The sequence below is a fragment of the Scardinius erythrophthalmus genome (assembly GCF_964197995.2).
Source record: "Scardinius erythrophthalmus genome assembly, chromosome: 2".
NCBI lineage: Eukaryota > Metazoa > Chordata > Actinopteri > Cypriniformes > Leuciscidae > Scardinius > Scardinius erythrophthalmus.
The window spans coordinates 43,700,075-43,986,793 of record NC_138222.1 but is presented as its reverse complement, the minus strand read 5'-3'; the positions used below and the strand labels follow the sequence as shown (position 1 = coordinate 43,986,793).

At 37.6% G+C, this 286,719-nt stretch overlaps 9 protein-coding genes and 1 long non-coding RNA gene across 24 annotated transcripts in view; 5 read left to right on the top strand and 5 right to left on the bottom strand.

The window, feature by feature from the left end:
- adam10a (ADAM metallopeptidase domain 10a) overlaps positions 1–13,585 on the bottom strand; it is a 62,104-nt gene extending 48,519 nt beyond the window's left edge. The window contains exon 1 of one of the 2 annotated variants that reach the window (XM_081358673.1): positions 13,329–13,585. The gene's annotated coding sequence lies outside the window, so the exon portion shown is untranslated. The remainder of the gene's footprint in view (positions 1–13,328) is intronic. The other variant, XM_081358674.1, reaches the window with a different exon arrangement.
- A 2,225-nt stretch (positions 13,586–15,810) lies between these two features.
- mindy2 (MINDY lysine 48 deubiquitinase 2) lies at positions 15,811–39,620 on the top strand. Its single transcript, XM_081358675.1, has 9 exons — positions 15,811–16,751; positions 18,430–18,487; positions 25,258–25,322; positions 30,236–30,394; positions 31,398–31,500; positions 32,491–32,633; positions 34,091–34,264; positions 37,298–37,489; positions 39,036–39,620. The coding sequence occupies exons 1-9, from the start codon at positions 15,927–15,929 to the stop codon at positions 39,198–39,200; spliced, it is 1,884 nt and encodes a 627-aa protein (XP_081214801.1). The 5' UTR covers positions 15,811–15,926; the 3' UTR covers positions 39,201–39,620.
- A 3,696-nt stretch (positions 39,621–43,316) lies between these two features.
- On the bottom strand, positions 43,317–57,166 carry sltm (SAFB-like, transcription modulator). Of its 4 annotated transcripts, none has more exons than XM_081358669.1 (20): positions 56,960–57,166; positions 56,136–56,223; positions 55,728–55,783; positions 50,784–50,811; positions 49,119–49,698; positions 48,454–48,497; positions 48,117–48,223; positions 47,819–47,968; positions 47,566–47,681; positions 47,303–47,463; positions 47,100–47,197; positions 46,966–47,022; positions 46,714–46,856; positions 46,447–46,627; positions 46,228–46,352; positions 45,960–46,133; positions 45,479–45,802; positions 44,250–44,385; positions 44,010–44,170; positions 43,317–43,858 (listed from the first exon to the last, which is right to left on the bottom strand). In XM_081358669.1, exons 1-20 carry the CDS (start codon positions 57,092–57,094, stop codon positions 43,762–43,764), a joined length of 2,961 nt encoding a protein of 986 aa, XP_081214795.1. In that variant the 5' UTR covers positions 57,095–57,166; the 3' UTR covers positions 43,317–43,761. The 4 variants fall into 4 exon arrangements, with proteins under 4 accessions (XP_081214795.1, XP_081214796.1, XP_081214797.1 ...); XM_081358670.1 differs by having other exon boundaries at positions 44,010–44,167; XM_081358671.1 differs by having other exon boundaries at positions 49,119–49,641.
- Positions 57,167–58,332: 1,166 nt separating this feature from the next.
- LOC308681565 lies at positions 58,333–62,901 on the top strand. The gene is made up of 5 exons (XR_014029038.1): positions 58,333–58,720; positions 58,984–59,062; positions 59,635–59,701; positions 61,353–61,480; positions 62,310–62,901. It is a non-coding gene; the product is annotated as an uncharacterized lncRNA (long non-coding RNA).
- Positions 62,902–76,323: 13,422 nt separating this feature from the next.
- On the bottom strand, positions 76,324–124,273 carry rnf111 (ring finger protein 111). Of its 4 annotated transcripts, none has more exons than XM_081353042.1 (15): positions 123,822–124,273; positions 109,859–110,844; positions 105,095–105,221; positions 95,618–95,775; positions 90,829–91,038; positions 90,382–90,728; positions 88,052–88,301; positions 85,724–86,090; positions 84,863–84,988; positions 83,557–83,674; positions 83,057–83,137; positions 81,014–81,109; positions 80,599–80,685; positions 80,023–80,126; positions 76,324–78,133 (listed from the first exon to the last, which is right to left on the bottom strand). In XM_081353042.1, the coding sequence occupies exons 2-15, from the start codon at positions 110,760–110,762 to the stop codon at positions 78,016–78,018; spliced, it is 3,093 nt and encodes a 1,030-aa protein (XP_081209168.1). In that variant the 5' UTR covers positions 110,763–110,844; positions 123,822–124,273; the 3' UTR covers positions 76,324–78,015. The 4 variants fall into 4 exon arrangements, with proteins under 4 accessions (XP_081209168.1, XP_081209167.1, XP_081209170.1 ...); XM_081353041.1 differs by having other exon boundaries at positions 88,052–88,304; positions 123,822–124,251; XM_081353044.1 differs by lacking the exon at positions 80,599–80,685.
- A 1,573-nt stretch (positions 124,274–125,846) lies between these two features.
- On the top strand, positions 125,847–128,306 carry ccnb2 (cyclin B2). 2 transcript variants are annotated; one of them, XM_081358714.1, is made up of 8 exons: positions 125,847–126,034; positions 126,193–126,309; positions 126,395–126,664; positions 126,753–126,911; positions 127,127–127,363; positions 127,458–127,598; positions 127,682–127,792; positions 127,930–128,306. In XM_081358714.1, exons 1-8 carry the CDS (start codon positions 126,017–126,019, stop codon positions 128,038–128,040), a joined length of 1,164 nt encoding a protein of 387 aa, XP_081214840.1. In that variant the 5' UTR covers positions 125,847–126,016; the 3' UTR covers positions 128,041–128,306. The 2 variants fall into 2 exon arrangements, with proteins under 2 accessions (XP_081214840.1, XP_081214841.1); XM_081358715.1 differs by having other exon boundaries at positions 125,910–126,034; positions 126,398–126,664.
- A 717-nt stretch (positions 128,307–129,023) lies between these two features.
- Positions 129,024–181,376, bottom strand: myo1ea (myosin IEa). 6 transcript variants are annotated; one of them, XM_081358710.1, is made up of 29 exons: positions 181,148–181,284; positions 162,537–162,680; positions 160,990–161,079; positions 160,037–160,131; positions 154,507–154,594; positions 152,095–152,184; positions 151,273–151,404; positions 149,967–150,101; positions 149,689–149,821; positions 147,936–148,132; positions 147,770–147,850; positions 147,207–147,293; positions 146,944–147,030; positions 145,913–146,080; positions 144,827–144,912; positions 142,328–142,409; positions 142,036–142,142; positions 140,101–140,199; positions 139,401–139,545; positions 136,411–136,525; positions 134,962–135,131; positions 134,709–134,854; positions 133,761–133,907; positions 132,742–132,899; positions 132,549–132,638; positions 132,251–132,461; positions 132,037–132,066; positions 130,528–130,697; positions 129,025–130,361 (listed from the first exon to the last, which is right to left on the bottom strand). In XM_081358710.1, the coding sequence occupies exons 1-29, from the start codon at positions 181,148–181,150 to the stop codon at positions 130,285–130,287; spliced, it is 3,363 nt and encodes a 1,120-aa protein (XP_081214836.1). In that variant the 5' UTR covers positions 181,151–181,284; the 3' UTR covers positions 129,025–130,284. The 6 variants fall into 6 exon arrangements, with proteins under 6 accessions (XP_081214838.1, XP_081214836.1, XP_081214834.1 ...); XM_081358708.1 differs by having other exon boundaries at positions 129,116–130,361; positions 132,037–132,069; positions 181,148–181,365; XM_081358707.1 differs by having other exon boundaries at positions 129,116–130,361; positions 132,037–132,069; positions 132,251–132,464.
- A 1,609-nt stretch (positions 181,377–182,985) lies between these two features.
- Positions 182,986–218,820, top strand: mtmr10 (myotubularin related protein 10). 2 transcript variants are annotated; one of them, XM_081354802.1, is made up of 17 exons: positions 183,209–183,294; positions 183,365–183,454; positions 184,514–184,574; positions 195,472–195,608; positions 198,934–199,006; positions 201,978–202,120; positions 208,868–208,961; positions 209,855–210,002; positions 210,866–210,953; positions 211,237–211,325; positions 211,866–211,996; positions 212,338–212,407; positions 212,606–212,676; positions 212,969–213,141; positions 213,251–213,421; positions 216,012–216,200; positions 216,330–218,820. In XM_081354802.1, exons 2-17 carry the CDS (start codon positions 183,398–183,400, stop codon positions 216,930–216,932), a joined length of 2,298 nt encoding a protein of 765 aa, XP_081210928.1. In that variant the 5' UTR covers positions 183,209–183,294; positions 183,365–183,397; the 3' UTR covers positions 216,933–218,820. The 2 variants fall into 2 exon arrangements, with proteins under 2 accessions (XP_081210927.1, XP_081210928.1); XM_081354801.1 differs by having other exon boundaries at positions 182,986–183,454.
- A 716-nt stretch (positions 218,821–219,536) lies between these two features.
- On the bottom strand, positions 219,537–224,234 carry mphosph10 (M-phase phosphoprotein 10 (U3 small nucleolar ribonucleoprotein)). The gene is made up of 11 exons (XM_081359565.1): positions 223,641–224,234; positions 222,628–223,309; positions 222,384–222,550; positions 222,129–222,288; positions 221,634–221,775; positions 221,483–221,550; positions 221,158–221,295; positions 220,489–220,599; positions 220,255–220,362; positions 219,890–220,114; positions 219,537–219,796 (listed from the first exon to the last, which is right to left on the bottom strand). Exons 1-11 carry the CDS (start codon positions 223,721–223,723, stop codon positions 219,647–219,649), a joined length of 2,034 nt encoding a protein of 677 aa, XP_081215691.1. The 5' UTR covers positions 223,724–224,234; the 3' UTR covers positions 219,537–219,646.
- Positions 223,790–227,277, top strand: mcee (methylmalonyl CoA epimerase). Its single transcript, XM_081359566.1, has 3 exons — positions 223,790–224,030; positions 224,233–224,579; positions 226,872–227,277. Exons 1-3 carry the CDS (start codon positions 223,991–223,993, stop codon positions 227,022–227,024), a joined length of 540 nt encoding a protein of 179 aa, XP_081215692.1. The 5' UTR covers positions 223,790–223,990; the 3' UTR covers positions 227,025–227,277.
- Positions 227,278–286,719: the final 59,442 nt, after the last annotated feature.

Below are 286,719 nucleotides of genomic sequence, written 5' to 3'. Positions count from 1 at the left end.
AGAGAGAGAGAGAGAGAGAAGAGAGAGAGAGGAGAGAGAGAGAGAGAGAGAGAGGAGAGAGAGAGGAGAGAGAGAGAGGAGAGAGAGAGAGAGAGAGAGAGAGAGAGAGAGAGAGAGAGAGAGAGAGAGAGAGAGAGAGAGAGAGAGAGAGAGAGAGAGAGAAGAAATCAGCACTGCCTCAGAGGAGCAGAACGCTCAACACTCATTCAAATTCCACACACATTAGTGCTCCACCTCCCCAACTCTCCTCTATCTATCACACTCTCAAGGCAAACTGTTTTTCTTTAGCGCTCTACATTCAATGCACCATGCAGGTTAAAATAAAGCAACATTGAACTGCATGGTAAGATGACTTCATGTCAGTGGTTACCTTCATGGTTTAGTAAGTTGGCACAGTTATCAGACCTGAGAGCTAAATATGGTTAAGGTTACACAGTTCGCTGTGAAGATTTTAGATATTTTATGTCTATTACCAAAGTCACTTGAGACTTAAGATTGAACTTTGAGAGTAAGTTCTATAGACGGAGATGCTATATGAACTATAGCTTCCTTTTGAATAATTAGCTATGTTCACACCCTTGAAATCGCTATATCACAGTACAATTTGCAGATTACATTCCCGTCAATGTACAACATCTGCTTTCACAAATGCAACAGCTTTCAGTTTTGTTTCCATATTACAGCCATTCAAACGTCAGCACCAAAAAATAGTGCTGTCAAAACTCTGTGACGTTATTTACTGGAACTGACCTTTAAACAGCAGCATCAATGAGCTTTTGTCATATTTGACCACATTTCTTACCACAAGCCAACCCCGATTTCTGAGTGGCATGTCACAGACTTACAACTAAACAGCTTGGAGCTCCTCCAGAGCTTGGCGACTGGCTCAAGCTCTTTGACAGCAAACTTTTTTACGTCAAAGCTAGGGGTGGGTGACATGACCAAAAAAAATTTCATTATCGAGAAATAAAATGACTTGTATCATGATATAAGTCATTTTATTTCTCAATAATGAAATATTATAGGGCCCTATGAAATCCGTTTTATTTTTTTTCAAATTCCGTTTTTTGGGATTTATTTTTAGCCCTTTCAGATTTTTCGGATTTGCTTGTTTTCTTTTCACTTCTAAGCAGTATTGACCTTTAAAAATTCAGTTACACAAACTCACATTTAATATTTAAACTGTTAATATATTCAGCAAAGCACATTCAAAATTCCCCAAAATTAAGCCAAACCTTCAACAAATCTCTGGCCAAAAATAACAGTAACATGAAGGTAACAGTTACAAGGTAGGATTGATGAATATTAAATTAAAGATTAAATTAGCCTTTAAATCATTTTTCACAAAACAAGTAATAAAAACTCGGTGAGTGTTTTAGCGCAATTTTCTCACCTCATGGAGTTACATGTACTAAGAGATAGTAAATCTTTTCCTGGATTTTTTTTGTGCGTTCCCGAGATTAGACCTTCCTTAACATAATGCCGAAAACCCGAAGTCTCTAGGTGGTCTGGTTGAGGAGTAGATGGAAGTGCAAGATTGGTGCGCACAGACGCACAGAACAGAAATCATGAGTTAACAAGCGCAATTTGTCCGGTGGAAAATTGCGCTAAAAATGTTTTATAAAAAGATAAACCTCACATATTTAAGCCTTTAAATCATTTTCATAAAGAGAATGAGTCAAAAAAGATAAATTACTGACATTTACAAATACAATGCACATTAGCTTATCTTTTATTATTAATAGTAAAATTCGGTCTGATTTTCCCGTGGCGTCTGTCGTTGCTATGCAACCATGCACTGCGCTCTCCACAACGACAAAGAAGTCTTAGTAGCTAAAAGATTTCCACCACCGAAAAACGCTTGCTGCAGCTCTGCTATAAGATTTATTTACGGAGAAGAGAAAAACACCCGTAGTGTTTGTGGTGCACCCCCATCCTTTATGTTGACTGAGCTTTCAATGTTGTTACGGAAAGGGTGAAGTTGATATGTTGGTTCTTGTCACATGAACTGCGGTGCGCTTGCGGCATTCTGAAAAGTTGAGGTGTTTTCATCTCGCTGCGCCTGGAAAAAATGAGCGCATCGCTTCAATTATGAGCGCGCTTGCCGCGCGCCTACATTTGAAATAACGTAAACGAAATTGAGCGCGCAAAATACACGACATGTGAACGGCCCCTTGACGAGCTAGTTACCTCCAATGAGGCCACGGAGACCCCTGCCATAGACAGTAAATATACGCAGCAAGAAGAGACACTAGTGGTTCACACTTGTGCACATACTGAAAAGCGCGCTGTTTACATCCCTGTATATTAACTGTATTGACAGATGTCTCTCTATATGGCTCTGGGTTTAGGTAGAGACCTTTCTACGTTTGTTGTTTTAAACTGAAAAAATGAGAAGGAAGTAAAAAAAAATCGTTTATTTAATATGTCAACAAATATTCCGCGCGTATAAGAGAATTCCGTTTTCATGTGTAACGTTAAATTCCGTGATTCCGTTCGCGTTTTCCACATCACGGAAATCATAGGGCCCTAAAATATATCACAATATAGTTATTTATGCTTTAAATAAGGTTATGGCATCTAAATTTTTGGTACAACTGAAATAAGTTCTAGTCACCATTTTCAAATCACAAAAAAACTAATAGCCTAACTAAGTACAAAAAAACTCAAGCTTACTAAAGACAAGTAAACAGTGATAAAAAACAAACAAATAGGAAGACCAACTACAATAGAACAAAGACAAAAATGAAAAACTTCAAGCTCTAATAAGAAATTAAACCACACGCAAAGGCTGCAATTTTTTTATGCGCAGCTTGTCAGTGAAGCACAGCTCTGTGCTCAGTAGTAAATGCTGCTCCATCTGAAAGCCAAATGGTGCTCTTCTTGCGCAGAAATCCCATTGGGCATCATACTATCGCTGAAGCTGAATAAACAGCTTTGAGCGATTAAACATGCGTAATAAACACGACTACGTCAATATATGGTTTATCTGAGTTCTTCAAGCCTTCTCGTGTATTTTCATGATAAGAAAGTATATTAATACTTCAAAGGTAATCGATGTAGCCTCAATCACTGTATAGAATGTATTCTGTCAGTCGGATGAGATGTTAAACCTTTAAAAAAAAAAAAAAGTAGGGGTTTAACCCTGGCATCCTGGCCAAATGTGGTGGCGCAGCACAGCAACGTGACGTCACGAGAGCGTAACCGCGATGGAGAAGACTCCAAAATCTAACGGTTAATAAATTTTTCTAGCGGTATATCGCCCACCCCTAGTCAAAGCATGAAAAGACTAGAAGCATAGCATTAGTTTGCAGACAGATGAAGTCCATGAATCCTCAAAGAGACCCTTGAAGTTTTTTTAAGCTGCAGTCAGCCTATAATGACTTGTCTATGAAGGCAGCTCACAAATTCTAGAAGTTAATAAGAAAAAGAAGAACACTGTCAAATGATGTGTCCTGAGAGACAAGGACATTTATATATATGGACTAATAGACAACTACTCATTTTTACATTGTTTCTATAGCAACTTGGCAACAAGTAATTTGCTCGCTCTGAGTCGCTCATCCTTAGCCCTGTAACCTAAAACTAGAGTCAGCCAGTGAACCTTTGCTGAGAAGCATAAAGGTGTAATGATGGGGAAATTACGTTTCATCAGAAGCAAAAGGTCTATTAGCTAAGGCAGGGAGGTGAGTCAGTACACTTAAGATTAGCATTTTCTGCCCCACTATTCAGCTGCGGACCTGAAAAAAGCATCACTTCAAAAGTTTTTACACTAGGTACAATTAGTTAAATGGGCTGAGTATTAGTACTTACTTAGGTATCTACGGTATGTTGCATTGTCTTCATGGATGAACAACGACAAACAACAAACGTATAGCACGAAATGATCTCAGAGTAAAATTAGAATTATTATTGGCTGGTTGTTCATATGACAGGCTCTAGAGGAGGGAGACCAGAGAAGTGGGTAAGGCATGTAAACAAAGTATCTAGGTGGTAGACAACACAAGGTTTTCATTTAGATCAATTCTGATGCACTGACAAAGTCATGATAATTGGGTGTTATTCAGCACTATATTAAGAGCACAGGCATTCCCGGAATAGGCCTGAACAGACAGAATTTATAGATGACAACATATTTCAGGGAAAATGAGAAATGCACAGACACAGAGAGAAAGGCATAACTCTGTGAAAGGAGGGCGGACACTGAGCACTTTTGTACAAGCACAATAGCTGCCTCATTTCTGCCTAAATTGCCCCACATGTGAGGACAAAAGCGGCGGACTCCCACACAAAGATAACCGCAGAGCTGTCAGAAGTAATGCACGGCACCACTGGATGAGACGAGTGGAAGGCCTGAACAACAATGCCAGCTGCGCGTTTTCACACTCTTCTCTCCGACGCAAATTGAAACACACTCGCCTCCTCTCACTCTCCGATGGAATAGTGTTGTTAATTTTCTCAATCCTGCAGGTTTTGTGCTCGCCTCACACCAAAAAAGTGCGTACCACTGATCTATAAAAGTGGTGCGCACATAAATTCGCCTCTCAAACATTACCATATTTTGTTCTTTTTCGTGACTTAGCCTATGACGCTTATAGCCTATAACTGTCAAATACAATCAAAATTACATCAAAAATGCCCATCTTGGGAAGTATTCAGGTAAACACAGTCAGTTTTGGAATGTAAATAGTTGAAAACGCATGTTGTGTAACAGTATTGGATCTGTGCATAAGTTCTTAAAGTGACAGCAGCCTAAACCTGCTGTTGTCTGTTATGTTATTCAAAGAACAAAAGATCGACTGCTCTTGATCGAAAAACTTTTGTAAATTTAATTGTAAGCATTAGCCTAATCTGTATTTAATTTTTACAATAAAGACTATTTTTTTTCCAGTGGTATTGAAAATTTTAATTTTTCAAGGTATCGTATCCAAGTTAGAAATTCCAGAAATGTGACAAAACTAAACCACACAACTTGTGACAGCCTGTCATAACACATCTTTTATAGCAGCCAGCACTTCTATAATCAGCTGAACTCGGTTTTGTTAAACTGAGCCACTCATTTGACATCCAGAAATGCTCAACACTTTTGCAAACAAGCAAATATATTTTCAGTGTTTACTGCCTCCACAATATAAAGCCTATCATCCATCAAGGAGTATTTGGTCTAAATCTACAACGCAAGTAATTCCTTTAAGTGATCAAATAAGTCGTAAAATGACCATATAAGAAATCATTCACATGGACCAACAACATCATAGATTCTGCATTGTTAAGTCCCCAAAATAGCACAGCACATACTGTTCAACGTTTGGAGTTGGTTTTGGCAAAAGTGAATTTTCAGCAAAATTACTTAAGGCTTCAGTGTCACATGATCTTATAGAAATCATGCTAATATGGTGCTAAAAAAACATTTATGTTGTGCTGCTTAATATTTTTCTGGAAAACATGATGCATTTTTTCAGGATTCTTTGATGAAAAAAAAAACATTCAAAAGAACAACATTTGAAATAGAAATATTTTGCAATGTAAAATTCTTTACTCTCACTTTTAGGCTAATCGATGTACTTTATCTGTATCAGTAATGCTGATAAAATATATGAAATACTGATCCCAAAATTTTGAATAGTAATGTACACTTATTGTACTGAAAAAAGTCAATATTAGCACCCATTTGCATCCGTTTGAGGCAAAAGACTGTCTATGTTCAAGTCCTAATTCTATAACATTAAAAAACACAAAATGTGAATAATGAAAACGTCTGTTCGGATCACTACTCAAGTTTTGCGACAGACAAAAAAAAAAAGAATAAACGCAAACAACCAATTTCCTCTCCATTGTTTGCACCCATAGAAAGGTCACTAAGAAGAGCTTTGAGTTTTGAATGTTCCACCAATCTTGAACACAATGCTGACTGATGCATGAAAATAATTTCTCAGCCCAGCCAACACACACAAAAAAAAAAGTTAACTATTTTAGAACATCATCAGCTTATGTGAATTTCATATTGCCACCAACACTGACTGAACAAATTTAATAAAGGACACAAGATGAATGCAGGATGAAACATTCCATCAAAAATACAATCAGTAAGTCACTTAAATTAAATTTGTATACATAAACACTGAAGCATGCAGTTGAACTGGGTGGTGCACAGGACAGAAAATTAAAGGAAGTGGAAATAGCTTGGCTCATGATTCATAGAGTCTGTGTGAGGGGCCAGTGACCTTTACACTCATGCTCCTACAGTCAATGCCATATAAGAGGTTATAGGCACGGCTCTGTGGAGAAACCACATGACAAATGAAAAAATGCAAACCCAGATTTAGTTATCCTATATTTCAAAGCGCATGGCAGGCATGGCAGAAGATTTGACACAAATCAGCCTTTGTTTTGCCCGAGCTGTGGGCATTCGATGGTGGGTGTTTAATAGAATAGATACATTGTTTCTTCTCATGCCAAGATCTGGACTACACTTAATGCATGTATAGGAGGAGCTGAACCGAACCACTGGAAAGATGCTCTCCTCTTCATTTCTGTCAACTTAGGAAGGAAAAACAACACTTATTTTCAAGTAAGTGAGTCTGGGAACTCAGCAGCCAAATAAACTCCACTTCACAAAAAGCTTGAGCTGGCTGAAAGTGATACTATGGCAAAAAGGGACTGGCAATTTGTTACAGGAACACAATTAAAGGTCTATCTGACCTATCTTTACGGTGCAGAACTCAAACAGTCCTGGAAGAGTTTTTAAAAAGTCAAATATACTATAAAGGTATGATGTGTGAACACCAGACTTGGTCTTATCATAAGGGCACAGGGCAGGGCGAGAGAAGAGAAGCTAACCCATCTGTTTGTTAACATTGCTCAGAGTGAAATTGGTAAGAGGAAGAGTAATCGGATTATATATGTAGCACTATTTATAGACAGACGAATGCCAATCATCTTCTTAAACAGGAAGAAACTACTATAAAGAGATATATTTAGCAACATCTGATAGAAGACACTTTATAGCTTACATATTCAAGTTTATGACTCTAGAAAAACATGAAAAGTCCTTTCCAAAAGAGATTATTTAAAAATATTACTTCGTATTTAACATTAGCACTGCATTTATTTGAATACTTCACATTAGTGGTCAACAGGTTTTTAATGGCTGATGCCAATCCAGATCTCTTATGGCCAATGGTCAATATGCCAAATTGCCTATTATATTATATTATATTATATTATATTATATTATATTATATTATATTATATTATATTATATTATATTATATTATATTATATTATATTATATTATATTATATATACACATACAATAAGATGCACACAAAATTATCTCTCATATTTATATATTTAAGCAAACCAACATAAGCAGGAGTGCTGTTTTGAATATCAGCTCAGCTATTTGGCTGCAGGCACACAAGACTGCAGGTAAACAGCTGTGCTGATATTCAGTACCATATTTCATTTCCTGCTGGTTATGCACAGCTTTGAGGTTTGCAGCCTGCAACAACAGAAATGAAGCCAAACAGAATGGAATAACTCTGCACTGAGTAGCAGCAACTGAAAGACTATGAGGCTGTTATACAGAGAAAGTGTTTTTGTATTACTCTGCTCTGCTTTTACTTTTTTTTTTGAAAATGTAGCCTAGTGTGGTCTTTTGACAACTAAAAACAGAATAAAACATGGCTATTATTTTTGTAATTAACCTATATTGCAAACGGCATTCCATATCTTAAAAATGCATTTGGTCTACTAACACTTCAAGTTCATAAACACCAACATTGGGAAAGTATCATTTTGTAGAGGATGGAACTGTCATTTACTTTGGGTATACAATTTATTGATGTTAGGAACACCAGATGTCACATTAGAAAATCTACAGATCAAAAACTTCTCTAGTGGTAATGCCTCTTGGAATCCCTTTACCAAGTAATGGTAATAAACCAACACCCATGCAGCCTGAAAGGAAGTGATATTAAATAAAGTTATCATCTCTAGTGGGTGTGTCATTTTGGCTTGTTATCTCAAAATGCAAACATGTGATTCACAAACTGTGAAAACATGAGTTTAGAGAAAATAAGTTCATGACATCATTGTGGGCAGGCATCCATGAGAATGTGTGTATGTGTGTTTGCTCCTCTTCTGCCAGAACAGAGGGGAGAACACAGCTCAGAGTGGTGTAGGGATGACGTCAAAACCCGGAAGATTAATTCGCCACTGGTTTTCTCGAGATTTTCCTATAGGGTTTTATAATGGAGTTTTTCAATTTATGAGTAAGATCTGTGATAAACAGAACTCGATGATACTTGAAATGGATGTAACAGAACATAATAATCTTATGATTTGGGAAAAAATGTACTTGTGCAGAATTACAGCAAATGTGCATTATGGTAGAGTAGGTAAATTTACAGATTGACCAGTAATTCTGCAAAATTTCTCAAACAAAGTTCTAACATTCTGTATAAAAACAGTAGCAGCGACGGCCAGAATAAACTTGGTTGGCTCGTGACCTATTAGATTTCAAATAACTTACTCAAACAGCCAACATTTCCAGCAGAAAAGCTTTAGCTTCTTGGTTGATGCGCTCATCCTGAGGTATCGCTAATTATCGTAATTACTTGGGTTACAAAATCTTTGGCTTTCTGCACCAAACTGTTCTATCCACAAAAACTGTGTGGATAATAAATTAGCAACGATGTCCTCCTCACTAACATTATGAATAGCGTCAGCTATTTCATCATTTAAAATAAAATGCAAATTGTTTTATTGTGTCCCTACAGCGACTGAAACCCATTTAGAGGGACGATATGATTTGTCAGTTTTCCTGTCATTTGAAATTAGTCTCACATTGATTTGCTACGGCTTGGTCCTTTGTAATTTCACAGCTGGACCACCAATCACAGAACTGAAAACATTAGGTGGAAAGAGTCTAATATGGAGAAAATGGGCATCTACAACAACGACTGAATAGGCAGATTTTAAGGGTTTATTTCCTCTTAAGGTTTTAGATGTTTATTGTCAATTTATGAATTCCAATTATAAAATTAAAACTGATGACTTTGTGTTAAAAAAGTTTGTACTTTTTAAACTATTATTTAAAAGTTTGTATTGCAAGTATCATTTTTACAATAGTTTAGGCCGTCTCTGAGGGCCTAGGGGGGCCTGGCGGTTACCCTCCGCTGCTTTGATTAATATTTTCAAGGCACTATGCAGTTTAGTGGTGACGTAAATTTACATGATGATCACATTCCCATGACACACATCTCCAAACCAAAAATGACAAAATAATTTCTAAATAAAAACTCTCTTATAAAATAAAGCAACTATAAAAATATAGTGCTGATTGCACTGGTCGGAGCGAGGAGGGTTATCAGTCAACTCTGCTTTCAATTATTCATTACATCCAGCCTTTGGTAAAAATAGCACCAAAGTTAAACGTACAAAATATAAAAATGCATAGTCTTTTTCAAGATTTGCAATTTGCTAATTTTGCAAAAGTATAAGCAAAACAACTTCAGAGCTTTAGATAAAATAATCCCCTACTACAAATGTAGCATACTTTAAATAAACATAACGTGTGGTGTTCCTTAAAACGGAAAAATAAATTAAATAATCTGAATTGCAAATAAACCCTCTAACCCTCAAACACTAATTAACATTTTTTCTTCAATTTCAATGCTCCATTCAAAAGTTTATCCTGTTATTACATGAAAGGCCATTGTCGTCTGCTACTGGCGAGGAACCCGTTTCCTCTGTAAACCTGTGTTCTGTTCCTCTGATAAAGTCTCAACAATATCTTTTTCGTTCTGAAGCACCTGTCCAGATTCCAGAATTATTATTATTATTTATTTATCAAATTTCTTGCCAGAAATGAAATATCTGTCTGTAAGTCAATGGAATTTTTCCACTGGATTATTGCCAAAAATATTCTGTAGCCTTACATTCTTGCAGTGCATCAGTCACAAGCACATTAAGATTTTGCACTTCATATATTTAGTTTTTGTGGTTAAATGTGAGGAATTTTCCATGTGCAGCCACACTGAGTTCTGGGGAACAATAAAAAGCTTTAGGTAACCTAAAATATATAAAAACCAGACAGTAAATTTTTCCCTGAGGTAGAAATTGCTTTTGGCAGTCCAATCACTTACAACAAAAACAGAATCAGATGAAGTTTTATTTACCTGCATAAGCCAATTTTCACTAGTGACTTTTAATGCTAGACCCTGGGCACATCATACAGAAATACATCTTTTTGGGATGATTCATCTAGCAAGTTGGAGAAGAAGCTAACCACATAAAAACAACCAAAAATGGTTGTAAGCTGCCATACAAAAACGTTTGTGTTATGCATACTGCGTAGTTTACTCAAGTTGCTCAACAAGCCATTTCATCACTGGATGGTGTAATATTCATTAACTTGCCTCAGTACACACAGACATAATTAATCTCAAACAGATGACACCACATACTGCCCCCAACCATATTTGTTACCTTCAGTATAATTCGCAATTCACAAAAAAAAAAAAAAAAAAAAAAAAACTCAAATTGCTGATGGAAAACAGCTCACTAATGTTGATGTTGCAGGCACACAATAACACGTTTGAGTTGATATCTGAGCAAAAAGGGATGTCAGCAAAGCTTTTTATGCAATTGTTTTCACAGCTGGCTAACAAAAGCAACAAAGAGCAATGTCAAAACTCAAAATGGATACTACTAAATATTTAAAAGTAGGGTAGGCAATTTCGGAGAGGCTAGCAATAGCAAGCTAGCTTTGAAAGCATGAGATCCCACCCTCCCTTCAGTGTTACCCAAAGCCACGCCTCCTGCAAAGTGTCATGAGAGACTGGGTTAAATTACCTCATGTCTCAAAGCACATAACATAACATAACATAACATAACAATAATAATGAACGTAAACAACTTGCAAAGCTCTTACTTTTACCACCTGTACTGCAGTGTTGACATAGAAACGCATAGTCTGAACGTCACCGGTTGTCACCTTGTAATTATTTTTACGACCTAGCATGAACGCAGCATAAGCTTATAGTTTTGGTTCTGTAGGTTCTACTGTTTGTTTGCGGCACTCACTCAGTGACTGTCTGTCCACAACTCTGCATTGCTTTAAGGATCTCGCCGATGACATGTGATGTCTGCGTGAGCAGCAAATACGTATGTTGACAGGCAGGTAGGAGATTGTATCATTGCATTCGGAGCATTTTTGCGTTTTTTGGTCCTGAGACTTCCACTGAAGTGTACATGTTTTAATATTTAGACCACTTCTATTATTGATTGCTATCAGGATGTGAAGAGTTTCATCCAGTATAACAAAAATAGTTTATAAAAGAAATTGCCTACCCTACCCTTATACACAGTGATGTGGCCCGAATATAGAGGTTAATTAAACTTTTTTTATGATTCATCTAAAATGGCTTGAAAATACACTTGAGAATGCAGCTTTCCTTTTTTCCACATACATGAATAAATACATTTTTCATGGGAGATGTAAGAAAACTGCATATCTCAAAGATCACAGAGCATGTGAAACACCATCGGGATCTAGGCAATTAGTGACAACAAAGGGGAATATTGCAGAAGTGTAGCCTATGTCTTTAGCCCAGTTAAAAAAAACCCCTAAATGAACAGCAAATACATTAGAAAACATAAAATCCCATAGCAACAAACTCAGTTGAAACAAAACAGATCCCAAAACAAAACAAAACGGCCCAGCATTCCATCCTGATAAATCAGGCCATTACTACATGCAATTACTAGATAAACTTAAAAGATTAGATCACTCGAGTCCAGAATTAAAATTTCCTGATAATTTACCCACCCACATGTCATCCAAGATGTTCATGTCTTCCTTTCTTCAGTTCAATCGAAAAGAAATTAAGGTTTTTGAGGAAAACATTCCAGGATTTTTCTCCATATAGTGGACCTCAACAGGGACCAACAGGTTGAAGGTCCAAATTGTGACCCAGTGTTTACAAAGCGAACGTGCAAAGTCAAACGCCCTTTACAAAAAAAAGGTACAACAACGATATGACAATTTTGAAGTTGGAGGAGAAAATGAGATGGAGTTTTTCCCACTTCCGCTTACGTCATGAGCGACCTCTCTACCCATTGGTCCCGGATTAAGTACACTATATGGAGAAAATTCCTGGAATGTTTTCCTCAAAAACCTAAATATCTTTTTGACTGAAGAAAGAAAGACATGAACGTCTTGGATGACTTGGGGGCAAGTAAATAATCAGGAAATTTTAACTCTGGAGTGAATTAATCTTAAACACACTTCTTCAGAATTAGCTATCTTCAGCAGCCCTAGAAAGCCTGGTTGTGAAGAAATGTCACAGACAACTAAAATAGGAGGAAACAGAGAGATAACATTCACTAGCACTCATCTGATGTCATCATTTCCAGTCTGACAGCAAGGGCACGGTATGTTTCAGCAGAAATCTGAACTTTACCTTATGGAAACGTGTGGTGAAATTCATTCTTTGAAGAGTCTGCAGTAGCTCTGTTGTCTGACCACACACAGCCATGCTTATCCAGCTAGCTAAAGGGATACTTACAACAGATTGTTCTATTGTTGGTCAACAATGTTTATTATAGTTAGATACTAGTACAGACTAATCCCAACCCAAACTCTAATCGTGGACTTAATACACTGTAGAACGTAAAGGTTGATTTTATTTATTTTTTACTTTTTTGATATATTTTGTTCCTTAAATTCTCGTAAAATCTCACACATACGTTTGTAAAACACAAGTGAACTAGACAAGTACCAGCACTGAGGTGACCTCGTCTCAAGTGAAAATGATAACAGGAAAGGTGTGTAACTTAAGTCTTTCATTTCGCACTCTGTTTTTTTGTGTTTTTCTTCTGACTAACATTGCGCACTCGACAACGCACTTCTGAAATAACAAACCAAGAAGGCAAACAGAACAGAAACGTTTAAACTGCACGAATTCATCATCTTGTCTCCATTCTGATTACTCTAATGTGAATGAATACACTCGCCAAGTTAGCTAGCTGGGTTCCCATTGACAGACAGCTAGCTAGGACATTTATTGCCATTCTTCTAAAATATCCCAATCAAAGTCATTTTGAAAACTCCTCACCACACTGTCTAATATAAAATGCTAGTATGCGAATAAACCTGAAATTCCACGTGTTAAACACTAAAAGTTGCCTATTTTAAGTGTTTAGTTTCACTTCCGCACTCACGCTCAGACTCTCTATGCTCACCCCTCCCATATAGCTCACTTCAGCTAAAGCACAATCCGATTAACCGTCACTTTTTCCAGAACTAAAGCAAAACACACTTACCTTTGGTGTCGCTTAAGCAGTATAACAACATCAAGAGTTTGAACAAAACCATATCGAGTAAATTCATCGCTTGCACATTGACACCGAGGCTGGTTTGATTGTTAGTTTTGCGGGTCTTAAAGGCGCAGTCGCCCTCGGTGAGTGTTTGTGTGTGTGTGACGGATGCTGCTGCTGTGCGGCCTCGGCTCCGGGCTTGTCTCTAACGGCCTGACGTCAGGCGCAGGCAGAGCGTAAGCCACGCCCACTCGAGGACATGAGAGGATGTCTACATGAACGCTTTTGTACTGAGACTTTGTAGAACATAATAATGGAATAAATTATATTGGAGGAGAATGACAGCTATTTTAAACTATAATTAACATTAGTTGTGGTTCTTTGAGATCCTTATGCTAAATACTTATACCGACTGTTTGTATGTATACATTTTGGTATAGTTTGTAGGCTATGTTAATAGCCTAAATACATAATCAAAAACAGGCATCTACTATTTTATGCACAATTAATTATAAATAGACTGACCAAATCCCTAACAGAAACATTTTGTTTGGTTGGTTGTTGTTTTTTTTTTAAATTTTGTGCACATATACATAGCCCATACTTCATTTTACATATCTTTTTTAAAAACCAGAACGTCCCTAAATTGAAGTTTTATCAGATTTAACTCACTTCTGGGGACAAATTTGTCCACAAATAACAGTTAAATCCTACAATACATACACGTTATAGGTGCGAAGAATGATTATTTGGAAACGATATCTAGCTCAACGCTGCCATCGTGCGGTGGACAGAACCATTTCTGGATGGGTTTGATGTTGAATATAGTGCGTGATGTCACATCAAATTTCCATGAAAGACACAGACGTACAATCTTTCACACGTGACCACGGTATATATGTGGTGACGAAAAATTCTAAATCCATGAAAGATTACATTAATCCATCACGTGTAGATTAACTTTGTGTGACAGCTACCAGGAAAAAACTAAGAAATCTACACATTCTTTTTTATATACGCCTATTTGATCATGTTTTTAACATAATATAGTATGCAAAATAAATTATACGTACAAATCAATAACAACAAAACAAACTAACAAAATAAAACCAATTAAAGAACAAAAAGTGGGCTAACATAAGCAAGGCAGAGGCTTTAAACTTTACATAATGGTACATTATAGAGGAAATCCATAAAGGGCTGCCGACGATGTAAGTTGGACTCTAAACACATTATTCTTTTTTTTTTTTTTTTTAAACCTTGAATTTTGGAGTAATAAAAAAATAAGTACACTAACTTACAACCCCAAATTTGTTTTTATTATTATTATTTTGTAAAATGCAATAAAATCAAGAATCTGTGATTTGTTTAACTTTTATTTAACTAACAAAAGTGCAAAAAAAAGTTTTCTTATGTGTATTTTGTAAATATAAACAAATTTTGAAGGCTGTAACACACTCCAAAAAATTAGGAGAGGCATGTTCACCACTGTGTCACATCACCATTCCGTTTAATAAAACTTTTTAAAATGTTTGGAAATTGAGTTAAATGTCTCTGTACAATCCCAATATCATCCAAGTCAATGGTATCTTCACACATATGCAAGTCACCCATACCGTTTGCCCTGATGTACCCCCATGACAGATGTTTGCTTTTGCACCTGTCGCTGATGAAATCTGGATGGTCCCTTTCGTCTGTGGGACTGAGAACTCGATGTCCGTTTTTCCCAAAAACAAGCTGAAATCTGACCGCAGCACAGATTTCCACTGTGTTTTTGGATAATCTGAGATGAGCTCGGGCCCAGAGAACGTGCCAGGTGTTGTGCCGAATTTCGACCCCCTGCCAAATTATTACCCCCTCGTTGAAGTCAGTACCTGATTGCCTAATCCTAACCCCACCCCTAATCCTAACCCCTCCCTGCCTTGCACTGAGATTTCGCTGGATTCTCTGAATCTTTTTACAATATTATGTATGGTAGAAGGTGAAAGATCTTTGCAATCTTGCATTAAGAAATGTGATTTTTAAACTGTTCGAGAACTCTCTCGTGATATTTGGCACAAAGTGATGAGCCATGATGACCCATCTTTACTTGCAATTCACCAACTTATTGTGGACTGTTTCAAAACAGTTTAACTTGGATAATCTATAAACTTTTAACTTTTTTCGCAAAACTCAATCTCGCCTATAGGGCAACCAAAGGGCTAGAGCCCTGTCACAGATTCTTGATTTTATCGCATTTTACAAAATGTCAAAATACAAAATTTGGAGTTGTATGGTTGTATTGTTTTAAAATTGTGTCATTTTGAAAGACAGCCTCAGTCTCCATTCACTTTCATTGCCAAAGGCTGTCAGTCTGACATTCTGCCAGACATCTCCTTTTGAGCTTAGCGAAATAAAAAAGTAATACAGGTTTGGAACAACACGAAGGGGAGTATACCTTTAAGCTGCTAGTAAAATGACATACAGTCAGTGGTTGTGTATAGTCGGTAAATAAGTGTGTATGAAGGGATGACGTCAGAGGTGGAGATGTCATGGCGTCGTCGGAGCTGAGACTGGAGCTTGCCATCTAGTTAAAGGTTGTCGTTGGTGCGTTCAGCGAAATGGAGAAGAATGCAAACCCTCATCGAGACGCAGGAGGAAGTGTCCTGTGCACCGCTATCCGCGCAGAACCCGCAGATATCAAAACAGTCGGCGGAATGAAAGATGTCTGCGAGAAGAGAGAGACTTTGAGTACTTGTGCAAGTGCTAGCGGTGCTAATGCTACACCCTGCACACAGACATCAGATGCTGCTGCTGAGACAGTAAGCAAGAGCGCACAACCGAGCGTTTTACCACAGAAACTGTCGCCCGATGCGGCGGATAAGCTGAGCAACGGAATGGGATACGAACCGTTGATGGCCGTTGCTGGGAATAAAGAGGGTGGCACCTCAAAGTTAGTAAACAACCTCACGGGAGAGCAATCCGACATCAATAACGTGCAAGCGGGCGGTTTGGATGGAGGGACACAAGAAACGACGAAGCTGGCCAAACCTACTTATTTGTGTCCAGACAAAGCAAAACCTGCAAACTCGAATTCAAACGATCACACCGTTTCTGAGGGTCCTCCGAGTGGGAGCGAGCCCAGCATCGCAGAAGAGTCCCGCAGCTTTGATTCACTAGAGTCCTTCTCCAATCTGAACTCCTGCCCGAGTTCAGACCTCAACAGTGAAGGACTGGAGGACAAGGGACTAGTTTTGGCTATTCAGAGTGAATACGGGGCCGAGGGAACGAAAATCCCCTGTCTTAAAGACAAGGTGACCGGTCAGTCGTTGTACCACATCAAGTGGATAAAGTGGAATGAGGAGAACACGCCTATCATCACACAGAATGAGAACGGGCCGTGCCCGCTGCTGGCTATTATGAATGTCCTGCTATTGTCATGGAAGGTAAATAAGATTGGTTTTGCTCGTTTGGCAGGTCACACTACCACCCAAGTTATAGATGTGCTATTGCTGTGTTTTACCCGGTGTTCTAATTATCCTTTAAAACATTTTATTGGATTGTGCTTGTCTACTTAGTAAGCACCAGTACACCAGTTGTCACTGGCATCAAATAAAGGCACATTCATAAATTATTTGTTTATTCAAAATATACTTGATTAAAATGAAGAACACTAAGGATAACCTATCATGTTTGTCTTCTAGACATGTTTTATTTTGCACAGTGCGGGTCGCCCTTTCATGGGAGCTGCCATGTTGACATCTCTTGACCCACTGTGTAATGCTGTTTACAAAGTTATTAATAAATAATATAAATTGATAATATAAACTTACTTTATTTAGTGATGGCATGGGACAGTATGCGTGTGATTTAGAAAGTCTAACAGAATGGGTACAAAATATAATATCTAAAGTTGCTTGTGTGATAAAACAAACTGCAATGCAGCTTGCACAGCAAACTGTTAGTAAAGGTAAGAGTGTCAATATAAAGTCCATAAAAAAACCACAAGTACTATATGGACCCTTTTCACATTTCCGGTTTTCTCTGAAGTGGAAGTCGTCATAATTGTGTAAACTTCTATAGTGGTGAATGGGAGATGACAGCAAATATTATTTTTATATTTCCATTTGCTCAAATAACAAAAGAAAAAAAAAAACATTACAGCGTTTCCACGACTTTACAAAAAATGGAAAGAATATAGAGAGATTGATCGCAGCAGTTTGTAGAGAAAATGATGTGATTGCTGTCACTCCCTCTGCCATTGTATTAAAAACCCTCTCAGCAGTGTTCATTTCTTTTTTCTGTAATGTACTGCCATATAGAATTAATATGTATATAATACAAAGTATAGGCTAGCGTTAAAAAATTTGTTAAATGAAAAAATTGCAAATATTCACGTTGATGCTGATAAATGTGGAAACGCATCATCACAGTGTGAACACCACTGGTTTTATATATTTTTTACATTTCATTAATTGTTAATGAATGGTGACTTATTAAACTATAGTCCATATTTGACTAAACAAATTGTAAAAATGTGGAGACATGATTTTTTTACAATAGCATTTGAAAAGTTATTTGAGATTGACTTGATTCTGTTTTCATCTTCAGGTTTGTCTCTCTATCTCCAGATTTTTAAATAACATCCCCTTTATTTGTAGACGCATACCAGTATCATGGTTACATCCTAAACAGTCATTTGACAGACACACCAGTAACTTCTGGCTTTCAGCCTTGGACTCATTTGTATTATGAAGATGACATTTAATTATTGGCTTTGACAGTGAGTTGGCAGGCACACGAGGCGCTATTTCAGTAATCCGTCTTTCATCTTGAAAAAAGAGGCACTATGTTTTTCAGCTGTGACTGCTTTAAAAGCCACTGGCTTCTTATGGAGATGATAGGCACTTTCAGGCTGTTTTTAAGATGATGCCTGTTTTATTTCCTTCAATCTTTTCAAAGTGCATTTGTGCTGATACAGCAGTCCATTTTAACACCATTAGTAACCCTTATGTATGTGTGTTACATAGCATCATTGTTGAAGGATAAGAGGCCTTGTATATGACCATGAGCAATTTGTCATTTAACGGCTTTTCAAATGATTTCTCTCTGGTTTTGGCACAGGTCAAGCTGCCACCTATGATGGAGATAATAACGGCAGAGCAGCTGATGGAATATCTGGGTAAGCCTTTCATATGCATTATAAATGTGGACTCTTTATGTGGTCTTGTTTACAGTCTCTCTCTATCCAATGGAGGGTTCAGTAGAAGAGAGATCTTTCAGGTTTTATTTCATTTGAAGAGCTAATAAAAAAAAGATGTAGAGAGTGATGCAAAGTATGGTGGGCTCGCTGACAACACTATAATAGGGAAAGCTATGCTAAAGTCTTTCTGTCTACTTCTTTCTGCAGCTTCATGTCACTAATTGCTAGTCCGCTCCCAAAAATGTAAATTTATCCACCATAGGACACCAAATTATAGTAGGAATCATGCAAAAGCTAGGGATGTCATCCTAATTATAGGATTGTGTAATGTAATTTCAACATATGGTTATTTCCGGCATGTACCTCTTCGAGAAAATCTGAGCTTTTCTATTCATAACGTTAGTCTGTAAATCAAATTAGACTCTGTTGTGCGTTCGATAAACAGCCTGATAAACACCAGAGAACCAGAAAATGTGATATGTCTTCAGGTGCTGATGGACAGCACCAGATCAGGGAAATACCCGAGGGCTCGTCCTCTTGTAACGTCACAGAATCCAGATCCCTATTTCCACTGTGGCATGTTGACCTTGAACACAGAAGTGTTGCATTACTGCAGTGAGACAGTTGCTTGGACCTCAGTTTCTCACATTGCATTAGCTTTTTTATTACTAGTTTTAATAGTTTAAAAGCATCTTGTCCACTAGTCCTAAATATCGGAGATGGAATGTAAAAGCAGATTGTTCAAGAAAAAAAGGTTTATTTAGCCTCACACATTGCAGAAATGCCAAGTATGAGATGAATCTAGATATGAGCACTGTAGGTGGTGTTCAGAGGTCGATGTATGTTCAGTGGTTTCTCTTAACACTCCTTAAAGACCTTTACAAACACATCTAGTCATTTAGCAGATGCTTTTATCCAAAGCGGAACATCACAAGCGATTTATAAAATGCACAATCTTTACTGGATTCAGAAGACAAGGAGTGCAAAAAAGCGCCGCACGGGGTGTAAAAATCCGTATCCCGGTGCCCTCTGGATCTAGGGAAAATGTGACTCAACAAATCAAGCCAAGCACTCGAGAGTTTAAGTAAATGTATATAAAAAGCCTTTATTTCATTATGGCTTAGGCAATTAAAAACAGTTTTCAAATAACCGCACACCGACACGTTGCGGCTAATGAGCCTTAATCAGGGTGATCTTTACTGGATTCAGATTGTGCTTTCTTTGTTTGAAATCTTTCTGGAAAGTCTTGACTTTATGAACTTTGCAGGCTTGTGCCTTGCTCACCCTCATAAAGTGCTGTGGTTGTGACCACAGAGGATGTGGTCTCAAAATGTCATTCCTTACATAGGTGTGGTCACTATGGTGTATATTTTCAGTTTTAAAACTTGACAAACTTTTGTATGCAAGACATTTATCCACTAAGAATAAGAGTATTTATTAAGCATGTGTGTTTGTATGGCAGACGCTGTGGTAAAAGATACACACAATGTTCAAGTTAAGTTTAGAAAGCCTAATAATGTTATTTAATTTTAAATGTATTTTTGTATTATATGTAATGTGTATATAATAATCGTTTCGTCTAATAATTCCCCATTCTTGACTGAACTTGCAATAAAATGGGAGAGCATGCATCATCATCATAATAAGATACAAGTGACAAGGGTACAACAGCTTCAGGTGAGAAACACTACCCCCTGAAGCTGGTCAGGGTCAGTTTTGCAGCTTGGAAAACTTTACTTCATTGAACATGCTTGAGGCCATACACACCCCATTCCCAGCTGTCCGTCTAGAGACCACTCTGAAGTATTCCTCATATTGCTGAGCTGTTGATAAGCACACGCATCCATGTGATTTAAAGCCTGCCTGACACAGAAACAGAAATCCCCTAGATAAAAAAACGTGTCAGATGGAGAGTGTGCCAGCTGGGTACTTTTTACATTTGCTGTTGAATGTTTGAACCTTCTGAATGTTCCTTTTGAGGTACTCCCATCATAGCTTAGAGCTGCATTTATTCAGAAGCATACTCACTTACACTCTATGAGACATCCATGGTTAGCTACACAGGCATCTGTAAATTGCTTTTCTCTTCCCTAGGTGCAGTAAGCTGTTTAACTCCATTAGACAGCATCTATCTCGCTCTCCTCTGCTGTACTTTACGGCACTGTTAGTGTTTTATTTCCAGGCAAAGTCAGTGGCCCGTGAACAAACCCTGTCAACTGCACTGTCTTATCTGATTTGATCAAAGCATGCACTTCAGTTACTGTTCAATTTCCGAGCATCTACTATAGTATGTTTCCCAAGTAACCCAATAAGGTTTTTTTTACACTAAAGGCTTGATCAGTGTTCAATGCATCAAATTGATACAGAAGTGTAATACATTTTATTAGCATCAAAACAATTTGGCCAAACCCTGATGACTGTTTTTTTTTCATTATATGTTTTTGGTTGCCTGAATAAATTGTTCATCAACAACAAACAAAAAAAAAAAACAATTGCAGCATGAACATGTAAGACTTGGTGAAGCTTTGATTTGTCTCATTATTGTCCTTGTTGTCAAAAATGAAAATTCTGTCATTTACTCAGCTTGATGTTATTCCAAACCTGTAACACTTTATTTATTTGTGGAACACACAAGAATCATTTTGAAAGAATTCACCTGGTCGCTCTGTGAAACTACTGTGAAAAGAGACGAATGCAAAATCACCATAAAAGTTGGCATATTCTTGTGCATACTTTTCTTTTGATGTTAAATTGTGTCACAATCAGACCCCCAAAAAAAGTTGTTATTTGGCAGAAATTGGCTGTAACTTATTCATGAAAGTTTTGAGAGTTATCGAGTATATAAAGATTTAAATATCAGTCTGTTACTCACACAATCTTCAAAAGACCTAGAATATGCCGCACGCCATCATATGGACCACTTTTATGATATATAATGGTACATTTTTATGTTAAAAAGTCTCATCTCCATGCTGGCTATTATCATGAAAAAGTGCAGCAAGTACAATTCTCTTTTTGTGTTCCACAGAAGACAAAGTAATGCAGGTTTGGAGCCATATGAGACCACAATGACAAAATCTTCATTTTGGCTGAACTATCCCTTTACAGCTTGATGTTATAAAGTGAATGAGTGCAGCAAAGCAGTGTGAGCAGCAGCAGAAGCTTTTTAATGGGTTCTGATTAAAGGAGAGGCCTGGTATGGGAGAGACACAGAAATTGACTGAGGAAGAGATCAGCTGGAGATGAACTGAAAGAGAAATGAAGAGGCGGGAGTCGGAACGAAGTGTTTTTGCTAAGCAGAAATAAACGAAAGTAGCCCAAATGAACCTGCCTGTGCTGGGCCGCATTCTTGGCACTGATCAGAGGAAGCTGGAGTCTGAGGGAGTGGGCCGAAAATAAAACAGCCGAGCTTCACGCTTCTTCTCTCACACGTTCGTGCTTTGTCAGAGCAGAAACATCTAGGCTTCCTCTGGCATTTTGAACTTGTTTGTTTTGAACTATGGCTGGTGCAACCATATAATTCGGTGTCGCTGAATTATTAGTACAATGATAAGTCACTGGAAAGCTTTGAAAGGTGACAAGTATGAGGTTGGTAATCAATAGCAATAGACTGCTCTGGAATGGAATTTGCAGTGATTTGGCCTTGATTTAATGCAGTGCTCCTGTACCTAGAGCTGTATGTGTGTTCAGAATGTTAATGAGACGGATGACAGGTGCTCCTGTATTAGAGCAAAACCCAGGGTCAGTTCTTCTCATGTCTGCCAGGATGCCAGCAGCCATGGCTGCCCTCTCTCTCTGCTCCAGCCCGCTTCACTGATCTGCAGGAGAGTTAGTTAGGACAATGATAAAACTTGCGTAGAGGTCAAACTAAATGTTGACTTGAATTCTGAAACTACTTGTTTTGAGGTCAGTTCCTTGTACCACTAGACCATTTGGGGAAAAGTTTAAATGCATTTTTTAAATTAATAATAACTTATAATAATTATAATAATAATAATTATTATTATTAATAATTATTAATAAGAAATGGAAATAAGAAATATTACTACTGTGATCATTTCTTAATTCTCAAACGTCAAATCATCAAACTTTTAATTGACAGGACAAAAAGATGGTTGGCGCAAATGCATGTTAAAATGACTCAGACTCAGAGTAGATGCTGCTCTGAGACGCTGGATAATGAGCTGCTCATGTAGAAGAACATAGTGCCAAGCTTCACTCTGAAATAGGCAGCGCATTTTTATTTTTACACTACATCATGCATCACTTTCTGCCAGGACTTTTACATGCTTTTCCCAAACCACTGAAGTGACGTCGACGTCCGGGTTAGCGGTAGCATTAGCCATCAGGCAAGTGTTATTTAAATAAACTCCTGATGTACTTACAAACTTTCCAATGCCTTGTTTTATGAGTACAGAACTTATTTGTACTACTGTAGAAGTTTGGTACCATTCTGGGCATTATTAGTGGCTTAATTTACGAGATACAACCTTGGATCCGTTAGCGCCTGCACTTAGCCATTCGGCTGATATCTCTAAATAAGCTCTAACTTTAATAATGTTCGACCAAGGGAAAAATAGCTTCTGGGGGGGTGTTTGGCTCGAGGTGCAAAGGACCCTAGGTTGATTTTACTCCAAACCATCCCTCTAAATCACCACTTTTGCAATTTGATAACCGCACTAAGCCTTATCGCGATTTTGGTTTTATTAATCGTGCAGCCCTACTTACATTTACATTACATTTAATCATTTAGCATACACTTTTATCCAAAGCAACTTACAAATGAGGAGAACAATAGAAGCAATTATATTAACAATAGGACAACAATATGCAAGTGCTGTGACCCTTCCCAGTTTAGTCTAACGCAGTATACATATATTTTTTTAAATGGATATAGAAAAGTAAGTGTACATTGACAGTACATTACTACATTACTGTACATTATTTCCTTGACAATCTCACTCCCTGTTTACACCTGTATTAACATACATTTGCATACATTATTTTTTTAGAACGGACAGTAACAGTTGTTTAAAGTGTATCTAGCAAGCAATGTTTTAAAACTGTTTTGTCACAATGATGTGTTACATGAATAGGCAGACATTCACAAATAAGAATACATTAGTACAGCCGCATTTACCATTGTTCTGTGAATTTTCAGTCAGAATCCAGTCATTTCAATAGGAACTTAAGGACGAAAGGTTTCACGCTGGGGTTCAAATTTGTCTCACAAATTCACTTTGTTGACCAATAGAAAGCTGTTTGGTTTGAAAGAGACTTCTGTATACTACATTATTGACATTGGACAGTGGAACTTTTGTCGTCAAATTTTGCTGAAATTTCACTAAGGAAACTGCACTACAACTACGTTTACACTACAAATGTGATATTTGCATCTTTGACCACCTCCGAGTATGTTTACATGCCAGTGGCGTAACTTTGTTTTAAAAAGTGGGTGGGACGGGTTTTTAAAAAAAAAAACGGGGGGGGGGGGGGATTTATGAATGCTAAATCATAAATCGATGTATGTACAATAACATTACGATGCCCAGCAATCGATTGAAATAGTGCATGGGTTTAATTTGTCGTTTAATGAGGTCTGATATATGTTGGTTTGGGTAAATCCGTTATAGAAATGTGTATATTGAAATGGTCCAGTGGTAGAACTTTTGCCAAGCATGTCAGAGGTTGTGGGTTCTAATCCGCACTCGTAGGCTATATTTTTATATCGTTGACTCGTAGTTTTTTTTTTTTGTTTGTTTTTTTTCATTAAAACCGATTATGTTTATCATCAGTGGTTGTATATCAGGCAAGCATTTTGTTTTGTAATTTCACCGGAACGAATAGAGAGTCTCCACAACGGATTGAAGCACGCGTCCGAGTGAAGACTGTGCGCGAGCCACAAGAGAACACAGTATCCGCGCCTGTGTCTGTATCTGTATCTGATCGCAGCGGCAACGAGCACTTTGATCACTTGATTTCAAAAACAACACATTTCAGTGCTAGATCGCCTCCTACAAACGAACTAAATGAATGCTCTGCTAGTTAACTGGAGATGTTTTATTTATTTGTATTTGTACATTCGTGCCGCGAGATGTTTCAAAAGTGGTGGGGACAATATCGACCTTAGCAAAAAGTGGTGGGGACATGTCCCACCCGTCCCACCCGCAAATTACGCCTATGTTACATGCACTTTAAGTTGATGAAATCAATAGTCTTTTTAGAGTGTCATGTAACAGCTCTAGTCTGATTGAAAGCATAGTAGTTTTTTGTGAAGTGGGACTAACAGACCTACATAATGCTATTGTTGCTCGCTCGGCATTGCCCCACATGTATACACATTAAACAGATTTCAGTTTGCATCTAGTCTATTTGTTTATACTGTACATACATTTTAATATGTAATTTTATTGCTCAACAACACAAACACTCTTACAAATGCACATGTAAACAAACTTTGTGACATGCTAGTTTGACCTTGTAGGCCCATCCACTAAAACAGGTAGGCTCCAATAACTGTCTTGCCACAGTATTGACACTAAAGCTGTAAATACAGAATGGCTGGGGTTGTATATATCTACTGCTTTTGGTTTATTACCATATGTAGACAGTTTGTTAATTGCAACAGGGTGAAGAGGAGAGTGATGTCTCCTGTGAGCATGTGTTTTCCATAAGTGCACTGTCTCTCAAATGTTTTTTCACTAACCCTCCCTTTCTTTTTCTTTCTTGCTTTCACTCCATCACAACAGGAGACTATATCCTTGAAGCCAAGCCAAAAGAGATCTCAGAGGCTCAGCGGTTGAACTACGAACAGGTAACAGAAACAGCAGTTTTGCTTGTGACTCACAAAATCGAAGTCTATCGAAGATAGCCAGTCTGTTTACATACATAGCTTACATAGTGTGTTTGTGTGGTGGTGCAGTGCTAACACTCAGAACGAGGAGTGAAAGGTGAAGCCTAAAGCTCTGACAGGGGAGAAAACATTAGCCAAGACACATGTAGACACTTAGACAGAAAGATATCTTTCTCACATTCTTGCATCTCTTCTCAAAATATCCTTTTGTTCTTGTAGAGAGCATGGCTTGGTTCTCTGTCATGAAACAGCCAGTTATTCTCTGTGGCATTACAGTACTTATAGGAAACAAGCTGTGTTAATCATCTAGATCAACACCCATCCATCCCAGCAGGAAATATGCATGGAATCACCATTGAATTAAAGGAATTGTGAAAAAATGATCTGTCTGGATCCAACTGTTTATATAATGTCAGGAGTAAATATCATCATTGTGTTGCATTTAGAGAGTATGAACCTTTTATAGAGCTGTTTGCTGTACAGCGTTTGGCATGTAAGGAGATCGGGTCAAGAGCGATGGCTCATTTCTCTTCACACATGGCTTGTATGGGATGCATGTTCTGGGCTTTCTCTTTATTAGATTTTTTTAAATATTTATTATACCACAAAGCCTGTCAAAAATGAACGAGTCATATTTCAGCCCCAAATCAAAAGAGGAAAAATCATATTTAGCAAATATTATCATACCAATTATCATACCACAATGTGAGTCTAATTTTAATTACCGTAATGCAATAAATAAAAAATAAAAAAATAAAAAAAATTGTATAGAATATGATTTTCGTTACTGTAAGGCCTGCCCAATCGGTCCAACGATAGTGTCTGATAAGCGGGTGAAGGTTTACTGTGTGTTACTGTATTTTGATTCCAATTAAGCTTTTATCTGACTCCATTTTATCACGACCTTGAATTCAGGTTAGAATGCCAATTAGTTATTATAATTAGTACTACAATAATAATAATCTATTGTAGAATCTGTCTATATTCTAGAATCTACTCAGGTCAGTTATGGTAAGATTGCCAGTTAAGGCTAGTTAGAGGCTGTAGCCACACCAATTTATGGGCAAAAAAAACATACACTACCAATCAAAAGTAGTTTTTTTTATTTTATTTTATTTTTTTATAGATTAATACTTTTATACAGCATGGATGCATTAAATTAATCAAACGTGTCAGTAGAGGAATTTTATTGTTGCAACTAATTTCCATTTCGAATAAATATTTCATCAAAGAATCCTGAAAAAATGTGCCATGCTCTCCAGAAAAATATTAAGCTGTACAACTGTTTTCAACATTGATAATAATAAGAAATGGTTTTTGAGCACCAAATCAGCATATTAGGATGATTTCTGAAGGATCACGTGACACTGAAGACTGGAATAATGATGCTGAAAAAAAATCAGCTTTGCCATATAAGGGTTACCTTTTAAAACATTAAAACAGTTATTTTAAAGTTTATTATTATTTCACAACATTACTTATTTACTATTTCTCATTACATAAATTCAGCCTTAATGAGCACTAGAGACTTCTTTCAAAAACAAAGAAATCTTACTGACCCCAAACTTTTGAAAGGTACCAGTAATTTATATTATATATATTTTAAAATGTTTCCCAGTTGTTTTGGGGATAAATTATAACCCCAACATCAGGTTCTTGAAAGTCTTTTTGATATTCCCCCAGTTTATTAAATAGTTTATAATATTGCTAATGTGAGTCTCTTTTAATTGCCATTATAATATATTCATTTTAAAATATCTCACTTCCAAGCAGTTCAAAGTCGAGTCTATTTTGTATGTGAGTTTGAGGATGTGAGGATTAAGACAACAATGTTTGTGATGTTCCCGAGTGTGTGTTCTTGTTTATTGGAGTAGGTGGAGGCTGACTGGATTCATGCTCCTTTACTGCTCTTCTACTGCTGTCTAAAGGAGATTTTGCTTTGTGCTTGTGTTTTGATCTAGTTTTGTTTTTTATAATGTACTTATCGTTTAGAGTTTAACTGCGTTTCATTCATGCTTGAATAATGCTGTTTCTCTACACTGTAGGTCAGCTGACTGTCTTTGGCCAGGCTCTGTGTGTGTGTGTGTGTGTTGACAGTTAGTGAAGCGCTTTTTTGGCAGTAAGAGAGAGTGAGGGACACACACACAAAAGGTCCGGAAGAACTTTAATGGGCCTGTCTTCTCTCTTTGTGTGTTTAGCCTGTGCAAACTGTGCATGTGTTAACATCACTCAGGTTTGACTGTGTTTATCAGCCGTTATTCAGTCTAATAGATGTTTTGATTGTATTAAAGCTTTTATAGCCATCTCAGTGAATATTGCTGGACTGGAGCGAGAGTAAAAGAGCTGGGAAAAGTGGGTCAGGGCAGTGGAGTGGATCAGAAACGCTGGCAGGGGCACAGGGACAGAGCCGGGCCACACACAGGCTGGGCGTGGGTGGGGGTTGGAAGCAGTACTGGGCTCAACCGGACTGAATGGGAGCTGTGGGTGGATAGGTCTTGGCTAATCTGTTTACGCTCATCTGACCCCGGTGCCAGTTCTACATGCTCTCAACCACCCACTGGCCATCGGGTCAGTCTGTGCCACACGGATTCATCCTGGCTCGTGTTCCAGGAGAACTGGGACTCATGACTCTGCAGTTCTCTAAAGGTGTCTAGTGTTGGTTTGGAAACATCATACTTTGGTATTGAGCTGCGAGATGATGACCTGTGCTATTCTGATCGGAGTCAAGGTGAGATGAAGGCTGTGCTCACTCGGTGTCAGAATATGGTTGTCAGGTTTTGTCTCGTTTCGAGTGCTAAATACAGTTCGGGTACGACAAAGATGGACTGCTGTCTAAATCGGAAATGACCACTTGAAATTTTAAGTCAAACCAAATTTGATGAAAGGATGAAAGCAGCGTGATTTGCCTCAAATGCAGTTTAGAATTTAATCGTTGAAGACGTAAAACAAAAAGTCTTCATTTTAATTATCATTATCTGTCACTATCGTTCTAGGCATTAATCAAGATTATTACTAGAAGAGGATTGACTTCAGTATTTGATTTGATCCTGTCTGTACAAGACAATGAGAGTCACACCTTTTAGTAAATACATTTGTGGATCCCAAACACTGAATTTGTGATGTATTGTCGTTTTTTTACGTTTTGAACGTATTCAAAGTGAAAATGAATGAAAGTGAAATGGGATCTAGTGAGAGTCATAAATGGCTTAATCTGAAAAACTTCTATCATGAATAAAGTCACAGATACAGGCTTTTTGTTAGCAAGACTGTTCACAATTTAGGATGGTCTTAACTGCCTTATTGCTTTTATAAAACAGTTACACAGATTTCTATTAGAATGCTTTTAGCACAGCTGGAACGTTGTCAATGTTCTTGTTAGCTAAAACTATTAAAAATTGTTTTCGATTGAAGTTGAAATAAAATATAAATATTTGAGGAAAACTTAAAAAAAAAAACTTAAATGAAAATTAGAAATGTTGCCATTAGCAATGTTGAGCTACTAAAATGACTAAACCTAAAACTGAAATAAAAATAAAGATAAAAGTAATAAAAATGACAAAAGGCACAATAACAAAATTAGATAAAAGATAACTGATCATATAAAAATAAAAGCACATTTAAAATGTGTATAATTACTCAAATAGATTATTAATGATACTTAGATATTATTATATACCCACCCGGTGGAGGTGGGAGCCAGAGGCTTTGTGGGCAGATTAACATATCACGCCTGCTCAAGGACCTGGGACTGCGGGGAGCCACACTGAGTAGATCCACCAAAGAGCTCTGTGAGGAAGCTGAGAAACAAGCCACTGGCTCTGGCTGAAACGACGAGACAAGGCTTGGGGAGTAACATCCAATTAGGTTTTGCTGCAGGGGGTGTCAGGGAGATGTCCCTGTTCACTGCCCCGCCACCAGAAGATGTTCTGGGTTAAAGGGCGTTTCGAAACGTCAATGAGCGGTGGCCCCCAGCTGAAGACCCTGCAGCAAAACCGTGCGGTATGCGGTCAGGTTTAGGCCTGCCTCAGGGAAGAGGACGCCCCTGCCATGCACAGTCCACCAAAGGCACCGCTGGAGGTGCGACAGGCCTAAGGCCCAGCAGAAAGACCATCTCGCTGTAATGAATAAAGACAACACTGAATGCTGTTGACCAGTCAGCTTCCAGAACTGGAACGTTTTAAATCAAATCCAGAATTCCAGTGAATGGGACTGAATTAAGTGAAAGTGCAAGGAAATCCCTTGTAAAACCAGGAAATGGCCAGGGCAGAAATCTCCCAGAGACAGAAGGGCAAAGATAATCTCACTGGTTTCTAGGGATTCATGGGGTTTGATGTATCATGTGGTTGATACATGGTTGTGTTACAAGCTCTAATCCCAACAACTGTCCACACAAACTCATTTTTTGTGCTGTGACCGATCAGCATAACAGATGGTCATACTGTGAGTCCTTAAAAGTGAGCGGAGAGCTGGATAGATTATTATTATTATCATAGGATCTGGAACGTAATATAAATTGCCGAACACACGCACACATGTTCAACTTCACACTTTAACTGTTGAACTGCGCTGTAGTTTGTAGTCTTTCAGTGGCTTGTGTTTGAGAGTCAGTGGAGGGTCATTATGATAAAAACAGAAAGACCGGAAGTAAAGGAGGTGAACTCTGGGTGTTTTGAGCTCTTTAGTCGCTAGTCTAGAGTTATGAGATTTTTCCTGCTCAGGGTAGTGAGACAATTCATTGGGAGACATTTAACAGAAATGCATGCATTTGTTGTGTTTAAAAAAAAGAAGAAAAAAAAGTTACTATTCCCTCATTGTTTTTGTATTTGCCTTTATAATTCCTTTGCTCTCTCTCTCTCTCTTTCTCTAATCTCTAGAATATGAGTGATGCTATGGCGGTGCTGCATAAACTGCAGACAGGTCTGGATGTAAACGTTAAGTTCACAGATGTGCGGGTATTCGAGTACACACCCGAGTGCATCGTCTTCGACCTGCTGGATATCCCACTCTACCACGGATGGCTGGTCGACCCACAGGTCTGCATGTGGGCTTTAATTTCAGAATCTTATTCTACAGTAGTTATATGCTCAGTTTCACAAATACATTATATGCGGTGCATAAGCAGCTTCAGTAAAAAAGAATAAAAAAGACTGTCAATCAATAAATAATTACATTAAAAGAATTAATTACAAAATGGCAAAAATGATTTAATAATACATATTTATAAATATATTAATTAAATGCTAATTTATCCAATTAATTGCAAATAATTGCACATATTAGTACTTGCTAAGAAAACCCCTCAAATTAAAGGAATAGTTCACCCAAAAATGAAAATTCTGTCATCATTTACTCTCCCTCAAGTTGTTCCAAACCTGTATGACTTTCTTTCTTCTGCTGAACACAAAAGAAGATATTTTGAAGAAAGTCGGTAACCAAACGACTGATGGACCCCATTGACTTCCATAGTAGGAAAAAAAAATACTATGGATGTCAATGGGGACCAGCAACTGTTTGATTACCAACCTTCTTTAAAATATCTTATTTTGTGTTCAGCAGAAGAAAGAAAGTCATACAGGTTTGGAACAACTTGAGGGAGAGTAATGACATAATTTTAATTTTTGGGTGAACTATCCCTTTAAGATACACATTATTTACATTTTCTTTCTGACAAACAGATACATTTATTAAGTAGACTTCACTAAAAGTGGCTTTAAAATCAATATATTGTTGCTGGTTTTAGTTCCATATCATTGGAGATAAGCTCATCACTGGGCTACAACAACAATCTATTCAGTTGAGTTTGTCAGTCAATGTTTTTTTTCACGCATTGCGCCCGGAGCATCATGGTTTCACAATGGCGTATCAAGTTAAAAACATTTCAGCTGTTAAAAACGTGCTGCGGTTTGTAGGTACGTTATGTACAGATTAAATTGATTGATTAAATGAACACATTAAATTGATAGCCCTTATAAAAAGAAACATTCATGCTAATATTTTGACCGGCATATTGTCTTTCTTTTTTATGGCTCTCTGTAGATGGCTGATATAGTGAAGGCAGTGGGGAACTGCAGCTATAACCAGTTGGTGGAGAAGATAATCAGCTGTAAGCAGTCAGACAACAGCGAGCTGGCCGGGGAAGGTGGGTATTCACTGCTTTTATCTGTCTTCTCCTCCTTTTCCTTTCACACATTCATCCAGGCCTCTTTTTACAGAAGGCAATTGCTCATCCGTAGCATTTCCCCTTATGACTGGTGTCATGCATTTGGATGTATTAATGTCTCGGATACATTTCTCTATGTCCTGAATAGTGTTTGCGTCATTCAAATAAACAACTATCAGAGTGTCATTTAAGCACCCTTCTTCCTTTTAGTTTTTAGCTGTCTGAAACCCTCTCTCCTTTTCTTAGTGTGTTTGTGTCTAAATATATCACCCTCGCCATCTTTTCTCTCTCGCTCTGTAAGCGTGTATCAGAATGCACCTTGTCTGTTCTCTGTTGCTGCACTATGTGCCCTTTTCTCTTCAGTTGATTTTCTGCCTCTGCCACTTACACTCTATCCCTGTACAAGCATACGTGAGTCTGTATGTGTCAGGCTGTGTTATTTTTGTGCATTATATAGTTTCAGCGAGTGTGTTTAAAGGAGTAGTTCACTCAATCATGATTTTTTTCTTCATTTATTCATCCTGTTGTTGCAAACCTGTATGACTTACTTGCTTTTGTCTGGAGAAATTTGAAGCTACAATGAATTGAGGTTGAGACTTCAAAATATAGTAGCATAAAAGTATCCTAAAATTAGTCCATATGACTCATACACATTATTCCAAGTGTTCCGAAGGCTTTGTGTGAGAAACAGACCAAAATAGAAGTCGTTATTCACTGACAGTCGTCATGGATCGTGATCGACCGGATCACTGAGTCAGTGAAATCAGTCTGGTTCGTGAACTAATCATTCAAAACTATTTTGCGAACTGAATCGACTGATTATGTGAAACGATCAGGCTTGTTTACGAATCAGATATTGTAATGTGCCAAGGAGAGCTAGGGCGGAGATCAAGATTTCACATTCATAAAATGATTTTGTATTGTATTGTGTGTGTCAGAGAGGTCTCACACTGCCTCTTTCTTTTCCAGGATTTGTGGCAGAGCAGTTTCTGAACAGCACAGCGACTCAGCTAACATACCACGGCCTGTGCGAACTCACCTCTACCGTACAGGAGGGAGAACTGTGTGTCTTCTTCAGGAACAATCACTTCAGCACTATGACCAAATTTAAGGTGTTTACATTTAAGTGTTACTTCTGCAGCGTTTTGAGACGATGGATGCTGAAAGATGGCTCTGTGCTGCTGTGAATAAGCACTCCTATAAGTAAATGAAATTGTCTATAGAGGGTATGTTGGTGCCCCCCAGTGGCGAACAACAGAAATGTAAACTGCTACTGTGAAGACTATAAATATGGGATACCAAATTACCACGATTTGGCATCTTTGAAAGGTCAAGGTCTGCCTATAATCACATGCAAGTAAACTGATATGTAGTCAAATTATTTAGTTTTTTTTTTTTTTTACATTTTATACTTGTTTTTTTTTGTTTGTTTGTTTTTTGTCACATATGACACACCACAAATTATACTATCTGCATATGTTAAAAACACCACAAGACATCAGAAACATCTTAAAATAATAATAAATAAAAAAAACTGCAAAGTCTGCAAATGCACTGCTACAAATCAAACTGTAATACTTGTTGACAGTGAAATGCACTCATAATTCGCAATTTCTACTATAATTAGCAGTAAAATTGTAACTACTGGCATATATTTTTCAGCAACATCAACAGGATTTTTATATAGAATATACCTATGATCAAAAGTCAGGCTCGGGAGATTAATTCAAAATTCAAACCATCCAGAATTCATTGAAAATACAAAAATGTATATTTCTATTTAGTTTTTGTTTATATTTGTTCACTTTTATAGTTTGTTTGAATTGATATTGTATTAGTTATATATCTTAGTTATGTTTAACTAAGATATATAACTTAGTTATATATAAATTTAGGGCTGTCAAACGATTAATCGTGATTAATCGCATCCAAAATAAAAGTTTGTGTTTACATAATTTATGTCTGTGTACGGAGTATAATTATTTTCTATATATAAATACACACAAATGCATATATATATTTAAGAAAATGTGTTATTTATATATAAAATATTTATATATAATATAAATTATATATAATCTAAATATATATACACAGTATATACATGCAAATATTTCTTAAATATATACATGCATGTGTGTGTATTTATATATAGAAAATAATTATACACCGTACACACACATGTATTATGTAAAAACAAACTTTTATTTTGGATGCGATTAATCGTTTGACAGCCCTAATAAACTTGTATATCAGTCACTAAGTCAGGGCTAAACTGAATGTGAGAGTCACAGAGAATTTGAATTGTTTTGGATGTTGACTCTGTATAACCAGCAGCTGTCTTATCAGAGAGACTGTAGAGCCTCTGTCTTTTATCTGGAGGAAGTGGAGTTGTTCTGTAACAGCAGGATACACTTCACCCACAGATAAAACTCTTCCATGATCCTCATGTACACACTTCAGAACTTGACACCACTGCTGCTCGGTCTGTGTGTGCTGAAAGATTGATGGACGAGAGTGTTTTAGACCGCTGAAGTGTTTTTATAAATGCTCTCTCTGTGTTCCTCAGGCCCAGCTGTACTTGCTAGTGACAGATCAGGGGTTTCTCACTGAGGAGAAGGTGGTTTGGGAAAGTCTGCATAATGTTGACGGAGATGGGAACTTCTGCGACTCAGAGTTTCATCTGAGGCCGCCCTCTGACCCGGAAACGGTGTACCGTGGTCAGCAGGACCAGATCGATCAGGTCAGGAGTGCTAAGTTTTGTTCAGTCATAAACACTGAGTACTGTAATTGTTTCTTAGGTTGACGTCTGTGAAAGAACATTTGCATGATGACACTATGAGAAAGCTCATACAGTGAGATGTCACACTATTCACTGGGGTTGATGAAGTTGTGAGTGTAATTTGAGTCATATAGTATTAAGAAATGATTAGTTTTATTAATAAATAAATAGTTTTTTCAGCAAGGACACATTAAATTGATCAAGAGTAACAGTAATGCCGTGTGTCCACCAAAAGTTTTTTCTCTCTTCAGTTGAGACGCTTTGCTTGCTATGATACGGAATGTCTGCGGAAGTGTTACTAGGATCTCATTTCAGATATAAAACTGCTGTATAAAAATGTCAATACAATGTAAAGTATTTGCTCTTGTTTTACATTATTTTGTTCCGTTATTATGCTGCTTGTTGTCATCTGTTGACGTTGTACAAGCAGGATGTGGCAGTTGGTTGGTGTGGTATTTGTCCCACCCCTCCTCCACTGTGATTGGACGGCTGGGTAAAAAATGACAGTGATGAGCGCTGCGTTTTACCCAAAGTTGAACATTCTTCAACTCTCGGCAAGTGCTCAACTTTGGTGGACACGCGGCCTAAAGACCTTTACATTCATTGTTAGAAAAGATTCCACAGGTTACAAATAAATGCTGTTCTTTTGAACTTATCATATTCATAAAAGAATCTTGAAAAAAAAATTTTTTTTTTTTTACAAAATATATAAAGCAATACAACCATGTTCAACATTGACAATAATAAAAAAATGTTTCTGGAGCAGCAAAGTAGAGCAATTGCTGCTGAACATTAAAGGGATAGTTCACTTTGAAATTAAATTTTGGTATGTTTTAGCTTACCTCAAGGGCATAAGATGTAGGTGTCTTTTTTTCCGCAATAGTTCCAATTTTGATATTTTTAGGTCAAACCGTTCTTGTCTGTCAGTCATTTCATGCAGGTCTGTGGTCACTGTCTCAAAGAGCATGCACAGAGTCCAAATCTAGTGTATATATCTATGCACCAGTCTGTGTACATGTCACACAGCAGGATGCGCGAGCGCCCTCAGATCACTTGGACGTGGCTGTGTATAAGAGGTATAAACGATATAAATACTGTTCGTTTTCTCACACAAACCACTCGTTTTGTGTCTTAGGCCATCAATGTTTACTTACGATGGGGAATTGTTTAATTTGGACGATGGGGAATTGTTTTAATTAAAAAAATAAAAAATAAAAAAAAAAGCTATAAATTACAGTGAATTATCACAAACACTGCTGCCTTGATGCCATTAAGCAGATATTAGATAGAGCGAGTTGGGAATTCAGGTGGTTACTTGTCCCAAAATGTTTCAACGCATGATAAAATGTTCTGGGTCTTTTCCAGGTACTTGTCGTATGAAAAGCATGAAGCCCAGCCCTGCGGCATTAATTACTTTTAATAATTACTTTTTAAAGATCCAATCCTCAAAGCTTTGAAATAGTTCCTATGCTTATGGACATCAAGAACCCATTTAAACATTTCAGTTCCTGATATTTTATTTGTGGTATTAAAGTAATCACTCAGCAAATATCCTGTGTGTGTACCAAATGGAGTGACTAAGAGATTTCATGATTGTGCAAAGCCACAGTGACCCTCAGATAAAGGCAAGCTCTGGAGACTAATGTCACAGTGAGCCGTGAATGTTGAGACGCAGCCAGGCTCTGTGAGAGAGGAGTGCACTGCTGTCCTCTTGCACCAATTCTGCTCCATTGCCCGCTGGAAACTCTCCTCAATTATTGATGTTAAAAGCTCCCAAATCCTTCCTCCAGCTCTGTGTAACCCTCTCCCTGTGCCTTTGGGAGCCTTTAATGCCTGATGACCGAACCAAAGTGCCTCACATAACACACATTCCTTCTTTCCCTTTCTTTCTTCTGCTGTTGTATTGGCTGTTTAATAATGAAGTGTCTATTAGGGCTTGGAGATCACCGTGCTCTAAACACTCTCAGTCAGCAAACTAATTGGTGTTTAGTTTAGTAAACTAAATGGTCATAGGTCATGGGCTAACTCCTCTTTTTTTTTTTTCATGAAATATAACGTAAGCTCATTACTAATGTAAGGATTCAGGCTAAGCTGTATTATAATGCTCTACAGAGAGTAATAGTTCACCCACAGTTTTTTTCTTTTACTCGCGCTCATTATGTTCCAAAGGCGTATGAGTTTTATTTTTTGGAACCCAAAAGGAGTAATTTAGCAGAGTGTTCAGGCTGCACTAAAAGAGGAGGGAGGGCAACTAGTAGTATATACATGAAAAGTACATAAAATAAATAAATACACTATGTTAAAAAATTTGGGGTCAGTAGGATTTTGTTTTTAAAGAAATTAATTCTTCAATTCAGCAAGGATTAATTAAATTGATCAAAAGTGACTGTGAAGACAGTTCTAATGGTACAAATATCTATATTTCAAATAAATGAAGTTTCAATTCATCAAAGGACCCTGCAAAAAAATATCCTTTTGTCCTCAAAAATATTAAGCAGCGCAACCATTTTCAACATTGATAATGATAAGAAATGTTTCTTGAGCACCAAATCATCATATTAGAATGATTTCTGAAGGATCATGTGACATATGTAGTGATGCTGAAAATGCGGCTTTGCATCACAGGAATAAATACACTTTTAAAATATATAAAAATAGAAAACATTGTTAAATATTATTACAATTTAAAATAACTATTTCTGTCTTTTACTGTATATTTTTAATAAATGCAGCATTATTTAAGATATTTCTTAAAAAAAACATAAAAAAAATCTTACCAACACCAAACTTTTGAATGTTACCATTAATAATATAATATAATATATATATATATATATATATACATCTATGTATTATTGCCTTCTACCATAAATTATGGTACACTCATTATATGACGGTGTCATCATCCACTTGTTCAGCCTGGACAATCTGCCAAATAACTCATTTTGGGTCATGGAAAAATAATCATATGGGTTTTGCCCTCTGTATGCGTAGGACTACCTGATGGCGCTGTCTCTGCAGCAGGAGCAGCAGGCCTCAGACCTGGGATGGGAACAGATCCCAGAAGGCATCAGTGATCTAGAGCTGGCCAAGAAGCTGCAGGAGGAGGAGGACTGCAGAGCGTCACAGTACTATCAGGAGCAGGAGCAGGCGCAGGCAGAAGCGGCAGCAGCTGCACAGGCACAGGTGAGTTACCCTAATAAACTTGCATTCAAAATACTTACAGGTCGCAGATTTGGGTTGCTGGGCGCCAGCATGTTCCGAACAACAACTCAGTCAATAATGCCAGTGGTTCCTTAACCTATAACCAAAAATACTAACACACACACCGACACACAGCTTTTCCAAGGTTGGATTTGGCCAGGCTCTAACTATAAACAGGAGAGTACTCTCAAAACATCAAGATAATATGTTCTTTCTCTCAAGGAGAGCTACACTTTAGTCTCATGTTTTATGTTTTTTGTATGTTTTAACACGTTGAAGACCTTTCTCAAACACAAAACAATTTCATTTCTGGAAGCCGGGCTAAATAAGCAAGCACTGTTACTGCATTCAGATATCAAATACAGACATTAAAGAATACTTGAAAATAACATTTCAGTAATCACACTGGTAACTTCTATTACAAAGTAAAATCTCTAGAGAAGTCATTCAACTCATTTGATATTTAGAAGGAAAAATATTGATTAATACCTTGATTATAATCACTAATTACATATACATTTAAGTAGCAGTGGATTCCAATCCACCTCCTTCAATACACAGTCAAACCAAAATGTATTGAGACACCTTCAACATGTCTCACATTATCACAGTTTATTGGTTATAGTTTAGAAAATGGTAATAAAATATGACAAGAACTCAGAGTTATCAAATCAGTTGATATTTCACTGGTTTTGGCCATCCCAAACCAAATAGGTTGAATAGCTGTCAGCTATTAAATTTAAGTACAAAATTAGATAATACCAATTTGGGTCAACCAATTACCAAGCAATGCTTAATTTTGTTCAGTCTGTGGTGTGAAAAGGTCGCCTTAGCAATTAAAGAAAAAACACTTAGGCAAAACATGGTCAGGTCAAAGTGTCTGAATAATTTTTGGGCCCAAATTTTTATAAATTTACTGGTAGTCCACTGTATGAAGAATGTCACAGTTTATTTTGCTGTCCTCACTTGCTGCCGCTAGGGTGCGTCTAGATTTCTAGGCTAAACCTCACTTACATAAATGAACTATAGTGTCCTGCACCCACCAGTAAAAAAATTATATGTGATGTCTGAATAATTTTTGGTTTGACTACATACATATATATATATATATATATATATATATATATATATATATATATATATATATATATATATATATATATATATATATATATATATATATCATATTTTGCAATGAACGTAATGTAGTGTATTATTCTAGTCTAGTCTAACATGCAAATATTTGTTTGTAAACAAACTTTCAATGAAGAATTCTCCATTGTTTTTAAAAGTGGATGGGCACTAATGCATTTTAAACGAGCTTGCAAACGTCAGTAGAGAGAAGACTGTAATTTCACTAGAAGATTGAATTATGACATTTTCATAAAAAATGATCAAAAGTTCAAAAGGTCAGACATGAAATGTACGCATGGATGAGTCGTTCACAATAAGATGGGGTGAATGTTCATTTAATGTCCGTTTGAAAGAGTTCAAATAAGAGGTTAATTCGTTGTTCTCCTGTCTGCAGGGACAACAGCCAGCAGCGGGTGCTGAGCAGGCGGACCGAGCGCCAGCTGCTGGAGCCTCAGCAGGGGGAGCCACGGCCTCTCCCAGCCCAGGAAAACAGCCCTCTACGGGGGAACGCAAACCCAAGAAGGAAGCCAAGGACAAAGACAAATGCATCTTGTTGTAACAGCAGTGGACTACGTGGAGCGCGAAACGGGCAGCAGTTTAATTCCAGTAGCTCTGCAACGCATCTCCCAGCGTGAGGTGGAGAGAGAACAAGCAACAGAGATGAAGCGTGACGGACTTGCCATTCTCAAGCCACTTGTGCCTGACTTTAACCCTCTGTGTTCTGAAGATGCAGACAAGCAGAGAGGGGTGTCACTACAAGGACTATCACTACATCTTTCGTAGAGCTGGCCAAATGTTCTCAGCAGGAAAATCACACTGCAGTGCACTATATTTGTGTGGGGTCACCAGGGAGGGTGGATTTTCTTTTTTCTTTTTTTAGTAAAACAAGGTAATGTACACAGCACTAGGCAAAAAAAAAAAAAATCCCACCCCAAAAACAAGAAGAAAAAAAAACATGCCACTACTTTTTTCATTATACAAAATCATTTTTGGGGGGATTTCCGTTATAGTTGTTGTTTATAAGCTATTTTATACCAATTTACCCATATATATATATATATATATATATATATATATATATATATATACATATGTAGATTTGTTGTATTGGTCAGTTTCTGTTGTTTGACTGAAGGATATCTGAGATCTTTTAATGAAAGGCCGTTCACATGAGCAGGTAGCAAGCCAACAAGTCGCTTGGCAAAAGGTGATGTCTCAGGACATGATGTAGGCCACCACAGATCTTTGCCTGGCAGTTTGATGCCAAATTGAACAATGTTGATATTGTAGGAGTCACCTCCATTTTAGAGAGCGTAATCCTGATGATCCTGATGATGCATTTAAAAAGTTTTTCCGTTTTAAGCTGTTGGAAATTTCATTTGGCTATATAGATGTCTGATTTTGCCAATAGGACATTTACTGTTATTTTCAGTGAACAGCTGACACTACTATTAATGTACATAGTTTTTAAAATATCAAAGTCATTAGGTTATATAAAAACACATGGCCATTTTTTTTGCTTCGCTCCACCCCTGTTACATTTCAGCCAAAAGTCTGGTTCATATTTGCCTTATAAACTAAGTAATTGAGTAGGATCATTGTCCATGAAACCTGGCATTGTTGAATGAACAACGTTATTGCCCAAATACCGAATGGTTAAGGAAATCTTGTTTTATCTCAATGGTTTGGGATTTCCTCCAGCTAGCGGTCGGACAATATCGGTTTTACAGTGGGCTGATGTTGATACTGAAATGTGGAGAGCAGGTTGGCTGATTCCTGATAGGAGATTTAACACTTCCGTTAATCGGCCAGGCGGACCCTGTTTTCACCCAATGCCGAAAAAATGGCCGAACATTGGCGAAATAATCGAGCTGACCGACATATATCGGTCTATCACTAACTACAGCTATAATTTTCAGACTCTTTCATGTACACTGTACATACTCATATATGCTATATGGATGTAAGGTAGGAAAGGATGACTCAAGCCCATCCTGTTCCAGTGCTGCCTCCTGAGAGACAAAGTCTTTTCTATACAAACATTCCAGCTATATGCCTTGAGCTGAGCATTGCGCTGAGACTCAGACTCAGAGAAACGCTAACGTTGGGCTGTTTTCCCTGTTGTTCTGCTCTCACAATGTACGAATGAACAAATCCTGCATGTAGACAAGCTCGTGATGGTGTAGTCGTAGAACAGACGGTTGCCCAGTGGTTACATGGGAGCACTAGTAGAATCTGTTTATGCTAGTCGTGGGCTGGAGCTGTTCCTTTGACGTTTGGTCCCTCAGCGGCCAATACTGTCTGTATATAAAAAGCCTTACAATATTTACAGGATCTTTTATACTGACACAAATAGGTGCAAGACAAGACTGAGACAATCTGTAGACCTTACCATAGACAGAAAACCGCACAGGCCTTCACAGAAGGAACATATCCATGAGTGTCTTGCAAACAGTTTGATGTGTTTTAGCTTGCTTGGTAACGGATATAGATTGAAAATAATGTACGACACGGGGTTTGATTTGAAATAGTCCCCTTTGTTGAGGTCATTTCACACCAAGAATGATACTACAACGATAACTACATTTGCGTCCACACCAACGGATTTAAAGCTGAGTGCATTCTGATTAGCTGTTACATTTTTATTTTTTTGATTCGTCAGCTGGAAAACGATATTGTTCCTCTGTGTCATTATAGCTGTAGTGTGGACTTCCCTATTCTCATAGAATCAGAACACTTATTAAAACTGTATCGTTATAGTTATCGTCCCTGGTATGAACGGCCCTTTAAAATGTATAGCTGTAACTACCATTTCAACTCGAGGAATTGGGCTTTTAAGACAAACCGTGACTATTTTTGAAGTTGTTGTTACCTGAGGTGAATTAGCTGGCATACTAATATTGTTTAGCCAGGAAGTGCACAACACAGTCTGTGTTAATCTGTTTTTATTGTTCAATAGCATTCAAGGTATCATTTCGCATTTCAAGATCTATATTTAAATTCATAAATGTCAGCAAGCTTCTGTGGCTGGTGTCATTCGGTAGGAAGCGCAAGCTAGATAGATTTGGGAGAGAAATGTCTTAAAGGGTTTGTACTTGGGTTATTGGGATGAAATGAGATATTATATATCTGTAACTGGTAAGTCATCCATTTTAACCGGCAACAAACTTGGTTTATCATTATTATAAGCTGACGCTCAGTTCTGATCCAGTTCATTGGCGAAAGTCAAATACTCACTCAACTGTTATACTTGCAGGTCAGGTTAAATATGGACATTCCAGGGTGCTTTTGATCAGTGGCATGTCTGATAAAGGAGTGATTAAGGACAACGTGCAACAGACTTCTCCAGCACATGTAATATGTACCCACTGTGCATTAGCTTATGTCGTTTGTATTGTTTGCCAATAACTTTATTCATCTGTAATGTGCTTCAGCTTTAACCATTTGCTTCTAAAATGATCTTGCTAATTGTCACAAGAAGTTACATGTTAGTGGGATAAACACTCAAATGTCATATTTATAGAGGGGGGATGGATGAGTGGTGGAGTTTGTGGGTGCAAGCTCTATAAATTAAAAACCAGAAAGCCAATTTCAAATGGAAAATGGCTTGAAACTGTCTGATATGTTTAGCTAGATCTTTTGACCCCCAAATAATATCAGTAAATATTCCAAGGCCTCGTCTGCTAAGTTGGCCATTGGCGTGCAGCACCCTTTGAAACTCCGTTATAGGTCATAGACCATTTTAGTTATTTATGCACTGTTACATTGAATGCACTAGATGAGAAATATACCTCTTTTTATACACAATTAGAATCACCAGATTTTGAGTGGTTACAGCTGAACCGGTTTCATGACACCCAGTAAATACCATGTTTTGCAATAAGGCTTATATTTATGGAGCTATATGAAGACCTGAACATAAGGAACTTGCTAATGGTTCAGTTCCACTCTAAATGCTGCCATTTGGATTTTCTTTTCCAGATAGCAAGGGTTTGCAAGACTTCTCATGAATATAATTTGATGTTTCATATCTTAGTGCCATGTAGGGATATGGAAAAGAAATCTGCAATTGAAGAGAGGGCTTTTGATTGAGTTGAAACAGGGCATTAACTAATGACCAGAGAGGATAATTATTTTCTGAACTTCACTGACACTGAAATGCTACACATTACATGCTTTCTGCTAACGATGGGAACTGGAAAGGATTCTCTTGGTGCATTTGTCTTGAAGTTTCGATTTTACCGGGTCAGTCCATGATGGAAATGCAATTGTGATGCATGTTTAACAGCTGAATACAACATGTACTCTTAAATCATTTTAAGGAACAGTCCAATTACAATTTCTATTTTATATCCTTTATACGTGTATATTTACACAAAAGATTTTAACTTAGCAAAAAGAAAAAAGGACAAAAAAAAAAATTAGGATATTACAATTCCCTTGTGGGTAAGGTTCATTAAAGACCAAAAACATTTATGTAGCCCAACAGTGTCAAAAAGTAGATGGACAACTTTTCTGTAACAATTGCCTTAGATGAGGGACAATACATCTGATTAAAGGAAATCTGGTCAGTGAGTCTGTGTGATTCTTTTGATTGTCATCTAAAGTCTTCCTTCCACAGACTCAACCGTGGGCAAGTATGGCTGCACTTACAGAATCAAACTACACATAGTCGTCATAATCCACATAATTTAATATGAACTTGAATAATCATTAACCAAAAAAAAAAAAAAAAAAAGATCACATTGAAATGTTAACGGAATTACAGATGTGTTCAGTGCTACACACAGTAGTCTGCCCAAAGCAAATGAGAGAATCTGGAACAGGAAGTTATGGTCATCTAAACAAACACAAGTTAAGAAATAAGCTGTACAGCTGCACCTACAGTATGTCAGGAAAACATGTATGTGCACAAAGGTTGTTTACAGATCACTAGAGTACAGTTCAGGAAAGAAAAACCTACATGTAAAGCCTTTTACAAAAAACTAAATCAATGTGGATCTTTACAATAATCTCGCGGCTATAAATTAAGCCAATTAAAAACATCAGAAGTTCAAAATAAAAATAAAAAAAGGAAACAAAAAAAGTATTTATATTTATTTGCTGTGAAGAGTCAGATGCTAGAACCTTCCTTTAAAGGGCTTGAATCCTCCGCTGCCACCGGCCATGGGAACATTAGTAATCTGCACAATTCTGTTTATACCAGTGGAGGAATGACTGCAGAAAGAAACACAATCAGTATGCATGCAATGTCAACATTCACGTTAAAACTTCTTCACCTGTTGTTAATTACAAATAAGGTGGCTAAATGGTATAAATAGAAAAAACACGTAACAGACTGAAATATGCACTCTAGATCAAAACAAACCTGGAGTGTGGTGCCATCATGCCAGGCCTATTGTCCCCCATTCGACGGTTATCTGTGAATCCTCCGCTTTGTGAGCCTGCTGCCCCGTGCCAGTCTTTCCTGGGGCCCTGATCGCGTCCGTGCCGCTCCACCACCACCTGCCTGCCACTGCCGAAGTGCTGCTGTGGTAAGATGGAGGTTATTTAGTCATTCCTTTTGCTGGAGGTCTGCAAATCTAAGTGTCAGACGCATGCACTTCACCTGCTCTCCCATAACCACAGGTCTGCCTCCGTCTCGGCTGTTGAAGCTGGTTCTGCCACGGCTGGCTGTGGACACCCCTCTTATGGCAGGTCCGGGACCTTCTCTGCCAGGACGTTCTGGACGCATTCGCACGGCTCTGTAATAATCAGCAGCAATCGCTGGTTACCAGCAGCTCAATGAACACCAAGCCTGAAATATCAGTCTGTGATGCTGTATATTCAGTGAGATATTTGATATCTTGTGAGTTCAAGACTGATTTGAGAGTTGCCTCATTTATAGGATCATTAATCCTATAAATTCCTATGGCTCCCTTCGCCAGCAATAATTTTCTATGACTCTCCAAAATGATTGCGAAAAAAGGCATGACCCTCCCCGATAATTTGATGCTTCTGTGCTGGTTTGCGCTTGGCAAAGATGTTCAGATAGCCATTGTTTTTTTACAACCATGACAAACGACTTGCCTCTGCTTTCTCATCTTACACATCACACTCCACTGCTATGGTGGCCATTTAAGTAGATTTACTCACTAACATTGTTGTGGAAACACTAAGCATGGAAACTAAAATAAGGTAGTATCGCGCTACAGCGCACATTCTATCAGCTGCAGTTCTGGCGCCTCAGTCCCAATACTGTAAAACTCGACGTACATTCACATCCAGTGGCGTAACTTTGTTTTAAAAAGTGGGTGGGAGGGCCCGAAGCGCACTGTCAAACAGCGCCAAACTGGATTTTTGTTGGGTCAGACCCATCTGCTAGCGATGGAGGGCCGAGACTGAGAGAGCCACATGGTAAAATATGCACCAAACAAGCCACTTTGAAATTTTGCTGTTTTCATGAATACAAAAGTTGGGTGACCCTCCCCCTAGACTAAAAAAAGTTGGATGACCCTCCCCTCAACAAAGAATAAATAGACATGACCCTCCCCTATTTTCCTCCAGTGGTCCACTCCATAAATACCGAACAGTCCCTTATTGTAAAGTGTTACCAAATAATCAATAGTTATCAATTGTAAATATCTGGTCCCTTAATTAATAAAAAAAAAAATTCTAACACTGCTGATAGAGTACTGTTTTGTCCACATTCATGGAACAAAGCAGAAGTACAGAAGAACTGGTAATGTAATCAATTGTCATGGAAATCATTTGATTACTGAATAGGTACTGAATAAGAACCAAATTTCAATTCCCAACCATAGAGCATAGGAAGCACAAACAGAAGTTCATCTGTACCTGACATCTCCTTGCTTCGTATTCATTCCCCCATCAGTCTTCCAGCCAGCGTGGCTGCCGTCTCTGGGGGTGCGAGAGTGAGCAATGGCAGGAGGTGGTGCTCTGCCTCCAGCTGGTCGATCAGGCATGGACACCTGCCTGCGCTCATCACGGTCACGGATCTCTCGACGATCGCTGTCTCGCAGCTCTGTGCGAGGTGGAGGGGGTGGCTCTGCTCTTCGCACGGTTTCAAAGTCTTTTGGATAGCGGTCGAACCCTGAACTATCTCGGCGCGGAGCAGGGCGATTTTTCTTTGAATCAGGTTCATTGTCAAAGCGGTTGCGTCTGGCAAAAAAATTTAAATAAAAAGGATTCATCGGTTGCCGTTCATTCACAACTTGAGCCAATTCGAAAATTTGGCAGGTTTACTCATTGGAATGAAAGTGTCTGTGGAAAATCAGTCTCATCTTCCTGTCCTACTTTTGTTTTTGTGATTGCTTACCTATCAAAGTTGTTGGATTGCCCGGCTGATGTCTGTGGGTATCGGTTCCGGTCTCTGGGGTTGAAATCATTAAAACGATTCTGTTGTCGGCTATTGTAGTCTCCGGCTGGACCGATCCGACCCTCTGGCTGCGTTTGCATCTTTTTACCACTATTCCAGTATGGGTCTTCCCTCCTGCACATACAGAGATGGAAAAACTGTTAACCATATTGAACCAGAGAGATCACTAGACCCCGAGAATTAATATCTAACAGTATTGTTTGCACACCTCTGGTCAACATCACGTCCCCTCTTTAAGTTGTTTCGTTTCTCCTGCTCGTAACGCAACTGCTCCTGCTGCCGTCTCAGTTCCTCACGTTCACGAGCCAAACGCTCTGCTTCCTTGCGTCGCTCCTGCACACACACATACATTTTTGGAACATCAACGTAAAGACAAAAACAAAATCTCTGCTTTGAGTTTCCACAGGCAGGTATTTCGTGGTTGTACCTGCTCTATACGGATCCGCTCCCGTTCTAGTCTCTCTCTCTCCATGCGCTCGCGTTCGAGTTTCTGTCTTTCCACCTCCAGTCGTTGGCGCTCTCTCATTAGGTTCTCCCTTTCCTCACGCTCGCGCATAATACGGATGCGCTCCCTCTCCCGGCGCTCTCGCTCTGCTATCTCGCGCCGTCTGGATATCACACCAAAACAGCATTACAGACTGCAGCTCAAGCACTTTGCTGTTTTGTGTGTGAACGTAAAAGAACGTACACCTACCTACGCAGTTCCATAGCCCTGCGAACGCGTTCCATCCTGACCATGCGCTCACGCATGCGCTGTTCCTTCATCTTCTCAAATGGCAGGATGTCTTTGTTTCCACCTTTGTTAAGCATGGGGCGTCCTTTCTTCATCATCTCCATCTGCAAGTATGAACAAAATACTCTCAAAGAAAATACTAGAGTGCATATAGATAATTCAGATCGTGTTTACGGTTGGTTATGTCTTCTCAGAATAAAGGCGTTAACCAACCTCCTCAGGTGGTATGAACCATCTGGGACGTCGGTTCATCATGTTGGGTGGACCAGGCTGCAAAGAAACACACAATTAGATAACGTCTACCTCTTTCATGATAATACAGTTCATACAAAGGATGTCTGCAGTACCTTCTCAAACCTTCCACCCCTTCTGAAAGGAGGTCGAGATTTATTGAAGTGTTGCTCTCCTTTAGTATGGTCGAGAACCATATTACCTGGACTCTTTCCTGTGGATAGGAAGGGATGGATACAGATATTTAAAAAACACAACTAGAAAGTCTTTAAGTTTTTTAACTTTCTCAGGAAGTGAATATAACCAAACTATAACATACGTCCATGTTTCTTATCATCTTTCTTTGCTACGTCGGCTCCTGAATTGGAAGATGGTGCATCAGATTTGTTGCTTTTGGGGTCCTGTTTTTTTGCTTCTTTGCTGTCCTTCTCAGAGGGTTTGTCTGATTTCTTCTCCTCCTTCTTAGATGAAACTGGAGTCCTTTTAAAACAAGAAGGAAGGAAAGTATAACCAGTGTATAACCAATGAAACACTCCTCCCCTTAACAGAATGGAAAGAGATTAAAATTGCATAAACTCTTACTTGTTGGAGGTTTTTGCTCCAGTTAGAGTGCGCTTTTCTCCAGAAATTTTACTGGAACTTGTCTTCTCTTCTCCCTCTTTCTTTGAGAAGTCCTTTTTGAACGGGTCAGTTTTTACCTACGAGGATGATACCACGAGTTCAGAGATTAAGTAAGAAATTGATGAAACACAATTGATGATGTTTGACTGCAGTAATGTAAATCCTTTAAAATCCCTTAAGTAAGTTGAGTATCCCACAGTGGTTAAGTTCTTACCCTATCCACACATATCTGTTGTCCATGGAGTTCTGTGCGGTCCAGGTGAGAGATGCACCTGGCCACTTCTGCACTGGATGACATGGTAACTAGTCCATAACATTTGGCTCCTGGGCTACGAGCATTGGTGACCACTTTGGCACTAAAAACCTATTTTGAAACAAATGTAAAAAAAGAAAAAGAAAAAGAAAAACATTTAGTAAATTTAAAAAATGTAGGCCCATTACAATCCCTCATAACATCACAAGCACGTTAATTTGAAGCTGGCGCTAATGTATAACATACAAAGAGCCGTTACCTTTCCATATTTGCCAAAGAGGTTCTTAAGATCAGCTGCTTTGGTATTGGACGACAGGCCGCTCACCCACAGATTGCGAGTAGAGCTGGTGCTGCTGCTGCCACTTCCTGAAGACAGAACAAGACATGCCGCTACTTTAATGACAACTCTAGCATCAGAGCAGACTAACTTTCCAAATAATTAAACTTCAAATTGTATCAGGCAGATTTTTACTGCTCCTCAAAAACAGAATAGGCTAATACTGATGTTTTATCATATAGACCAGCTGTTGCATACATACTTAAAATATAAGGCTGAAATTCCAAAATGCAAACCCATTTAGGAAATAAAGTCATACCTTTATCATCTTTCGTAGTCTTTCCATCTCTGTCCTTTGAAGAGCTAAAATGTGAATATTATGAGAGCAACAAGAAGAGAGAAATACTTAAATGAGTACCAGAGCATGAGAGACGACTGTGGGCACCGAGGTACATCTCCAAATGAACAACAAAGGTTATACAAATGTTTGGTGCATTACAGAAAAAGGAAAAGAACAAAAAAATCCCCATAGGCAAGGCTTGCACTCGGACAAAACTCCAATAAGGCTTCTTTCTCTTGCTTTTCCACAGGAGCAAGGTGGGTCAGGTTTTCTGCCAATTTATTCCCTTGACCAATGACATCCTCAGGAGGGTGTTCAACTTCAGAGAGAATCACTTCACTGGACTGACAAACCCCTCTGACATCACTGGAACTATTGCTCTTTTTTTTAACCCATAAGTAGGGACTGGAAAAGCAAGTGCTGGAAATGTGTGCGTAACAGACGTGTTTTCTGCTCCTCGTTTAACTCCAATTACCAAACTCGAAAAAATGGCAAACCAAACCAAAAGAGCAAACCAAAGGCAGGGATTAGGTACAATGAACAACGTGTTATGAAAAAATTCTTGCGGCTACCCACAATGCTGAGTTCTTATTGAGCTGGAACTTGGTAGTAGTATCTTAAAGAACTGACATAGAAAGACAAACCTCTTTGCTTGACCTGTCGCCCCAGTTGAAGAGGGGCCTTTCTTCCCAGAATCCTTTTCCTTGTCTCCCGTTTCTCCTTTCTTCGAGGCCTCTCTGTTGTCTTTCTTGGCGGCGTCAGACTTCAGCCCGTCATCTCTCTTACCATCCTTGTGGCCATCTATCGCTTCAGTCAATGAATCTGTCTCCTGCCTCATCTCAGCAGTGGCCTCAGGCTCTTCGCAGCCCTTGTCTGCCTCAGAATCTGGAAGTTTCACATGTTTACCTGTTTCCAGGAGGTCGTCGCCATCCACATCCAGTGTGATGGCATCTTCGGCCTGGATGGTGACAGATATATTGTCATCCTCAACTTCTTTTACGGGTTCAGGAGCAGGTTCGCTCTCCATGGCCTCCATCGATGGGACTTCAGGCTCAGCTTCTCTCTCGGCCTCAATCTCCACATCAGGATCAGGCTCAGGTTCCACATCTGCCTCAGCCTCAAGATCAGGCTCCACTCCTGCCTCAGCCTCAGGCTCTCCAAGGCCGTCTTCACAGGAGAAGGTTTTAGAATTGTCACGAGTAGCATCATCAGTATCAGTTACATCTGAGGGATTTAACAAGCATAAAACATGGCAAAAAACACATTGTTTAACATTCACATCTCTGTGCTACGTGACCTAGAAAGTACAACAAAGAGCAAGTTTAGTGTTAGTGGTCATCGAGGGTGAGGAAACCACAGCTATAAATAAAACACATTCCTTAGAGAACAACGAAGAGGTCGAACAATCTTCTCGCAACGTTGAATACAAGCGCCAATGGCAATCTATCTTGGTCCACATTTTGAAGGTTCCACAACTGGGTGATGTTGACACTTCTCTGCTTTACAGACATGCATTCAGTCAGAGTGAAATTGCAAATCTATACCATAACGCAAGTCCTCCTGCCAGATGTCACTAAGCTTCTTGTGGTCACATCAAGGGTCTTCTTTCAAATGTTTCCGCTGACTGTCCATCTCAGTTTACAGCTGATGAAGGCAAATCAAAAACAGGGTGGCAAATCTTCTCTGATCCGTTAGAGAAATCTGGCCTTGTTCACAGCATTCTGTCCAGTAACACAGCTAAAAATGGGTGTCCACTGAGCTGCGTCCAGTCTTGAATGAGTTCAAAGCACAAGCAGTGATGTTGATGTCCACTTAAGCCATGTCGGCTATATTGCATTCAGAAAGAAGTGTCAAGACTTTGGTGAACGAGGTTAACATATGTTCTGACCAGTCAAAGGCACTCAGCCTGTTGCCGTCTCCATTTCAGGAGGTAGTCCAGACTCAACAGAAAGAAAGAGGCATCCTGCTGAACCTTTGGTGGTGTTCTGAACAGAGGAAACTCTCTGAGTGGGTGAAAGGCTTCCTCTTGCTGATGAAATGTGGTGGCAGGGTAATGTGCTCTTGAACAAATTAGATGATGAGATTAGGAGTTTCACTGATGTTAACACAAATGGTGAAGCATTATCTGTCCTTTGATGCAGCACATGGTCCAGATGGAACGTTTTAATGTCTGTGAATTGTTGCAAGACCCACGGCTAGAACGTTGAGATTGAAAAACAGCAAAAGAAAAAGGAAGCAAAAGAAGTCCAACCTTCTGAAACCTGAAAAACAAGTGTTACATCTCCACCCTAATGAGTGACCAGACATACCTTTTTCAGATTCCTCTTCCTCAGTCTCCTGAAAATAAAACAAAAACTGATATAAGAATTTGTGAAAGTTCTAAAGAATTGGGGGAAATTGTTCATTGATACTCACTAATCAATAACTTATAAGACAAACAAACAAAAAAGCCACTATTCTGGAATATTTTTATCACAAAGGGTATTTGCAGAAACATGCACTTAATGGTAGGGGTGTGATGAGATCCCATGCCACAAGATCTCGCGATATTAAAACATGACTATTTCTCATCGATGTAAAAAGCTGTCTCACAATATCAGCATGATGGAGTTGAGTTTGTGGCAAAACTTTTACCGTGCTCGCATTATACGGGCTAATTGTGACTTTTACTGCATGTGATAATTAAATAAATATATGCACTGCTATCATTTACATGCCTGGAGAGCATCTCAGCAGCTTGGTTAACAAATTCCATCTCTGCATAAGCTGTGACTTTAGGAACACTACATGCACCATTTCTACAGATTTGTAACGGAAATCATATATAAACCTACACCAACACGGGAGAATACATCAGTATGTTTTTAAATATACCACAGATCTATATGAATGACTGGATTGTTCACTGCATTCTAAACTGCCATTTGGTGGAGAAGCCACCGGAGGTGTTTGAGCGGACCTCTTACGATTCCCTGCCGACAGAGGGCATCATTGACCTAAAAATCATCCAATTTGCAGCGTAACAGTTGCGCAATAATAGAATTTAAAGGGTAACTAAACCCTAAAACAACTTTTTTTAGTTAATGATCAGTAAGACTGGGGCTTTATAAATGCTGTTCATTGATTCAAGTAATTTTTTTGACATTTGGGTTTAAAGTGTTTTAATTCTACAACATATGGTGTAAAAACGTCTTTGAGTGCTGCCCTCTTCAGGTTGAACGGTGGCTACTGCAGTTGAATGTTCCTATTGGAAGTTGTGCAGGGTTTTTCCTGCATAGAGAATTATGAGGCGGCCGCCTCCGTAAAATTTCGTGCCGCCTCCGGCTCTCGACAAAATTCGGACAGTCACATGGTCAGATACAGTTTTTCCACCGTGATGGTTCTGTTGCGGTTACCGGCTTGTGTCCATTCTCAACCCGTATAGTGCTGCGCGGATCGCGGATAATCCGCAGGTCGGGCGGGCCAAGTAATACAAACATTCCATTCCAATTAATCGAGGGTGAATGACCGATAAATTATAATGTTTTGAGTTTAATAAAGACACGGAACTCTCATCACGGTAAAACGAAATGAACGTGCGTCACTTTTACTTTCGTTTTCAACAACGTAACGTTAATTCTCTTCAGGGAAACCCCATCAAGGAAAATATCAAGGCTTGACAATAACGCTTGTCTGGGACACGTGTTTTTTTTTTTTCTTTTTTTTGAAGGGAACTTGTACTACTTGTCCAACCGAACAAATACCCTGATTAAAACAATTTTTTATTTAAAAATAAAAAATATCTAGGGAATCACCGAAAATGTGAGGATGATTCTGTTTAATTTAATTTAATGTAAGTGGCGATTGATAGCCTATAGTTGATAATAATAGGCCTACCTAATGTACTGACGGTACAATGTTGCAACAATGTTGTTAAGAATGTTGTTAAGAAACAATAGCCTAGGCTACACACGACAAGAGTGCTGTTTTCCTGAATGCCATCAAGACTGAAACCGAGACTGATTTCATAACAGTTCTTTAAACAGTTAAAATTAAGTCACCTACATTTTAGACGCAATGAGTGCGTTTTTGTTCTGTTTTTGCAGCGAAAATAGTTCCAAACAAAGATCACGCACCATCGTGCATCTCACAGCAACGAACACTTGAAGCATTACTGAATGATTCAGCGTTTCGAACGAATCGGTTGAGTCAAAAATTCAATGATCCATTCATAAACTGCCTCACTCTGAATAAATCAGCCGTTTGAACGAATCGTTTGAATGAATGACTCAATGACTCGCTCATTAAGACGGTCGCCTGCTGCCTCCTACTGGCGGTTTAGTTTCATAAAGTATCATTCTTTTCAATATTCCTTATTTGTATATTCAAAAATATTTAAATTAATCTCATTTAATACAGTTATAATTTTTCAATGTAAATTATTTAATTTGATTGGTAACAGCCTGTGTCTTATTATTTTAATTGAATATATTGATCAAATTTAAGAATTTGAAATGAAAAATGGAGCATGCATGTAATAAAATTAGGGGGGGAATGCCCTTTATATAAGGTACAAAAAAATGTAAAAACAGGAAATGTAATTTTGCCAAAGGAAGAACTTTTATTTTAAATAAAAGTTCATTTTAAATCAGCCTACTTCAGTGTGAAATGTTACCATCATGCTTAACACTGAGAATTTGAATAATTGTAATGTGGTGATCAGATGCAGATATCTAAATCAAAGAATATGGGCGGTTTGCGGGTGGATTATTTATTTTTAACAGTGGATTCGGGTGACTCAAAGTGCTCCAGATTAATGAATTTATCTTTAAAATGTACAAAATTTTCTTCCGGGGGGGCATGCCCCCGGACCCCCCTAGAGGTACCGAGCTACACCCACAAAAATAAATGTGGGAAACACATTAGCCTATGTGATGCCCAACAAAAAATACCTTATTATTAAAATACATTATTGGGATTTTACCACCTCTGCCTCATTTTGAGCCAGGAAAAACCCTGGTTGTGGTACCCTCTGATGTCGGAGGGTACCAGCTAACCACGCCCCTTGCCTACAGAGTGATGCGTCTCAGATGCACGCCCCCCCCTCCGCTGGGCTCTGCCCACTTTTCAAGCATTTTTCAAATATTGCCAGTGGGTGGAGTCAGGCTCTGACCAGGGGTTTAGTTACCCATTAAGAAATATGTACTAGGGTTGGGCAATGACTACCAAATTGGCACCAGACGACATCTACAGTGAAACATCGCGATGGACGATGACATTGATATACAAAAATCATTTAGTTCAGTTAGAGAACAGACACTACAATTAAAAACTGAACGTGTCTGCTCAATGCAGCGTGAGCCGAGAGACTCGCAGCACAGATCAGCAGCAGGAGTCAGATTTCATTCATCACGTTACGAGAGTGACAGACAGAAAATATTGCCAAATAGGCACTTGGCAATCTTGGCAATATTTTGGATTAAAAACTAACGCTGATAGAGAACCTGCAAAGGGTTAGATGTGTTTTCCAATAAAAAAATGCTCACGTGCAAGAGTGAATCTCAGTTCCATAGGAATTCATTGAAAACTCTCGCTCTGCATGGTGGCAGGGGACACTCATCGTTATGAATGTCTGTGCAGCCGTGTGCATTTTACTCGAATTAGCGATTTAAAAGCGAGGTGCAAAAGAGGGGAAAATTCCAACGTCCCAACCCCACTCAGTCCCCACTTTTGACAGAGTATTTTTTTGTGGTGTAAATATAATTTAATCTAAAGCAATATTCTTATCAGTGTTCTATCAGGTTTGACATATTTAAATCTGCATATTTGTGATATTTACCCAGAGGCTTAAAAAAATAAAATTAAAAAAAACTTTCTAAAAGGCATTTTTCCAAATCTTATTAAATGTATACTTCATCTTTCATTTCATATTCTTAAATTTGATCAATAATTTCAATTAGAATATTAAGACACTATCGGGCTATTAGCAATCAAATTAAATCACTTAAGGCCCTTTCACACCGGATGCGTAACGAAAAAGCGAAACGAAAAAGCGAATAGTTCGTGTGCGAATAGTTCGCATCAAAACCATTCACATCAGCCGCGACGCGAATTTGCGACGTCTGTGACGTTCAGAGAGCTTCAACATTCCAAAACTTTCGCGCGAATCGCGCCGACAGCTGAGAAAACATGGACACTTCATCATCATCATCATCATCATCATCATCATCATCCAGTCATAGTCATAGCATCCAGTGAAGACGAGCTTTTCATTTTATTTAAAAGACAGAAAAGAAGGTTTTGGGTGCACCCAATCTTACAGAACAGAAAGTCTGAAGGGGAGTATGCTTATGTGCAGTTTTTTTTTTGCGTCTTCAACAGTGCGTTTTGTAATGTAACTACACATTACATGTAACACACGAAGTAAGTTAAAAATCATTCGACTAGAAATATCACACAAAGAATGTATAGTATAGCCTACTAAAAGCAGCCCTAAATAGTCTCACTGCATTTTGTTACGTGTTCAAGGTAAACACGGTCTCTGTCTCTATCTTTGACGATAATAGTGTTAGCTTTCTATCCCAAATGTAGTTTGGCCTGCTAGCCTACACAGCACAAGACTATCACACAACACACTCACAGTCGTGATAACCGGTTGGTTGGCAATGCTACGCCACACATTGTCTTTCAAATCGTTGTCCTTGTAGTATGTGAATTGTCTGAAGCCTATTCTGTCGCCGCAAAAGTAAAAAAAAAAAATCGACATCGAAGCGAAAAAAATAAAAGTCGTTTTTTCGCCTCAGCACATTCGCGTTCGGTGTGGAAGCGCTCATTACACAAACAGCTGATCAAAAAATAAACCCATCGCGCGAATTATTCGTGCGTCAAAATCGCGTCCAGTGTGAAAGGGCCTTTACACAGAAAAAATTTAAAAGCTGCATTAAATAATGTTTTGATATATTATTGTCTGAATTTTTTTTTATGTTTTAATTTTTTTTGAATATACAAATACTACGTTGGGTAAAAAATTATTTGACTTTTAAACATGAAACTAAGCCGCCAGTAGCTAGCGGCAAGTGACGTCTTAATGAGTGAATTGAGTTATTCATTCAAACAGCCGATTCATTAAAGAATGAGGCAGTTATTTATGAATTGGTCACAATCTTTGACAAAACACTGAATCATTCATTTTCGATTATAAATGCTTTTATAAAAATGTTCCCAAAATTCCTACCAATATATTAATCATTTATTAGTTTCAACTCTTTTCATACCTTAGAAAAGGACTCCTCTTCCATGGTGGTGTCGGCATCCAGGTCTGTCTTCTTTCCTAAGGATGTGCAATAAAGCAATTTGATCAACTTATTAAAGTTAATTAAAGAAGTGGAGTTCAGACAGTGAATATTTACTGGGGATGGGCTGATCCTATACTCAGTATCGGTATCGGCTCCGATACTGCCATTCTTGGCCGGATCGGGTATCGGTCAGATGAGACCGATCCAAATCTGATATTGTGCGTATATTATTCTGTTTATCTGTGATTATCAGTTCAACACAAAGAGTTACAGAAATTCTACTTGATTTAAAAAAAAAAAAAAAGCATTGGGTATCGGTCGATACTTAGAATTTGTGGTATTGGATCGGTTCTGAAAAAATGGTATCCCTGCATCCCTAAGATTTACCTTTAGATTTGCCATGTTTTCTCGTGGGTGTGTCAGCTGACATGGTGAGCTCAATGCTGTCTGGATCACCACCTTCATCCTCTATCGCCTGCACACAAAAATACAAACCATTCAATTTCAAACATTGAGAATGGGAATTTCTGGTCAACGACCATTCTAATCACACTGTAATTGTGTTGCAGAATGATATGAAAATGCGAAGTATGAAGGTGCAGGTCGTAAACACAAGGCATGCGGAAGGTTTGAGTAGCAAAATAGGCTACATAATTTTTGGTTAAATAAATTTGTACTACACTGCACAGAACTAAAAGCTTTGCACAATGAACTATAATAAAACAATAAAACAACGACCAGGTGCTATGCTGTTTTGCATCTCACAAACCTTACTAATTTATATCTAGTAACACATATTTATGTATATTGTTACACACAGCATCATAATTTGAAACTTCAACTGTAAATTACTTCACATAAAGACTGTAACTAGAGATGGTGAATTTGTTTAAAGTTGAAGCAACTGATCTGAGCGCGTGTAGCAGCATTCGCTAGTATAATTTAGCCTGCTTAACAAATCCTTAACTTACATATTCATTTCTTTCATTTATTTCAAATGCTAATAAATATTTAATGCAAATTCAAGTTTTCACCAAAACAAAATACGGGCATTACATTTATGTTGTTAGTAAACCCATTAAAAAACGCCGGGAAAACAAACATTTTTGGAATAAAAAATGGCTAACGTTATGCTAACTCATAGCCATCAAGCTAGATCGCGAGCGTTTGCCCACACGTCACCGTAATTTACGCTTTTAAATTAAAATTACCTGCTTCAGTCTTGCGATGAGTGTATTTTTTACCCCAGTAATATCCAGATTTCGTCTTTTGAGTTCAGATTTCAGGTCTACAACGCGTAAATCTGTAATCTTCTTAGTCTCCGCTGAAATGGCCACCGACGCCATTTTACCCGTGTAACTGGATCTGTGTGTGTGTGTGTGTGCGCGAGCGCGACAGCGACACACTCAACGAGCACCACAGGACATCCAAACATATAACCCTTGTTGACGATTTTCTATCCATGATAATACACATACAATGACACATTTATCTAAGATTTTATTACAGATTTTGCGCGCGGTAAGGTTTTACTTATGTTGACAACACAGTGTCCCTTAACCAAAAAGTAATTTCTAAGGTTACAGTGCAAAAAGTATTATTTGTTTTGTTTTGTTTTCCATTACAAATATCTAAGAATTATATACAAAATACAATTATTTGGAAAGGAACATTACATAAAAAACGAGTTTCTATTAGTGGCGTGTAGTGAGTGGTGTTCTGAAATGATGATAATCCTCATAGTTTATAAATGCTGAAATACTTCAATACTTCATGAAATATTGTTCCACAAAGCATGTTGCCGTTCTCATGCAAAATGGGGAGGAAGAAAGAACTTTCTGAAGATGAAAAGCACGAGATTTGCAAAACTGAAAATTGCAAAAGGCATGTAGCCTAAACAACTAGGCCTATAATATTTTGCAAAAACAGAGATTATCGAAATTATTTGAGTGATTTTAGAGCACAGAAGAACTCGGTCAGATAATGGCTTATTTAAGGGATGTTTCTAAAAAAAAAAAAAAAAAAAAAAAAAAAAAATGAAGGCCCGGTTTCACAGACAGGGTTTAGATTAAGCCAGGATTGGACCTCCCAATTAGGGCATTTAACTAGCTTTTATAAGGGGAATTCGGTAATATTTCAGTCCCCCAGACTTTTTAAAGTGGTGGTTCACTAAAATTAAATATTAAAAGCTTTTCACAATACTTTGGTATGTCCATTATAATGAATAAAAAAAATATTGCATTTAAGTAATTTGTTATCATAAAATAATTTATTATTTCTATTGTACACTAAGCATTTTGTCATGTCCCTGAGGTAGCCTATACTTCACTGAATTTGTACTTAGAATTTGTACTTATTTGTACTTTAACAAAAAGTGCACAGTGTCAAAAAATGTTGGCACTTTCTTGTGAAAAATATTTAAAAAAAAATGCTAAAATTCAAAAAAAAAAAAAAAAAAGAAAGAAAAGAAAAGTGATGTCCCTCAGTCTGAACTCAACCCCATGAGGTCAACTATCCTCCACCTTTAATAATTTAGACTCCACCCATACGTGACATAATTTACCACAAATGACATCATTCAGGTCTTTTTAACAGTGTTGCATAAAATGGTAAGTAGTATCACACTGTTTATTAATATTTTTGAGGCCTATAGTCAAGGATATGTACTGCTAAGCTTAACAACTCAACCCCATCACATAAAAATTAAGATGTAAAATTATTATTTTTCAAATTTTAACAATGTACACTCTAAAAAATGCTGGGTTATTTTTTAAACCCAAATGCTGGGTTGAGCATTTTGACTATGTTGCTGGGTTATTTTTTCCGTAATCAGCTGACAATGACCCAGCATTTGGGTTTGTTTTGGAAATTTTGACCCAGCGCCTCCTCGCGAGTCGCGCGCTTTTGTCCACACTGTTCAAATCACTACGTCAACAGGAGGACGAGAGGTTCAAGCAGGAGCGAGCGTAAAGGTGAGCAACCCTGTTTTATTACAACTTTCCTTTTGTTAAGTAACGTTAGTCAAATAAGTCAGAAAGTCAACAAGAAGTTATGTTGAAATGAACTATGAATTATTGACGACGTCGACGTCTGTCGAACTAGCGACCGTTATGCTAACGTTAACGTTACGTTACACATAACATTCATTATTTTTACACGGTCTGTAATCAATTATTCCACTTAAAACACGGTCACAATGTCTAAGTACAGTTGTTGGTGTCTGTTTTATCTCCAGAAATGTTGCGGGTTACTTGATTCGGCGGATGGATGCAGTGTAACGTCACTGGCTAGTGGCTGGATATGCTAAAGAAGCTGTAAGTCTAACGTTACCTATTATTTAACTGTGTTTGTTAGTCATTTTCGAAAGGTAGCTTTACATAAAATATTGAATTATGCTGCAGTATGTTCTCTGTGTTTGGGTGTGTGCGCCTTAGTTCAATTTGGCTAAGCATTTCTGCAGAAAACAGTGTCATCGTCCAGCTCAGTACAATTCTTATCAAAAACTGTCATTGTTCATTTGAAGTCAGTTCAGTGTTGCTTCAGTTACGTTCAGAAACTATGTAAAGATAATCAAAGTAGTTACTGAAGTACAATTTGGTCTTAAACCGGCTCTGAAAAAAAGAGTCCACAAAATATCCACAAAATTAACATTTCTTCTGTTTACAGTCTTGTGAATTAACAATAGTTAATTAAGCTGTTAAAAATTATTTAGTCTATTTATTTATTTTATTTTTTTAATTAAGTAATGATTCATTAAAATTATTTAAATATATTTTTTTTAAATTAACTGGAGCCAGCATAAAAATTAATTTTAAAAACATTGTATAAGACATGCTAAATTTGTAAAGATATTACTAATCAGATGTTTCCTTCTTTTCTTTTACAGCAATGGACATTTTTGTTCAACAAATCTCCTCAACTGGAGTCTTGAGTGCCTCATTGAAAAATTGCTGGTAAATATGTGATGAACAATTTTGCATTTCAAATTCTCTTTCTTAGTATGTAATCTTTTTTTCACAGTTGCATCCAGTGCCAACCCTAACCCTTAAATAGTTCGCCCAAAAATGATATTTAACCCATGATTTACTCACCCTCAAGCCGTTTGAGATGCATATGTCAATCTTTTTTCAGACGAACACATTTTCAGTTATTTTAGAAAATGTCTTCGATCTTTCAGTGGTTATAATGTCAAGCAATGGGGTCCACCTCCTTCAAGTCCCAAAATGTGCATGCATCCTTCACAAAAGTAATCCATCCGGCTCCAGGGGGATAAACGAAGGCCTTCTGAGGGTAATCCGTGCGGTTTTGTCGTAAAAACATACATATTTAAAACTTTAGAAACGAAAATAACTGGCTTCCGGTAGCGTTCGACGCGCGTTCATGGAGATGGATGCTGGCGTATGACGTAGCGTAGAAAGCGTCGTGACGTAGAACGAACGTAGAGTTTTGTTTTGCTCTGCTCTCTGGCTGCGCTGTCACGTTCGTTCTACGTCACGACGCTTTCTACGCTACGTCCTACGGATTACTTTTGTGAAGGATGCATGCACATTTTGGAACTTGAAGGAGGTGGACCCCATTGCTTCACATTATAACCACTGAAAGATCTAAGACATTTTCTAAAAAAAACTGAAAATGTGTTTGTCTGAAAAAAGATTGACATATGCATCTCGAACGGCTTGAGGGTGAGTAAATCATGGGTTAAATATCATTTTTGGGCGAACTATCCCTTTAACAAAGTTTGCTACACCATTCACAATAAGCTCAAAAACATGAATGGCCAATTTACTTGTCCAAGTACAAGCACATGACAAGACAATTTAAATCAGTTATATTGTAGGGCTGGCATAGGGTACCACTTCTGTGCCTAGTCGTTGTCAGTGTAATTTCATAGATAGCTGTGCTTGTTTGCCCCTTTCTTGGTTTAAGGCAGTGGTTCTCAAATGTCCTGGGACCCCCATAATTTAGGATGTCTCACCCAATTTAAATTTTGCAGTCTGTACTAATGAGCTGAATCAGGTGTGTTAAATGAGGGAGAGATATAAAATGTGCAGTGGTATGGGGTCCCCAGGACGGGTTTGAGAAGCACTGCTTTAAGGGATAGTTCACCTGAAAAGGAAAATTCTGTCGTCATTTACTCACCCTCATGGTATTACAAACCTGAATGATTTTCTTCTCCTGAACACAAAAGAAAAAATGTTGGTAACAAAACAGTTAACAATAGCCATTGACTTTTATAGTACTTTTTTCCTATTATGGAAGTCATTGGTTACCGTCAACTATCTTGTTGACATTCTTTAAAAAATCTTTTTGTGTTCAGCAGAAGAAAGAAACTTCAAAAAAAGTTCCAAAAAAAGGTTTGGAACAACGTGAGGGTGAGTAAATGAGGCGAGTAAATTTGACATGAGGGTGAGTAAATTTGCATTTTAAGGTGAACTATACCTTTAATAACACTAAATGTTTTCAGATTACCAGAGTACATATTTAACTGTTATATATTTAAGCTAATTTCACTCATTCTAAGTTGACCTTAGTTAGAAATGCACTTTGCTTAATTTAAAAGCTGATGAACGAACAAGTTCTAATTTGCCATTTTTCTATTCTTAGATTCCAAAGGCATACTAGCACTTACAATCCTGCCTGTCATTCTTCCCCCGCCTGTGTACAAGATTGGCCACAAAACCTTTCGGCCAACTATTCAAGAGACAAGAACCTCATTCATTGATGTACAACCGGTAAGTAAAACAACTGGGGACAAAAAGGGCAGGCTCATTTCTTTACACCTTTTTGTAGGGCTGCACGATAAATCGTTTTATTGCTGCTTGAATCTAACATGCATTTCATTTTCTCACAACTCTTTAAAGGATTAGTTCACCCCAAAATGAAAATTTCCTAATAATTTACTCACCCCCAATGTCTTCCAAGATATCCATGTCTTTCTTTCTTCAGTGGAAGAGAAATTAAGTTTTTTGAGGAAAACATTTCAGGATTATTCTACACAGAATGGACTTTAATGACAACCAACTATCCCAACGTTCAAAGAAGGTTCAAATGTCCATCTCAATGCAGCTTCAGAGACTCTACACAATCCCAGTCGAGAAATAAGGGTCTTATCTAGCGAAACCATCAGCCATTTGTGGTTTAATAGTATATAAATGTTTTTTTTTTGTTTTTTGTTTTTAAATGACCAATGGTTTCGCTAGATAATACCCTTATTTCTCAACTGGGATTGTGTAGAGACTCTGAAGCTGCATTGAGACTGACATTTGAACCTTCTTTGAACATTGGGATAGTTGGTTGCCATTTAAGTCTATTCTGTGTAGAAACATACTGAAATGTTTTCCTCAAAAAAACTTAATTTCTTTTCCACTGAAGAAAGAAAGACATGGATATCTTGGATGGCACTGGGGTGAGTAAATGATTAGGAAATTTATATTTTGGGGTGAACTAATTCTTTAAGTTAATTTAAGATGGTATTTAACTAATTTAAGACTGCTCTTATGAAAACCTAAGACACACTTTTAAATAATTATCTGTGTCTGATATTGTCTTTCCCTCATTTAGTCTGGAACCAACATGGTGCTTTACCTGGAAAGGCAGAGAGAAGCAAAACCCTTCCCCTTTGTCTTGGAGCTTGGAATGGCTGGACAGTTTTTTGGTGAATGGGGAAACTCTGGAAAAGTTGACTCCGTTTTTTTTTTTTTATCATTTTGTGAAGATAATTTTTAGCTAGGCTATTTTACAGTTTATAGGTATAGAGTTTCATGTTTTTATTTTGCTACACAGGACTAAATGATTGCTTATTTAAAATGAATTGCAATGTATGTACTTACTGTTTATACGCAGAGATGTGCCTCTCATTTTTGCTGCACAGGACTAAATGATTGCTTATTTAAGTGAATTACAATGTATGTACTTACGTGTTTTTTATTGTATTCTTTGTGAATAGAATCTTAAGCTGTAGGCTATTTTACAGTTTATAAGTGAAGAGTTTTGAATTTTGAGAATCTTACCATTTTATAATATTTTAACATACCAACATTTTAGCACAAATGATTTTTGTGGGCCTCCGTTTATGTTACAGATGTCTGTTTTTTTTAACATGAATGTATTTTTGATTATATTAATTTCCTGGAATAAACACTTTAATTGAATCAATAAACAGTAGTGTTATTATTGTTATTAATATTTTTTTATTCGTTTTTATTATCTAAAATTAATAACCTGTAGCATAGGGGTTGTTTGACCCAGCACTGATTAAAAACAACCCAGCAGATGGGTTAATGTATAAAAACCCAGCCTGCTGGGTCAAAATAACCCAGCATGTGTTCTGTCCAATATTTACCCAGCGCTGGGTTGCCAAATAACCCAAATTGGGTTGTTTTTAACCCAGCATTTTTTAGAGTGTACTTATTTCATTGCTGCCTCTGCTACACTACAAGAGGAGCAGTGGCCATTTTGTGCAAAAAAAACCCTCAACCTCATCACATATCTGGAGATTTCTCATTGTTTCGGGGTTGAAAACGTGTGACAGAGTTGAGTTTTTCACTTTATTTATGGATAATTTTAAAAATAAAAAAAATATAAAATTGTCATGGTTTCAGTGAAGTACTTACCAAAATCATGAAAACTCATAATTTTGTTAAATAGAATATTTGATGTAATGTGTCCACTTAAACACTGACAAGCATCCTATTAGCACAAGTTTTGTGTCAAATCCTTTTTAAACCAAGTCCATTTTGTCTGTTACGAGGTTGAGAATAAAAGGTGCTTAAATCTGACAAAAACTGAAATTAATAAAAGGTCTTTAATGCCTGAGGTGGGAAAATATGATTTTGTTGGAGGTTTGATATGTGCCTAATGATGTGGGGTATTTAGAAAATGATTCATATGATTTCCAAGTTGAAATATTACCAAATCCCAGGAATGACCCATAAACGCTCCCGAAAAAAACAAAAACATTACTGGTGTGCATCTTGAGATAAAACAATGGCACTGACATATTTTAAGATTTGTCAGTGCAAATTGCTTTCAGTTACAACAGCTCAAACACAAACATGCGTTTTAGTCTGGGACTCTGGGACTAGGCTTAAGTCTTCTCTGTAAAACCGGGGATAATTGTATTAAAATGGCAGCTTAAAAAAAAAAAGTCACAGTTGAGCAGCAAACAGGTATTTGAAGCTGCTGGTGTATCTGGAGTTCCAGACCTGGAGATGCAGACTGACAGTTGTGCATAAAGTTGCATGTCAGCCACTCATAAATAAATAAAAAAACTCACAAAGATAAACTTTTACAGTGTAGAAATACATTTTCAAAGAGTTTTATTGCCTTTTTGGCAGCATGGGATAGTACATGGCATGGGATCCTTTTATTTGAGAAGGCACAACACTTATTTTTGTAGGGGAGACCGGGGACAGTTGCAACACTTTTGCATTTGGCTCTGTTACTCAGAGACGGTTTGGATTAGACAAACCAATTGTTTATACAATAAACTTACATCTGTCTGTTAATAGTCTAAACCATTGAAAGATTATTCTAGAATCTACATTTTTCACAATTTGCATTTGAATGTAAGGAGTCAGATGTTGCAACTGACCCCGTGCCCGGGGACAGTTGCAACACTGTTTGGGGATGGTTGCAACATGTTACAAATACAATATATGTCAGTTTTAGCAAAATGATTATTATCAAAAATGTAAGTTGTAATAATATTACACTGTTATTTATTCATCAGCTTTGATTAATGACAATTATACATTTTTCTAGATGAGTAGGCCTTATATGCAGATGTAAAATATTCAAATTGATATCAAATACAGTAGGCTTTCAGTAAAATAAGAAGTTACTGCTCTGCCTTCATCCCTGATAATGTTAGAGGCTCTCTCCAAAATATAGAGTGGGGCCCCTCTGTCTGAGACTCTCTTTCTCACTCTGGGCATACTGAAAAGAAATATAAATATGTATATTTATAGATAATTAAGCTATTCACTGTGTCCTCCTCTGCACAGTTGCACCAAAGCATGGCCACAGACATCTGCACATGTGCGCACACACACATAAACTTGATGAACTATATTATTTTTAAGTAAAAACTTGTGTGCAGATGAATGAACAATTATGAATGAACTTTTAAAATGTTAAAAAATACTGCTATGTGGTCTGTTTTTATATTTATGCATTGTATTGTCCCCATACCTGTCAGCCATGATAAAACCTCATGTGCTAGCTAAACAAGGTGGCATTGATACATGTTAACCATATTAGCTTAAAGGGCACCTATTATGCAAAATTCACTTTTACATGGTGTTTGAACATAAATGTGTGTTGGCAGTGTGTGAGCAAAACCACCCTAGAATGATAAAAATCCACCCAGTAGTTTTTTTACTATCTCAAAAAATCATAGGCACTGTCTCAGAACGCCCTGTTCTAGATTTCCCTCACTGTGACGTAGAAATGAGCTAAGCCCACTGATCTATATAGAATGACATGATGTCATTATATAGATCAGTGGCTAAGCCCCACCGACGTGATTTGATTGACATCTGGTTTTGGCATAGACCCCGCCCTCGGTGATCTGCATCCTTGTTTCAACGACAGTCGGTAATGTCTCCTAAGAAGTGTAGGTGTTCTGTTGTGGGATGTAAGAATTAGGGGTTGCACGACTACTGATTTCTGCTAGTCGATTTCTTATCAAAACAATACTCGAGTTACTCGACTACTCGTGGTTCATGCTACTGTAAATGAAAAGACATGAAATAGCTAGATCTTATCAATAAACATTATTAATTCATAGCCTAATGCAACAATTACATAAGTAAACTCTCAAAACATTATAATTATGACATTTCATTTTAAAATTTTCATGTAACAGTCTAAAGCCAAATAAATAGCCGTTCTTACCTTTCATTTCAGACGGGGCCGTTCACATATCGCGTCTTTTTCGCGCTCAAGGTTGACATTTCAAATGTAGGCGCGCGGCGAGCGCGTTCATAATGGAAGCAACGTGGTGCGCTAGTTTTTCCAGGCGGGTTTTTCCTTCTCATCTCCAGAAATATATATAGTAGTAAAGCTAATGCAAGGGCTAGAAATCAATTAATCCTTTGCTGATACTTCGTCGTCATCATGGAGAGCGCAGTTCATGGTTGGTTGCATAGCAACGATAGACGCCATGGGAGCGGGAGCGCAAGCGCTTGTAGGAGACAGCGGCACGGCTGCGCTTTCCACACGTTTTTAGACGCAATATGTGAACGGCCTCTTGCAGAGTTGGCCAATTACTATATTTTTGTCATGCTTGATGAAATACTTCCACACATCTGACGTGTGTTGTCTGTTGGTGACGTTCGCCATTTTTAATTCATTTATGGTTAATGGACGCTCGAGTAGTCGATTGTTTCCGACGGCGTCGAATAGTGGTTGAAGTAGTCGATCTATCGACTACTCGACTAGTCTATGCAAGCCCTAGTAAGAATGGACATACTAGTCTTCACTGACATCAGAACCACTGAAAACACAGCGGATGGATTTTATTTATGAAGAAAAGGCGCCACTTAACCCTTGTGCATCAATTTAAAAAAGTTACTCATAGGTCCAAAGAGGACAAAAATGTCCATGTCAAAAAACGGTCATAAAAAGTTGAAGCTTGGGAGCACAGACTTAACTTTGGTATCATTTTAAAGAATACCCTTGGCAGATTATTGCTGAAGTTAAATTTTTTTTATAAGTAAATCCAAAAAAAAGTTATATAGGTTTAAGTTTATGAAAATTATTTATGAATATTATTTTATATAAAATATATATTTTATGAAACAAGTTGAACTCTAAAACGGCTAGAAAATCAAAGCCATAAATCTAAATAAGTTGTGTTCCAAATTTGAGGTTGATATCTAAAAAAATGAGCTTTCAGTAAGATTTTGTTTGGGCGCAGTACCAAACTTTCCCCATTGGATCCCAGCAAAACTCCTCTGGTCACACAGTGATTGGCTTTGTTATTTGCAGTTGAGTTTTTCTCTATCAATACTACAAACACACAAACACATTTTTTTTTATATAACACACATACCAACCACACTCTGACATCCATACCAACACACCCACACAATTATCATTGCATAATTTATCCAGTTGGCTCTATAATAGCTCAAAATTCATGCAGTTAACAGTAACAAAAAACAAAAACTTAATCATAGGTCCAAAAGGGACAAAAATGTCCATGTCAAAAAACTCTCATAAAAATGTTATGCTTGGGAGCAAAAACTTAAGTTTGGTCTCATTTTAAAGAAGACCCTTTGCAGATTGTTGTTGAAGTGAAAAAAGTGAAAAACGTGCAACCATTTTTTTTTATAGAAGTTTAAGTTTATGAAAAATATTTATGAACATTAAAATTAATATTTTATATAAAATATATACAAGTATTTTGTATAACTGGTGCAACATTTTTTTTTCAAATGAAATGGGGGTGAAATAGTACAATTACAATAAAAATAGACACCTGTGCCAAAATTTAATGCAGTTAACATAAAAAAAAAAAAAAACTTTCACATAGGTCCAAAAGGGACAAAAATGTCCAAGTCAAAAAACTCTCATAAAAATGTTATGCTTGGGAGCAAATACTTAAGTTTGGTCTCATTTTAAAGATGACCCTTGGCGGATTGTTGTTGAAGTGAAAAAATTGAAAAAAGTGCAACCAAAAAAATGTTATAGAAGTTTAAGTTTATGAAAAATATTTATGAACATTATAATCAATATTTTATATAAAAAATATATTTTATAAAACATTTGGAACTCTAAAACTGATATAAATTCAAAGCCATAAATCTAAACAGGTTGTGTTCCGAATTTGAGGATGATATCTCAAAAAATGAGCTTTCAGTAAGATTTTGTTTGGGCGCAGTACCAGACTTTCCCCATTGGATGCCAGCAAAACTCCACTGGTGAACACAGTGATTGGATTTTCGATTTGCAGTTGAGTTTTTCTCTCTCAAATATTACAAGCACACAAACACACTTTTTATTTTATTACACACATACAAACCACACTTAGACATCCATACCAACAAACCCACACAATTATCGTAACACAATTTATCCAGTTGGCTCTATAATATGCCGAAGCAGAAAACAGGAATAAAGCGAGTATTTGCTTTATAGGCCTAACCTGAAAAAATGGCACCATCTGATAAAAAATGGTAAAAATGTCAATTTTGAAGCCTTGCCAACAGAATGAAAGCCTATTAAAAAAGATTGCATCATTTTATAGTTAAACGGCACAGGGATTAAAAAATGCAGTTTTAATGGGATTCAATGGGGACATTTTTGTCCAAAAGGCGCTGAGAGGAAGTTTTTTGTGTAACTAGTGCAAAATAGATTTTTTAAAGGAAATGGTGATGAAATAGTAAAATTCCAATAAAAATACACACCTGTGCCAAATTTTATGCAGTTAGCATTAACACAGGCAAAGTGATCAAAAAAACAAAACTGAAAAGGACAAAAATGTCCTCAAGGATGCACAAGGGTTAAACTTCCTAAATACGAGAATCATGTTCTGACTGACTGTTTAGTGAACGAGGGTCAAAGTTAATCCTCGAGTGTGGATCGTTGCCTACAGTTCACGATCCAACGTCACCTCCAGAAAAAGTAAGTGTATTTTATGATTTTTTGAGCAAATAGTCATTTCAATCGATGTCAGCCAGTTCAACAACAAATGCGTCTAAAGCTATTTATTGTCGTCGTCATAGGATGTCTCAACAAACGTCAGACAGTTTTATGTCACGTAGGCATTTTTTTGCAGCATTTACAAATGTAAATAAATTAAGGTCTGCTCTATCTCCATAGACAGTAGGCTAAACGTCTATCTCCCTCCCCTTAAGAAATAAATAAATAAATCGTTTGTACTTAGCAAACGTTATCACAGTATTGTGTGTGTGTGTGTGTGTGTGTGTGTAGTTTCAAAACATTGCGCGAACGTTATCACATTTCGTGTGTGTGTGTGTGTGTGTGTGTGTGTTTGTGTGTTGCACATCCATAATGGCAAAGGGGACGCGATTAAAACTTTGTAAGTACATAAATGTATCAAATAACTATTCCGAGACGTTTAGTCCATTCTCATTCGACTCTGTGCCGCGGAGTCTCTTCATCATCTAGGTCCAGCAGCAGGGCGGGGATATGCAGCTCATTTACATTTAAAGTGATACACACAAAACAGCTCTTTTTAAAACAAGCCCCAAAAATGACATTTTCAAATGGTTATAATAAATTAACTGTGGGGTATTTTGTGCTGAAACTTCACAAATACATTCTGGGGACACCCAAGGCCATTATTACATCTTCTAAAAAGGGGCATAATAGGTGCCCTTTAAAGTTAACATATCACTCATTTAAACCATATAAGTTTGAACTGAATCACAGAAACAGTGACAACATTTGAACAAAAACAAAGCTCAAGAAAAAAAATACTTTCATACCTCAAAACAATTTTTTTTTAATAAATCCTGGAGCAGCTCAAGAATCTCCTTGATTTTTTTCTGCAAGGGAGGGGCAGCCAACTGAGCATGTGCAGTGTGAGTGTCATCACTCTAGCTTCTTTCTGATTGGAGAAAAATGACATGTTGCAACCATCCCCTGTTGCAACTGTCCCCGGTCTCCCCTACTAGCAGAAAATTGTCCGTTATAAACACCACATATCTTGCAGAAGTCATTTTGACACCCCCAGAGACCCTTAAGGGACCTTTCATCTCACTTCCCAATATTCCAGCCCAATTCATCACCCGCTGACCGGCTGATGTCACAGTCTTGTTGGAACACTGTGGCCATTCAGCAACCCATCCATCTGAACTATCCACTGCAGCACAGCATTCTTCAGTGAATAAATGTGGTGGCTATAAAGCTGCCAGCCTTCATGGAGAGGTTCTTGGGAATATTCCTCCCAATATTTCATGAGAACTGTGACTTTCTTAACAATGTGGAACGACCTATTTTCAGGTTTTCCATTTACCTTAGAAGACCTGACAAACTATTTATCAAACATCTCTGAGATTGATACCAGTTATCTAAAAAGATATGAGAAATAAAACAAACAAACAAACAAACAAACAAACAAACAAGCACTTTCTTTGAAAAACTAAAATCTGAATTTTTATACCCGAAATCCAATGTAACTTGCATAATAATTTGGAAAAGTGGCTATATATATGATGTGTATATCAAATGTTAATTCATGTTACACTTATACTGTTATATTTTCCTGATTAAATAAACATTACATTGCATCACACAAAAAAAAAAAAAAAAAAAAAAAAATATATATATATATATATATATATATATATATATATATATATATATATAAAATTCTATTTTGTACATTGACAATGTAATAGGCATGTGATGATATACAATTTTAACAAAACGATAATTTCTTGCTTTTAATATTTTTGCTTTTATATTGTATTATCACAGTATTGAATCAAGTTACCAAACACAAAAAGAACAATAAAACAATAGAGCTGGTAAGTCCCGCCCATCCGTAAAACCCCAACTGGACCTTGAAAAATCGTCAATGCAAGTGAATGTGAGAAAATAATTATTTTCTGGTCCCGTTTGAATTGTGCCATGAATGTGAACATATGTTGTCTGTGATTTTTTTATTTAATTTTTCATGTTACGAGTTTGACAGTATATTGTATGATTCTTCGGCTAGCAGTTGTGGAAAAGACATAACGAGAAAGACTACATGTCGCCTATGTGACGTCACCCCATAACACATTTTCCCTCCACTTGTCAAATCACGGTGCTAATGCTGAGATAATATATGGAGACAGATCGAGATGCCTGTGTGTTTTGTACCCAAATGTCACCATTCAAACCAAATGGGCTGTTCTTTCTTCAGATTCCCGTATCAAACGCGTCGAAAGCAGCGAAGAGTTGTAGTCCACAAAGTGCTCTCACTCAAAAGTCTAACCGTATCAAACTTCTACCCGCTAAATTGTAGCATTCTTCACACGAAAAATTATATTAAAAATTCACAGACAACATATGTTCACATTCATGGCAAAATTCAAACGGGACCAGAAAATAATTATTTTCTCACATTCACTTGCATTGACGATTTTTCAACCTAGAGGTCCAGCGGGGTTAGCGGAAGGGGCGGGACTTACCAGCTCCCAAAAATGTATAAAGTAAACAAATGTTTCAAACAGATTAAAGTGCAAAAGAAATATAGAGATAATAGGTAACACTTTACATTGAGGCCCCATTGTTAACATTACTCATTTCATTAACTAACAATGTGCAATAGCTACATTTGTTACAGTAGTTATTATTCTTTGTTAATGTTAGTTAATAAAAGATACATATGTTTATTGTTAGTTTATGTTAGTCCAGGTCCATTAAGTAGGCCTATAATATTAACAGATACAACTTTTCATTTTAATGTATCAAATGTTAAAATTAAAATAAAAAAAATATTTAGAAGTATTTTTTATCATTAGTTAACGTTAACTAATAAATTAACAAAAATGTTAACCTTATTACAGAGCTGCCAACTCTCACGCATTCACCGTGAGACTCACGCAACTGACACTTTTCACACGCTCTCACGCCACACATCCATTTCCTCACGCACAGAAAAATCGCGAAGCAAAGAGGACACGGAGACCGACAGACTAGACAGAGCAGGTTACTACTTATGATATAAAAAAAATCTCAGCTCTCAGATTCTGTCACTTTTATTACGAAATTCAAACAATAAATACCGTTTTGGCGCTTGTAAATGTGACGCGACAGATCCATAGCGGCACGTGAACTGATCATCTCTACTAGCTAATAGTAAATAAACACGAATGAACACTGTTGAAAGATACAGTACAAGTTACCGAAATGTATATTCCTCATACATAATATCGAATAATCCAGGGGTCACCAACATTTTTTCTCTGGGGGCCACATTATCGTTCCTGACAGTGATGGGGGGCCGGGGCCGGGTCAGCTATATAACCAAAGAGTATAGAAGCTTCTATACTCTTTGATATAACATAGTTATTTCGGTTCAGACATCACGGTTGGGTACAGTGAAGGGAAAAGCAAAACAAAAATGCAGAAGGCTTGTGCATGTCTCAGGCTGGACCACCAAAAGAAAAATAAATGTCTTAAGCCTTGTATTTTTTTTTTTTAAATAAGTTTTATTAATAAAGTAAAGGCATAGAACCAGTTTATTTGTAGTGCACTGACAATAGTTTTATATAATTAGTTCATTAATTCAATTAAGAAAAATACCTTGATATGTTTGGTAATTGTACCTGAATTAATTGAAAATTAATCTTCTACATTTCAGATTAATATATTTGTTTTCTTTAAAAATGTAATTAACAGTAACTTAAACACTTTGCAGTTTGAATGATGTCCTGCATAAACTAAATGACGGAGTATGTTTTTATGTTTCCACTGTTCGATCGCGGCCGCGCCACACACACACACATAAGTAAACACTTTACGACTTTTCGATCGCGCCCATACCTCTCTCTCAACATATTCCAGCATTGCAATCTTTACATCGCAGCCTGCTTCAGAGCTTCAGAGCTAAGGCGGAGCTACAGATTAGGTGTCCCTAAGAATCCGTGTATCTAACAGTAGTTCCCCATTACATTAATTAAATTGCACGCAAGTTTTATTTATTTTTATACCGTGTATTCTCCGTGTAAATGTATGCACCAAACTGTGACGCCCGTACCATGACGTACCGTCCATGACGACTTTTGGGGATTGCCTCATAGGGCCGGTTCAAGTAGTGGGGGGCAGAGGGACTGGGGGGCCAGTCAAAGGGGGTTGGCGGGCCTGAGTCGGCCCGCGGGCCTTAGTTTGGTGACCCCTGGACTAATCAGTCAAACAAAGGGGTCAATAAAACAGCTGGAGAACAATTATGTCACATGACATTTACCTCAGGAATGCCATTTGATGAATATGCTATTTAGTTGGCTAGAAAAAAAGAGCTATAGAGAGTATTTTGCTAAATATGTGAACTATATTACATATTTATTATATTTTTACTTATATCATTACATAAAGTTGTTGTTATTCTAATAAAAAAACGCATTATATTTATTTGAGTTATTTTAAACCTTAAATAATACTGCCAGCTGATAGGGCTCTCTGTATATTTATACAGCATTAGGTGAGTTGCTTTTTTCTTGAGAAAAATGTATCCTACCTATTATTTATCCAAATGAGTCAATATTAAATCAAATCACAATAATTGAATTGAAATAATAAAAAGCGTAGCTTACCAGAAATTGTACCATGTAAACAATGTAACATGTTGTCACTAAACCTAATAAAATTCAGTTTAGTTACTAAAATGGTTTGATAATCACAATACACTTATTGTGATGCAACAATTATTATTATTTTTTTTTAAACATTGTCAGAACGTCGTCTCTCAAAGTGATGATACACAGGGCAACTTTTTGAGCAATGACACTTTCCCATTGAAAATGGGCAATACATTTCTTTCTGGATAATTTAGATCTGGTTGCCCATTTACGGCAACATTGCCCAGCAACATTGCTCAAAAAGTGGCCCTGTGTATCATCACCTTCAGTTGCTGAATGTCGCGCAACAACGTTGCTAGTTGCTACATCGCGCAACACATTTCAATTCTACGTTGTTTCAATGTTGCGAACTCGTAGCGTGCCACATTGGGCACGTATCAGTTGGCAATTATATAAAATACCCAGCAAACACATTTACATTGTGGTTTTATTTGTGAACTGATGTCAGCTATTCTTTTTATTTCTTTTCCTGGTCACAGACACAACGTAGGCTATAATTTTAATTTCACCAAAGCTGATTTGTTCACTAGAAAAAAAAAGCCCACAGTCATTATGTTTTCAGTCCACTTAAAGTTTGATGCGCTAGTAAGCCTATCCCCATTAGCAACATCATTTTCATTCGCGAAGGCTCACGAACCAAAATATATATCCAATCACAGCGTGATGGAGGCATTGCCTCCTCTCATGTGACTTTCCCACATTTATTCTTAATTGCACGTGTTGTGCCAAATTTCGACCCCCTGCCAAATTATTACCGGTCGAAATTCGGCACAACACCTGCACCAAACCCACCGCACGCTTTAGGTGGTCTGCTAATAAAACTCAATGGGCTCAGGGGAGGCAAGACAGACACGGACCTGTGCTGTAAACCTTACCGGCGCTGTTGGAAAGAAACTAGATGTAGGCTACCGCATGGCGGTACAAAATATGACCGCCGCTCAGGCCTGCACTGGCTTTCCACAAAAATAAATGACGTGGAGCAATTTGGCTGTATTGCGTGTTTATGTATATAAGTTGTATATTTTAAAAGACTGTCTGGAGTATTCCTGTGGATCATGGATAATTTAGAGTTTTGTAATTATTTGCCATTACTATTTAAGTTTTATATCAAAAGTCATTAGTTTAGACACTTAACATCCATAATGTGAAAACGTCACATCCATAACAGTGGTTTTCCCTACTGTATTACTGTATTAAATATACTGTATTACAAAAATTAGTTTCAAATACACACTTATTGTGTTCAAGCAAGTCTTTTTCATGCTACATCGGCAGTTTGTTTAATAATTCACAGACAATTTCTACAAACCTCTACCAAACGGTTGAGGTGCCTGTTGATGGTAAAAGTCAGTTATCTGACTTTGGCATGGTTTTGTTGTGTTTTACTGAAATAAAAACATTTTTTCCCCAAAAAAGTGGTTTTATCTTGTAGCCCTGGTCCCAGAGTTTTAAAAAAACAATGTTAACAAAATTAAACTCATTCCCACTGTACCTAGTAGAACATTTAAGTAAATGTCCCATTGAAATTAATGGGATTTTATGGATTTAGGTGAAGAAATTAATGGGATTTTATGGATTTAGGTGAAGAAAGTGTACACACAATACATTTTGGTCTGTACCATGAAGAGAAAACTGATTCAACTATATAAACTATATATTTTCTGAAAGCGTAGACTCTCAGGATGTGATCTAACATGGCATGAAACATGTCCCACCCACCTCATTAGTATACTGCCCAAGCATAACACATTGGGTATTGGTAAATCGGGTATATGGCTGATACCTAAAAAAAGTAGTAGTATGTGCATGTCTGTCTGTGTGTGTGTGTATGTGTGTGTGTTTGTGTATGTGTGTGTCTGTGTGTGTGTCTATGCGTGCGTACATGTGTGTGCGCATGTGTGTTTGTGTGTGTGTGTCTGTGCATGTGGATTTGTATGTGTGTGTATAGGTGTGTGTGCATGCTTGTGTTTGTTTGTATTCCTGCATGTGTGTGTGTGACAGTATCATCCTAAACCAGCAACCCTTCGCTCAACAGCACCATCTACAGGCCGATGTGTGTACAGTCACTAAATGTGCACATAAATGAATTTATTTTATACCCCCCCATGGATGAAATTCTACGAAACTTAGCAGAGGATACCCCCAGAGGATGTCAAGTTAATCATACACATGAAATATGGTGCAGTTCTGAACATCTCCACTGAAGATAGGGGCGATTAAAGCAGAATAATATAGCATTTTCATTTTTTATGGGAGGGGCGCAAATCACAAATGAGTGATTATGGGCTAGGTTGATGTGGGCCCTTAAGACCAACATACCATAAAAATTCCTTCATCCTCGGTGCCACGGTTCAGGTAGTTATTTAGGAAAAACTGCATTTTTTGGGTTTGGGGGGGCCCAGCGCGGGGGGGGAGTGGCCCCCGGGGACCAAACGAAATTTTTCCGTAAAAGTCTAGTGGGGCTACATGCCCACCAAATTTCATGTTCCCCGGTGTTTCAGTGTCCCTGGTATCGTTGACGAAAAATTCAGTAGATGAAAAAAAAAAAAAAAAAACTTTGACAATCCCTATATGACCGATTTCGCTAGCGGCGGTCATAATAACTTTAGAAAAAAAAATGAGTGTTTGTGTAATGTCACATTTTGTTATATTATATATACATTTTTTTTTTTTTGCAGTGTAACCAGCAGTCACTGTCATTACTATTACCGTTTATGAATTGCTTCATATCAAATTTAATGCAATAATTTTGCGTTTGGTTAGGTGAACTACTTATATCACTTTCAACTTGACCCAAATCTTGAGATGTTCCATCATTTCCATCAATATTGCAAGACAAAAACAAACACAATATACTTTTTCTTGTCTAGTACTAAAGGTACATTTTTTAACAAGCAGGTTTATGAGATAAAACATTCCTAAAATAAGTTTAATATCCCAATTTGTATTTTTCTTAATAGTGACCGTCTATCAATATGTTGGAAGCTGTGTAGTACACAGTCTACATAAACATTTTTCTCAGTCCCATTGCTGACATTGTTATTGCGTTTCACCTTTTTTGTAAAGTGACAGTGATGTGAAGGTCAAGCATGGTAACCCATACTCTTAATTTGTCCTTTAACCCTTTCAAGTTGGTGCACACACATTAGCAGCAGTGAGTAGTAGTGAACACACACATCTGGTGCAGTGGGCAGCAATTGTCTCCTCAGTCGTTGTACAGTATACAAGACATTTGAAATGAGGTAATGACTATAGTACCCAATGCAAACCTTACTGCTTTATTTTAGAAAGAATAAAATAACCACGGTATTGATGGAAACTAGTCCCCATGGTTAAATTCTTCAAAAGGGTGTCGGATTCAAGGAGGCACAAAACCGGACACATAAAAGAGTTACCTAACTTTATTAATTTCATTATTTTAAAACTAATATAAATCCCATGGAATATCATCCTGGGGCCATTGAGTCTATGAATGCATGGATGCCTGCCATTAAGTACTGCATTCCAACACTCCATTCAAAATTATTACAGTTTTTCCTCGAAATTCGGCAATCAGAGTGGAAATACACGGCCTCAGCACACTCTCATTCTCACAACACTCCTGTCGTCTGTCTCTCATGTGCAAGTATATGCAAGATAGCTAGTTGAGATTAATATTAGTGTTAGGATTTCACAGCAGCAAAAAAAAAAAAAAAAAGAAAAAAAAAAATGCTGCACAGTTGCTGAACAAATGCATGTTAATGATAATAATTGTGAAGAAATAATCAGATAACAAGAGTCAGTTTCGAGGTTGCTGAGAGAGATACATGAAGCAGGCTAGGAGACCCTGATGAAATAATAAATAATCTATTTCCCAGCACTTCACACTTGCGGTGGCTGTTTTTTTTAGGCCTGTAATCCTCACAGAACCAAGTCAACATATCGAGCTTCTCTGAGAAATGACACTTTCCCCATTGCCCAATCACAAATCCAACTTCATTATACTATAAAAAAAACAACAATCAGAATACAGAGAGGTGACATTCATTTTTTTTCTCTTTCTCTTCTCTTTGAAAATACATTAGGTGAAGTGCGTTACATGTGACGTCAGATTGAGGTGCTGAGAGGGGACGATGGAACGCAACCGTGTGAATGGCGGTGAAGTGTGCAGTTGGTTCTCATCAGGGCTGGAGCTGAATTCATTTCAAAGCCATCAGTTCAGGATCTAATGCATATACATTTCAAATTAAATGTACATGGAGCATTTGTTAAACCAGCTTCCTGAATTCAGTTAGCACTGTTAATGAGCTGAAGTGAAACGGAATGGACTCCAGCCCAGTTTCCCGTGTTGAGAGTGAATTGGCGTGAGGGTGAACACAGTTACAGCAGCTGATCTCTTAACCATGATCTTGTTTCCTAATTAAGGAATGTCTTGATTCACTTAAAAAAAATCTATTTCAGATAGATCACATTGTCTAAAACATAAAACTAATCAATATACTGATCATAAAATTGAGTCCTGCAATGTTTTAAAATGGAGGTTGACATTCTATTCCAGTAAAGCAAGGCATCAGGTATGTAAAAATGCTTCTTTACCAGAGCAGCAATCCTCACCTGCAAGTTCTCAGGCCTTCTGAGGCCTATTTCATTATATGTGCAAAGAAATGCATTGCAAGGAACCATGCAAAAATAAAATACAATGACACTTATGAAAACAAAAGCTACATAAACCCTTTATAAATACAATACAATTCAAAACCCTTAATGAAGATGTTTTTTTCTAGCTGTACTGGTACTACATGATAGCTGGCACGCTAGGCTTGATGCTTTTTTTTGTGGATTGTTGTTTTTCTTTTTTCCCATAGTTGCGCAGGTATTTCATGCCATCTTTGGTTGAATGCGTTACTGACAAAAATGAAAAGGAAACCAACAAATAAATGTCCAACAAAAGGGTCGCAAGAAAAATAGCATCAACTCTCTGAAGATAACTGAGCTTCGATGTCCACTCTGCAGATGGGGCATTTCTTGTTAGTGAGGAGCCATTGGTCTACACACAGTTGATGGAAGAGATGCATACATGGAAGACGCCTGCAAAAAAAAAGAAGAAAAAGGATAGGTGGATAAATACAATCAGATGACTTTAAAAATGAACATTCTATACGATGAAATCAGACTTTTAATATTAAAACACATAGTAATTCACATGTTCCAGCTCCAGAGGGCAGCAGAGAATATAAAGAGAGAAAGTATTCATGATAACCAACTGCCTAATCTGGATCAAACTTTAAATGGAACCTTGGGGAGTCCCAAATCTAAAATTGTTTGATTATAATTTAACACCATGCCAGCTACTTGTGCTATATTCATGGTTTGACAAGTGAAAAAGGTAAGAGAAAAAAAAAAATTACACACACATATATACATATACACATATCTACACACACACACACACACACACACACACACACACACGCTCTGCCATGACGCTTTAAGCTTGACGCCGACTAGTCGCTGGCAGTGTGAAGTCCATGGGTCAGAAAGTAAAAGTCCTGCCATATGTTTATTCCACCCATGAATTCAGCCAGCTGATTTCACTAATTAGTTCTATCTCCTGGCTGAAAAACTGTGCCAATTAGCAAATCCAGGTGATTGGAACAAAATACTGAGGAGGACTTTTACTTTCTGAACCTGGACTTTACACCTCTGGTCACTGGTCATGATCTATATACATGGCCTGTATTGTCAACACTGTTCTGTCATTTATCAATAAAAAAAGCTTAGAAACTGAAAAGTTCAAGCATATATTTCTTAATAACTAAAACCCACAGCTGCACTCTTAGTTATGGAAGCTTGTTTCCGCCAATGAATAATAAATAAATAATAATAATTGCGACTTTTTATCTCACAATTCTGACTTTTTTTCTCACAATTGCGAGATATGAAGTCAGAATTGTGTGTTATAAAGTCGCAATTGCGAGATATAAAGTCGCAATTGCGGGATATAAAGTCGCAATTCTGAGAAATAAAGTCGCAATTGGGAGATATAAAGTCAGAATTGCACTATATAAAGTCGCAATTGCGTGTTATAAAGTCAGAATTTTGAGATATAAACTATTCTGAGGTAAATAAAAAAAAAAGTCTGTCTTTTTTTTCCTTAGAATTGGACTTTATCTCACTATTGTGAGTTTATATCTCACAATTCTGAGAAAAGATGTCAGAATTGCGAGATATAAAGTCAGAATTGCGTGTTATAAAGTCAGAATTGCGTGATATAAAGTCGCAATTGCGAGAAAAAAAGTCATAATTCTGACTTTATAACACGCAATTCTGACTTTATATCTCGCAATTCTGACTTAATAACACGCAATTGCGACTTTATTTCACATAATTCTGACTTTATATCTCGCAATTCTGAGAAATAAAGTCAGAATTGCGAGATGTAAACTCGCAATTGTGAGATAAAAAGTCGCAATTATCTTTTAAAATGTTTTATTCTGTGGCGGAAACAAGCTTCCATACTTAGTAGAGAGACACTGCCAGGTAGAATTAATTTGCATGCAATCACTCTCTCACTAACGTATTCATATAAAATAAATCCAAAGACAAAAGAACTGTTAAAAGATAAGCTGTTATGTGAATAGCCTTGTGGGCAGCGCTGTGTCATATACCGTAGCTGTGCACAAAGCAACTCGTGTTCGAGTCTCAGCTCGAAGTTCAGGTTTATTTGTTCATCAATGACATCATCAGCGTCTATTCGACGTCGACTCGACTTTCATCACATAAATGTCCACTTTAAAAAATCTGAAGTCATTCAACCCCTAATACACGCGCGCACAGACAAAACAAATAATTTAATAAATTACACAATTGAGTGCCTTTTGTAAAGAGCCTCATTCTCAAAAACCATTTAGAAAAAAAAAGCAAGCATCATTTGAAGGATACTACAATCTCAAATTCACAGTGTTGTAAGCATTTACCTGACATCCTCCCCTTCTTCCAGTATAGACAGACAGATGGTGCATTTCTCCTCCGTGTCTTCCTCTGCCTCCTCCTCCTCCTCTTGCTTACCATGCAGCTTTCTCTGTGCATGAGAAAAAAAAAGCATAACCATTATGAGTAGTCTCACTGCACCCCAATTCTCATGAACTGGTGAGCAACACTAGCACACATATTAGCTCTTTCTGTGTCTTCTTTCCCCCAAAGCATATGCAAATAGTTTATATGAATGTTTTTAATTGGTATCTTTTAACAATAATTGCTGCAGATACAAAAAAATAACCACAAAGAGCAGCATAACATGTTACATAAACATAGCAACCGTGTTTTTTGTTACGAACAGTGTGCTGATCATAAACAGGTCAAGCAGAAACAAAACCTAAACTTCAGACAATGCACATTATATATTTTTTAATAAACAGACACACATTTTTGTCAATGTGCTCCTCAACTAGATTGACTACGCCATTTTTTACTATTCCTGCCCCCGTTAACATCTACACAATATGTGAGCTAAAACATGTTTTCCCAAACTATTTGTTCACATTTTTTCTCACCGAGTTTGAGGTTGAGTGCATATTTTTCCCAACAGATGCCCATGCTTCAGGTGCTAACTGTTCCTCAGTGTCTCTCTCCACCACCTTCTGTATTAGGGCGGCAGGGTTTTAGATTACTGTTATTCAGAAATGTAATGCATTCTGTCATCTCCATGGAACCTTTTCCTACATATCAGTGACATTTCAAAGGTCTACACTATGCAGCTGTTGACAATAAAAGGACTGGGTGATGACACAAAACTTCTGATATTAGGCTCCTGGTGAAGTTTTTTTTTTTTTTTTTTGTGTGTGTCTAACAGGATGCCCCTACATTATATCCTCAGAGTCTTTTTGCAGACTGTCTGTCCATTATCACCAAACAGGACGTTATTTTGACCACCTCACATAAAACACTAATGTTTGTAAGTGTTCTCACCTTTTTGTATTTGTGTGGGTAGGTGCACCTCTCTATGGTTCCCTGAGAGGCCCCTCGGTTCACAGTCCCCAGTCGCTCTTCTAAATGCAGCAGATCCTGTTAAAACACACTACTGGTTACATTGCTGATTTTAAACGGGTCACGTCATGAGGAATTCTTCATCACTGTGAGGTTAAACATCAGAACATCTACATTTATGTATTCAGCAGATGCTTTTATCCAAAGCGACTTACAAGAGAGCAAAAGCAATTTGTCAAAGAGCCAAAAATATTCGTAATATACAAAGCCAAGTTTATTTAGGAAGCAAGCTAGAGAAGAGAAGAAACAGAGAAGAAAGGTTTTTGTAAGTGTGTGTTGTAAATAAGTGTACGCAATTGCATTGGTTAAGGGTGTGTGATGGTTAACTGGTTAAGAACTACCAATAACCAATTCCCACTAATGTGAAAGTCTGTGAACCTCGTGTGTGTAGCAGCTGATGTGTGTCTACATTTCTAACTTAAGAATCCCACTTTTAGAAGGGAGATTATTTTAAATTTGATCTTTATTTTTAACAGTCCAAGTGGAGTGGATTGTGCTGTGAATATATCAAAATGTAATGCAGGCTGTGCAAAGAGGTTGTTATTGAAGGATGGGGGGAGTTAAAAATAATTCAAACTCTCAGCCTATGAGTGAGCGGAACCAAAAAAACGCTCAGATCTTTTTACACAGAAAGGGGGCGTTTCTTAAAGACACACACACTTCTGAAGATCAGTGAGAATGGGGAAAAAGGTCATTAAAAACTAAAAGATTAACGAAATATGACATTAGTCATGATAACACATATGGCGCTTTTCCATTACCAGTACCAGCTCAACTCGACTCGCCTCGTCTTGCTTTTCGCTCTGTTTTCCATTGCAGATAGTACCTCCACAATAGTACCCAGTCATCATAGCGACGCCGCAGGAAACTGCCGTGAATTAATCTTCTATGCGACACACACCCGCTACCCACACACACAGGACAATGGAGGAAATCGAGTGTATGCTGTTTTTGGATGTTTTTGTTTTTGCTGTTTTTTATTCAGGATACTCCGTCTGGCGCGTGCAATGATGACGCAGTGAATAGTGACGATTCTCTCTGACCAATCAGCAGTCTGCCGTGTTTTCACGTCCCATTTTAGTATCGCCTCAGCTCGCTTAGAACCTCGCTGGAGGTGGTACGAAAAAAAGTACCTGGAAGCAGGTACAGGTACAACTTTTACACAGTGGAAAACCAAACAAAGGCGAGTCGAGTCGAGCCGAGCCGAGCCGAGCTGTTACTGTGTAGTGGAAAAGCGCCAATATTGGTATAGGACTTTGGGGGGAAAATAATATATATATATATATATATATATATATATATATATATATATATATATATATATACATATATACATATATATATATACATATACATACATATACATATACATATATACATATATACATATATATATATATATACATATATATATATATACATATATATATATACATATATATATATATATACATATATATATATACATATATATATATATACATATATATATATACATATATATATATATATATATATATATATATATATATATATATATATATATATATATATATATATATATATATATATATATATATATATATATACATATATATATACACATATATATATACATATATATATATATATATATATATATACATATATACATATATACATATATATATATATATATATACATATATACATATATATATACATATATACATATATATATATATATACATATATATATATACATATATATATATATATATATACATACATACACACACATTTATTTTTATACCACATACATGAAGAATGCATAAGAAAAATAAAGTATTTGGTATATCTATGTGGTATAAAAATAAATTACATATATAAATTATTTTTCTATGCATTCTTCAAGGAATGTGTTTTGTTCTAGAAAGGAAGAAACTTTAGATCACCAATGATTTTGGTCCATGTTCCAGATCTTACCTCATATGTGCGGCCAAAAGTCATTCTGGAGGAGATGTAGCGAATATGTGGATATGTCACTTCAGGCATTGAGCCAGTGTGCTGAAGGAAACAAAAACATGAAATTGTGATGGCACCTAATGGGAAAACAGACCGAAAGGACACTAACTATTTTAGTAAAAAACACCTGCAATTTGGGCTCTGATATTTATGAAAGGCATTAGAAATGTTTCACACATCTGTGCGTGCATGTCACTCTATATGATTCAAAAGTAATTTTAGTCTTTCAAATAAATCAAATGCAAATTTCACACTTGAAATGTCCAATGAGCTTCCATTAAAACTTGTGATGCATAATTCATGCACCCGTACACATCCCCCTGTAATAACAGATGCTGCGGATACACGGCTTGGGGCTGCCGCCATTAATCTGTGCCATACCTGAGAGCAAATCAGGGCTTTTTTATTCATGCTAATGTACGCATACATTTCAGCTGATGGAGGGTGGAGAAAGGACTCACCATCAGCTGGATGGGGAAATGGTGCAGTCTGGGTGGAGGGTGATAGTGAGGCAGATGCGGGTGCAGGTGTCCTGAAGGGTAGGGAGCTACAGTAACACCAGCTTCAATGCCCAGCTCCCTAAAACAGCAAGAAGAACAAAAACAACCAGCATGCTAAATCAGTGAACAATATATTGTTTGAAACCAACATCATGACTAACAGATCATGGTTAGGGCTGCACGATATTGGAAAAAACGAACATTGAGATATTTAGTTTTTTGGCTATATATATATATATATATATATATATATATATATATATATATATTGCGATATGAAAATAAATGTCACCAGATGACTTGAATAGCTCTATTTGGAAATAATAAATCATTCTAGAATGATTATGGTGATTTTGTAGGGGAGTGAATCTGCATAGAAATTAATAAACATTACAAGCATAGATAAATACAATAGAACAAAGATACAAATGAAATGAACAGGGCTTTGTTTTTCAGGTAAGTGTAACAGAAATATAATAATTAAGTGTAAAATTACACTGCATAGTCTTCAATTTATAAAGTAAATGTAATTAATCTTTTTTAAAGCTATAAAAGTGATATTTTCTTTGTCTATTGCTGTTTGATTAACATTAATGACAGACAGCAGCAGGAATATTGGGCTGCTGTCACTTTAATACCGAATAAACGTATCCAATATAGTGATACGCATCCGTTTTCTTTCTCAACTGTTTACGTTCACATAGGCCATAAGCGGCTGTGTTTACAAGAATACCTACCGACATGGGCATTTTGACATAATTAGGCATGTATGTGTCTGTTCAAGCACAAATAGACTCTGTGTGCTATCACAGAAAACAGCGTACGACTTCTGAAATGAGATCTCTTTCAAGTCTTCTTGCACTAAAATGGTTTAAAATCGCTTGAATGTTTAAAATGACAGGACCTAAAACACGTGATTGAACAAATGATTAACTTTCTCTCTATGATGGTTAAACTTTGTAATTAATCTAAGAATCATGTGTGTTTCGAACCGTGGTGCTTGGTACATCCAGATCAACTACGATCCCAATACTTGACATCGTACATCCTCTGATGTGACTATCGCAGATGCACACATCGCGATATCGCTGCTAAAACGATATAGGCCTATCGTGCAGCCCTAATCATGATATTACAGAGATGTTCAGTTTTAATCATAAATCCTGATTTTGTAAGCATAATCTGGAAACTCCTAAGGGAACCAATGGCCCCAAACCATCTGAAACATTAATTCAGAGAAACATTCTACTTTTTAAAAATACTCTACCATGTGGTCCTCTGGTCAGCCTGCCGAGGGTGCGATGACATAGTTTGTGGGACGTGAATGTGATGCCCGTGACCGTAGTTAGGATGCATTCTATGGGGATGTGGCGGGGGTCTCTCATGTGCTCGCCTTAAGGAAGAAGGAATACAATTAGTTACATAAAAAGACAAAGCAGGAAACCATTTGCAAGGCATTAGCAAATCACCTTATTTAAAGTTTTAGATTATTTTAGTTACACAAATCTTTGAGATTAGAGGTGGGTGGTATGACAAAAAAAAAAAAAAAAAAAAAAAAAAAAAAATCACCTGTAATGGTAAGGCTACCGTTCAAAAGTTTGGGGTAAGACTTTTTTTTAAAGAAATGAATACTTTTATTCAGTAAGGACACATTCAATTGATAAAAAGTGACAGTAAAGTTTTCTATTTCAAATAAACACTGTTTTCTTTAATTTTCTATTCATCCAAGAATCCTGAAAAAAAAAAAACATCACTGTTTCCACAAAAATATTAAGCAGCACACCTGTTTTCAACATTAATACTAAGAAATGTTTCTTGAGCACCAAATCAGCATATTAGAATGATTTCTGAAGGATCATTTGACACTAAACACTAACTTGCTGGAAATTCATCTTTGCCATTGCGGGAATAAATTGCATTTTAAAATGTAATAAAATAGGTATATATAGGTGTATTTCTGATCAAGTCAAATGTAGCTTTGGTGTGCAGAAGAGATTTTCGAAATCTTGCTGAACAAAAAACTTTTGAACCATAGTATAGCATTACAAAACAGCATCATAATGAAACACTTGAGTTAAAAACAAAAGTAAAACAAATATCATAAAACAGGAATCACACAGCGACTCACGTCGGGTGCTGCATCATTCTGCGTCTCTGAACCTCCATCCTCTGCAGTATGTCGTGCTGGTGGAGCCTCTGGACAGGGTTTGGGCCCAGAACGGGCAGGTGCTGCAGTGCCTGGTGCTCAGGGGGAAGATGCTGAGACAGAGGGGCACTGGAGCCTGGTAGATGGTGGGCAGGCAGGGAGGGTGGAGGAGCAGGGGGCACCGAGTGGCCCGGGCCGTGAGAAGGCAGGGGGGTGTGGAAGGGGAGGACGGGGTGTGGGATGACATAATCACCCTGCGGAGGCGGCTGTTGAGGGGGAGGGGCATTGCCATGGGAGTGAGGACAAGAGGAGGAGGACTGGTGGTGCAGGGGGCGTGGCAGAGGGCCATCTGGTAGAGAAAAAGCATAAACGTTAGTATAAATGGCAGAACATAATCTCCTTTTCCTGTTCTTTTCGTCCTGGATGATACAAATCTGGCATAAATGTCTGTTAAAAAATGCATCAAAAACAATGAACTGTGTTGATGATAACTATTAAGAGGATGGAAGTTTCATGGGAACTTCACGATGGCCTGGATATGGCCCGTGTAAGTGTGATTACCCTGGAGCGAACGAGTTGTACTGTTTGCTAAGGATTTGACGGACTGAAGGGAATGAGGGAGAAAGTAAAGAAAAACAAAGAAAAATAATGACCGCGAGATACAGGAGATAAATATAGAGGGAGAACAGGAGAGTGTGCAAACAGGTGCTCCAGTGAGCTGTGAGTGGCAATTACTCCACTAAATTCAGGCCCACCAGGGAGCCCTGCCACGCTCATTTATATTCCACACAACGCTATTGTGAGCAGAATCGGCAATTAAGTGGGACTGCTGGGCACACTACCTGCAGCACTTAACACATTAAACATCAGGTGTTTCATCTAATTACCATAAAGCACAGGCGCCAGCATCGCAGAATCTTCACATTCACACTCACACAACACAACAGAACACAACACACCAGCATCATTTCACATCGATTTTTAGTTTATTGTCTTCTATTTAGTAGGGATGCACCGAAATGAAAATTCTTGGCCGAAACCGAAAACCGAAAAAAGAGGAAGCCAAGGCCGAAAACCGAAAACCGAAACACCGAAAGAAATTATGCCAATTATTAGTACCATCGCATTTATGGCTATGACTGTGTACTAACTTTACTAAAATCAAGGCATTGCAATTGCATAAATTAATATTAAAGTTTCAAAGAATAAATCAATTAAAATTGTATGCAAATATTTATTTAGCACATTGCAAAGTATAAAATTAAATGTTTAACTTGACCCCACTCATGTGTACATTCAATTATAATGTAAAAGTATACTGGCCTGCAGAAAGGTTTAAAAATGAAATTTCTCTCATAAAAACAAAGTGCATTTAGGTCAATACTGCCACAGCCCATAATAATATCTGCAGCTATATGCTCATGGACGTGAGCTGCAAAAACCATAAACAGCTAAGGTAAACACACACACCTCTGAGAAATGACGGCTGCTCTGCACACACACGCAAGGTCTCTCGCTCCCTCTCTCTACCGCGCGCGCTACAAATGCTCGCTCGCGATTCCGGGAAACTAATTTGCGGGCATCAGGGAACCGCTATCAATACGAATACGATGTCTGTTTGGGATGTCTGTGTTTTGAAAATCGCTGTCTGTGGGTCACTCTCATATATATAGAAATACGTCCACACCGCAGATATGTTGCAAGTTCAAACAAGCACGTAGGTCGCGGTATCGGCTGTTTGCGTCATCACTACATTTCGGTCGTATTGTTTCGGTGATAAAAGTCTTTCGGCCGAAAACCGAAAATGCACTTTTGGGCCATTTTCGGCCGAAAATTTTCGGTGGCCGAATATTCGGTGCATCCCTACTATTTAGAACATCCAATAAATTTGGGGTGCAACGGTTTGAATTTCTCCAGGTCCAGGATGTATCATTGTCCTGCAGTCTCCTATTGATTCGGTAAATACTTTGGTAGATTGGCATTAGGGATGTAAATATTAGATTATTTGCAGTCAATACAATAAAAAATTTAACACTGTGATCAACCATTAATTATCTGAATGCTGTAATGTTTATGTATTTAGTTAAACTTTTAAATGCATTAAGCTATATGGTTCACCAAAAAGCAGCACACTGTTAAATTACATATAAATTTTACTGTCTAACAAAATATATAAATTATAATTCAAATTTTTGTTTTCAGAAGAACTGTTATACAGGAGATGAAACCGGAACCATTTCACCCCTAAATCAGCATTGGATCATTAATATTGGATCGATATGATTAAGAAATTACGGTAAAAGTACGTACAAGGGGGGTGCATGTAGTGCCTGCAGGAAGAGAGCTGAGGAGGTTGGGGCTGAGGCTGGGCGACTATGGCTGAGCTGAACGAGTCGGCCACAGTCTGCTGGCTGGGTCCAGGTGCAGCCTGGGAAACGAAAGCAGGTGGGCGGGAGGCGGAGCCTGGACAGCAGGGGTCGAAGGCAGATGTGCCGTGGAACCCTGTGCTGCCGGATCCACTGCTACGCACTGCACTGCTACTGAGATCCACCGGCAGAGTCTGCTGAGACAGACAGGGAAGACAGAAACCAGCAGTTAATTCAGTGACAACTGTGATACATTAGAACAAAAACATCTGTCCCGTAAGCGTATGGCTGATAAACTGAATCGGACGGAAAATATAAATGTGTTTGGGGTTGCAAGGGTGTTCAGGGTGGTTGCTAGAGCGTACAGAACTGATTTTTAATAGAAACTAATAGTAGATGCAAAAACAAGCAAAGTCAAGAGATGAATTTCACATCTGAACATGTGGCCAACCTGCTACAGACTTGACTTTGCATATTTTATTACGGATTTTTTTTTTTCAACAAAATATTTTTATTTTACTATATGTGTCATTTAAGTTTCAGGGGCATTATTTTATCTCCATATGAAATCCTGATGCGCTGCCAACTGCTTGTGCCAGACTGAAGGAAATATTGGTCGTTTTCAGCTTTTTTAGCTGTTCTGATGAAATGTTGATAAAATGGCACTAGAGGACAATAAATGATAGCTGACAAATCCTGAAATGGTTAAGAGTTCAGCATTTGCTGCTTTATTTACATAAACTAAACTACTGTCTGACATAACACTACAATTGACAATTTTCTTAAATGTGCTATAAGCGAGATTTTAATAGGGTTGCACTCCATATTACCTGGGAAATAACACGCGTCATATATGGGCTGCAAGAATGTGACTGTTAGTTGAAAAGGATTATTAAAGCTATGCACAACATTTAGCTTCATAAGGAGTTGTCAGTTTATTCCACAACTTTAACAACACTGAAATGATGTGCTACTGCTCTTCTGCTCCACCTCTGATTACAACAACGGTACCGAAATATCTTTAAAGGACAGGGTTGTGGAAAAAGTTAAGAAGCTCCAGAATGACTAACATCTCTTACAACACCTTTAAAGTATGCAAAGTTAAGTCTGCAGCAGACATGTACATGCTCAGATAACATGAGATTTGTCTCGCTTTTCATTTTTGTGGCTGATTTGTACTCTCTCATTCACCTATCTAAAGTTTAATGTGTAGAGTTAAGGGGTTTGTTGAAGAACTAGCAATCTTAATAGCAAGTACCACTAAATATGAGCTGCATATCTCAAAATAATATCTTCCACATACTTCAAAAAATACACAAATCAGGTCCATATCTTTAAAAATGTCACTAGCCAAAGAAATTACATGGATAAAAACCAAAACAGTATTAAATTCCTCTCGAAATGAGGGCATTCACCCCAAACCTAATCCTTTACAAACTTTGATGTATAAAACATGCCTGACATCACCTCGCTTCGCTAGCGCCCCCAGTCTGCGCATATTTGATGACTCGCTAACGGCGATTACTGCTCAGTGCCCCCATCAAAGGCCACAGTCTTTCGCTGAATGCATTCAGCATAGAACCTCTTTTCATGCTAGCCAAGCATGCATTGAGACAGCGTTACGGCATAAGCAACAACAACAACAACAACAAAAATCATACACAACTTTTCTTTTCTTGACACTCAAAAACTTACTCAAACACTTACTCAAACATACTCATGCACACACAACACTCCTCTATGCTGGTAAATAATAGAATTCAGCAGCCAAGACAATTAGTTCAGTGTGAATTATTCAACAAGACTGAGAGGATGGCCTCAAACAAACTCCCCTGTGGAAAAGCTCAGCTTCAGAAGAATACCTTTTTCATAAAGGTGCATTTGCCTTTTCATCGTCAAAACATGAAGGGTGATTTAGTAGTTCATGAAGGAAGAATAATTCCAAACAAAAACATATGCTGTTAAATGAAAGCCATGTGTAAAATGAAAAACAGACGGGTTTTGTCAACAATACGGACATTATGCTTTGCACAGTCATCGTGTTATTTTGATTATTCCCCCCTCAATTTATGAAGCAAAACACTTTTCCCCCTAAATTTATGAAGCAAAAAGAGTTTAATTCATGCACACACACAATTAACATTGAAGACAAGGAAATAAGAACTAGAATTATGGGTTTCGGTATCAACTGCTACAGAAGCTTATTATAGCCTCGCTTTCTCCTATATTGACATACAAGGTTCTCAAGAAGCTGACATGCAGGTATGAAGGTACCTGGTCATGGTACTGGTTGCTGCTGCTCACCCCTCCACAGGGTGCAGGCATGGCAGTGGGCCTTTCCAGAGGGCAGCTGGACTCTGGGAAGGCTAAGGAAGAAGGGACCGGGTTGGCATGGTGGTGATGGTGGAAGTGGTGCGGGTGACTGTGGGAGTGCTGGGTGCCAGATTGCGGGGGGCCGGATTGCTGCGTCGCCCCACCCTGCAGGCACCCTGAGTGGGTGTGCCCCAGGGAGAGGTGCCCTGAAGATGGCCCGCTGCAAGGGGAGTGCTGGGGGCAACAAGAGGGCAACCTAGGCATCGCCACACCTCCGTTCTCACCCGACAAGCTTCTTCTGCTGTCATCTGATTGAGGCAAAAGAACACATGAATTAAAAATCAACACAAACATGCCAGTAACCAATGTCACTGTCAATTATTAGATAGCAGCGTCTTGATACTTTACCTTCGTTGGCAGTGGTGTTGGTGGTGCTGGGTCCTGGCACTCCACCGTGGCTCTGAGCAGCCAGTGTGCTATCAGGGGCGGCCGCTGAGCAGCTACTGGAGGGACCAGGACCCTCCTGTGGCGATTGTGAGGTACAGGCATTATGGGAAGAAGAAGAACTTACCAGCTGTGGGTGTGTGCTGTTAGAAGTGGTTGGCACGACTGAGAGATCTGAAGATGGAACAGCATAAAGAAAGACAAACACATTTTTTATTTATCGGTATTGATCAGTAATAGATATTTAATTGTTCATGTTTATTTGCCATATTTTTACTTCCAGATTACAGTCGTAGTCATTAAACAAATTAATTTTTAATAAATGATGATTTAAAATGATTTAATAAGGCTGATAAATGTCATTCTTAGCAAATCTCAAAATGTACACCACTATTAAAAAGTTAGGAGTTGGTAAATTTTTTTAGAATGTTCTTGAAAATGCTCACCAAGGCTGCATTTCTTTGATCAAAAATACAGTAATATTGTGAAATATTATAGTATAAAATACTGTTTTCTATTTTAATATATTTTGAAATGTACATTATTCCTCTGATGGCATGATGTGACTAATTTCAGTTTTTTGAGTGTTTTATTTTAAATGATTAAAGAAAATTCATTATGTATCAGCCAGAATTGTAAAATCTGTGATTCCATACTTTTGACAAATTCTCAGTAAGCTAGTACCCAAAATCCCATTTAAGTATACCTTTAATAATAATTACAAGGGTTTTAATAAGAGTTTTCGTAACTTAAAGGGTTTTTTGCAACTGAGAGCAGATGGTTTTCTCCAGCTCTAGAACATCAGTGTCAGCGTACGTGTGCATTTTCACACTTACAGACTTTATTCACATAGTGGCCCATGAGGATAGTTACTCATTAACATTCCATTGCGAGTAATCCATCTGCTTTTTCTTGCAAATTAATTTCTCACTCCATCAAAAGAAATGCAAATGCAATCATATCTCAGCCTGCTCTTTTACCAGCCCACCAGCTACAGACCCCCAGAGAAAAAGAGACAAACAAAGAGACACTTTATGACAGTAAATCAAGTGAAACAATGTAAACCAGTTTTCCTTTGACAAACCTTGAGATTTGGGAGCATATCACAGATTAATGAGATAAAACTACAAAGATTTTATTTCCTTATTCAGAATGGCAGTTTAATTGGTTCATATAGTAGCTCTCTCTGAGTCTTTGGAGCCAATGGCTGATTGCATAACAGACGGACTTCATTACGGTGCCTGCAAATGAAATCAGAATTAAACTAATTATGCACACAATAAAAGGGATGCTTTTGGTGTCCATCAGTCTTGTGAGAGAATGCTGTGCAGCTGCAGAGGCTATTTATGCTGCTATGCATGCTGAAACCATATAGTTTAATCATTACGAAGGGGTCCTGAACACACAGTCAAACTGAAATCCACAGCGCTGAACAACACTACCCGAATCTACCAGATTCTTTCCTCCTCCCCCTCACACACAGAGAAACAGCTCAAAGAGAGAGAGAGGGAGGGAGGACCGCTCACAGTGAAAGATGAGTAGATTAGATGTGACATCTAATATTTCCCAAACCCACGCAGTTTTGAACTGGGTGATCTAACTCTCATTCCCTCCTTTATGTTCCAGACCTGAAGACCATCACTACAGCACCGAGTCGCTCATCAAATACTCATCAAACCTGTTACATTTCTAAAAAAGGCTGACAGGCACAAAATAATCTCTCCCTTGATTTCAGAGCTCAGCAAAAGTGGACAGCAGATTGTTTTTACTTGTTTTGGTTACGCAACGCATGTGTGTTTTAAAAGTTGGATTTGCAGCTCATGTATATAGAGCATTTGAATTTTAGCAAGAGAAGAGGTCATGACCAGAACAACATTCGAAAGGCCTTTTTATGTTCTAAAATGAGAGGATATTATATTCCTGTTGCTTTCTCCTTTAAACTGCCTCTGGTGATAATCTGAATGGATGGTGGTTTTCAGTGCTGGATGCAGCCAGTGATCATGAAAAACACATGGATCCATAGACTCTTACTCCTCTACATCTATGACTGAAGTAGCACAAACTAAGAGAGAGAGAGAGGTAATGATACAGAAGGCACAAAGGAGAATATTAGGAATGCACAATACATTGGTACCATATTGGTTATCTGCCAATATTAGGCATTTAAAGCCTGGTTCACACGGGACGATTTTAAAATTGTCGGCCGATTTTCCAAACCTGAGAGACCCCACACACGGGGATAAAAAAATCACGGGTCTAACAGTTTTGGTCGTACAGTGTGTGGTGCGCAGCCACACGGCAAAATCAACATCACACACAAACCGATTTGACTCCCGAGCATTCCCAGGCCAGACGGGAAATCTCGCAAAATCCCTCGAGATCAAACGTGACTTCTGAGTAAACCATCATGGCGGACGAAGAGGATGCAGTGGCGATAGTTTGTAGTTAGTTTTTAACCAAAAAAAAAAAAAAAAACGTTATCAAAAGAAAAGGCGATGATCTCCGACGTCCACCAGACTTTCTGGTGCGCCATGCCACCGTCTGTTTTCATTTTGTTTCCCCGGTGCTTCCTCGCCACCTCGTCACCTCGCTTTCTGATTGGCTACACGCCACAGTCCACAGGCTGCTTGCTTGTTTGTCCCCGGGGGACACCACACACGAGAAGAAATCGGGCCAAATAAATCCAACATGTTGGATATCCCCGATTTGAGATCGGAGCGGCGACGTCCTTCCGAGCAGACGAGAGCAGTCTTAACACACCACACATGGCAGGAATATCTGATCAGATTATTTTACGATAATCTGAGCATCCTTAAGATTGTCGGAAGGAGTGAATCGGGGCTAAAATCGGCCTAATTATCCTGCCGTGTGAACCAGGCTTTAGTTTCGATATCAGTCTATATTGAATAATTAATTGTGCATGACCATGTCCATTAATTTTACATTTAGATTACCTTTAAGATCACATATCACTCATTTAAAATCTAATACTTAATAAAAAAAACCATATTACTGTTAAATATGATCTTTAGCCTGTCTCAAAATATAGATTTTTCATTTTGGACTAGGGCTGGAATAAACTATTCTTTTTTAAACGATTAATCTAGCGATTATTTTTTCGATGCATCGATTAATCTAACGATTAATTTTTTCTTGGCCGATTCGATTTCGATTATCTCCCCATTAATTGACTACTAACAATTTATACATGTTGATTTACATATCTGAATGAAAAAACATGAATTCCTTAACATTGCAATATATGTTTATTGCTCTTAAAATTACAAAATAAAAGACTATACAAGTGCAAAGTAATGCATTCTTAGTCAGAGATAGCATTCAATAAAACCTTGAGGCCTTGAAAACACATAGCTTACTGAAACAAGCTTACTGAACACATAGGGCCTAGCTTACTGAAAAAAAGTTCTTCTTTCAGATGAAAATAACAACAACTTGATGTCTAGCATTCAATAAAAAAAATAAAAAAGGTCACCCAAAATACTTGTTTAGAGCAATTGAAAGAATACAGTAACCAATGTAAACTTGAGGGCTTTAAGCTAATACAGAGAGTGCTTTTCCAACAAAAAATAAATAAAAATGAACAGTGGGAGCCAGCAGCCTGTCGTGGAGAAAAAAAAAATCTCCGAATGCTCCACGTGAAACTTTGGTGTTCCGCCCTTTTTCTATCGTGTCTAATGATTTTGGTTAATATGCACAAGGGAGAGGGAGAGAGAGAGAGAGCAAGACAGCGCTCGTGTAGTTTGAAGACTGTGAGTGCGCGAGCGCGCGTGAAACTTTGGTGTTTCGCCCTTTTTCTATCGTGTTTAATGATTTTGATTAATATGCACGAGGGAGAGAGAGAGCAAGCAGCGCTCGTGTTGTTTGAAGACTGTGAGTGCGCGCGCGCGGCCGGGGCTCTCTCTCGTACGCGCCCTGTCAGGCGCAGCAGTCATTCTATTCTAATTTCTACATCACTCACCGATCAAATAAGGCTTTGACAGCCGCCAAAAAAAAAGATCAATGCAGAAAAACCCCTGGATTGGTTATATAACGTTGGACAGAATGTTGATCCGGCCATCGCGTATATTCAGCGCACATAAGGTAAACGTTTTGCAAACGTTTTTTAGAGAAATAAAAACAGGTCGACAAATCGATGCGCATATTTTGCGTCAACGTATTTTTTGCGTCGACGTCATCGATGACCTCGACGCGTTGTCCCAGCCCTATTTTGGACATTATAATGTTGTAATGCATATTCACTTGTAGCATTTAAAACAAATGATTTTAGTTTTTAGTGTTTAATTGTTAACTTTTTTAGATAAAATAACAGTTTAACATTTGGCATAATATTGCAATTCTCGGTTTATCATATCAGCCAGAATTCTAATATTGGTGGATTCATACAGAGCTCCACACCTGACAAGCAGGGGGAAAAAACAAGGTATTGTTGTTGTCATGAAGTAAGAATTCGTTCAGTCAATTATTAATTTATTCCCACATTTTAAGTAAATCATGGGCACATTACACAAATTTGTTCCCTGAATTTAATTTAAAGTGGCAACAAAATAACTAAATTAAAACAAAAATTAGTATACGATTTATCTAAACAAGGGAATAAATTCCTAAACAATTAAGTCATGGGAACAAATTCTTAATTTGTGGCCACTGTATCTAATTTTTCTAATATCCTGCATATCATGTGTGGGGCTCTGTACATCTCCGAAAAGAATATGAATAGAAAAGGTCTCCTCACCGTCCTCGTCCACGGTGAGGTCCACTACCTCTCCAGCGCTCTGTCTGAGTGGCTGGATGACTGTGGACAGACGATGACGGCCACGTCCCTCTTGAGCTCGGCTCTGGGAACAGCTGGGCCCCCAGTGCATCCTGCCATGGCTCCCTACCGAACGCGGCCTGCACAACACACAAGAGGACAGTCCACATTAACATAACTGTAAAACTATTTAAAAACAATGGCAAAACTCAATCTGATGTGACTGGTAAAAGTGAATGACTGTTTGAGGACAAGAGCAAAATGGAGTGGACCTGTGTTTGTGGTTTGGACTTTTGTTGTTTCTAGTGAGCTGCAACAGGGCATTATAGGAGCAACTTCATTAGCTGGAATGTAAATAAGAGCCAGTTGACATGAAAGCTAGAGCGCATACCATAACCTGACACAAACCATGCAATCAACAGATAAACAATAGGATCATGTGGCTAAACCTGCCACATGATCCAAGACCTTTGAGGAGAATGCATCAATAAAAATGTATTTTGCTTGAGCAAGAATCCAGAAGAGGGCTACTCCTCAAAGCCTGAGCTCCTTGGTGTAAACAGTGTGAAGGGAGGGGAAGAGCTTGTGTATGGTGGAAAGGGGAGGGTTTGTGTGCAGGAAGATCTGAAATGCAAGCCCTCTATCAAGGGCTGATGTCATTAACTTTCATTATAGTCACAGGTATTACAGCACTAATTTGAATACCATGACATGCACGATTCTTCCACAAAGATTATTTCAAATTGCTTATTTTTCTTTCTGTGTTAAGACAGCTGCGTTTTTCTCTTATGCAGCCTCAGCTTAATGCTAATCCTGCTCTCTCACAAATAAAAAACAGGCTTGTTCATAACTTCAGATATGTTCAGTAACCGTAACCGTATTTGAATCCGGGTGTGATTTTTAAAACTAATCGAAACAATGACCTGGTGTTGCTAGTGCCGTGCTTTACTTTTTGAGCAACAGGAATTTAAGCAAAGGCAGCTTTAAATTCATTTTGTTTTTAAAGGTGCTCTAAGCGATGCCACACGTTTTTTAGGCCAAAACATTTTTTGTCACATACAGCTAGGGGTGCACCGATCCGACTTTTTCAGTCCCGATACCGATACCGATGCCTGGGCTTTGTGTATCTGTCGATACCCGATACCGATCCGATACTATAGTTGAATTAATAATAAACTGTATACCTTCCACCTTATACCTTCCTTGAAGAGACTAAAGGTACCAGACTTTACTAACTAAACATAACTAAGACAAAATAACAGATGTATGTAATGTGTTGTATTCTTATTTATTTAAAAAACAATTGTGCATTCAAATCGAAAATAGAATATAATCAAACTTCTTAAAATAAATGTAAAAAAAAAAAAAATTTAAATGTAGCGGTGGAAACAAAAAAACTGTGTATTGGTCAAACGTGTCACACCACCATCACAAACATGACCTGAATGCTCACTTAATCAGCAATGGCAAATTTAAATGTCAGTTTTAATGATCATTATGTTTCATATTTTTAAAAATGAAAACAAAAAGAAGCAGGGTTGTGTTTTATATTTCGTGTTGTTATAAATATGCAGTAAAGATAATCAATGTACGCGTTTGCCTGAACCACATTTATGTGGCCATTAATATGTTTAAGATTTTTTTATTTAAATGAAAAGAGGCAGAGTGGTGTTTTATAACATACTTCGTTTTATTGTTGGCTAAAATATACATAAAGAGATTACCGGAGTAGCCAGAGCGAGCTGAGTGACGCGATCAAGAACGCTGCTGTTCCATTTGCAGAATAACCGGACTCGCGTCCTCTCGTCCTCGGGAGTTCGTTCTCCTGAGTCGAACTTGGCAAGTCCGAACTACCAAGGAGGACGCAAGTCCGAAGTTTGCGTACTTGGTATTGATAAACGGCCTCTGGCTCGCTCCATGTTGCTTCTAGCATGCGACACGCGTGAAGCTGACGAATGACGTAGGTTCTGCTGCGACGACGAAAAAAAAAAAAAAAAAAAAAAATGGATCGGCCCGTGGATCTGTTATTTTTTCCGATCCCCGATCCAGCTATTTTATCAGTATCGCGGCCGATATCCGATCCTAATATCGGATCGGTGCACCCCTACATACAGCAAACATCTCCTCACTATCCGCTAGCTGCTTGTCCCCTGAACACACTCTAAAAAAACGTGTCTCTCTAGACACCACAGGCTCCACAAACGGCAACAAAAACAAACTGGGCTCACCCGCACCACGAAACACAACAAACAGTGCTCCAGCCAATCACTGGCAAGAAGTATTTGAGGGTGGGGTCTGGGGGGTTGTGCGTGTACACATGAAGGGGGTGTGGAGGAGAGAGAAGCATGAAGAGGGAAGTTTAAATTATGGCCAACACACGACCAAAGAGACGTTCCGATGAACAAATTGCAAAGAAGAGCGACTAGGATTAGAAACGCGCGAAGTATCGAATTTACATCAGAAAAACCTTTTAAAGGTGGCGAGAACTCTGCCGGCAGAAGGGCTTCCGATCCGACATTCAGTTGCTCTGTTTTTGCAGAACAGGTAAATCCATTTTTCTTTCTAAACTGACGTTCATGTTCACCAAACCAACACAATGATGTAATTAGCTAGAACTATGCAGTCAGCATTAACTTTGGTGAATACAACATATGTTTCTAGAAACTAGCGATCAATCTCTATTGTAATGATCAAGCAAATTCACAGTAGGGCGACAATTTGTGTGAATGATTGTTTTCACCCACTGTTATGAATTTGAATGTTCATTTATAGGCTATTGACAACTTTGACTAAATTTCTTTACGCCGCCGCCGTTGTTTATGCTCACTGGGAAACGCGAAGCTAACATTATCTTGCTATTATTGCGTCCTTGTATGGGAGCTATAGTTACAACCTCAGGTGACGAAACGATTTTAAGATAGTGTTTCTCTTTTTCTGCATTCTGTTCTGCAATATATAAAACCCTTTATCTAACTTGGTGACATTACACGCTGAATGAAGTATCAGTAAAACTTAACTTTGTTTGTAGTGAGACTGACTACTTTGACTTTCCTTTATGCCCGAAGGGAGGGGAGGAGGAGGGAGGGAGGAGACGGGATGAGGAGGAGGGAGGGTCTAGCTAGCCTCCGTTTTGTTTGACAACAATTCGAATGTCAACAAGAAGTTACAACTCCCGGGATCGCTTAGAGCACCTTTAATAAAAGAATGCACCATTCGGGTCACGCAGAGAGCACAAAACTGATCAGCTCCGGTCAAAGACCAAAACTGGATCTAAATATACGGATGACACAAAGCTTATATTGTAGTCTTTGAGAGTTACCAGAACCTCACATGAATTGTAAAAATTTGAAATGCAGTATATAACATAATATAAAAATTGTGATGTTTAGCAGTGAGTTTTTTTTACTGTTAAATCATGTGGAGAGTTTAGTTTCCTCTGAAGAGTTTAAACAACATGGCGGTTTTCCAAAATTCCAAATAAGTTATTCTGGAATTCTGTAATCACTCTTGGAATTCTACCCCTCTGTGAGGATTTGATTCCATAGCAGGGGCGCAGCGGCCCTGGTTGCCGTAAAGCAGTGTGTGTCTGGGAATTGAGTTGTTCTCCAGTCTGGGATTTAGCGGCCCCAAGCCCCTGTGTCTGGAGAGTAGGGAAGCCCCCTGCTTCCCAACCCAACACTGGTGAGCCTGTTAACCACAGATTGCATCATTAAAACATCAAAACAAAATGATTACCAACAGGCTTGGAGGGCTGAGGGATTCTCTTGAGACCAGGGGAGTGACTCCAGAATATTCAGTTTCCTTGAGAACGCCTCAGTGAGTCCGTTTACATGCACAATTTTACACCGATTATGCTTAATAAACCGTCAATATCTAGGTCATATAACAGTATTTTTATACAAGGTAAAAGGCATAAGCAGTTTAAGCAAAATCAATTCAGCAAACATAGATTTTGCCCATTAACCCCAATCGGATTGAGCCGTGCCAATGGTGAGTTGCCAGACCTAACATCTTGATGTAGGTCTGGCTTGCCAGGCTAGGCCACTACTGATTAGCAGAAGTATTTCAGTAAGACAGTGATAATGTGAGTTAGCCGGAGACCTTCACAATATATAAACTACGTATTTTGAACACCCGGTAGAAAATATATACATGAATAATTGATCATACCTGTGGATGTGATTCTGAGGAGCAAGTTGGTCTAAATAAAGTGGGTACTGAACCATCTTTAATGGATAAGTGTTTTGTAAATCCCATTTAGATCTCACTGAGATTTGAAAAGCATAATCAAAAGATTGCTGTAGTAATGCCGTGGTAATTTTAACCACTGACTCTAATTTTGGAAGTGTATACAAAGAGAATTTTCTTTTGCAGTGTAGAAAACAGCATCTTCTCGACATGTAGACAACATGAACCAGCTACAGTGTTTGAGGGCAGGCCAAAGTAAACGTTGTTCACAATCAGCCAATGAAGATCATTCATGGGCATTATGTAAATTTGTTACATTGCTCCGTATGCAAGTTACGGAAGTAAGACTGGAATTACTGACGACTCGTTTTTCGGCAGTTCAGAATCGATTCTCTCTTTGGGAGACAATAACTTTATCGTTTTGATCTTTGAAACTTTACATTCACAGCTATATTACACACTGCATGAAAGGTAATATTATGAAAAAGCATAATAGGGGCACTTATAGGGGCATAAGAGATGGCAACCCATGACATTCTAGTCAACATGTGTGCGGTCATGTGTTTTAAAATATGTATAAATACATGCTATTCTACAGAGGCTTCAAACAAGGCTCATCCAATTAAATTTTAGTTACAGAACTATCAATGTATATAAAAAAAATAATAATAAAAAAAAAAAATTCATGCCCAAAATACCCAAGGCCCAAAGTTCTTGAGTAAGCTTTGAGAGTGTCAAATCAGGCGTGGGTGCTGGGAATACCCGAGGCTGTGTGTGACACTGTTTTTTAATTGGCAGGATCACAGACTGAGACAGAAAAATCACCTGAGACCTGCCTCTAATTACCCACAAGCAGGTCTGGGATTATTTTGTAAATTACACCAGCGTGGCATTTTGAGTCTATGGTTAGGACGGGCTCTGTAAACACAGGAACTGATAGGGTGGTACTAAGGAGGGAGGGGAGGTAGGATTATTTTGGAACTTGAGGAATTTTAGATCTTTGTTCACACTCCACAGTGCCTTGTTTGCAAACGTACTGTTGGAATTATTCTTCTTGTAAGTCTTACCCTAGCTTACAGTGGGCGGGATCAACACTAGCGTATTCCTGAAGGTGTAAAGGTCAGATGAGGGGCCCTGTGCAGAATTTGAAAGGGAGTGTTGACATTTCTTCACTGGGCTTTCTTAATAGCCAGCCAGCCATTTCTTTATGCAAAACGACAGAAGTCCATGCAAAATGTGTCAAATGCCTCAGGATGCCTGTGTGTGTGGGAAGACGTCTGCCAAGTTTTGCAAGCTTCTGCATTTAAAGACAATGTGCTGTGATGAAATGGGGGAGGGGTGAAAGAGTCGTTGGAGTTGCTTACTAGCCAAGCAAGTGACCATGCACAACCATCGAATAGCATCTCGCTTTCCAGGGATAAAGAAAGATTTTCAGGCAAGATGACGATGACAACAAGAACAATAATTAAAATACATAATGCAAACATACAAATGTCCTATTTAAATGCATAATGCAAACAACATAAAAATAGCCACAGCTGCTTGTGCATATTGTGAGCTCCACCCAAACCCCCAGGAATTAATAGTCTGTCAATCTATGCAATTTCTAATTTCTTACACTCAGACTTTCCCTCACCATTCTCCATATGCACTATAAACAAAGGATCTTTGAGTGGAAGAGCTTCATTGCTCATCCAGCTGACCTTAGACACCCAGAGCCCCTCCTCCAGCTGAGAAACACACTCAGCATTCTGCTGCAAGTCCAGGCACCTCAGGGAGATGGGAAAGATTAAATGAGACCACTCTCGCTACATAACACACATCCAGTTTCTGGAAATCCGATTTTTTTCTTCTCAAATTCCATTTTGTTTACCAAATTCTGTGTTTTCTGTTTTAAGCTTTCTGGATTCTATTTTAATGGTTTAATTCAATTTTAATAATCAATGATTTAAGAATCAATAGTTGTGTATTTAAATTTTTCTGATAATCAAATGAAGGCATAAAACATTAAATTTAATTAGTCTTTTAATCATGAAATTAATATACCTTTTGTGTCAAGCAAAGTGCTGCACAAAATAGCTTTACGTTAAAATTAAAACATGGAAGACATTTTTTGATTATTCCTTAAAAAATAAAGTTTTTATTATTATTATTATTAGTGTTAGTATTATTGTTGCATTGAGACGCAGGTAGGTAAATTCTACTGATCAACAGTAATATAATTCTGTTGTAATTTCAAGTTAACCCGAACTTTTATTTTGACGGGTTGCCGTGAAGACCTTTGAGTCTCTCCCTGCGTCTCAGTGTGCATGCTATCCACCCTAAACAGTATGTGAGATTAAAATAAGTGTGTCCCAAAGCATATATGTTGAAAAGAGAATGCCAGAAGTCCCCGGAGGCTAATATTGATATATCGTATGTCCCAAAGCTTGTCTACTCTTCTGCTACATACTCAAAAGTATGCACTTTTTCTTCACAAATAGAGTACATACTTTTAGGGTGTAGTATAAGTAGGCGAATTGAAACGCAGCATCTGTGTGTTTAATTATGACATATGACGATATTCTTTTTCAGATGAAGCAGTAAACTGCTGATGGAGTGACTCTCAGAGTGGCTCTGGGGACGAAGTTCAAGCATCGCGCGTCACGCGTGCTTCAGTGCGTGTGGTAAATGAAACCGCACGTCTGCGCCATTCATTCACACAGAGACACGCAGAACATGCAGGGTTCTTTTTTAAATAGTGTTTTTGAGGTTTAATAAAATTCCATTTTTATGCCTGGATTCCGCAGTTACTTTCGTGTTTTCCACATCGTGGAAAGCCCTACTTTATGAACAACCCCTGTGAACAATTCTATACTATTTTGTCTAAATACATTTTAAAACAACATTTAAAATACATAAACATTAATACATAAATAAAACTGTTAAAACTAAAATCATTTTAAATGCTAAGTGAATTTAGTACTCATATTATATTACACATTAATATAATGTGTAATAAAAAAATGATATACAGTATGTAGCAGAAGGGAAGATAAAGTGAAAAGCTGTCCCATAGAACAATCAGAGAATCTGCCATATTAAAATAATTAATTGTAAATTGAAAAATCTTTTCTAAATGATTATGCATTTGATAATTTGCATTATATCTCAAATAACAAGTGCAATGTCTCTGGATATCAGTGAATACAAACTACGCAATCACCCTGCTCAAACGTGCACTCACAAAAGACCCCCATTTTCCTCTGACCTTGGCCACGTGATGTTTTCCTGAGCTGTAAAGCCTCTCCCTCCCCCTTCACTGAAGTTCAATCCAAACCACAGCACAGCGCAGCGCACAGCAGATACATGGTCAGCCGATCAGCATTCAGTCACAAACACACTAGCCTACATTCCTGCACACTATCTGTCTCTCCCATCCTAACTCTCCACACTAAAGCCATATAACGGCAGGACCACATGATTCCAGCTGCATTCCAGTGCTGTTGTTTGATCAGAGATAATAGTCCTCATGACCTTTAGGCAAATACATGAGTGAGCTGATCTTACTGAATCTGGTGCAGAGGAAAAAAATTTCAAGAGAAAGAGGGAAAAGTCTAAAAACAAACAAGCAACTATATATATATATATATATATATATATATATATATATATAATAAATAACTGCTCACTGTATAATTGGCTAACCTAATACCTAGACAGCAAAATCAGCAGGCAAGTCAGACTTTCTCAAGGTTCTCCGGCAGGATGCGCTTCGACACCCAAACACAAGCACATGGCCGGCAGGCGGGGCATGAAAACCACACACACACACACATCACCTGTAGGGACAGAGGGAGCACTGGTATCCCTGTCATGCGAATTAACCAACGGAGCCACATGAGTCTCACACTTTGGTTACGTTCAGAATAGAATACTAGTATACTGCTAACCGTATACTTAGCATACACTGTACACTGCAGGATAAATCTATGGTAAGGATCACTTATGACATGTATTGCGAACATTGAACTCTGAAGGATTTTATTTTGACATTTGCGGTGTCTGAATATGCCTACTTCCCTACTGTATAGTAGGCGAAAAACTGTATGTGAAAAGAGTAGTATGTCCGAATTCACAGGCCCGCCTGCTTTCCTGTGACCAGCACATCCTGAACGTCCACTAAGAAGGCCAGCACGCATTACAACTGGCAACCATAAAATGACTTATTTATTATGCTGTCACAGAGGTTTATGGGCTTTAGTGAACACTATGGGATAAAACGTGCAAACATGTGAATAAACAGCCTGAGGAATTACTCATCCAACTCTAAAGTCTCAACGATTCAGGTCCTCCAAAAGAAAACACCACCATGATCAACCTCCAACGCACAGCCTTCAATGACGAAAGTTCTGTATTCGACGGGGTTGACTGAATGACTTTGCTGGCAGGCGTGTGGTGGCGTCCGGTACTATTTCTGACAGCCGTTAAAAAAGGTAATAGAATCAAGAAATTATTCTCGGCTTAGGAACAGACGCCTCAATAACAATTAGGAGTGATGTGGGACACCAAAACCAAATCAAGCAATGGAAGAGGTGACGCAGTTCGAGCAAAACCATATCAGACGTGATTGAGTTTAGAGCTTCTATCAGATTTCAAAGGGAAGGCATGCTGAGAGCTCCGTCTGACATAGTTTGGGCAAACCAAGTCAAAATACCACAGGCTTTAGAGTTTATTAAATGGATACGGCATGTAGCAAGCTTAAAACAAATTTAATCTATATACAAAGTTTCTGCTCTTCTGTGAATTCAATGGAAATCTTTACAGAACTCAAGCAGAGGCAGTGTACTAAACTCCTTTCACAAGAATGTGAGAACATCCTGCATGTCATAAGACAATAAAAAAAATAAAGAATTTAGGGAACTGAGAGAACCTTGTGGTACACAGAAAGAGGAAAGGAAGAGAGGGCGTACTCTCTGATATGGGGATCATCCTCAAAGTACACAATAACAGCTGGAAGCTTAGTGGAATGCCTTCATAACACTGGAGACTGCCAGCTTCATGTCTAAACCCAGATGTGCCCTCCCATCTGGACTGGGGTACCAATAGCTCCTCACTGAGGATTTCAGAGAACTGTAAACAGCCATGAACCTCAGTGCAGTTCAGATGAGTTTCATATAATGGCATATGAAGAACATATTTAGATCTGCTTCACCAGACGTTTAACAGCTGTTCTCTGCAAATATTACAGTACTTGCTCAAATCCAGCAGCAATGACTTGAGAAATCTCACCTGAAGGCATCTCCAACAGTTACGATCTCCACTTCACTGTCCGTGGAGGTGACGTTGATCTCCTCACTGGCAGGCACTGCAGGTGCAGGAGTCGCTTCGATCACAACCACGTCCTCATCCAGGACACCTAATAGATAACATGGATAAGCTCATTAATGCTAACATTCAAGCAACAGTGCACTGAAATCTACTTGTAAAGAGCAAATATAGACGATTCAGAGCACAATTATGTATACTGAACAGGAAGATGAGGAGATGTAGCTGAGCAATACATAAACTACCCATTTTATTTCCAGTAGTAGGCTATACATTTAGCCTAGGCAAGTTTCTTTATATAGTACATTTAATGCACAATTGTAATTCAAAATGATTTAATGTAAAATAAAAATAAATTAAATAATTTGATGCAACAATGCAAGCTACCGCACATGCTAAATCTGTATTGGATGATTCATTGTTGTTTAGCACGGAGTTACTAATATCACCAAACAGAATTCCAAAACTAATAATAGACAGTGTTTGAAAACAACAACAACTATAATAAAGAATACACTGCAGTGGTTCTCAAACTTTTTGACTCCAGGGCAGGCAGGGCCATTTCGATGCCATACGCAAAAATCCCTATTTACTTAATATCCTTACTTATTTTGCCTCTACAATACACACTGGGCCATATTACACAATCTGCCCATTTCGCGGCTGCCAAAATTACTGCCCTAACAAAACATATGTTTGGTGCACTTTTTACAATTTCTTTAAACTGGACTTTGAACTTAGCTTTACTACATGGTAAAAACATTGTTATCTTGCCAAAGCATTGACTGAGCCCTTTGATCAATGGTTTTGTTAAGCACTGCAAATGCAAACTTTACATGCAACAATCAGGCAGTAATTGACAGCACTCTGATCCAATGGCTGGTAGCCGGTCTATCTCTGTTGTGCATTTAGTCATTTTTGGTCCATCCTCTCAAAAGCATCAAACTTCATACATGTACTAAAAACCAAATCAACATACTACCAACACAGCATAAAGTGATGCCCATATCTTATTGCTTGTAATTTGCGGTCACTGAAAATCTTTAAATCTCACATATGATGATGTTTAACGTCACAAAAACCTCCAGAACTAGAATCAGTGAAGGGCTCCTCTGGTAAAATGTTTGTTTTTGAAGTATAACCAATATACATTTTGCATATTTTAAATATATCTAGCAAAATCCCCGCAGGTTTTTGACGAGAAGCACATATACACACTACCATCAAAGAGATTGGTGGTCATATTCTGCCTCGATCTGTACTTTTGTAGTGTTATCTGAGCTCCCCAAGTCTTCTGAAAGCAACACTAGGACACTCATTAATCTAGAGCAGAAGCAATATCAGCCTCAGTAGCTACAGCTGTTTAATTGATGATGGTTTGGTGCAGCAGTGGAGCCAACCAATGCTTCAGGCAGGCGTGCTTGTGTGTGCGCCGGAGAAACTAAATGTAGGTCAGTCAAAGATGTGCTTTGCAGTGTGCCGACACAGGCTTTTGTAGTACAATCATTTATCGCTCTTCTGATTGGCTCTCCTGCTCAACTTCTCATTCCCTCTTTAACTCGAGCTCTGCCTGGATTTGGTGTCAAGAGGCCCAGGGTGTGTTTCAAAATAAAGCTCACAAACATAGCTGGTACATGTTTCAGTGCGACTGACAAACAACTTCTACTCAAGCTCCATTTTCTACAGAAAATCACATCCAGAAATGCATGAAAGAGACATTTGAAAAACCCTGAACTATTACAGTAGTGATGTGATCCCCATACAGTTTACAGTAAAAGATGAAAAAAGACTTAATTGAGGTTCATTATATCTGCCTTAAACACGAGTCAGAATCAAACCTTTGCTTCTCTCAAGAGCACTGTGGCACAAGTTAGCATGTGCACCAATTGCACAAATATACAGTGTTAAAACAACTCTGCTTCAGCATTGTAAGGTTGTTGTGCTGTACTATCTGTGTTAGGCATGTTTGTGCACTGAGGCAGAAGCTCTTGGCTCAGGAGATTCATCATCATTCTCTGGGGTGTGTTGTTAAGGTCGGCTCTCCCACTGAGTGCTGCTGCTTAGCACCTCGGCTCTTGCCCCGTTCCCCACGCTGCCCACAAGAACTGATCACACTACCAAACATAACTTCGACTTACAGCAGTAAACACACGCAGCCATATATAGTATGTTCAAACGTGCACTACCACTCAGTTACAATTCTGCAATCCTGTGGAAATGTGCTCTCATAAATGCGTTCTTTGTTTAATGTCATGTTGAGCCGTAGAGCTGCACGATTCTGTTTTTTTCAAGAATTCGCAACTCTCCCACGATTCTGAACTGACAACTAAATAAAACAACATGTACTTTACTAGAGGCGCTGACAAAATGTTAACTGCTCAGATAGCACACGTACAGAGACGTCTATTTGATATCTGGAAGACATTTTTTTTTGTATTGTTTGCAAATCTGCAACGCGTCAGACATTTCCTGTCAGATAGATTATAATACCGTTTATATCAATGCACATTGTTGCTACCGCATCTAAAAGAAAAAATAGAGAATAGAGGACGCTGCTGCAGGAAAAGTGCTCTGATCAAAGTTGTCCTAAACATGGCACACACTTTATTATTAAGTGATTCAAACTAACTCATTAGCATACATTTTATTAAAAAAAGAAAAAGATATTTTGTTTTCCCCACTGCTATACAAAAAGCATAATGAATCGTGACTTCAAAACTGATGTACATTTGGAAAAATTGTTGTGTACTGCTACACCCTTAGAAGTGATGTAACAACAGGGTTCCTCCTGCAGAACTAAAGTACATGACCTATGGAAACCCCAGAGGTGAGATGGAAAGATGCTCTGATCTCATCCACTCAGTCATTTCCAAAGAAACGACCCGATAACTCTTTATTAGGTTCAGTTTAGTGTGCCAAATTAAAACAACATGAATACTGATATTCTGATGTCTTTTTATGTTAAAGATCTCAAGATTTTTTTAAGAGATTGAATAAGAATGTATTCTTATAAAAAAAAAAAAAAAAAAAAAAACTTTTATAGAGATTGTAATCAAAAAGTACAAATTAGTCAACAAAATACTTAGGAGCCAAGCATAACTAGAAATATCTACATTCATTAACAACATAAAATAATAAAATTCATAGATTTCGTCTAACTTCTAGGCTATATCTTATCCTAGGTCTTATTTTAAAACTCACAGATATTTCTAACCACAAGGGATCCATCTCAACCAATTTATCTGCCCTTTTAGACTGCTACCAGTATTTGAGCGTTTTTGAGTGGCAAACTACTCACATGTACATCTGTAAACATACTGGCATGGGGGAGTGGAAGGATGAGAGAGAGAGAAAAGATGAAGCACTAGGCCACTAGTTATGTATAGCATGTTCTCCTCTGATGCATGCTTAGCTGCAGAAGATATTTAACACATTTTAGCGGTTTTATGGGTATGATGTGTGCATGTTCAATCAAGTGGTTTAGATCTCTGTGAGAGGAATGTGCAAGGTTTAGCTATTCTTTCTTGGTATGGTAGAGAGAGCAGTGGCAGAGTGTTAGGTGAGGACTTGCTGTTGCTCAACAGGAAACTCAAACATTCTGCGGCATGTAACACGCACGGAACAGCTTGTTGATGCACTTTTCCATTTTATCCTCTGTAGCCATCTCTCAAAAACAGAAGTTATGCCCATAACATCATAATTGCATTCAAATATGCACAGTAATGACCAATAAAGAGCCTTGGCTTTATAAGAACTATAAAACACAACTAGCCTTGTGAACAGAGCACATTCATTTTTTTCATTCGTAAACAACAAAATGTTTGCCTGATAAAATGGCAAAATAAGTACAGTAAATATTAAACTTTACATTTTTTTTAATAGAATGTAGCTATTTTTCCCCACTGTGTTTACATCTAATTTGCCAGCTGCCACACAATCTTAAGGGGGAATAAAGGAATGAGACTTGCTCAGATCAGCAATATTCAACTCAACTTGGATAAAAAAAAGAAACACAATCAAGGACAACAGAAGTAGAATCCAAAGGATTAAAAAGAAACAGATCTGCCATTTGTGTTTTCAGAGGGAGAAAGCATACAAAAAAGTCCTCATAAAACATCAACTTTAAGCAAAGAGAATACAAAAATATTCTCTCTTATGCTCACCAAGCCTGCATTTATAAAAAAAAAAAAAAAATAATCCATTTTAAAATGTAATATATTCCTGTGGTGGCAAAGCTGAATTTTCAGTTGCTTCAGTCTTCAGTTTCACAAGATCCTGTAGAAATCATTCTAATGTGGTGATTTGGTGCTCAAGAAGCAGTTTTATTGTCATCAATGTTGAAAACCTTTTATTTTTTAAGATTATTTGATGAAATCTTACTGACCCCAAACTTTTATGAAACAATGTCAATCCTGAATGCTGAGTGTTCAAAACAGTGTTCCAGTAGTGTTTAACTACACAGCTTCAACCTGTTCACCTGCCAAACACCTGTGGTGGATCGTTGTTTTTGGTGAATTGTGTAAATATGAAAAGTATTTACCTAAAGGTGTTTGTTTAAATAAATTTAAATACAAAAAAATTATTTTCAGAGTCAACAGGAAAAGAAGAGAAGCCAATGTTCTCATTCAGTCACAATATGATCTAACCGTGTGCTCTTTGTGCCCTTCCTACAACTTCCCTTAAAAACGGTATTTAATGATGTTAGGGTTAAGGTAAAAAGCAATTTACCTGAGGCCACAGCCGCATTGCTGGCTTGGCTGCTACTGCTGCTAACATCCACGTACAGCTCATCCTCTGCCTCAGTGGAGGAAGGGGAGGAGGAGTCAGAGGTCAGCTCCTCACTGGAGCTGCTGGTACTGTGCAAGAGGGCGTACTTCTTCCGTGCGATCACCTCCCGCTTCTTCCTCTGCAGCAGTAATCGCTCCTTCTGCTTTGGAGTCCGCTGGGCCCCGCCTCCCGCCCCACCCTTTACAAATCGCTTTCTGTGCAACGGCCTGCGTGAGCTGAGACATGGACGTTTCACATGATTGCTTTCTGGCTCAAGTCGAGCCCATTTATGCGACCTGCTGGCACGAGTCCGGGCGAGCAGTGGCCTCATGCCTACTGCCGTGCCGCCCACTGCACTGCCGGTGGAGGCCGAAACAGGAGCCTTGAGCTGCTGCTGCTGTCTCACTGTCATCAGCCCGCCGTCCTCCTCTGAGCTAAGAGTGTCCGAGTCACCAAACCGAAGGCTGGAGGAGGGCGAAGAGGCACAGTCACTCAATGAGGACTCTGGGTTCCTCTCGTCCTCGCTACGTGTCTCTAGCAGCAAGGGCCTGTGGCGGGGCGGAGTAAGGGCTGCCTCACTCACTGGCGCTTCCTTCAGAGAACAATACGACGGCCCAGGCTGCTGGCTCTTGCGCTTTTTGCGTCCCGACAAGCCTCTGTCACAGTCCCTGCGACCACCAGCATCACGTGAAGGCCGGTGCCTGGTCTCGGCACACAGCGGAGAAGGGAAATCACTTCCTGCCTTGCCAATCACCTCCATCTCAGCGGGGAAGCTCTTAGCTGTCTCCATTGGTTCGGGGTTAGCCAGAGGCCCCTTCAGGGGCTCCTGCTTACGTCGTGCATCAGACGGAATCTCACTCTTCATTGCGACTAACCCACAACACAGTGCCACCAAGGCTCAATATGCTGAATCCTAAGGTTCCATTGGAGATCCAGAAATCCTACAACTGGAAAATATAAAACATACACAAAATGAGAATATTGTCCCCAAAAGACAAAGAAATTATTAAATCAAGACATTACATATGTAAGGGATAATGTATAGTGAGCCGGTTGTTATAGTGAATAACAACCCCGACAGGCTGAACGGGATCCCGACGCGAAGCGGAGGGATCTTGAATCAGCCTGAAGGGGTTGTTATTCACTATAACAACTGGCTCACTATACATTATCCCGCTTATTACATGGCTACCTACAAAATAAATAAATAAATTGACACAAATTATTTATTTAAAAGGAGTTTATTGATTTACAAACGATTGTATTGCTTCCGCTAAAGAAAATAGTCCGTTCCGCGTCCATAGCAACGCGCTGTTTTGCATGGCAACGGTCTGTTATAGTTCGCAGCGGTCTGTTATCAAGAAATAACAGGCCGCATTCTACATTGGAATTCAGCCAAGCCATGTAATAAAAAAAAAAAAATATATATATATATATATATATATATATATATATATATATATATATATATATATATATATATATATATATATATATATATATATATATATATATATATATATATATATATATACAGTATACACACACATATACATACATACACACATACATACATACATATGAGGGATGCACAATATATCAACCACATATCGATATCATATTGGCCAATAAATTGTCTTTTTTTTTGTCACCGTTATTAATCCGATAAGAAAATTAGGCCAATCTATCAAAGCCGATAGATAATAGATTATTTACTTCAGTTGAGAAATGCGCGCTGTTCGCCATGATGGTTTTGAATGATTGGATTCACTTCAAAAAGGAAGATACAGTTAAGTGCAACATGTGCAGCACAAATCTGTCACATAGGCTTCATAACATTATAATAAGAACACGCCTGTAAAATAATTGTGAATTCTTGTCTGCCAGTGTTTCAGCGCGACGAGCGCATTGTGGCGGAAAGAGTGCATCTATGGAGTTAAAGGTTTAGTTCAAGACATCATTAAAGACATTGTTAAGGTGTGGAGGAATTCCAGTGAGGAAAAGAAAATCATGTCTATTCTCAAACATGAAAAACACAACAGAACTATTCACACGAGCACATTTAAATAAAAGGATTTATACTTTAATTTGATACACTACTCCACGTTACATAACTAGTTACTGACCTAATGCAGACTAATATAGACATAGCTAAAGCGGATTTATATCATCTTGGTCTGATTGGAGAAAAGTTTACTTAAGGTAACGAGAAAATAAGTGGGGCAGATGGTGCTCAAGTCACCCTTCGCTGGGAATTTGACTGACAGACAATCTGACCTATCATATTCCACCATCCGCCGAATACGCCATTTTGTCCGACAAAGCAGTCAGGAGAGTTAGTAAATTAATGTCAGTGTATTTGAACTTGAAAAACTGTTTCTTTCTGCAGTTGAAACAACATTTCTTCTGATGTTTATTCATGTTTACTTGATGCTGCAAATGAACTAGAAGGAAAAGATGATTGGTTCACGAGCAGCTTTAACAGAGGCGCTACAGCGACACATTAAAAAGCCACAAGACGTGGCGTGAGAGCGGCATGGCTTGTCGGACGTAGCAAAAGTAACTAAAGGGGGCAGGACAATTAGAGTGCATTGCAGTTCCATTTTCCACCACAGATTTACACTGGAAAATTGTGGAGCGCTGTAGAGCTGGGGAGGGCTCAGGCACCCTCTGCCTTGCTTCCTATCATGATACATGCCTGCTGAAGCCATACGCTAATTTTTAATTCATCCTGCTCACTTTACGACTTAATATAGTCTAGAAAATACAAAAAAAATATTTGTCTGAACACATTTACAATTTATTATTGATTCAGTTTATTTGGAGGTCTATGTTTTGGAGGAATATTTTGGTGGGGCACTGCCCCACCTTCCCTTATAGATGAACCGTGGCTGCTACCTACGTCATAACAAGAGAAGTACGTATGGGACAACAAGCAGTCCACTATGTTTCCAATGCAAAACCTAGCTCTGATTTAGACTTGAACATTGTTTTAGAAGCCATTTCTGGCTGTTATCCAGGCAGTTCTTGTTCGCGCTCTAATAAAAGGAAATGGTGACTAGAGACAGGTCATCTCTTACATAGGGGTGGTGAAAAAAATCGATTATTGATTAATCGCGAGTATGTTATGGACGAGTATGAATCGATTATCAAATTTTCAAAAATCGATTTTTTATAAAAAAATAAATAAAATAAAAAATCCACTCTGCGTGCATTTAGAGCATGTTATGTTATGAGAGGCGAATCACAACTACTTCAGAAAACCCAGCACAGTATAGGAACTACCAGGCAGTGACGTATGTGTACGCTGAAATAAAAAGTATTTCACCTCAGAAAAACGGACGTTCCTGTCCTGTCAGCCGTTATACTGTACTCGTAGCGCACACTCTTCAATTGCACGCGCAAATGCGGAGGGGCGCGCCGTGTATCGCTTCACTGTATAGTGCAAAGTGCAAAGGAAACTACGAGCATGCAACGTTGTTACGTTGTAAATTAGTAAGTCATGAAATAAAAGTAAAATACCAATAAATCACGTTACTGGTACGTCGTGTGTTAGCTGAGAAGGATTTGCATGCAGGCATGATTTTCATTCTATTCACCAGGAGCAGTTTCCATGTTTCATTAACAGTTCTTGTTAGTATTGTGTATTCACCATGGTAACTGTCGTTTCAATATTAACGCCAAAATGCCACTTTATTTTCACTTTGTGTTATTTTTTATATTTGTAAAATACTGTGGTGGCTCATACCAACATTGTATTAAAAGCTAGTTTGGTTCAACTTGATGAGTCACAACACAATGTGATGTATTCATTTCTGTGTTCTACAGAACATAAGCTACATACAAATAATTCTGAAGTTATAACTACACGACACAGAAAGTGCTTTGAGTTGTTACTCAATAAAAGAGTTAAGTAATTCAGCAGCTGACTTTTTTTAATACTGCAATCACTTAGTGTATTTTTGTTTACTGTTGTGAACTGGAAAATCAATAATCGCTAATCGAAAATCGTTAATAATCGAAAATCGACTGTAATCGAATCGGGACTTCAATAATCGTAATCGAATCGAATCGGGAAATCAGACAGATTAACCACCCCTACTCTTACACTGCATAGACAGAATTGAGCAACCCTACACGTTTTAGGAACGACTTAATACCTCCTGCAAAAGACTAAATGCATAAATCTACCATGCACAGGATAATGCTGCTAAGGGTCATTATTTCCCACCCTCAACTATAGTTTTCCATTATTCTTATGATAATAGCATAGGAAAAGAGCAGCCCACATCTCTCACACAATGTGACGCCTAATAGCAGAAAGCTGTTTGTTGTTTTGCATTAAATGGTGTTCAATACAGGTGTATATGAAGAGCCTCTTCATCTTGATCCTTATATAATGCAGTTATTTGGGCTGAAGCAACCTAATTAAATCCCTCTCAAATTAGGTTCCTGCTTGCTTGCATAATGGGTATTTATCCATCACTGCCCGTAATTTTCACAATCATTACCAACGTCCACAAAGCCTCTTCCTCCTTTCATTATGAAAATCTAACAATTCAGCCATTTTATTCATTACCTCTTTTATTCTCATCTCACAACCATCTTTCCCTCTTTAATCAAAATCTCGCTGTGTTCCGATCACTCTTCCATTCACCAGAATCCCATTATGCGCTAACATTTCTTCAGCCATTCCTAATTAACATCTCGGCACCCAGAGTGGCACCATGCCCCAAAAGCCTTCACAAAAGCCACAGTAAAGGCCCTGAGTTCCCTTACCTGTAAATTATGAAAGCAGCCATCTGTTTCATAAGGCATATAGTCTATCTATTTAAGTCAACTTCTCTGTCTCTGGTAACAGTGTCAAAGAGTTACTTTCCTGTGTTTAGCAATTTAAAGACGAAACATTCCAGGAGTTAATATGGCCACAGTTTGTGTGTGCTTAAGGACAGGACATCGACCTAACATACAAATTAGAAACAAAACTTACAAAGAAAGGATTGCCCTGCAAAACGTACTGCCTCTTACAATGAAAGGACTATAGAATAAGACTTTTTATTATGTATGTATTAGCCTATTATACTATGCACACACCATTTTAGGGGTGTGAATCGTCACTGGTCTCACGCTTAAAGTCCACATGAAATCAAAATTGACCATATTTACTTTGTTTGCCTAAATTGATCGTTTTGTGGTGAACAATTCATCCATGCAAGTCAATCCACACAAAACATTTTTTTGGCTTCATAATCTTTAACCCCTTAAACCCTAAGCGTCCCGCCGGCGGGACGGCACCCCATGAAAAAAATTCATAATCAAATTACTAAGCAACCACTGAATGATATGATACAAAATAGGTATCATTTTAAAGCTTAGAATCTCAGCTTTTCAATGCACCTATACATTTTATTCAACTCCTAAAAGGTGCTGAGTTATTCCTTTAGAACGGATTATACCGCCGGAGGGCGCCCCCTAGCTATGGAAAAAATTAATTGTCATATTTTTCAAAACTACTGCATTGATCAACACAAAATAGGCATCATTTGAAAGCTTAGAGTCTAAACTTTACAATGAATGTAGCCATTATGATTATCTCCAAAGTAGTGCTGAGTTATTTGCTGATAAAATGATTTTTTTTAATACATAATTTATGAGGAAGAGGAAATTATTATGTACTGCAATGTGTCAAAAACATCATACTGCTCAGATAGTCTTGTGTCATATGTCATTTGAAAGGTCTCAATGAGTAGAATACAACAAGCATAATTGTTTCAGGCTTACTAAACTTGAGCAAGGTTTTTGTAAAATAAGCCCCTCAAGAGACCCATGGGTAAACCATATATGGATGCTGAATTTTAGACACATTTCCGCTTGTAACTTCATGAAACATGCTCCGATTGTGGAAAATGACACATCATTATTTACAGCAGATGCTTACAATTAAAATGAGTCCAAATTCAACGTAATCCATCACTCAGAACTAAAGATATTCCTCATGGAGTTCTAATTCACAAAAAATACACAAACGCACGTAGCCAAGCGAGGTAGCTTAGACTTGGCCTTTTTACTCGTATCTTCATGAAACATACATCGATCATGAAAAATGACACATCGTTATTTACAGCAGGAGCTCATGATTAAGACGAGCCCAAACTCATCAGTCAGATCTAAAGATATTCTTCATGGCGTTCTAACACAGAAAATACCAAAGACGTACCTAACCAAATATATACTCATGAAGCACTCGCGTTTGGTCTTTACTTATAACTTCACGAAGCATGCACATATCGTAGAAAAATGCACATCATTATTTTCAGCAGACTCTCACGATTAAAAAGAGCCCAAACTCAGCATAATCCATCACTCATATCTAAAGTTATGCCTCGTGGAGTTGTAACACAAATGCGCACATAGATCTTTATTATAGATGTAGCACTTATGTCGCGTTCTAACTCATAACTCAATGAAGCATGCATCAATTGTGGAAAATGGCACATCATTATTTACAGCAGAATGTTACGATTAAAAAGAGCCCAAACACACCATAATCCATCACTCAGGTCTAAAGATATTCCTTATAGCGTTCTGACACAAAAAAATACCAGAGGCGCACCTATGAAGTAGCAATAGCAGTGATGCTATGTTGTTTTGATGTGACGTTTCAGCTCATAACTCAATGAAACATGCATAGATTGTGAAAAATCGAACATCTTTATTGACAACAGATTCTCACGATTACAAAGAGCCCACACACAACAGAATCCATTGCTTTGATCACGAGATATTCCTCACGAAGTAATGCATACTTGGCTAAAAAACAAGTCTCTCATCCTTCTGGGGAGCAAAGTGTTTTCCAATTTTCCCGGAACCGTCCGCGCTCGTTTTCAAACGTGGAATAACACAAAATATGTATCATTTTAAAGCTTAGAATCTCAGCTTTTTAAAGAATCTAACCACTTCGATCAACTCTGAACGAGTGCTGACTAGTCTCTCTAAACCGGAGTGTACCGCCCGTGTGCGCCACCCATGGCGCCCCTAGCTGCGAAAATATTCATTATCATATTTTTCAAAAATATTGCCTTGATTCAAACAAAATTGGTGTCATTTGAAACCTTAGAGTCTGAACTTTACAGTGAATGTAGCCTATTTGAAAAACTCCAAAGTATTGCTGAGTTATTTGCTGATAAAGATATAAAAAAAAATTTATAATCTATAAAATACTTTTTTGTACTATGTACTGCAATGTGTCAAAAACATCATACATCTCACGAAACATTCAAAAATCGTTGAAAATGGCACTTCATTTTTTACAGCATATTCATACAATTAAAATGAGCCCAAAATTAACTTTATCTATTGCTTTTATGACAAGATATTCTTCATGGTGAAACACTATAAAAAATGCCCATGAGGGGGCGTCAAGGTCTCAACAAAAATGCTATCTTGGTTCCAAAGGCTGTAACGTTTGATTACTTTATCCAATCACCACAAAATTTTATCCAGATGCAGCTCATATGTAGAGGGACTTCCCCAAAAAAGAATTTTCCTCCTACCTTATTTCCTTCCTGAGTTATTCCATGTCAAATAAGAAAGATATGCATTATCATTATAAAAATTATATTTATTTTTTGTCTTTTATCAGCAGTTTCTCGGCAGAAGAATGTCTAAATGTAATTTAATTTATATTTTCAAAAAATGTGAAAAGTGTTCTTTCAAACGATACCTACCTTTTGACTCTCCTTGCTATAGTTTTGAAGTTATGAGTCTTTAGTTTTGTGTATGTCACTCAGAAAACTCTTTTTTTTTATTGCTTTCCAAATGTGTGAGGACTAAACAAAAAGGCTACCTTTGTTCCAAATGCTGTATCTTTTGAGTACTTTATGCGATCACCACAAAATTTGATTCAGATGCAGCTCACATTTAGGGGTACTTCCCCAAAAAAGAAAATTTGTGCTACCATATTTCCTCCCCGAGTTATTGCATGTCAAACAAGAGAGATATGCAAAATCATAAAAAAATTATGTTTTTTTTTTGTATTTATCAGCAGTTTCTCGGCAGGAGAATATCCAAATGTAATGTAATTTATATTTTCTAAAAATTTAAAAAGAGTTCTATCAAACGATACCTACCTTTTGACTCTCCTTGTTATAGTTTTGAAGTTATGAGTCTTTACTTTTTTGTGTGTCACTCAGACAAAAAAACTCCAAAAATGGCTCAGGGTTTAAGGGGTTAATCAAAATCTGAAAATGCCCCTCCCCTCTGCATTGGAGGACCTTCCCTGATGACGTATGTTAGACGGCTGTAAATGTTTAAATAGTGGGTGCATTTTTTATTACTCGCTTTAGTGTTTCACCTCCCTCCGTCATTTTACGCTAGTGAGACAAGCGCTTATGCGACGAATGAAGCCAGAGAAACGTCAGTAGGCTATAACGGCTATAATCGATTATGGTATATTACTGCATCGATGCAAAATTGTCCACGTCCACATCGTGATACATCGCAGAAATGATTAATTTCAACACCATTGTGTTATTATTGCTATCATAAATGCCTAGAATTGGGTATATAAATAATGGTCTGTATACCATTTAAACGTTCGCAGTTTAGGCTGCATTTATTTGATCAAAATACAGCAAGAACAGTTATATTGTGAAATATTATTACAATATAAAATAAGTAACCGTTTTCTATTTTAATATATTTTAAAATGTAATTTATCTCTGATATCAGCATCATTACTCGTGTCTTCAGTGTCACATGTTCCCTCAGAAATCCTTAATATGCTGATTTGGTGCTCAAGAAACATCTAGATTTTACCCCAAACTCACTGAAAACAGTTTAACTTGCAAACACTGGGTGCAATCAATGTATAGAATATTAATATAGCCTAGACTAAATATAAATTAGAAACCGTTGCTGTATCAGAAAGGTGAAAACCAATAAGAATTCAAAGGAATAAAACCCCTACAAAATGTCCTCCATAAAAGTAAACAAAGTCAAGTGCCCAGTAACTGCAGTCAAAATGTTTTACTGTAACTATAGTAATATTGTTATTCTATCAAGACCACTAACTTTTATGACCCACTGACATTGAGCAATATCCAGTTTCACAAAAGCAAACTAAGAGAAACCCTCTAACAACCCATAGACCCACAGTCTATAACCTCAGAAAACATCAACCTATGCCTATAAAGATGTGAATTTATAAAAAAAAAAGGGGAACATTGAGAAACATTTTTATTTATAATCAGAAAACAAACACACACAAAAACATTAAAATGTATCCCTGCTATAAATATTATTGTAACTGCAAGACTCAGATAAAACAAGATGAGGAACCCAGACTTGCACCACATAAAAACAGTAGGCTTCTATTGCACGACTAAACTGATTTATTAATTATTGTTTCTTAGCACAATTTTCACTCTTCACTCCATCAAGAAATAAGAGCTCAAATAGTGTTCATCGTTGTCCCTGAGCTAGACTGCTCTCCCAGGCTCCTCTGAGGCTGATCCTGTCAACCTGTGATGTACCACTGTGCCATACAACAGAGTGCACCACATCACCTCCATATGAAGCGGCCCCAGAGGGCCCCATTGCGGCAGTGCCTCTTGACGCCAAGGTGGATACAGATTTCAGAAGATAGGGGATTTTAGGGCGCTGTTTTAATTCCTTCCCCAGGGATCGCTGTGTATATCTATGTTAAGTAGCTCCACCATAAGCAATAGCATGACACACAGCCCAAACGTAAGAGAATAACTGTAAATATCACTACAAATTCACCACAGAAATCAAGGTTCAGAGGCACAAAAAGTCAGTAACTGTTTAAGTGAAAGAAGTCAATACACAATTAATAGTAATATATACATATCATACATAATAAATAAATTATCATACATAATAAATAAATTATCATCAGATATTATATTATGCAGTCACAGAAGACACACCAGTCACTGTCTACCGTCACAGAAGACATTGATGTAACTGCTTTTTCAAGTATGAATTGGGGATTTTTTAGCAACACATTCAACTAAAAAGATTACTTTTGAATACACTAATCTGCAGTGGCACAACCCTATAACTAGATACTGTAATGGAACAGAACTAAAATATAATGAAATATAGTAAAATACATCAAATCTTGGACAACAACAAATATAAAAACAGAGGATTTGTGGTTCATTTCTGACTGGATATGCTTAAGACGTCAAACATTTACTTAATCAAGCTCCAGAAAACATGCCTCCAGAGCAAGACATGAATGAATAGTTTTACATCATCGCACCATAAACCACTGACATTCAGTCGCTTAACGGACGCATTCAATTCAATTTGTGCATAAAGAAACAAGTGGATGATTTATTTTAATGGCATCCTGGATCACGTTTGGAAAAATGCATGTTTGTTTAGAGCATTTTGTTTTGTCACAGTGAGGCACAGTGCAGAGTTTGCAAAGAAATTTTTGTTGAATGAAGCAACCAACTGTACTGGATCTAACAGCATGCATCACAAACCTTAAAGCTACACTGTGAAGGATTTTCTCCCATCTAGCGGTGAAATTGTTTATGACTACCAACTGAATATTACTTTCTAGCCCCTCCCATTCCGAGGTTTTAACTCCTACGGTGGCCGTATTATTTCAAATCTGCCAGCAGTCGCGAGTAATCTCCCTCTCGCATTCGTCACGGTGCCTCTGAGTGTAAAAACGCGAAAGGCGAAGCTTGAATTTCCAGGTATGTCCCTCTTTGGCTAATGTATTTTCAAGATGGAGGCGCAACATGGCTGCCACCATTCGAGCGACTCGCTCGTATGTATTCTAAATGGCAGATTCTACGCTTATGAGAATACTTTATTAGTTGGTAGAAGTAATTACACATTAATGAGTACATATCATTTTGAAAGAACTAAGTGTTTTTTGCAAATAATCAACTTAAGCGAACGACTTCATAATGCTTTGTCTGTAAATTACGGTTTTATACGGATAATGTAGGGCTGGAACGACGCGTCGATGTAATCAATTAGGCTGTTTATGTTCATCCCTAATCATCTGTCATGTTCTACACTACAACTCTAAAGCAGAGGCTAATGGCTAGTATGGCAGCGCCGCTAATATGGTTGTGTTCATACAGCGTTTTGTTTTTTTCAAGCGTGACAATCCCACTTTACAACCGAACTGACGGGACTCACAACTGCATTCTCTACAAACCTGCGCTGAATGAATGGAACCGCAATGGATAAGGCTGTAACGATGCATCATTATATCGAGATATTGTTGATGTAAATTATATGATTTGCGATATAGAGTTAGTTTTTATCCAAGGCTCAGCTTATTGTATGGTATAATTCACCCAAAATTTTAAATTCTGTCATCATTTACTCACCCTCATGACGTTTCAGATATAAATGTTAAATATAATGTATGATAATGCAATGAGGGAAACCATTTTTTACACAGTCGCTGAATGCGGTTGTGAATCCTGAAAATGTGCAGGCTCGTATTAAGCAGCAATGCCATAATAGCCATTAGCATTTAGAGTTTTGTTTTGCGTGAAATCGAGATGTCACAATACCACCAAAAGTACAGGATACTCGATACCAAAGTAAAAAATAACAACAATAATACTTAAACATGAACTTATTTTTATACATATTTTTAAAAAAGAAATTACAATCATCTCACCAAAATGTTTGCTCACTCAATGTAGCCTGTTTGTGTTTTTATGAGGTAATTTGTTGCAATAGTCAGTAATAAAACAAGAATGAATAAACACGAAGCAGTAGCATAGGCTAAATAAATACAGTAGAATAAAGATACAAATTAATCAATTCTGTACATTTTTATTAAAGGCTTATTAAAGCTTTTCTTTTGTTGTTTGATTATAATTATTAATACAGAGAGCCAATAGTAGCAGGTTTTAAAGGCTGCTGTCACTAAGACCTGGACGGAGACAATATGCTGTTACACATGTTGTTCACATGCACATAACCAAAGTAAATATTTGCCAAGATGGAGATTTTGACATAACTGTGTGTGTATTTTAATGCTTATGTATAATAAGCTGTGAAAATCAAACACGCGAGAGGCGGCTATTTGTGTGCGCTTTGGTTGAGCGCGCACTGACTGAAAATGGTCTCTCAGAGTGTGCGAGTACTTTATAGTTTAAAATCACTTGAATTTATAAATTGGCACGATATATAAATTGTATTGCACAGTGCAGATTGCTTGCAGAGCAAAATCAATGTGGATACTAGGAATCCAATTGCACATTTTGAGAGAGAGATTGAGAGAGAGAGAGAGAGAGAGAGAGAGAGAGAGAGAGAGAGAGAGAGAGAGAGAGAGAGAGAGAGAGAGAGAGAGAGAGAGAGAGAGAGAGAGAGAGAGAGAGAGAGGTACCACCTCTCTGATTTGCTCTGATAATCTGTTTGGTTTCAACCTACCAGCTATAGTGCATAAATGTTCGGTACTGTATTGTATAAAAACAAGTACCGTCGTCACTCTGGAATTTAAATGATACCGTCTTGGTACCGAAAGTATCGGTTCTCATGACATCCCTTGTGTGAAACTTGACAGGGGATTAGGGATGAGCATAAACAGTGCGATGCGTTGTTCCAGCACTGGGATAATGTTTTTTAAATTACTCACGTAGACTAACACTAATAGGGAGCGGAAGTTTTACCGTTTCCTATGCAATGACGTTAGCCAGTCATAACAGTAGGTATTTACTGACAAGCCTTAAAGGAGCCGTCCCTTAAAAAACGGATTGTTTCAGACAAAGAATCAGAATGAAGTTTGAAAATGATTATTTGTATCATATATAAACACATTTTTTTTTTTTTTTTGGGAAAATCCATGTCCTGACCCCTTTAACAGCCCTGCATCATAATTTTCAATTGTTCTACAATTTAAGAGAATTAACTAAAAAGTATCATCCAAACAACTGTGACAGAGTCATTTTTTCCTCAATGTTAGTTTAGCTGGAAAAGACCATTAGTAAATATTGAGAGATCAAGCACAGATTACATTAACAGGTCTTAAAGAAAACACTAGTTCTTTCACCAAGCATGATGTCTTATGTTGGAAAGCAGAAACACTTTATTATTAATACATACAAATGAATCCTTTATAGAGGCATATATAAGGCCTATATATTTTAACGAGTCATTAAGACAAATGACAGGAATAGCATTTTCATATCTGGATGGAATATGAAGATTACTGCAATTAGGAGCACAAGTAGTAACACTGCATCTTATTTGTAAGGTTTTGTTTTTCAAAACATATGATGGAAGAGCACCGTGAAAGAGAAGATTATTTGAACAAATCACTGAGGAGTAGTTTGAGCCATGGTGGCATTAATAATCTCTTTTCAGATGTCACTGCTTTATGGGAGTCAACAGCACATATGTCATGCTCCCAGAGGGGGGCACATTAAAAATGATATTGTAAATGCAAAGACTGGAATCTGATCCAGCTGGCTGTTCAAGAAAAAAAGAGCTGCTGACCAATTCCGTTTCAAAATGGCCAGATGAAACCAGCTTCTCCATTTCCAATCAAATAACAACGTCGATTCAAAAACTATCCAATAAATCATAACACAAAGGCAACGAGGGTTTGATAAACAACAGAAAAAGAAAGGCACCGATGGCATGTTGATGTTGTTGCTCTCACTTCCTTCGACACATCAAGTGACAGCAATACAGATCATAAAACACATGCTAAAACAGACATCTAAGACACGTTTAAACAAATAGTGACAGATCCTGTTGTGTATCAGTAGCCCATTGGGCCTGGATGTGCTGGGACAAACACACTCTCTACTGAAACTGCTAGCGGCGGGCTATTAGCCTCTCCAGTTACTCAAACAATAGCTCATACCAATTGAAATTTACCATTAAAACAAATATAAACAGAGCTACTTACCTCTTTACACGTCGGAAAACTATCCCTCTTGGACTTAAACCCTTTTCCAGTGTACAATTTTCGTCGACAGAAGTAGAAAAGTATTGGGGAAGCGAGTGAACGTCAGCGGAGGCTTGTGTGAAACTGACAGTCAAATAAACCCGGAGAGGGAGGGAGATAGAGAGAGAGAGAGAGAGAGAGAGAGAGAGGCCCAGCGCTTTAGCCTCCCCGCTAACGGACGGATATTTCGACGATTACGCTTTAAGTGTATGAGAATACGCACGCGAGTTACAGTATCACACGTTTAACGTCACGGCGAGCTAATCGTACGGAGAGGACATTTAATTTAGCGGTCATATATGTTTCGAATTCCTCCCCGTTTGCCCTCGGGTGCGAGTCCCCATTCCTGCCTATTCGCGGCGTCCATTAGAGCGCTGCTATGTGTGTGTATGTGAACACAGCCCTGCTTCTACGCACACACACACACGCGCGCGCGAGCGAGCGAGCGCGCATTTCGACATTTTACGACATTCTCGCATCCTTGACGACTCTCCGGGACAACAACATCGCCATAAGGCTTGCCGAAAATGACAATATATTGTGAAAAACCGTTAATGGTCGCAGTGGTTGACTACCGACTCTTGTGGATCTATAGATATTTTAGTGCAGTTTATGAATGCTGGCCAATATGATACTGTGTTGTATTATGGAGTTGGTAGCCTCATGCTCTCTAGTGGCAGAATGTGTCAGCGCTTCATGTACACATAAACTGAAGGTGCAAAATAAGCTTGTATGTTTTTATGGGGTTTTCGTTATCTAAATATAAAAATATAGAAACAACACAGCACAGAATTGGCCTTAATATCACAACTCTCTGGTAAAAGCAATATTACCGTTTTAATGATATTAGTCTGCTGATTAGGTACCAATTTCGATTCTACTGTTTGTTTCTTTGTTTTTGAGAAGTCAAAGGCGACAAAACCTCTTTTTGTTTTTAATATATATATAAAAAAAAAAAAACGTAATCTACTATATAAACCCATTGAATATGGTGTATTTCAGTGTCTCGAATCTTTTGAGCCCCTCATCAAAGATTCGTTCATTGTCCATTTCTGGAGGTTACGCTAGGTGGCGACAAGTAATTCTTTTTGTGTGTGTTCTGAACTGACTCAATATGAGTTATGCACTCATAAAAACCTCTAGGATAAAAACTCAGAAAAAAACTACTTTCAGAATATGTTTAACACTTTTAATGTCATTTTTCTACCGTACAGCAGTCATTTGATTCAAAATGAAGTTAAGCATGAGTCAGAACATGGAAATGAACAAGAATGATTCATTCACTTAAAAGATTTGTTCATGAACGAATCCCTATTTCAGGTGTGCTTTCTCATTACATGAATGACAAGCATGAATGTTCCTTTTATTGTGTTTTATTCTATTTTTTACAGTCTATGGTTTTATTACAGAGGTTCTAAACCTTTGGTCTCCAACAATATTCAAAGACCCAAATGGCTTTTCCATTTGTTTGTGAGTTATTGAAAGAGGGTTTTAAAAATAACATTTACTCGCAATTTGTACCCCTTAAAAAAAAGTTTGGCATAACTAGAAAAATCTATATTCATTATAAACAGACACATGGCGTCTTACAATTTTATTTTGCATGACTTTTCTAAGGCCACATTCACACAGCAACAGAATGTGGGTTTAAATCCCCAAAACCCACTGTTTTGCTTTATTCAGCGTCAAGCAGTGGTTTTATATTCAAAATGTTTAATTTTAAAAATGCCCAGTCTTTAAAAATTAAAGGTCCTTGATCAGCAGACACTATTATCAACAACATACTAAATACATGACTACTCAACTAACGATTACTAAGGGAATCAAGTCAAACAACTTTTAAATGAGTTCAGTTCAGGGTCGTTGTGTTTTACACTATTTTTTACAGTCTATGGTTTTACAGGGCTACATATGAAACCGGAGATGATGAGGGATGATTGAAAAGCGTCCCTTCCCTTTTCAACCAATCGAAGTCGAGTATTCCGTGAGGCAGTGGCCAATCAGACAGCACGGAGCGGTATTTGAATCACCAGAAGGCCTTTGTACTGTACGGTTTGTTTTGAGTTGGACAAGGAACATTAAGCGAAGCTAAACGGCCTGTTTTTAATATTTTTTAAATTTCATTTAAGCAAGACCTCTCGAAAAGCATATTCATCATGGAAATGCACGCTTTGGTGAGTATTAAAATGCAGAAATATGCGTTTGTATTTGTCTGATAAAAGGCTTGCTAGCGTCAAAGCAGCTTCATGTTCGTTAGCTTAAATAGTTAAGAGTCGTGTTGAAATAGCTTGTATGAGCATGGTATTAGTTCTTACTTCCTTTCCCCATACAGCGAAATGCAAACAACCCTATTTTTATCGGTGGCAAAGGCGGTCCTGGAAATGGTGCAGCGAGGAGGGCCGTGTTTGGCGAACTTTCCAACTTTCCCCACAAACCAGTTCAGACCAAGGTGCGTGTCTTTATTGACCACTGTGCAACTTGTGCGTTTGAGCAACAATATGATGCCACACATTCCTTTCTTCTTTCCTTTTCAGAAGGTTCAACCTTTGCTATCTGTTAAACCGACTGTCCAGCCAGCTGTTGTGCAACCCAAACGTGCCCAGGTACAGCACGGTGTCCCTCAGCCTGCCCCAGCGTTACCCCCCTCTGCTCAAGCTGACGTGAGCATGAAGGAGGAGGAACTGTGTCAAGCCTTTTCCAACACCCTCTTTCCAGTCGAAGACATCGATGAGGGGGATGCTGACATGCCTCAGCTGTGTCCTGAATATGTAAAGGACATCTATGTGTATCTGCAAAGCCTTGAGGTACTTGCTGCTTGTCTGTTTATAGCATCTTTCTTTCTTGGTTTTCCCACATTTCGTTCCTCCCACAGCTTCTGTGCTCTCATTGCAGGTTCAGCAGTCGGTTCGTCCCCGTTATATGCGTGGTTATGATATCAATGGACGAATGCGTGCTCTCCTGGTTGATTGGCTGATTCAGGTTCACTCAAGATTTCAGCTCCTGCAGGAAACCTTGTACATGACTGTAGCCGTCCTTGATCGCTTTCTCCAGGTGACCGTTACAGCCATTTGGTTGTTTTCTTGTTCATGCAGTACCTGATTTCCTATGCTATACTGGTGAATACTTTCTGGGAGATGACTTGGTGAATTTAATGTCTGAATGACTTAATCAAATTGTATTTTAAAACCTTGTAACGGATGTTATTTATGATCAGAAAAATCTACAGAAGTATGGAATTGTTAAACCCCTTTTTCTTGCACTTTCAGGTTCAGCCTGTGACCCGTAAGAAGCTCCAGCTAGTGGGGGTTACTGCAATGCTGGTTGCTTGTAAATATGAGGAAATGTATGTGCCGCTGGTTGGGGACTTTGCCTATATAGCTGACGATGCTTTCACGAAAGCCCAGATCAGAGAGATGGAGATGTTGATCCTCAGCGAGCTGAACTTTGAACTTGGACGTCCTCTGCCCTTGCACTTTTTGCGGAGAGCTTCAAAGGCTGGCAATGCAAGTACAGGTTTTTATAATCACTGAGGTTTGGCAGTTTTATTTTTCTTAAGCTTCAGATGTTAAGTCTTTGCATTTTAAAACTGCTTTCTAGGCGGATGCTGAGAAGCATACGCTGGCAAAATATTTCCTTGAACTGACACTACTTGACTATGACATGGTCCACTATAAGCCTTCTGAGACTGCAGCTGCTGCTCTGTGCCTCTCTCAACTTGTGCTTGATGGCCAGAAATGGGTAATTTTTATTTTTCCTTCTCTGCCATACACACCCCACACACACACTTTTATAAATTACTTTCTTTGCCCCTGCTGCTCCAGTCACCAACCCAACAACACTACTCCTCCTATGATGAGGCCCACCTGAAGCCTATCATGCAGCATATTGCCAAAAATGTGGTTACAGTCAATGAAGGACTCTCAAAGCATGTGGTAAGCACTTTTCTATTAGTCTTTACATTTACACTTATGGATTTGGCCGATTCTGAGTCAAACCGACTTGCAAAAAGGAGCGAAAGCATGGGTTTACTTGTACTGAATTCTAGGCTGATGTTGTCCGTCTCTTACAGACTGTGAAAAAGAAATACTCCAGCAGTAGGCTCATGAAGATCAGCCTCCTTCCTCAGTTGAAGTCATCACTTGTGAAGGATCTGGCTGCTCCTCTGCTGTCCAGCTCCTGAGGATTTTTATGTGGGATTGAACGCTAACACTTGCACTTTATTTTGTGTCAGCCATTTTGAGAGATGGACTGCTGCTTTTTAAACCGATGTACATACTTTTGGATTGTCTTAATAAATGTTTCTACCTTTTTAAAGATTACTTTCTTTTTAAGCTGAGGGTTTAAATTGAGTTTTATTGTTTATGAACTTTCTGTAGCTGTATTTGCTTTACCACTTAGTGGGCAAAAGTGGAGCTGAAATCATTAAAATCCAAAGATTTAATGCCATTTTCTGACTTGTGTTAATGATGTCATAAATTAGGATTGGGGTAAAGGTTTAAAGTTGTATGTGTTTGGACTCAAAACACAAATTATGCAACTGCTAAATGAATTAAGTCCCAGACTTTCAACCTGCTGTCAGGGATATTGCACACATGCAATATCCCTTATTTATGTATAATTCTATTTCACAAATTTGTGCCTTGAAATATTTAAGGTGAAGTGTTTATCTATAACACTAAGCTGCAGAGTGTTGTGTGTTTTCAGTTGTTCCATTTAATCTTAGAACAAAAGTACATTTGCTAGTGAAAATGTTTAGATGCAGGTGTCCTGCAAATTTGTGGTTATGCTGTTAGTGATTGAAACCTATTGTCTTTGATCCAGTGGGCATTTTTTACACAATTCTGCCTCTTGCTTAACCGTTCCAATAAACTCACACTGTGTCTCTAAAATAGTTCAATGAAATATTTGCTTCCATTTTACATTCCAATCTTAGACCATTTACATGGGCTGCATTCATGAAACATTACTTTTTTTTGTGTGTGCCATTTTGTAAAAGTTTTAGATTTGTGTCTCCCAAATACTTTAAACAACTTGTCCTTAAATGTTTGTCAGTGTAAATAGTTAGGATATTCTAAAAATGCCCCAAATTAAGATGTTTATTTTGATGCTTGTTCCCCAAATAAAGTTCCTGATGGAAGTAACATGTCTAATGATTTGTCCAAACCAATTAACTTTGTATTTAATGTAAAAAAGATTTATCAATGTATTAGACAAGATAACCTCATCAGTAGGATAGTACACAATCAGACACCAAACACCAATATCTGTCACTTTATTCTTAAGAAAAAAACTAAGATGTTCTCAGTAAAATATATGGGAACTGATCTTGGGTACATTCTTACAAACATCTAAGAATTTATCTTGAGAAGTTGACTTCCATAGTATGGAAAAACATACTATGGAAGTCAATGGGGCCCATGAACTGGTTACTGACTTTCTTCAAAACATCTTTTGTGTTCAGCAGAAAAATAATATTAATACAGGTTTGGAACAACCTGAAGGTTGAAACTTGAAAATATGACAATTTTCATTTTTGGGCAAACTATCCATTTAAGAATTTTTGTAGATCCAGCCCCGATTCATCTCTTCACTGACTAGCACCTTGACGAATGGTGTCGATGACCTGACCAGTACATTTGTATGATATTGTACTCATAAAGTGCTTCGTATCTATACAGTAACACATGTGGTGAGTATGGGTTTTCCAAATAATGCATGGAAATACCACTGTTGGAATCTTTTGTACAATGATACATTCAGCATTGTTATAAGATTATGAACGTAACATCAAAAGCATAGTACAATCCATGGTTTTCAAGAGCTGTAGTGCAGTTTAAATATTTGGGTTTCTCTTAACTACAGTATGAAAGGCAATAACATGGTAAAACGTTCCTTAGCAGCAAAACATTTCCCACTAAAACCATTGATTCGGACATGACTTCAAGAGATTGGAAAAAAAAATACATAAATCACAAACAGCAGGTGACTCTTAAGCCAAGCCCCTTAATTTACATATAAAATCTATCCATTTGAAAAGCAAAATAAAAAAAGCCTGTTCCCACATAAAATGGCTACTTCATCGCTAAGTGAATTAAGATCACCTATAAAATCAATGAAAGATGAACAAACCATATCAGAAATAAACTGTAGAATGCTATAATATAAATACAATAAATAGTTTTGATCAGTGCTCACAGGGAGTGCTCAGTATTCAGCGCCCTGGAGAAAACTTTCGTGTCCGGTCGGCGTCTGCCCGCATGGCCTCAAATGTCTGTGGCAACACAACGCAAAGCTTATGAGGAGTTCAGCCACAGCACGCCTCGCTCGCTCCTTCATTATCTCCATTTTCCCTCATTTCTTTGTCCTTGTCCTTCTTCGAACAAGTCTGCTGAGGTTCTGGTCGCCTCATCAACAGCAGAAGAGGTTAGATCTTGGTCACGTAATTGTTTGGGAAAAGACCTTGTTTACCTCTCAGTCTCCCTGTCCACCATCCAGAGGCATCTAGACAAACAAATATCGCATATCACATTATTTAAGACCCACAACGTATCTTTTAAAAAGATTCAGATAGGCCCTATATGTAAAATGCCAGCAATATTCATGAAAACTGGATTCACGAAACATTAAGAAAATCGTTTTCATAAATAAGCATTCTGCACGCTCTCACCTTCCTTAATGATGTCAATGACGTCATCTGCATTGAAACTGAGCTCATCTGTGTCTTGGGCGTCGTATGCATAAAGGGCTTTACATTGAGGCACTTGGGGCTTCGGCTTGGGGGCCGGTTTTGGCCGGCCACCTCCTGGAGAGGGCCTGTTGGTGGACTGTCTGTGGGCCCTTGGAAAAAAGCACAGAGGACATTAACTGATGGAATTGCAGGTGACGTTTCTAACATTGCAGCAACCACGGGAACATGCTTCTACGAGTGAAGGTAAGTGTGAAGTCAACTAGGATCTTGAAGTACCAGATAGCTGCTGTGAGAGGGTTAGCGGTCTGATTTTGTGGTGTTAGTACACGTGTTCCCAACTAGGTGGCGACAGATTCACATTTATCCATTGTGGCACTGTCAGTCTGAACTAGTCTACATTTCCCAAATAGACTTCATTCAGTTGATCCTCCACCTCAGAATATATATATTTTTTTCAGTTGTTGCAACGAAGGGCCATTTGTTAGCCCTTCAGTCTTCATGATGTGTCTGAGTCGACCCTCATCATGACTACAACCGAGAAAATGTTAGAAAATGCCCAATCCAGAGTCCTTAACCTTGCTGAAGTTAAAGAAGAAAGAAAATCCTCTTTCATATGACTAGCTATTCACAATCTGATCTCCATTCGGTAACACACTATTGTTCAAAAGTTTGGGGTCTGTCAGATTTAAAGGACAATTCACACCGCACAGACAAATGCCAACAAACATGTTGGATCAGTGTTTCCCTGTCGGCGTTGGTCGGTTTTGTTTGCTTTCACCCCACATGTTCAATCAGCGTTTGTTGGTGTCTGTACGGGAAGTGTGAACATGACAGTTATTTTCATAAAATTATAAATCCAATGGCAAACTTGTTTGTTGGCATTTGTTTGTGTGGTGAGAATTGGCCTTAATAGTTTTAAATAACAAATTAATAATTTTATTCAGAAAGGATGCATTAAATTGATCAAAAGTTACAGTAAAGAGTAGACTCTTACATTGTTACAAAGAAATTCTATTTCAAATATGCTGTTCTTTTCTCAAGATTTCCAACAATTTTTTTTTTACTTATTTCAGCATTAGAAATGTTTCTTGAGCACCAAACCAGCATATTAGAAGGATTTGTGAAGGCTCATGTGACACTGAAGCTTCAGCTTTGCATTGCAGAAATTAAATACTTTTTAAAACATATTAAAACAGAAAAGTGTAGTAATATTTCACAATATTACTATTTGTACTGCATTTTTGTTCAAATAAAGGCAGCCTTGGTTAACATAAATGACTTATTACCGAAGTCTTACCAATTCCAAACTTTTGAACAATACTGTAAATCAAATTAGTTTAAATGTAAGGAACCAGAAATCCAAAACAAGAATGAGAAAGAATGCAAGGGTGGATTTGAAGTTGGGCATCTCTGGTGTTGATCTATCACTAGTCAAATGAACCACAACCACTGCCACCTAACAGAAACTACACACATGCTCAGACTCACATTCCTCCATTGCCAGATGGTTGATGATTTCTGCTACGGTAAAGAGATACATGCATGTTACATTCAAACATAGCTCACGATTTTGTTTGCATGGATAATGTCTGGTAGATGAGCTTCAGCTATGCATCTAGCAATTAGACAAATGTTAACCATCTTCAGTACTCAGATAGTTGTTAGCCATATATTTTGAAATGTGTGTGCTGTGTCCTCTCACCCTGCAGCCCCTTGGTCTGGCACTTTGAGGAAATCCATGTTGGGTTGCTGGGGTGCCTGTCTGCTGCCTCTGTCCTTGAGCTGACTGACATTAGTCGGCAGGAACGGACGGGCCGCGTTTCCTGATGTCGGCCTCTGATTGCTGTGATGTTGCGAGTTCCTCTGATTGGCAGTGTGATTTGCATTCTTCAGCCCTCCATTTTGGTGAGCAGCTGCTGAGAAACACGCATGCTTACTGACTAAAACAAATGGAAGATTAGGATATTTGATAATAGTATTAGTTGAATGGGAAAACGTACCTGGAGGGCCAGGTGCGACTCGTGTTGGGGTGTGGTGGTGTGTCCTGGACGTGTTGGGGCGGCTTTGAGTGACGCCCTGCTTAGTAGGACCTGAATGAGGGTTGAATTTGTGTGTATGAGATCATGCATGGATAACAAATAACATTATATTAAATGACATTGTGAATAAAACACAATACGAGTCATCACTCACGTGAGTTTTTGGACAAACCCGGTCCAATGCTGACCTGCAGCATTTTGTTTGAGGGTCGCAGCACAGCTACGTCCCCTTGACCTTGGATGAACTGCACCTGTCTGGATCCTCCAGCATTCCAGGGTCCCCATCCATCTTTCTTTAGTTTCATTTCCAGCCTGCAGGTCCAAATCACAGTCAATGATTAACATACAGTGGCCGCAAAACAACACTGGTTAAAAAGCTTGAATGTCATTGCATGCATTAGATCATAAAAAGCAAATGCCATTTATTAAAAAAAAAAGTAAAAATAACTATTTGAAAATATAACAAAATAATAAAATATAAAGACAACTGAAACATAATAACAAATAATTTCACAAAAAGAAATTTGTTAGGTATGTACATTACCATTCAAAAGTTTGAGGACAGTAAGATATTTTGCAAGAATTATTACTTTTATTCGGCAAGGATGCATTCAATTGCATTAAAGTGACAAAAAAGTGTAAAAAAGACAAAAATGATTCTATAATGTTGCAAAAGATTTCTGTTTCAAATAAATGCAATTTTTTTGAACTTTCTATTAATCAAAGAATCACAAAAAAAGTATAAAATGTTTGATAATAATAATAAGAGATTTTTCTTGAGCACCAAATCATCATATTAGAATCATTTCTGGGGAAAAATAAAATCAGCTTTGCTATCACAGGAATAAATTACATTTTAAAATAAAAAATATATATTTTAAATTGTAATAATATTTCACATGATTAATGTTTTTACAGTATTTTTGATCAAATAATAATAGTCTTGGTAAGAGGCTTTTTTCAGAAACATAAAAACAAATTTTACTGACCCCCAAATTTTTTAACAAATGTTGATCAAATAAATTAAATGAAATTATAAAATAAATTATAAAAACAACAGACATACTGTTCAAAATTCAAAATATGGACCCAAAAAAATCATCTTATGTATTATTCTGTTTAATTTGTATTTAAAGGTCATGCCTTTGCCATGTGAAAGATATTTCAACCTACGTGTTGCTAAATTTGAGAGGTAGTTTCTTTTGCGTTCTCTCTTCGTATCTGCGTGCCAGTAAACTGATGAACTCAGTCTTGAATACACACTCCAGCAGGCTGTCATACTCGTCCTCGTGCAGGATCATGAAGTCATCCTGCATTGTGCTGTAGGAGAGACAAATGTCTTTTCAAGACCTGAAATATCCACATTTGTTCAATCATTCAACATGAGCACAGCCTTTCGGTTCAGGTAACACGTGTTGAGGCACTTTTAGGGCTTTCCAGAGACACAAAGGTTGTCAGGTCACAAAAAACGCAAGTGATACGGGGGCTGTTGGGAGTTTTCGTGTCTGGGACACATGCAGAGATGCCCTGCTTCACCCAATAAACTTAAGTCTTTTCTAATGAGTTTTTTACAAGGTATACTCTCCCTTCCCAGCAACACCTGGTTCACATTATTGACAACCCCCCACTCACAAAAGCAAAGTACGCAAGGTTGTGGGGTGCTGGTACCGCTTCCTTGGACCTCATTTGTAAGATCTTTAGGTTTCTTTGAGAGAGTTCTGAATGTTTTGAATCATTTCCAGGGACCACTAAAAAAAACTATAAATGTTTTTTAAAAGACTGAAGCTTTGTATATCCAGACACTCTCGATTCAGCATGTGTTAAGTAACACAGGGCAGATGAAGGCTCTAACATCTAAACTGGACCTTTGATGTCTCTACGCCTATAATTCAGCAGATGGTTATCCAAGGCATTATGGGACTGCATACAGGGCTCGAAAATACAGGCTCTGTTTTACACATGGGAGGGAAGCTGCAGCTCTTTTGACTCCTTGTGGCTGAACAGAATAAAAAAGGAGTGTGTGTGTCTGTGTGTGTATGTGTCAGATCACCTCGAGTGCTAAGGTTGGCTGTAGCTTGCCATTACATTAATTAAACTGACTGAGCTTGTGTGGTGACGTACCTGAAAGAAACAGCCAAAATCTTCTCTACGTCAACTTTGCGCTTCAGGACCTCTTTCACAAGCCCTTTCTCTGGCCCCTGCTTCACCTTTTCTCTTCCAATCAGGTAGACAGATCTAGGGGTGAGGATCAGGTCTCTCTTGATGCTCTGAACAGATAAAAACACCCATACATACATATAAATGCTACATGTCATGTGCTAAAAATAGTCGCTGATACTCGGGCACATCTGTGTGCTAATTTTGGTATGCTCACCTTAAACCGCCTGTCAAATTTATTGACTTTGTCTGCAAAATCAATCTTCTCCCTCTTGCCCACAAACTGCCTGAGCTCAGGCCGGTCATCCATACCCAGGTAATCACCAACAAAGTTCCTGTTCAAGCTGTGCCTTCTTCTCTCCTTCCTGTTCAGCAGCAGATCAGAGGCTGGAAGAAGATAGAATACATCTTCAGTGTTATTCTCAAAGAGCTTTAGTTCTTGCGCCATGTCACACCATGTCCAAAAGATGAGATGAGATTAAATAAGAGAGATGTGATGTGTACAGAAAACAGGACCAATAAAGTAAATTTTATATGTGAATGGAATTTTTGAGTATCATTTACAATCAAGTTGTAATTTTGCCAAATTATACAAAAACTCTGAAAATATTTAATTGTGTGTATGTAGGATTTATAAAAATGCTAGCTATAAAATTAGCAGGAAAAAGGAGTAAGCCATTTTATTGCAAAAATGTTTAAAATTGGATATGTGGTTGAAATTATATTTGTTACAAAAAAAAAGAGTTCTGCTTGGTTTCATGTACACTACCGTTCAAAACTTTGGGTTTGCAAAGATTTGTTTTTATGTTTTTGGAAGAAATATTTTATGCTTGTCAAGGCAGCATTTATTTGATTAAAATACAGTAAAAACAATAAGTTAAATATTAGAATGACTGTAACCTACTGTAATCTATTTTAAAATGTAATTTATTCCTGTGATTGCAAAGCTGAATTTTCAGCATCATTACTGTGTCTTCAGTGTCACATGATCCTTCAGAAATCATTCTAATATGATGATTTGCTGCTCAAGAAACATTTCTTATTATTATCAATGTTGAAAACAGTTGTTATATTTTGTGCAAACCTTGATACATTTTATTCAGGATCCTTTTATGAATATACAACTCAGAAGAAAAGCATTTATTTGAAATAGAAATATTTTGTAACGTTATAAAAGTCTTTACTGCCACTTCAATTTAATGCATCCTTCCTGAACAAAAGTATTGATTTCTTTCAAAAACTCTTACTAACAACACACCTTTGAACGATAGCGTATGTCCATAACTGGAAACTGTTAATAGCTCAACTAAATACCAGTGAGAGTGGAAAAACGTGTTTTAGTAGAATTTGTATACTAAAACTGGGCCAAAAGAGCCTATAGCGGAAGAAACACCCAAACATGGACACTCACACAGGGTGTGAGGTTTTTTTGTTTTCTTTGTGTGTGTATTATTACTTTTCAACATAATGACAATAATTCAGCTGAAAGCAGCAGTTGAGGTCAGACTCCAAAGATATACAGGGGAAAACCCAAACTGTAACACATTCTGCCATGTAAAACAACTTTGATTTCCCTTTTCTTATAATGTCTTTGTACGCAGGTGCTTGTACATGACGTCTAGCACTTTAGCCTTATTCCAACTATTTGTCTGAAGGTTAAACTCACCCTCCTCCCTCATTTGAACGTATTTCTTGCGTGCGCAAAATTTCCTCCAGGCCGTCTGAATGGTTCTGGCATAACTGTCGAATTTGCGATCTCTCGTCTCCTCCAGCAGGAAGAGCTGTAAATAGAATATGATGCAGGTTGTTTACATGAATCAAAAATACTCACAAACTCACAAGATATCCATTTAAATCAATCAAAAAAAAAAATGATGCACTAAATCCACGCTGTTACCGACTTAACGTCTAATAGTGCAAATAACATTAGTAAATAGAGCTGCATAAACATGTCCATTACACTAAAGGTCACTTGTCACTGGAGCTTATTAAACAGTCCCGGAAAGACAAGGCCCATTATGACACATGGTCTGACACAGTCTGTCCTGTCTGTCATGCAGCAACTTCTCTTTTTCTATTTCAGATTTTCTATTTCTCTTATTCAGTAAGCAGCTGTGTCCAAGTGTTTTGCGGTCATCCCATAAAGCTCTGAGCACTGTGTAGCTCCACTGTGCTTCCTGTATCTCAGAACACACTGTCACAGCTCTGCCGCACTGTAGACTAAACAGCAGATCCTATCATTATCACAGAGGCCTGGCACTGCCTCACACACACACACACACACACACACACACACACACACACACACACACGGCTGGCACAGGATGAGATATCAAATACACAATCCCTCTTTGCCTTCCATGTCACACACAAACAAACAAACAGACACAAACCTCCCATTGATAATTATTTTCATGTTATTGCCATTAACCGATAAATGGCAGATTCTTATTTTGTTTTGTTCAAATAAATGAAAAACATAAATAAAAATAAAACATTAAATAAGTGCAGTGCATAAGTGATTTTTTTAAGTATTACTTTCATTAAGCCAAGATTACATCAAGCAGTAAAACAAGATTACATCAAGCAGTAAGACAAGATTACATCAAGCAGTAAAACAAGATTACATCAACAGCAACTGTTTTCAGCTTTGATAATAAGGTTTTTTTTTTTTTTTTTTTCAGAAATCATTCTAGTTCATGGATTAGAATCATGGGACACTCTACAGACTGTAGACTGAAGAATGTAAAAAATCTAAAAATTCAGCTTTGCCATCATAGGAATGAATCACATTTTAAAATATATGAAAATAAAAACAGTTTTTTTAAGTATTTCTTAAAAAAAACAATATTTCTCAATACTTAAAAATGTATTTAAAAAAAAAAAAAACTTCTTTCAAAAACACACACACACACACACACACACACACACACACACACACACACACACACACACACACACACACACACACACACACACACACACACACACACACACACACACACACACACACACACACACACACACACACACACACACACACACACACACACACACACACACACACACACAAAAAAAATCTTACTGACCCCAAACTTTTGAATGATAATGTAAGTACAAATATATTTCACTATTTCAGTAATGTATAATATTTTTGTTGCAGTGCTGAGACTGAGATTATTTTTGCATTACAGATGCTGACAAGTAGGGAAGGATGGTCAAAATATGCTTAAGTGGCATAAAAAAAATTTAATATAGAAACCTTAAGATATCTGGATCTTAATTGTATTTGTTTAAAATGTTCCCCCTTTTAATTCTGTGGTAAAATATGACCTGGACATTTCTTAACAGTGTTTTTAAATTAAATCACACTGTTTGGATGTCTCATGCAAACACTGTAAGACTTCATCAGCTCTCAGTAGGATTAAAGAGCGACTACTACTACTACACACTCACACACTCTCTCTCACTAAAGAAATTCCTGTAGTCATGAACTAATTACTCAGTATCAGCACCTTATCTCAGAAAGAGTTTTGTTTTGAGAGGCAATGCAGTTCAAATCTGGGCCCTCCTAAATTTTATATTACACCAACACACATTTCACACAGAAAATGCCACGTTTTAACACATACATGCCAAAGTCACACATCTCTGGATAATCTGGTGCATTCATGCCGAGCCACAGAGCCTTATACTGTGACTCTATGTATACGTGTGTACATCTAAATGTCAACAGTGAGATCACAGCACATCCACAAGCAGTGCTTTCATAAGCAAGCTGAAAAAAAAAGTAGTGGAAAAAGCAAAGCTGTCTTGGACATAACAGAAGCAGCTTTACCACAGCACTGTGTGTATCAGATCCAGAGCAATGTTGACCTAACGGTGCTGACGTGGGACCGGCCCAGTGTCCCTCCTCCTTCCCTACTGACTGCCCACTATTCATCAACCCACTCTGAGCTGAGCTGATGTCTGCCAGACAAAGGCTGACTCTTACACTTCGCCTCTCTTCTGCCATTACAGCACAACTCAAATGTTAAATCTTGACCAAAGTGAAAGAACAATGTTGAACATGCTGCTTGTGTCAAGTTTTGCTGGTGTATCTAGTCTGATGTATTTTTCTGAAGTGTGCATATTGTAGAGCAATCCAAAAGTAGAAGGATACTGAAGCAACATTTAAAAATTTATCAGCGTAATTGCGTTGAAATATCAAAAAAAGTAGCATTTACCAAGTGTTCCGACCCCAAATCTTTGAACGGTAGTGTATTTTAAAAAAAGATGGCACAAACACACTGTTCAAGCAAAAAAAAGAGGTTTGGTTTGGTTTTTGGCTGTCAAACTTAAGGTATGGCCAAATTACACTTTGTGTTCCATTCACTTTCATTCATTTGTATGTGAATGTGGGAGAGTCAGTGTGCAAACAAGTGTGCAGAAGGTTCCTCTCCCACCAATTCTGTCACGTGAAGTCTTGTTGTAGTGAAAAAGACGTTTGACTGACAGAGGACCAAAATGTGAAATACTGACTTTTCAGTATTGTGGAGTAGACGTGCATTTTGACATTTTAAATGTATTGCAATTTGTTAGGATAACTTTTTATTGATTATAAACAAGACTCCCTGGGGCATGATATCATATCCTGTTGCTGAAAATTTCACTTACCGATTCCGGGGCTTTGATGAAGATCTTGGTATGCCCGAGCTGATACTGGTCTTGGTCCATGTTTACGGAGCGCAGGAGATGCAGCACACCCTGCTTCTCATCCCCCCGCCATGTTGGCCACGACTCCTTCGTCAGAATAGCATACCTGAGTCACAGAAACAGAGAGAGAAGATGAGGAAGGTTTCATCATTTTGAGAATGAAATCATATTTTATTAAACTACATATTTTTCATTCATATGAAAGTAAAAAATGTTCAGTTGTCTTCTGAAGTGGAGCCCTGTGTAAGTATAGTATTGTAGGCAGTCTGTGTGTGCAAGATAAACACTTGCAGGGTGGAGTAAAAAAAATATTAACACATCAAAAGATGATTCAGGGTTTTACTTTGTGTAAAAAGTTAATAACCAAATGAAGCATGTGAAGTAATTGATCATATTAGACCCTTAAACCAACACAATAAGAGGAAACTGTCCAACTACTGGCCCATAACAGAAGAGGAACCAAAATTCGTCAACATAAAAGTACTATAACACACTACCAACTTATAGATCTCTCTTCCTTCTCTTTGTGAAATTCTTGTGAAAATATGGTGTCTTGTCATTGGATCTCAAAATTGTAACGGTCAGATATGTTCTCATTCCATGAAGTTCTACGAAGAGATCCTGGTCAGGCTTTAAAGATGACTTTGAAATCAGTCTTTACCGGTTCAAGAACTTGCGGAAGACTCGTCTGTAAGCATAGCCGGCACGCCTTACTCTAATATTCTCTTTCAGACCCAGGTATTCGACCTGGTGCTTCACTCTAGAGAGAGAGAGAGAGAGAGAGAGAGAGATGGAGAGGAAGGAAGGTTAATATACACAGCAACAGTCAAAAAGCCCCTTTACAGAAATTCATCTCAGTTTTTTACAATTTCATAGACAAAAAGGAATTTCTGGTGGTTTCCTCATCAGCCTTTCCTAAATAAATGACTGAATAATTGCAAATCTCATTGACACACATCCTGAGAATGAAGTGTGAGTGCTAATTATACTGCCCATTGTGTCCAACATGAACAATGCTCACAAACTCTCAAAACAGGAAGACCATTAGAGCCTGAACAATCCAACACGCTGGATCAGAACATTTCATTCCACATTTCGTTCCAAAAAAAAAAAAAACTATGGCGAAAGATGAAATAGCCAAGAAAAGCGAACAAAAAAAGATGAAAGAACTGTCGGGACAAAGGACAACCATGCTGAGAAATAAAATCTGAATCCATGTTGCTACTAGTTTCCTATTTTACACTACAGTTTAAAGTTTGGGGTCAGTACGATTTTTAATACCTTTATTCAGCAAGGATGCATTAAATTGATCAAAAGCAACATTTACAATGTTACAAAAGATTTTGTTTTAAATATCAAATAAATATCAAAACTGATAATAAGAAATGTTTCTTAAGCAGCAAATCAGGATATTAGAATGATTTGTGAAGGATCATGTGACACTGAAGACTGGACTAATGATGCTGAAAATTCAGTCTTGCCATCACAGGAATAAATTACACAAAATATATTAAAATAGAAAACAGTTTTATATTGTAATAACATTTTACAATATGACAGTTTTTTTTTTCTTGGTGCATCAAGGCAGAGACTTTATAAAAACGGACCAACCACAAATCTTTGAATGATAGTGTTGACTTAAAATAAATAAAAAAAACTTGGATTTCAGAAATTTAATTTGCTGATATGCTTTACTTGAGAAAGTTTCTCTGTGATTTTTCTGCAGAACTGCTGTGACTTGTGAAAACACAAACATGCCTCATTAAAGAGGATGTTTTCCTCTCAAAGTTTTTTTTTTTTAATTCAATATGAATAATGGCCACTTTAAGAGAATATATAATAATTTAATAAGAAATCTCAACTATATCCATTATAATATCAGTTTCCTATATAATTGTAACACAGCACTGACAAAGATTTAAAGGAACACGCTGACTTTTTGGGACTTTAGCTTATTCACCGTATCCCCCAGAGTTAGATAAGTCCATACATACCCTTCTCATCTCCGTGCGTGCCGTAACTCTGTCTGACGCACCCTCTGCTAGCCTAGCTTAGCACAAAGACTGGAGGTAAACGGTTCCAGCTAGCATACTGCTCCCAATAAGTGAAAAACGCCAACATTTTCCTATTTACATGCTGTGTATATATTCTCAGAAGGCGAAGCACTGCTACTTGGGCAGAGTGATTTGATTTGCTCTCAGCACCTGAGTAGCCCCGTGGTGAGGAGCAGAGAGTTTGCTCACAGTTGGAGTAAATCACTCCGCCCAAGTAGCAGTGCTTCGCCTTCTGAGAATATAGTTCCCAGTGTGTATACGGTTAGAAGATGGCTTTGTCTCATGTGACCTTGTTATTTGTACACGCTGTGACTATACAAATCACTACATGTAAATAGGAAAATGTTGGCATTATTTTGTCACTTATTGGGAGCAGTATGCTAGCTGGAGCCGTTTATCTCCAGTCTTTGTGCTAAGCTAGGATAGCGGTGGGTGCGTCAGACAGAGTTACGGCACGAATAAGCTAAAGTCCCAAAAAGTCAGCGTGTTCCTTTAAGAGACTTTTGAATGAACGTGAATTCAACTTCACCATAATCTCTTACCTGCTCTCCTCCCAGTCTTTGGGCTTCTTGGTCTCATTGGGTTTGATACAGCGGATGTAGTGAGGTGTACACTTCATCAGGGTGCTTACAAGATCATTGGCTTGTTTCTGCCATTAGAAAGAAACAGAAAGGATGTAAAAAAGCTAAAGCAGCTTACAAGAAAACACCATTAAACCTGCAAACTACTTAATCTATACAGACAGTCAGGCAACCGGAAAGTGTGAAAAATGGTTTAGTTATATGAGGTGAAACAGAGAACCTGCAAAGAGCCTGCAGAATAGACTCAACTCACCTTGATTTTACTCCCTGCAGTAGTGGGTCTGCCTTTTTTCTCAGCATTGAGGTTTTCTGAGAACAGGGCACGGATGAAAGGTCTAACGAAAAGAATCAAACCAGATAGAAATGATTTGAAAGGTGAATACAGGATAAAGAAATACAGACTGTAACAGACAGGAATGATTTTAATCGTGTCTCTCCGCTGCAGACCAGGGTCACTTGAATTCCTGCAGGCCACAGTGCACATTGTTTTGGAGTTCATCATCACTGGGACAGGGTAAGAGTTTGAATACTTGTGGTTTTTAATCTCTGGTGTTCACTGTCCTTTAGTCTCACTGCCTCCTGAATAAGCCTTTTACTAAGCTTATAGATTGGTTGGTTGGTGTTTTAATGACATGCCAGATTCTTTGGCTATTTTCATGGCAAATAACTAGTTCCACTATAAAAAAACAATAAAAAAATAAAAAAAACGATATGATGTTTTTAAAGTTTGCTTTAGATAAAAACTGACCTCTATGTTACCTCTTTTAAAAAATGTATTGTAATATAATTTCCTAAGAGAACTTAAACCAGAACAATTTAATAAAATGTTTAAGAGATACTAAACTCTGGCATGAGGAACATCTGAGCTTGTAGAACTAAATGCTTTGTTTTTATTGGATTTCAATATTCATAAAACCCTATTAGTATTTCAGAAAATTCCTTGTTTCGCACAGTTGTGCTCTCTGGACAGATTCTGTACCAGAAGCCAGCTGGTAGTAAAACAAAAAATCATCTACTAAGGCATCTCATTTTATTAACAGGCTTATTGTATCCAGTAGTTTTCTTCTTCTTCTTCTGCCATGGAAGTTTATGGCAGCCCATAGAACCGTATGGTAAAAAGTTGTGAAATTTGGCACACTGATAGAGAAGAGTCTGAACAATAACCACAGCAATTTTGGAGTCTCTAACTCAATCACTATAGCGCCACTAACTGTCCAAAATTTCACTTACGTTTATGTTAATAACTTTTGAACCATAAAAGGGCTAGAAACAAAATTCAGTTTTCTTGATTTCTTGGTTCAAGATGATTCGATTGCATTTCATATGACATAATTTGGTAACAGCATCACTTATTGGTCAAAAGTGATAAGCAATTAAATCATATTAAAAGTGATTGTATTTATGATTTTTCAGCTATTTTGCCTAAAATAATCTAAAAATGCTTTTAATTACTCATTGTTGCAGTTGGTTTAATGCTCCCAGCCATGCTTCCATAACTCATCTGGCCTTTTATATGCTTGGCCCTTTAATTGCTGCTTGCAGCTATATTTATTATTTTGTAAAAATTTTATGTAAACATGCACTAGACGGACATGTTTGACAATTGCAAATGTTTGTGTCTTTAGCAGCATCTTGCGCATGACATAGCTTTGTAAAATGCACCACTCAAGTTAAAGGAAGATATCTTGCATTTTAAACACAAAAACACATTCTGTGTGAGTGGGCCCTAAATTATCCTTTTTATACCTGTGGGTGGATTTTTCTTAATGCAAACAATCCATTTCTGGCATTCTTGTGTGTATTATGTGAAAGTTATAGGCTATAAAATTAAAAGGCTATAAAAACATAATGTTTAAGTCTTGTTGCTATACTTTCAAAATGCATCATGTATTTTAACATCTATTCCAGTGCAATGTCCTGCCCCACAGACTTCCATTGAAAGCACATTATAATAAACAAACTTTTGCTAAGAGATTAAGAAAGAGATTATATAACGTTATTATCAGCCAACCAAGCATGGCACAAATGTAGTCGATAGAGTTCATATGAACTGTGTCAGGGATAATGGTGACGTTAGTAATGAAGAGAACAACGTTTTTAAAGCACTTTTCTCTTCTAAAATCCGAGCACATTATTTCTAATACCAGAAAACCCACATAGTTATATGATGGTAACAGCTTTTCTTGCTTTGCTCTAACCTCTCAATGGGGGTGGAGCTGCAGGGCCACGTCTGCGCAGATGGACAGGAAGCCCTGCTTCGTCACTGAATTGACAACTAAGATTTCTCTTTCTTCTGTTTTGTGCTTAAGACCTGCTGACTGGTGCAAAGGAAGTTCCTCTGCAAACTCTGCATGTGTGTGTGGTGTGTATATATGCATGACAGCACATGTCTGAATGCCGTCTAAAAGCGGACCCCCAGAAAGCTTCACAAAGGGCTGCTGGAGGAGACGGTTTGCACAGATGGCTTCTGAAGCACAAAAGAGGCCCAGGAGCACATAAGAGTGATGGGCACGCTCTACAGTCCAACTCCCTTGAGAGATAGAAGGGCCTTTTGGACTCAGAAACAATGCTAATCTCCTGCACACTTCTTTTATAGGCACTCAGCCTTCAGCTGGCCTGATTATATCCATGATTTACATATATTAAGATGTTCAAGTGCTCACAGTGACTGAGGTCTCTCTGAGAGTCTGTTACATGCAGCTGTTGAATGATTCGAGACTGGCTGTTGTTATGATGGCGGATTGACACTTACATCTCACTGCTCTGCATTAACTCAATCAGGTCAGTGAACAGCACATCCCTGTTTCTCTCACAGAAACCCTCTGCATCATAAGACACCTGGGGGGGGGACAAATAACAGCATTAAATCAGTTGTGCGTTCTCAACAGGGTTAGAAAATCAAACCATTTTTTGAGCCACGTTGAGCCAATAAGTTATCAGATCAAAGTCAGTTCAACCTATCATCAATGACGTACTTAGTCTTTGCATATACAACAGGGTAACTAGAATATATATATATATATATATATATATATATATATATATATATATATATATATATATATATATATATATATATATATATATATATATATATATATGAAGAGTTCAGATGCAAAAGCCTCTAAGTGCCATCTGAAAATTTCTTCTAGAATGGTCATTTTTATCAAGCTTGTATATTTAAGTTCAGTAATACTGTATATATATATAAACACACACACTGAACAAAATTATAAACGCAACACTTTTGCTTTTGCCCCCATTTTTCATGAACAATTCTTTTGAACTCTGAACTTCTATGTACACAAAAGGCCTATTTCTCTCAAATATTGTTCACAAATCTGTCTAAATCTGTGTTAGTGAGCACTTCTCCTTTGCCGAGAAGTGCTCACTAACACAGATTTAGACAGATTTGTGAACAATATTTGAGAGAAATAGGCCTTTTGTGTAGAAAAAGTCAGAGTTCAGCTCATGAAAAATGGGGGCAAAAACAAAAGTGCTGCGTTTATAATTTTGTTCAATATATATATTCATCATGGGATTTCCATTGACTGTTGAATGTACTTATTATAAATCTAATGGTGCAGGATGTGGGCGGGCCTCCCCTCAGAGCACGCCTCATTGAACACAGGGTATGTGGAAGGTACCACACATACTGAACTACTTCAAGCCAACAAAGAGTATACAAGAAACTAAGAGAGAGAGATGGAAGGAAAGAAACAGCAAGAGACAATGCAATTTAGAAACACAGGCAAAAGAGTAGAAGTAGAAAGTAAAACATTTAACAACACTACAAGAGGGATAAAGAGATGTTTGAGACAAAGAGAGGTATAAATACCTTGCCAGCGTAATGGTGGATGATAAAGCCCTGGTTCCAGCTGTTAAAGTGCTCGTGGTTGTTGATCTGCATTCTGAGCTTCTGCAGCATTGTCTGATCTGCGCCTTCACCCTTCGCATGCATAGTAGCACACACATCGTCCAGTATACTCATGATGCCTGGAGGATTCTGGGAAAGGACACAAACAAATGAAAATTACATTTACACTGTAAAATGCATTCATAATCATTTTGAGACATCCTATTAGGCTCCTATTAGTCATTTTATTTATTTTTTCATTTTCTCTTTTTGTTAGGGTTTTATTTTGGCTCTTGTTGATTCTTATACAGCCTTGATAACAAGAAACCTGAGCCAAAATATCAATGCATCTTGATCTGCATTTGTAGTATACAAATAAAATATTTTGTTAGTAGTAGTAGCAGCAGCAGTAGCAGTAGTAGTATATACTTTAATAGTAGTAGTAGTAGTAGTATAGTTTTAGATAATGTATAGCATGTTGCATTGCAGGATGTTAAGTTTTACCCCCATACTATAGTACACAAAGATTTAAATTTACAACATTCATGCCTAAAGTGTCTGAAACGGTTTGAGTCCACATTCACAGACCTTTCAAGCTTAATCAAAACTATTATCATACATTAATCTTTAGTGAAATCACACCTGTCAGAAAATTCAGACATCTCTCTATCCACACAGAGTCCAACAAAGGGAAAACAGCTTGTACATTTCTCACAGACAAGCATTAGCTTTTAGCAGTGACACAGAGAAGCACTTTCTCACATGCTGTCATACAGAGGTTCTCCTTAGTTGTGAATTTCATGGCTCTTTGTGTCTAGTCTCTCTGTGAGTGGAGCAAATTGAATTTGGAGGCATATCAACCATTTTGAGGCCATTAGACAAACAGTCATGGGAAGAGAACTTCTTAGTGTGTTAATGTTAGTTTTATTGATTTAACTGCACTTGGCAAGGGCAGATAATATCCAGCTTTTGAAATAGATGGATGCTTGAATTACACAGTTGGCAAAACTTACTATTTTACTCTCAATGAGGTCACAGACGATCTTATTGTTGAAGTACTCTATGGGAGTCCATCGGATTCCTTCCTGTACATACTCCTCCTGAAGAGAGGAAAAAGAAAAATGATGAAAATGATCCTATACTAGGGTGGAGCAGAAGTACTTCCTGTGCTGCCAGAACAAGGTTAAGGGAAAGGTGTGACTTAAAATGACAAGAGTCTTATTCAAGATCCACATTGCAACAACAATAAAAGCACAGGGGACTAATGAAGTGTTACCTGCTCAGCTTTTAGAGTCAGCTCAATGAAAATCTGCTGCAGCTTTTCATTCACAAAGTTGATGCAGAACTGCTCAAATCCATTTTTCTATAAGAGCAAATGAAAACACAAAAGACAGATAGATAACTATGAACCAAAAATAATACCAGTAGTCAAATGAAAACAAATAAGATGTAAATATCACAAACAATGATTCAACATTATTATTATTATCAATAGCACTTAACAATGCACAGTTGCTGCTTAAGAATTCTGCATTTTAATGGTTAACTGGAATTGCAGTAGCAGAGGATCAAATTAAAAGGATTGAAAGCCCTGTTATCTAGCTTTATCCTTCTTATGAAGGCAACACAGGTAGTAATCTTAATGGTCTCAATACCAGATGCTAAACCAAGAGATTATCAGATTAGTCAAGCTCATTAAAATGTTAACTGTTTACAAAAAGAGAGGGGAACCAATCCAGACAATTAAAAATCAGACATCTCTTTCATCTTATCTCATTATGTAGACTGGATAGCTCCAAATTCAAATAGTGACTAGAAAAAATATTTAAAAACACTCACCTGAAAAATCTCAAAGCCATATATATCCAATACTCCAATGTTCAGCTCCTGATGGTCCTTAACCATGGCTTTATTGATTGACTAAAGAAAAACAGGAACCCATTCAGTGCTTATTTCTTCTGTAACTTCTGTTTTTAAAAGGGATGTAGGTGCATATTGCCTGTACCTCAACCAGGTAGTCAAAAACACGAGAGTGCAGAGCTTTGGAGAGGGCATCGCGTGTGAAACACGCCTGCTCCACATTCAGCGTTACGTCTATGGACTCTGACTTGCCCCCCCACTTGCCATCCATCTTACGGCTGGTGAGTTTTTCTTTAAGACGATTCTGATCGATGCCCAACAGGAAGGCGGGAAATGCCAAAACTACAAGAAGGAGAGAAAACATTTTGGTAGAGTTAGAATTATTTTTATATATATATATATTTGCACAGTAAGGCATACATGAGTGTTATAAATATATAATATATACTACTGTTCAAAAGTTTGGGGTCAGTAAAATATTGTAATGTTTTTATGGTCATAAATTCCTGTGATGGGAAAGCCGAATTCTCAGCTTTAGTGTCACATGATCCTTCCAAAATGCTGATTTGGTGCTAAAAACATTTCTCGTTATTATCAATGTTGAAAACAGTTGTGCTGCTTAATATTTTTGTGGAAACTGTCATATAGTTTTCTCAGGATTTGTTGTTTAATAGAAAAGTTCAAAAGAACAGCATTTATTTGAAATATAATTTTATAAACATTTATAAATGTCTTTACTTTCATTTTTGCTGAATTTAATGCACCGTTGCTGAATAAAAAGCATTCATTTTATTTAAAAAAACGAAATCTTACTGACCCCAAACTGTTGAAATATAACAACACAACATAACATTACTTTGCTTTGTTTAAAAAAAAAAAAGTAACAAAAAGGGGTATGTCATAAAAATGACTCATGATCATTTCTTTCTGTGTAGTCACAACAATAGATCTCTTCTGAGGAGAGGCACGGGTGAGACACGGGTGAGACAGTCCTGAGCCTCACTCCATTTCTGAGCAACCCCACCTCATCACTGACTCACCGCCTTAAAAAAGAAACTTCCCTCATTCAGCCCTGATAGTGATACAGTCCGTCATACTGCTTAAGTATGGCTCATTATTCAGATGTACGGGTGTGGTAGAACAAAGCGCACAAAACTGACCTCCCAAAACAACGCAATTATAAAAAGATCTGGGACTGTCCATGGTTCTCAACGCTACCATGATGTCAATCAAAGACCTTCATAAAAATCTATGGATTTGAAGATGTTATCTATAACTGTTCGCATACGGTTTTGTCATAAGCAGGCAGCTGGGCAGTTGTGCCGTGTGTGCTTTTTACATTGGCCAACCAACACTAAATGTGTGAAAGCCGCTGGCGGCAGACAGGAAGAGGGGTTGGGGGGCTGGGAACAGGAAAAGGCACAGATTAACTTGGTCTGCTCCCAGCACAGCATGGCTTTATGCCACAGCAAACAGCCTCTGTCATTCAAATGCATTGCTCCACCTGAGAGAGCTTGGAGACACTAGAGAGAGAGAGAGAGAGAAAGAGAGAGAGAGAGAGAGAGAGAGAGAGAGAGAGAGAGAGAGAGAGAGAGAGAGAGAGAGAGAGAGAGAGAGAGAGAGAGAGAGAGAGAGAGAGAGAGAGAGAGAGAGAGAGAGAGAGAGAGAGAGAGAGAGAGAGAGAGAGAGAGAGGGGAAATAGAGGGGTGGGCTGAACGTTCCGAGTTTCACTGTGTGTAATTTTATTGTGTGATGTAATATGCAGATACCAAGAGCACATAAACAGAGTTTGGTGTGGCAAGACAGTTTGGCATGAGCTAATGTAGAAAAAAAATCAGCAGTACATAGTTCAAACGGGGACACCAAAAACAAGGGATGACGCAAAACTTGGTACATACACTCATCATTTTCAACAGCAGCGTAATTCCCTGCTTCCCTAAAGTTGATGTTCCCAAGGTGAAGAATTCCAGCCACAATTTGCAGTACCAGGGCACGGTCCATCCCTGAGATACCAATCACGTCCATGGCATGCTGGGATCAGACAGAGAGAAGAGAGGGGAGAGGGAATATGAAAAGAGGGGAGAGGGATATGGAAAATAGTTGTCATATTTGAACAGGTAAAATCTTCACAGCTAAATAAGACTCCAAAATAGCAAGATGCCTAAATCATACTTACCAAGGTTTCCTGGAAATCATGCTTGTCGTTAATATCGTCAACTTTATAGGAACCTGACTGGTTGAGGTAAGTATAGTAATCCAGGTTTGTGATACCTAGACTGCTTTTCTGGTCTCCACTGGCTCCCTCTATTAGCTGTGAAGAGAAATTATATATTTTATTACATAAAATTAGTTTCAGAGTTTTCATTAAAGTGTGTTTCTTCAACTTCAGAAATTTTATGTCCTAAGGACTTTATTAAAACCAAGAGTTTTCAACTTTTTTGATTTTTTTTGATTTTTGATTTTGGATGCAATTGATTGTTGCACAGCCCTAAACAATTTAAATAACAGTTGTGAGAAGAATATTGTTTTTATGTATCATTTCCTATCAAGTTTAAATTTTGTCAATTTATATATACTATCCATCTGAAGTTTGGGTTCAGAAAGGTTTTTTTTCTTTTTTTTTTAAGAAATTAATACTTTTATTCAGCAAGGGTGCACTACATTTATCAAAATTGTAACAAAAGTTTTCAATTTCAAATAAATTAACTTTTCAATTCATCAAAGAATCCTGAAAAAATATTACGGTTTCCACAAAAATATTAAGAAGCACAACTGTTTTTTCGATAATAATAAGAAATGTTATTTTTTTATCAAATAAATGCAGCCTTGGTGAGAAAAAATTCTTACCAACCCCAAACCTTTGAACGTTAGTGTGAAATATTATTTGATGTTGTGTATCTTGTGACAGCAAGACAAAGGAGTCAGCCATTTTATTCCAAAAGCGTCACCACTGTCATTTTCACTACAGAAAGCCATTAAACACAATACAAAATTTTAGATGTGGAGGAAATGACACTGTGTTGGGAATTTTTGACACTCTGGGGCGGAAAAAAGTAGGAATTCTCCTGGACAATGTTAGCAGAAAAAAACCTAGTGAGTGTGAAAAGTGTAAGATAATTTATTTTCTAAAAGCCTACAGAGCCAAAAGTGTCCATAGTTGAAGAAACACCAAAATACAAAAAGTCCTAAATAACTCTACCATAAGACACAGTCAAACTCTCCCAACTTGTGAAGAAGAAACAGCAGCGAGGAGACCTCATTAAGAGGAGGTCAGACAGTATCTCCCTCTTCCAAAGAGCTCAAGTGGTAAACTCAAAACAACGTGACCTGCTTTTCAGAGCCAAATGGCTCCATCTTCCCTTTCCTGGATTTTACTGTGGTTATTCATTCAATTTTTCCTCATAACATTGTGTACTTTTGCTACTGACGTTCACAGTGACATTTTCTGAGGGAAGAAGCCCACCTCATGTCCTCATTCTCACCTGGTAGAAGATGTGGAAGCTCCTCTCTCCAGGATTCCTCATCACCACGCGTGATTTTTCCAAAAGAAAGTTGGAGATTTTCCCACCATCTGGCTCCCCGCCGGAACTGAACTGAATCTCAAAGTATTTCCCCTGTCAGTGAAGATTAATGTTAAAAAGGCACAGACGTGATATTCTGCAGGTGGATGTGCATATGCCCAGACCAGAAAAAAAGGAAATGGGTGCCCCACACACACACACACACACACACACACAAACACTCTTCACTATCATTTATGTGTCTCTCTCTATCCATTTATGAGTGCTGTGCTGTCCACGGTCACCAGACATGCCCAGATTTAAAACTGTAATGACATTACCAGCCCCTGAACTCATCAAAATGATTTTACATCTACAAAACACTCCTATCCACTACATAATCCATTAGCATTACTTCTAATTCATTCTTCTTTAAAACAAAACTACACCGGTCCCAAAAACAAGACATGTGTGGGTATAAATGTAGCAGAACTGCAAGTAAATGTGGCGTATAAAACATAGTTTGTAATGACTGCTTTGGCCTGTGAGTATTTTTTAAGGGCAGTACTTTCCACGTTTAGGTTAAAGCCTTACGATAACATCGTATTTATCAGATGTTCTTATTTCAGTGGCAAAATTGTTCTTTCTTTCTTTCTGTATTTAAACTGGATGATCACCCTGTTTTTGCTGATTCTAGTGCAACTGTGTTCCTCTCAAATGTATCCTGAGCACAAGATACACCCCAACACAAGACATCTGCTCTCTTCAATAAAATAAATCTATGGGAGAAGGAATGCTGCTTACAAATCGACTGGAATTGTTGTTCCTCACTGTCTTAGCATTCCCGAAGGCCTCCAGAAGAGGGTTGGACTGCAGAATGATGTCTTTTACATGCTGTGTTGAAAGAAACAGGAAACAGAGAGGGTTTGAGAGTTACATTGACATTTGGCACACTGTGGAGGACAATAAGTACAGCACCTACGCTGATCTAGAACTGATCGGATGAGGAAACATCCAGTTTGTAGGGTGAATTCAGGTAAAACTGGCCATCTCGATGTCAAAAAGTGGCTTAAATGGCCTGAATCCACCCTACACACATTGATATCAATACATGTGCACATTCCACACAGCATTTGCACAGCATTTGCACAGCATTGTCTAGTTTGAGCCATTCGACTCAGCAGCCAAGAGACAGACAGACAGATGCAGAAGTTCTGGGATATCCAAAAACCATCACTGTTTATAACATTAGGCTTCTGGAGACTGAAGTCCCATGTTTAAGTCCTTATCAAGCATACAGTATATAGGGCACAAACCATATAAAGATATTTAAAGGGCATATTTATAATTTCTCCAACAAAAAACACCCGTTTGTAGTCCTGCCATTAATTTCCATGACTTTCATGTTATACATTTGCATAATTCCCACCTACTGGCTTCTTTTGGCCACTCTAAAAGAACAGTTGGGTAACTGATTTTACTATGTTGAGGAGACGCTGTTTTTAATTCACGGCAAGGGCAGAATACATTGTATGGACTTCTAATACTGAAGCCATAGTTACCATCTATAATACTGTTTACAGTTGCCTTGGGAACTGGAACCCAGTTATGGTAAGGGGCATAACATTTCCGACACACACGCTTCTAAGCAGTTGACCAATCACAAGAGACTGGGCCAGCTGACCAATCAGAGCAGACTGGGTATTTCAGAAAGGTGGGCTTTAAAGGCAAGGGAACTAAAACAGAGCATTTCAGAAAGAGGGTGAAAAGCAGCAATGTACTGTATGAGAAAAATAATGTTGTTGTTTTTTTTACTTTAAATCATGTAATTTTATTCTAGTAGACCCCAAAAATAAAATGATGAACTTAAAAAAAAAGCCACTTTGCTGATGTAAACAAAATGGAGCTGAAAGCTTGTTTCAATTTGCAATACCAGGAAAATGGATAATTTGCATATAGACAAAGAGAACCAGCTCTTGTGTGGACCACAAGAATAAAAAATATAGATACAGACAAATAAAAGACAGGAAAATAGTAGAAAAAGGAGACAAAAAATAAGAAAGAGGGAGATGATTATTACATGAAATTAGGATGTACCATACAACAGTGATGGTCATATGATCATGAGGCACAGTGACATCCGAGGGATCAGACAGACAAAGGCACAGCAGAGCAGAGGGGCTTTCTGTTATACTACAATACTCTACTTCGTTTAAGACACAAACAAACATGCCCATCAAAACACATGATCAAATCATAAAATTTAATCAACAGGGAATCATTTCATGATGGATATTCTTAGTCCCAAAAAAGTACAGTGGGACTCAAATGTCCACATTGAAAATTTACTATAAAGAGATTTAAAATTTCATTTAAACTAAGATGTTAATTAAGTGTGATTAATAACAAATGGAGCTCATTTTTAGATATTTTACCTGGATGAGTAGACAAAAGTACTCATAAAGAATATAATTTTTACAGTGTTTTGACTCGTAAAAGCACTTTTTGTGATGTCTATTCAATGCATCTGTCTGAAACAATAATGTACTGTCTTTGAGTTCTTTATTAACATGAAATATTTCAGATTGTGTCTTATAGGTCACTTATTAAATAAGTAAATTTGTGACTGATAAGTGTACAGAAGTTCACATGTTCTAAGCTCAAGTTTCTCGTTGGATCATTCTCAAATCATGCTGGAAAACATGATCATCAGGTTTTAAACAAACGTATAGAGTTCATGAAGCTCGAGTGATGCTGCCATTGAAGCAAAAGGTGGAAAAAAACAGTGAAGGTCATGTTAATTTTCACTCAAACTGTTGTGCATCATACATGCATTTTCACTATGGGTTCTTAGACTTTTGGACTGAACTATATCCACTCATCAACAAAGGGTTAATTTAGTCAGATTAATGCAATCAACAAGTGTCAGTCCTCTGACTCTGAGCTCACTCACATGGGGGACACAGGATAGATCAGAGGGGGATTGTGGGGGACAGATGGCTGCTGGTTGGATTTAGGGGATGAAAGAACAATTCTAAGAAATGGAGGTAGAGGAATGATGTCATGAGCCCAACTTTCTGTCTAACATTAACTGTCTGAAAGAGTCTCAGTAAAGTCATCAGAAAAGAGAAAAAAAACTTGATCACACCTTAACTAATCCTGATAGTGTCTCTGCATGTACAACAGTTTAATGTTAGTTTATTCAGTGCAACCCACCTGAACTCTAGGACCTCCACCTGAAATTTTGGAGATGTAGCCCATGATGTACTTTGCTGCTACTGTCTTCCCTGCTCCGCTCTCACCACTGTGAAGAACAAAGAAAAAGATGACAATATTAAGTTAATTCTGTCAAAATAAAAGAATAAATAAATGAACAGTAATATTTCACAATATTCCTGTTTTTAATTATTTGAATTAACAAAATGCAGACTTTCTGAACATAAGAGAAAACATTATTCCAAACTTTTGAACAGTAGTGTATATACAGATACATGTATAGATCTTAAAAAAGATAATTTATTGCTATTATACAGTACATATATTAGGCTTTTAAGATCTAGTAGTGACAACAATGCTTGTTACAAAATAACAGCAACTGCATTTAATGTTTAAACAATCAACATTTTTATGAGCATATTAAAAACTCACATTTTTTTCACCTACAGCAGTTTAAAAACAAGAACAGGAGGGCGTTAACAAGTAAAACCAGCCCCTGTGTGCCCCACAGCACAATACTAAAATCTGCTCAGCAAGCTTTTAAGAGGGTCAGAGAGGGTTTAGTAGATTCTTATCCTCAATTAATGCAGATCAAGTAGAATGGTGTTGTAGAGAGGGGGATTCCTTTAATTAACTAAATATGTTTCTATATTACTCCATAGTGAGCTACAGTCTGCATTGTGTTGCTGGATAATGGGAGCACGGGCTTATTTACATAATATGCGAATGGCTTTTTTGAATACAGAATGCACATAAAACAAAAGGTTTGTTTATGTAGTCAGTAATTTTCTTACGAGGTGATATGTACACATCTGAACAGTGAATGCCAAAAAACATAGATGACAATCACACGTGCACACACATCTTATGTTCACCAAGGCTGCACTTATGAGATTAAAATATAGTAAAAATAGAAATATTGTGAAACATTATTTCTGATTTCTATTTTAATATAATGTATTTTTATGTAATTTATTCCTGTGATGGCAAAGCTGAATTTTCAGCATCATTACTTCAGTCTTCATTCTCACATGATACTTCAGAAAGCATTCCAACATGCCGATTTGCTGCTCATTTATTATTATTATTATCAATGTTAAAAACAGTTGTGCTGCTTAAAATTTTTGTGGAAACTGTGATAACAGTTATAAATGTCTTTATTTTTACATACTATAATATAAAAAGCATCAATTTATTTTAAAAGAAAAAAAGAACGGTAGCACAGTCCTGTTCGGCATGTACATACTAAGTACTTATTATAGCAATTACAATAACTGGGCTACTTATAATTAGGTACTAACAGCCAAGGAAATACACAGGAAAATTTGCTGATGAAAATGCCATTCATTAATCCTGTTTGGAAACGCTGGCTCCATTTCTTTTCCTTCAGTTGCTTTACCCTCTACTTGCATCTTTCCGCTTGCCCTTTGCCTTGGCAGAGCCATACATATTGAGATGTATGTGGTTTGGCGGATGATGAGAGAAGGAGCTGGTTTATTTTTCTATATTTCTTCTATTACCCATGTCAGTAATACCATTTCGAGAAGGCACAGCTGTGGCGTATTAAAGGAGGCTTGGGGAAGTGGTAAGAAGTCCATTACATCACACAGCAGTGGTACTGCACACCTTTCTTTTTACCTCGTTCTATCGTGAGAGCCTTGCAATACATGCAGAAAATCTTCTCGTGGCGGCTCCAAGAGTTCTTACAAGAGATTTAGTCCACCATGTGGTTCTCATTCCTTTGTCTTGCGAGTTTATAGGCCCTCCACCTTAAAGGAAATGTCCCTGCTCGGATACAGGCGATGAAAGCTCTGGGAACACACTCTTATTGTACACTGTACACTCAGTCCACTTAGATTAATTGTCCATGACTATTTTTAAACATGTCTTTGGGCGATTTGTAATTTGTATGCTATAATGCTTATTTTTCAACTTCCTGTATACGTTTGCTGACCAAAAATGGACACAGAGAGAAAGAAAGAGAGACACATCAGCCATTCAGTAAGTGACGAGTCATGAGACTGATTATTCAGCAGCTGAAACATCAGCTCAGCAAATACAGCACTGGCTCACACTGATGAGTGGGAATGCTTTTGTACATCATACTGTACAGACCACCAGGTCTGCCATACTAACAAGATGAAGTGTTACTGATCTCAGCGAAATGGTCAGTTTATTTGTCCTTTAACACATACAAAGCCTAATTATGTAAATAAATGGCTTCCTCTGTTGGGAGAGTAAGACAGATTCTGCCACATCCTTCCTCATTGTTTCCACCAGACAATACTGATCTAATGTACCATTATACCACCATACACATTGAAGATCACAACATTCCAAACAAAATACCTAAAAGAATCATAGATTGTGGCAATATACACTACTGTTCAAAAGTTTGGGGTCAGCAAGTTTATTTTTTAAATAAAATTAATACTTTTATTCAGTAAGGACACATTAAATTGACACATCAAAAGTGACTTCTACATTGTTAAAAAAGAAAATCTGTTTCAAATAAATGCTGTTCTTTTGAAGCCTATATTTTCCAAAGAATCCTTAAAAAGAGGATTCTGGTTTCCACAAAAATATTAAGCAGCACAACTGTTTTCAACATTGATAATAATAAGAAATAATTCTTGAGCACTAAATCAGTATTTCAGAATGATTTCCAAAGGATCATTCTCAAAACAAAAAAAAAACCCAAACTTTTGAACGGTAACTGGCCATGTGGAAAGGATCTTTCTTTGATGCATAATGGTCCTGTGCCTGTTCTAACCAAAATACAGCTTGGCCACAGGATGCCTGGGCAGCAATTTCATGGTTTTGTTTACTAATCTGGACCATCACAATTCCACTTCCAGTCTCTTTATGTGGTCTAACTGAACTGGAAGCAGTTTTCCCGCTATACAAACAAATGGGTGAGAAAAATGCTGAAACTGAAGTCACTTACTATGAAGTAAGCACTACAGTCACCATCCAGCCCACAGGTGACTATGCGATCTGAAAGAAATGGCCCGGGTCAGCAGTGGAAATCTCCATGTTAGCAACTTCTCCTCCTTCACCATGTTTTCTTAAACTAAGGTGGGCTAAAATTCCCCAACTTTTTTTAACCTGGATAACTAGCAGCAACAAAAGTGAGAGCAAAAACAATGCTGTTTAGCAAATTAGTCAATTCTTTGCTCATTCCTAGAATGTACACCACTTGTTGAGCCAGAAGTTGGCTGCTTTACAACGTGCTGCTGTACAAACAAACAGTGCAATATTGAATGCACTGAAGAACCACAGTGTTCATTTTTCTGAAGGTAAATATAAATGGCTTACAGTTGTAAGCCATTAAACTGAGATAGAAGTGTTGATGATGAAAAAGCTGTTTAAAGTGTAATATGAAATATTGACACTCCTTATGTTATGTGGCTCTCCAAACTCAATGGCTCTTCAGGAATTACCGGATTACTTCATGAAGAAACACTATTAATACTAAGCAATATTACACCCATCGCAACTGGCTGTTCAGTGAAGTTTCCTCCATTGACAGTAGCCTTACAAGGGCCTTACAAGTGCATTTCCTGTGCTCTAGCAGGAAGCACAGGTAACAAAAGCTCTTGTGCGTTGTGTCCCCTACATCCTGGAGAAAATATAACAATAGACAAAGTAATTTTACATCCTTTGGTCTTTATTTTGTACATATCATCAAAGGGGGTAAAATTATACTCAACCACTGAGGCTGTTGGGCTTGTTGAATCTGTTCTATTCAACTGTAATGTAACTGTACACCCTCAATAACAAAACGAGGATGTATTCACTCCAACTGACAGCCAGGTGACTCTCCCACTGCAATGTCTGCACTGATATCATACCAAACCTAATTGTATGTCACACCCTTTCTACGTCACACATAAACAGAATAGAGCAACGCTTAGTCTTCATGGTTTAAAAAGTAGAACTGCCAGTTTAACATGTTAATTTAGTACAAATAATTATATAAAGAATAACACAATAGTCAGAGCCGATAGCCTTGTGGGCAGCGCTCTGACGAATATTTTCGGTCACTGACTGAATTGTTTTTTAGCAGTGATTGAAAAATAAATGCATAATCTAGTCTATATGCTGGTCCTGTAAGATCATGATCAAAAATGACATTTTAACAAAAACAAAAGCTATTTAAAGCTGCAGTCTGTAGTTTTTCCTCTTTGTCGCCATCTCTGTTCGAAATCTGCAATTGCAGTTATTCGCGGAATTATCAACTTTACGTGGTTTGTGCCTCGGCACGGCACAGCACGGATTAATCCAATGTTTTGAGGAGAATGTGCGGCTGTCAGTCACCGCGCCGGTGTGGATACTGGCATTCGGAATCACAGATTCTACTTTCTGGAAGTATGACCAACATAAGAACTTTCACCGGAAAAATGTCATCTGAACAAGTAAGTAACATCTACTTTTGTTCTGACCAACTAAGGGGAAAAAAGCATTGCAGTAAATCACGCTGATTAAATCTAACGATTGCTTATCATATCACGTCAAACCGTGCAAATTATACTTTATTCTCAAATTGTTAATGATTACAACATCAGCATTGCGTGACTACATTTAATGCCCTTCCGATATTATCCTTGTTTTCGCATGGGCCCGGTTGCAGTCTCTTTTTTTCTGTAGCCACTCAGAAGTCCGAAGTCTTTTGCATTTTACAACGGGTGAATCTACAATTGTCACTGGTGATTGTTGTTTGAACCTTTCTGGATCCGCCATCAAATTGATAAGTTTAATTATATCAAGTGCTGTGAGAAAAGGCTATAAATCTCCACCTCCAACATCCTCACACGCAATATAGCCTAGTAGCCGAGACACTTCTTTATGTGTACGTATGTGACGTAATAATGCAAAAACATGCTCGAATTTCCCGCGGAAATCCACCAGTACCACTGGAATTAAAAACATTAACCACTAACGCAACCACTGAGCGCAACTGTGCCTCCGGCGACCCGAGTTCGATTCCCGGCTCTAGGTCCTTCGCCGATCCCGTTCCTCTCTCTCCACCCTATGCTTTCCTGTCTGATCTCTACACTGTCCTATCCAGTAAAGCCATACAAAACAATAATTGCACATTTAATCGTGTGCGTAAATAGCATAGTGGATTTTACAAACAGCAAGATGTTACACAACCAAAGATGTGTACATAGGTCAGAATTAAAACAGAATTAATAGAATTAAAAGACAGAAGAACAGACAAATACAAATAAAATAGAAATAAAACAACCAATGTATAGAATATATACTACAGCAGCCTAATGTTATGTATTCCAAACTATCTTCATCTGGGGGCTTTTCTCTACACATATTGATTAATTGATTCCAATCAATTTGATTAATTAATCAGAATTAAATATAAATAATTCAGTTAAAACATGCAAAAAAGAATCCTAATAATGATAATTGCTCATTAAGAATCTTGTGGCTTAAAGCACCTACAGTCTAAACAGCAAGTTTGATGTTTAGAGATGATATGTTCAGAGTTCAAGTTAAAAAGTTCTCTCACCTGATAATGACACACTGGTTCTCACGATCAATCATCATGTTTCTATACATGTTATCGGCTAAAGCGTAGATATGAGGAGGGTTCTCATACTGAGCCTGAGAGAGAGGGAGAAATGGAGAAAAACAGATACATTTCATAATTTACATTATGGTTCATATTTAGGATATGGCCTGAGCTCAGATTTATAAATAAGCTACTGTGTGGCATACGAGTCAAAACACATTCAATGGTCTTTGCTGTAGCCTCCACAAGCTAATGATTATTGACAGCAACCATAAGCTTGATGAGGAGCCAAGACCTCTGGGCAAGCGTGGTTGAGAACATAGACCCGTACATGCTGTTCTGTGGAGGTATTGCCAGGTGGCTTCAATGGGTAAGGCAGGCCTGTGCAGCTACTTTTCTGATTAAGAATGCAGCTGTTAAAAGCTGCACCACACCTACACACTTTAAAAAAAAAAACTATTAAAATCATTACTGAAACTATTATGATTTCCAATGGCTAGAGCTTTTACAACAAAACTGTTTCTTGGACACCATAGCAGTGTTATTATAGTATTATTATTATATACTATTATAGTATTTATTAATATTTTGAATTAGCTTATATTTTTATATTTTCAGCTTTGATTTTCATTTAAGTTTAAGTTATAGTAATTTAGTTATGTCCCTTTGTGATTTTTATTCATTTATTAAAAATATTTATATTTAGCTGTATTTTTTTTTCTCCAGTTTTAGTAATTTTAGTACTTTAGTATTTGATTTCAGTTAGTTGCAAGGCAATATTTCTCATTTTAGTTTTAGTTTTTTTTTAAGTTTAATATATAATTTAATATTTATATTTGATTTGATTTCAGATTTTTTTTATAGTTTTAGTTATCAACAACACTGCACCACAGTAAACAGTCTATTCTGGATCAGGACTAAACTTAAGGAAACCATAAAAGACAACTTACTGCGCCTTGGTACATCTCTATTTCTTTGTCTCCAAAGTAAGGCATTTGTTTGAAAGGGTTAATTGAGATGAGTACAGGACCAATGTATGTCTGCAGGAGAAGGTCAAGGCTCAAAAGATTGTGAAAGAAAAGGTGGCAGTAAAGGGACAGTTTACTTCAAAGGTCTCCCTCATGTTGCTCCTAATCTGTATGACTTTCTCTTTCCTGTTGAACACACACACACAAATGTGTTTTTTGTCCATACAATGGACGTCAATGGGACCCAATGTTGGTTTGGTTCCAAAATGACTTTCATTATATAATAATAATAAAAATAATTTGCTACATTTATATAGCGCTTTTCTGGGAACTCAACGCGCTTTACATGGAAGGGGGACTCTCCTCAACTATCTCCTCAATTAAGTGGACAAAAAACAGTTGAAATGTTAATTATATTCTTTTGTGTTCCAAAGAAAGTCATACAGTTTTGGAATGTCATGATCGTGAGTAAATGATGATAGAATTTTCATTGGTGGATGACTAACTATTTCTATACAAAATCTCTCTCTCTCTCTCTCTCTCTATGTGAAAGATTGAAAACTCTCTCTCTGAAAACTGTTAGAGGTTTAGCATTCACAATTGAGGAAAACCTCTAGGACCATTTTACTCATTGTGGTTGTTAATACTCAGAGAGTATTCATAAAACTTTGGCTGGACTGGCAGATGAAAAATGGCCTGAGTGTGAATAATGGACTGGTGACATCAGTGAAGAGTTATATGTGGCTGCAGTGAAGATTTTGGTTAATGGGTCAGAGCCTTATTAAGATGCTGTTGCTCTCTCCTCTGAATGCAATGGGAAGGGAACAGCCGGCAGTGAGTGATTGGAGCATTTTGGCCGCCTGGCTCTAAGTTGCTCACTGCAAATAAAGGAAGTATTGAGCCTGGCATACTGTGACCTCATTTCCATATGCTACTGACTGGAACACTTTGGTGTTGTTGCTATTTTCTGACCACAATCACAGGACTGATTTGGGACCAAAATGGCCAGAGTCTGCTAAGACTCCATAAACCTAATATGGGCAGAAAATAGAAATACGCTGCTAGTGAGGTTTTCATCAAGAAATGCTTCGATTTATCAAGAAGGTCATTTTTAGTGCCAGTAATGTGTGCTGAATTAGACATGAACCCTGCCAAGTACATTGGGTTCAAATAAGAGAGAGGTAAACCAGCATTCTTTGGCTGCCTTCAGCAATCTAAGCTCTCAGCATCACACATGCGGCTTTGATCAAAAACAGTCCCTGCTACTGTGGGAAAATAGGACAACATGGATTTGGAAGTTGTACCAGAGTTTAAGGAACACTTTTGTCATCGTTAAATGTCAGTGTTTAGTCAAACATTAGTAAAAATAAACCCAATCAAGATGTAATCTTCACTCGAGTAGATGGAATCCAAGAACAGAGCCACAGGAAAACATCCATCTGCAAAGACCTCCCTATTTAGGATCATTTTCATATCAGATTAAGATATTAGCAAGTTAGACAGATAGACTAAAGCTGGGAAAAGGATACAAAAATAAAGTCATCCATGTATCTCTTCTTGAGGTTTTCTACAATGGCATCCTCGCTGATCTTGGAGAGCAGCACCATGTCATCCACTCCACTCTGCTTGACATTGTGGCTTTGCCAGTGGTACCGGTAGTGTCCCCGGCTCCCCTGTGAGAGCAAACACAAACATAAACAAGAAACTCTCGTTAGACTGTATACACACCCATAGCTTTTGTGTAGCTAGCTGGCAGAAACTGAATTACACTAGACATTCCATGACTAGATTTCCCTTTAAGGATAGCATCATTTTTTTAATGTTTAAATACTTTCTCTCATCCCAAAGTTAATGTACAGAAACAACTGTAAGTAAGCCATTAGACATTGTTTGACTTCGCAGAAGAATGTAAACATTGCAGTTCTGTTGAATTTTTTTAACACTTGCTGTGTTTGTTCAATTAACTTTTTCTAAAAAGTAGAAAAAGAGAGTATGAGTTTTGGGCAGTTTAGCAAGGAATACTGGTGGTATAGCAAGCCTGTCCATGTGGTACCTAAGCAACAACAATTACCCTGTCACTAGAAAATGCTTCGAAAACTTAACTTAAAGAAGTTACTTAAACCAGCTTAAGATTGTTTGTTAGTCTTAGCTGGTTTAAGATGGCTCTACAGATAAAGCGTTGTCGGGATAATTTCGGTTTCGCGCATCTACCCCGAAGTGATAAAATTCTGTATCAAAATTATTTTTAAGGCCAGACAAGTAGTTTAAGGCTTGGTTTGTAAGGAATTACAAACCTGCGCACATATCTTCAAATGCGCATAACTATAGAATTAATTCTTGATGCGCACGTGAGCACCATCAGCGTTTCTCACAGGTAGAGAGAACGATGTCGTCTTAGCGGCCTCTAATTTCATAACTAATGATCCTTGCGACGGAAGTGAATCAATCAAAACTAACTTTAGCTGGAAAATATCTTTATTCAAGAACCGCTATAAAGCCAAAACAATCTCTGTTACCTTAAATTATCCGTTTGTTACTGTAAAGCCGCTTTGAAACAATCTACATTGTTAAAAGCGCTATATAAATGAAGATAAATGACTTGACTTGACAAGTCCTACCAAGCTGGTGATTAACTAGCAACCTGAAAATGGCACAAAATGGCTCTAAAACTAGCCAGCAGACCAACTAAATAGTGTTGTTATTGTTAACTAAAACTTTGTGCTAAATTTTTCGGTAATTGAGGCTGAAATAAAATATAAACATAACACGAAAAACTTAAAATTCAAGAAACTAAAAATTAGAAATGTTGCCTTGAATTTAATAAGGTTAAACTAACTCTAAAATTACTAAAACTGAATTAACGCTATATAGAAGTATATTATTAAAAGCACATAAAAATGACTGAAACTGAAATGACTAAAACTAAAATTGAAAAAATAAAACTAATTAAAAATATTAATAAATACTTCAGCAGTATAATAACACTGCAACTAAGACCAGTGAACCAGCTAAGGCTGGTTTAAGATGTTTTTATCAGAAGAGTGTGAATGAATTTCAATTTGATATTGTGATCCTTCAGCTGATATCATATTAATAGCCATATTTATGGTATCATGAAAACCCCAAAGGACCGAACTACCTTTTCACCTGTACAGTGGCAGATGGGGAGATGGGGTTGTTGATAAATCTGTTCAGAAACAAACTAATATTTTGCAACCGTGTTTAATGTCGCCACTGACAGAGACATTACACACTTTAACTTCCATTCTGAATCTCATTCAGTCATGAACACTGATAAACAGTACATTGCTGCTGACAACAGTTAATGTGAGCAAACCGTCTAGTCAGCGAAATGACCACGTCCAATTCCCCGCCTGCAGCACTTTTAACACAGCCCGTTCTTTTTCACCGCAGCAGATGTTGATTTTGTTTTTCTAAACCGATGAAAAGTGCATGGTCAGGAGTCTCCCTAAAGCTCCTTGAGAACTTCTTTTGATCTTCTCCTGATGTTCTCACCATTTCTCCTCTTCTCCCTTGTCCCCCTTTTTACCTTCCCATTTCAGTCTCCTTCTGCTTTAGCTCTAGTAATGTTTTTGCAGAGGGTGTGTCTCCAGAGAGCTTGGGTCATTCATCATGGGACGTGAGTCAACAGCTTCTGGCTACCGTTCTGAGGTAACAATGGCCCCGCCGTGAGGAACCGGCCACTTACTCAGAACGACACAAAGCCTCAAGTGCATTTAACAGGACATCAAAAGAGATGCGTACAATGAGTGTGACTCAAGAAAGGAGGTCAGATACAGAAAAAGAGCCAGACAGACACAAACAGTGAGTGTACCGCTTTGGAGAGCACATGATCCAAACGCACTGCTGTTTTAAACATTTCCCTCTCTAATGTTCAGTCATTTAATGCATTTTGTATGATTTGAAGGCCACATTTGTCTATTATTTTCTTACAGCAATTTTCCCAAGCTGAAGAATGCCATGACAATGATATGAGGTAAACTGGAAAGTCATTTAACATTCTCAAAATTGTACATTCCACAGACTGAAAAACTCTCAATCTAGCTGCGCAGGAAAGTAGAAGCAGACCAAGTATGGAAGATTTCTTTCCTCCCTTGAAGGACTAATTAACTTGCCATCGTAAACGAGCACAGTACAAGTTTGAGGTAAATTACAGGAAAATAAAGAAACACAATAACCGCTGAACACCATGACAACAATAAGGTACTTCACCTGAACATTATTAGTAGTGGTACTACCTCAAAAGCAATTAAGGAGGAAAGCAGCGTTTTAAACAGAACAGTAAAAACTTCTTTCAGATCTTTACAGACTCTTTTGTTTAGTTTATTTTTGCATATATAACATAGAGAGAGTTCATTGTCCTGTGGCTGTTTTTCTAATTCTATTGAACCCTTTCTTTCACAGTGTTTAAGTTCACATCACTGTCACACCACAGGACACAGAAACACCTGAAAAGGATCTTCATTCCCAGCACATGTTCCTTGTAAACTGTGAGCCAAAGCAAAGACATGCAAAACAGGATGCTATATGTGAACACACAATGACTTAAATGGGACTTTTAATGGGACTTTTACTCTCCTCCTTCTAGAGAATGACCACACCTACTGTCCAAAACTCAAAGTTATAGACCACACAAAGTCAAGCAAAAGAGAGAAAACAGCATCTCTGCTTTTAAAGAGCTATAGTTGCTCCCACTAGGCTTATTTAGGGATGAAAATGTTCTGTTTTGTAAAGGAACACCGGAAACCAGGGAGGCTAAAGTTCACTAAGCTTGTGCTGTGGTTCACCCAGGAACAGCAGGCATCATTTACACCATGACAAACATGATACCCATCTGCACCAAGCAAGGTCAAAACCCAAAACTCCCTGGGAAGGCATAAATCAGGATTTTAAATAAAACTTAGCATAAAACATCTCAACCCCAATTACTTTACATTAATGCTCACTCACTATTAGAAACAGTGGGAAGATAACAGCTTCGTAAATGCAAGTTGTAAATATGAAATAAGAAAATGCGAGTATGAAAACAATGTGTAAGTTCTCCTGAGAAGTCCTATGAAAAAAGTACAACTACAAAATGATGAATAAAGAATGCATATTTGTTTTTGCTTTACTGTTATATATTCTATCGTATAATACTATTGTATTTTGTACAAAACACTTAGTTTTATTGAAAATGAAAAAAAAAAAAACATACATTTCAACAAATTTACCAATATCTACAGACGCAGAAGCATTCATGTGTGTTTATGAGTCATTTATGAGTCATTCATGACTTGAATGCACCATGTTACCACTTTCCCATGGATAACAGCAAATAATCTAGATATACTTGACCGAGAAATGGTGGAACTGACCAAGCATAATCAAGTTATCCAAATGGCTGCATAATAAATTAGGAAATTCACTGTGTTAATTGACTAAGGAGCAGCTGTGTAGTCAGTGTAATGTGACTCTCCATACTGTTGAATGGCACATCTGGAGAGTACATATACTACTAATGAGGGAGGCTACAATAACATCATCCTTCCAACTGAGTCTCGCTAGCGTCACATATGAACACAGATGAAGATCTGTCCTTCATTATACCCACTTATTACGTGTGTGGCAGTTTTAGAGAATGTACAACTGTACAAAAACATTCCTGAAAGAAAAAAATGCTTCATTCATAAAAAGGAGGAGAGAAAAATCCATTGTTCTCCTTGTAAGACCCTGCCATAGAATACCTTTGAGATCATTTCCCCACTGTAATCCTACAGCAGTTGAAAAACGTCAGCAGCACCAGTCTTAGATCCATACTGACACGGCAGGCCGTTCCCTCATGCAAATACCATTGCCTTATATGGAGAGTGTGGAGAAGAGCGCAGACTCAGGCATAGGAAATGACTGGGTTTGATTCAATAAGGCGGCAAATTTTTTCACCTCCTTAACCATCTGGATATCACACAGAGGACCTGCATTCACACAAGGATGGCAGAGCTGAAGTGGGATCAGGTTAGCCCTAGTCTTTTACTCTGAAGTGACAGAGAAAGCTGAAATCACCCAGAATCACTAAGTATGCATCTCAACTGAAAATATTATCAAATGAGTGAATACAATCAGAATGCAGTTAAAGCTACAAGACACAGTCTGGTTTGCCGTTTAATGCATTTAGCATATGGCCCAGAGTACTGCGGTTTGGCTGAGAATCCAGCTCAGACCTGGCAGTGCTAATAGCAGATTAAGGTAGGAATGTGTAATGAAGTTTGAGAGCTATTTCAGGAATCCTTTTCAACATATTACAGATTCACATTTCTTATTATGTCACTTTGGCCAAGATGAAAAAGACATTCTAGTGTATTCTAGTGTAAGTAAAATTCTAAATACCAGTAAAGTCAATAAATAAAGAACAGTGAACAAAGAAAATAAATATAAAATCAAATAATGTTGGAGTAAATCATTACTTCTGTCGCCAATTAACCTATACTCTTTAAATATATATAAAAAAAAAAAAAAAAAATGTCTCCCTACAGTAGTTAATATTGTTGCTTAGCATTAAGGTAAAATATTCTAAAAGAGGCTGAACTGAGTTGGGACTTCACAACAGATAAAAACAAAAAAATTCTGTCATCATTTAAACCAGGCTCAGACTGTAAGGGAATTTTTAAATCCTAAACACCGATTATAAAATCTGGTTGCATCACGCACATAAAGATTCTTTTCTCAAATCTCAAATATGCACATACTACAATATTTGAAAATCGTGGCTTATCACACACAAGATATTATTTAGATTATCATGCCAGAGGGATCACCTGCATGATCTCATGCAGGGTCGGATATAAACAAAATAGATATGGTGTGTTCTTCAGATAGAACTGGAGATGAGATTTAACAGCAAATTTTAAATCTGTTAACAGTAGCATGCTAGTTAAACCAGATTAGATTAACCCAAGGATTACGGGTTTGAAATGACATTAGGGTAAGTAAATAATAACCATCTCTTAGGCCCTGTTTACACCTGGTATAAGATGCGTTTTGGTCAATCGGATCACAAGTAGACAAGGGAGACACATACCAGTTTACACCTGGTATTTTAATCGGTCTCTTTTGTCCACTTTCAACCACTTATGTCCTGATTTCTTCAACGGGAGGGTCTATGGGTAGGTAAATTTATGGGCTTTTTCAGAAGTGAGAGCGTGTTAGAAATCAGGAATGGTGAGAGACCATTGTGCTTGGTATGTTTTTTTGTCTTTAAACCAAATTTGGGGCTTCAGTCGACAAAGTTTAAATCCCGTCTGGCTAGCGCACTTCCCATAATGTTTATGCGTTAGGTCAGTAGGCGGAGAGTAGATGGTCTTTTGTGGCTGTTTGAACGCTTTCGACCACATGAGCGTTTACAATACGAAAGCAATCTGGTGAAATGCGTTTTCGACTACCTCTGGAAGTGGTTGAAACTGGACAAGCTCAAAACGTTTTAGACCCCGTTTACACCCGTATTTAGCGTCATCCACTTGTGATCGGATTAACCGAAAGGCATCTTAAAGGTGCCGTAAGTGATTCTCTGCAGAAACATTTTTTGTTATGCTGGTTGAAAGTCTCCTCGTATCCTGAAAGAAATCACTCTGTTAAGCGGTCTATATGTCGTCTGTTGAAGGCGTAGGACCATAGAATGTTCGTTCAATCGTTGCGTTTGGTCCGAACGGTCCTATCAATGTGTGTTTGCATACCACTGTGCAGGCTGTCCACACAGACATAAGAAGTCATCAGCGCGTACGCTTCACGTACGGTTTACGTACGCTGTGCAGACAGAGCGAGAATGGCAGGCAAGCAGCAACAACCAGACTCTCACCGGTGAACCCCTGGCATGCAAGAAATATTATTACACACTGACAAGTTTTGCTAGCTAAACAAACTGCAAAGTTGCTGCATATAATTCTGTTTTTAAGAACTTGTTTATGTTTGGTATTGTAGTATTGTTACTAACTGTACTATAAAGTTTTTTCACCGGTGAATGACACATGATGTATTGCAGTAACGTTGTCTCCGGTCTTCTGGGCTGTGTGTGTTCAAGCTTTCAAGAGGAGTGGCTTTAGACGGTGATTTGCAGGGAGGGTGGGACATATGCTTTTAATGCTTTTAGGCTAAAGTTAGCATTTTCCCAGATGTCCTACTGCACCTTTAATACCAGGTGTAAACAGGACCTTAGAACTTCTGAAGAAAAACAAGGCCATAAACAAATTTTTTTACATATGAAAATAATTCATGGAGCCAGTCCCTGACTCTAATTTGTACTTGCCCTTATGCCAATGTATTAGGCTATTTAGTTTTGCAAGAAAGTTAGTGAGTCTTGCAGGCTGCAACCCAAAATATGATACCATCTGTCTAAATTCTCCATGAATGCTCTATGTTAACAACATAAAATATGTCCTTTCTGACCCCTGGGTCATTACCAGTACAGTAAATCCCATCCAATCAATTCCTCAAAAGACAACCATTGACAATCTGATGCATTATAATTGAATTTTGGCATGATAATGAAAGAAAAAACTTCAAAGTACAAGTGTGACTACAAGCTCTTTGAATGTGACTCCAATGGCGATTTTAAACAATGTCAGAAGGGAATCAATACTGATGAATCCCAGGCCAAAATGTAAAAGTGTAGACACTTCACACAGCCCTTACAATCTTAAGCGGTCCTGGAAAATGTGTGACAGAAATAATCCCAGCCTGGACTATGTTCAAGGTGGTTGTCCTACATTCTGAGTGGTTGTAAACCCTGAACACAGACACAACAAGCTAGTAAATTCACTGCAATGTGATGAAGAGAAACAGGCCCATCCATATCCAGACTGAAAACACTCAGGACACAAATAGTCTCAACTGCTGAAAAAAACCCTCAATGCTGTAACACTACAGTGAGGTTTCAAGCAAAGTACCAAGCCTAGAGATTAGATTAATCATATAGGTGTGCAGTAATTTAAATTATACACGTTACACATTCAAAATAAGTCATCATACATTTTGGTGATTTGGAAAAGGGATTTTGTTTTCTAGCATTACATAATCAAGCTGTAATTAATCTCAGTGACTAGATGTGGAGTAAAATACCTCTAGGGGCGTTGGTCTGGGTAACGGAGATTGCTGGAGAGAACACCCAGAGGAGCAGAGAGAGGTTTCTGGGTAAGAAATGGCAATGAAGGCAGGGCTGACTATAGCGGCTCTCCAGAGACAGCAAACACAGAGGGTTTGTGTAAACCGAGATAGGAGTGGCTCTGAAGCGTCTGGCTACAGCCGGGAAACTCTGTGCCAAGTTCAGCCCAGCCATATTATTTCTGCCTGCTTTTGAAGGCAGTGGAAAAGAATGTAGCACATTCTGTCTGATGGGGAAGTCTGGAACGCCATCATTTTCCCTGAAGTACACATAGAGATGGATTATGTTTAGACTAGGATTCTAAAAACAGTGCTGAAATTCTAATAGTGCAGCTAATGAGACAAGGTGACGGTGCATCATCATCATACAGACAGCCGTTTTTAAACTCGGGATCAAGGAAGTTATCTCATCTCCTGAGTCTGACTGTTCAATATATACAAATAATTGTATTTCCAATTCATGTTCAATACACTTGCCAAAAAAAAAAATAAATAAAAAAAAAAAAAAAAAATAATAATAATAATAATAATAATAATAATAATATATATATATATATATATATATATGATAAATATCTATGATTGGCATCCCACACTCCTTTTAAGATGGACCTTTGCTGAAATCTTCAATTAACTGCACAAAGTGATGGCTGATCAGAAGAAATTAGTTTAGTTTAGAGTGTGTATTTCTCCCTTGGATGTGCATTTGGGTGGTCTTGAATTGTAAACTGTAGCTAGACAAAATACATATGCTTCTTTAACAAGGTTTGTTTTTCCAGAATAAATTATAAATATCCAGTTTTTAAATGCTGGCCAAAAAAAATAATTTCTCAAAGAAAAGCATGATTATACATCAACTAATTCTGTTTACTTTAAGCAAACTGAAGCCATGCAAACTGGCCAGTAGCCACTTGTCCTGCCACAACCAACTACATTCTCGTTAAGACTAGAGACAATCAACTAGTTAATTAGTTGACTACAAAAAACATAAAGTAATTTTTTTGTCATCTTGTTGCCAAATATCTCAGTTGACTATGAGAACTGGTAATATATGCCCATGCTTTAAAGATAACCTTTATATTCTGCTTAGCAGCAGTCATGGCTTATGGATCCTCTAATTGTATGCTTTTAAAAGATACATGACAATAGATCTTCCCAGATGCACACCAATGAATAAATAAAAGCCTATGGCTATGTTCATGGGGCAGATTTATGGTTATATGGTGTGCTTTGTACCTTTTAGAGAGGTACAATCTCTCCAAGGATGAATATCAGGAAGGCTTTTACTGTGTTTGATATCCCACACAAGGACAAGCAGATAATAACCATTTCATGCAGCTTCTTGTGTACACAAACAAATGCCACCTCGTCATTTGGTTAAAAATAAAGGAGTGTCTCACAGAGGAGGCTGACCAAGAAATTCAAGTAATAAAATAATTTTCATACCTGTTTTGTCTTTCCACAAAGGACCTTGCAACAAGAATCAATATTTACTTTAAGAGCCAAACTCTTAAAGGGATAGATCACCTAAAATTGAAAATTCTGTCATCACTTACTCACCCTCATGTCATTCCAAACCTGTATGACTTTCTTATGGTGAAACATAAAAGAGGATATTTTGAAAAATATCTCAAAGTTTTAGTAGGGTGCAATGTTGTTTGAACCGCATTTACTTTCAAAATATCTTCTTTTATGTTCCGCAGAAGAAATAAAATGGCATACAGTTTTGGGACAATATTGAGGTAAGTAAATGAAATGCCATTTTCATATTTTAGCTGAACTATCCCTTTAAGAGCAGTATTCATGGTGCCTACCGTACTACAAGTGTTTGGTAGCATAAATAACTTTTGCCTCATAAAACTGTCCCGTCAAAACAAATTTTCCACAGATAGGGGCCATATTACCAGCCCACATGTGAAGCCTGTAATGAGGTCATTAATCAAAGTCAGGCATGTGTGGGAACTTGATTAAACACAACAGTGAAGCTCAAGTAACCTCAAGCTATTTCGCTGCTGTCTATTTTGAGCTGATCTTTAAGAATCAAGAGCCCTGACTTAGCAACACCCAAGAGCACACCTACATAAAAATGAGGAGAATGCATTTAAATGCACAACCGTATGGGAGGGCCAGTCAGACAGGTCTATGGCAGTGGTATTTGTCAACGTCATCCTTTCAAACTGATCTAATATCAGTACAGATCTCATGTCTACTGTAATTGTATAGACAGGGTGAAATGGGCCGGGAGACTCAGCGGGATGGTTTGCTGTGGTCAGGCCTGTGTGCACGAGTTACTCACGATGGCAGACTCAGGGAAGAGTAAACAGAACCAGCAGAGGAATGTTTCGGATCAGGGGCTCTTACACATAGCCAACGGGAAATGGGAGCTGGCAAGTGACGAGAAGAAATCTCCCAGTTTCCAACTGAGTAATGGTTCTGATCAGAAACAGCAAACCGAGATCTCGCATTAGCGCCGCTGCCAAGCTCGATCACTCTGATAGTCACACAGCTTTAATTTACTTAATTACTGAGGTTAAATGAAAGTACCTTTGCATTCATGTAAATAATTGTCCAATACTGTTTCAGGATGCGGAACATGTTGTGTTATATAAAACATGTTTTATTACATTATATTACATGTTATATTAAAATGAAGACTAATGTATTAATTTGGGAATGTGTTGATTTTTTTTTTTTTGCATAACACCACAAAACATCAACATTATCCACCTTTTATAATTATTTTTAAAATTCTTCAGACTTATAGTGACAATTTCCATCTTCACCAATTACATAATATAATTACAGTTTTAATCTAAAATACAATTATAAAAATACATTTTTAGTGTTATATTTCGATGCCAACCCCAAATGATTTTGAGCTGTAGGTCCATGTCATCTTATTAAAAAAAAGCTCCATAAAAACCTTACCCTCTCTTCTTCAGAACATTTTATGTTATTTCTTTGTTCTGGTCAAGGAACGACTTCACCAAAATATTCAAATAAGTCATTTTTAAAACTTACAAAACTTAAAACAATATAGTGACTCATTGCTCTGACAAAATCTATATAATCCCAGCTATACCCTGTTACTTTGCATGAACCGAATATATAATGTACTGAAAACCACATATTTGCATATTATAATTAGCATTCAGAATACAGAAATGTAAAGTTTGCACTATAGGTTTACCGCAAAAATAAGCATGTATTTTTATTTAAACTATTTCTTACTTATTTTGTCTATGAAGGACAGAAGCTGAACACTTATGCTGACCTACTTAATAACATCGTGCTGTAGTGAAGGTCCGACAAATTGAGTCAAAGTGGTTTTGAAGTGAATGGTCACCCAAATACATGCCTCTAGCTTTTACGTAGCTCTTTCAGAGGTTTATCAAAAGCACAAATATTTACATTCCTCCAAACATGTGGATCAGGCACCGCACATGCTCAACTGTCTGATCTTTCAACTCATTTTGAAAATGACAAAAGAGTTCAAAGGCTCAGCAAGAGACTCGGCAAGAAGGATAACATTTTTTCATTGTTTTAAGCATCAAAACAGTCAGAAATTATTTCAATTGTTCTGGCCTTCATTGCCTGACATTAATGAAACACATTGAGAAAAGTTTTCTCCCATAATTCTTTGCATTGTTGAAAGTGATTTTTTTTTAATCATTCAAACTGCTAACCACTGAAAATAAGCTAAAACTAATGACTAGAAAACAATACTAGCAACAGCTTTATCTGGCAATGGCTGATTGGCCCTCATATGAAAGAAGAGCTTTGTAAATCATACTTCCTCTGGGAAATGACACAGGATAAATATGTTTGGCCTTGTGCACTGTGGAAAACATTGAGATGACCGAGGCAGTTATGGGTCAGATTCACACTGAAGATCTGATGGTTTCAACCTTTTTATTCAGCTTTAATATTCAACAGCATTAAAGGGGTCATATAATGGTACATGCACTTTTACAAGTTGATTGTACTGAAATGTGTGTTGGCAGTGCCTGAACACAACCATCATAAAATGATAAAAATCCATCCAGTGTTTTTTTTTTAAATCTTCTTATATGTTTCCCCTTCTCCTGAATCAAGCTGTTCGATTTTGTGACGTCACAAAATCGATGCCCCTCCCACAATGGTTGATTGACAGCAGCGTTTCAACACAGACCCGCCCTCGTGAGCGAGCTGTCAATCATAGCCCGCGCCAACCGGCGCGTTCATTGCTGATAGCTGGAGCACTGAGTAGAATGGCGTCTAAACAATTGTGGTGTTCTAGGGCAGTGGTTCTCAATCCTGGTCCTGGGGACCCACAGCTCTGCACAGTTTGTATATCTCCCTCATTTAACACACCTGATTCAGATCATCATCTCGTTAGGAAAGAGCTCTGAACTGAACTGGGTGTGTCAGATAAAGGAGACATATAAAATGTGCAGAGTTGTGGGTCCCCAGGACCAGGATTGAGAACCACTGTTCTAGGGTGTAATAACGAACTCAGCAGTCATTTTGATGTTCCTAAATCCGAACCGCTGAAGACGCAGTGGCTGAGTTTGTTTTCGAAGGGAATTCCCCACGATCAACGTCAATGCTTTCATGTTTGCGCGAATCATTTCACCATTTCACCTTTACAAACGAGGGTCAGTATAAAGCTGGTTTTGCTAAGAAGCTGCTCCTGAAAAAAGGATCGGTACCAACTATTCGTGTTCCTGCTGCACCTCCAGAAGAAGTGAGTGAGTGTAACGTTTTATTAACCTTTATAATAATCTTTATATTAATCTTTGCAAATCGCTTGCTGCACGCTTCATGATGAATGCGGCTATTTTTACACTCAGGGTACATTACGGCATGTTTTCTATGTATGACGTTCTCAATATAATTCATAATCCCATGTTTATAATAAACAACGCGTTATGGTTATTGTGTTATTGTGTTATAAACGGTGTACGCGCAGAACAGAGGGGCGGGGTGAGCAAAGCTCATTATCATTTAAAGACACATGCACTTAAACGGCGTGCTGAAAACAGCTGTTTTTGACCAGGTAAAATTTGTGTTTTCTTAAAATACTAATGAGAATTTTTAATTAAAGTATATTACAAACTTTTAATTTAGACCCTAAAGAATCATATTAGCTTGTACAAAAATGACATTATATGACCCCTTTAAGCAGCATGTCACTGTCTGCACTCCCATTGGCTGCTGCTGTATCGCATCACTCGTCCGCATAAAGCTTTGAAAAATCTTATCTTGGCCAATTATAGTCATTCAATTGGTTAGGCAAAATCTTTATTCAGTCTATATTCAAATCTTTAAACTCGCTATTCCTTCATTGTTACCATTGTACCAATGTGTTGTCAATTACAAGTCTATTATATATCAATCAGCAGCTATGCACTGTTATCAATGTGAAATATTCGTGAATATTGGTGAATCTCAGATTGTGTATTTGAGCCAGGACATTTAGATGTCTTAGTCAACTGAATTTCAGAGCAGTTTCCCATAATAAAGCATATGCAAATACATGACTAGGATACAGACTGAGACTGATCATGTCAGTGAACAAATACTGTATGTCACTGTGCTGGAGGAAAAAGAGAAACATGGGTTCAAAGAGTCACGGTCAGTTTTGCAGATAAACAGAGACACTGTTGAGCTAAAACTGAGCGGTTTGAGGAAACATTGTAGTAATATTTGGTCCAGAAATGCATAACATGAAGGTGAAGCGTGTGAATATAAAAAAAAAAAAAAGTACGGTCTTCCTCATAGCGTTTGTACTTGCACTCTTAAAAAATAAAGGATCCAAAAGGGTTTTTTCGCAGCAATGCCATAGAAACATTTTTGGTTCTCCAAGGAACCTGCCAGGGAACAGTTCTTAACAGAGCTGTTTTTCTAAGCGTGTAGAACATTTTACCACTATAAACAACCTTTTGTGCAATGGAAAGGTTCCATTAAAACCATTAAGAATAATGATTCTTTAATGACATCTATCGTTCCATAAAGAACCTTTAACATCCATGGAACCTTTTCATTGCACAAATGGTTTCTTATAGTGGAAAATGGTTCTTTATGTTATTAAAATGTTCTTAACACCAAGAAAAAATGGTTCTTTTAAGAACTGTTCAATGAAAGGTTGTTTGGGGAACCAACATTTTTGGAACCTTTATTTTTAAGAGTGAAGGTTTTTCATGGCACCATAGATGCCAAAAACGAACCTTTACTTAAGTGTATGCCAGGAAAGAGACTAGCAATATGAAATAATAACCTTACATTTTTTTAATATAAATCCTCTTTTAAACAGAGCACTGTTATGACCTTGCCTGTAATGTTCTCACTTGCATTTATCTCTAAGGCACGTGAGAATATTTGAACACAAGTCATTCTGTAGCCCTGAGTTGAGTTTGCAGTGTAAACACAGCTTAGTCAGCCCACGGTCACCTCAACAGAAACTATACAGCAGACAAAAAAACAGAAAGACCAGCTCATAACTCGTTGCTGTTTTCTACTATTTCTTCACAAACAAGAAAATGTAGTACAAATCTAATTCTACAATATCCAACTAAGATGCTAAATATCTGTTTCAATCATTATGGCTTTTATTGCAGTTTAAACAAATTATGAGCTGTTCTATCAGTAAGCAAACATCAGCCATGAATTTGCACATACTGTATATTATTAACTAGAGACTGTTCTGCATGCATTCTGTCTGTTTATGAAGCACACAAGCATACTGTTCATCCACTCTCAAAACTGAACAACATTTGATATCATGTTTTCATCAGTCCCCTTGACCTGCTTTCAGAAGACGGTACCAGTGAACCCACATAAGAGACTAATTCAGATGTGAGAAACAGGAGAGGCAACGTGAGAGGAGCTGAACGTGAGCTGGCAGGAGCACAGTGACAATGATCTCATTTTACAGCTGACAGCACATCTCTCAAAACCAACTCCTCAAGGAAACTGGGCCTGCTCTCCATTAGAGTCTAATCATCTTTTTGCCTCCAGTCTTTGTGCTAAGCTAGGTTAGCGGTGGGTGCGTCAGACAGGGTTACAGCACACACGGAGATGAAAAAGGTATGTATGGACTTATCGAACTTATCGGGGGATACGGTGAATAAGCTAAAGTCCCAAAAAGTCGGCGAGTTCCTTTAAAGCCGTGGCCTATTGATTAAAGCATTAAAGCGCTCATTCTTTCTCCTTCTCTTCACCTATGAAGCATTGTTTTTGGTCTTTCTAAACTGCTTTTACCAATAAAATGTTTTTTTTTTTGAAAAGTCTCATGCTTACAGTATGTAAAGTACAGTAAAAACTGTAATATTTAGAAATTACTCCAGTCTTCAGTGTCACGTGATCCTTCAAAAATCATTCTAATATTCTGATTCGGTGATCAAGAAACATTTCTTGTATTGAAAATGCTGAAAACAGTTGTGCTGCTTAATATTCTGTAAAAGAGTAAGAAAAGGTGCTTTATAGCCTAAGCTGCATAAAGAAGCAGATACACTGCTGGCTAATCATAGGTCTGTAATGTCTGTATAAAAGGTGTTTATTGCGTTTCTTTGAACTTGTTTTGAGGATTGCACTCTTGGAATTGCTTGGAAGATCTTGCTGCGCGTGCTCTCAGACAAGAATGCGTCTTTAGATAGTGTCATTGTTTACTGAGTGTGACAAAAGAAATAGGGTCTGCGGAATGCGCTAATATAGAAATGATTTTGGTGTTTTTTATGTAAATTACTGACCTCGGCCACGCAGTCGCTCATTTAGAATATTCCAATTCATAAACATTAGAACGAGGTTATTAATAACAAATTAAAGCGCATACACACTTATTGTGAATTAGGCCGAAAGTTTTGGTGAGAAGTTCATATAAATACAAATTATTAGTGAATGAGACCCACTGACACTACACTTTTTTGAACAGTATGTGGATAGGGGCGCTGTAATATGGGGGAAGGTTAGGATGATTCAAAGGGCACTGATCAAAGAGAGGGCCTGACGGTGAACATCCCTCCCGGAACATGATCATGAATTCTACAGAGGCGCCCTGCCCTGTATGTGGAAGGCTTGTAGGTGATGAGGCACTAGAGCTCAACAAAATTATTTTCATGATCTCAAGAAAGTGACTTCACTTCACATTTAACAGGGCTGAAATCAATAGAAACCACCATTCAAAGAGTCACCACAAAAAAAGAAGGGCAAATACGTTAATCAACATATGGTGCACATCACAAAGAAAAGGTCAATAGAGATTTTTCAATTAAGGGTTTATTTCAGTCTAACTGATGTTTTCCTTCATCCTTTTCAACTTGTTCAGTAAACAAACCATATAAATCTTAACTTGAACACATCAGTGTATATTATCTTTTATATCTAAACTACTGGGAGTGAAGTTCTGAATTGGATGTTTTTAACAATCTCAGTTAAGTGTAGTTCAGAACCAACAATAAAAGAGCATCAAAGAGGCCAGCTGATATTGAGGGATATTCATTGCCATGACTGTAATATGTTCATGCACAAAAATAACCCCCCTAAATGAAAGGACTGACTTATGGGGACCACAGATGTCAGCCATCCTGCTAGATATTTCTCTTGTTTAGGTGAGGGCTGCTGACTCTTCCAGAAAGAGTCTGGATTCCTCAGCAATCCTGTGGCGGTGTGACATAGATGCTTTGAATAGGGGGATGTTACTCAGCATGTACCGCCCCTCTGCAGCTCTTAATGCAAAACATATGCTGCCATACTGACCTACTATTCAGGATCTGGCAGAGAAAGAAAGAGGACAAGAGGAGATAGTGAAGAGGAGGAAAAAAGAAAGTGAATCAAGCTACCATGCTACTACAGCTTAACCTGTAAAGCAATTTATGAAATATGGAGACCAAGCAAACAGGACCCAGATAGACACTGGAGAGGAAACAAGAAGAACAATGTATCTTGCTTTTGTGGCCTTGTGTTCAGCCTGATCGTGGGCAATATGGGCAAAATGTCCTAATAATACTACACACAAAGCTTTTTGAATTATTTTTCTAAATACAGCAGATCAGGCATATAGATTATAGGTAACTGAGTGATATATTACAAAATCTAACCTAAACTGTTCTTTCACAGCTGGAATACATCATAAAATTAGGTACTGTTGTGTAACATACATTAACCACTGGTTCAGTTTTCGGAAATCATTCCATATCCTTTGAGCTGTCATGAGTCGACTCATGTGTAATGAGTAGTTATGACAAACTTTGTAACCAAAATGAGTAAACTCATAAAAGGACACTGATGTAAAACTGCAGTCAAAACAAATACAGCTCAAAACTCCACCTATTAATTACACACACACACACACACACACACACACACACACACACACACACACACACACACACACACACACACACATATATATATATATATATATATATATATATATAGTATATAGTATAATATATAGTATACTGTAGATGCCTGTAGGTCATACCGAGTTTACCATCATATGTGTGACATTAGAAATGGGTGGAGAATTCACAAGCAGGATAACATTAAAGAATAATGCTTGTACACACTAATCACTGTTGGTTTTAGCCTCATTTATAGAAGCTGTCAGAACATCTTAATGGACCACTTATAAATATCTGTAAAATTGTGGCCACATGAGCACAGCCAACCACAAGTATCCTTTTCTTTGCATGAAAATGCTTTATGAAGATCGAATTATAATATTGTAATAATAAATACCAGAGGCAGCACAAAGACTATACAGAAAAGGTTTGTCCCATATGTGCAAAGCCCAAGGGAAAACTAGTTCTACCAGTTACATGGCTTGCAGAGAATGTCTCAGTGTGCGCTGAAGAGACGGCTGAACTGGATTTACTGGTTTTTCACCTGATCTGTACCAGTTCTTTACCAGCTGACAGGCCGAAAAGGACACTGAATGTGAGACAAGCAGGGTCTGTGAAAGCATCTTGCCATGGGATCTGGGATCATACAAAGCCAAAAACAATCAAGCGTAACATATTGCTTGAGGAGCTATGCAAAACGGTGTCGTTTACGACCAAAACAAGAGGAAACGGTCTCATTGTGGACACACGAATAAGCACACACACTTATTCAAAGCAGAACCCAACCCATCCTTATGGGCATGAGTACGGAAGTGAGTTTCACATGCGACTACATTTATCTGCATCTCTCTGTGTGCTGTATCCATGGACACTAATGTGTGTAACGTGCAGTTTTCCACTATTACGTAACACTGAGTCAGGATGACATGAAAGAATAGGCTACGTTAATAATGAGTGAAGATCAAAATATTACAATGTGTGTAACTGCCACACTGATCTGAGAAAGTGAAAAACACGATAGGGATCTCTATCGATTCAAGCATATCTGAAGCCTCAATAAACACACAGTGCCAAAAAATAAAAAACATAAAACGAGAAACTGGGTTGTAACCGGGACAAGTATAAATAGCTACAACCTGTTCAGGAGGGCTGGGACAGGGAGGCTGTTTCTGTCCAAGAGAACAAGAGATGCAGGGCAAACAATAGCTGATTATGACACACAACTGAGGGTGTTTGTCCAGTAGACCAGACACCACCTTCATGATATGTTCATAATAATAACGTGGCCATACAATAAAAAAGTAATCTTAAAATGTGCATAAAATGCATGTAAATTTACAAATCCCAGATAGGACTATATTTAAATATCTGTAAATCCACTAAAATGAAAAAAAAAAAAAAAAAAAAAAATAGAAGTTTGTACTTGTTTTGATCAAAGCTTTTTATCTGAATTTTAAGCATTTATGATGCCAAGTAGGCTACATAATTTAGTAGCCTATAAGATTTCGTTAATGGTCACATCCATAGGGATGAGACTATAGAAAGAAGTTGAAAATAATAACACCAAGCATCAGCATTCTGCATGTCGATAAGGATGCTGGAAGCAGAAGTGTTTATCTCTGTAGGCGATAGGCGACTGTGATGAGAAATACATTTTCACTCACCATTTTTTATTCGTTTATCACAGCGCAGCCGGTCTTCTGTTATAATCCGTTTTGTAACTGTTTATTAAATTAAAATAAACCTCTAGAAATTCTCGGTGTGGTGTCACTGTCTCGTTTGGCCTCTCGTGCTGTTTAATGTCTCCTCAGGACCAGTGTCGCCGCTCCATACTAGTGTACACCGCACCGGTAAACTCGAGCGCACTGACTGACTGAACTGCAGTGAGCGTCTGCTCTACAATACAAAGTTAAACTTTGTGGCTGCTGCTGCTTGACGGAATCAAAGAGGCAAACAACCCATAAATGGAGAATTTCGTGCGTTGCCTTTGGCCAATAGGAGCGCCGCGCGTCATTCCGAAGGGAATCCCACCAGATGATTTCAGGCGTGTTAAAGCGTGTCCTATATGCGCAGTGTGGCTGCGTAAAATAAATGACTACATCACTGCAATGAACTATTAGTGTTTTTTCCCTCACTGCGCCTCCGCGAAAACAGAAGTTGAACCGTTTCATCTGCAGCAAGAAAGAAAATGAAAGAGGGAGATCTTAATTTCTGTAGCTATCAAACTAGCTACAAATTACTGTTGCTTACCTCCAGTTTGTGTTGCAAAATGGATAAACCATATATTACCCACCACGTCTTCCAAGCCACCTGCGATAGCTACCGTGCCCCTTTAATTTGTTAAACAATGTCCATGTTAAACAAACTGTTTTTGAAACTAATTATTGCAGTGTTTGTAAATATTATAGACTGTTAATAATTTTAATTATAGGACCTAAATGTTTTTAGACAATTTTCATTGAGGAGGTAATCTTTTATTATCCTCACAGGATATTTGAAATTATTGCGTGGCAAATTAACTATAATAGCCTATCAATTTAATAATAAAAGTAAGCCTTCCCTAATAATACAATAATACTACTAATAATTTAATACATACATTGGAAATGCTAAATCATCTTAATATTGATAGCTGATGGTTGTTTTGACAATATCTCTGCATACATGATATCATGATTTTAGAATGATAAGGATTTCTATAGGATCATGTGACACTGAAGCCTGGAGTAATGGCTGCTGAAGTCTCTAATATATAATATATATAATATATATATAAACAATAGAAAACAGAAAATTTAAATTGTAATAGTCTAATATTTTACAATATAAACACACCTGAACCAGCTAATCAAGTCCTTCGGCATACTAGAAACTTCCAGGCAGGTGTGTTGAGGCAAGTTAGAGCTAAACTCTGAAGGACAGTGGCCCTCCAGGACTGAGTTTGAACACCCCTGCTCTAGTCTAACCCTATCCATAACTCTAGTATCCCCCCACCCATAAGATCCACAGAGCTGGAGCTGGACTAGGTCAAGCTCAACATGACGTTCAGAAGGGGGAGCTGGAAGTCAAGCTCTGTGGCCTTATAGAGACTGTGTGTGCAGGATTCAGATCATTCCAGCAGATGGCGCTAAGAGTACAATAATACACTCAAGCCAAAATATGCACAATATAAAAACTATCTATTCATGCATGCTGTTTACGACATTGCAACGCAATTGCGAATCATTTAAATAGTGGGCTTCTGAAATAATTGTAAATGTGTTCTTTGCATTCGAAAATATAAATTTCTAGTAGGCTAAATTCCACCTCAAAGTTTACATATTCACTCAAATAAATGTGTTAATGTAAATATATTTTTCTAAATATACATTTTTCTAATGTTATGGACAGTTTGAATATTTAAAACCAGAACGCTCCAATGGTCCAGAGGGCTCGCCATAGCTCACTCCTCCTGTTTTTTGTGGTCCAGAGCTCAAGCACGCTGCACCTCCCCATTTCGCCTTTAATAAACATGGCTGAACTGAAAACGGACGGTGAATTACAGGACTGAGCCCGTCTGCACACCACCACAGGACTCTCACACACTCAAACTGTTGAATCAAGAAGACTGAGCATGACGTGAATGTTTAGAGTGGGAAACTAAGGCAGCAAAAGTTTGAGTTTGACAGCCGCTAACGAAGAGACTTCAGCGGGACAGACCAGATCCAGCTGAGATATTACTGCATGCACAACTGAGACTAAAACTGCTTTTGCATTTATGGAAATTATGCATGTAAACACATCAGCTGCTGAAGAAACCCTTGATTTAAAGGTCTGAAGTAACCCAAAACAGTTTGGCTTACATTTTAAGAGTTATAAAACGCTCTTATATGGATTTACAGGTCGCATTTTTGTGAAATCGTCCGGTTTAAATTATGTTCTCCGGTAAACAAACGAAGCCTACTTTTAAGTCTTATCTTCCTCCACTTCAGGTGAGTGAGACACTAGCATGCTAACGACTAGCAGCTAAAGACAGAGTCATTAGTCTTATTTATTAAACTATTGTGAAGACTGTGTCACATATGTTTGACATCTGGGCGACTGGTAACCTCATACTGTAGTTCAGTCTTCACTTGGTTTGATGGTGGTAACTCCGTAACCCAGGTGGTCAGCTGTTCACAGTGTTATTTAGTTAGTATCCAAAAGGACCACGGCACTACCGTGTTTTCAGACATGTAACGTTAGAATACGATGGGTGAAGATGCCTCTTTTAAGAACAATGTGGATTTACTTTTAAATTGTATCATATAAATTTAGCATGTGCTGGACGATGTTCCATCAGCCAGTGTGTTAGTAAGGAAAACAAGAGTAGCGAGGTGTTTGAAATGTTCATCTAACTAATGGAATAATTTAATAATAACCCCATAATTTACAATGAAATATAGAATTATAGTAACACTATTTTACAGTGTCTTGTTACATGTAGTTACTGTAGTAATAACTATAAATTATGCATAATTACATGCAATTAACCCTAAATCAAACCCCAATCCTAACTTTACTGGGAGACATCTTACATTTATCTTTTCAAATTAAGAAAAGTTGGTTTCACTTTATTTTAAGGTGCCGTAGTTACATTGTACCCACCTTATGTAAGTACTAAGTTATATTAATGAACTGCATGCACTTACTAGAGTAACGGTTAGGGTTTATGCATGATTAAGCATCATTTTCTGTTATTACTATAGTAAATAAATGTAATGTGTAACTACGTCACCCAGTAAAGTGTTACCAAAAAGTTTTGTACACATAAGTACACATAATCCAATGTCACAATTGACTGTTTTCCAGAGACACATAATTAGATAAATTAACAATTTGACTGACTAAATGTGGCAAATGTTGATGCTCAGATGAAATGACTCATTAAATGTGTTGAGATTCCATCTATGGTGAGGAGAAAATTGTCAGAGTAAAGATCTAGTCAGGACTTTCTCTCTCAAATATTTGAAAGTGGTTATGTGATTTTAAGTGTTCTTAATGTTTCACAGACTGATTCAAAGAAAAGTCCTCAACTGCCCATCAAGAAACTAGAAGCAAAACTTCTACCAGGTGAGTGATTTTCAAAACTATTTCCTTAGAACCATCACCACTCAGAACCATCACAGGGTTGGAGAGTTGTGGCTTAGTATTTGAAGATTTGGTCTGGTAATTGAATGTAGGTTCAAACCCCTGTGGCCTTTTTTTTACAAAGCTGGTTTCAGTGGCTACCCAGTTAAGTTTGAGCAAACTCTGGTTTTTCGAGTTCAAGACGTTGGTCTGTGTTCTTCGCCATGTTATCTTACACTACACGGCTAACCTGCTCTGGAGCAGGTTTTATTCTAGGTAAGACGTTGCAAAACTGGGGCTTATACCATGAACCCAATTTAGGTGGATGGCCAGGTATGTTTCAGATTAGTTTGTGCCATCCTTGGGTTTCAGGCACCATGAAAGTGACTTTTAGCTATGTTCATCAACGAAATCAACAATTGATTGAACTCCACCTGATAGCAGAGTTTGAGAGTTTAACACGTCTTAGGACATAACACCATAGTAACTTATGCTCCATGGCTAACCTGCTCTGGTAAAGGTTATGTTCTAGGGACCAATCAGCTGTGATCAAAGTGACACATTTCTGACACAAAGTCACTCTCCCAGCTCCTAATTAAAGGTCACTCAATATATAGTAAAATAATCCTAAAGACAAAATAATAGTGATGATTATTTATCATTATTTTATGATTGATATTTTTTTATATCATTTTAATATAATCATTACACATGAGCAATTTTAGTTTAATGATTATAATTAAGCATGTAGTTCAAATTAATACCCTTTGGAATCAATAGGTAAAGCTTTAAAAATGACTATATGCAAGCTTACATGCTTGAGTCTCTGTATACCTATGTACAGTGCTGGTCAGAATTATTTGCCCCCTTGGAAAATATGATCAAAGATGGCTGTAAAAAATAAATCCAATGAAAGGTTAGATTTTTGCTAATTGTTTTTAAATAAAATATCAAAAGGATTAACAATGCAGATTTAATTTTTAACAGCCATCTTTGATCATATTTACCAATGTGGCAAACAATTCTGACCAGCGCTGTATATATGTTTCAAGGCTTGTGATTGGCTGTTCGCTACTGATGTCACACTTTCATGTGCATGCGCTCCATGAATTCGAGCTAGTTGCGAAGAAAGACAAAGCCTGATTGGGTTGGTTTGATCAACTCCAAACTAATCCTGTTAACCTGAGTTTGTTTAACCACCATTATGGTACGGGCCCCTGGACTTAATCTGCTGTGAGCAAACTAACCTATATCTGATGCAATTATTCATAACAATTTGGTGATTCTGATATTTAGCTTTTTTGGCTGTTCAAACAGCTGCATTTTTTGTACATTATGAACTAACAGATGCCCGCCTCTTCGTTGCCATAGCAATCAGCTGTCTTTGCCTTTTTTCTATTTTTACCATTGCATCACCAATCAGCTTCTGCTGTTGTGTGGTGAACATGTTCTGTGCTTCTGGCAGGAGAAAAGTGTGTATGACAACGAGAGAAATGAAATAGAAATTAGGTCTCAGTCGTCTTTAGAGATCAGTTGAACATGATATTCACAGAGGTCCTTCCTGTATACGGAACAGTATCTTATCCAACCCGTTTCCTGCACTTGTGCAGCCTCTGAATTTTTAATGCGTGGCCTCTCATAAAGAGCCTGTGATCTGCCTTGGTTTGTTGTGCTTGGGTTTTGATGCCAGCTGAAGAGTTTACAGAGGGTCTACTTCCCTCTAGAAGGCATTATTAATGCCACACTTCCTGATTTGTGAACTGTAAATAGTATGTGTGGCTAAGCTGATATTATTGACATGATATTCATTTTGTGGAACATTAAAAGAGAAATCTTGAAGGAATGTACTGGTCACTGATCTAGAGATTGGAGCTACTTCATAAGTCACAAAATCACCATAAAAGTGGTCATTAATGACTTATTCTCTAAATTCCATGCCTTCTAAAACCCTATGGTAGCTTTGAGTGAGAAACAGACCAAACTTACCTCTTTGTTTACTGATCATCTTTCCTTTAAAGGGGTGGTATAATACCCTTTTCACAAGATGTAAAATAAGTCTTGGACGTCGCCAGAGTGTGTTTGTGAAGTTTTAGCTCAAAATACCCCACAGATATTTTTATATAGCATGTTAAAATTGTCACTTTTTGAGGGTGAGCAAAAACGCACTGTTTTTGTGTCTGTCCCTTTAAATGCAAATGAGCTGCTGCTCCCAGCACAGGGGGCGGAGCTTCAACAGCTTGTGTCCTGAAAATTTCAAACACTTTTAGCCTTTTATGTTCAAACCGGAGTCAGACAATGATGGAGAGACTCAAGAAGAAGTGACAAAATGTAGAAGCAACAGGACATTTCTGTATGGTTAGTTGATGAATTTATGTAGCTTATGTGTAGTTATCTTCTAGTCATTGATTAGCATATTCTGTCTTGATAATCTATATATTGCGTTCTCGGGGGCAGGGTTTATGTAAATTATAGGGTTGGTGATGTCACTAACCTGGGAGGAATGTCGTGTAGTCCCTACCAGCAGTTTGTTGTAGTCCTTAAAAAACAATTTCTTTAAAAGAGAATATCTCCCTTTGCTTTGAACTTTGAGCATCGTGACTTTGCAGATGTTGTTTATTCTCAAACAGCAACATTACACACTAACTAAAGTTAGAAAAGTGAAATCATAATCAACCACCCCTTTAATGTTAAAGTTTTTATTGTTGTTTATATGTCTATGTGGTGTTTTTAATATGCTTCAAGACAAACCATGTGCAAATTTATCAGTCAACACCAATGTTAAGTATTTTCTCCTTAAAACTGCAGTGAACCAAGGCCGTATCAAAAACAGTTTATAAACAGCTGTTTCCTACCGTCACAAACCTGTAGCCTATCCCGTCAACGTGCGGGGCGGGGCTTTTTCTATTGCTCTGTGGGCGTTTTAACACAGTGAACACAAAAACACCTTTAAGAAGGGATAGGAAAAACCGGGTACATATAGCAATATAGCGCGTGAATATAGCGTATACTAAATGAAGCAAGGCTGTAGAGATACATTTCAGCTATTTTATGGCATGAATAAATTCTTTTCATAGAAAAAAAAAACATTTAAAAATGTCATATTGATTATCAATGATGAGTTTTAAGGGATAAAATTATTGACTGCGAAGGGACTTGTATCAGTCCAATCGTGACTAAATCATTTATACCAGTTTTGTGAACTGGATCAATTGATTAATTAAAAACTGTTATTCACAAAAAAATGCTTACATCTTCATCTGTTTCTCATGAAAAGCCATTGTTTGGTTTCAGAAGATTTGAAATATAGCATATGAATCATATAGACCTCTCTTATGATTCTTTTTTTAGTGCTTGTGTGTGTGTGTGTGTGTGTGTGTGTGTGTGTGTGTGTGTGTGTGTGTGTGTGTGTGTGTGTGTGTTTACACTTTAAAATTCGTAATTCTTTGTAATTGCATGGAAAAGAGCGAGCAGTGCATAGTGTGTTCCATGGAAGAAAGCAAGTCATATGGGTTTTGAACAACATGAGTGTGTAAATGATAACGCTGGAATTAATTTTGTGTGAATTACCCTTTTTAGTCGACTCTTGTACAGAGTGAAGAATTTGTTCTATGGCAACAATGAGTAAAGTGTATGCAGCAGCCTTACTCTTGTGTACTCTGCCTACTCTAGTTTAGTGCTTGCAAAATCAATTGATCAGTATCACGACCACTTATCTTTAGGAGACTGTTCTATCCCATCCTGGTTTTAGAAATGGGATCTGTTATCAAACCTGTTCCCGTATGTCTTATAATTACCATTGCCAAGCACACTTGCATAGGGTGTGTACCCTTCTACCTTTAATCCTAATGTCCGGGTTCTTCTGAATAAAGGCTTCATGTTCTGACAGGTGGTTTTAACCTCACAGTCTAATAAATATAAAGCTTTGCTTTTTGTTACCTTTCTTAACCGATGCAATGGCAGATCCAATATTTCCAAGCCATTAGTTTTGTTCACCCCCAAATTAAAATTCTGTCATTAATTATTCACCCTCATGTTCCAAACCCACAAGACATTCGTCCATCCTCGGAACACAAATGAAGATCTTTTTGATGAAATCTATCCCTCCATTGACAGCTATGCAACTACCACTTTGATGCTTCAAAAAGTTCATAAAGAGATCATAAAACGAATCCATATGAATTCCAAATTTTCTGAAGAGACAATATTGCTTTATATGATGAACTGATTAAATTTAGGCTTTTATTCACATTTAAACATTCATCAACTCACACATCAATTGCGGTTAACGGAAGCTCAAGCATGTTCGCTTGACGTGCAAGAACTAATGAGGTTCAGTCTCGTGTTCATTCACGTTTGAGCTTTCGCAAAAGGTTTGTTCTCGTGCGTCAAGCAAGCTAGATTGAGCTTCTGTTTATGTTCGCTGATCAATGTTTATATTTGAATAAAAGCCTAAATGAAATTTGTTCATCATATAAAGCGATCGCGTCTCTTCAGAAAATTTGGATTTATAATTTTCTTAAATTCATATGGGTTCGTTTTTTGATCTCTTTATTAACTTTTTGAAACATCAAGGTGGTAGTTGCATAGCTGTCTATGGAGGGAGAGCTCTCAGATTTCATCAAAAAGATCTTGTGTTTCGAAGATGAACGAAAGTCTTACGGGTTTGGATGAAACGACATGAGGGTGAGTAATAAATGACAGAATTCATTTTTGGGTGAACTAACCCTTTAACAACACGTGTCAGCTCCAGCTTTGTGATGGCGGAGATCTTAATGCATCCAGACAGTTTCTCTGTTCCTAGAAGTGTTGGGAAATAAACAGAAAGGCTGTAGTGCTGTGGCGTCTCGGGAAGTACTCTGCGTTCACTCCTTATAATTAAGCCGCACATCATGGACCTTCCCTGTTTCCAAAATAGACGTGCTATGCATTTTTTAGTTCCTCATCTGAAATTAAAACAAAACCTCCCTTGTCACTGTGTTTTGTGGACTGTGGTGATAGCAGGGTGGCACACGGTGTGGTAAAATGTATTCAGAAGCTTGAATACTCTAGCTAGTGTACAGTGTACACCAGAATATCAAGGGCTGGTTCCTTTACCAAGTTTCTTATTGCCTGTTTGCGTTTTTTTTTTTTAACCAGGACAAGTTGACCAAGTACACAACCATTCAAAAGTTAGGGTTTAGAGAAGATGATTTTTTTTTTTTTTTTGTAGTAAATATCGCATTAAATTTATCAAAAGTGACAGTAAAGACATTTATAAAGTTTCTACAAAAGATTTCTATTTCAAATAAATGCTATGAAATGAACTTTCTATTTATCAAAGAATCCTGAAAAAAAAATCGAACAAGGTTTCCACAAACATATTAAGCAGCGCAACTGTTTTCAACATTGATGATAGGAACAAATGCAACGTTGCCATCACAGGAATAAATTATTTTTTTATATATTTTACAATAGAAAGCAGATATTTTAAAGTGTAATATTTCACCGTATTACTTTACTGTATCTATGATTAAATAAATGCAGCCTTGGTGAGCATAAGAGACTTCTTCCTAAAGCCCCAAACTTTTACCAGTTGTGTATGTTGTAAATTCATCTATGATAATTGAACACTGATATACTGTTTGCAATGCACATGAATTATTGTGAGCAGGGCATTTTGAAGTAAACAGATGTATTTAAAACCTTCTGGTTCTTAAGCTTTTGAGACCACAATATCATTGTGTCATATAAAGTTATTTCGTCATATAAGTAGTTTTTATTTATATTTCACTCACTCTTATTTGTTTTTCTGTTTTTGAATTATTTTCACATTATGGATATAATAAATTGCAGATATTAAAATAGTTCTAGTTTAAAATAAAACACACACAACTAAAATCAGTCATTTTAAATACAGGTGAATTTCAGCATCCTAAAGTTATAATGTACGGTATAAAAAATAGATATTCGTTTGGGGATTTTCTAAAGATTACCTTTACCAGTGTTATTAAATGAGTGTTTTTAAACTATAACTTGAAGTGAGCATTAGATGGTAATCAAAGGCAAGTTAGGCATAACAATTATTCTTGGTGCATTCTACTTCAAAAGGCCTAATGGCTTTCTGTGTTGTAAAGAAAAAGAGAATAGTCTGTCTTCGTCAAACTCTGTGGATTGTTTTAGTCCTGCATTTGGTGAGATTTTAGTAGAATGTATCCATTCAGATTGACCTCCTACTGACTGTTCCATTTAAACCACTCTACCACTCCCGGCCTACACACATAGAAGCCTAATAGTGCCTAGTCATCTCAACAAAACATGGCCGTTGTCTCATGAATGGTGTCTTTTTACAAACCCACGCACACATCTCTCTCTCTGTCACTCTCTCTGTTAGGCCTCTTCTTGTTATCATGTTGCTCTGATCCATTGAAGTGTAACTTTTGCAGCAACAAGAGAGAATTCCTGTGCCGAAATCGATCCGACCTTAAGTACACAGTTTCCTCCACTTGCAATATTTAGCATCTTCTGTTCCTGCTTCAGCCATAGAAACAATTTTATACTTTAGCTCTGCTATAATTGTTGTCCAAATTCAAAGAAAAACACAACCCAAGGTGTTCTGATCAAACATGCCACCAGCTTAAACCCCCCTTTTCTAACAGGATGTAAACACAGGAAGCCTGGTCACATGGTATATAAATATTTGATGCCGTTATTTTAAGAAATATTGTGTGTACAGTTTCAGTGTGGTGTTATCTTGCTGCATTCATATAGTGCATCTGCCAAACTACCATGTGCATTTCCTTCCCATCAGCAGTCTGGACTGATCTTTTGCCGTTTACTGGTTGATTAGAGAGGATGAGCTGCTGGTTAATCCCTGTAGATTGCTGATCAGACACACGTTGATATGTTGTCATGGCCATTTACAGACCAGGCTGCTTGTGGAGCGGAAGTTGAAATTTGCGAGTGGGTGAACGCCTGTGAATATGTGAGTCGTGAGAAGATGGGTGATAAGAGATTGTGGCTTCATACCAAGATCTTAAAGTCCCTCTGTAGTCAATAATTTTATCCCTTAAAACTCATATTTGATATCCAAAATCACATATTTAAATGTTTTTTCCTTGAAAAAAAAAAAAAAAGCTTAAATGTAACTCTACACCCTTGCTTCATTTAGTATGCGGTTCTATGAATATTCAAATTAGCCCCGCCTCCACCCACTTACACCAGCTCAGAGATACACTCGTTGGCGGTCACACGTTGTCGTAGTTTGTAATGTCAGAAACACCAGCGATTTAAAATTGTGTTTTTAGACTGTCTTTGGTTCACTGCAGTTTTAAGGAGAAAATACTCAACAGTGCTGTTATGAATTTGCACACGGTTTGTCTTAAAGCATGTTAAAAACACCACATAGACATATAAACAACATTTAAAAACGGGATTTTCAGCACTGGGGAACTTTAAGACCCGTTCACTCACACCAAGAACAACTAACGAAAATGATATAGTTCTAAAAATCATTCTAAATATAAAAGAATAGCAGAGTCCACACTACAACTATAACGACAAAAGCACAGAGACACGATTATGTTGGAATGAATCACGACGTTAAGGGAGGAATTTGCAGCTTTACTCGCAAAGTACAATTACTGTTCATCAATAAGGTGAGAACCAGACCTGTTATAAATCTCAATATAAAGTAATAAAGATAAGATGTTTGTTGTAATGTTGACAGTAGTGCACACACAAGTAATATCTGTTCAATTCTCTGCCACGGTTAGCGAGACCGCGCCTTAGTGCAATCGATCTGTGCACGAGCCCACCTCTTCGCGGGCCGATGCACAACCGTAGACTTATTTAATTTATCTGCTCTCACTGTAGAGAGAAAAACAACAACATTAATATGTTCAAACTGAAAAATGTGTTAAACTGATTACACTAACTGAAAGCATTATCAGATTAACCAAACTATCTAAAAGTTAAATATGCAAGTAGTGGTGGATGTTTAGAATTTTGTTAAAGGGGGGGTGAAATGCTCATTTTCACTCAATCTCCTGTTAATCTTGAGTACCTATAGAGTAATATTGCATCCTTCATATCTCCAAAAAGTCTTTTGTTTTATTATATTTTTATTTGAAAGATTGGCTGTACCGAGTCTTTCCGGAAAAAAACGAGCGGCTGGGGGCGGGCCGTATGGGCGAAGCTAAAGCTGAGCTAACGCGCCGAGCTAACAACACACAGAGACATTTGTTCAACAGTTTTACTCACCGTTCCAGCGCACGACCGCGAACCTTTATCATTGTGACTGCTCGATCCTTAAGCATTAGACGATCTGCAAATCCGTCGATCTGGGCTTTGTTTATAAAACAATCATCGTCGAAATGCAGGGAACAACAGTCTTATTACACAACTCCGTTTATGCTCAGGAAAACAAACTCCATCCACGGGTTCCTTAACGCTGGGTTCTTTGGGAATCTGTGCAGGGTTGTCTTGCCCTGGCAACCAAAAACACACTTCTTTGCTGACATTGACTTCCCAAAAGCCGAGCAGAGCGCTTTGATGGGCGTACTGCTTTCACTCTCTTGCTCTGTTTTACGAGTGCGCGCGCGCCCGCGATCTTACGGGAGAAGTGCCCTTAGGACCCATATAAGGAAATTCCGCTCTATCTTACGTAAGACAGAGCCATACTCGAAAAAAACTTTCCGAAACTTGTGACAAACCGGAAGGAGTATTTTTGGAACAAAAATACTCCTTCAAACGTACAACATAGTTTTTGAAACTTTGTCCATGTTTAGCATGGGAATCCAACTCTTTACCAGTCTAAAAAACTCAGTATGCATGAAATAGCATTTCACCCCCCCTTTAATTAAGACATTCAGAATCTTCAGAAAACTACAGAGCTTTCTCCAGAATTCTGCAGGCTCAAATTCAAAGCAGGTGCAGTCATAAACTAATAATTTTTCTCAAAAAAAAAAAAATCAGCTGGCTGACCTACTGGTTTAATGGCTTGACGTTTAGTGAAGTGTTCACCGATATTTTGCAACAGTGCCCAACCTCCATCTTAGCTAGCCTGTATCCTGCCCTACTGTAACCCCTGAAACAGTCCCAGCTGTGAGACAAACACTGCTCACTGTGCTCACACAAGAGCTGGAGTTTGTTTTCTTCTCCTTCACTCTTCCTCTCAGCAGCTTGATCATTCTTCTCCAATATGCACACATCTCTGTTCATTTTACTCTCTTAATGTGACTGGATGCGAAAAGCGGAGGAAGTGCTATGTTTAGAATGAAGCAACGTGGGTTTCTTTATTTCCCATGTGTGTGACTTATGTTGAGTTCAACCAGAGATGGAAGTAAAGCTGTTGGCTGCAGCCCACAATTTTAAACCATGCTCTGAATTGGTGTACTTTTGACTACTCTAGTTCAGTTTTTTTCCCCTCTTAAATGTTTTGTTTATATACATTCAATAAAGATGTTAAAACTTTAAAATGAATATCCATTTTCAACACTGAACATTATGATGTGTTGCCTAAATTTGTTTGTAGCATTTAAAACAATTGATTTTAGTTTTTAACATACTATAACATCACTATTTTTAATTTATTTAGACCTAATTGTAATTTCTTTTAGTATTGGTTATCTGCCATTACATAACACAAAAAATATCCAATATATAATTATTATATACAATAAATAGTGATTGTATAATTATGAAATATATATACAATAAATAAATGGTGTATCTTCCAAAATTTTAATATTTGTGCATTCCTATTTGCTATGATGTCAAAGTAATTGGGTACTCGTGCCTAGTTCCCTAATTGAGGCCCGTTCACACCAAAAACAATAACTTTAAAGATATATAACTATATTTGCGTCCAAACCAATGTTCTGTCAACATCGCCTTCTGTTTACTCTGAACAGCGTGCGCTGCAGTTATATTGTCTGCCATTTTAAATGCTCAAGCTCTTTAAAGTTTGGTGGATTCTGTTCAGCTGTCAATATTTTTATTGTTCATCTGCTAGAAAAAAATCATTCTGAAAGTGATTCCAACTATATCGTTCCTCTGTGTTATCAGTATAGCAGCTGTTTGTGGACTTCCCTATTTGTTTAGAATTAGAACGCTTATAAAACTTTATAGTTATTGTCCTTGGTGTGAATGTCTCTTTAGAATTATATTAGATCCACTCTAAATACTCAAAAGCTCAGCATAGACACTTGCACCAATGAGTATTATTAGTCCAAACAAAAGTCTCTGTCCCAAAACCTGGTGTGTTTCTGCATCCTGAAAGCCTATGTTGGTTCCTAGTACACCTGCCTTTGAACTCTGCTCATTCCTGGTTTGTGTAAAAAAAAAGAGAGAGAGAGAATGTTCTGGACTCTCAGCATGCATGTGCACTCTCGGTACATGGTAAAAGTTTATGTGACTGTTTAGTCAGCACAACAGGTCATTTCTTTTAATAGGGCATCATTTTTCAACCAACATGAAAGGAGTCACAGCAGTAGCTTCTCAGGAGAGGGTTTTCCCTGCAAGGCCATTATGAAGGGGCTCGAGTGTGTGTTACATGAGTGGCAATTGGTCAGTGATCCAGAAGTTGCTTCTGAACTCTGCCTATGTGGAGAATGCAAAGTCTAATAAGACTCTGCTTGTGTGTTGTGGAGGAACTGTAGTGTTACAGCTTGTTTATTTAGCAGCCAGAAGTGGTTGATTGCAGTTTCATTGATGTATGTTTAGCTCTTGAAAATTTGCTGGAGCAGAGTAGAACAAAACAAATCAATGGTACATGTTAAATACAAGCATGGTGAAGCACCAACATCTCCTTTTAACATATACTGTATGTTAAATATGTTAAAATGTGAGATAGTCGTCCTTTACTGCTGATTGTAGTATTTTCCCTTCCTCTAAATCTCACTTCCTTGTTCCTTCTTTACAGGTGAAATAGTTGTGAATGAGGCGAACTTTGTAAAGAAATGCATCGGCACAGAAAGCTGTCAGGATGGCCTCTGGGGGAAACTTGTGTGTACCAACTTCAAGGTTTCCTTCATTCCCCATAATTCCTTGCCACTACAGGTAAGCTCAGATTTATCTGGAAGTCAGTATTTATCTGCCTTGATTTGGAAGCCTATTGCCTAAAGACATTTATTCAAAGAAGCCTCACAGTGACATTAAGCAGTGATTATAATATGGGTTATGAAACACTTACAAAACATGGTTTTAGTTTATAATATTGCAGGTTTTATTGAATGGTATCACAACATGTAAAAAAAAAGATTAGCTTTTTTTGTTTGGTGTGTTTCTTTTTTGGTGAATTGTTGACTTGAACAATTCTGCTAGCAGAAAATACAAGTGTGTGAATTTTATTTAGCTTGTTCAGCTATTTTCAGCATGAAGTGGAAAATAATTCACCTTCTAGCTCAGAAACATCTCTTGTAGTTGAAGAAAAAAAGACTCTTTTCCAGGCCTGAATGTAGGCAAAGGATTGTGAGCATCATGGTTGGCGTGTAGTCTAGCATTTATTCTCCATAACTTGTTGGTGAGAATTAGAAACTTAACGCAATACGTATAACTTTAACGCAAATTAAAGAACACAGACGCAGCCAGATCATTTCCATAATGACCAACTCAGTCTACCAAGAGCAGTGCGAATTAGTGTCTGGTTTAAGACATTCTTTTTTTGTCTGTAAATTTTGGAGCAAATGCCTTGCGTGATTCATTTAAATACTCTCCTCCCATAAATTTTGCGTCTAAAAGGGAAATTCCTACAAATGCATATGCAATAAGGTCAGGCGCAAAAATAACTGTCTACGCCTTTTCAGAGCAAATTTTTCACTGCGTGTCTTTAGTAAACCCTGACAGTAGTTGCCTTTCTATTTTGTACTTGTTTATTACTGAGCATGACAAACAAAACCACAGTGTTTTAACTTTTTGGGAAAATTAAAGGAGAACTCCGGTCAATTTTAACATTGAGCTAATTTTTTTGTAAATTTGGAGTGCTGTCAGTACAGAGAACAACGACAAAAATCGGTGTTGCCTACACCGTGTTATCCTCTTTTTTTAAATTTGCATCCTGTTGACTTCAATGGGGCAAGTACTAAACCTGCTTTTAGCCTCTTAACATCCTTGATGTGTCATTACAAGTGCACAGCTAATGTGAGTGATTCCTTTAGAGTGATCACGGGTGAATCTGACTGCAGTAGATGTGAAAGATATTAATAAAAATGATGTTATTTCAGCCAGCGCACATACCTGTATTTACATCCTGTTTTCGGTCGTTGTTCTCTGTATTGACAGCACTCCAAATTTACAAAAAAATGAGCTCAATGTTAAAATTGACCGGAGTTCTCCTTTAACCAGAGATTGTCTTACTATTGGGAGATGAGAGGGTCTGTGGCTTTTACCATTGGATAAAGCATAACGGCTAACTTAGATCACGTCAGGCACCTCAGCTTATCATGTAATGGCAGTGGCGTCAGTGTTTTATGACATTCAGTTACAGTTTACGGTGCACAATTTTTCTTGTGGATTAGCACATTCATCGGTTTCACTTTATTTTGATGGTCCCTTTAACACATTCGGTTGTCTATAAGTAACATTGCACCTACATGTCTACTAACACTCTAATGAGTATTAGTAGACTGGTAGGGTTAGGGTTGACATGTAGTTGTAAAGTTACTTATAGTCAGTAGAGCTTCTGTTGGAGGAGCATCACAATAAAGAGTTTGCAGATATAAAGCAGAGAGTCTACTGATACTCTAATGAGAGTTGGCTGACATGTAGTTGCAGAGTTACTTATAGTCAACAGAATGTTCAAAAGGGACCATCAAAATAAAGTGTTACCCATTCATCTTGTGAAAAATGTTCTATATTTGGTGTAATATCGCTAGTAAATGTACAGTTAGGACTGCAATGTTTGTGGAATGTGCTTTACCGAGCGAAAAAAAGAGCACGAATTGCTCTGTTAGCTGCAGATTACTGGTCGCTACAGTGCGCATAATACCACATTTAAGATTAGATTTGAATCTGTTTATTAAAAACAGCTTTATTGGACACACAGCAGTGATATAGTCACAAAAAAATTCTGGAAGCCATAAAAAGAAAATCTTTGTATATTTTTTTTTACCTTCATTCATTATCATTATTAGGCATACACATCAGTCATAAATCATTACAATTCAAGTCTAATTTATTTGTTGAAACCTGGAAGCCATAGAGGTCATTATTACATATACATCATTATTTTTTTATTTTTCATTAAACAACATGATACAATATTTATAATTAAATTATTTATTTTCTCTTTGTTTATTAAAATACATTATATCAGCATCATAGTGTATCAGTATGGCAGTTTTAGTAATTCAAGTCTTATTATAATTAGTAAAACTTGAAAGACAAAGAAAGAAAAACATTGATATAGTTTATTTTCTTTAGACAAAATACAATATCACTCAATATTACACAACACCTATTATTAAATACTACTACACATTTGCTGGTGGTAATGCCATGAATGAGTTTTACAGTACCTTTCGTGACATTCCTACTTTTTTATCAAGGTAAAATCTACACAGTTCCCAACGAAAGTATTGTTTAGTGTAAGACATGTTTAAGATTAGCGAACAGGCTGTCGATTCATGAAATGATTTGCTATTTCCTCACAAAAGCTGTTTATTCAGCGTAGTGAAGCCTCTCCTTCATTGACATCCATTTAAAAAAACGGCCTCTTGTCTCCTTCCCCGCATACTTCCAAAGCCGTAACGTTATACTTCTTTGGCTAAAGGTTATAGTCTTGCCTTCCAGTGGCTTTGAATGAACCTACTAATGACTTACAGTACATACACTGTAGTTGACTCATTAAACTGGAATAGGACAGGCTATTTAAAAAATACAGACTTCAGCTTTAAGTATTGAGGAAACAGGTCCGCATTAGATACACAAATATATAGGTGAAATTGTTTACAGTTTTATGCATTTATACAATGTAATACAGTTGATTATATTAGTGTCATGAGTATTACTCCCAACTAGAGTGGATCAGTGTGGCATATAAGGAGGGCAATACATACCCTGTCTTTCTGACCATTTCATGGAAAAGAAGCCAAAGTTCTTTTCCAGAGCAGTGAAATCTTCTGTACATATTAACCTCTATAGTCACTCCTTGCTGCTAAGCAGCTTTCAAACAAGTTAAACTTGTTAATAATCTCGCTAAGACAACCGATGATCAGACTTTACTTTGAAAAGAGAAGTAAATTGTTACATTCTTTAAAGATAATAAAGGTCACCCATTACATCTGTTCATATGGAAGCCATAGCTCATTAGGCTCTCTTTGCAGGATAATGTCAACAAAATGATAATAAAATCAAAAATAATCCTTGTCTTTTTTACTGTTCACAGAGATTCCAGTGCACCCACCGCCTCCTGGGCGAGCATGATATCTCACTGGCTTGTGTGGAGCAGGTAGTAACAGGTAATTCAACAGCACATGAACATACTTCACCATGCTTAACAACACCTGCAGACCACCTGCCACTCTTGAGGCTTTTTCTGCTGCTGTTTTCTACTATCAATTGGATGACTATCAAAGATAATCTTAGCAGTTATAGCGTGCACTCTATAGAGGAGAGTAATACGGCTCGAGTAATCGGTTCTATGGCAGGATTTCATAACCCCAAACTGTCATTGGATCCTCCCACACACGTACAGCGTTGTGAACGACATAATCGAATCAGTTTCCTGCACTTGCAGTGAACTTTGCAATATTGTGTTCTTAACAAGAGATTTTGTATATTTTAATAATTTGATGATATTGTATTTGATGCTAATAGTAAAAAACTTTTGCAATGTGTGGTTGCTGCTGATTTGATGTTCGCAAAAAGTCGCCTGTCATTTTTATGAGCATAGTTTGTAAAGTTGCGATTCAATTTGTTTTGGTTTGAAGCTTAAATTGTTCAAATTTAAAGACAATTAAAATTATTGGAAAATAATACTTCCATCACCCAGTCAAGGGTCTTGAAAAAGTGACCGATCATTGTGCTTGACATCATATTGCTTGACGTGGTTTTGCACTGAGATCTTTCTTCTGAATTTTCTGCCATTCTCCCCTTTCTCCTCATTTTCAGTGCCTGCAAATGTGTTTTTATACAGTCGCTGGTTTCCTTCTTTTTAAATTTGTTCTCCATCTTTTTCGGTAACACTTTATTTCAACGGTCCACTTTAGACATTCTACTAATTATAAGTAACTGCAACTACATGTCATCTAACTCATCACAGTATTAGTAATTAGTAGACTGTCAGCATAATGATGGCACTTTAGTTTGATGCTCCCCCAACACACATTCTCCTGACTATAAGTCACTTTGCATGTACTGTACATATCATCTTACCTCAACGATAATATAACAGTCTTCTACAGTCTACTAAAACTATAATGACAGTCAGTTGACAAGTCATTGCAAAGTTACTTAGAAGAATGTCTAAAGTGGACCATAGAAAAAAAGTGTTACCTTTTTTACTAACCAGTACTTATTTTAATCTCCCTTTGTGTGTTCTCCCAGCATTTTTATTAACTTAACAAAAACAATCATGACTGTAACCCTGTTCGCTTGGATTTTTCCACGAGCGATGTGTACATTCGTGAAAGTGTAGCGTAGCTGCAGAACCTGTTTGGGTGGCTGTTTTTAGCATAGCTGCAGATGAGCTCATCCAGCCAGACTGCAGCCTGAGCCCGGCCGCGATTAATCTTGTTTGTGTTAGATCCTTGCACTCCCCTCATTGCTGACTTAGCCCCCCAAGTGTTGAATTGCTGTGCTAAACAGATATAGCATGAAGCCTAATCCCCTACCCCCACCCCCCCACCCCTTTTTTTTTTCTTCACTGTCTGTCTGTGTGGATTCAACAAAAAGACCTTTATAAGAGATTGAGGCTTGGAGAAAAAACACCCTTTGAGGCTTCGATCTGTCAGTAAGGCAGAGTGACCCCTGCAGTCTGGGATAGTGCCCTTGGAGGCTGTCTATACTGTATTAATTACAGGACTGAAAGCTAATTTTGAACCACATCACACAGACCTTATCTGCTCATATTTGTTTGTTTCTTTTTTTTTAATTTATAATAATACAAGTTTCTTACAAAAGTATTACTTATACTACACCTTTATCCACAACACAATGAGCCTTCAGTAGTTTGGTAACATTATACAATAAGCTTCTGTATATTTACATTTATTAACATGAAATTATAATGAACAATACTTTTGAAGCATTTATTAATCTAGGATAAGATCTATTAATTAACATAAGTTGATTTATTATGAACAAACATCAATTAATGAACAGAATTATACGTTTTGTGGTCTTCGTATAAAATTATTCGAAGACCACAAAACGTATCGGACTTGGACCCATTTGAATTCTACACAGAATGCTGTATTTTAAAGCGACATGGTGGAGATTAGGTGGAGAAACTTAGGCAGACATGGCATTAGATACAGCACTGACAGGTTGATGAGATAACATCGGTGCCATGCACCAACATAAAGTACACACTTTTCAAACTACACATCCTCAGTACGATTGCGGTCGCTGTTTTGCTTTAATAAACAGTTTCATATTAAACCTATTAGACTGTGGCTGTCAAATGCGGCTTTGCCGAGCTCAACGTCTCTGGCTGGGCTGTGATATAAATGAAACGTTATTGGCTATTTAAAAAAAGGGAAAGAGCTGCTCGATATGTCTCACCCTGTCTTCCTGTTTCAGTGGAAATTACGTCAACACATTAAATAATGCTGTGCGTTTCAAGGCACTTCAGTGTGTCAAAAGTGATTTTTATCTGATTTTTCTATTTAAAATACATGTATAAACAGCATGATTGTGTGATATTGATTTTTAATACACCAGTTCTGCTAACATGAAGTTAATATGAGCGTTTCCTCTTTCGATCCATTGCTGGATAAACATGATACTTGGGTAGAGGAACTCCTCTTATGATAAAAATAGTGTTGTGTTCTCTAGAACTCAGAATGTTGAAAATGGAAAAGTGGTCTTAATTATCACTTCTGTATTCTTTGGTAGTTACTTTAGGGAAGGAAAACTGCCTTTATTATTTTTTGTTGTTGTTACTTTTCAGACCTGGTCATGATTTATTTTTTGTGCCTTCAGACTGTTTGCCTGAACATTATGTAATACATATTACACGTAATACAGATTATACTCCCCCTGCTCACTAGCACGTGTACTATCCAATAGTGAGATTAGTAAACTTGGCAGTAAGTACACATTCTCTGACACATGTTTCTGTAGTGTTGTAGTTAATTTCTGCCTCTTGCCAAAATCTTGTTTTCCAATCGTCTCCCCATCATTACCTGTACTCTTTCTCTTCATCACTATCAGTAATGGTTACAAAATCCAAATAAGATTGTTTTGTGTGTTTTTTTTTTTTAATAGTGAATGATGTAAAGGGGAAGCAGAAGATTTTAGGATCCAATCAGAAGCTGAAATTTAACCCTACAGAGCTTATCCTTTACTGCAAAGACTTCCGTATCATCCGATTCCGCTTTGATGAAGCTGGACCCGAGAGTGCCAAAAAGGTACAACACACACACAATATAAAATAACTAGCCTCACAGCCTCCTCCGCGCTCCTGACGCTTTTGGATTAGTCTGAGAGAGGATTAAGAGCTAATAGGTTTGACTGCAGCCCCTGCTGAAGTCTGGATGTTTTCCCTGAAGTAAAATTTGTAAACACGAATGAGAAATTCCTGCATGTTATTGGGTCCAGTCCTGGAATGAAGTGGATTTATGATTTGTATTAATTTCAGTCAGTGTTCTGCCTTTTTGTGTATGCGGTTTTATGCACTCATTTAGCCTTGATCTTTTCTTTTTGTCAGTGTCCCACTTAAGCAAGAATCTTTTCCTAGAACTGTAGGCCTGTGGTGTTTCAGGAAGTCTCTCCTCTCGTCGTCTCCCCTTCCCTACTGAGAGGTTGTAGGATGAGAGGATTAATGTGTTTCTCCTTACCTAGACAGCACTGCTTTCATCCACCTTCTTTGTCTGGTGGACACTGATCCCACTGCAAACCAGTGGCATTTGGTAGATTCTGAAATGCGCATGCAAAGCCCTCATCAAATCAAATCAAATCAAATCAAATAAAAATGTATTTATAAAGCACCTTAAAAAACAAAACACTGAGTCTACCAAAGTGCTGTACAATTTCAAAGGGATACAATAAAACACAAATAAAAAAAGAGAAATTAAATCATGGTTTCCTGATTACGCACATATGAGTTCCCACTTACCGTATATTGTTAAATTTCTTCAAAATATATTATAACAGTAAGACAGTCAGTAGCAAGAATTTCTTGTGTTAATTCAATTTGATGTTTGGCTAATTATTAAAGGCATAGTTCATCCAAAAATAACAATTCTGTCATAATTTACTTATTTTTCGTCTGTGGGTTAGGGTTAGTTTTATTTATAATTTTTTTATATACAATAGAAGTTAAAATGGTTTGGCTACAAATATTCTTCAACATTTATTCTTGTGTTTTGCAGATAAGAATTTTAATTTTAGGGTGAAATTATCCCTTCTATTCAAATCATTAATCATGAACTCCTGTAAACATTTAATTTAACCAAACTTTGTGGTTAAAAACTTACTCAAAGATCATTTTAAAGTAACAACATGTAACTTTTCAACCTTCATAATATATTTCCAAGACCCTTGTGACAGTACATCGACTTACAATAGGTTGAATGAGACGTCTGCCAGAGCCTGACGGGGTCTGTATCGCTTTTACTGGCACTATGTAACTTCGTGGTGCGGGTAGTAACCAGCGCTCAAAAAGAACTACAAAATTCGACTGCTTTACGGCATACGTCACTTCGCCCACCACTTCCTCAAATGTGGCCAACCAGCGCGTTTGTTTTCGTCATGGCTGAAGCAGCAGCGAAACGTAAGAAGTCCAAGGTTTTGTCGGAGTAGAGTCGGAAGAGGAAAAGGGAGAGTGATAAACTGAAAGGCAGGACGAGGATCAATATTGGTCGAGCGTTTGCTCGCTGGCGTTAGCTTATGGAGGAGGAGAGTTACCAGACCGATGCTGACTTGGCCGTCATGCTGTTGAACTAGTAAGTAACTGTAAATTGCTTGCATACTATCTTTAGTTTTTCTAATCTGTTGTCTGCCTGGCTACGTTACGGAAACTATCTGGTCCTCCATTTATTTATCTTCATGAATCAGCTAGTAGATGAGCGAATTATCAATCTGGTAGCTAGTAAACACTAACATGGTAGTTTTAGATGGTTAGGATGCTATCGCTATCATTCTCGTTCAGATTTGAGCATTGCAATCGACATGCAAATCGCAAATGTTTGAGTTAAAATGTTTAGTCTACTAAACATGTATAAATTATGAAAGGGGGAAGATTAATAATATTATCATTGCCCATATGAAAAAAACCTGCATGCTTCATACAGTAACCGTAAATCATTTTACGACAGCGGTAATGGACAATTCCGCTTCCAACCTGTAGGGCGACCGCAGAGGAAAAGTTCCATGTTGTTGCTTTAAGTTCATTTCCATTTGCATGGGAATTTCATTGGTAATGTTCATATGGGCGAGTTGTTTACTTTGTAATTAGTTTATTCATTTTCATCAGTTTTCATTGATATGGATTTGTGGACCTTTTTTGTAGTCAAAAGAGTCAGGCATTAATCTTAATAAAGACAGTGTAATCAGCCAAAAACGTACAATTACAGTGCACTGGTTCCTCTAACATTACTTTTCACATGTGTTTTGCAGTAACCCCTTCACATGCACTCCACTTTAAAGGACATCTGTGAGGCCAAAATGAGCTCAAGGGAGGCCAAATAAACTTTGTACAGTGGTGTTGCTGCTGGACAGTGTTTGAGCGATTTATAAAATGAGTAATTTATTAACTATTTAACCTCATACACTACTGTTTATTTTTTTAAAGAAATTAATACTACAGCTATTCAGAATGTTTCTTGCGCAGCAAATCAGCAAATTTCTGAGGGTCATGTGACACTGAAGACTGATGTATTGGCTGCTTTTTCATCATAGATTTTTTTTTAATTGTAATAATATTTCACAAATCTTTGAACGGTAGTGATTTTTGTAATGATGATTTTGTTTCTTCATACTGTCTCATCCAATTATTAGATTAGCATTTCATTACAACCTCATAGGTCTCTAACTGAAAAAAAATCTATTCAGATTTATAGAGTAATTTCATTTTTAAAGGTAATTGTCTTTTCTTTCTTTTTTTTCACTTTTCTCTACTGGATAGACTTAAAAGGACAAAAAATGCACTGCAGTAAAGTATTTGAAAGTTCCCACCAAAACCATCAGAGGCTCTCTGCCTCATAAAATAAAGCATGTTCTCTTGAGGAATGTCTCTCCCTCCCGTTATATATATCTGTGCCATAAAGCAGATAAAAAGAGCTCTTTATACAAGCTGATCAGATCATGCGATGAAGTCCGAGTTCTGTGACTCACACCGGCCTACAAACCCATCCTGTTGCTTCACAACAGCTGCTGTTGCCAGGCAATGTGGAACTTTGTGTAAAACGAACATTCCACATTGTGCTCCTGACTCAAAGGCTGTCAGAAGAGGAGAACGGCCTCCTGTTCGTCACTCCTGCAGCATAATGAGCCCTGATTGGCCATTCCTGTAGCATGACTCAGAGTGAAATGAATGGTCTCCACAGCATCTTTGGAATGATTGTTAGTCATCATGTATTAGTCACTAGAATGTCAAAGGCTGCACTAAGAGCTGTTTATTTTTTTGAAAGCTGAAAAGGGAGTTTTCCTTTCAGTAATGGGAAAAAGACTGTGAGGGAAGCCAAGCTTTTCACCTGCAGTTATCCACCAAGTACAGGGCCCAAAATCTTAGGGGAATAACTGGAGGTACAGAAGGAGTTGAAGTAAGGGGGGGATGAGGAAAAAAGAGATGCCAGAGTTCAGCTCTAAACAGTCTGCTAGCTCCTGAGAATGTGTGAAGGAAGGGGGAGAGAGGGGCAAGAAAAGCACCACAAAAACAAGAGGAACAAAAAGCCCATTGAGCGCGGCTCTCACTTTCTGAGCGCTTAGCAAACACACACATTTATCCTGAAGTTCCGTTCCAGAGCTTCTCTGATGCTTTTGTTGCTCAGTGCCACTGAACGCTAAACTATGGAGCTTACGTGAAGGGCAAGTAGAGTGCGTTTCCTTGACAGCCATTGCAACGCACACTGCTTATTCATATTCTGGTGCTAGTATTATGGAGGAGCCATATGGAGTCTAATGCAGAGAGCTCTGGGGGTCAGTTAGACATATCAGCTCAGATTGGACAAAAATGGAACTAAATGTCAAATATTGTATTTGGATTATGGAGGAGGGACTCTTTTATGTGTGCTTTTGGGTTTTAATGAGCCGTTTTAGTATAGGCTAGGCTAAATATTGAGTGGAATTAAAAATACTTTGTTTTTCTTTATGAGCAATGGAAAAAAGCCAACTGGTAAATTCATAATATCCAGTTGGAAATTACAGAGCTGCTGTTCACATCACTTGTCTGTTGTGTTTCCATATTTGTCACTATTAATTCCCAGCACTTCTGTCCCTAGAGCAGGTTTTTCTTTTTCAGAGTTTCCTATACCTATCTCCTTAGGAAAACACTTCTGACAAACAAGCATCTGAAAACGTTGATGTCATTTTACCAGTACAAGCATTCAATTCTTTCTTTGAGAAGCACAAGATTTAGAGGCCACTCACAAAGAATGCGATTTTACATTGAAATTATGTGTAATGAAAAAAAAAAAACACGAGGTCTAGAGATGCGTATTTTTAAGGTTGTACTTTTTTTTTTTTAGAACACAGTGACTGTCATACAGAGCCCCTAAAGGGCCATGGTGAAGAAAACAATATGAGATGGGATGAAAAATTATTTGGCAGTGTCACGTTTTGGTTTTGTTTCATGTTCTTGTTTCATGTCTGTCATATGATCCCCTGTTTTAGTCATGTGATCCTGCCATGTGTTCCCTTGCCTTATGTGTCATGTTCTAATTGGTTGATTGTCTTGATTTTGTTCACAGGTGTCCCTTGTCTTGTCATTTAGCCTTGTGTATTTAAGCCCTCATGTTTGTCATGTCCATAGTCTATAGTTCATGCCATGCCATGCCATTGTTTTATGTTTGTATATAAGCTGCTCTTGGGTTGGACATCTATTACAGGCAGTGCTTTTGCGTTCTCTCACAAATGTTTTGCGTTCCCCTGACACAAAATTTTTGCAAGCGAACACAAACGTTTTTGTGAGGGAATGCAAAGGTTTTGCGAGTGAACGCAGAGTTTCTCAGGGGAACTGAGAAGTATGCAAAAACATTGACTTGATATTTTTCCTCCCATCTCATATTTTTCAACCACTATGGGGTCACGCAGGGGTCAAACACATCCCTCTACCACATGTTTACTGAGAAAAACAATGGAAGTAGTATAGTGGAAGTAAATTCTAGCTAACTTCCCTCTTCATGCTTCTCTCTCCTCCACTCCCCACACCCCCCTTCATGTGCACACGCACTAACCCCCCAAATCATTCTTGTCGGTTATTGGCTGGAACACTGTTTGTTATGTTTCGTGGTCCAGGCTGGGCCCGTTTGTTTTTGTTGCCGTTTGTGGAGTCTGGGCTGTCTACAGAGACCGCGTTTTTTTTTTACAATGTGTTCAGGGGACAGGCAGCTAGCGGATAGTGAGGAGATGTTTGCTGTATGTGACAAAAAAAAATTCAGCCTAAAAAACATGTGACATCGATTAGAGCACCTTTAAGGTAAAAGTCCAGCCTGTGCTCTGCGCTCAGTGCTGTTGAATATTTCCATGCCTGAATCCAACATCTGTGCCAAGAAAAGCTCTTCTGAATTAATGAACAGTTGATCTGACCAACAGGTGTTGCAGGAAAACAGATATAAGGGAGAAAAATTCCTAAACTGCACTATATAGTCCTGGGTGTGGGGATATCAACCAGTTCGGGACCTAACTTTGTGCCTAGAATTTAAATCAAGCAGTTCAGGTGGTATTTTTCCAGTGCCCTGTGGCAGGAATGTCAGTTATGATGGCTTATTTGAACACAGGCTAATTTTCTCTCCCAAAAGCTCTTTCAAATCTCTTCCAAAGATTACGTACATTTAAGTACATTTCTCATTTATAATGGAGCATTTGGTATTTGCAAAGGTAAACTGGACTTCAAACAATTTGTTAGTAATTGTTAGTCATGTTTTAACTAGGCCTGTCGCGATAGTCGATAAGTCGATTAATCGCACGATAAAAAAAAATGAGCTCGATAATTTTTCCGGCCGCGATAATTCCATTTGCATGCTTGTTTGTTTTCCTCGTCTCTCTCTCTCTCTACCAAAGAGACTGGATGACCACCCTCGCTCGGTTCTATAGCGTATAGGAGGAGTGAACCCTCTTGTTGTCAGTTGCATGGACTTTGTGTGGGAAGGCGGCTCCGCGGCGCTTGTCAGTCACATGGTCTTTGTATGGGAAAGCGCCAGCGGAACTGTTTGCGGCTACTGCCGGGAGAGAGAGAAGACGCTAGTTGTGAGTTGCGACAGCGAGCCCGATCACATGAAAATGCGTATCTATACCACGAATGTTATTTCTCGTGCCATTTATACGCCAAAAATAGTTTTTGCGTGCATATGATACGCTCTTTATGGCGTGTAATACGCACGCACTCCTCACCCCTAATCCTAACCAGGTATTTTCACTGCGTAGCATACACGCAATAAAGTGCGTCTCCGTCTTCCCGACAGTACACAATCACTTGACAAAGTGACAGGAGGACAAAGTAACAGGAGTAACAGTGCAAAATTGTGCGATATGGCTTGTTGAGGCTTTTTTTTTTTAAGTTGTTTACAAAGGTCCTAACTGTCAGTTTTGCCTGTTATGGAATGTATCACTATTTAATAATGTCTAAAGCCTAATGTTTAATATTTTTTGAAGTGCAATTTTGTTTCATTTTATTTATTAACAGACATTTATTTTGTTAACAGACACTAAGAGTCCATTGCTTTCATTGTTTTTGGTTGTTTTGTTCATTTTTTTGGATATTTAAAATGTTTTCCGTTTTAAATGTTTAATATTCTTTAGAAATAAAAGTTTATAGATCGTTGAAAAGGTGTACCTGCATTATTATGCCATTATAATTTTATTAAGTGAAAATGGTCTCAGAACGACAATATTATCGTTTATCGCGATAATTTCTTGGACAATTTATCGTCCAGCAAAATTTGTTATCGTGACAGGCCTAGTTTTAACGATGAAGGTCATTTTGTGTGCTCCCACAGGTTTGTCTGGCCATCGCTCATTACTCCCACCCTGCTGACCCTCAGCTACTCTTTGGCTTTGAATACGTCGGAAAGCGATACCATGGATCAACGGGTATGAAAACACACGTGCGACTGTGACCGCAAATGTTTGCCAAACTGAGTTGAGCTGTCCATACATTCAGCCTCCCTGCAAGTCAAAACATGAGGACACTTTCCAGGGAATGCAAAGTGCTCATTTGAATAGCAGGGCCTATATTAAGTTTATTATGGCTGCAATTATTGGGCTGCATTGTAACACAGTTTTAAGAAATGACAGAATGTAGCATGTAGGAGAATGTGACACCACCAGTAATGCAAACTTACTGCTTTTCAGTGTAAATTCATGTTACAATATGTCGATCTGAAGAGGGCTGTTTTTTATATACAGTATATACACTACAGTTACAGACGATAAGGTTTTTTTTTTGTTATTTGATCAGAATCCGTCAGAAATCATTCCAAGAAACATTTCTTTTTATTATCAGTGATGAAATCAGTTGTGCTGCTTAATATTTAGTTAACTGATTTAAAGATTATTTGATGAGTAGAATTTTTTTTGATTAATTTAATCCATTCTTTCTGAATAAAAGTATTATTTTCTTGAAAAATACAAATCGTACTGACCCCAAACTTTTGAACGGTAGTGTATGTCTCCATTATCACTGTTATTTTGCTAATTCAAGGCCATATAAGTTTTTTTATTTAATGAGATTTATTATTAAAATGAAATTATGTAATTACTTATTACATTTAATTAGTATAATTTATATATTTTTATTATAATTTATTATAACATTGTGTTTAAGAAAATCACAATTATTTAATGCACTGTAAGCATATCCTTAAATAAAACACACCTCAGTAAACATACTGTCCCATAACCACCTGCAACTCTCACCTTTTCACACCTCATGAGTATGCATCTCTGGACTGCCTTATGAGCATGTACATGTCTGGTTTGTTTAGATGAGACGGTGAATGGTATTGACCCTGGCGGGGGGTTGCAGACCCCCCTGTTCGACTGCTCCTCAGACTGGGACAGAGAAATCAAGCGTACCGGTGCCTCTGAATGGAGGGTGTGCACCATAAATCAAGGCTATTTCATCTCGCCCAGGTGAGTGTGTATATATGAGAATTCACATGTAAATAATGATCTATTTTGCAAACAGCTTTTAGTATAAGCATCTTAGGCTAAAGCTCATTGCTGCTCATAACTTTCATGTAGAAAGTAAATGTAACAGAAACACAGGTATGAGTATTTACAGGACAAATGGGCATTGCTTAAGTGAACATGAATTATGGTACGCTTACAGGACAATGATGTATTAAAAACGGAAAGGTTTTTCCTTCTTGTTTTACGCGTACAGACGTCAACATTGTCAAAATGATCCGTTCACACGGATCCGCAACAAAGATTAAAAATGCTGTGTTATGCATGCCAGGCCAGTAGTTGGCGATGTCACTTTGTAAAGAAACAATATGGACCTATAGACTGAACATGTAATACGCATGCACATGATGTCCTCATTTTCAAAAATTCATGTTCTTGTAGTTTATACGGAGACGATAAAGGAATCGTTTTTAATAACTTGCACTTTGAAACCCCTTTTCTAAAGTTTATGTTTTCAGGCCCCAAAGCACCGTTGTAAATGAACGGCCAAAACACATAAAAAGTTTTTTGTTTTTAGTCGTAAACGGTGTTGTGTAAAAGGCCCCTTAAAGTCACCCTAATAAATCTCCTGACAGGATGAGGATAACTGATTAAATGATGACAGGTTCATATGAATCTGCTCAGACAGACAGGAATGCAGTAATCCTCTGGAATGAAAGCACTGATCTCACTGATCCACATGCAGTTCAGTATCAGGTCATTGTGTTTATAATACTAACACAAAGAAGCGTCACGTATTTCATTGTGCTTGACAGTTTCAGGAGCCCTTTTGTGGAATTTAATTCCTTTTTTTCTGCTCTTTGCAGTCTCCCAGAGTTCTTTGTGGTTCCGGTATCTCTGGCAGATCAGGATCTGAAGCAATACGCCTGTTGCTTTTACTCCCAGCGCATCCCGGTGAGCGCCGTTTACCCGACTGGATTATTGGTTTTGGAGTTAGAGGGGAGGAAATCTACAAATCACTTTTACTACCCCAGTCTGTTTTGCTCTTACTCAGAGATAAAGTCATCAGTTAGTGTCTTAGTTTAAAACTTTGCAGAATGAGAAATCAAATCATGTCATATTTAAGATTACTTGTGGATGGATTTTCACTGAATAGTTGTGAGTCAACCATGTGTGTCAACATACATAGGCTAATCTTTTGAAGAGTATTTATGTGTTTATGTGCTTTGGTTTGTAGTTATGGTGTTGGAATCACTCCAGTGGGAGCGCTCTGGTCCGCATGTCTAACATCAGTGACCCACTGCAGCAAAGGAAGGTGGAGCAGCGGTAAGAAAGAGAGACAAGAAAAACATTTCTCAGACAAGAAAAAATTTAGGGCAGGACTTGATTTTGTCCATGGGGAATTGACTGGATCGTTGTGGTTTGCTATTGCTGTGATCTCATGTGAGTGACAGGTTATCCTGCCCTTGTCATCAGAGAAGAGATGTCGTTGCAAGTTCTTTTGATTAAAGAATACAAGCACACATGAATAATTTGTTTTGATCAAAGTCAATTTGGATTTCATGTTGAATTTAAGGGAAATAGATTTGGTTTGACCTCCGTTTTAAGCCTAAATAAAGCACTTATCATACTGTTGGAAGAAAGCAGATCAGCTTTATTTGATAATATTTGGGAAAATAACTGTCCAAAATGTATCATTTCATTGCTTTTGAAATTTCATCAAATGTTGTGATTGTGCTTGTTTACTCATCTCAGATCTCATGAGCCTAGTAGGGTTGCCAGATCTGCTCATATCCAAAGATACAGGCTGTCATATTCTGTATTTATCACCAGTTCGCAGTGGTTAAATCATCTGTGTTTCTGTAGGATTTCCAGTGCCATCATTAAGAGTCACCCCCTGCGCAGTGACGTCTTCAAGTCGGATTTGGACAAAAACCTCCCAAACATCCAGGATATTCAGACTGCTCTTCTGAAACTGAGGCAGATCTGTGTTATAGGTAATTAATACCCTGTTGGAGAAAGGGGGGATTGCAGTACACACTCAGTTTAATAAGACTTTAACTGTAGGAAATACTTACCAGGCTTATTCATGTTAATAATTTAGCTTAAGACTGGGTTACAGTAAAGGCCAGGAATGTTATTCCAATAAGCCCACACAGTGCTTCCTGGTGCCATTAAAAACATGTTTGTTGAAACTCTTACTAACTCTTACTAGTTAAAATCTGTAAAATGATTAAATGATCTAAGCTGTCTTTCAGTATATAATCTGTTTATTGCCTTGTCCACTTTGGCTCTAATGTGTCTTTTTGCTTGCTTCTGTACTTATATGCATATGCAGAGCCCTTTGAGGAGTCTGAAGAGAAGTGGCTGTCATCCTTAGATAGCTCAAGATGGATGGAGTATGTCAGGTATGATTGAGAAACACTCAGTAGTCACCACACAGCATATTTGAGCTTTCAGTTTGTGCCAGAAGTTATTTCATGCTAGAAATGTTGGAAACAGGCATAGGCTTTCTGTTTGTGCTTTAGGTCTTAACAAATCTGTTTTCAGATGTTGATAGTTGTGTGTGCACTTGTAAGAATGGTGTGGTATGTGTTTTTTTACAGGACATTTTTGAAGCACGCAGTAGATGTAGTCTATATGCTGGAAAGCAGACACGTGTCTGTCATACTCCTAGGTAAGAAGCCCTTTTCTATTATTTTCTATTATATTATTTTGTGTGGTTGTAATTTTCATATTTGAAACAAAATTATTTATGGTGCTGTCTGCCTGCCGGCATCCATTGTAAGTGTAAACTTTTTTCTGTGGTAATCAGGATCCCACAAATGCTGTCCACACACATGACGTTATAAATAACCTGGGATATTCCTTTTATTGTTCTGTTGTCTCATAGACAAATGTAATATGTTGTAAATCTCATGTAAAGTGATAAATAATCTTGCCCCTTTATTCCGTATGTGTGTGAGCAGAGAAGGAGGACCGGGACCTGAGTTGTGTGATTTCCTGTCTGGTGCAGCTGATGTGTGATCCTCACTGCAGGAGTCTGCATGGCTTCCAGGGTCTGATTCAGAAGGAGTGGGTGATGGCTGGCCATCGGTTCCTGGACCGCTGCAACCATCTGAAGAAGAGTGACAAAGAGGAGGTAGTGCAGCTTTTATCAGTTAGATTCCAGTATCTTATTTGTTCATTTATAAGAGGTACTTATATGTGAAGTAAATTGTTTTTATTGTTCATATTCTTTCTGTCTACAGTCTCCTTTGTTCCTGCTGTTCCTGGACTGTGTGTGGCAGCTGTGGAATCAGTACCCAGCAGCGTTTGAGTTCACTGAGGTGTACCTGACAGTGCTGGGGGACAGTATGTGGGTCCCTGTCTTCAGCACCTTCCTCTTCAACTGCCCCCGGCAAAGAGCAGAGCACAGCAGGGTTAGATGCTTTTTGACAAGTTTTGTAATTAGTTTTAGTTTTGCAATACACACTTTTATTCCATTTAAAAAGCATTAATGCATGCTTGATTAGTTTATTAACATCTAAGGGAGTTCTTGCACTGCCACTATCACCTGTGTCTTACTTGGGAACTGTGTGTGTGTGTGTGTGTGTGTGTGTGTGTATATATATATATATATATATATATATATATATATATATATATATATATATATATATATATATATATATATATATATATACATACTACTGGTCAAAAGTTTTAGATCGGTAAGATTTTTTATGTTTTTAAAAGAAGTCTCTTCTGCTCACCAAGGCTGCATTTATTTGATAAAAAGCAATAAAAAAACAGTATTATTGTGAAATATTATGACAATTTAAAATGACTGTTTTCTATTTTAATATATTTTAAAATGTAATTTATTCATCAGATGAAAGCTGAATTTTCAACATCATTACTCCAGTCTTCAGTGTCACATGATCCTTCAGAAATCATTCTAATATGCTGATTTTATGCTCAAAAAACATTCATTATTGTTTTCAATGTTGAAAACAGTTGTGTACAATTTTTTTCCAAAATTCTTTGATGAATAGAAAGTTCAAAAGAACAGCATTTATTTAAAATAGAATATTTTCTAACATTATAAATGTCTTTACTGTAACTTTTGATCAGTTTAACTCATCCTTGATGAATAAAGGTATGGATTTATTTTATTTCTTTCCCCCAAAAATAAAATTAAAATTCTTACTGACCCCAAACCTTTGAACGGTAGTGTTTAATGTTACAAAAGCTTTCCATTTCAGACAAATGCTGTTCTTTTCAACTTTCTATTCATCATAGCATCATGAAATAAAAATGTAAATAACTGTTTTCAACATTGATAATAATCATAAATGTTTCTTGAGCATCAAATCATCATATTAGAATGATTTCTGAAGGATCATGTGACATTGAAGACTGGAGTTATGATGCTGAAAATTCAGGTTTGATCACAGGAATAAATTACACTTAAATATATATTCACATAGAAAACAGCTGGTTTAAATTGTAATAATATTTCACAACATGACTGTTTTTGTTTGTATTTTTAATCAAATAAATGCAGCCTTGGTGAGCAGAAGATACTTCTTTTAAAAACATTAAAAATCTTACCGATCTAAAACTTTTGACCGGTAGTATGTATGTATGTGTGTGTGTGTGTGTGTGTGTGTGTGTGTGTATATATATATATATATATATATATATATATATATATATATATATATATGTATATATACAGTGCTACCTATGCATAAGTTTAGACACCCATGCTAAAGTTGACTAAAAAGAGGAATAAAAAAATCATCTTTTGGAAATTGAACTTAATGCCTTAATTTAAAAAATTAGGAAAAATCCAACCTTTAAGGACACCAATTTTCTTTGTGAATGAATAATGTATGGTAAATAAATAAATGTTTTTCCTTAAAATACAGGGTGCATAAGTTTGGACACCCCTATGTTAAATTCGCTTAGAGGCAGGCAGATTTTTATTTTTAAAGGCCAGTTACTTCATGGATCCAGAATACTATGCATCCTGATAAAGTTCCCTTGGCCTTTGGAATTAAAATAGCCCCACATCATCACATAGCCTTCACCATACCTAGAGATTGGCATGGTTTTATTTCAGTTAGCCTAATAGCTGGTTTGATTTGCATTGAGAGATGATCTTATGGAAAGTACTCCATGCCAATCTCTAGGTATGGTGAAGGCTATGTGATGATGTGGGGCTATTTTAATTCCAAAGGCCAAGGGAACTTTATCAGGATGCATAGTATCCTGGATCCATGAAGTAACTGGCCTTTAAAAATAAAAATCTGCCTGCCTCTATGGGAATTTAACATAGGGGTGTCCAAACTTATGCACCCTGTATTTTAAGGAAGAACATTTATTTATTTATGATACATTATTCATTCAAAAAGAAAATTGGTGTCCTTAAAGGTTGGATTTTTCCTCATTTTTTAAATTAAGGCATTAAGTTCAATTTCCAAAAGATGATTTTTTTTTCCTCTTTTTAGTCAACTTTAGCATGGGTGTCTAAACTTATGCATAGCACTGTATATATATATATAAACATATGTTACCGGCAAAGTGTGAAATCCCGGTATTGTATAGAATGCCTAGGCAATGTATAGAATGCCTGATGGTTTTTGGCAAAAATACATTACCTAATTCTATACATTACCTAGGCATTCTATAGAATGCCGGATTACACACTTTGCCAGTAACATATGTAAAAAACTAATAAAGCATGCATTAATTCTTGATCTCCAGCTATATATGACATGACAACAGACATATTATGTTTTTATTATATTTTTCTTTTAATTATATGAATTCATTTTATGAATAAGCATGTACTGTCAACAATTCCGCCAACTAACAGCTAAACTGGATATCAGCTATTTTACAATGAGTTTATATTTAATAGCAAGAAATCAATATTAATACTATTTTCCTTCACTTTTTTGACCTCTTTGAACTGATGTCTACCCTTCTGTCTGTCTGCCTCTTTCTCTCTCATGTCTTCAGGATTTTGCGAGCAGTAAGAGTATTCACCTGGGGCAGGACCAGGCTCTGCGCTTTCCTTCAGTGTGGGACTGGTCCCAACAATTTAGTCTTAAAGACCAGACTCTTTTTAACAATCCCCTGTACGTGGGCAAGATCGCCACCTGTGTGCAAAACGGCACAGTGAAGACATTCACGCACAGGCGCAGCAAGGTGAACTCTCTATCTCTACTAGTCTGCAAGCCAATGTTATGATGATTTAAACTTTAGGTTGAAATCAATCCACAATAGAACGAGGCTAAAGGTTAATAAATGCAAACATCTTTTTTGCTTCTCCCTCAGAAAAACTACAGTTCCACGCTGCGGGGTCTGCCCTCCGCCATGCGAAATGGATCGCTTGGACCGAACGACACCCTGACACGCCGGAACTCCCTCATGCTGCGTCTCCGGTCTGATTTGTCTCAGTTGCGGGAGCAGCAGGAAACCCCATCGGAGCGCTTCATTCGGGACTGGTTCTCTCGTCCTGCTGACCTGCAGGGCATGTTGCTGCCCCAGCTCCTCCCGTCTCACCTCTCTGTCTGGAAGCTATACTTCCTCCGCTGGGTTCCCGAGGCACAGATCCCGCAGGGCGGCCCCATCACCACCTTCCACAAGCTCTCGTTGCTCACAGATGAGATTGAAATGCTCCAGAACCAGTTGAGGCAGTACAACGGAGCAGGCTACACTCCCAACAACCCACACACAGAGCACAGCAAAATGTACTTTAAGGCGACTTCAACTCCTCACCAGTCCCCTGCTCCTCCAGAGTACCTCAGCTCCTCGTTCCCCTTCTCTCCTATGGGTAACCTGTGCCGCCCCGGCATCCTGGGGACTCCTCTCAGCAAGTTCCTCAATGGAGCCAAGATATGGCTCTCTACGGAGACGCTGGCTAATGAGACGATTTGAAGGCACACTGCTGGGAGAGGACTGTGAGGTCAGGCAAACATGAAGATCTAAGGCTTGAAGATCTTCTCACTTGTATTTAGTTCTCATTTTGAATGCGCAGGCTTGTGGTACCGAGAGTTGTCAGTCAGTGAGGGATTTTTGCACATGATTCAATATAAAGCTCCAATCGCACATCTTTCTGACTTAGGATTGTTTGGATTTGTTCTACACTGCCTGTATGGACTTTTCTCCTTGTGTTGAAATACTTAAAATACTTGGTGGATTTTTGTGTGGAGCTTGTGGCATTAATTGGAAAGGACGTGGAACTTGTAACACTTTATATTAAAGTTCAATTTGTTAACATTAGTTAAAGCGCATATCGTGAACTAACAAACTATTTTTTATGGGAGACATGCTACCATTCAAAATTTTGGGGTTGTGTTTTTGATCAGAAATACTATGAAATATTACAATTTAAAAGAACTGTTTTCTATTTTAAAGTATTATTTATTCCTGTGATGGCAAAGCTCAGTTTTCAGCATCATTACTCCAGTCTTTAGTGTCACATGATCCTTCAGACATCATTCTAATATGCTGATTTCTGAAGTGTAAATTTCTTTAAAAAAAAAAATACTTACTGACCCCAAGCTATTGTTTGCTAATTCATGTATTCATAATACATTAGTGAAAGTTAATGTATACTTAAAAATGTGTTAGTACAGTGTATGTTGAATGAACATTAACCAGGCTTAATAAATGCTCAATGAGTCTCCATACCTAATGCCTTAATTGATGTTAACGAATTGAACCTTATTATAAAGTGTTATCGAAGAACTGTAACTTAAATCTATGGTATAAAATATGCTTATATTTTATCTTTTAATCTTAAAATAGTTTAAGATTTCTTGAAACCTTCTGGTAAGGTCTAACCGTAGTTAGCTTTATTAAAATTAATAACCAAAATTGTGAATCTTGATATAGGAATTGACAGGGTTTATCAGCATAAACCCCAATAGCAGGCATTAACTGTGCACAATATGGGTGTCTGTCAGGCTGGCTGGATCCCTGTCTGTCAGACCCTGCGCTTTCTGAAGCACACCATGGCTGTTTAAGTGACTGACAGCTGCTCGAGCCAATCAGCTGGTTGATTTGACAAGTAGTCATGCAGTCAGTGTCTTAAACAGCATCCCAGTGTCAGATAAGACATTGTAATTTGAGAAAGTTGTGCTTATGCACCTGTGAACTTTTGCTTATTTTTATCAGTGCAACAGTAACCTTGGTCTTGGTTTGATATGTAGCCTCTTTAATTTTAGATTTTTCTTTTAATTATGGCTGGGGACTTTCTTTTTTTTTTTTGTAAAAGTTTTAAATTTATATTCTTTTCTTTTTTTTGTTGCTAGAACTGGTACTTACCCTTTTCCCCGGATGCCCTTTAATTAGTCTGAAGTAATGCACAGTATTTGTGTAGTTTACCACTAATGCTGTCAAGAGTATGAAAACTGTTTGCTTTAATGGCACGGTTTGATTTGCCAAACAGCACTGATATTTATTCAGTTATGCAAAGAAACTGAAACAGGGACATTGTACAAATCCTCTGTGCCTTGTTGTGGGCCCTGAATTGCAGTGTACCTGTTCTTTCTTTTTTTCCTCTGGATATGAAAAAAATGCTTCAAAACACATCACAGGAGTTTCCCCTCTGGTGTGCAAGTGGAACAACGCTGACTAATTCCAAAGCTTTGTGTGGAAGTTGTTAAAGATATCAGTGGTTGGACAGTTTTGTCTTTGTGGAGACTCAAAAGTTTTGTTATTTTAGTTTTTGTTTGTGAACTCAGGGGAGCCTTGTTTTGAGGCAATATGCAAAATTGGGCTCTTCAGATTTTCATGCAAATAAAATAATTGCCACATTTGACTTAATATCTGCCTTTTTTGTTCTTCAGCACATTAAATATGACTTTCTAATAGTTTTAAGAGTTTAGAAATCTTTAAATTCCATTTGTTTATGCTCTCAGAACGAGTTCAGGTTTAACAAGCTGTAACCGAAACGAGTAAGGACACTTCACTCAATAGTACTGCCCTCTTCTGACCACTGACTGCTATGACTAACTGAACATGAGGATCTACATTCATTTAGAAGACACTATTATTAGTAAATGCTCAGGTGAATCATACAATGACAATGAATAAATATAAATTAAATACTTTTTTTTTCCATTGGATGATGCATTTGACTTATTTATAGAAAGATATACAGTGGCCACAAACTGGTAGTGTTTTATATACAAGAAATAAAGGCATATGCCTGCATTATGTATCGAAATGTCAAAACCTATTAAAAAAATATAGCACAAGGATACTTTTTAATCCAATAAGTATATCTTTTGGTTTTAAAACACCATAGAACATGTTCATTTGTTAATGTGATTAATGGGAACTTTTATGCATCCATGAAAAATGGCCAAAAATTTAATATATATTTGACATTATATATCAAAGATTGTTCTATTAATATAGTACTCATTCTCTGTAAGGAATACAAGCCATTTATTCTAAGAGCAATTTTAATATTTGGACTAAAAATTTATAGTCCAAAAATAGACCGGAAAAATAAACTCCAGGACACAAATATACAGGAAAAAGAAATCTGTATTTGAATAAAAATGACAGGATATAACGTCAATTAGATTTCTCAAAAAAACAAATAACTGTACATATTGTTTTTGACACAGGTTATAACATTACAACTTCAGCTTGCTTATAGAAATCTCTTTTTGTTTCTTCTTCTTTGCCGTCTGGTCCTTTGAGCCCTTGACTTGGCTCTTGACTTGGTCTTGTAGTTGGGTGAAGAAAGCTTGAGAGGAACGCAGGGCCTTATCCATGCCATCATTCTGTTGGAAAATACAGGAACAGTTAGAAAATATACACAAACCATAATAGTATAATTACATATATTAATACTACATTAGACTTCAGTTACTGACCGTGAGTATTTTCGCTTTTCCTCCTTTAGTAAGATTCTTGAGAGTCTTTTCAACTTCAGCTTTACTCTTCTTTTTGTTGCCTTTCATCACCTCTTTGAGTTTTTGTCTCTTCTCCTGCTCCTGAATCTTCAGACGCTTCAGTTTCTTCTTCTTTCGTCTCTCTCGTTTCTTATCGGTAGTGGTTTTCTCTGTGTTTCCAAGTATGTCTCCTGCCTTATTCTTCTCCTGAGATAAGAAAATGAAATGCATTGACATCTCATGGAGATTTGGAAATCTGACTTGTGAAAATGTTTCACACAAACACTACAAGGCAAACTTTTTCTTGACAGGATAAACGGGAAGAGATGTGAGCAGACCGCACAAACCTTAATCTCCTCTGGAGCCAGCAGTGTGGCGTCACTGGCATTTACTGGAGCCACTTCCTCCATAGAAATAGAAGGCAAGTTGGAAACGACTTTCACCTCAGGAACATGCTAAAGAGAAAAAGAACAACACTTCTTTAATAAAGAATGACTCAAATGAACATGTTTTTTTCACATTTCACACACATGCGGGACTACACTATAGCTGGCTCGAGCCACAAAGGATGTTTTACTTACTGGTTTTGGTGTGAAGTGGAAGTTTGATAGAGCATCCAGTTTGAGGAAAAGGGTGTCCATAAGTTTCTGGATTTCTACATGCGCTGGGTTCTCTTCCTCTTCCTTCTTGTCCTGAAGCCAATCAATTAACAATCAAAAGTTTGAGGTTAGTTTTTATTTTATTTTTTTTATTAATAGTTCTTTATCACTAAAAAGTGATAGTAAAGCCATTTACAATGTTACAAATGATTTCCATTTCAAATAAATGCTTCAAGTTAAATTATTACATTTGAATAAATATTAAGCAGCACAACTGTTTTTATCATTTGATAATAAAAAGAAATGTTTCTAGAGCAGCAAATGTATGAAGAGTTCAGATGCAAAAGCCTCTAAGTGCCATCTGAAATTTTCTTCTAAAATTATCATTTTTATCAAGCTTGTATATTAAAGTTCAGTAATTTCACTTTAATGGCAATGAAAATGACCTATTATTTGTCATTTAAGTGAAATTACTGAACATAAATAGATGGCACTTGGAGGCTTTTGCATCTGAACTCTTCATACATACATACATACATACATACATATATATATATAATATATAAAAACTCAAAACACAATTTCAGTTGTAGCCATACATACTGAAGTATGGGCAGGACATGGAAGAAAGAGACAGTGGACAGGACTCACCTGTGTCTGTTTGATATACTCCTGTTCATAAACCTCAGCCAGACTCAGTTTGCTCTTCTCATGGTCCAGAGTGAGTCTCTTCTTATATTCAAACGCCTCTTCTTTGGGCTTCTCTTTCCTTACCACATCATCCCACACCTGACACACAACAAATCAAACACAAAGAGCTCAGCATCCCTTTATTCAGATACTGTGTGCCAAAAACATGACGTACATTAAATGCATGAAACAAACAGAACATTAATCATTGGATTTATAAATCATTTACTTTCCTTGCATTCAAAAAAAGAAGCCCCTCAACATAAACATGGAAGTCTAAACAAACCTGATCTTTAATTCTCTGTTTAATTATATCCTCAAGCTGTAAGGTAGTTTCCTCTGTGATTGCAGGAGCTGCGAAGGAGAAAAACAAAGTAATGAACAAATCTATAAAGAATAAGCCTATTTTGCAATGGAAACCAGCATGAAACTCTCACCCATCCTAGAGGCCTGGTCAAACGCCACATCCTCTTCCAGCATGCTGTTCTCCGGTCGAGTCTGAGCGCTCACCTCTCCCGACAGCTGCCATGGCTTCTCTGACAACGCAGCATTCTCCAGCTCTTCAATCTGTTTCTTCATCTGTTTCAAATCATATCAAACCAGGGTTATTATTGTTGAATATGTTTTAACTGAAATAAGTTTAACTTATTAACTTGAAAAAAAAAAAATGTTTTTTTTTTTTAAACCTTATAAACATATATATATAAAACAAAATTTGAATATATAAAATATATGAAAACTAAAAATACTAAATTAAAAGCCAATTCAAAATATTAATAATAACAATTATATTGAATAAATCCTACTACAACATGGGTGTCCAATCCTGCTCACAGAGGGCCACTGTCCTGCAAATTTTAGTTTGCCCTCCAGGACCAAGTTTGGACACACCACAACTAAAACACTATCAAATCCATATTTTGATGACAAACCTTTTCCTGTCTCTTTTCAAAGGATGACTTGACCTCAGGTTGAAGCAGATTTTTTGCTTTTCCACCCAGAATGTCTTCCACATCCTCCCCCTCACTCTCATCAGGAAGGTCAAAGGTCACCTTGCGTAAAGCATCTCTTGCTCTATCACCCATGTCATCCCTAAATGAAGAAGGGGAAAGCATTAGATCTCCGAAAGAAAACGCTGTATCACTATATTCTGTTAACACACAACAAAGACAGCAGTCATGACTTACTCCTCCATATCAAAGTCCTCCTCATTCATATCCTCATCATCATCATCTTCTCCCTCATAATCATCATTAGATTCTGGTTCATTCTCTTCATCCGGATCTTTCTGTTCAGGCGCTCCATCCACTGGAGCAAAGAAATCTTTGTACTTCATATCTCTGGAGCTCTTCTTCTGTAAAATTAAAGACATTGTGAGTTTCATGACATGGTACTTTAAATTTATGTTCAAAAACCCTGTTACACCATCACCTTTTCCTGTTGTTTCAATTTGACTGGTTTATCAAACCTTAGTTCCTCCTCTTCATCGGATGGCAAATTCTGAAAGTAGTCTATGTCCTCATCTACGCTCTCCTTTCCCTCTCTTTTATCCATGTTATCCAGAAAAGCTTCCATTTCGGACAGTTTGAAAAACCTATCGTCCACTTCTGACGGAGTCCCATTAGATTTTGATAATTTGGTAGCAGACTGTCTCTGTTTGGTTTGTTTCTCAAATTTATCTACATCAAAGTCCAAATCTGAGTCTTCGCCAGAGAAGTCGTCTTCCTCGTTGCTTGCTGATGGCTTCAGCCTCTGCTCAGTTTTCTCCTCTTCATCTTTATCATCATCCTCAAGTTTATCATCATCATCATCTTCACCCTCAATCTCTTCTTCCAAACCATCATCCACTTCCCCATCATCCTCCTCCTCCTCCGTATCTTCAAAAAATGTTATCGTGTCATCTGCAACAGCTTCCTCAACTGACTTCTCAAACCGTGTCAGTAATGCAGTGTTCTGAAGCTCCAGCTCCTGCCAGATTTGCTCCTCATCAAAGTTTTCGATGGCCAGCTGCACCAGTGGACTGCCTTTGCAGTATGCAGGCTCGTGGGCTTTATGCAGATCATAAAGAGTCTTGGTAAGTGATGTGAAGTCTGTTGCCAAAGCATCCTGGACACTGAATAAAGATTGAGAGCATAAAAGAGAAATGTCAATATTTTTTTCCACCACCCATCTACTGTTTATATCACCGTAATAACATGACATTACATACTAATTATCTATTTAGAGTTTAAAAATAAAACTACCATGGAAAAATGACATGAACAGAGACATGTTAAACTGTACGAGCAACATTTTCACTTAACATATACGCGCAACCACAACGTGAGAGTTTTGCACATGGGTGGCCCGATACCCGTTTCGGCTCGTTTAACGTTAGAAAACGTTCTAACTCGGATGAACAACCCGTTCAACAAAGTATTTCAATTATTAAACGTGCATCTAACCTGAGAAATAACTCCGGGTGAACTGTGTTGCTGCTTAATAGCTGTAAACAGCTTTCCAGCGTGCTGCCATCCCCGTTCGCCATCTCAGCACTCACATGGGTCTCCGAGTGCGCTTGGTAAATACAACCCCCGGAAACATTACACACTGTATTGCGTTCCACATAGAAGTTTCCACATAACCGCAATGTTTCTTAATTTAGAGAATTTACTGTTTGTGCTATAACGTAATCATGATTTTTAAATAAAAATATTATGAAAATATTTATATGGGTAAACATGCGTCTAAATTACCAGAACACGTAACTGAACGCCTGCCTCGAGCTGTTTAAATAAAGTTTTGTTTGTTTTCAATGACCGCAAACATGGCTTCCTCTTTACTGAAGGTTGCAGGTAAGTAGTAGTAAACTTAGTTTGTTTTTGCGTTATGTAATTCGTTTTGACTGTTTTTAACATTCAGAGCTGTTTTGTTCTACCTGCAGTTGTCTGTATCTTACTTTTTGAGAACTGTCGTGAATAAAATCCATCATAGAATACATTTGTTGTAATTATCTTTCTATATTGCATCCATATTGCAATCTCATTTCACGTGCAGTGAGCGGTCTCTCGAGATGTGCGCGGCTCAGTGTCCCCACAGTGAGGGCATTGTCTCTGACAGGACCCGTCAGTCAAGGTGTCCCTCTGTCATTGTGGAAGTTAGGCAGGCTGAATCACGTGGCTATCGCAGTCCCAGACCTGGAGAGAGCCACAGCACTGTACCGCGATGTGCTGGGGGCTCAGGTGAGCGCCACTGTGCCTCTCCCTGAACATGGAGTGTACACTGTGTTTGTGGAACTGGGAAACACCAAATTAGAGCTTCTACACCCTCTGGGAGAAAAAAGCCCCATTGCAGGATTCCTGCAGAAGAATAAGGCTGGAGGGATGCATCATATCTGTATTGAGGTAAACATTAGATTAGGTTAGATCAGTGGTTGTCAACATTTTTTGTCTAAAAAACATATATACAATAAGATTGTATTTCTGCTGTAATTATGACAATGCTGCTTGCTATTGTTATTGATTTATATCAAATTATAAATCCTATAAAACGTTATATATTAAATTTTTATGAGGCGGGGGAATGTATCTGTGTGTGTGTGACAGATTTGGGTACACTTGTATAATGTAATATAATGCTGACAACTGACAAGAAAGAATATTTTACTGGTCATCTCTAGTTAAAAAGATTCTAAATCTAGAGTTTCGCACATGTGTCTGTGAGGGTTATGTTTGGGGGGAGGGGTTGGGTTAGGCGATAGAAATGTATTTTTTTAAATATGTTTTATTTTAGAAAAAGTAAATGGACTAAAAATACACTGCTCAAAAAAATAATGGGAACACTTAAACAACACAATGCAACTCCAAGTCAATCACACTTCTGTGAAATCAAACTGTCCACTTAGGAAGCAACACTGATTGACAATCAATTTCAAATGCTTGGTTGAAATTATAGGCAATTAGCAAGACACCCCCAATAAAGGAGTGGTTCTGCAGGTGGTGACCACAGACCACTTCTCAGTTCCTATGCTTCCTGGCTGATGTTTTGGTCACTTTTGAATGCTGGCGGTGCTTTCACTCTAGTGGTAGCATGAGACGGAGTCTACAACCCACACAAGTGGCTCAGGTAGTGCAGCTCATCCAGCATGGCACATCAATGCGAGCTGTGGCCAGAAGGTTTGCTGTGTCTGTCAGCGTAGTGTCCAGAGCATGGAGGCGTTACCAGGAGACAGGCCAGTACATCAGGAGACGTGGAGGAGGCCGTAGGAGGGCAACAACCCAGCAGCAGGACCGCTACCTCCGCCTTTGTGCAAGGAGGAGCAGGAGGAGCACTGCCAGAGCCCTGCAAAATGACCTCCAGCAGGCCACAAATGTGCATGTGTCTGCTCAAACGGTCAGAAACAGACTCCATGAGGGTTGTATGAGGGCCCGACGTCCACAGGTGGGGGTTGTGCTTACAGCCCAACACCGTGCAGGACGTTTGGCATTTGCCAGAGAACACCAAGATTGGCAAAATCGCCACTGGGGCCCTGTGCTCTTCACAGATGTTGCAGGCAGCAGAACGTTCTCCATGGCGTCTCCAGACTCTGTCACGTCTGTCACATGTGATCAGTGTGAACCTGCTTTCATCTGTGAAGAGCACAGGGCGCCAGTGGCGATTTTGCCAATCTTGGTGTTCTCTGGCAAATGCCAAACGTCCTGCACGGTGTTGGGCTGTAAGCACAACCCCCACCTGTGGACGTCGGGCCCTCATACAACCCTCATGGAGTCTGTTTCTGACCGTTTGAGCAGACACATGCACATTTGTGGCCTGCTGGAGGTCATTTTGCAGGGCTCTGGCAGTGCTCCTCCTGCTCCTCCTTGCACAAAGGCGGAGGTAGCGGTCCTGCTGCTGGGTTGTTGCCCTCCTACGGCCTCCTCCACGTCTCCTGATGTACTGGCCTGTCTCCTGGTAACGCCTCCATGCTCTGGACACTACGCTGACAGACACAGCAAACCTTCTGGCCACAGCTCGCATTGATGTGCCATGCTGGATGAGCTGCACTACCTGAGCCACTTGTGTGGGTTGTAGACTCCGTCTCATGCTACCACTAGAGTGAAAGCACCGCCAGCATTCAAAAGTGACTAAAACATCAGCCAGGAAGCATAGGAACTGAGAAGTGGTCTGTGGTCACCACCTGCAGAACCACTCCTTTATTGGGGGTGTCTTGCTAATTGCCTATAATATCAACCTGTTGTCTATTCCATTTGCACAACAGCATTTGAAATTGATTGTCAATCAGTGTTGCTTCCTAAGTGGACAGTTTGATTTCACAGAAGTGTGATTGACTTGGAGTTACATTGTGTTGTTTAAGTGTTCCCTTTATTTTTTTGAGCAGTGTATATCATTACATATACAGTACATATTTTAAAATAGCTTTTAGAATGAATATGAAATAGCCTACCAGAATATGATATTAAATACTACTTTATATGTTCATTCCATTTACAATTTTCCCATATAAAAGTAACATTAGATGGGATAATGATGAAAATTCACAAACTACATTTTTTGTACAATCTTATTGTAGGTGTCTTAAGACTTTTTCATGCTATCAGAGAGTAGCCTAATCAGTTTATTAGTGGACAGAATACAGTAAGGACCTATCATAAATGTTAAACTTATCCATCATGTATGTGTTGCCTGTTTGATTGCAGGTGGATGATATCAATGCAGCAATAGTAGATTTGAAGGAAAAGAAAATCAGACTGCTCTCCCCAGAGCCACGGATAGGAGCTCATGGCAAACCTGTGATGTTCCTCCACCCTAAAGACTGTGATGGGGTTCTTGTGGAGATAGAGCAAGCCTAGATTTTACACAAGAGTGTTTTATCTTGTAAACGGTGACTTTGTTCAGTTTTGACACTTAAGAAATTTGATCATTGCATTGTTTGTGAGTGTTTGATATTCATGACTTAAGCCTTTTTTCCCTTAAGTAATGTTTTTCTTTAACGACTTGAATAAATGATTAATTTAAGTTAGTTTGAAATGATCATTTAACCTCTTACAAATTCAAAATGTGTACAAATTTTTGTAAATAAATTTTCCTCTTATTGTATTTATATTTATGGGGTGTACTAGGTTGTTTTTTTAAGTAATTGCAAATTTAAAGTAATAAATTAACTCTATCTACTATTACAACGATAGAAGCTGAAATAAGCTCAATTAAATTCGTGGAAATGCTATAATAAAATGGTAGATAAGTTTTGCCATGTTTATGAATTGTGAATTGAAATCCTCATAAGCTTCTCATCTGGCTCTAAATGGAACGGACAGATTGAAGCTTTCTTTTTTTGGCCGACAACCATGTATTTGGAAGACAAGTTGGCTCATATCCATCTCTCCACTGTCGTCAACCCACCGCCAAATAGAAAGTTGTTTTTGTTCTTATGCCTTAAATCTGCCTTTTCTTAGAGGAGCGGGATTAGTTTGTGGGCTTGTGGTTTTCTTAATGTGTGGTCTCTAAAGGTCCTGTTTGAAGGTTCCTCCTTTAACACTGTTAGAATAAAAAGGGTCCTTTTTTTGCTGTTTTAAGCTGTTTTTGACATTTCAATTTATTGGGCAGTCTGAAAAGGAGCCGAACGCTTTCCAGGGAAATTCACACTCAGCCTGTCCCAGACCTTTTAAATATCTTACCATTTTGCACATGCTAGATTTTGCTATGCTAACACAAATATTGCTCTGAATCAAACATGAAGAAAATAAGCATGAAATCATCAAAAAGTGATAGTTTAAGTGTTTTTAGAGGAGAGGATTTCTTCATCGGAGCAAGGGTTATTATCATGCGTCCCAATAATATTATGTAGAAGCTTGGATTTGCTTAATGTGAAAACATCTGCCTGGATTAATCAGTAGCTGCATGGTAATTGTTGTTTTCAGTGTCCCAAAGGCAGCTCATCCTAATTGCACATATTCAAACCACATGTCCAGTTTTATCTGGGGCGCTGGAAGCTGTTTATTGCCTTAGATTTGAGAAACACACTCTCTCATGATGCCTGTCTCAGAACACCATCTACAAGAGATGGCAATTAAGTATCTAATTTTCTGAGCTAATGTAGTATCGATTTCGCTTTGTTATTGTTATTTATTGTCTTACAGCAACATGAAGGCATTAGCTAATGTGTCCTCATTTGTATTATTATCTAACATGTAACTTACATGTACATCCAACAGCATCAGGAAGATTATGTGATTCATGGAAACAGCGTAAATCTCTCTTATGTAATGTCAGATATGAAGAATCTCATCGTACAGTGAGACAGATGCATAATTTGAGCGAAATTATCCATTAAAACAAGGCCTGAAAGAAATGGCTTTGGGTAAATGACATGCCGAGTCATCAAGGACAGTGTATTCCTGACGACCTTACTGCGTTTTTTTAAATGTATTATTATGGGTGGCACTTCCGGTTTGGGGAACTTCCATTCAAAAAGGCTGAAACCAATGACATTATATAGATCAGAGGCTGAAACGATCGAATCATTTGCCCTACAAATAAAGCTGATCTGTCAGTTTGACTGGATGAGCTGTCAATTTTCCTTCATGATTTATTTTCAGACATCATGAGAATAACGTTACTGGTATTTTAACGTGACATGTTATAACAAGAATATAGGCTATAAGAGCTCTTTTCAGTTGTTGCTTTCTTTTCCTCGTGATTATTTTATTTTTTCCCTTTGTAATCCGCTGTAAAAGTATGAAAAAAGGACAATACTGCACATTGTGGTCTGTTCTCCCGAATTTACTTTACGATATAGCCTATTCCATTAATAATTCACTGGAATGCACGAAGAATCTCTCGTTATTCTCCTCAAATCCTCACGTCTCTTTCCAGGTTTGTTTTCACAGGTAGCCTAAATGCAATTTATTATCAGTCAAAATGACGGATATCACTTTTAAATAGTATCACGTAATGCTGAAGTTAATGAACATTTTTTATTAAGGCAACATAAGTTACATAATACAGATATTTCCACAGTGATATTTATTTAGGGTTATTTGATCTGTTGAAAGTAGGCTACCTTGTTGATGCTATTACACCTTTAATTTTCCTTTTAATGTTCGATGGTTGAAGGGTGATGGATCATTGTGACACTTTTTTTTAACGTATTGCGTTCATAGAGCGAGCGTTTCACTGATTGTTTCCAGCTTATCGGAAGAAGTTACACCCACTGATCCATGTCATGTCATTATATAGATCAGTGGTAGACCATAGGGGGTTAGACCCATAATTCGCGCAAAGCGTCATGGGGCGTAGGGATAAGTATGAATTTGTAAACATTTACATGGAGGCTAATTACTAATGATTGATTATGACATATTAGAAATGAATAAGAATAAGGCTTCGATTCGCACTTGTTCCATGCTGAGCTTTGTTAGTTTGCTCAGCCGATAAATAATTGATTTAAAATAAGTTCAAACGATAGCATCATTTTCGAGATGGATTCCAGATTCCTCACACAATGAGAATCTCTCTCTCTCTCTCTCTCTCTCTCTCTCTCTCTCTCTCTCCCTCTCTCTCTCTCTCTCTCTCTCTCTCTCTCGGGTGGGGTTTATGTGGTGATTTAGGCCAGAGCTGCAGTGGAGCGCCCCCTGCTGTTCTCTACGTCTGCTCTTCAGGCTTCTGTTCTCTTCAGTCTCCGGGATGCGGTGTCGCTGCGGTGCACACTCTCTCTGTACCTCTGAAAACATAGGACTTCTATATATATACATCACAGCTCCAAAGGTTATGCAGGTAGGCTGGTTTTCTGTGTTATCCTTTCGCCTCATCTGAATGTTAACTGCAGCGTGTTGATGCGGAATGTAGTGATGCGCTCGTGAGGATACGGTAGGATTTCATCCTTTCGGTGCAACATCAAACCCGCTGCCACAATCACGTACATGATGATGATAGTCGTTCTTTTAAAGTCCTCCTTCTCCGCCGTCTATCAGAAATTAAAATCGTTGTTACATTAGAGGAGATGGAAATGGCGCGAACTGAAGGGCCGTCAGTTTGTTTCTTTTTTTAAATTTTATTTTATTTTTGTATCCAACTCCTTTTCGTTTGAGAGCTTCTTTGCGGTGACTATTCATTTTCTCATTAAGGACCATAATTAACACGACGGAAAATACTGTAAATAAAAAGTGGCAAGTCCTTCAAAAAGTTCGTGACAGATATGTAACGTTAGCACTGTAAAATGACTATTAGTCCCAGTTAAGTTTTAATAGCATCTATCTATCTATCTATCTATCTATCTATCTATCTATCTATCTATCTATCTATCTATCTATCTATCTATCTATCTATCTATCTACTGTATCTATGGGTAGTTGACAAAATATTTTAATTAGTTTTAAATGATTAAGCAGTTTACTAATTCATTATTTTAAAGTAATATATATATTTAAAATAATAAATATTAAATTACTAATCAATAATTAATAGTAAAAAAAAAGAAGGTGATTTAGAGTATAGTGAAAAGCTGAAAAGAAAGGGTCACCCAAGATTTAATTTTCTTCATACAGCCCTTATGTAAATCTTGATGTCCATGGAAATGTCAGCCTATATTGAGAGATATCATTGTAATTCAGATTTTGTGTTGTTTACAATTAGACCTGCTTGGTCAGTAGCCAGTGAAGTCTGATTAATTCCTCTGTTTGTACAGGTAATTTTGCATTCTGTCGTGGTCTAAATCTTCTTTTACCAACTGACACGTAAAATCATGATTAGAGGACGAGATTCTAATTGTGGAATATAAACATAATGATGTCCTGTCCTTCAGTAATGGCTGATTTGCAGAGCTTATCATGATCATGGTAAATCAAGCATCAAATTCAAGCCTCGAGCTGGAAATCAAGCATCATGTTGCTGCTGCTGTAAAAGATGAGGATTTTGTCCAGAGAACAATAGCTGGTCCACTCCCCTGAACAAATCAATAAAACCATTAGGATTCGAAAATAATGTGCATATTTTAAAATATGTTTATATAAACATATTTCATAATTGAGAGCAAAGCAACATACAGCTTAAATGAAAATGAATGATTACGCTGCTCATCTTTGTCCGTATAGTTCAAAGTGTCTGAAATGTCTTTTGGGACTCTGAAGGGAACAATAATATAGAGGGGCAGACAGACAGTTTAGGAGTGGTAGGGAAGAGAGGGAGTCAGAATGAGCGTATGAGAGGGAGTTTGAGTGCTTATGAAGATGCATAATTCCTGAGTGTGATCCCAGTGGGTGATTCCGTCTCCACAACAGTCTCTTGTCCAGGCAACCTGCTCTTACACACACACACACACACACTCGCTGCCCCACCCCTCCTTTCAGATCCCTTATAGTTACGGTTCTATGCTGAAGGACAAACAATGTTTGCAGGAGCATGCTGAGTTGATATTTATGCATGAGTACAACATTTATAGATTGATCTTCTGCGAGAACTGGATAGAGACATGCGTAGATGGAAAGAAAACCCCAGGTGAGGGTTGGGAGATTTTAGCAAAATAATATTAAGTCTCTTATAATAACAGCTTTGATAATCAAGTCAAATCAAGTCAAGTCACCTTTATTACAATACAGATTGTTTCAAAGCGGCTTCACAGTAAACTGGAGAAATCATTGATGCAAACTTCATCTAACATGAGACAAATTCAAATTCTGTTTGAAATTCTGTTCTGCTCTACAGAAGACAATAGTGTCGCTATTCAGCTCAAGTCAGTTCAGTGTAAAGTTCATCATTTATGAAATTAGTTCAATACAACAATAAACATCTCTACTGCAGACAATAGTGTCATTATTTGGCTCAAGTCAGTTCAATGTTGATTCAGTTCAATAAGTGTCGATTTTGCTAAATTTGTCAATTCAGTAATTAAGTAGCTCTGAAAACAGTGGTGTCGTCATCCCGCTCAATTTAGTTATCCCGCTTTAATTTAGTTTAGTTTTGCTCTCATCCGATAGTGCCAGTGCAGTCAAATCGATAATATTACAGTACTGAATATTAAGTGTATTTTCACATGAAAATATTATCAAATTTAGTGAGATATACTGAATGTTTTGCTACAATTATCTTCTGTTTGCATCGGAATAGAAACAGTTTTGAATGAAAAAATATAGATGTGCAGTAGTGGTGAGATGGCAAGGGTGTGGGCAGGCCCTTTTTTTACGGTGTTACTAATGTGAGTGTAAGCAGTTTTAGCCCAAAGCTGCTGTCTGGTTTAGCACTCGCTCTGATGTGATCCTGTTGCCGTTTTTTTGAGTGTGTGTGTGTGTGTGTGTGTGTGTGTGTGTGTGTGTGTGTGTGTGTGTGTGTGTGTGTGTGATAACCTCTGGCAATGTGCCCAGGAAGAGGAGGACAAGGGTCAGAGAGGCATGTTCTCGCTCAGCTCAATTTAAAATCTATTGCTCACTATACCTATACAAGTGATAATGTTCAGTCAGCCAGTCGTATTCACAGAAAAATCCCAGAAAGGATATTTACATGTATTCCAACATATATACCGCTGTTTTCTATTTTAACATATTTTAAAATGTAATTTATTCCTGTGATGGCAAAGCTGAATTTTCAGCATCATTACTCCAATCTTCAGTGTCACATGACCCTTCAGAAATCATTCTAATATGCTGATTTGTTATTCAAGTAACATACTTATAATCAATGGTGAAAATGGTTGTGCTGCTAGTTTTGTGAAAACCATGATACTTTTTTTTAATAGAATGTAAAAAAGAACAGAATTTATTTGAAATAGACTTTTTTGTAACAATTAAAGTCCTTTACCTTCAATTTAATGTAGCCTTACAAAAATAATCTTACTGACCTCAAACTTTTAAATGGTAGCATATACAGAAAGTAAAAAAATGATGATTAATATAATATAAATATGTATATTTGACTACCCACCAATGACATTGTGTTTTTTTATTGAGCTTTAAAACATGCTTTCTAGGACTTGCAGAAATAATATTAAAATTCTTGCCAGTGCTGTAGTGCCCTTAGCGTAGGCTAGTGCACAAATTTGGGGCATGCTGGTATCCCTAGAGAATAGCATACATTAAGGATGAGTAATGGGAGTATGCCGATGGCTTTGACTTCAGAATGGTGTAAAAATACCATGCAGATGAACATGATTTCAAGTAAAGCTTTACTCGCGCAGGTACACTGGTGTTAATGATCTTATGGCCAGTTTCACAGACAAGGCTTAAGCCTAGTCCCAGACTAAAATACATGTTTGAGCTTAATCTTAAAATATGTACATTTGTAATGTTTTTTTTTTCTAAGGCATGTTTAAAAAAGCTACTTACAGTACATGTCCTAATATTTAACAAAGGCCTAACCCTGGCTCAATCTAAGCCCGGGCCTAAACCAGGCCTTAGTGATCTGGCCAGAATATGGTATCTTTTGAATACCATACCAAGAATTTGTATTTTTAGGGGAGGAGAGTTCACAGATCAGAAGCTGTGTTTGTCTTAAGGTTTTGGCAGATATTGAGTTGTTTGTGCTCTGAAAGTGAAACATGAAAGTGAATTGAAATACATGACCTTCTGAAATAAACATGTTTTGCATAAAAATCCCTATTCTAAGACACTGATTGTGAAGTGCCTTTCATCCTCTGTGATATTAAAATGTTTTCTGTTCTTTTCCATCATAAATAACAGTGAGATGAAACAGAGGTGCTTTATTGGACACAAGCCCTATAATGCTTTGCTTATGTGTCTTTTGATCAAGCTGTGGAATGATTCATATTGATGTGTAGCATAGCCTATAGCTCAGTGACACTGACTAGGCTATATGACTGAATCATCTGTTCCTTTGATGTTGCATTGATGTTTACTTCTGAAATAATCGAATATCCGAGCATGGTGACTTGTCATATATTTTAAAGGTGCTTTCAAGCATCTGTTATGCACAGTAAGTGAAAGCGGCTTGTTTTGCTCCCTATCACCCCAGAATGAACTGAGAAGGCTTTTGTGTTTGTCTTTTGCCTCCTTTTGCATCTCTTTCCTCCTTGTACGTAAATGGCCATTTCATTCTTTTTGGGAAGCAGTCCACATTGAGATTGCATTACTTGGTTCTTTTATCTATTCGGTGCTTTCATCAACTTGTTTCTTATAAGAATATTGAATATTGTGCACTAAAGTGTGAGGTAAGAAAGGTCTTCAGACATTTTTTCCCTCATTTGCTGAAGTTGATCTGACTCAAGATTATGAAACATTGCTGCTCTTGATCTTTTTGTTCATTACTTAGTCTGTGCGTTCTTTAAAAAGCTAATTATTTTTCCCTCTGGATATGTATATCCTGACCCTGTATCTGATGTAATCTGTAATATTGCCCTAAGTAATTAAGTAAGTCAGGCTCAGTGCTACATGGTTTCTAGACTGTTTGGAAAGGTTTTTTTTTTTTTTTTTGGTGAATCACTGGTTGTGTATTACTGAATTGAGTTTTGGCATTCTAATCATGCCTACTTAGTCTTCTTTGCATCTCTGTATTTTATTAGCATAGCAAGTTAAAGGGGTCATGAACTGAGAATTCAAATTTTCCTTGATCTTTTAACAGTTAAGAGTTCGTTATACTATAAAAAATACCCTGTAAGTTTCAAAACTCAAAACTTCCTTGTTATTCCAAAAACTACTTTTATTGAAACCAAGGCCAGAAAACAACAGGATCTAAAAAGTAGGGACTTGTGACGTCACAGGGCAGCAAAAGACCGCCTTCGCAGAAGAATATCAACACCTACGTCTACATCACCATATCTTTGGCACCGCCCACTGGAGCGTTAGTAAATAGTGACTTGAGGATGAGAAAAGATCGACACAGGGTCAATACGATTACCTTCCAAAGGATCCTAATGCTAGGGTAGTGTTGTTGTTGTTTTTTCAACAATATGAATGTCTCAGCAGTGCATTATTTGTTTGTATTCAGTACATTTTACTTTGGATTATTTGGTCAATTTCGGCGCAGGCTTTGCAAACAGACTTTTACGATATGGATCTGCCAGCAACGCCACAAACATGCAAGTAACCATGTTTATTCTAATGACTGATTTGTGATTAGTGATTTCTGATGTGTAATTATTTAAGTTCAGACAGATTATCTCTCAAAATCGTTCAATACTGTTTATGCATTAGTAAATCAAGCCAATGACTAAACGATCAACTTCATGTTGTTTCTCTTAGTAAGATGAAAATAATCTTATGTAAACTGTGATTAAATTACATACAGAAAGCGATCAAAGAACGCTCTCTTTTCAATCGCCCAAGCTGTCAATCACACAGCACGAGTTTATCTGGACACTTGCCAAAACTCATTATGAAGTCAATGACGCTGTTACACTGCACATCGAAGCTCTGTATTACTTATTTATATCGTGTTTGCATTGTTATCTGGTGAAAGCATTCGTGAGAGTGCAGAAATTGCATTGCAATGATGAGATCTCTTCATTCACGCGATCAACAGACAGTCATCTGCTCAATGCTCATCACTGCAACATTTCATGTGATGGGAATAGTCAAGTCAAGTCACCTTCATTTATATAGCGCTTTTAACAATATGAATTGTTTCAAAGCAGTGATAATAGGAAATTACAGTAACATAGATTTTGGCTTTACAGCAGCTCTAGGATAAAGTTATTGTCCAGCTAAAGTTAGTTTAGATTGATTGATTCACTTCCGTTGTCAAGATCATTAGTTATTAACTTAGGGGCCGCTAACACGACACCGTTCTAACAGAAAACCCTCAACACGCTCCGGCCGCCCATCCACACAAAACAGTGGCTCGAGAACGCACTCCCGGAAATAGGTTCCAAGGTGCAAACAATTATCAGTTATCTCTGCGCAAACTTATGCAACCTCTGCGCAAACACAGACGTCGCGCACATGCGCATCACGTGTTCAGTCCTTATGAATGCGCGTTTGAATATATATGTGTGCGCAGGCATGTAGTCCTTCTTTACAAATCAACCCTTAACAAACTACTTGTCTGGCCTTAAAAATTTACAGAATTATTTATCGCGTCCGCGTAGCCACGTGATGACTCTGGCGACAACGTTTTATCTATACAGACAGAGGTAAAGGGAAGGGAAGGGAAGGAGCCCTTCACAGGGGAGAGACTAGTTGACACTTCAGGACTGCGTTGTCGTCGCATCCAGGCGCAGGTCCTTCATCAGATCTGGAATGGATACAGCCTGGATCCGGCTGACTGCGGTAAACCTCGGGATAAACAGAGAGACTAATATTAGCGTAGACGCCATCCTTCTTATGATGTAACAAGTACATCAGAACTTATGGGAAGTATTCCCAGTTCCGGCTGACCTAAACTATGCAGCCTAACATTGAATTATAGAAGTCTATAATGTGTTATGTGTATACTAGGCTAAAGATATGTGTTTTTAGTCTAGATTTGAACTGACAGAGTGTGTCTACTTCCCGGACAATGTTAGAAAGACTGTTGCAAAGTTTTGGTGCTAAATAGGAAAAGAATCTACCGCCAGCAGTCGATTTTGATATTCTAGGTATTATCAGCTGTCCGGAATTTTGAGATCGTAATAGACGTGAAGGACTATAATGCGTTAAGAGCTTGCTCTGGTGAGCTAAACCATTTAGTGCTTTGTAAGTAATCAGCAATATTTTAAAATCTATATGATGTTTAATAGGGAGCCAATGCAGTGTTGACAGAACCGGGCTAATATGGTCATACTTCCTGGTTCTGGTAAGAACTAATTGGAATAAAGAATAAATAAAGAACTAATAGGAATAAAGAAAGGAATAGATTTAAATATATGCTCAATACTTTTCACGATTCGTTAATCATGATAGCTGTAATAGTAAAAAAAGGTTTTTGAGAGAGTTCCACATGTAATACTAGCTATTTCATATGCAAACATGTCATCCAATCACAGCAGTGGGCGTTTACTCTGAAGTCTCACAGCAGACACGCCCCTTCAAACAGAGCGTTCAAATCAGAGGCTAAAATCAGGCTTGGAAAAATTCCTTTTATTGAATAAAAATATGAATAAATAATTATTTTTGAGACAAGATTTGAGATGAGAGAATGGCATGATGTGTCTTGTTTTTTGTGTAATTTTGAGTGTATTGTACTGTTGTGCTTTACTGATGGAGGAAATGCTGCACTCACCTGTTTTCTGTTGAGAGATGATGGTCTGTTGGATATTTGTGACGGGTCATTTGGGCTTGTGCTATAGCTGCCTGTGTTTACTGCAGTCTGAAGGTCATGAAGGCTCATTTCTACTGGGACAACGGCACCTTAAATCTCTGCAGTGTCTGTTTTCAGCTATTCATATACCGAGGGCTGACTCATCGACAGAATAAATGCGTAAAGCTGTAGTCAGATCGAAGATTTATATTTATGTAAGCCTAACTTCCCACCTACATTTAGAGTAGCACCGATGGATCGTCCTTGGAGTCATTTCCCGTTTAAGGAGTGGCAAAGTCTTGCTTGTAAAACACAAAGAGTGAAAGTAATGCATCCCGACCAAGTGTAGCTCTGTGAAAGGGTGATACATCTTTTCCCTTTATCTGCCGCACAGTTAGCTTCGCACCATTTCAGATCCATGTACATTAGCATTTAAATGAGCTAACTTGATTTTACCCAGTTCAGGCTCCATTGTCTCCATCTGAATGAGTCCACACTCAGCGGACTGAATGGAATAAGATCAGACGATCCATTTACTCTTGCTCTCAGTCTTTAATAACATGGAGGATTCACTAACTAACTAATGGGACCACAGGTGAAGAGCAAACAAATCACCCTATCCCAATGTCTGTTTTCATCCAGAGCTACCTGGAAAGACCACAGTCAGGTCCCATTATCATTCCTACATTGTGGATTGATGTACCAAGATCGTGGAGGCAAAGTACCACCCAACGTGAAGCGGGTGTGCATTCAAAATCATGCATTCAAATTTTTTAATGCAGAGCTGGCCATGGGTTATCCTGCTTACACCATGGTCATTTGTTAGCATTGACAACTTAAATCTGTTATTGATGTTTGAAGCGCAATATTTGATTGGAAGGATTATTTTCATCAGTTACGGAAATCTAGCATTATCCATTTACTATCTAGCATTCTACCCATCTTGAACACACATCTATATATTAATCTGTAGGGTACCCTCACTTTTTCTTGTGTACCAGACACTTGTGAAGTGTGCATTTCTCTGTATGAAAAGCAATAGGACATTTAAAAAAATAGCTAATATAATAATAATAATAAATTAAAAAAACACACAAACAGTATTATATTACAGACAAGACACCTAACCGTATTTTCCATCATGCTCATTCTGTTGTCAAATGTCTTATTACCTTAGATGCAAATTTCACTTGTTCATGGCTTTGCATTGATTGAATACAGTATACTTGACATTAAATGTATAAACTCTGTGTCTTTAAGTAGCTACTATTTACAACATGAACATGAGGGAAATAATATTATCACATAATACAGTCAAATTGGACACATTTTACAATACGGTTACACATTTATTCATATATTTAAATGTCAAAACTAAACAGTTAAAAGTATGTTCTAACTAGCTTAATTAGTTAATGCAGTATGAACTAAAAACAAAGTAGTGTTTGTATTAACCATTAACATAATAATTAAAAAATGAGTGAACATCATGATATCTTATACATGTACTGTATGAACAGAAAAGTGACTGTATTTAAAAGTATTGTTAAATATTTAGATATTGATTCGATAATCCAAAATCCATGTGAAAATAGCTCATATATAATAAAAGAACATTAAATGTATAGGTAGCACAACTTTATTAACTGTATGCTCCACCTCCATCCTGTGGCTTATGAAACTGCTGGCGCTGTGGTTCTGCAGCTAGATATATCTCGTTTATCTCAAGGTAATATGCTTGTATGCTATTTTTCCCACCATTCTCTGTGGCAGCACAATGTTTTTAAAACAGATAAAATGTACATACAAACTAAATGCGTGCACTTCATTCTGCACTGGCACTAAAATGGATTCCTCCTTTGTTGGGTTGTGAAAATAGATATGAGAACTTAAGAGATATTAAATTGCACAAAGTGTCATTTTTATTATGACTAAAGTCATTTGAACATCATATGTGTGGTTTTTGGAGGAGGAACTTTCCAGGAGTACCTGAAGGCAGCATAATTATATGGGTCCATGTGTATGTGTGAACATGGACACACTATTGATTAATGGGAGGGCAGCAGGTGGATGGTTGTGATCAATCGTTTCCTATTGTTTTACAAACCTAAATCCTCCTGGTAAGGAAAATCCAACATTGGCATCAACTGTCATCTTGTCAGAAGCGTGTGTATGTGTGTGAGCATGAAAGCCAAAGGTCACTAGATGGTCTGCAGATGCTGTGTTTTCTATTTGCTGTTTTTCTCCTACAGTTATATCATTATTAGCACTTAAGCTTTTGGTGTATTCAATGGGCTTGATCATTAGCTATCCAGTTTCTCTGAGAGATTGCATTCTATTAGCATTTAGATGAGGCAGTGATTTTAGTTTGCCTCAACATACCACTCAGCATACAGCTGCTGCCAGCACTTGGTGTATAAAGATGTTTAGACCTGCATAAATGGGTGTACAACTGGGGTATGAAATTAAGACTTCATATATATTTATTATTGTACTAGATATGCAGTCATAGTAATATAAATAGATATGTAGCATTAAACACACATCACATTTACTAAACGTCACGCATTAATCATTGTGAAATACTTTTAAAGATAATCATGCTTGAAAAAAATTCTTTAGACATTCATGATTGATATTACTATTACACTCTCTCGTTTTGTGCATATAATGTGCGTACATTTTGTTCTGTTTTCCCAAAGACTCTTGGTTGTAATAGTTTCATAAGGCCTAAAAAAAAAAAAGTTTGGTTCCGGTTGGTTGTCAGTTGAGGTCATGGGTCGGTAGGGATTTTTTTAAATTTTATTTATTTATTTATTTTCCTCCAGTGGCAGTTTTACACGCACACACACACGCGCGCTGATTTTAAATGTGTGTACCGGTACTTTTTTCTACTAAAAACCAGACATCTCAAGCAATGTTTCATCTAATATCTTTAATAGTATTAACCTCAATACAAATCTTCTCAGAAAATCTTCAAAATAAAATGTAACAATTCAAACCGTTGAACTTAAGGAAACTTATGGCAGCCATTGACTCTGCTCACTAAATACCTGAACTGAAATAACACGTCACACCACTGACAACCGAACCAAGCTGGTGAGTTGGTGTCGACACTAGGGCTGTCAACGAATATTCTAAATTCGAATAGTTTTAAAAAACAGAAATTCGAATGTGAAAATTAATATTCGAATGTGGAAAAACGCCCGCGGTAGCAGAGGCGCGGCTGTCAGCTTTGCGAGTGGGCGCGCTGCCTGAGGGGTCAGGGACAGGTAACAGGAAGAAACGTTAACGGTAAACAGAAACATTACTAAAGAGTACTGACTAAATAGATATTGCGCAGCATGAATAAGGTAGGTTAGATACAGCAGTTTCATGCACTGCAGGCTTCCACTGGTTTGATTATTTACCGTTTCATGTCAAGGAAAAGTTAATTTTTTTACCACAGCACAGCTCGCTCGGAGCGTTCAATGTCGGATTCGCGTCTAGTTGGACTCTTAAACATTTTGAATTTGCGCGTCAAAAGCAAAAGTTTGATGCTCGGAGAGCGTGACGCCTCATTCGCGCCACAAGACCTCCAGACGCGCGTAAACGCGTCTTTACATTGAAATCACTCGCGCCAGCAGACGCTCTATTCGCGTTTGTTGTGTGAACGCAGCGGGTGAGGGCGAGAGAGAGAAAGAGTGCTTGCGAGTGAGCGAGCAAGAGTGAGTGAGGTCTGCGGTCTTGGCCATTAGGGGATTTACTTGTTTGTTTTTGTGTATGTAATACGTGGTCAAATATGTTTAAACTTAAATAAACTACCTATACAAGTAGTTATGTCTCTTTGTATTAATTTGTCCTGTTATTGACGTAATGTACGTCATTGACAAAATGCGCAACCAGATGTTCGAATAGTTCGAATATTCGTGTGTTTTTTAGAGGGAATATTCGAACGTAATTTTTGAGCAATTTTGACAGCCCTAGTCGACACCACATCGCTTGCTAGGTCTGTCCATTTCTCAGCTCTGTCGACTTTGCCGGCAGCTGATACGAATCTACAAGAGCATTTTTTGACTTCTTGAAGCACGGTTTCAAATGTTTTTAAACCCAATTTTACAATTTTGGTTGACATGCTAGTGTTGCATGGGCAAATAATTATCACGTTACACATGTCCATCATTGCAAAAGAAAGAATAATATGTTGATATGGACTAGGCTAAAGTTACGCTACTGTATTTGATATTACTAATTTACGCGGGCGAATCAAACTTTTACGACAGTGATTCTGTATTCCCGTTTAAAGTCTGTTGTTGCCATAGACACGCAAAACGCACACACACACACGCACACACAAAAAGCCTTCGCGGGAGTTTGACAGGCGATCTCATAGTAGATTAACATGGAGGATTTGAACTTGAAAAACGGAGTGTACAGACATCTTTTTGTAGTCAAACAACATTCTTTGTTATGTTCATTTATGTGGTTTATTTGATTTTGATGCTATAAATTAGTGGTTCTCAACGGGGGCGGTACCGCCCCCCAGGGGGCGTTCAGAGAACAACGGGGGGCGTTGGAAGCAAGATTTTTGAAAGGGGGGCGTTCACGTGTTAATGGGGGGCGTTCACAAATTTTTTAATTTTTTCATTTTAAGCATTTAGTAGTTGTAATAAACACTGTAAGTGGGCTATTTAAAAAGCGTTAGGACTATGTTTTTGTTAAATTATGTTGTAAAACATGCGCATTGCGCAGAGTGTGATATCATATTGTGCGCATCTATGGTGCGCGTGAAAGAATACCTCAGCAGCGCTAAAAAACAAAACAAAAAAACATTCGTCCGCACCCGCTCTGACCGCAAGTCCACCGTCAGTGTAGTAGGTAGGCACTAGGCATGTTTTTTGTGTTCATTTCTATTGCATTACGATTGAAAGCAGTATCAATAATGTAAAAAACATGATGTGCAGTTAAGTTGTGTATATGCTGTGAGTGTTCTCACTGCGCGCGCTTGTTGTGATTCGAGGAGTTATGACGAGTTGTATTTTGACGACTTGATATTATTTCTTATTCAAAAGTTTAGAATGCCTAACATTCTAAAATCTTTCAGTTTTATGCGACATGTAGCCTATCGTTACTTTTGCAACGACTCTATTATTTTTCCAGTCATAGACCAGCGCTCAAGCACTGACTAGAATCCAGCGCTGATAAGAATCAGCATTCACGAGCTCGAAAATGTGTTTGGCGCTGACAACAATCCGGTGGTGCTGAGAATCCAGCACTTACAGTACTAGAATCAAAGGTATGGAAAGTTGACAAGCCATTAAAAAGTATTGACTTAAGAAACACATATTTTTTCAAATATTTTAAATAAATCATGTTTCCATTCACTCTGGCGACGAATTTTAAAATTAATTAAACTGTATTCTATATTTATAAGGTAAAACTTTTACATTTTTAGGCATTAACTAATTCAAATCCCAAATGCCAAAATGTTTTCTTTGTTCACCAAGTAATTTACTGGTCAGGCATTATTAACTCACAGTAAGGAGAAAATAACAATTTGATGGATAATTTAAATATATTCTGCAATCACATTTTAGTAATGTATTCATTCCGCCATCACATCTGAGCAGGAAACACTGCTTGGGTAGTTTCAAGATATACAAATAATTAATAATACAATAATAATGTAATTGTTCATATGTGTTTATTCTTGTTAGAAGATTTTTTTTACTGATTATGAACACAAATTAATCACAACAAACCAAATTAATTGTAATTGTATTAATTATACCAGAAAACAAAACAAGAAAGAAAACAAGCTGATACCATGGTATTTTAGGCCTACAATTCTAACATAATTTTTCATGAAAAATCAAGATTTTATTTATTCATTTTTCGAAAGTAAGGTTAATGTAAGCAGCTTCTTGCAATACTCTTCTAAATGCGTAATAAAACCTAAGTGCAAACATTACCACTTTAATGATCGTCCTTTATTTTTCAGTGCATTTGTTTTACAATATATGGCTATTACTGTCATGGGATTAATTTTATAACTATTATTATGTAGTAGTGTAATGTAGACAGACACAACTAAAAGAGGTTTAAATTTTTCTTTGTACACTGAATATGGGTTGGCACTTTTAATTTTGAACTCTCAAAGTGCACCAGATTGATGAATTTAACATTAAAATGCACAAAATTTTCTTACGGGGGGGCATGCCCCCGGACCCCCCTAGAAGGCCTGAGGTCCACTCACCACAGATTTACCAAAATCCTGTGAGAAATACTGGTATTGCTATGTCAATGCAATTTATAACTTTTTTTTTTTTGGGGGGGGGGGGGGGGAAATGAATCACTGTTGAGTATAGTTCAGTTGTATTAACAAAAGACAATTTTGCACTTATTTCATCTATTGACTCTCACTCATTCCTGCTCGCTCAGTATAGTTTGGGGGTGGGGGGCGTTCAGGGACCTGGATATTGGATAGGGGGCGCTGGCCCAAAAAAGGTTGAGAACCACTGCTATAAATTAACTAGAAGCAAGAGACGATCAGTTAGTTTTAACTGATGATCTAACTTACAGCGATCTGTTCGACACATTCAGCCTCAAAACGGTATTTATTGTTTACATTTCTTTAAAAAATGACCACATTTGAAAGGTGAAATAACCAAATGAGACTTTGTTTCATATTAAAAGTAAGCTGGTAATGTTAACTATGTCCTGTCTGTCACTCTGTCAGCATGTTGTCGGTGCCCTCTCTGTTCCGCGATATATTGTTGACTCCCCCCCCTCCCCCCCGTGTTTCTCTTAATGTTACGATTTCCAAACCTTAAGTTATAGCTCACTTTAGGAATTGACAGTTAAAGGGTTTTGATGCAATACTTAATGGTTTTTAACGGATTACTTAAGTGTAAAACAGCATTTAAAGGAAACTGTAATTTAATTAACGATGTGTGAAAGACCGTTCTTCCCCAGTCTCATAAAATAAATTTGGGTCGCACATAAATTGACAGGGTCGGTCGGAAACCGGAACCAAACAAATTTTTTTTTTAGGCCTAAAGGAATAGTTCGCCCAAAAATGAAAGTTCTGTCATCATTAACTCACTTTCATTTCACTCCAAACCTGTATGTCTACTGTAGAACATAAATAAGATACTTTGTTCTTACAATGGAAGTCAGTGGTCACCAAAACCAACATTCTTCAAAATATATTTGTGTTCAGCAGAAGAAAGAAAGTTATACGTGTTTGAAAGTTGGAACTGCGTGAGGGTGAGTAAATAATAACAGAATTTTAGTTTTTAGGTGAACTCTCCATGGATTACTTGATTCTCATTGATCAATTGTTCTATTTAGTGGTGTAATATCAGTACATTAACTGTTGTCCACGGCAACGCTGTTTATCAGAGATCAGTTGTGTAACTGAAAATAGCACAGGACTTAACTAGTCTTACTCTAATATTGTTGTAGAGTTCATCTTGTTGCTAGGCTGATTTTTTAGTACATTGTTATAGATGTTTTTCTTAGCATTAAAACAATATACAGGTACAGTGTGTGTGTGTGTGTGTGTGTGTGTGTGTGTGTGTGTGTGTGTGTGTGTGTGTGTGTGTGTGTGAGAATATCCCTTACATATACACAATGTAAGCGAAACTGATGCAGTTCATGTCCAGTTTCAAACAGCGTTGCTAAAATCGTTTCAATCATTATAAGAACTCAAAGTCTTTTGGGATAATTACACAAGGTAGAAGTAGAAAGATGGAAAAAGAATATGAGAATATGGTGGGGAAAATTAATTCTTGTTTTAAAAGGTTTCCTTTGGGTATTACAGCTCACATGTAGCATCTGGTCTGTGTGAGTTAAAGATATATTGATTTGGTTTCAAGAAGGGTGTGTGTTCATCAGTGTGCGTGGGTCAGATTTTTTTGTAGGGACCAGCCAACAGTCCTTAAAAAGAAAATGGTTTAATAAACATATTAAACTTAAAAGTTATGGCTGCAAAAACTGAATGTTGTCAGGTTGATTGAGTCATATTAAATTATGTTCTCTTCATTGCTCAGTGTGATGAGGCTGTAGCCTCTTTTAGCTTCTGTCACAGAGCATGAGACATTTTCTGAATATTTCTGCTATGAAATTATGTCCACAAACAGAAATTTAGCCATTGCTATTAATTTCAGGGTCTGCTGTGTCATTTTCAACTAACACGGGAAAAAGCAAACTTAAAGAAGCCTGGAAATAAATGTATGCAATATTTCAGAGAGTCAGAATAATTTAGGCTAGAGAGTGTTTTTGTTTTTAAATCGTCTCATGACATTTAGAAGGCAGCACTTTGTCGTGGCAATCCGTTAACAAATACACCAGTCATTTTCTGCCATTTTGTGAGTTTCTTTCAAACTTTTTCAATAGTTTTGGATCTTCTGATTCTTCTTGAATCAGTGCCGGAGGATAACAATAAGCTGTTTGAGGCTCATATCATTAGATAGAGAGACGATCTGGAGGTGGTGACATCCAGATTCAAGAGATTTCTGAGAGTTAGTCATCTGTGAAAAGCTAAATCCTGTTTTATATTCTGAGTCTGACATTAGCTCAAGAATGAGGCACACACTCTCTCAGCTTGACAGATCAGTGATGATCTTTACTGTGGAGATGGAGCTGTCATATATTCGGGGAAAGTATGTAGATCTGAGGGGTTGGTCTGACTTGAGGTTCCCAAAATGGATTTATTGTAGCTGCACGAAATTATCCAAGGTAGAGGAAACCAACACATCCTTAACAGGATGCGAGGAAATTCATTGACAATGCAATCTCTAGCTCATTATCCCAACCTCACCCATCACAACTAAGTACCTAACCCGAACCCTCACCTTAAACCTACCCTTAAAGGATAACTGTCGCCAAAATGCAACCTAGGGTCTTCTTGTTAATCTACCCGAGGCAAACTTTCATTTAAAAGCATAATTAGAATGGAAACGCCACTTTTAAGTTTGACCGTATTTTCGTTTCGGGTCCTTTTGAATGGGAGTGCTTGGGGCACTTCTATGATTGCATCAAAAATCGCTATTTTTAAAACACTAAGAAAGCTCGACACAACATGAAACTTTGCTCAAAGTATCACCAGGGGCTCTACACATGAACTATTCTTTGTGTAGCCTACACAGAGTTTGCTAAAAAGAAAGATTTTGAACAACTCACTGTACCTTATCCGCCGGCATTTTGACAGTCAAAAATAGTCGATCTCTGAATGTGAACGAACTGACTCTGAATTTTAGTATTGCTTCTTATATAAGCATTTTCAAATACAAGGTCAATATTGATTTTCACTAATGACAAAACAAAAAATTATCCGTGAATTTATATGGAACTAAGCTTTAGGAGCTTTCCATCTTTACTCTCCTCCCTGTTACGTTGCATTCGGAGATCGACTATTTTTGACTGTCAAAATGCCGGTGGACACAGCTACAGTGAGTTGTTCAAAATCTTTCTTTTTAGTAAACTCTGTGAACAATGTTCTCAGTGCTCGAGTTAATGTGTAAAGCCCCTGGTGATACTTCGAGCAAAGTTTCATGTTGTGTCGAGCCTTCTTAGTAGGGCTGGGCAAAAAATATCGATTTCTCGATTTTAATCGATTCTTATTTTTACGAAACAATATCGATTCTTAAATCCCAATAATCGATTAGTCATCCTGTTTTCAGTTGATGAATTAATGGAACATTGTTGCGCGCATCCCATCCAATAAATCGCAATAATCTTTGTGCTTTGTTATTATTGATATGAAACAAAGTCTCAGATTTCAAATTACGTCCATTTTCTTACGAAATTCAAAAACATAATTACCATTTTGGCGCTGTGGCCTGAGATCGCTCTGGCGCAGCTCAGCTCTAGAGAAGCAGCAGCGCGGAGCGCACATGACCTTCTCTTCCGCCTTAAAGGGTTACTTCAGGATTTAGCATTAAGCTTTGTATTAGTAGAAAACCTGTAGTATTTTCGAATTACCGTACTTTCCACCCTCATATCCCCCTGAGACAAGAGATTTATGTATTTTTTGTCTGGAAAAAATCCTCCGATGACGCAAAAATCGTCATTTTGCGTCATCGGAGGATTTTCTGTCCAGAGGCTAAAGACTACAGCCAGTAGAAGGCGTTGTTCCGCATGTTTTCAGCCCGCCCATAGAGGGTGGGATCTCACTCACAGAATGTACACACAGTCAGCCGTCTTTATTTGGAAGCTAAGCTAGCAGGCTCTTGTTCTGTGGAGAAAGCTGAATAGTAGGAGAAAGCTGAGTAAGCAGGGGTTACCATCCTCCTTTTCCCGGACTTGTCCGGCGGGCGAGATCGTTCAAAATGTCCGGGATTCAACTTTTGCGTTCTGCGGTCGCCATTCATTGTTTACATGCAGCTCACCTTTTGTTTCAATCTAATTGAATTCATTCCGATTGGTGAATCTGAATGTAGTGTTTACATGAACGCTTAACAAGTGATCAGTTGATGTGCGTTTTACCCTTGCTAAGAAAATTCCCGTTCCTCCGTGAGAGATGCGAGACCCGGCGCGTCTCAGTAATGACGCCACCGGCCTCGCGCCGTTCTCCCGCGGCCGTCAGCCTCGTCCTGCTCGCCACAGTAAACATAATGAATGGCGACTATAGAACGCAAAAGCCGAATCCCGGACATTCTGGGCGATCTCTAGAGATCCCTGGCAAACTCATCACGTAGGCTAAGCCTTGTTGTTTTCAACTGCGCACTCTTACCGGTAGGCGTGGCCTCCTAAGGCAGCGAAGCAAGTGCATTCTGGGAGTTGTTGTCTTTCATCCACATAAGCCAAAAATACATTTTCTGGCTTTTCTCAGTCTAGAAAGCTCCAAATTCAAAAATTTCTTCACATTTCTTCTACTTAAATGACCTATTTTAAATACACATTCATCTTCCCAGAGGTGAAGTATCCCTTTAATAATACCAGTTACAGCGTGAAATAAACATGAATGAGCTTCTGAAAGTGTGTTAAAAGGTAGAGTAATGCCCTGTCCCAAATCGCGCACTTCATGTGGACTTTCGGTCTCGTGGACTTGAATTGCGCGTGCTCGCCGAGTCTACGAGTCCGTAGACCGTCCCATTCAGCATTTTACCGCTCTGAAGTGTGCTCAGCAGCGCCCCCTTTTTACCCTTGAAGCGGTCTTCCGCGAAGCCCGCATAGATGCAGGCTCCACGCACTTTAACTACCCAGGAATCCTTGCGAAAGGCCAATCAGACAACGGATGGGAGGAGATTTCGCTCACGGATAATTGTTGACATGGCTGAGAAGAAAATATTACGGTTTTTATTACCTAGATGTGTATTTTACTAGTTGTTACCTACAGTTTATACAAACATTATGGTCATCGAGCAGTGGTTGATGTCTCAAACATAATAATAGTGTGTTGAATAATACGATCACATTATAATTCATTAAATAAATAGAACCGAATGGCAGGGCTTTACTGAGTCATATGTAAACATAGTTTGAATATTGAAACCTGTAAATTCATCTCAAACTCATGCACATTTTCATTATGTGTTAAAATTGTAATCTTAGTTCAAATGGAACATTATGTATTATTATGTAGCTAGCTTCAACTGTATACATCTTTTAAATAAGCATGATGTATCTATTGTCTAATGCCCAGGTGGCATGCACAATATCAAAATATAGAACTGTAAAATTAAGCTGTGTAGTTGACATGGAGATAAGACGTCCGGAGCGCAAAAACGTGATTTCTCCTGTCCAACAACAACCAGACCATTATTTCCGTCCGGCGTGACGATCAAGTCTGTCCCAAAACTACCTCTCAATGCGCCCTCGTGGACTCGCGCCAAGGGCCCTATAGGTCTGCACTACATTACGTCACCAAAGTGTGGACTCTGAGGAAGTCCACAAGTCCGGAGTGTGCCATTTGGGACAGGGCCAGAGTTACAACTTATCGAAGTCTGTATCATGTCACATGGAACCGCTCAATCAGTGTTTCAACCGTGGAAAGACGTTAGTAAACAATGTCATGTAACGTCACATTTACCTCAGAAAAAACATCCCATAAACTCGTTAGTCAGCAAGAAAAATTAAAAAAAGAGGAGAATTTTGTTAAATATATGCACCATATTACATATTCATTATAATTTTTAATGTTCTTCAATATTTAATGCATGTTTGAATAAATCTGGATCGTTTTTATGACAGCCACCATTTCAATTTGTATATAATTTCAAATAACTTTATTATTATTAAAATAAATGTGTTTGTATACAAATCAGTTCATTTTTACCTTCAATATTATAGTAGGCTGATTAAGCCTATAGGCTACAATTGACTCCCATAGTTTACAATATTTTTTCCCCTTTTTTTCCCAGTTTTCCTTGAGAAAATTTGCAGTGTATTGTACCTGATACCCAAAATAATCGATATTGAATCGAATCAAATTGTAATCGAAATCGAATCGAATCGCAAGCTTGTGAATCGAAATCGAATCGAATTGTGAAATCTGTGTCAATACCCAGCCCTACTTCTTAGTGTTTTAAAAATAGCGATTTTGATGCTATCATAGTAGTGCCCCAAGCACTCCCATTCAAAAGGCAACTTGACCGAAAACGAAAATACGGTCAAACTTAAAAGTGGCGTTTCCATTCTAATTATGCCTAAATTTGCCTCGGGTAGATTAACAAAAAGACCCTAGGTTGCATTTTGGTGACAGTTATCCTTTAACCTAATTATAACCATATCCCTAAAACCAAGTCTCAACCTTCAAACTGGCCTTTAAAGGGGTCTCAGAAAGTGAGGGCCGGCCAAAAATGTCCTCACTTTCCTTTGTCCTCACATTTTCATTGGAGGGACTGCGGGTTTTTAAGATACTTTTCTGTCAATAAGCCTTATAAGCACATGGCATGCCTTATAAGCACATGGCATTTTTACAGTGAGGCCTGTCCTTGAACAAACAACATGCATCATTAATATCTGGCATATATTTGATGCTTTAGAGCCTTTGGGAATAAATGAATAGCAATTGCAAAGCCTGCTGACAGGTCTGTGTATACTGTGTAGATGTAATTGCTTTAACAACTGCAGAAATGCTTCAGGCCTCGATCCCTTCTTTTTAGCTCTGCTTTAAAAGCTTAAGTTTACAATGAAGCACGTGTTAATAGGTGAACCACAGAGGGTTTAGGACAAGTCACAGTCTTGTCCTGGGATAGATAACTTTGCTGGTTGAAGTATAGGGCATTAAAAGGAGCCATTTTAACATTAACAGATAATGATTTTTAAATCATTACTAAAGTCCTTGTATCAGCACTTGCAAAAGACTGCGTGGCCTATAGTCACTCTTGGTTTAGCTATAATCGAATTGAGACTTCATTAAACAGTATGTTACCAACATAACGCCCAAACAAATTAATTTCAAGACAAATGTCATGTTTTATTAATGATTTTATATGATTGATAAATGTATAAATATATTGTAAGTTAAAAATAATATAGATAAAATATTCTTGAGATAAAACCCTAACTGAGGTCATTACTTTTTTTATGTTTGCATAATGCGTACAATTTAAAATAATATATAATATGTTTTTATACATTTGTATAATGCATAATATTTAAAAATTTAATTCTGACAAAGACAGTGGATGAAAAGACACTCTTTAATAGAATCGTTCCTGATCCTATGAAAACTTGTTACAGGTCAGCACAGATTATCTTGACCCATTGTGGGTGTTTATTATCCCCTTTTGGTGTCTTACTGGTAGACAATCCCATGCATTTCTGCAGCATAGAGTACAGCTTTGCTCTAGCAGAGAAAGACACAGCAGCCTGCAACCTTATACACGGGTTGAGAGGGTGTAAATGGCTGGGAAAATGGGCTTATGCAAGCCTTTAAAATAAAAAGTGTGTTGTAAGGGGAAGCCTTTGTGTGTTACATGTATGATCTGTGTTTCCCCCCATCATTGTGTTTTTGGTTCAGTCCTGTGACCTAATGTTCTGTGATTGTTCTAATTAGTCATGTCTATCACCTGTGCAATGCATTGTCAATCACCTCATTAGTTATCTTGTTAATCACTGTGTGTTTTTACCTTGTGTTCTCCTTCAGTCTTTGTCTGTTATTGTCAATGTAAGTGTGAGTGTTTGCCCTGAGAGTGGTTATTAATTGTTATTTCTATGTATTCCTCGTCTTCATGAGCTTTGTCCTACACGTAACGTGACAATGTGAAGAAGGAGATCGATGACAATGGATTTTCTTCCCTCCAGCAGAACCTCCTGGGCTGTGTGTCTGCTGGGATGTGCATTACTGATGGCTGGTAGACTATAGCCAGCGCTCATACTTCAGAACAAAGAGAGGGAAATGGGCATTTGAATAAGAGAAACGGAGGCAGACAGAGCTAGGGTGCTTTATAGAGAAAGTCTGAGAGAGAGAATTTGTACTCTAGAGAAAGACTGAGATGAGAAGGTGGAGACAGATGAAAGAGTAACGGAAATGACCTGGATTTACATTATTCGTTCAGGTCATTCCCTTTAGCCTCTGGCAGCAGAGGTCTGATTACTCACCACTACAGCAGACATCCTATTCCTTTTCTAAAACTGAAGTGCTGAAGTTGCTTTTTTCTAAATGAAATGAAATGTCATTTACTCACCTTGTTTTTCAGTGCATCACAAAAGGACAATTTAAGAGTCTTCACACAGCTCTTTCCTGTACACTGGCAGTTTATAGTAACCAAACACTAGGGGCGTAACGGTTCAAACTACTCACGGTTCGGTTTGTATCATAGTTTTAGGATCACTGTTTCGGTTAGGTTCGGTATGTGCTGTGTTCAGGAAAAATAAGGGCTATACTGTCAAATAAAAATAAATAAGAACAAATAATCAAATCAAACTACAAGCAACAGCACAAATAAATACAATAGAGCAAAGATACAGATAAAATAAACTGTTTTTCAGGTATCTAACAGTAGTTTTCAGGTACAGAAGTTGAATGAAGTAATCAAACGTAAAATAATTGCATATAATCTTCATTGTATAAATTATATAAAGATGAATCATTATTTAATTTACAAAAGTTCAGTCAAGAGCAGTGAGTGATTTCCATGTCTTTTGTTGTTTGATTAACATTAAAAACACAGACAGCAGAAATATTAGGCTACTGTCACTTTAAGACATAATGCACGGATCCAAAATACTGATACACATGCATTGTCTCTCTCGTGAATTTTTGAGTGAATTTGTCTGTTCAAGCGCAAGACTTGAAAGAGAACTCAGTGCTGTCTGAGACGTGGCTTTCCGCGTGTGCGCTTCGAGTGCACACACAAATCTTCTCACAGCACGCATGCGAGTTCTCTCTCTTGTCTTCTTGAGCTTGAATGTTTAAATTGGCAAGTTTAGCTTAAACACAGGCAGCAACGTGTGCTGTTCAGGTGCTTACACGGGTAAATGACTTGTCATATTAGAGCATATGGCTCTCCTATTTAACAAAGTTTAGGTGTACAATGTGTAAGCCAAAACATAAATTAGCCTCTGTCTGTCTGTTTTACGCTTTATTTTTAACAAACCATATTATAGATGCATCAATAGATTTAAGATGAACCGCGGTGCAAGTGCATGGAGAAAAAAATCCATAGGTTTCTCCGTGGGTGGAGAAAAAAAAAATAATTCTGCTACTGGATCATTGAGTTAAACCAAAGTCCCTGTTCACTTGGCAGCCATATTTGCGACAGATCCAAGCCCCTATTTATGGCATCCAAGGCCAAGATTTGTCTACTTGAGTGGGGCAGTCCTGAAACCCTGAATAAAATCTGACATGAACTGTCCCATAAATGTTGTTTCTTTTGCTCAAATAGCGTTTAAAAAGCTTATGTTTCAGGTTGTTCCAGTCAGTGCCCATGTGCAGTCCTAACTTTACAAATTGGCGATTGATTTTAATTAGGAGTTCTCTTAAGTTGGTTCACAAATTGGACTAAACAATTTGTTTATGGTAGTAAATGATTTGAACTAATTTGACTTAATTTGAGTCTATTTCTCAAAAAAAGATATCGCATGTCTTCAGAATATGGCTTATTTTTTATTTTTTATTAAAATATCAACAAAATTGGGAAAAACATGAGGGTAAATAAATGATGATAGAATAGAATTTTTTTGGTACAAAAATGTCTTTGAATACGCTGTTAGTGATTTTAGCCATTTTGCCAAGTTTCAACATTTTTGCTAGGATGCCAGCAAACTGAAGGTTTAATAATGAGTCACAGGCAGAAAGCATTTTGTATTCAAAAAAAGAAAACCTTTTATGTTTTGCATTTACTCAAAAGTGAAGCGTACAATTTACCTCAACTTCTAATTGTTGAATATACACTCCATTATATGTGCAATGTGTTACAGTACGTGAGGCTAGTCAGATGTTGTTTATGAGCTACGGTACAATCTCCAACATGCACATCCCTATCCAATTCTGTTTCTGTCATCTGAATGTGTTTCAGCACCACAGACAGCAGCTGTGTTCCAGAGGCTATCCCTGACATTCATGAATAATCATCATATTAATCCAAACAAGGTTTAGTAGGTCTCTTAATTTCAGCAGAAGTCACCTGGAGCTTTGGGGAGATTATTGATGACAATGAGAACGATTCTCTTTCCTGTCATGCACCTATTCATTTCCTTTCTTTTTCATGCAAAGCAAAGAGAGCTTTACAACAGGTTTTAGGTAGTTTCACTAGCAAGAATATGTCAAGGAAACTGTTTGCAACAAACAGGGAGTTGAACAAGAAGTACAGGGATTGTAGAGTCTGTCAGTTATGGAAACAGTGTTCTCCTCAAGGCAAAATATGACACGAATTTGATAAACAGATGACAAAGGGCTTGTAATAAAGTTCTGTATATGAATTCATGCATCAAATCTACCGCAGTAACCTCTCTGATGTTTTCTGACGTGAGTTTCTAAAGACCACAGCATAAAATAATCTTGGGAAAGACTAGTGTGATAAAAGGTGTGTCTATTGTCTGTTTTCACTGCTGTGCTAGCCTCTGCCAAGAAGCATAGCCTGTTTTCCTGCTCTCCTTGAAAAACTATCTCCCTCCCATGGGAAACTGAGTCAGTCAGTAGTCACTCACTCTTCACTCCAAGCGCAGCACTCTTTTTGCAGACATAAATAGGCTATGTGTTTACTCCATCTGACGCACTGAGCTGATGCATAGCGGTCTATGGTGCTAGTTGCTAAACTTCAATTCGTTTTGATCTGTTCAAAAGTGGCAGGATTTTGTAGAACTACACTGTCACTAGTGTCTACATGCAATTGTTAGTTTAAGGTTCTAACTGATTTTACTTTTATAAATGGGTTGGTGTAACCTAAGGCATTCAGGTTGACTCAGTCGTAATAAATTGCATTTGCTTTCATGGTTCATGTGAGGCAGCTTTAGATAAAATGTTTATTAAAAAAAGGACAGTTAACCCAACAAGTCTGACTCATTATTTACTCACCCTCATGTACACTTAAGTGTGGGGTTAGTAATTGCAAGGATGTTTTAAATAGATCAAAATACATTTGTAATGTTACAAAAGATTTCTATTTCAAATAAATTAACTTTATATTTTTCAAAGAGTCCTGAAAAAATATTTCCTCAAAAATATTAAGCAGCACAACTTTTTAACATTGTTAATAATAAGAAATGTTTCTTGAGCAGCAAATCAGGATACAAGATTGATTTCCAAAGGGTCATGTGACACTGAAGACAGGAGTAATGATGCTGAAAATTCAGCTTTGCCATCACAGGAATAAATTACATTTTAAAATATATTAAAATAGAAAACAACTATTTTAAATAGTAATATTTAATATTATTTTTTTTACTGTTTTTTTTTATCAAATAAATGAAAAAAACTGACCCCAAACCTTTAAACAGTCATGTATGTTGTATTTTTGTCTTGACATCAGCTCTAGCTCTCTTTGGAACATGAGTTATGGTGTCTGATTTGTGAACTAATCGTCCCTTTTGAATGAATAAATGGATGAATATTCTTTTCAATTAATCATTTCTTCTGATCTAAATGTGTCATTGATTCAATTATTTAGTCAGTTAACAGTCCACTGAAGTTTATCAGTGAGTAACAATTAATTTTCAGTCTGTATGTCACACAAAGCTACAGTATCATATGACTTCAGGAGACTTGGAATATAGGGAATAAGTCATATGGACACTTTTAGAAGTCCTTTTTGAAGCCTCGCAACACCAGTCCTCATTCACTATCATTTTGTAGTCAGAATATTCTTTAAAAATTCGCCCTTTGTGTCCCAATAAATAAATAAATAAAAGTCATACAGGATCAGAACAACCTGAGGGTGAGTAAATTATGACAAATTATTACTATAAACTATCCCTTTAACACCAAAACAGGCTCATACAGCAGTGGTGTGGTAAAGAAATGCATTTCATTGCGGCCTGCTTTTGATGTTTACAGTACAGTTGAGCTATTAAGGCTTTTTGGGCAGAGCCAGGCATGTCATGGTGTCTTGACAAGGACCAATTTCCCCCTGTAATCAAAGGCCAGTGATGGTTGGATGTCAAGAGCATCTCTCAGCTCACCTGTCCTGTCCACCTCCTCATCCTTTTCATTCTTCTTGTGGTGTTTCTCAGGCAGCCTCCCCGATGGAGCATTATGCTGACACCAGTGCCTACATTCTGTCCTTCTGTGCTCATAATGCAGGTCTGCAGGGGTGGAGAGGGGATTTTAGCCACACTGCTCTGTAGGCATACAGCACGGCCACTGCCATTTGACAGGATTTGGCTGGAAAATTAGACCCTGCTTCCGCCCCAGATGGCAGCTTTTATCAAAATGGCTTTTCAGGGTACAGCTTTGTAAGGGAGAGACAAAAAAAGATGGTGACGGAAGTCTATGAAAAGTGTGTAAGTGTTAAAGGGATAGTTCCCTCAAAAATTGACATTTTTGTTTCTTAATTTGCTCACCCTCATTATTATTTCAAACCTACTTGTGTTATGATTACCGCTCCATAATCATAGGCTATTTTGAATATATACCAGTCGGTTAAATTTTAATACTTCTATTCAGCAAGGATGCATTAAATTGTTCAAAAGTGACAGCAAGACATTTATAATGTTACAAAAGACTTCGTTTTCAAATAAATGCTGTTCATTTGGACTTTCTATTCATCAAAGAGTCCTGGAAATGTTTTTATTACGGTTTTCACAAAAATAGGAAGCAGACTGTCTTCAACATTAATTATAATGCAATGTTTCTTGAGCAGCAAATCAGCTTATTAGAGTGATTTCTGAATGATCATGTGACACTGAAGACTGGAGTGATGGTTGATTATTCAGGATCCATCAAGGGAATAAGTACATTTTATATTATATTAAACAATTAATATTTATATATAATTATATTAAGCTATTTTAAATGGTAATGTTTTGCAATAATACAGTTTATACAGTATATCTTTCATTGTATGGAAACAAGCAGCATCAACAGTCTGGCAAATGTTTGTGTTGCTATTGTGTTCCTTGGAAGAAAGAACAGGTTTTGTAAAACATGAATGTCAATGATGACAGAACTTTCATTTTTGGGTGAAATATTCCCTCAAAATGCAAAGAAAGTGTGCACATATCTCCCCTTCCTCTCAGTCTTTCCATCTGTCCATGGAGCTGAATCCTCTTACTCTGCTTATCACTGTGGATTTACCAGTAGCTGTTGAGCTGCATTTGAAAGAGCAGCATCTGCCAGCAAGATGTCAAAAAGATGTGCAACTGTGCAAACAACTCGTCATTTTGCCTATTTCCCTCAACAACTGATGCTATGTGTATCATTAGCCATAATCCTCAAAGCCTTTATTTCCTTGGGAGCTCGCTATTGGTTAAAAAAAAGATGTTCTCGTCTTTCTCAGTTGATTATAGCTTTTGGGAATGTTCTCCTCATTGTGTTTGGGGCAGGTGCAGAAAATAGGGTGCGACAGCGTCACTTCACATCAGGTCTGATTTTTTGTTTGTCTCGGTCCATCTGGAAGACGCATGTCCCTTAGGAAATAGACAAATTTATAGGACACTTCTACAATTAGGTGTACAAATTACTGCCAAAGTCACCTAAGTCTGTGGGGGACATGTGAGGTGTCATTATCAGTCTTATCTAATGGAAAACATCTGCTTGTGTAGAAACACCCGCACAAGAGAACAAGTGACACTGTCAGGAGGAGAGAAAAGACGGAGAATCTGCTCTGCATCAGTTGTCTCGGGTGGGACGTCTCTGTTTCTCCTCCTCCCTCCTCAGAGTGTGCCAGAGCCGTGCCACTGTTGATTGAATCAGCCTCTTTGTGAGCTGGTGCTCAGTAATCATGGCACGCAAATCAACTCTCGCCACCAAACAGAGTCAAAGTGTGAGACATGCCAGTGAAAACGAGCTTCCTGCTTTCATTTAAACACTAGATGTCACGGACATGTGTCAATCAAACTCGCAGCTGTCTTTTTTCACTTATGATGTGACCATTAACTAGAAATCATAGTCACTCTAGCAGACACAGTTGCGTGCATGTGTATGTATGTTTATTTAAAACAGTGTGTTTGACTTATTCAGATGTCATTTTGTTTATCACTGAAGCTAAGGTTCTCCCATTAGAAGCAATATTAAGCATACCATTTTATGAACAAAATGCTTAATGTACTTTAGCAGGCGAGGACGGATTGGAGTGTTCTATTTGTGCAGTCGTGATGTTCTCATTCATCTCTTTGTTTTTCTCTTCTAGGTTTGTGCCTGAGAGTAATTCTTCATCCCACAACAATCGGTAAGTGTCTTTTAAAATGAAAATGTTCTCTGTGCAAACATCAATCATGACAGATGGATGTCTCCTTGGTTTCATATTCAGCATCATATTCAGGCCTTTTCTTTTAGCATTTTCCTGCGCTGAGTTTGAAGGAATTGTTTTCAAACATGATCAAATGCTATGGTAGGCGAAGTTTGTGAAAGAATAGGAAGTGGAACTGATTTAGAGGAAACTCAACAGATAATGGCATGGGGAATGAAGTGTTCTTCTACTCTGGCCCATGGATTTATTAAACATAACTACAGAAAGTTGCACTTCATTTATATATTTGGTCAAAAGTTTGGGATAATTAAGAATTTGTTATGTTTTGGAAATAAGTCTTCTATAACTATTTGATCAAAAATACAGTAAAACAGTAATATTGTGAAATATTATTAAAATTAAAATTTTTGATTTTTCAGGATTCTTTGATGAATAAAAAAGTTCAGAAGAACAGCATTTATTTGAAATAGAAATCTTATAAATGTCTAGACTTTTGATCAGTTTATTGCATCCTTGCTGAAAAGTGTTAATTTCTTTCAGTTTCTTTTATTTCTTAGCTCCAAACATTTAAACAGTAGTGTATATATAAATGAAATGCAAATTTCTATAGGTGACATTTCAAACAGATCTGTTTGTCTACCTGTAAGCTCTATTTTATAAACTTCACACAAGATTTGTCAAGCCATCATTCAAAAATCATCTCGACAAATATGTTTAATATTACATTACATTACTCGACACTTACATTTGAATTCTACTTCCATAAAATTAAATTACAATTCTGCTTTCTGTTTGCTACCTCTATTCAAATTGAGTTGATTAATTGTAATTTAAAAAGCATTCAAAATTCAGCTCTGAGTAGCGTACAACCGTGGCTAACACTCATCTGTTGTCTGTATTTATCTTCATTGTGTATTTATGACAAAAGTGTCCAACCGCTTACCAGTGACATGCGCCTGGCCTTGTGCCGTATAATAAAGTGCGAGGATGCAATAAGAGCTGTGGGGGAGGGTGCACATGCTGCTGTGCTCAGAGGACCTGTGTTGGCGATGGGGTTGGTGTAGGGTTGCAGTATCATGGGAAATGTCTTTGAAGATGTGATGGGGTGGAGGAAGGATCACAGAGCGGTATGGCTGCTCAAACACCTCACTTCTCATCATGTATTCATCATCTGTACTTGCAAGAATATTTCATGAGGATATGTGAAGGAAAAAAACTATCTTTTAGCACTGTGGCTTTTGTTTTGTTTTGTTTTGGAAGGGCAGGACTGGGCAGAGATGGCGACCTGCACTGGTTTACTCGAGGCAGCGTAGGGTGGGGTCAGACTGAGGAGGCTCTTTGTGAAGGCAGAAAAGGATTGAGTCTTCTGTTGTGTCTCTTCTTCTGTCTGTCAACATCGGGTAATCGTAGAGGCTCGATGGATGATTTCTGAGCAAAGACAAATCACGGTCTTGATGGATGGGAGGGGAGGGGCACAGAGACGAGCATTTAGAAAGAAATGAGACATGAATTTTAATTTTAGGGCAACAATTTATCTAAATCTGATAGATTGTACTTGTAACCAAGAGGATTTTTAGACAATGATAGTTATGACTCTCTTGTTTTTGATTATTATTGATGTTTAGTGTTTATTTTTGAGAGTCATTTTTATATATTTAGTATTTTTTTTTGTATATAGACTATGATGATTAAGGTTTTAATGATCATGATTGTATTTGTGCCATATAAATATAATATAATATAAATATTTATATAATTATAATATATTTACAGGGAAACCTGAAAAAAAATCGCTGTGTTGATTATGGTTCCAACATGCCATCCAATCGAAGTCAAACCTAAAGTATACCTTAAAAATGCTGGGATAGGACATAATCGAAAAATGATTCAGTGAGGGAACTCAGGTGTGAACTCAGTAACGATTCAGTAACAGCTTTGAACTTTTCCTCTGAGTCAAACCGTTTACTCATGAGTGAGTCTGAAGATACTTTGTGAATCTTTTGACTGAATCATTAAAATGATCTAGTTCATAAGAGTTTTCGAAATGGACAATACAGTCAGGATCATGGGAACACTGATGTGCACTCTGGTGATATCTGATGAATCGGTATATATGTTTTTCCAGATTTTTTCAGATTTGAATTTTTGCTCTCTTTTTTTCAGTTGGAGCAGAAAGTGTTTCTCACGGACTGCATGTCCTTATTACACTGTATGTAACTTGAAATGTTATTTGTTCTTGTTGACTAAATTAGTGTTACTGTTTTGCAGAACACTGATTCTACTGCTTTCCGCTGTATTTCTCTGGTCTTGTACTTTATTCAGAGCACAGCGTCAGTAGGTGGGGAAATGTAGCATTTGATGAAATGTGTTACTGCCCTTGGTCTTACAAATCAAGCAATAATGGAAGAATTTGCATACAAATGGAGACAAAAATGCAAAACGTGCTGGTGTGTCCTGCTGTGCTGCCTCGTGCCCTTTCTGGCATATTTTTTAAATGGATGGAAATGGAGGCATGCTGGCTGCCCTCCTCCAAAGACTTTCATTGAAATATGACAATATTGTAACAGTGGTTCAGTAGTAGATTAGTTTTTTACATTTGAAATTGGGGAGGGAACTTGTCTAATGGAATGGCTTTGTGTATTGAAGTTCTGTTTCCATTAGGGTTTGGCGATTGTTATGGAAAATTTTGATTTTCATTGATTTGCAGTATTGATTTTCATTGACTCTCAGTAAAACATTGAAATGACCTTCTATACGTGGTCTGACGATTTTATATCGTGATTGATCTTAAAGACGTCCACGATCTACTTTTCAAGCGAAACGTAGAGATCATGATCTTTTATGTCCTCGTAATAATGTTAAAATACAGCAATGATTGCCTACTATATGGCTGTGCTGACTGGCCAAATTATATCATGTGTCTTTCATGCGTGGTGATGCATTTGAAAAACAATTCAATGGCAGTAGGGCTGTGCGATGAATCAAATTATAGTTTTGGTTTTGATTCTGGCTTCCAACGATTATGAAAATGTGATAATCAAGCTAAAATGATCATCATGCCATTCCTTTCCTTTAAAGCGGTGTGCTTTCGCCCCTTCGTAAAAGCCTAAACTTAACGTCCAAATCAGTCAAAACATGTAACATGAGTCATGACTGTGCATGAAATGCAGTCTACTGCGGGAAATGCTTAAAAAAAAGAGTTATTAAAAGGGCATTAAACTGCAAAAGAAATCCTCATGCACTTTCTGTGTGCCTGCTGCAAGACGGAGCGGAATATGGCTGAGCAAAGTGTACTTTTTGTGCGTGCACCTCAACAGTCAAATATACACAAAAATGTATCAAAATGTCTGTCTTGGCGAGTGTTTACATATAAGACAGTCCGTTATGTCTAAACAGTTGGGAAAGAAAGCGTATGTGTCATTATTTTAGATCCATGCATTCGGTTTTTAAGGCTAATGCAAACACCTGCTGCTATATGTGTCATTAATGTTAAACAAAAGACAAAGACAAAATCCCTCACTGCTTTTGACTGAATAACTTTAGTAGTTTTAATAAGAATCAATGTATATTTAATTTATACAGTGAAGACTAAGCAATTTTTTAAAGTGTAACTCAGGGTTTAATGATTATTTTGATAACTGATTATTTAATGCAATACTGTGTTTTCAATTGTGCAAATAGGTAGGCCCATAGGCTTGATCCAGTCTGGATATTCTCAATAGTACGTCTCAAAATTGGGAAAAACGCAATTCAGATGGTGATTGTCTAGGTTGTTGTTCTCAGGTGTCTTGTTTAGTTATGTGCTGCGTTCAAGTTCTCCTGGGAAGTTATGAGTTTGGAAACGTAGTAATGACAAGATGTGCATTCAAGTGATTTTAATTGGAATAAAAATGGTTTTGCTGGACAATTTTATATTCGCTTTTTTATTTAATTTCCATGCAGGAAGCTTTTCAAGCCCTAATGCAAAATAATGAAATGCTCTGTGTTTTTTTTTTTTCTCCAGCTGCCACAGAGAATCAAGAAAATGAGAAAGAAAGAAATGTTGTTTGGTATTTTCTGGCATTATTTCTATTCTTCACTTCCTTGGTTACTGTTGTAACTCAGACAAGTTTTATAGAACATCATATCGGAATAAACAGATTTTTTTCTGCAAAATTTTCTCAGAAACTGGTAAAATAGGATTAGAAATCATTTTTAAGTTGGCTTGAACATATTTAGACATCGGAAAGCATTTTTATGTGCTGTTTTCCCTATTTTGACACTAATTTGTATTTTGTATCTTGTGACTGTGGCAACTTTGTCTTTTGAAAAATTTGCAAAAGGAAAAAATAAACTTCTTGTATCTTCTCTGGATACCATGAGTCACTAATGACTTAGCAATAATGTGTTAGTGTGTTTTGGAATAATTTACTTATAATTGCATTTAAAATTGTCTAAACGCACAGATCTTGTATAGTCTAGATTTAGAAGATTTTCTAATACAAGTCTGATAGAAAAATGTTAGACGGTAACAGTTGCTAAGGTAGGATTGGTCAGTTTGGGTTTAAAGAAAGCATTGATTTTCCCACTCCACTGGTAATTGTGACTTTAGGTGATGTGAGCTCAGCTCGTAAATACAATCCTTCTGACATGACTGAAAGCACCAAATGGCCCTGTTGATTTATTCTCTTCAGTCATTGCTTCTTGTCTTGTTATCTTTATCCTTCATGTTTCCCTTGTTCTTTGTCATTTCTTTTCCTATTCAGGCTGCTTCCGTGAAACTTGTATTATCCTTTGTAAATAATAAAACTGCATTAAACTCTTGCTGGTGAGAGTAAACAATGTGCTGCTGTTGCTATTGGATTACATTATATTAACCTAATAAATGAAATGAAAACATCTTCCTATCCTTATGAAACATCTGTTCAACACTGCCTATTATAACCGGTGCAAACTGGTTGTGACTGAAACATCCTCAAGGGGGATTTTGGTTGGACAGACACATTTTTCCTCTCTCTTTTCATTTCTTTGCAGTGTGTTCTGTGATTGGGTTTGGCAAAGCTCATGATTGATCAAGTGCAAAAGAGGATTAGTGGATGCAGAGAGAAGGGATTCAGTTCAGACTGCGCTCGCTTCGCTTATGGCAGTTAGCCGTCCTGCCGAATGCTTTGAAAGAGCAAGATAGTGTTGTGATTCACCCTCCGATCTAAAGCAAGGCACGTAATCTTCTTTAGATAGTTTCAATCTGTCAACATCAAACCGACAGGGCACCCAGGAGGACAGCAGCCATGTTGGACCCAGACACACCAGTCTGCTGTTTAAAACTGTGGGGTTGACTGATTTTTTTTTATTTATCTTAGACCAGTGATGGTATGAGTTCTCATAAAAAGTCTTTAAAAGCCTCAAGAAATGATGTAAAAAAAAAGGAGATCTGGCTATTTAATGAACAGAAGCCATGAAAAGCCTCAGTGTAAACTGATGATACGCTCCCGCAGTGATGATAGGCTCTTAATCCGTGCATTTGGTGCAGAGGAGTCAGACTGAATGTGGAAGTTTCTGTTACTTTGCCATCACACATGCTTTCAACTGCATACAGAATCAATTCAGAGGCTGTAGGATGGCTTATTACTGATGCCTTAAAGAGAAAAATAGTCTCAGCTGCCTGCTTGATGTCATTTTGTTATACTTAAAGATAATGCACCTTAAAACAGCATTTTCAAATGCTGAATGTTTCGGTGTTGCAACGCTTGAACTAACCAGATGATCTCTGTGTATCAGATTTAGATGCTATTTGTGTTGTGATCATGTGCAATTTGTGTGCGGGTGAGTGTTTACAAGTATATACAGTATGTGCTCTCTGGCAGACTATCATATTCCTTTTGTTATCATTTTGTTATTCATTTAGGCAATTTAGTTTCATTCTGAACACAAATGTTGCTCCAAATGAATCCAGTCCCTTGGCATGATATGAGCAAACAGAACAGTAATTTGATATTTTGGCTTCAAAATGTTTTTGTTTTTTTGTACCCTTTGTAAGCTTTTCAAAGTTGTTGATGCCAGGGCCCCTCAAATATGATGATCCCCTTGCGAGGGACCCCCTTCCTAATGTATAATGGTATAATGGCACTATTAATGTAAAGACATTTTGTTTCCAAAATTTAATTATTGGCTTTTATATTTTTACTGTTATATGAAAAAATCATTTAAAATATGATATGCACAGTATTTACTTCACGTCAAGCTGATGGCAATGGCATATCTTTTTTTATCCACTAATAATGTTAGATAATAAACATTAATGACATTAGCATTAATAATAATGATAGATTATTATTCAAAATTGTGAAACTTATATATACAGTAAAATCTTAAGTCAACAAGTACATTTTGAGTGCCTAAAAGTACATATGTTTGTAGTTTTTTTTTTCTATTCATTCAGTCATTCAAATCTTCTGTTGACCCCTCAAGCACCCCAGTTTAAAATCCCTGTGCTTTCATATTTTTATCTAAATGTACATATGTTGTCTTTAATTGAGTTTGTTTTCAGATAAAGTTAGTAGTTGAAGATCAGAGGTGTAGATTAAAGGTCTTCAACTCTTCTCCTGGAGACCCAGGCTCAGGCTGTGTTCGAAATTACGCTCTTTACCCTCATTCACTATTCCCTACACTAATATAGTCCACTCTAAGGAGTGAATGAAAAAAAACGAGTCACGAATGAGTGAATTCAGACTCTGAGTGCGCCGTAAGGGCTGCCGCTTTTGCATAGTTTGTGCTTGCAATAATAATTTGAAACTTGGCAAACTGGCAGCTTCTGTTGTAATGAAGAGATTTCTCTAAACTCTTATTTTTTTATAAACTTTTATTAAACAATTTAATTATCAATCAGAAATTAATTTATACCTGTATGATATTACGCTGTACCCACATTGGATCAGCGGTTTGGAAAATGGATGGATGGATGGATGATTCAGCTGCGGGCGCCATCTTCTGGCGAGACGCGGGAATTCATTCAGCACAACTCTCACAGTGCATTATGGGTATTCTAAAGCCGTGTGGTGCATTATGGGATTGAATGAGTGCATTCGATGACATCCACTATGGTTTCGGATTGCTCTTCAAAATGTAGTGCCCTTTTCAAGGGTATCGGTGGCATTTCGAACACTACAGAAATTAGTCTTAACCCTAATCAAACACACCTGAACCAGCTAATCAATGTCTTCAGGATAACTTGAAATTTACACACAGGTGTTTTGGAGTAGGACAGTGGGTCTCATGGAGCAGTTTCCTATTACAGCTTTACTCTCAAAACTCAGACAGAGGCACTTTGTGATGTCAGCTTGTCATGCTAATCCAAAACCTAAAGCATGATGGGAGAAACAGTCTGCTTAAGTAGATAAGAGAACATAGCTTCTTCTGTGGGACCCTGTTTTACACCAGTCTCTGTCTGTGTAGATCACACTGTATTAGGGATGCACAATATATCGGCCACCATATCGGTATCAGCCGATATATTAAAGCCGATAAATTATGGATTATTTCCTTAAGGTGAGACACTTCAGATGCGCACTGTTCACAATGATGGTTTTAAATGGCTTGAAATATGATTGGATTCACTTCAAAAAAGGAAAATACAGTTAAGTGCAACATGCACAGCGCAAGTCTGTCATATAGGCTACATAAAATTATAATGAGAACATAACTTTGTGCTTGAGACATGGCTTTTAATGGTGAGACTTTTGTTTTTGTAATCAGGCTCTCATAAATTATATAAAAATTTGGATTTAGATTTATCGGCCAATATATCGGTCATCGGCTTTCAAATAAAAATAATTATCGGTTATCGGTATCGGCCAAAATTTACATATTGGTGCATCGCTACAGTGTATGCCAGAAACCACCTTGTAGTATGTCTTTTTTTTTTCTTTTTTTTTTAGCTCTCAGGCATGGTCACCCTGTTTATTTGTCTCTGACCTGCTTTTCCCCAAAGACTGATATGACTGATATACCCTGAGGCATACTGTGTCTTAAAATAATAAATATCAAACAGAGCAGGTGCCGGAGTTCAGACTGCATTTAGTGTGGAGAGGCCACCGGAAGCACAATGCTGACAGTCTGACCCAGCTGATGCTGACTCCTCACACTTTTACATGAAAATGTGTAGCTACTACTTTTTAAAGAGCTATACTTAGCTTAAAATGCCTTTTAGTGCTGTAACCTGATGTATCCAGGTCGATTCTGTCATATAAAATGATATGCCTTGAATAAAGCCATTTTTTGGTTACCTGACAAAAACTATCTTTTTACAGATCAAGTTCGAAGCTCTGAAATGTATATATGGGTCAAAATGAAGATTAGAAGCATTTTAGTTTCAAAACAACTTTTTTCAAGGAAAAAACAATTATTAGTATTTTATTCAATTCTGAGGCATTACAAACACATTGAAGACCGACATACAATTTTTTGACCCTTATACTGTATGTGGTCTAAGGTTAAAAGTTCTAATAGTACAATTGTCACTTACGGGTTGCACGACTCAGGCATATCAACAATCTGATCTTTAATCAGTTCAAAATCCACTCAGGTGATCACAGGAAAAAGCTAGCCAAAACAACCACGCAAAACTTGACAACAACCAACACTGAGCAAAGAACTGTGAAAACTCAAAGCTTATAAGTTATTAACAGAACTAAGAACAGGTGTGTAACTAATGAGTAACTGTGGAAACTAACAATGACCAGTAACAGATTAAACGACAACAGGGAAAATGAAACCAAAACACAACGCAACTAAAGATAATCTTGACATTAAGAACTTAATGTGATGCAATTGATTTTTAAGCCAAACTACTGAATTCTGTTATCCATGCAGATAAAGTGGGCAGAAAGTAGCACGCAATGGAGAGTTTGCTGAGAAAAAAGTCTTAAAATAGCTCTGAATCATGCATTATTCGTACTGCACGCAGACTGTGTATTGCATGTTTGTGTGTGATCTTACACCCTCAGTTCTTCAACAGACCCTCAGTTTCTGAACTCATTTCCTAGCTTTAGTGTTTATTTTTGAAGTGACTTATGCTGCTGCTGTGTCCCAGCGGTGAGAATTATGAGGAACACTCTGTTCTGCTGTGCTCTGGGAATCGCTGTTCCTCTGGGCGTTAGACACGGAGAGTGGTAGTGTTTTGATGCACAAGGTGATTTTGCCCCTCTTGTCTGCATCCTTTCTCTCTTTTTCTGGCCTGCAGGATCCCCTGGGTCTGGTCAGACCTCCAAAACCTCTGTGAACAGATCAGGGGTTTAACCTCACACTCGTACAGCTGCACGGCAAGTTACCTGATGGTAACAAAGAATAAGTGCTGAAGAAATATCTGCATTGTATTGCAGGATAAACATGATATAAAATAGTAATGTACTACACTGAATTTTTAAAAAATATAAATTGCTATTAAATGTCAAAAGCTATTACAAAGAAACAGCAAGTAACGCATTGAATTAAACATGAAATTTTGACTAAGAGGAACTTAACTTAGACATGCAAAAATCTGCCTACACACCCTTCTCTATGCTCCCAACGCACCCCAGTTGATGAGCATAGTGTGTTTGTGTCATTTGCAGCCTCATGAATAATTAATGAACTGAGGCTGTCAGTGGGTGGAGCTTTTCCACATTTCTCTGCCTCAGTGCTGCATTATCTCTGAGCATAACCTTCTCAGTATTGACCATTTTGTCCTCAGCCTTCATTAATCAACCACCTCATCACCCTGAGCGTTGACCGATCCTCCAACCCTGTTGACTTTTAATCAACTTCCTCTCGGCAAATAAAAAGTTCATTTGTTTTTATTGAGAACTCCTACAAATCTATCATGGATGTGTTTTATCTGAAGGCAGTTCTACGAAAGGCGGTTTGGTTTGTGTGCTCCCCTTTTCCTCCCGTCTAATGACCAGTCCATCAAGTTACTCTATGATGAAGAATTATTGGTCATTATTGGCCCGCGAATATGCACAACTGTGTTTTGGTGGTGCATGGCTGGCCAGTAAGAATAGAATAGACTGCGTAAGGACTACTTTTGCATTTTGTCCAATTTGTTATGGACATCATTGCTCGGTATGTACAAATGTGATCTGCAACATTCAACAAAGAATCTCCCATTTACTGCTGATATATTAGAGATGCTGCCCTAATGAGGGTGTTCAGTAATGTTGCTTTAGAAATCTGTATTCAGCTTCAGGCACAGGTGCTATAATGACTCATACATCAGATGTCTAGCAAAGGTCATGGCCATCATTTATATGGGGGCATGGGGAGTACACCATGAAAGTTATTGGGTGGGATTGATTGATACTCCAAGGCAAAGCAGCCCAGCTTAACCTGTAACGGCGAGTGAAACTGGATGGTTTCCCTCAGCAAATTCTGCTTCTCATTATTTCAATGCTTCTGCTTATTCTCTCACACATCTAGTTTAATGCATTCTTATTGTGTTCTGCATCCCAACGCTGTACTAATACTAAAACTAATGTTAGGGGCTCATAAAAGGGAGATTCATAAAGGCTAAATATAGATTCAAATGGGTTTCATGTCATAACGCTGCTGCTAATGGTGATATATGCTTAATTTTGTGCTTTTGCTTGTATTTTGATTGCATAAACGCAGCAAATAAAGAATATTAGGGAAGAGCAAATAAGATGGATCAGAATGCCTGTGGCCGTTTGAAAGTTAAACTCAGTGGTCTTGATTTGCTGCTTCACATAGCTCCATTTTTGCATCTCTTCCCCCTCTCTGGCACTTTCCTCTTCTCCCTCTCCTTGTTTTCAACCCCATCTCTTTCTCTCTGGAGGCACTGAAGGGTCTGCTCCCAGCTGCCACAGCCCAGATGGCTGACAGGAGGCAAACAGTCTACTGCTTTGTCCTGTGTGTTGGTTTGAAAGTGTGTGGGTGAGGAAGAGAAAGAAGAGAGTGGAGAAGCAAACTGATGGCTGCTTTTAAAATTTGTTTTATCTAGGAATGGACCGATGTGCGTTTTTCATGGTCTATATCAATACCGATATCAATATTCATCATATTCATGGTCAGTATCAATACTATATCTATAGCAGAGTGGATGGTTGTATATTGGTGTATTAAATAAACTTGTTTTAAATAAATTAACCACTAATTGTATTTGTTTACATTTATTTATAGTCATTTTATTATAATAATGATATAACAAATTATATATATATATATATATATATATATATATGTGTGTGTGTGTGTGTGTGTGTGTGTGTGTGTGTGTGTGTGTGTGTGTGTTTATCTATGTATGTATATACAGTATATATGTATGTATATATATATATATATATTACTGTATATATATATATGTGTGTGTGCATGTGTGTTTATGTGTGTATATACAGTATATTTATTTATGCTACACACATATTACATATAAATAAGAAAATAAATATGTGTGTGTGTGTAAACTTGTCTATTGTTCTTGTATTAGCGAATAATCAATGCATTTTTATTTTATAAAAGTATATTTATAATAATGTATTTAGAATAGTTATTGTATATAATATACATTCTAAAGAATTGTATTTATTTTTGTGCAAAATTATAACTTAAATCTAGAACAAAACACAATGCAATGTATAATTAAAAATATGGGTAAAAACACCAGTATGGAAAATTCCTTCATAGTAACATAGTACACTGAACTGTATGTTTCTTAGAATGTGTACATTCTACAAATGTTACATTTTATAGAAGAAGAAGTTCATACATCAAGTAACTTGTGTTTCAGACAAATTTGGTCTAATGAAAAACAAACAAACAACAAAAAACAATAAAAGAAGCCAGCTCGACTCCACTCCTCTTTGAGTTTTCCATCTCCTTCTCCCTGTTCACTGGTGAGAGAACTGAGTGAAAACACAGATGCTCAGACTTTCAAATAACATGCTCCTCGCTTCATGCAAAAACTCTCATACTTTCATACTTTATAATGCTGTGAACACAGGCAAGCAGAGTGATACAAACAGTGAAACGTCCCAGTTCACTCACTCACTCAATCTCTGACTCACTGACTGACTGACTCACCCACTCACTCACTCACAGTCAACTCAAGCAGCACCACCATTCCCTGCCAAGATGTCTTTCCACTCTTTCATTTTTTCATTGGTTCTTCTTTGCTTCTCTCTATTCATTGTCATATTTGAGGACATCTGCGGCACCCCCTTGCGCTGTGCTCGCAGGCATGGCACTGAAGGTGGTGTGGACAGCGCTGGACTGGCCAGCATTGTTGCCCGCTGGTCAGTTTTGCTGATGAGTGACTGAGCCAGACACTCAGCAGGTGTTAAAAGAGAGAAACACACAACTCAATTTCCAATGTTTCCTATACCATCTGTGAGTTGTGCTGCTTGTTTGTGGGTTAGGAGAAGATTATGAGCATGTTTGTGTGTGTCCGCCAGTATACGTCAGAACTTTTTTGCCTGGACAGAGGATGTTGTGGGTGTTTTCTAGGCTGTTGCGAATGCGTTTTGATTGTTTTTAGTACAATTTTCTAGGGTGTTCTGGGTGGTTGGTTGGTGGAATATGATCCGTTCCTCACACCAAACGCTTAAAGCAAAGTGTGTATTGTGTGGGCAGGTGTTCACTTGCTTGCTAGAAATAGGGAGCTGTTATAGTGGAGAAAGCAAGACTTCTCTTGTCATGTATCATGTATCTCATGTATCTGTATATATATTGGAAACTATAGCCCAACTGAACATGTTTACAGGAGTCACTACAGTATGTAGAATAATAGTATGGAAGATTTGATATGATTCTATATTGTATATAAAACATCTGTAAATGCACATTTCAGTTCTGCATCACTTCCTGTGTTAATATGACACGGTGTTAAATGTTTGTCATGTAAACACTAAACAGCTGTTATGTGCTCTGCACAGTGGCTCCTGCTGACTTAAAGGGAAAGTGAAAAATTCTGTCATTTACTCGCCCTCATATTGTCCCGAACCTGCATGAATTTCTTTTCACCATGGAACAAAAAAGATGATATTTTGAAACTAAAGAGGGTTTAAACACTTTGATGTCTTTCTCAAACTGCAGGTGCTTAAGTAGCTCACATAAGGACAATGAAGTGATATATGAATATACACTGGTTTTCGGTGTTGTATTAGGTGTGTGATTGTCTTAGTTATATAATTTTGAAGAAAGTTTAAAAGGCTAAATGAGCTGGGTAGCCTGATTTCCATTCTCAGGATCTATCGTACTTTCTTCTAGCACTTCTGATCAGAGAGCTGTTTTTAGGTATACTGTAGCTTCATTTTGTTTTTATGTTTTCTCAAATCTTTATGTTACTTTTTTTTTTTTTTTAAGTCTGTTTTCATACGGTTGCCTATTTTCATTCATTTGGTGTGACATGTTGGTGTGAACATTTACAGTTATAACAGCAGGCATGTGTAAGGACAATTATTAGCAGGTTATTTGCTTGTGGGCTTTCAGGGGTGATAGATACGCACACACACAGTGAGAGAGTGAGAGAGAGGGTGGGGCATTAAAGTGAGTGTAGTTTAGCTGAACCCAATCATAGTCACACAGCTTTTTCATTATTATGTTGCCCTTGGGGGGCTTAATTATAACTGTAACACGCTAACCCATTTCCTCCTGGATCTTCCTTAAACACATTCTCCCTGTTCATGCATGTATTATCATGTTTTCTTTTTTTACAGTATCTTTGTAATTATAAACAGTTTAGCTATTTTAAAGGAATAGTCCAAACCCCCCACCCTGGCCCCCCAAAGAAATGTTTTCTCCTTATGTTTTTAAAATGATTTAGAATAACAGAAGATTATTATTAAAGGGGGGGTGAAATGCTATTTCATGCATACTGATTTTTTTACACTGTTAAAGAGTTGGATTCCCATGCTAAACATGGACAAAGTTTCAAAAATTAAGTTGTACGTTTGATGGAGTATTTCTGTGCCAAAAATTCTCCTTCCGGTTTGTCACAAGTTTCGGAAAGTTTTTTTCGAGTATGGGCATGTGTGACGTCAGATGGGGCGGAATTTCCTTATACGGTCCTAAGGGCTCTTCTCCCGGAAGGGCGCGCGCGCACCCGTAGACCAGAGCGACGACGAGCGAGAGAGCGAAAGCAGTACGCCCATCAAAGCTCTGTGCTCGCTGCTAGTGCATTTCGACGATGATTGTTTTATAAACAAGGCCCAGTTCGACGCCGGATTTGCAGATCGTCTAATGCTTAAGGATGGAGCAGTCCCAACGATAAAGGTTCATGGTCGTGCGTTGGAACCGTGAGTAAAACTGCTTCAAATGTCTGTGTGTTGTTAGCTATCGGCGCTCCGCCCACACGGCATGCCTCCAGCCGCTCGTTTTTTTTTTCGGAAAGACTCGGTACAGCCTATCTTTCTTTTATAAATATAATAAAACTAAAGACTTTTTGGAGATATGAAGGATGCAATACTACTCTATAGGTACTCAAGATTAACATGAGATTGACTGAAACTGAGTGTTTCACCCCCCCTTTAAGCTATTTCGAATAGGTTTTTAAAGGAATAGTCCAAACCCATATGTAAGAAACCGGAGCATACAGATTGGGAACAACATGAGGGTGAATAAATGACTCAGTTTTCATTGTTTGGTAATCTATTTGATTTAAAACTCTAGAATATCTAGCACATGATTTAAGAATACTGTGTCCTTGCATTGTCTTTCTCATCCACACACTGTTCCAATGCATTTGGACCATGTTTTGACCCACCACCACGATGCCCACCATTTAGCCATTATTTAGGGCTATGAATGCTGGCGGAGGTCTCAAACAAAAGAGTGTTGCCGTGGTGATTTGAAGAGGAGGCTGGACTGGTGGTCTGGCCTTGGTTGGTGGAGGTTTGAGGTAGCGTAAGTCCAGGAAATAAGTGTTCCCCTCCCTGCAGCGAGTGAGAGACAGACGAGCACACACCTAGAATCTCAATGAGAAAACTGTGTTTTCTTCTTGCAATGAAAGTCAGAATAGTGAAGCACAAAGCAAAAGCCCAGAGTACCGCTCTGCAGGGAAGGGTTTCTAATATTTTCTCTAATGTCTGTCTTCAAATTTCATCATATTCAAGTCTTATTTTTGAAAGATGAAGTATAAGGTGCAACAATATTCTACAGTTGAAAAGTAAACAAGATTACTCATAACAACCATTTGTCGTGTGAATATGAAGTGCATTAGTGCGTATGACTAAACCCTCATATTTAATAAGGTGCCAACAGATTAAAAGAACATGCTGTTGAACTAAGTTTTAATAATGGCTTATGAACAGACATGATGAAGACATTGTGAAGCTGTCTTCTCAGACAGGGTGTGATTGTAATCTCCACATTCATTCACTATGTTCCCCAGTTCTCTTTCACTTAGCTTAGAGTTAGAGGTGAATCTGAAGTCTGAGCCTACCAAACCTGTGGTTGAAAATGAGAAATGAAAGCGTTTGGGAGTGGGAGACGAGGTGAGTTGTAATGAAGGTGATTTAGGCAGTTTTGATGCACACATGTTTAGAGGTCGACCGATAGTGGATTTTACCGATAACGATAGCTAGGTTGGGCCATACTTGCCGATAACCGATTAATCAACCGATAGTTTTTAAAATTGATACTGGATAAAAACAAACATAGCACTCCAAGTAAAACAGTGCTGAACTTTATTATAAACCTAATAAAACTGTATTGAACCATGAAAACATGCTAAATGAAATAAATATATAATATGAATAAATATTGAAGTCAATAAAAGACATTCATTCAAACTGAAACAAAAAGTAATACTCTAAATAACGAATAAAACCAGTTACATTCAAAATGTAACTGTTTAACTGTTCTTTTTCAAGCCAACTTAATGAATAAAAAAGTAAAAAAATTTGATCAGTATAATATTTGAGCAATACAATTGCACCTTGATCATTCATGTTAGTTTGATAGTGCATTAACTATGGATAACAAATACATTTTTGTCAGTGTTTTAACCGCTTGAGGTACTACTAAAAACCTTAATTTAAAAATGTATTAGTACATGTTAATTAACAAATAATGAACAATCCTTATACAGACGTTATTAACCTTAGTTAATGTTAGGCTACATATGGAATTTTATTGTAAGTGTTATAATTTCATATAAACCCAAACAGTCATGCTTAAATATCTACAAGAGCATTGAAATGACATACATATTAAATGTATAGTCTCACACTTTTGCTTGTATTTTATAAACACTTGATGATTATCTAATCAAAATAACAAAATATGTATTAAAGTGATGATGAAAAAATAACTGAAATCGAATGCTTTTCTGATTTGTTTATATGTTTCTTTCGGCTGTATGAACATATCAGTTTGATATCTTACGCCTCTAGCTTTAAATATGCAACTTCTCTGCATATTCAATGCATAAAAGTGACCAGCTGGATATAAACTAATGCAAATAGAGGTAACAATTGGGACATTAAACATTCGGGTCGGACTTACGTTTATTTTTGTCAGTGTTTTAACCGCTTGAGGTAGGCTACTACTAATGTTAGCGTCCTCTCAGCCTTGAAGGCAAACAAACATACTGTTGTGCTGTTCTTTCTCTACTAATGCAGCATTTAGTCAACAAATGAATCACTTTATAATAATATGACAAAATGTACTGTATACATAGGCTACCTTTTAGCTCTCGGTGCTTTAAACGCGCGTCTGATGTCAGAGCTCTCCACGCAGCGTGTGCTCTCAGTGCAGTGCAGCACGCAGAATCACGTGTCGAAATAAACAACACGAGGCATCAGCGATAGTTTTTATTACACCTCTAGAGGCCGCTCTTGTACTGCATGATGCCAGCAGAGCCTTCTCAGCTCTCCCTTACTGTGTAATGAATGACAGCGCGCGCTTCTCAGCTGCTCCAGCAGCGGACGCAACCAGGAAAAACTATCGGTATGTATTTTTGCCGATAACGATAGTTCCACCAATCAACTATCGGTGCCGATTAATCGGCAAAACCGATGAATCGGTCGACCTCTACACATGTTCACACATGCTGCGCCTCTGTCTCCTACATGGAAGACTTTGATTCAGAATACAGCTGGCAAGAGCGTCTGCACAGCAGGCTTTCTGCCTATCCTCTAGAAAAGTATGAATCAGTATGTTCACAATGGATCCCCCGTGTCTTGCTTTATGAACTTTTTCTAACCTTTATGTTATCTTTCAGTTTTTTGCACTCAAAAAAACAATATTCTTATATAAAATTAAGTGATTTCACCATTGGACCACTAACATCTTTCCTTTACAAAAAAGTACTTAATCATCATAGTACTGGGGCCAGCTTTACCAAAATCTTCCTGAGAGAAAAGCTAGGTTCTCTCCTAGGTTTGTAAGAATGTTTCTTAGTGCAATTCTTGAGAAATGATCAAATAGGCCTATTTTCTTAAGAACAAGCTTTAGTGTTATCTGATTGTTTGGCAGTTCTTGCCAAAGACTCTGTAATCAACTGAACGGGAAAAAAACCTCAAAGGCTGTTTTTATGCACTGCCTGATTGCGGTAATAATCATAATGCTGCCAAAATGGTCATAATTATAATATTAATTAACTTCAGAGTACTTGTGCACATCCCTAGCAATAGTAATATGTACTATATGAGGTAGTGTTATGTTATAATGCTTAATATCTGAAACAAACCACCAAATTCATTGAACATTTTATCTTTGGGTATTTAAGACAAGATGGAGGTTTTAGAGGCTTTTTGCAGTCATTTTTTATTTTAAGAATTCTAATTTTTGCCTTTAGAACAATCTCAAGAAAAAGATAAGAACACTCTATTTTTAACCCTTTCCACGACCGAAAAATGACAAAAAAGTTTTAGTTGCCAGTCAGCACCAACATTTTTGTAGCCTAGAAATCTAGGCCTACAGTATATCAAAAGAAAGAATAGTCTCTGCTTTTAAACAATCAAACAACAACAAATTCTAGCTTCATACATTATTTTTTATCAACACTTGAATGTGGGTAAGTTTCATAAAAAAGCCACATTTTGAACAAAGACTACAGTTTTCTTTTTTGTCAAAGACTACATCCGAATTGGATTCAAGTAGATCGCTCCCATCAACGCTTGCACAGTCCTGTACCTCTTCCTGAGTCGACTTCTCATTCAGTAACATTAGCCAGATTTGATTTATATGCGGTTTAATGATTGACGATCACATTATTTTACATGTGCATAAGCAATGCTTCTATCGCTTGTTTCTGCTTGTTCTTCACGTGTGTTTTGTTACGATGTCAGGGTTGGGGTTGAGGGATGAGGTGAGGTCTCAAGATGCAGAAACAATGGGCTTTTTATGTAACAATAAGATAAAAACTAACAAAACTACCCTGTGGGGGAAAACAAACCAGTGCAGGCTGGGCAAGACAGGACTATATATGGCAGGGCAGGACACAAGGGGTGCATACGACTACGAACTGGCACAGGACTGAAAACACAAGGAGAATAAATAGGGCAGCAAACGAGGAGGGTAACAAGGGAAAGGAACCAATAGAGATACCCTCTATTGGTTCCTTTCCCTTGTTACCCTCCTCGTGCATACCGCTCGTGATGTCAGCATGAATGCCTCGAAAAACACACAAAACACATCTAAAACGGGGAAGAGCTTTGCAACTCATTATTTTGACATATCAATGCAAACTCATCAATGCAATATTTACCATCGGATATTCTGCATGATTGGACATTTTTAAATAAAGTTTTAAGGCTGGACAATATATAACATTAATATAAGTGATCACATGGATTTAGACCTATACCCATTGTATTTATATAAAGCTTTCACAGGCAAATTTGCTTTATGTTATTTCCCCGAAGTCGAAATCAGGCACATATAAATGTCAGGAAACACGATTCCAGGCTGCATTTCAATATCCATGGATCACTGGATCTTTGGTAAGTTGTTAGGAACACTATATCAAGTCCAACCTTTAGTTTAAACTGATAATCGTTTGTTTTACTCACGTTTTCGCAGTTTCCCCAATTAACCCCAGTCACGCACCAGGATCTTTTGACACTCAGTCTGGCTGAGGGGGGCGTGTTCCTGCGGGAAAGTGATGTCTGCATACACGCTATAATAAGATAACAAGATGGGCGGGGTTAAGACAATAGACTGGAGAGCTTGTCATGTTTGTTTCTTTGTGCCATGTGCTTGTGTTTTTGTTTTGTTTGTTGAGAGCACATGGCACCAGCGAACACAATCACAAGCCATGTGCTCAAACAAAACAAGACAGGAACACGCAGCCCGTGAGAACACTCACAAGCCGTATGTTCACACAAAACATAACACAAAAGCATGCGGCTGATGAAAACAAGAAGCGCATGCTACACAGACACAATAACACAAGTGCGCCTGGCCAATGAAAACATAAAGCAAGCGCACACAAAATACAAGACAAGAGCACAAGTTGAGTGAACGAACACACAACTTGTGCACTTAGAAAATAATTTTAAACTGAAAATCTTATAATCTAATAAACAATGTTCTAATACAATTTTTTTTTCTCTTATTTTGGCTTTTACAAAGTTTGAAAACCATTGTACCATGGTATTTACATACTGTATGAAAATTAATGGTATTCCAATAGTTCAGTGTTTTTGGTTAATACGATGACATTTCATATACCAAATATTGTGGCTGTTCGGCTCATGCCCTGGCAGAAATGAACAGACTCGAGAATTGAAGTGTAGCATGAATTTATTCGGCGCAAGTCAAGATAATTTTTCTGGCTGACTTTCTTTCACATCTTTAATGACTTACGCTATGCTTGATAAAGCAAGTCATTAAAAGGCGTAAGCATCCCATTGGCTAACCAGAGTCCAAAAGAGTAAAGAGGATTAGGCCTCACTGATGCTGGATTCACTGCTGTTTATGCTCAACTCTCTTGTGAAGATGATTTTTGTGTGTGTGTGTGGAGATGCTCACAAACACATTTTGGCACATTTCTTTGTCTTGTCTCAATGATAAGCACTTAATGTGTGTTCTTTGTATACAGCAGATAGCTAGTGAGATGTGTAAAACCGTAAGGCTCTGGCTGTATCTGCTGTCTCAGCACCAGATAAACAATGACCGTCTCTTATACTGTAGATAAGGAACAGCCAATGTTTTGGCTTAAAGACAGTAGTGAAGGCAGCGGGGAAGCAGGGAGTGTTGCTTAGCTGCACATCTCTCCTTTTTAAGGATGCCAAGGAAGAATTCAATTCTCTCATCTCTTCACTCACCTCCGTTGTGTGAAAGAGTAGAGACATTTGTCAAGGAAACAAGAAAAGTGTCCCACTGTGAGTTAAACCTGTAGCTCATTTTAGAAATAAATAAGTCTGTTTACAGGAGGCAGCACACCACTATGCCTGTTCCAGGCATCACTCCTCCGTTCCTACGCTGAAATACACCGCTGGTTGTGAAGGCGCCTGTAAAATGCCCAGACATGCAGGAGGAACTGGGGGATGAAGAATTGCACTGTGGAAATTGAACTCATCTCAGTTCTCATCACCTCTGAGCTTCAAATGGATTCATTCACAGTCTGTCCTGCGCTCAGAGATGTGTAGCTCGTGTCCTAATTCCTTTTTTCTTATAGTATGAAGAAATGGTTGAGAAGTAGGTGAAAGTATAGCAGTCGATCACTGGCTTGTAGCATTCCGATATTCAGATGTATGAATTCTGGGCAGATGTTTAGTTTTACTTTTGAATAGAAACAATTTTGGGAGCAAAGAGTAGACATTTTCCCATAAACACCAAGAGAAATCAATATACGGACAGATGAATAATAGTCTCCAAGTACGGCTGCACAATTAATCGAATTTCTAATTACGATTATGGATGCCACGGTTACATAATCGTTCAAAGCTGCGATTGCATCACTAAATAAAGCACAAAAGAAACTACAAACATGGAACATCGTTATATTAGGTTGTAAATTAGTAAGTCCAATACCAATAAATCACGTTACTGGTACGTCGTGAGTTCGCTGAGAAGGATTTGCATGCAGGTAGCCTATGATGTTCATTATTCATCAGGAGCAGTTTCCATGTTTCATTAACAGTTCTTGTTAGTATTGTGTATTCACCATGGTAACTGTTGGTTCCATAAGCCCAAAATGCCCCTTTATTTTAACTTTGTGTTGTTTTGTATATTTTTAAATGACTGTGGTGGCTCATAGCAACATTGTATTAACAAAAACTAGTTTGGGACTAATATTTAATAGCTTAACCCCATAGGCCTACTGTTTATTTATCAGTATTGGTCATATTCTTACAATTTATGTGTATGTTAAGTAAAGGGGGACAGTACTTGTGTGTGTGTCAACAATTTTTGTGTAAACAAATTTATTATAATAAGGCTATATATATATATATACTGTATATAATTCCTAAAAAAGTGGGTCATGGCTTGATGACCATGGGGAAATGTTGGTCAATCTTCTGTGAGTTGGTCAATGAGATAAATGAGAATTAATGAGTTAACAACATTACTGAGGCTGAGCAGAATTATTAAAAGCACAATAAATGGGCACAACGCGTGTCCCGTATACATCAGTAGAAATATCCCAAAAGCTTGTAAACCTCTTTTTCTGAATACTAGCAGACTGGATCTTACAGAGTATATACTATATACTGCTTACTATTTACTGTGTGAAACAATATCAACTATGCAGTGATAAATGTTTCAGACAATAGTATCCTACAATGTTACAATAAAAATAATCCCAAAAATAAATACTCTTATTTTGTATTTAATTTTGATTAAAAATGCCTCAACCAAATGTGGGAAAAATTAAATGGTCCTATCTCCCATTCTGAGCTGCGATCTGTGAGTGCACACTGGACACTCTCCTCAATACCACTATATCACTGTAACTCTCTCTGGTTGTTTAAACTCCTTAGTCCATGAAATTCAATTCTGTAGCTCACACCTCCAAGGACAAGAACAGATTAATGTTTGTCTGTGCTAGACCCTTTGGACTTCTACCCAGAGTTCCCTCTGCTTCTATGATTTCAGTAATGAGGACCCCTGTCAGCAGTAACCTTCTCGTCCACACTGTCATTAGCAGAGAAACCCGGCAAATCATGTATTGGTATTACCAGAGCACCTTTGTTTTGACCATTGTGTTATATCATCAGGGGTATTAAAATACTTCAGATACTGTAACAAGCTCAATGTTCATTGTTAATGTGTCACCAACAGGGTTTGTTCCAGATGAAAATGCAAATGGTTTATTTATTGGAATTCTTATTGCATATCTGTCTTGTGTCCAACTGTGAAACCCAATTTTCACATTGTCAGCATGTCAACTGAATCCACGCAATTATCCTGTGTTCTGTGTAGGTCAGTAAAGCATCGCATAAAGCAGACTAACAGTCACATTAGCTCTGTTAAAGCTGTTAAAAGGATGTTTGGAAAATCTCCAGGAAATAATTAGCACAGCGTGTAGGTTTGTTTAACCCCTTCCTGTTTTGTAACCAAATCTATCTGGTGTTTACGGCTGCTCATTGGAAATGAAACAGCATTTTGCTGGTCAGCAAATTTGTTTTTTTGCTGTTTTGCTTGGCACAAAACTATTAAGTCTAAGTTGCATGCATCCGAGGCACTACTATTTGGAAGCTTGCTTATGACATAGTGTGCTGGGTTAGTTTACAGGGATAGTTCACCCAAAAATGATCCCATAATTTACTCACCCTCAAGCCATCACAGGTGTATATGACTTTCTTCTTTCAAACACAATCAGAGTTATATAAAAAATATCCTGGCTCTTCCAAGCTTTATAATGGTAATATAACTTTTTAAAGCTCCAAAAAGCACATCCATCCATCATAAAAGTAATCCATATGGCTCCAGGGGGTTAATAAAGGCCTTCTGAAGCGAAGTGATGTGTTTTTGTAAGAAAAATATCTGTATTTATAACTTTATAAACTAGAATGACTGGCTTCCGGTTATGGCCATATGTCAGTCTGGTTCCAGCGGAAGAGTGAGCTGACGTAGGATGTAGGAGTAGTGTAACCTTAATTGAGAGTAGACGCCTCTCGCGGTTCAAACAAACTCAAGCTCCTCCGACATTTCTCTTTAAAAATTCCTGTTTTAGGCTTCTAATTCATGGCCGGTCTTTTGTTTATCCTCTGTGGGTCGGGTCAGAGGTCACTCTTCGGAAGGTACTCGACTCGTGTATGGCCGTTATCGGAAGCCAGTGATTATAGTTTATAAAGTTATAAAAATTTATATTTTCACTCATCACTTTGCTTCAGAAGGCCTCTATTAACACACTGGAGCTGTACGGATTACATTTCATGATGGATGGATGTGCTTTTTGGAGCTTTTAAAACTCCCATAATAAAATTAGGAAGAGCCAGGATATGTTGTAATATATCTCTGATTGTGTTTGGCTGAAAGAAGAAAGTCATATACACCCATGTCTTGAGGATCATGTATATTATGAGGTAATTTTTATTTTTGGGCGAACTAACACTTTAAATACGACCATTTTGAAACACCTCAGGACATAAAATAATCAAAATTGTAAGGAAAACAAATGATAATGTACCTCATATGGGTTGTTAAATCTAAAAAACATTCATACTGGGAGGACCCTTGCAGTGCAACTCAAGCTTTTGCTGTTGAGAACAGCAGGTTTGACTGGTGTTTCAAGCATGAAAATGTATGGCTTCGGTGGCTGTTGAATTGAAATTATGCATCATACTGATGCGACATAGTAGGTCACTAGCTTCCTGGAAACCAATAAATGAATGTATCTTTGACAAAACATCTCAGACACGCTCTTCCCATATTGTTTCTGCATTGTGTGTTTTTTTCTGTAGTTATTTCTTTAATTCTTTTAATCATGATAATGTTAAATGAACGCTTGTTTAGGTCATGTGATATAATTTAGTGTAGAGGACACCGGGGCTAGTTGTCACAAAGGCTTTATCTCAGTAACTATAATGTTCTGAATCAAAAGTCTGATTGCATAGGTGCTTGCATAGGTCACCACACCTGTACCTCGTCACCTGTTCACTATATACATTCACTTTCGTCTTTCCACGGACACACAGACGCTACATTGATCCTTACCTGTTCCACTTACCTGCCATCCTTGTCTTCCGATCCCGTTCCACAAACCTGCTGTCATCCTCAGTGACTCTCATCCACGTCTGCCATCAGCCTCATTCCGTTCTCTACCTGTGAAGGACAATACTGTTATTCATCAGCTAAGTTCCATTCAACTATCTTCATTGTGTTCAACTCACAATTTACATCTGCTGGTTTCCGTGCTTTTGTTCATAATAAACTTCAGTTACATTATACTTACCTGTCTGCTTCATCACTCTCCGTGACAAAGACACTGTTGTTATTATTTGTTATTAATGTACATTATACTGTCTAAATGTAGAATGTATGCTACAGTCACACAACCTCATAATGACGTGTTCTATTTGCAATTCACTAATTGTTTTAATGCAATTTTATGTCAAAATGACACAGAGGTAATGGTAACTATGGGTTAAAAATAACTTCTCTTCAGATTTTTTTGTTTTTGTTTTTGTGTTTTGGGGCATTTAAGCCTTATTAAATAAACTCAGAGTGCTCGTCCAGCTCTGGTCATTTGTGCATAGGACTAAAGGTCATTTGTGCATGGGACTAAAAAGGCATTTAATAACCATTTTATTTTGTCTGATCTAGTCAGAGGTTGTAAAGGTATCTGCAGGAGTCCACAGCAATTTTCAGCTAAAAAGTTCTGTGGCCAGTTAACAAGAGTTCTGAGTATTTTGCAGGGTTTTACTCAAGGTTCTTGCACACTGAGTCCGAAATTTTTCGCTCATTAAAAAAATACAACTTCACGTTGTGTCAATCACTTTTACGCACTGCCTCCGAAACTTTCATCCGTCATAGATTTTCTTTTTTCGCATCCATAGCAAGCATTTTGATTTTGAAGTGTTTTGACAATTCAGAGCTACTGAATGACGAATACGAAAAAACACACATGAAAATTTTGGACCTTAAAGTGTTTTTATTTTTTACAATACAATGAAAGTCGATAGCTGCATGGATTAGCATTTTATTGAATAACATTTTTAGTCCAGGGATTAAAATAGTTAAATAAATCTGCAATGCTGTTTGGTCTGCCTGGTTGAGTTCATTTTAGTTTATTGTCTGCTGTGGTGCTTTCATGCCCTTAAGTTTCGTATTAAATATGTTGTGCATAAATGAATGTGGTCCCGATTGTTCGGGGCAGATGAGATTGATTTCTTGTGCATCTTTCCTGACAGTCTGGTCATTGACATGGTAATGTATTCAGCTTCAGTAAATGGAAATGATATGTATACTATGTGTGTGTGTGATAAATGTGGTTAACCACACTCCAGAGATTATTCATGGGTGTGGCTTGTGACTGAACAAAGAGGTGAAAGGTCAGGGATGCCCTTGGGAGGGTGTTGCATTTAGTGCAGGGGCGGAGTGGCAATCGGGAGAGTCGGGACTTTTCCCGGTTGGCTGGTAGTGTTTTGAGGCCGCGAGGGCCGTTCTGATAATAGTTAATGTTATACATTGCGAGTTATATTAGCAACAGAATCCGGCGGCCTGATGTACGGCCGCTTCCCGCTGGTCAAACTGTGCCACTCTGCTCAACACAGTATATAAAAGTGCTCAACCCGTTCGGCAGGTCCAACCATGTCAAGGGTTTTCAAAAACATAGGGGGATCAGTGAGCGGCCCCTCCCCAAATGGCATAGCCTGTCGGGCCGGCCTTTGATGTAAAAAGCCGCCGAACACCTCTTTTTCCTCGTCACGTTTTGGAAGTCTAATGTCCGTGTGAGTGAGTTAAATGATGCAAAGGCAAAAAAGAAAACTGAAAGGTGACGCTGAGCATGGGCGGCGCTAGCAGGTGCTTCAGCACCCCCAAGAATGACCAAAGCACCCCGATAGATAGCACCCCCAAAAAATAATTTCTGGAAGCAATTACATTCAGGATGTATTCTATGGAAGCCCTGAACCGCATTTTGAAGAAAAAAAAAAAAAGAAAACTTATCTTGCTATTTCGAGATATTAAGTTATTTCAACATAATATCTCGTTATTTCGACATAAGACGTCGTTTTTTCGACATATGTTATTTCAACATAATATCTCGTTATTTCGACATAATAAGGGGACATTCTAATTTGCATTAAGCCACATCAAGCGTTCTTATAATGGTTTTCTATGGGAGGAAAATGCTTAACGTTAAATGTTGCGTTCATATTCTGGGCTCATCTGATTTTTTGTACATAGCAGCCTACTTGTTATGATTTTAGTATCATAATGATGATTAATTAATGCACGCACAATTATCCGTGAACTTGATTTGAACAAATGCCTTTCAACTTGTGTTTGCAAAATTCTGAAGTAAATGAATGTGCAGCAATTTGTACAAATAGAGAGTCTGTAGGCCTACTGTACTGTTTTAGCCATTAAATAAGCACATTTAGTTATATATTTGTTAAAATATTATAATGTTATTTTTTTCCATCTATGTTGATTATGAAAAGTGAACAGCACGAGTAAGATGCGCAATTATATTTTATATATATATATATATATATATATATATATATATATATATATATATATATATATTATATAGATATATTAATATATCGAGAGACATGGAGTGGGTCAGACATGATTTTGACCACTTCATTAAGTTTTGTTTTGTAGAAAACCTTTCTTTAAAGTGAATTTCGTTTTGTATAAATTGTATCTTAATTTTAATAATTTTTTCATCAACCAATTGCATGGATTTAATAAATAAGAAGCAAATAAAACAGACAATTTAATCATGGAGGCGCGGTCAATTGCATTGCACGTGAACTGGAGCGCATCTCATCCTAACTTAACGAAACTCAGACATGAGAAATACATCAAAAACACAAAGCTTGAAATGTCTTTAAACGAAATAATTCAAAACGAAAAGAAAAAGGTTACTCTCTGATTATGTAATCCATGATGTGCATTTCTCTCTATAGGCACGTTCACTACGAATATGGCGATCGTCAACTTCATCTTTGCAGCTGACACTGTCAGAAAACACTAGTTTATCAATAAAAATCAATGCACGCGTCACCGGATTTACAAATGCACATCTTGCTTGTTGCACGCACACATGTCGAAATAACGTGATATTATGTTGAAATAGCCTTATTATTAATAATATATCTTTTTGAATATTTGATTGCATGCTGAATTTTGCGCTTGTTCAATTTAATAAAATTAAAACTTTAATTGTGATCATTAAAATAATTGAATATTTAATATTTAGTGGCCAAGTTTGGCTGAATTATTATTAGTAGCCTATATATAGCTCCCCCTGTCAATGAGCACCCCCTCAGCACATGCATTAAAAATTCTATACTATATTATATTTTTATAAAATTACAAAAAAACTAGTTAATGCTGCTGTGAGGATTTCTAATACAGCATCTGTGGGAGTGATGACAAATTGGCATATTTCTCTCTTCTTAGTTCTGACTGCTGTTATCCATCTCTCGCAATTTTTTTCCTCTTTTTGAAAGTTGTGAAAAAACTATAGAGGAGTTTTTCTTTTGCTATTTGAGCAAATGGGAACAAAAAAAAATAAATTAAATATTGTCTCATTCACCGCTATATTTTTGAGCATTTTTTTTTTTTGACCACCGAGGGCCGGTGGTCTACGAAATTTCCCGGTAGATTTTTTGGTCCCACTCCGCCCATGATTTAGTGCATAATTTAGTGTGTACTATGCTCCTCGATAACAGGTGCAGAGCACACTGTGTGATTTTTCTCAAAGAGGTGTTTTTCTAAGAGGTGTGAAATGATCAGTCAGACAGGGTTTAGCTATGATGATGTATTTAAGGGTTGTATATGCTAGTGTGTGAAGGCATACAAAAATCAAGGCTTCATTAAAAGCTTCTGCATGTGTGTAGACAATGAAAGGTTCTATAAGTCGACAAATTCATGTAGTGTCACCCCCTCACAGACACACACACACACTCACTCACTCAGAGTAAGATTAGAGGAGCAGAAGCACAATGATAATTAGTTGTTGTAATGACTGGTGATGGAAGGCATAATTAAAGGCAGGGAGAAAGGATGAACAACGAAAGGGAAAGCAGCAATAAAAGTCTCTCCTTGAGCTGTTGTTGCTGGCATCTGACAGACAGCAACATAGCATTGTGTGTGTGTGAGTGAACAAGATTTACACCAATACCTTTGCACGTTTGATTTGAGTTTCACATTTTGTGTGTGATTATGCATGCTCTGTACAACCGCTATTGTCATGATTTATCTCTGAACACTGACATCTAATTGCTTTTTTATTTTGGTGAAATTTGTCTTGCTTACTCTTACAAGCATCTGACAGAAAACTTCAACCATTGTTTCTGTAATGTTCATATCCTTTCAAAATGCAATTTAGGTATATGAGATTTCTCCCAGAATTTCTAAGGGTCCCAAGATGTCAAGATCTTAAACATTTTCAAAAGCCAGCAAAAAGACATGTATTTTTGTACAAAAAGGCATTACATTTATTGTTGACACCATGTTCTTGTTGCTGCTTTTTGCACTGCTTAAAAATAATGATTTTTTTACT

Coding starts and splice junctions, on each gene's coding strand:
- rnf111 (XM_081353041.1), bottom strand. CDS start 110,762: ATGAAGAGTGAGATTCCGTCTGATGCACGACGTAAGCAGGAGCCCCTG. Junction 88,305..90,381: donor GCAACCAGTACCATGACCAG/GTACCTTCATAC, acceptor TGTCTGTCTCAG/CAGACTCTGCCGGTGGATCT. Junction 81,110..83,056: donor CTTTTGGCCGCACATATGAG/GTAAGATCTGGA, acceptor GTGTTTTAACAG/GATCTGCTGCATTTAGAAGA.
- mcee (XM_081359566.1), top strand. CDS start 223,991: ATGACCGCAAACATGGCTTCCTCTTTACTGAAGGTTGCAG. Junction 224,031..224,232: donor CTCTTTACTGAAGGTTGCAG/GTAAGTAGTAGT, acceptor TTTCACGTGCAG/TGAGCGGTCTCTCGAGATGT. Junction 224,580..226,871: donor TGCATCATATCTGTATTGAG/GTAAACATTAGA, acceptor GTTTGATTGCAG/GTGGATGATATCAATGCAGC.
- mindy2 (XM_081358675.1), top strand. CDS start 15,927: ATGGAGAAGAATGCAAACCCTCATCGAGACGCAGGAGGAAGTGTCCTG. Junction 31,501..32,490: donor CAGCGAGCTGGCCGGGGAAG/GTGGGTATTCAC, acceptor TTTCTTTTCCAG/GATTTGTGGCAGAGCAGTTT. Junction 34,265..37,297: donor AGCAGGACCAGATCGATCAG/GTCAGGAGTGCT, acceptor CTGTATGCGTAG/GACTACCTGATGGCGCTGTC.
- mphosph10 (XM_081359565.1), bottom strand. CDS start 223,723: ATGGCGAACGGGGATGGCAGCACGCTGGAAAGCTGTTTACAGCTATTA. Junction 221,551..221,633: donor TGACCAGGCCTCTAGGATGG/GTGAGAGTTTCA, acceptor TCTCCTTCGCAG/CTCCTGCAATCACAGAGGAA. Junction 219,797..219,889: donor GAAAAGCGAAAATACTCACG/GTCAGTAACTGA, acceptor ATTTTCCAACAG/AATGATGGCATGGATAAGGC.
- ccnb2 (XM_081358714.1), top strand. Junction 126,912..127,126: donor TCCTTGATCGCTTTCTCCAG/GTGACCGTTACA, acceptor TTGCACTTTCAG/GTTCAGCCTGTGACCCGTAA. Junction 127,793..127,929: donor AAGGACTCTCAAAGCATGTG/GTAAGCACTTTT, acceptor CGTCTCTTACAG/ACTGTGAAAAAGAAATACTC.
- sltm (XM_081358669.1), bottom strand. CDS start 57,094: ATGGCGTCGGTGGCCATTTCAGCGGAGACTAAGAAGATTACAGATTTA. Junction 50,812..55,727: donor AAGAGGAGTCCTTTTCTAAG/GTATGAAAAGAG, acceptor TTTTATTTTCAG/GAGACTGAGGAAGAGGAATC. Junction 43,859..44,009: donor ATGATGGCACCACACTCCAG/GTTTGTTTTGAT, acceptor TTCTTTCTGCAG/TCATTCCTCCACTGGTATAA.
- myo1ea (XM_081358707.1), bottom strand. Junction 154,595..160,036: donor AACCAGTGTGTCATTATCAG/GTGAGAGAACTT, acceptor TGTTCTTCACAG/TGGTGAGAGCGGAGCAGGGA. Junction 135,132..136,410: donor CGTTCAAATGAGGGAGGAGG/GTGAGTTTAACC, acceptor ATCTTCTTCCAG/CCTCTGATCTGCTGCTGAAC.
- mtmr10 (XM_081354801.1), top strand. CDS start 183,398: ATGTTCTCCGGTAAACAAACGAAGCCTACTTTTAAGTCTTATCTTCCT. Junction 212,408..212,605: donor AGATGGATGGAGTATGTCAG/GTATGATTGAGA, acceptor GTTTTTTTACAG/GACATTTTTGAAGCACGCAG. Junction 213,422..216,011: donor AAAGAGCAGAGCACAGCAGG/GTTAGATGCTTT, acceptor TCATGTCTTCAG/GATTTTGCGAGCAGTAAGAG.